The 227,600-nt window shown below is 48.2% G+C and overlaps 18 protein-coding genes across 63 annotated transcripts in view; 11 read left to right on the top strand and 7 right to left on the bottom strand.

Annotated features, from left to right (window-relative positions):
• Positions 1–1,032: 1,032 nt before the first annotated feature.
• LOC107318423 (arylacetamide deacetylase) lies at positions 1,033–14,692 on the bottom strand. Of its 2 annotated transcripts, none has more exons than XM_085513459.1 (6): positions 14,200–14,692; positions 6,461–6,895; positions 4,645–4,867; positions 3,441–3,510; positions 2,871–3,042; positions 1,033–2,699 (listed from the first exon to the last, which is right to left on the bottom strand). In XM_085513459.1, the coding sequence occupies exons 2-6, from the start codon at positions 6,596–6,598 to the stop codon at positions 2,091–2,093; spliced, it is 1,212 nt and encodes a 403-aa protein (XP_085369585.1). In that variant the 5' UTR covers positions 6,599–6,895; positions 14,200–14,692; the 3' UTR covers positions 1,033–2,090. The 2 variants fall into 2 exon arrangements, with proteins under 2 accessions (XP_085369585.1, XP_085369586.1); XM_085513460.1 differs by lacking the exon at positions 14,200–14,692 and adding an exon at positions 7,136–7,260.
• Positions 14,693–33,410: 18,718 nt separating this feature from the next.
• IGSF10 (immunoglobulin superfamily member 10) lies at positions 33,411–47,187 on the top strand. Of its 2 annotated transcripts, XM_085513461.1 has the most exons (7): positions 33,411–33,601; positions 34,760–34,889; positions 35,544–35,934; positions 36,442–38,221; positions 38,252–40,722; positions 41,350–42,241; positions 42,806–47,187. In XM_085513461.1, the coding sequence occupies exons 1-7, from the start codon at positions 33,411–33,413 to the stop codon at positions 44,712–44,714; spliced, it is 7,764 nt and encodes a 2,587-aa protein (XP_085369587.1). In that variant the 3' UTR covers positions 44,715–47,187. The 2 variants fall into 2 exon arrangements, with proteins under 2 accessions (XP_085369587.1, XP_015727630.2); XM_015872144.3 differs by having other exon boundaries at positions 36,442–40,722.
• Positions 46,838–139,063, bottom strand: MED12L (mediator complex subunit 12L). 15 transcript variants are annotated; one of them, XM_015872147.3, is made up of 44 exons: positions 138,731–139,063; positions 135,437–135,541; positions 133,918–134,109; positions 132,430–132,589; positions 129,769–129,938; positions 129,462–129,572; positions 128,793–129,062; positions 127,458–127,607; positions 126,810–126,909; positions 126,108–126,244; positions 122,253–122,384; positions 121,125–121,251; positions 120,302–120,516; positions 119,125–119,229; positions 117,976–118,152; positions 76,120–76,267; positions 75,600–75,718; positions 74,329–74,472; positions 73,622–73,785; positions 73,019–73,150; positions 71,187–71,411; positions 69,301–69,442; positions 68,323–68,443; positions 67,531–67,632; positions 66,321–66,434; positions 65,522–65,721; positions 64,800–64,988; positions 63,807–63,881; positions 63,494–63,684; positions 63,019–63,180; positions 61,447–61,558; positions 60,146–60,235; positions 59,162–59,271; positions 58,658–58,793; positions 58,029–58,190; positions 56,378–56,740; positions 55,557–55,713; positions 54,165–54,385; positions 51,809–51,898; positions 51,283–51,491; positions 50,655–50,811; positions 50,180–50,248; positions 47,889–47,973; positions 46,838–47,547 (listed from the first exon to the last, which is right to left on the bottom strand). In XM_015872147.3, the coding sequence occupies exons 1-44, from the start codon at positions 138,827–138,829 to the stop codon at positions 47,498–47,500; spliced, it is 6,489 nt and encodes a 2,162-aa protein (XP_015727633.2). In that variant the 5' UTR covers positions 138,830–139,063; the 3' UTR covers positions 46,838–47,497. The 15 variants fall into 15 exon arrangements, 11 of the variants coding, with proteins under 11 accessions (XP_015727633.2, XP_085369588.1, XP_015727632.2 ...); XM_085513462.1 differs by having other exon boundaries at positions 58,029–58,187; positions 71,187–71,414; XM_015872146.3 differs by having other exon boundaries at positions 71,187–71,414.
• On the top strand, positions 77,065–81,011 carry P2RY12 (purinergic receptor P2Y12). Its single transcript, XM_015872153.3, has 2 exons — positions 77,065–77,333; positions 78,529–81,011. The coding sequence occupies exons 1-2, from the start codon at positions 77,112–77,114 to the stop codon at positions 79,570–79,572; spliced, it is 1,266 nt and encodes a 421-aa protein (XP_015727639.2). The 5' UTR covers positions 77,065–77,111; the 3' UTR covers positions 79,573–81,011.
• P2RY13 (purinergic receptor P2Y13) lies at positions 81,004–82,784 on the top strand. Its single transcript, XM_015872157.3, has 2 exons — positions 81,004–81,143; positions 81,621–82,784. The coding sequence occupies exon 2, from the start codon at positions 81,634–81,636 to the stop codon at positions 82,657–82,659; it is 1,026 nt and encodes a 341-aa protein (XP_015727643.1). The 5' UTR covers positions 81,004–81,143; positions 81,621–81,633; the 3' UTR covers positions 82,660–82,784.
• GPR87 (G protein-coupled receptor 87) lies at positions 87,968–97,628 on the top strand. 2 transcript variants are annotated; one of them, XM_015872156.3, is made up of 3 exons: positions 87,968–88,255; positions 95,841–95,966; positions 96,510–97,628. In XM_015872156.3, the coding sequence occupies exons 2-3, from the start codon at positions 95,933–95,935 to the stop codon at positions 97,544–97,546; spliced, it is 1,071 nt and encodes a 356-aa protein (XP_015727642.2). In that variant the 5' UTR covers positions 87,968–88,255; positions 95,841–95,932; the 3' UTR covers positions 97,547–97,628. The 2 variants fall into 2 exon arrangements, with proteins under 2 accessions (XP_015727642.2, XP_015727640.2); XM_015872154.3 differs by lacking the exon at positions 87,968–88,255 and adding an exon at positions 93,748–93,955.
• Positions 105,641–112,760, top strand: P2RY14 (purinergic receptor P2Y14). 2 transcript variants are annotated; one of them, XM_015872158.3, is made up of 3 exons: positions 105,641–106,047; positions 108,478–108,575; positions 110,378–112,760. In XM_015872158.3, exon 3 carries the CDS (start codon positions 110,396–110,398, stop codon positions 111,407–111,409), a length of 1,014 nt encoding a protein of 337 aa, XP_015727644.2. In that variant the 5' UTR covers positions 105,641–106,047; positions 108,478–108,575; positions 110,378–110,395; the 3' UTR covers positions 111,410–112,760. The 2 variants fall into 2 exon arrangements, with proteins under 2 accessions (XP_015727644.2, XP_015727645.2); XM_015872159.3 differs by lacking the exon at positions 108,478–108,575 and having other exon boundaries at positions 105,664–106,047.
• On the top strand, positions 114,514–116,899 carry GPR171 (G protein-coupled receptor 171). 2 transcript variants are annotated; one of them, XM_015872160.3, is made up of 2 exons: positions 114,514–114,648; positions 115,257–116,899. In XM_015872160.3, the coding sequence occupies exon 2, from the start codon at positions 115,305–115,307 to the stop codon at positions 116,280–116,282; it is 978 nt and encodes a 325-aa protein (XP_015727646.2). In that variant the 5' UTR covers positions 114,514–114,648; positions 115,257–115,304; the 3' UTR covers positions 116,283–116,899. The 2 variants fall into 2 exon arrangements, with proteins under 2 accessions (XP_015727646.2, XP_085369604.1); XM_085513478.1 differs by having other exon boundaries at positions 114,555–114,648; positions 115,066–116,899.
• A 1,663-nt stretch (positions 139,064–140,726) lies between the features above and the next one.
• Positions 140,727–143,752, top strand: CLRN1 (clarin 1). Its single transcript, XM_015872165.3, has 3 exons — positions 140,727–141,159; positions 142,889–143,068; positions 143,334–143,752. The coding sequence occupies exons 1-3, from the start codon at positions 140,907–140,909 to the stop codon at positions 143,597–143,599; spliced, it is 699 nt and encodes a 232-aa protein (XP_015727651.2). The 5' UTR covers positions 140,727–140,906; the 3' UTR covers positions 143,600–143,752.
• A 1,362-nt stretch (positions 143,753–145,114) lies between these two features.
• MINDY4B (MINDY family member 4B) lies at positions 145,115–151,597 on the top strand. Of its 5 annotated transcripts, none has more exons than XR_014933478.1 (12): positions 145,115–145,520; positions 145,768–145,795; positions 146,553–146,660; positions 147,274–147,393; positions 147,941–148,032; positions 148,436–148,601; positions 149,030–149,095; positions 149,427–149,497; positions 150,243–150,401; positions 150,477–150,581; positions 150,864–151,044; positions 151,214–151,597. XR_014933478.1 is itself a non-coding variant. In XM_085513476.1 (12 exons), exons 1-12 carry the CDS (start codon positions 145,267–145,269, stop codon positions 151,327–151,329), a joined length of 1,377 nt encoding a protein of 458 aa, XP_085369602.1. In that variant the 5' UTR covers positions 145,115–145,266; the 3' UTR covers positions 151,330–151,597. The 5 variants fall into 5 exon arrangements, 3 of the variants coding, with proteins under 3 accessions (XP_085369602.1, XP_085369601.1, XP_085369603.1); XR_014933477.1 differs by having other exon boundaries at positions 151,285–151,597; XM_085513476.1 differs by having other exon boundaries at positions 150,243–150,312.
• A 4,309-nt stretch (positions 151,598–155,906) lies between these two features.
• Positions 155,907–160,704, top strand: SIAH2 (siah E3 ubiquitin protein ligase 2). Its single transcript, XM_015872161.3, has 2 exons — positions 155,907–156,423; positions 159,255–160,704. Exons 1-2 carry the CDS (start codon positions 156,022–156,024, stop codon positions 159,810–159,812), a joined length of 960 nt encoding a protein of 319 aa, XP_015727647.2. The 5' UTR covers positions 155,907–156,021; the 3' UTR covers positions 159,813–160,704.
• A 1,499-nt stretch (positions 160,705–162,203) lies between these two features.
• On the top strand, positions 162,204–169,181 carry ERICH6 (glutamate rich 6). 4 transcript variants are annotated; one of them, XM_085513473.1, is made up of 12 exons: positions 162,204–162,421; positions 162,507–162,612; positions 163,493–163,539; positions 163,633–163,749; positions 164,801–164,890; positions 164,973–165,130; positions 166,005–166,075; positions 166,637–166,810; positions 166,925–167,006; positions 167,859–168,011; positions 168,526–168,757; positions 168,912–169,181. In XM_085513473.1, exons 2-12 carry the CDS (start codon positions 162,516–162,518, stop codon positions 169,173–169,175), a joined length of 1,485 nt encoding a protein of 494 aa, XP_085369599.1. In that variant the 5' UTR covers positions 162,204–162,421; positions 162,507–162,515; the 3' UTR covers positions 169,176–169,181. The 4 variants fall into 4 exon arrangements, with proteins under 4 accessions (XP_085369599.1, XP_085369597.1, XP_085369598.1 ...); XM_085513471.1 differs by having other exon boundaries at positions 162,242–162,413; XM_085513472.1 differs by lacking the exon at positions 164,801–164,890 and having other exon boundaries at positions 162,251–162,413.
• Positions 169,182–169,297: 116 nt separating this feature from the next.
• LOC107318386 (glucose-dependent insulinotropic receptor-like) lies at positions 169,298–171,194 on the bottom strand. The gene has a single exon (XM_085513479.1). It carries the CDS (start codon positions 170,915–170,917, stop codon positions 169,964–169,966), a length of 954 nt encoding a protein of 317 aa, XP_085369605.1. The 5' UTR covers positions 170,918–171,194; the 3' UTR covers positions 169,298–169,963.
• A 3,291-nt stretch (positions 171,195–174,485) lies between these two features.
• On the bottom strand, positions 174,486–180,609 carry SELENOT (selenoprotein T). 5 transcript variants are annotated; one of them, XR_014933479.1, is made up of 6 exons: positions 180,389–180,609; positions 180,108–180,218; positions 179,000–179,126; positions 177,397–177,646; positions 176,397–176,548; positions 174,486–175,806 (listed from the first exon to the last, which is right to left on the bottom strand). XR_014933479.1 is itself a non-coding variant. In XM_015872140.2 (6 exons), exons 2-5 carry the CDS (start codon positions 180,179–180,181, stop codon positions 176,424–176,426), a joined length of 414 nt encoding a protein of 137 aa, XP_015727626.2. In that variant the 5' UTR covers positions 180,182–180,218; positions 180,389–180,609; the 3' UTR covers positions 174,486–175,806; positions 176,397–176,423. The 5 variants fall into 5 exon arrangements, 3 of the variants coding, with proteins under 3 accessions (XP_015727626.2, XP_015727627.2, XP_085369607.1); XM_015872140.2 differs by having other exon boundaries at positions 177,559–177,646; XR_014933480.1 differs by lacking the exon at positions 179,000–179,126 and having other exon boundaries at positions 177,559–177,646.
• A 239-nt stretch (positions 180,610–180,848) lies between these two features.
• On the bottom strand, positions 180,849–191,710 carry EIF2A (eukaryotic translation initiation factor 2A). Of its 4 annotated transcripts, none has more exons than XM_015872136.3 (14): positions 191,658–191,710; positions 191,116–191,185; positions 190,583–190,657; positions 189,668–189,786; positions 188,735–188,834; positions 188,307–188,389; positions 187,657–187,730; positions 187,371–187,515; positions 186,513–186,629; positions 184,659–185,230; positions 184,189–184,305; positions 183,250–183,378; positions 182,137–182,202; positions 180,849–181,159 (listed from the first exon to the last, which is right to left on the bottom strand). In XM_015872136.3, the coding sequence occupies exons 1-14, from the start codon at positions 191,683–191,685 to the stop codon at positions 181,094–181,096; spliced, it is 1,761 nt and encodes a 586-aa protein (XP_015727622.2). In that variant the 5' UTR covers positions 191,686–191,710; the 3' UTR covers positions 180,849–181,093. The 4 variants fall into 4 exon arrangements, 3 of the variants coding, with proteins under 3 accessions (XP_015727622.2, XP_085369596.1, XP_085369595.1); XM_085513470.1 differs by lacking the exon at positions 180,849–181,159 and adding an exon at positions 181,459–181,632; XM_085513469.1 differs by lacking the exon at positions 180,849–181,159 and adding an exon at positions 181,480–181,652.
• Positions 191,711–191,863: 153 nt separating this feature from the next.
• Positions 191,864–192,584, top strand: SERP1 (stress associated endoplasmic reticulum protein 1). The gene is made up of 3 exons (XM_015872143.2): positions 191,864–192,028; positions 192,272–192,347; positions 192,433–192,584. The coding sequence occupies exons 1-3, from the start codon at positions 191,945–191,947 to the stop codon at positions 192,471–192,473; spliced, it is 201 nt and encodes a 66-aa protein (XP_015727629.1). The 5' UTR covers positions 191,864–191,944; the 3' UTR covers positions 192,474–192,584.
• Positions 192,585–195,244: 2,660 nt separating this feature from the next.
• On the bottom strand, positions 195,245–217,887 carry TSC22D2 (TSC22 domain family member 2). 3 transcript variants are annotated; one of them, XM_015872133.3, is made up of 4 exons: positions 215,331–217,845; positions 202,778–202,849; positions 197,403–197,454; positions 195,245–196,671 (listed from the first exon to the last, which is right to left on the bottom strand). In XM_015872133.3, exons 1-4 carry the CDS (start codon positions 217,298–217,300, stop codon positions 196,411–196,413), a joined length of 2,355 nt encoding a protein of 784 aa, XP_015727619.2. In that variant the 5' UTR covers positions 217,301–217,845; the 3' UTR covers positions 195,245–196,410. The 3 variants fall into 3 exon arrangements, with proteins under 3 accessions (XP_015727619.2, XP_032302548.2, XP_015727621.2); XM_032446657.2 differs by having other exon boundaries at positions 202,741–202,849; XM_015872135.3 differs by lacking the exon at positions 202,778–202,849 and having other exon boundaries at positions 215,331–217,887.
• A 4,092-nt stretch (positions 217,888–221,979) lies between these two features.
• Positions 221,980–227,600, bottom strand: part of LOC107318389 (uncharacterized) — a 16,960-nt gene continuing 11,339 nt past the window's right edge. For 2 of the 11 annotated variants that reach the window (XM_085513482.1, XM_085513484.1), the window contains exons 2-4: positions 226,699–226,815; positions 226,383–226,544; positions 224,724–225,056 (exon numbers count right to left, since the gene is read on the bottom strand). In XM_085513482.1, coding sequence (XP_085369608.1) covers positions 224,920–225,056; positions 226,383–226,544; positions 226,699–226,815 — 416 coding nt within the window. In that variant the 3' untranslated portion in view covers positions 224,724–224,919. Of the gene's footprint in view, positions 222,217–224,062; positions 225,057–226,382; positions 226,545–226,698; positions 226,816–227,600 lie in introns of those variants that run through there. The other 9 variants (XM_085513483.1, XM_085513487.1, XM_085513485.1 and 6 more) reach the window with 9 other exon arrangements.

Raw genomic sequence — 227,600 nt, forward strand, 5'->3', positions numbered from 1 at the left:
GGGTATTTTAGCATCCTGTAGGCTCTGATGAAGAAAGTCAGACAAATTTGTTGTCATTAAGGACCCTTTACTTGGTGTATGTTATATTGAGGCCTATCAAAATGAGTCATGCATATTGGATGGCTCATTGTGGGCACATTTGCATTTGGCTCAGTCGCTGGGTTTGGCTGTAAGCAGAGCCCTCACCTCGATGTACCTCAGTGAGCAGCCTGGAGCAGGGCAGAGGCCCTCAGTAACAATTACCAGGAGAAAGATCAGTGGCCAAGGGGCTCCTAGGAGAGAGCAGAGGGATGCCAGAGAGCAGCTGGGCACAGCACACACAGCAGCACACCCACAGAGCACCTGCTGCTGTATGGCACAGCAGCCCCACCTGCTCCTACCTTTGCTGCAAAGAAGGGATGGAACAACACATATTTACCTTTCCTTTTGCAGCACCAGGCTTACCTGTGTCCCAGGATAAATGTGACTCATTCCTTCTCTGCCCCGGTCCCCAGGCTGAGCTGGACAGAGGTACAGATAAAACCCAAGCCCCTCCACTCCCACGCTTCCCTATGTGCAATTCTGCGTTTATGAGAGGAGCACATGAACAAGCCCACAGAGTTATGACTGCATGTGGAATGCTGTTTGCATAACGGGTTTCGATAATGCACATCCTGTACAACAGCCCCCTGAGTACTTCACCATCTGTTATTTGGAGCTGCACCAGTTATGTCCAGGATGCAAAAGAGGGAAGTCATGAAACTGTTTCAGCCATTCAATTAAACTTCGGTTCCCGCAGGAACAGATCTCAACAAAGCACACTTCAAGAAGTCCAGCACAGCTTTCCTCCACGCCCAGAGCTGCAGAACCCTTCTTTCCCACCTCCCCATGCAGGAAGGTTGGACCTACCTGCAAAAGCCATTTTCCTGGAGAGCTGAGCACTCCTCCCACTGAGCAGCCGCAGGAGTGGGGCGAGAGCTGCTGCCTTCCACCATCAGCAGGGCTGGGATGGGAGATCTGCAGTTACTGTGCATAATGAAGTTCACTGGTATCTTCTGTCACCCACTTATTCCATTTATTAGTAAAAAATAACATTGCATTAGGATCAGAAAAGCTTTTTGTATTCAACATAAGACAAAACCACAGCAATCACGACATAATTCCATCTAAATGCTTGCATACACGCATGGAAAAACCAGCATTCGTGCAGTAGCTTTTGTGCAAAAGAAACAGGATGCTGCAAGTTCGTTGGTGGTGTTTTGCAATGAGCTTCGGACCAACAGCCAACCAACGTGTGTGCTCACCACTCAAGTTCAGGGACTCACATTTAACATAGAGAGCACATCTACATAGGATATTCATTCAAAACAGTGCTGAACTCCTTCAAACCTGTAAGTTTGCCTAGTTAGTTTTATTCTTAAAAACTGCATAACAGCTATAGGGTTAACAAGAGCAGCACCTTTGCAGCCTCACCTTGTCTGATGGGCACCAAGTGCTGCTCAGTTACACTACTTCCTTCTATTACAGAGCCTAATGTAAGTAGTTACTGAGTAAGATGGGTGCACATTTTTAGTATTTGCACCATCTCACAGCCATCCCCTTTGACCTTATGGTGCTTACCTTGAGCTGTGCTGCAGGGCTGGCAGTGGGCAGATTCCGCTGCTGCCACTCAGGCTGTGTCTGCCCACTGCTCCTCTGCTGCCTGGCACCTGGCACAAGGGGTAGGGAGCGAGCAGACAGTGGGCAGCATCCGTGTGAAACGGCAATGGCACACGCTGGCTTATGCTCTGCAAGGTGGGCTGCAGTGGGAGCGCTGCCCACCAAGCCCAGGCAGCTGCTCAGTGGGGACCAGGCACAGCCTGATGGGGCTTGGCCAGGAGATGGGTCCCCAGGCGGTACCTGGGTCCTAAGCTCAGAACGCAGCACTAGAAAAGCACGCTTTGAATCAAATTGGTTCTCCTGATGGAGATGACAAGAAATACTGTGATTCAGACACCTCAGGGCAACACGAAATATGGCAATCACACCCAAAGCACACAGACCCCGTCCTCCTGCACCAAGCTCAGCTTCACCCAGCGATGAGCCAGGTGTGCTGCAGCACCCATCTCCAGTTACAGATGCTCCTCCAGCCACTGCAAGTAATTGTTCATCAGCCTGAGCCCCACGGGCATGTCAGTCGGGCTGGCAGTAAATGTCAGAGCCCCATGGAAGCCATCCTCAGCGTGCTCATGTGAGACAGGAACGCCCGCTGCCCTGAGGCGCGTGGCATACATGACTCCATCATCCCGCAGCACATCGTGCTCACAGGTGAGGATGTAGGTGGGGGGCAGCGCCCGCAGCTGTGCCTCTGCCGCCAGCAGTGGGGCCGCCCGCAGGTCCAGGAACCCTGGGTACTTCTTTGCCAGCGCAGGGCTCCCGTACACAGGGTCAGTGTAAACGTGGTCCTTCTTCATCCTGTCAGGCAGCAAGGTGCTCCAGTTCACAAACTGGAACAAGTGGCCCCATTGGGCCGGGACATGGCGGTTGGAGGTCATCGCTTCCCTGAGAGATGGATCAGATGTAAAATATTCACTCCAGAACCTGATCATGAGTGACTTGGACAGAATCGGCATGTCTGCATTTTGGTGGTAGGATGGCAAATTCATATCAAGAGTTTGAAGAGCAGGATAAATCAAAGCTTGGGCCTTCAGCTTGGTTGTGACTTCAGAGTCCTCCAGCAGCTGCAGATAAAGAAAATAAATACAAAGTCAATGGAAAAGTGTTGATTAGGACCTGCTGCACGACAGCCGCTCGCATCACACAGACAGAGGCACATTGTTACCTTTGCAGCCTTTTCTAAACCTGCATGAAATCACAGAAAACAGCACCATGTTGGGAAGCAATCCACGCACCTTCTGTGCCACAGCTGCTGCCAGGTTGCCGCCAGCACTGTCTCCTGCAACGCAGACCCGCGTTGGGTCCACGCTGTACTGGGAGAGCACCCTGCTCTGCAGGAAGAACTTCGATACTGAATATACGTCTTCAAACTGAACTGGAAAGTGGTGTTTGGGTGCCAGCCTGTAACTGTTGGAGAGGAGCAGAAGGGCATTACTCAATTCTGCAGAGCTGGGGGGCGCCTTTCATCCCACCCTCACTCTTCTCCATGAAAATACACACGTGGATATGCGGAGTTGTGTTTTCTCTACCTAGAATATCTAAGATGCTCTTATCCCACAGTTTACACCTTGAAATTCTGTATCCAATAAAAACCATCCAGCTGGGATGCTCAGACGTGGTGTTACCCACCCAGCTCCACAAAGCACAGCCTGAAATAAGCACCACTCAGCACCCACCGCTGCACCTTGACAGCTTTTGTTTACAAATACTTCAACTAGAAGAGAAGCATAAGACCCAAGTAAAATTAAAACAAATTCCATTCATGTATTTCAAACACTCGTTAACCTAGAAGGAAAATCTCTTACTTGACTGATACCACAACAGCATTTAATTGGCTTGCAGTTCTTCTTGACAGAAGGTCATAGGCTGTCATGCCTGAAATGAAAGGAGTCACTGAAAATCCATTTAAACACATTTGAGAACAAGTACATGGACAGCTGCAGGTTCCTCATGGCAGAAGTTCTCAGGTGACTGCAGCAGCACCACCAGTTTCTGTGTCCATGGGATTATCTACAGGCACAATAGATCCAGCTGCCACTTGGACGCTATCAAATAGAATTAAATAGGATAAAATGACAGTACTTTCCAAGCACTGTGCAGTGCAACATCCAGAAGGCTCAGCTGTCGTGGCAGAGAGAAATGGAGACAAGCAGCACAGCAGAGTCAGCTCAAGCTCTCAGCATCACACATGTATTCACACTGAAATGAGAGTTCGCCTGGGAAAAATAGCTTGGCTCACCCTCCCAGAAACAAGCAGCCAACCACCGAGCTGAGCTATGGATCGGTTACTGAGAACTTCAGCCACATCTACAGGACTTTGATGCCGGTCTGGGTGGTGGCCAATGATGATCCTTTATGTCCTTTTACGTAAGGCTGAAACTAAGCAATGCGAAGCAAAGGACTGGCTGTAGAGGAGAGTGTGACTGGGCTTGAGAGCAAAATATGAGTAGTACCTACAAAATAATAATAGCAAAAACACAACAGCAATTAAAACATTTCTGAAAGCCCTGTTGAAATTAACAAGGAAGAATACCGAACATGAGATGAACACTGACAGCACAATAGTAACAGAAATGAAAGAAACACTTCTACCTTCCTAGAAACACGTTCATGAGAACAAAGGATGGAGTAATAAATGACTTCTGACATTGCAAAACTCCATCAAATTGGTTCCAGGTATTAATAACCATCCCATGCCCTCCCTGGACCAAGAGGAATGGGGAGCTTCCACAAACCTTCACTCACTGCATCCCCATTTGGCTTCTGTTTCTTTCTGCTCCTGTGTGGAATTTTTTCCCCCTCACTGAACCGCCCCTCAGTTCTGCTCCTTTCTGAAAGACTGTGCCTGCAGATAACACACCATGACACAGGGCTGGCCATTGGAGCAGCCTTTGGTACTGCTCCTCACGATGTGCTGCTGAAACGCAGTCCCCTGATCCCCTCTGCTGTTACTCCCAATGGGTCACTGAGACCTCCAATACAAACTCTGGCACTGACAGGAGAGCTCACCTGCGTCCCCAAAGCACCATCCTCCACCGTGGAAGTAGAGCACTGCCCTCCGCAGGCCATCTCTTGGCTTTTGGGGCAGGAAGAGGCGGACGGCAACACCACTGATCTCCTTGTCTGTCACAGTCACGTTCTCATCTGAGGTTGGTGCCGTGTACTCAGCAGTCGAGAACAGCTTCATGACATCCATGTAGTTCGCCAGCCCCAGCTGCTCAGCAACCTCAGCCTAGAGCCCAGAAGCAGCAGAAGTGATGTTTTACACGCAGCCATAGTGGGTACCTGAGCTCACACTTCTACAAAGCCACCCAATGCTGCACAAGCCTCTAAAGCTGCTGATGAGCTCATGGGGCAGGACACGGCTGGCTCAGAGGGGTTCCCATCACCAGCACATTTCATTACCAGCAGAACTGACACATTAAATGCATTAAGCATGGATTTTCCCCCATTTCTTCTGCTTCTAACAGAAAAACAGATGAGGAAGAGCAGATTGTCCATGTATGAGCAACCAATAGCTTCATATTTGAAAGTAATATTGAAAGAGTACAGAATCATACACAAGAGACAATAGCTTTCAGGTGTTTTTTGTACCAACACCTGTTTAATCCAGCACACACTTTGGGGAGCAATTAAGAATTCCTGCAGTGCCAGCAGGAAATGGGGTAAGTGCAGAAACTTACGTGATGGAAGAGGCAGCAACAGAACAGGACAGGGCTCTCCAGCCCAGCTTTGGCTCAGCACCACACTGCCAGGCCCGGCCCAGCACCAGCACCAGTAGCACACAATTGCTCACAAACACTGGCCAAGGAAAACCGAAAACCCATCCCACAACTCCTCAATGACTCCCTCATATTTATTTCTATAGCAGATGCAGCCAAGCAGAAAGATGCCCTCATCGTGCAGCTCCCCTCCTCCTCGGGCCTTCATCTCTGACCTTGTTTTCAAACCAAGCTCCTCCTGCTGCAGCCCTGCTGGGTGCTGAGCACATCCAGCCTCAGAGCAGCACCAAGCAGTACATGTGTTTCAGGTGCAAACTGCTGCACCTACACCTGCGTGCTGCATGTGCTCAAGAGTTATTCAGCTGAAATAGCTGCATTACATGACTGAAAGGAGGCAGAAGCTGAGAACTTAGCATGTTAAAACTAGAATGGAACCACATCGGCTGACAGCACAGTCCTTCTTGCTGTATAAACGTGAACAGGCTGCAATGCCGTTTCCTCCCCATACTGCAGCTTACAGCTCTGTGCTGCTCAGCCAGGCAGCACTTTTTGGTAGGCAAGACTACAGGTAGTTGAACATAAAAATATGGTTTGAGTTCTTCGTGCCATGCCAGCGTCACCCCTACAGCCAGCACGGTTTGTTCTAGGCCTGCAATGCCAGCAGATTTCCACAAAACCACAGAACTAACAGCACTTCAACAGCACAGTTTTCCTCTGGCCGGTGTGCTCTGTAGTGCTGCAAAGTACAGGAGCTCTGTGAGCCAGGGAAAGTTCAAGGAGCAGAGCTTCAGCTGCAAAGGACCAAAGAGCAAAACAAACCTGCCTGCACCTGAGTTCACACTATGCACCACACTTCACATTATTTCTGTGTTTCTCCATGACAATACAGTTAAACTTTTCTACCTGTTTCTTTATAGTTACGGTTGCGATAAGTGCGCTCAATTCCAGATATTACTGCCCTCCACTAAGTATATTGCCATATATCATCTGTAAACATCACAGATAAATATTGCCACCCATCTATCACCACAGACCACCACTAACATCCCCTCCCCATAACACCACACGCACCTGGGCCCACACCATCACAGCACAAAACTCACCACGTTCCCAAGTGTCCTGAGCACTGCTGATATCAGCATTAGCTTCCAGGGCTGCTCGATGTTCTCTGGGATGGGGGTGTAGATGTAGTATGCCACGAGGGTGAAGGCGATGCAGAGGCAGAGCAGTTTTGCTCCCATCTTTGCCACCAGTGCTTTGCCCAGGACTGATCACATCAGCGCTCTCACTGACTCTCAGCAGCACAGATAGGGCAAAGTTAATCCCATGTTGTGCTTGGATCCCGCCCAGTGGGTGAGCTCTCCTCTGATCACTCTGCACAGAGGTTACCCTGTCACGTCCCTGCTCTGAGGCGTTTGGGCACTTGGAGCGAGCAGAGTCAGCACTTCAGCTCCCGATTACACACTGTACACTGCAGTCACCCACTTCTTGGCATTTGCAATGAGAACCAGCAGGAGGCTCGAAGGGAAGAAAGGCAGCTGAAATACAAGGAACAGAATGAGGACTGGGAACCAGAGGCTGCTGCAAAGCGACAAACAAAAAAGCAGAGCAGCTCTGAACATTCAGGAGCTATCAGATTCCTCGCTGTATGTGTTCAAACAGATCCCAACTTGCAGCAGAAGCAAACATCAGACAAAAGCTGCAGATATGCACTGTCATTTCTTAACCACCACTCCCTGCACAGACAGAAGCGTGCCCATTATCGTGTACTAACGCACCAAATCCATTGTGCAATAGCAGGTGTGCCAACACACAGTTAGGTTTCTGGTTAATATTTGAAAGCCTAGATTTATTTGCTGCTCTCCTCAGTGTGGAGAGATTTCTGTCCATCTCCAGAGACAGCCAGTTCTGCATGGAATGAATCAAGAAATAAAACAGGTCATAGTTTGGGCAACAGAGGAAGCAGACCCATTCTGTGGGGCAAGAAGCAGGGGGAGAAAGCCCCTGCAATGTGAGCCCTCAGAACAGGTTTCCTGGCATGACCTGCTGTTACTGCCTCAAAATTGGTAAATAACACGGAGAAAGATGTGGTCAGACTTGGAAGCACCTCAGGACTGCTCTTAGTGCTCTGTCACATTCCAGGAGCACACCTCACACCTCCCACACAGCTCCCCACAGCTCAAGCAGGATGTTCGCTTTGGGCACAGAGGCACCACCCGCTGTCCTTACCCTGAGTTCACCTCTGGCTTAGAGCAGCACTTACAGCACTGAGCCTTTAGATGCACTAATCTCCTCATCTCCTACAAGCAGCTCTCCAGCAAACTGTAGCAGCAACCAGCCCTACCTGTTCCTGAAGGGAACAGTACTGAATTCACTGTTTATCTAAGGCAATACTGAAGCATCAGTGTCAGCACTGAATCACCTACATCACACCCATGACAGCACAGCTGTCACAGTGGGACAGACCAGCTGAGGCAGCACAGGGGTCTTCTATGAAGGGACACAGTGCAGGAGTAACACACACCTGCAAACACTGGGTGCAGCATCCTGCTGCCAAAGCCCATGGGAAAGTCACCCAGGTGAAGGGAGTTCTGTTCCAAAGCAGCCCTTGGAAGTGGCTCGTTTTAGGAATACACAGAACTTTCCAAAGCAAAACAGTGCTCACAAGGCAGCATAACCTCAGTGGGAAATATCTGAGCACAACCTGGATGCGATTTGAGCACCAACAGTACCATAGTCCAGGGTACACTGCCAACCAAACGATCAAATCTACAGCGTAATCCTGCCATGCACACAGTACTGCCGGCGCCGTCTGTATCAGTGGGGGGAAGAAAGAAAAACAAAACAGTAAGTTTGGAGAAACTCTTAATCTATAACGGCAACATCCTTCTATCGCCCCGTTCGCCCCGGGAGCTCGGGGGAAGCGGCACGGAGCACTGCGGTCACAGCGAGCACCGAAGCGCTGCTCCGCCCCGAGGCGGCGGTGAAGGAACTTAAAGGCCGCCGGGAGGCAGCGTGGCACCGCAAAGCGGCTCCTTCCCACTGCAGCCCGAGCGCTCCGAGAATCACCCGCGAGAGCCCCGCGGAGCTGCGGGCGGTGCGAGCTTCCTCCCGACATACAGACAGTGAGCGGATCTGAGGCCTCGCACAGATTTGCCCGTGTTGCCCCGGCAGGACGAGTCACAGAATGGTTGTAAAAATGCAAAGCTTTCCGCTGCAGTCCGTCCCTAATCTGACTGAGCTCCGCTCAGCGATGAGCGCAAGGAGAGCGCCAAGAATGCGAAGGCAGCCTTTGAAAGGCATTAGCAGCTCTGCAGTAACTGAGTCCTCATCCAACGCACAGATGGGAGCAGCTTCTTATGGACCTGCTCCAGTATGCAAATGTGAGAGCAACCCAAACAACGCCACGCCGCAGGCAGATGTGCAGTTGTTAGCAGCAACAGCTCCAGCAGGGTAAGTCCATGACCTGTCCAGCCATCCCACCTGGCTGCCGAGTGTTTAGTCCTCAAAAAGCCACAACGCACACCAGGCCTTGGGGCACCTGGGAGCATGTGGCTGCTCCTCCTACTGGGCACAAGAGCTTCTCAGCACCACGGTACTTCTTACAGCACAAATTGCCTTCTAATCTTTTCTCAGTAAATAAAGCAGCCAAGGCTGACATCCTCTGCTGCAGGGGATTAAGACTTATTAGCAGCAGAAGTCAAATAGGATTTCATTGCCCAAAGGTGAGAACAAATCCCCTGCATGCCAGAGCTCAGCATGCGTTAAGGCAAAGCCATGAGCAGGGCAGCAGCACGGGCTGCAGATCAGTGCTTCAGGACCAGCAAACCCTGCAGAGAAATTAAAAATAGCAAAAAGAGATCAATAAAGAGAAGCAAGAACAAAGTGGCTCCCTCATTCCTGATGCCTTTTTCCTGCCCAAACAGACTGTGTGTGCCCCAACACCACCTCCCCCTCCCCACCTTGAAAAGGGCAGCAGCACTTTTGTCTTCATTATCTCTACCTTTTAGTGCTGCTTATGGACAGGGATTTGGGCCTATTTGGATAAAAGGAGATGGCACTCACATGATGCTTAATACAAGGCGATTTGGACATTGTTCTTTTGGATATTGTTCTCCCATCTGTTGTTTATTACTGAATTGTAAGTTGCCTAAGTGGAAACAAATGTTTGTATTGAACACACATTCACACTCCAAACTAAAAAAAACCAACACAAAACCAAATTCGTGGAAAGTGAAGCCCACATTAACACATGCAGCACTCCTGAATGCACAACAAAGCAGCACCTCCAGCAGCACAGGGGGATCCTAACACCACTGAGATATTGGGATCATTGTCCAAAGCATCTAGAGCGCTCATTAGCATTGGAATTTGAAAGCAGGACATTTCAAGCAGATCAGTACTTTGTTCTAATGCTTTCAAAATGAAACACTAGGCTCAGACATCACTTTTTACTTCTTATGAATGTGAGGATACACACACGGGCACATGAACATTTTGAAGGCCAATTTCTGACACAAATAATGCACGAGTGCTGGGGGCACGGGCACAGTGGGGATGATGAATGGGAGAGACATGGCTCAGAGCAGGTCAGTACGTGTTCCTGTCGAGCTGCTGAGGAACACGAGGGGGATCAAACAACTTAAATCAGAACCATTCCAAATGGTAATTCCAATGGCAGAAGAGACAGAGGCATAATGAAAACCAGAATTTCCCTGCTTTTACTGTTTGTCTTCCAAATGAACACTTGGAGATGTTTTTAACCAAACAGAGCTGAGTTCCTACAGCCACAATTTAAGGGGGAATTTGATGTTCTGTGCAGCACATCAGAATCTCCTCATCACGCCATGGCACCAAAGGCATATGGGGGGTGGGCTCAGCACAGAGGCACACCATTAGTCAGCTGCTGTCTGAACACCTGGTGCTGTTCTGCAGCTCGTTTGTGCTGGGTCTAGTTCTCCTTGGAACAAATATGCACTAAGTGCATTGACAAGAAAAAAAGCAACGGCATGAAACTGGGTGCACTTTACTTGTACCTACACAGCCCTGTCAATCAGTGGCCCTCATGGATATTGTGAGCAGAAACAGTTCCACTTGCTTCTCCAGTGGATTTTCTACATGCTCACCTGCTAGGAGCTGGTCAGCCCTTACAAGGCAGGCTGTCAGACTGCAGGAGATGTAGAGCCTCAGACAAACTAACTGCTAAAATATGTTCCAAAAACATAGATGCAAATCTACACTTTTCACTTTGCTAATTGAAAGTGCAACAGGTGTGGCTGCACAAGCAGCAGTGGCAGCTCTTACTCACAGCTCCACAATTACGTTACAGTTCATTCAGAGCTGAGAATATCCTCCACCTGCAGGACAGCACATCAGCACTGCGAGGGCACTGCAGTGCATCTCCTTCAGACCAGGGAGATGGATAGAAGCCAAATTCTGCACTAACATTCCTGGTAACACAGAGCTGTCTGAAGTCAGCGCTGCTCTTTATGATCCGTTCTGAAGGAATCCATACATGAGCAGAGAAAACAAATCATTTTTTCTACTGCTGCAAATTCCTGAAAGTTCTGCTTTGGGTAACAGTGCTCAGAAGGAAAGGAGGCTGGGTTGGCGTCATCTGAGCGTATCCAAGTGTATACACCGCTGCAGTCAGTCATCCTAGATCTCCCACAGCACTACCTGAGCAAATCACTGCCATTGTGGTTTCAATATTCTCCCTGCTATATAAATACAGCCTCACTACTTGGTGCCAGGACATCCCTCCACACAGCTGCGCTCAAATCTGACAGCTAAGATTTCTCAAGGGAACTGAACCACACTTGGAGCAGGGGGGGAAGAGAAATAGGGCACCCAAACACAGGTACTTCCCAAAGAGACCAGCCTTGCTGTGATAGAACTAAGACTGTCAACACAGATTAAACTAAGGTACTATTACCTTCCTGGAACTTGTGAAAATAAGAACAGCACACAGCCACGGGGCCAAAAGAATAAAGGCTTCAGCACCTGGACTTGTCTCTCTGCGTCGCAGGAAACATCTGCAGAAATGCAGATACTTCAAAATGCAGAGCAACTTCTCTAAGGTAACAATCCAGCACTTCCATAGTCGGCAGCGTTTTGTTTATTAAGCACAAACAAGGAGTGAACACCTCCTGTCAGCAGCTTATATGTCCCACAGCAGCTGTAGGACATTCTAAGCCCTTTGGTCCCACTTACACATCCCGCACAAGAATGCTGCAGCATGGCGGAGGCAGACAGCCTAGACTTCACTTTCCTGATGGTAAAACCTCATTTTGGTTTCCCATTTTATCCCCTCAGGAGTGTTTGCAGACAGCACATGTTGTGCCTCAAACCTGACCTCAGCCTTTGTAGGCTCCATCAGAGCTCTGCCCTGCCCTGATTGTACCCAGCTGCTTTTGGAATGATTACCTCAAGTCTATGAACTTGAGAATGACAATGAATGAGCTGCTTTTAGGATATCTTCCAGAAGATACTGCTTTGCCAGACAGGATTTTTCAGTCTGAAATTCACTGTATTACTCACACCAAATGAGTGCGGAGCCTTCATGACAATGCTGACTTCACAGGGAACAATTACGCTCCATGTTTGATGCTGAGCTAAGCAGCTTATCCTGCATGCTGGCTTCAGGTTTTTAATCTCCTCCTGATCTTTAGTTCCCTAATGCCTGACTATCTGACCTGAGTTGGCTACCAGGCCATTCACTACTCAGAGTGCTTCCATTCTCCTGGCTGCAGATCAATGATACCACACAGACTATCAGAGCTGTTTGAACTCAACATTACTTTAACAACATATTGCTGAAACCAAATCTACTCTAACATGTTCTCCAAGGGCATGAAGACCCTGACCACCAAACAAAAAAAGGTTATGAGCGCATCCTCCAATCACTGTGGATGCATTAATATACCTAACGATCAGTGTAGCAATTCTCTAACCGCATCCCTACAGCATTTACTTACAGACAACCAAAAGACAAAAAACAAAATTCCTGTTAACATCTGGGAAGGAAGCGGGCAAAGCCTGCAGCACTTTGTGCCACATATGCTGGCAGGGAGCTGAGCCCACAGGAACAGCCCCAGCATCCCACCAGCACAGCACCTGGGAGGGCAAAGAGCAGCTCCATCATTGCAATCATCCAATTAGTGCAAGGAGCAGGACATGGTAACAGTGCAAGAAGCACCACGAGGCCATGGAAGCATACCTGTTTTCAATGGGAAACCTATCAAACATTTCTGGTAATTATTAGGGACATGAATTTATAATATCTGTGTTTGTTGACTGAAAGTTTGTTAAACAGAAGTTTACTTCTCTAAGCACCTACAGCATCCAGCTGGTTCCAGCGCTGCAGCAGAACTTCTGGGAGGTCTCCTGCCACAGCCTCCAGGTCCTCCAGCCCAGGCTGGAGTGACCTCAATGTGTTTGCAATTGCAGTAATGGCACTGAGTCTGTGAGCCCCATCACCTCTGTGGCTCCTGTTTCTCAGCAGCAGCAAAGCCAGCCCCAGTACTTCTCTCTGAACGTTAGGAAGTGGAAATTCTCTATAACCATAATTCACTAAGACTTTTATAAAAGCACTCCTGACTAATAACAGTGCAAGCTAAGCAAATAATTCTCTAACCACTTCTGTAAATGCTAAGTAGGTTCCAGGAGTCTGCACTCTGCCATGGGAAAATGAAGAGCAGAGATTTGCCTCCCTGCTCGGCCCAAACACCGCCAGGCAGATCGCATCCCACTGCTCCAGGCTGCTTTCTGCTCAGTCCGCTATAAGAACTTCACACAGAGTGCACCCTGCATTGTTTCCTGTGTAAAAATGAACCAGCTGCAAGAGAACTCACAGACACCACCAGCAACTAAATGCTGTTGTTCAGATACTCTGATACACCTAAATTTACAAGGTTCATCTGCAGCTTTGCTAACTCCAGTAAAACCCTATTTTACGAGAAAACAGTCTTCTTCAGATTGCAGAATGAGTTCCAGTTTGCTTCTACAAAACAAGAGAAGTCAGCCTCAGAAAGGGACTCTCCTCAAATCAGAGGTACATATAAAATTATCACAGTCTACAGAAGTGGAAACTTTGAGTTCCTGTGAAACTCCATCCCTTCTATAACCCTACCACAAGCAGAATCTTTTACTGTCATCCCTGCTGTAATCTTGCCTTAACCAGAAACTTTTACTGTTTTTCCATAGACTGCATTCTTTCTGGTTAGAAACATCAATTCTGGCTTCAGCTTCCCAAGCGGATTTATTCTGGACGCAATCACAAAGCCAACAGAAGAGCAGAGAGTATTGCAGAGTACTTTGCTGGCAGCTACTTCCAGAAACAGCCCAGCCATTAGTTCCAGCTGCCTACAACATGTCACGGCCCTGACTCCTCATGTTTCACCTGAGAGGTGGTAAAAACCCTGTATAGGGCTGAGCTGGATTGCAGGGACAAAGCTCGTCCCCTTCCTCCTCTCTGATGGATGCTCTGAAACTGCAGCATCACCTCAACCAGCCAGATCCCAAGGGGAAAACAGAACAGTAGGGTATCATCACTTTCTTCTGCTGCTCAGCAGACAGGTCCTCAGCACCTCACCCTGCCCCGTGCATGGCACAGCCCCTCTCCACAGAGAGTCCTGAACTGCCTCTGTCAATATCTGCTGCACAGCACTGCTCAGAGCCAACAATCTTTGGGGAAATTTACTATCTCTATCATTTTTTCTGTGCTGGTTTCCTACAGATTAGATGTTTTCTGCATTTATTTCCTTCCCTGCTTCAACACCAAGCAGGAAGCCCTGCCCGTCAGCAGCACCATACCAGGTTGGGATGTGCCCAGAACACTTACCCAGCCCTGTGCCTTCGGTTGCTGCCCATCCACCTGCCCACTGCTGAGGTCCCACAGACGACATGCTGCAGAAAGAGCAGCACTTCTTTTGGTCAGGTTTTCAGAAGAAATCACAAGGAGGACTAGATTCCCAGTCAGTCTTTGAGGCCAAGAAAGAGACTATCTCAGGGAATGAACCAACATGTGAGAAATGTCATTTGGCCTCCTTGGCTTGTCTTGATCTTGAAATAATTAGTAGAAAAGCTATGCCTGGAAATGTAACACAGCCTCCTGCTGAGTCCTCACCAGGCCAGGCTCCCACTGGCAATTCAAATGCAGTTTGGTTGTGTCAGTGGAAAACATCCCCTCCTTTTAGCACAAACTCCAGAGGAAAATCTCCATCGGAAGTTGTAGCAGCAACATCAGCCTGTGGAGGAGAAGGAGGCAGCACACAGGGAAGGACTTGAGGGAGCCCCAGCTGGAGGACCTGCTGTGCTGCTGCTGCTGCCCCAGCTCAGTGCATGGCTGGCACTCACTTGGACACATCAGTGCTGAGTTATCCATGATTTTGTAGTCACAGATGAGGGACTTCACATTTCACCTCCACATCACATCCTCTGTCACTTCAGATTTATTTTCAGAGTTTTGAAGTCATTCAAAAAGTCAGCACTTAAATGCACAGAGGGGCCTTTCCACCCCATGCGGGGCAGAGACTGCTCAATTCCATAAGTGCTGTTTGAAGCCAAGAAGAACTCCAGGGTCACATTCCACATAAAGTGCTCCCAGCTCCCCTGCTCAACCACCTCAGTTCCTTTGTATTAAGAGAGAAGTTTCCCTGGGCTGTACCTTCTCTCCAAAGGCACAATATCCAGGTACCTTGTCTGTAGAAACTGACAACAAAAACTTTTCAATCCAGAAAACTTGCTAAAACTCACATAATAAGCTAATAAGGAATGGAGAGAAGCTGTTTTCCAGTATAAGTCACTCATCAGTCCCCAGTTCTTACCAACAGCTCAAGCTCTGCACAGAGCAGATGACTTTGAGTATCCTCGGCAGCAGCACAGAGCAGACTTTTACCATCAGCCTCGCTCAGTCTGCAAGAGCAAGGCAGCAAGGAGGGCACAGCCAGAAGGAACATTGTCTTTGGTACTCAAGCTTGCCCCAGTTTCAAAGCTCTGATGTGAATAGTTCCATTCTGTTCTACTGGATGTACTGCAGGAATGTTTTCCTTGACAAAGTAGGACGCTGCTGGCGTAGTGCCTTGGATTACAGATCATGTCTTTTCTTCCATTAGAGTCAAACCTCTGTTCCCTTAAAAAATAAAATCACCAGCTCTGTTTGCTATAGGGACAGCTTTGCTCAAATAGTGTATGTTCACAGCCAGAGCACACAGACACCAAAACCTTTGTAATTTCAGCTCTGTAAACATTCCACATTTCCATTGAGATCCACGGCCCCATTTCTTATAGAATAAACCACATAGTACATGAAGCACGGACATGGCAGGCAGCCAGCAGAGAGAGGAAAGCAGCCCTCTAGTGCAGCACCTACACCTCCCCACGCACTGCTCTGCTCACAGGGGCACCTAGAAGCAGTGGGTGAGCAGCTGTGCCCCGTGGGCATGGTTGCTCCCTGCACAGAGCAGGGCCAGGAGGTAAAGCTTTGGAGACCTGTCAGACTGATGGACCCAGAAGATGCTTTGCTGGAAAGTGAACTGAACTGCTGCATCTGAGGAGCAGTTGGGATGAGCCCAACCAGTGGGTTCTGTGGCTCTGAAGCATCTGTGATCAAGAGAGGATACAAGGAAGAGCATGAAGAACAGCACTACCGCCCAACTATCCTATCTGACACCTCCATGGACTAATGAGAACAGGAAGCATTGCACAGGGTGTCAGCTGCAGCCATGCAGAACTCCCTGGGTCAGCTGGGCAGACTGAGATGAGCATCAGGGCAGCCGGGCTGCTGCCTGGAGCTGACAGCTGCACCCAGCACTGCCGAGGGCAGCAGCTGCTGCAGGCGCCTGGCTGCCCCTTCCAGCCCTTTGGAACCTTTTGTCTTTCGTGCAATATATGCAGTTCCAAGGGGTCTGTGCTAGGAACAGAAAGCCACGGGCCTGGCAAGATCCCAGTGTCTGTTTTCTTATTAACTTAAGAAGAGAAAATGCCAGCCAAGTCTACAGCCAAAGCAAACATTTTTCTGCATTTTGGATGCTAAATGTAGCAGTGAGACTGAGACATGAAAGAATGTACAGTGGTGGATAAAAGAGGAGAAAACAAGAGATAGTTCATAAAACACATTCTAAATTAACTTCTTTGAAGTCTGACTGAGCTCTGTGACATTTGCAGCTTAAAAGGGTTATTTCTTTACTTCTCCCCCACCCCCCATAAAAAAAAAAAAAAGAAGAAAGCAATAATCCAACCTGAACAAAAACTCACCAAAGCAAGCAGAAGTGCTGCTCCCAAAGAGAAGGGAAAGGGGCCAAACCACACAGCCCCGCTGCTGCTTATTTCCAGAAGAGACACTTTCCTATGAAGGCCCAAACCATCCTACCTGATAAAGCTGAGCCCACATGCCAGGAGCTCTCAGCCCCATTCCAGAGGTTAACGCACACCAGGGCTCTGCAAGATTGAAGGATGCACATTCAACAACAGAAACACCATTTCAATAGGCAAGGGTTTCCCTGAGCTTAGATATTCATGTCAAAAACATGATGAGAAATAGAGCTAGTACTTATTTAAGACAGATGCGGCACATTTCACGGTATAAAGCGTTATGAAATCAGTACGATATTAATAGCCAAACTTTCCAGAAATAGGAAATGCGTGCAGTAGCTTCTAAGGTGTGTGCTGCCATAGCGACTCCAGTGCAGAAATGTGAGAGTTCTTGGATTACATGAGAATGTTCCACGTCCCTCACAGAGCTCTGTCAGGGGCTGTGCTGACTGATGGCACAAAGGAAGAAGCAGCAAGGATGGAAATTTATCTACGTGGCCAAATCCACTACAGCAACAAGGAAAAGAGACTGGCCCAAGCTGCAGGAGCTGTGAAAGAGGGGAGAATGCTATTTAGTTGTTCTGCCCTCCCAGCACTCAGTACGACACAATGCACCGCTTCTGTCAGCACCAACCAGGGCCATTCACCCACTGTTATGAGCATCATTCACATTGGGTGCATGCTTAGTGCACCTTGCCTGCGTTCATCCAGAGAGCTGTTTTACACAAGACACCAACAGTCATTCTGAAAGCAACACAAACTTCAACAAGAACTATGAGGGGGAAGGGAAAAGCCAACATTAGCAAAGCCCATCCATAAAGAACGGATCACAGAGCAGGGGCTGAGAGGAAATGCAGTACATTTCAATAACACAGAAAACTAAGCTCCATATTTTTACACTACTTTCCAGTGCATCTGCATTTAAATGATCTGATCTGCCTGGCCTCTCTGCCAGATGTTCCTTGTTCTTCTTGTAGCAGAGGTGGGTGAGAACAAGCAGATCTCATCTCTTAGGTCAGAGCAGCCCGCATAGGGACAATGGTATTCCCCTGCCTGCCTCCAAGGCAAACTGAGCATTGCAGAGCTCGGCACAGAGCAGAGCCAAAGTACTGATTGGTGCAGTTCTGCACAGCTTTCAATCTGCAAGTTAAAAAGTTTCATGTTACACTGAGCAATTAATTGTTCAGCAAATAGATCAGGAAAAGACTGCTCTGATTTTAGAAACATTTGTCACAAAATCCAAATAATCCACGGACTGAATGCCTTGGTAACTAACATTGCCACGCTAGGCAGTAGAGTCCTCACACCTAAGACCAGGCAGGAATCTTGTCTGCCTTGCAAGATCACACTGCAAGGAAAGCCAGGTAGGTTTCCAGCAGGGCACCTTGTGATGGAATGGAACCACTGAGAAGTCACTGTGATTTGAAACCACCAGGCGAGGTAATCCTGTGAGCTTCGAGACTATCGTGGTAACAAAACTCAGCCATGAACTCCAGAAATAGTTCGTGGCTGCATGTCATTTTGTGTCCATACAACTGTGGAGACAAAGAGCTCCATCCTGCAGTGATCTCTGCACAAACACTTTCCTCCAGCTGCTCCACAGCCACTCATCACCCTGTCCAGTATTTCCATACATTTAACATTGAACTGCCACCACCACCCCAGCTCTATCACAATTAACAGTTACACATAACTCAGTACCACAGACTCAGCCCTGGGGACAGCTGCTGCTGCTGGTGCTCAACTTGCATTCCCCAAGAGGCATTTTCCTCCTTAAAAAGCAGCATCAAAACTGCAATACTTCCCTGGCATCTGTCTGGATGCCAAAACATCAGGCTGCCACGAACGAGCACGGCCACATGAGAGCAGAAGGAGGTTTAGAAGGGAATGGCTGCTGCCTCAGAACTGCTGCTCCAAGGGGATGCTCACGCTGCCACCAGGTGGCCCAGTGCACACAGCAGCTGTGCCTTCCATGCTGGCACCCAAACCACAGCCCTCCGTGCTGCTGCTCTGGGTGAAGTTGGAGGTTTGACGCCACTCCGGAGCTAGCACAGGTACCAAGTTAGAGTAATATTCTTTTTTTGACTATTCTTAATGCTTACACTGGATGAACATGGCACAGAAGTCTCTGCTTCAGTCCAGCATGCACAATTTTGCTCACACAGCTGTCTGATACTGTTTCCATGAAGTCACTTTGGACTTCACATTACAAACAAAAACAGAACAGAGCCAGAGGTTATCTGCTAAATCCACAGCAGATAAAGCATGCTAAAAGCCAAAACATGTGAATTTACATCTAAGCACTTCCAGACCGTGACTCTGGTCTTGCCTAATCTCATTGTCAGGAAGTGGTTTGTTTTCCAGCAAGTTTTATTTTGCAGGATCCAGAAGCACATCGGGTCCTTTTTAAAAGCTGCCCAAAGTTACTGACTTTTTCTTTTGGCAAAAAAGAGTAAGAAAAAGTATTTTTGAGAAAAGGAAGGAGGTGAGCCCTTGCTGCAAGAAGGCTGATGGCATCTCAGGCTGCATTAAGAGCACAGCCAGCACCTCAAGGTGACCCTGCCCCCCTGCTCAGCACTGTGATGAGGCCACCCCTGGGTGCTGGGTCCCCAGTGCACGGAGGATGCGGGAGCTGTGGGGAGATCCCAGCAAGGGGCCACCGAGATGCTGCAGTGCCTGGAGCATCACTGCAGTGAGGAGAGGCTGAGAGAGGGGGATGCTCTGCCTGGGGGAGGTGGAATCTTAACACGCATAGGCACCTGGTGTGGCACTGCTGGTCCAGAGGGACATGGAGATGCCTCCCGTCCCAGCCAGCCTGGGCTTTCGTGGCAGTGAAAGATCACTTCAGTTCAAATGTGAGACAACTGATGGTTCTGGCAGGGGGGCATCCAGTTATTCTACCTGATGCTTTCAGCATTAAATGAGTAACTGATGCTTTCCACAGTAAAGAATAAGTAAGAACTACCCCAAGGGTGCAATAAGTAACACTGTCCTGGGTCACACAGCAGGCAAAGAGCAGAAAAAAAGAACAAATCATCTTCAAGTCCATATACTTGTTGTTTCTAATGAGTAACCAGCACCTCTGCTCAGTTAAAAAAAAATAACAAAACCTGTATAAAGCATTTGCACATTAAGATGAAATTCCTCAGTGACTAAATATAATATTTACTAGAAGTAAAGCAGGGTTTTTTTCCAAGTGCTTTGAAAGAAACAAGACTTTATACATACATACACTGGGAAGCGTTTAAACTTCAGCCAGGGATAAACACTTCATTTCATAAATTAACATTGGGTTGACAGGGGAATAGTTCAGCATGACAAAGGAGCATCATGTGGGCCTTTTGATGAAGACCAGTTTACTGCAACGAGCTTCCAGTTGATAATCTCTGCACCACACCATGCTGTATATATCATGTTACAGAAAGCTAAGCTTGCTTTGGAAATAATTTGTTCAATTACATTATCCAAGTATCATCAGCACTAGGACAGCATCGGGGGAGGGGGAAAAAAGACATTCTCCCTTTGTATCATGAAAAATGTTGGAAAGCATGAAAATTAGAGGCAAATGTTGTTGTAGAAATAAGAGGAATGGTGCTCAGATTTCCAAGCAGGGCTGTCGAGTATGTGGGGCAGGAACTGAGGAGAGAATTAAGGGCACATTCCTTTCCACTTGAGTCAACAATTCTTTTCATATATATAAAAAAAAAAAAAGTAAAAATCACAGCTTACTGTTGTGGAAAATGAAGGTATTTACTGGCTTGTAATGGAGAGTTAGTAGCTTTAATAGAAAACTGCCAGCCAGCACTCACTGCCCAATGTAGTTCTACTTTTTAGTAGGATACATTTAAATCATTATTGGCCCAACTATTTACAGTTACTCGTTCCAGTCACCCAAGAAGAGCTATTGCCTTAAGTAAAAGGTTAATCCTATGGTGGCAATGTATTTTACCAGGTCTGAAGGGGAAGCTTGTTCTTCTGTAAGAACTCTTGTCCCACATTGGCCCAATGGTACTAGAATATGGCCCTGCAGGGTGCTCACAGTTCACAACACAGCCCACAGCTCAGCAGCCCACAGCTGACCAAGCTTCCCACCAACCCATGTAGTGAGGAACAGAGCCTCCATCAGGGAGGCTTCCTGCAGAAGGATTTCTGCCAAAGCAGACCCATTGCTACAAGCAAATGTTAACTAATATCCCAGCCTGCAGGAAGGCCTTGGAATGCACCCGGCCTTGGGCAGAGTAGCCCTGAGCACAGCCGTGGGGAGCTGAGTTTGGGAACATCCACTTCAGCATTTCTGGGAAAGGGGAATCAGCAGCTGAACAAGCTGCTATTGCACTTCATTAATTGTTCTTCTTCCAACTCCCATTCCTGAAGGCACAAATATGTCTGTTTCTTCCTTTACCCTCCACCACCTTCAGAGCTTTTTAAATCCAAAATTCAGCAACTCCTCCCCATGACAGAAAAGCTTCCACACCCTGCCGAAATATGTGGGTAGGATGGATGCCCCCTACTCTCCCCTCAGCCTCCCAGCCCTGCCCATGGTCTGTTGGCTCCCAGGGGCTGTGCCCATCCCTGCCCTTCCTCATCCCACCAGCAAACCAGGCACAGAGCTGCAACACTTTTGTGTGCATGACAGAAACAAAATCTGAAAGACCGAGTATCTGTCCAGCCAGCTGCTGGATTACAGGCTCTATTGAGAGGGAAGACATGCTACATATCTGGAGTTTCAGCTTAGTAAATAATATTTAGCTACTACATGTTAATTTTTTCAGCAAATAACATTTACACTGTTCAGATTCACAGGCAATGTGAAGTAAAACCAGCTTTCTACAGTCATTATTTCTTTTTAGCACGATAATGTTTTTCTTTTGTTTTTGAGCTATATTTACTTAAAGGCTCAATAAGACAGAGCTGTAGACTCTTCATGCATCACCATTTGATTTCTGAATGCCAGCCAAGGAACAAATAGCACTTTAGTGGCTGCCAAGCTGCTTCCAAATGCTCTCTGTCCCACATCTCCAATAGAGAACTAATAAATAACAGCAAACCATGCTGGGCTGAGCACAGGGGGTGCTGAGCTGCAAAGCCCAACTCCTCCCTGTAGATTTCTGCCTGCCCCAGCCAGGCTGCAGCACAGCACTGCCCACAGCTGTGCACCCACTGCTCTGCATGTGCCCAGCTCAGGACTGGAACTGCTCCTTCCCCACTCCCAACAGAGCAGGGGCAGCAGGAGGTGTTGTGCAGTGAGGGACAGGAGGGACAACGGGCAAATGAGCCACCTTGTGCTTGATCTGTACATTCACGTGCCTTGGATTTTAGCACAGCAGTGATATTCTATAAGAAATTTTTAATGGAAGAAAAATGTTTTGGAATAGTTTGCAACATTCATCCTCAGAGATCATTTTGCATTCAGCAATGGAAAGGTCAGATGAGCTGACTTATGGTTCTGACACAAACCAACAGAAACCTACAGCTAAGTTGGAAATATACAGTGTGTTTCCAAAACAAATGAAACATAATCACAGTCACTTAGGAAACAGTAAGAAAACTCCATCTTCCACCAGCCTGCTCCTGCCCTCAATACACACAAATACAGAAATCTTGTGTTCCAACTCGCACCCCTGAAGGGCTCCCCAGCTCATTCATTTTGGCATTAAGCAAAGGATCAGCAAGACATGCAGGACAGCCTGTCTACCAGCAGTGTGTCCTCCTCCGCTTCCCTTACAAACACCCACAGGCATTAGCACTGGAGCCAGCATGCATAGGAAGTGCCTCCAGCCAGAAGGACACACTGGAGTTGGGTTCTACCCTATTAAGTACGTTCCAGAGAAAACACCATTTAAAACAACACCAAAACAATGGTTTTCCACAGGTAAATATATGTTTTACAAATTAAAGCCCATAAACTTCTTTGGATGTATCAGATCAGACTTTCAATTCAGGAACTTGAACAAATGTTAATTGGGTAAAAGCAATTTGGGATGGATTTCCCCAGAAACCCACATCTATGTGCCTCCCTATAAATCCACAGCTCAGAGCAGAAGTAAAGCTCAAAGTGAAATGCCTTTAGTCACATAAACAACTTCAAAGTCCCACCTTTCCTCTCAGGCAATGGTGCGATACATAGTAAATGCATTTGTCTGCTACTTGTACTGAATTGGCTCCATCAGCAGCTGTCCTCAAAGTCTCATACTATAGCCCAGTGCTGCACTGGCCTCATTTTACAGTTAAGCACATCTCAGACATCTGCACCAATACAGCTTAAAAAGTCATTTTTAATTACAGAGTTGCATCTAGTTTATGTAACAGTTTGTACATTGCTCTGTACTGGATTAGGCACAAGACAAGCAACTCTTGTAAGACAAAAAGCTGCACAACGTTATGCAGTGCAACAACCCAAGCACAGACCGCAGCCTTGACAGGTTTCCTACTTGGATGTTCGCACAGCAGTGTTTGGAAGGAGCCTTGTTTTTTCTCCCTGGGATGATCCATTTTAAAGCAGAACACAAACCTCTAAAATCTAATAAACAACATAACTTTGATTATTATATGTTGGTCTTTAATATTAAAAGCAAAATTCACAGCGGGTCATAGAAGACTGTTATTGTAAGGAGCTCAGGAGCTTACGCAGCCTCCTGCCCAGGTCAGCACTGTAGAGATGGAATCACAGAATGGAAGCAGCACGCAGGACAAGCAGAGATCACTTTTTAGCTACAGCCTCATGAATCTGGCATGAAAATTAAAACTGAGTAGCAAACATTATTATGTGGGCTCTGGACTGAGATAAAGGAGAAAATGGCAATTTCATTTTCCTCTTCTTTAATCCATATCAATTTCACTGCCACCGCTTGCCCTTCCCTAATGAAATTCAGGTGCCATTCAATACAAGTCAATTACTTCAGGCTGAAAGTTTCAAGATCTCACTCCAAATGTGTGTATATTTCAGCCAGCTCAGTGAGGTGAGCTCTCCATAAGACCAACACCAGCATTTCATTTAACATACTTGGCCCCGGAGTCTATGCTCACCAGCCATTTTCTGGCACAGCTATAGCAGAAAAGGTTTATAATGCAAGTTAAAAAGTATATTTTCATGTGTGGGTCTATTTGATTCAATAAACCACACAAATTCAGTGAGTAAAATAATGGGTTTGAATTAAAGGCATTCTTACTTTCTGCACTGTAAATAAGAATGTTCCAGTGGTGTTATCTGGGGTTTCTTCCCATAGAACAAGCCTCTTCCCTCCTCCCCATGTTTCAATACAGAACCCCCAGCTGCCTGGTGTGGGCCTTGTCTTATGGAGATCTGAGTAAGGACTCCATTTACCAGACACCTTATGCCCTGCAACTGCTTATCTTTGCTTCCAAGTCCCAAAACAAATTGCTTGAAGGGAGCACAAAATAACACGGGGCCTTGACCAAGCGAAAGGTCTCAGCCTGTGCTTATTTGAAAGCAGTCCTGGGAGGTTTGTGCGCTCAGGAAGTCTGAGTCATCTGATTCTTCCTTCTAACATCTGAAAATAATGAAGTTCTCTGGCTAATTAGAAATGCTGGCAAATAGAGAGCAGAACCTACCAGCTCTGCAGAAGAGAGGTTACAGCTGAAGACTGAAAACACAGCATACACGACCTCAAATCATCCCACTTGTGAAGTTTTAATTTACTTTTAACCATGAAATAACAGAGTTCAGAAATGCTCATCTGTGTGCAACTTCTAAACAAGCAGGTCTCATTTCTTTCAGCAGAGTGGTACCCACTGCTTAGTGCTTTGTTTCAGACCGTTTAAAAGACAGAGTGAGGACAGCCAGCCACCTTCACAAGGAGAACACCGGTTCCTACCATGTAACAAAGTAACCCATGGCTTGGATCAGTACTCCAGGATTTTGGTTCACACGTACGTTTAAAAGCCTCATTAAACAACTGCCAGAGCATCTCCCATTAGCCATCACTCTACAGCATTGGGTTATGTAGACTTACCAGTTTGTAAGTAATAACACGCTGCTCTTTGGTCTCATTTAGCTTTTACTTAAAACAACAGCTAACCACACCAAGCAACTGCCACGTTGTATCAGCTACTGAGCAACTCTGCCACTCCAGTTCCCACCAATGTGGAACATTGTTAATGGTGACCTATTCAATCTTGTATACATGTAATACATCAGTGGTACTTTTGCATTACAGGAGCTGTGATCACACTTTATAAGTCAGTCAGTGGTGCCACTTACACCACGATGATGCACAGCCTTACCCAAAACATTATAACAAAAAACACTACTTTAAAATAAGCCAATAAATTCCTCTGCTGTCCCCAGGAAGGAGCATGGACTGCCCGGTAGGCGCTGAATGCCTCCTGCTGGTGAACTTCTCTCAGCTCAGTGAGCACATTTACAGGTGTCGCTTCCAAACCACCACACGTGGCAGAGCAAGTTGGGCACTTTCAAAGCGCACCTCCAGGTCTGCAGGAGGCAGCGGACACAGGCTGCCTTGGCAAGACTTCAGGGTAGGAATCTATTCAGGCAAAGAACAGGAGTGAGAAGGATCACCTCCAAAAGGGTGGGATTGAATCTGTGTCATGCCCAGCATGCTGTGCTCCCATGGAGCTGCAAAGCCCAGCATTTCTCAGACACATTTGGTGTGTCCTTGGCCTCAGTGAGCCAAAAGACACGGCAGATTTGCGTGATGGGGAGAACAGAGCTTTGGCAACAGAAAGTCACCGTACCCCAGGAGCCTGCAGGGACTGCAGAGGGGCACAGATGGTCCTCTAAGCTCACAGGGTTCCTCAGGCTGCAAACACATTCTGAACCGCACAGCTCATGTTCAGCAACAAACAAAACCGAGACAAAGCTGCATGTGAGTTGGGATGCTTAGGGGAAAACTGGTGAACTTCTCCAAGCTCAGAGCTCAGTCACACTCCCTGCAAACTGTAAAATACTTCTTTACTCTCTGTAGATAAAGCAAACCACTGGTAAACACAGCAAAGTGCTGGTAAAGCACAGCGAGGAAATACAAGCCTAATTGTAAAACACAAATGGCAAACACCAGAACAAGGGGAGTTAAATCCTTCACTTAAAGGCACCTACTTGTGGGTTTTGTGGCACAGCAGCTCACACATACTCTTGGTATCACTGTTTTTCTCTCCTCAGTTGCATAGACAGGAGAACACAAATGCATCTGACTTTATACTCAGCCTGGACAGGTATTCATGCTGTAATCCTCCATGCCAGAGCAGGCAGACAAAATATCACAAGTGCTTCAGTAGGTTAAAAGTTAAATATTTTTGTCACCCCAATGCCTTTAATAAAATCAAAGGATTTCCTTGGAAAGGAATGAAATCCCATCTAATCACATGCATGTAAATCAATCAGGTATCTTCACAGCAGTGTAACACATACATACAGGCCCTTCAGAAACTGGTTTCAATATTGCTTTTAAAATTAAAATAGTTATAAACCACTCCTGGCTGGTATTTGAGATTAGCATCCAGTTCACACCTGGCTTATTTTAGCAGCAGTATTTACTTTTGCAGGAATATCTGCAATTCAGTTCATCTTCTGCTCGAGTATATTTGCAGGTTAACATCTCTGCCCACAAGGTGGTCCAACAGGAGACTGAGGATCTCATCATAGGTCACATTTAATTACACAGTTTGAGGATATGTTCCAGTAACGAGGATACCAGATTTTCTTAAGGCGTGGGGAGTTCTAAACAAGCCTTTCCTGTTTAAAAGAAAAGTGATAGATGGTCTCTCTTATTTTTCTAATGTCCATCTCTAATAACCATGCACAGGAGTGGCACTACAGCTTCTCAGAAGACAAGAGTTCGACCTTTCTCTGCATGGTCACACAATTCCATTTGCCTGCACTTGAGGCACCAAGAGGCAGCTTTTGATACGCCCTCCAGCAGCGTGGCTGATTGATTAGGCTCTGAGTCAGCCGAGATGGTGGGAGTTCAAAAGCTGCAGCCAGTGGGTGCCCCAGTGCAGATGTCAGTAACAGCCCATCCCTACCAGGAAAGATTAATCACCTCTGGACTTCACACATGATGCACTCAACAGGCAGAGGGGTACACAGCAAGAAAGAAGAAAGCCGCTGTTTGTCCCAAGCAGATCACAGGCACAAAGTGCTGCTCTGCTGCAATCTGCCTGGGCCAAAGTCACTTAGAAGCTCAGGCACACAGGTGTGAGCTCCAGGCAGCACTCCCCACACCATGGTATGGGGAGGTCATCACGTAATTCATTAAGTCCCACCTGAACCAGCTGAAGTATTTTTGAAGGTTTAAGAGTTGTTCCTCACTACCAGAATTCATTTACAAGTCTCTTACATTATAAAAAACAAACAAACAAACCAAGCTTAACTCCAAACAGTGCCACCCTTCTTTACATAATAAAGCAAAAAAGATAATCCAAAAAAACAACAAATAGTGCCTTATCCCAAGAGGAACAACAACCTTTCCCAGAAGCCCTGAAGATTTCAAAAGACACCTCCTGGGAGCTGGAGAGCCCCCCCTCCCTGGAAGATGCACTGATCTCCAGAGCCCTTCCTCTCCAGGCCCAGCACAAGGCAGGGCTGTGCAAACAGGACAGCGAGCTTCAGCCACATCTCCAGCTCTCCAAGCTCTCAGCCCTCCCTGCAGCGCAGGCCTGCACACCTCTAGGAACCTGTTTGCACTGCCTGCCCTGTTACCTGTACTGACTCAACATGTTTAGTTCTGATCAGTTTGAGGTCAGACTGAAATACTCTGAAGACTGTTAAGCCCCATTTGGCAGTTTTGCCTTAATCCTTAAGTGCATACCATGAGTGCTTATAAGTTTTTGCTTTTTGGTTTTATCATTAAAAAAATAACATTATTTATGCAAGAAAACAAAGCCAAAAACAAAATCATATGATACTTACGCTTCTTCTCCCACTGTAGGTTCCCAGGATGTTGCTCAGTTGCCATCACACAGACTCTCAACAGCCACATCCAAGACCAGAACAGACTAAAGCCAGTCCAGCTGGTGCTAAAATACCAAGTGTGGCTGTGCCCAGCTGCGGCCTGTTGGTTTGTCAGCACCCAGCTGCAGCCTGTTAGCACCATGGGGGCAAGGCAGGGCAGCCTGGCCAGCACAGAGTGGCCCTTCTGCTGCAATTGCATGGAGAAAGAAATGTGAATATAATATTTTATGTTGCTTAAGTTTTAATATTATGATAATTTTATAATTTATAAATTTTTATAATTTAGCCAGCACTGCTAGAGCAGAAATGGGAATTAAAACAGCCAGATCTGGTAGCATCCCCTGAGGCACTGAGATGTCAGTGCTGCTGTGCTACAGAGAAGAAGTGGGAGTGGAAAGGAGACCAGCCAACCTGAGGTGTACCGTGAAGTCAGCCCTGTGCTCCTGTGGGACGACAAGGCCATTAACTTAAACAGGACCAAAAGAGACCTGTGACAGGACTATTGTCACAGGATTTTGCTCCTGGGAAATGGGGGTGGGATCTGTTTTCCCATGAGCAGCTGCTTGCTCTCTCCATATTAATGGAAATATTTATTTAAGCATTAGCAGCATTCAGACTATACACCACACCTGAATGTGCTTGTTCACATGGATCAGAAAAACCCAGTCCTTAACACGTGAATTCCTCTGCCATGTTGCCTGGTTTCCTGCAGACTGTACGTAGCTCAGTGCTGCACAAAGCAGATGTGACTTACAGTTCCTGTATTATTTGCACAAATACACAATTTAAAAACCCCGTGTTTGCAGAATCAGTGTATGCTCTGCTGGGAGTTTGTCCAGTTCATCACAATAAAACTGAAGTGCTGACCATGGCCTTGAGCCACAGAAGAACTGCACCTTAGTGTGTTATTTTGCAGAATCCCCCCATGGTGCTCTCAGAGCCATGCGATTTGTTTCAAGGCTGTCCAACAACCCACTGAGCCAGCCCTTACCAAAGCCTTGTGATGCTTCTGTTAGCTGCTTTGTTTGTAACCTCTATTTCAGTCTAGAGAAAAAGCTTTAAAGCTTGATTAAAGAAACTGATTTAGGGCTTAGGCTTCAATCCGATGCTCCGGTTCTCTTTGGTTCTGATCCTGGAGGTATTGTGGTCATGTCTCAAATCAGCAGTATTTGCTTTGACAAGTATGTTCAGACTACCTGAAGTCTTGTGGGGAGTACAGACCCTGTGAGCCCTGCTGAACTTTCCTTTCATGCCTAAGAACCTGCATTCACCCCACATTCCATCCAAATTTTCTTCACGACCTTTCAAGCACCACTTACTCAGTTTCTTCAGCACTCAGCCTCAGGAGTGGAGATCTGCACTTATCTGCACAGCACACTCACTGTGCTGCACTGTACGTAAGAGATGCTGATACTGGAGGCCTGACCTGGAGCATGTAAGGATGGGCTTAGGCAAGCTGAGAAACTAAAAACGCCTTACAGAAAGTGCAGCATTACCTTGTGCTTACAGCCCTGTCCTGGGATGGTGACCCAGCACTGGTTTCCTTATGAATGGGGGGCTGTGTTGTACAGCAGGGACTCACTCAGGCACAGCAGTACGTAGTGCTGCAGATGCAGACCAGCTGTTCTCTTATCACAGCGTTGTTTCAGCCTTCAAAATTTCTGGCAGATGTGACTGCCTCACATCACATCTTCAGGCCTTTCTACATGTAAATCACAGCAGAAGCCATAACCTTTTCAGGGGAAAGTAATTTCTGGTACAAGTAGAGGGTCTGGGAGTGGAGCAGTGTCTCAGCCCATTGCCCGCCATGTGTCAGCTGATGCTCTGGGCAGGTTCCCATTCCTCCTGCCTGACTGCTGCAGAAGAATGAGACAGTAGGCAGCCTTGTGCCCTGGGAAACCACTGCTCCACAGCACACTCAATTCTTGGGTAGATTTGAACATCATACCTTTCTGTGGGCTTTCCTTTTCCAACATGAGTTTAGAACAACATATTCCTAAAGCAGCTGACATGCTGCTTTGTCATTTAGTTTGTTTTGCTTGGGATTACTTCCATATTGAAGTAAACGGCAAGACAGTCCAGTTCTGAACAACAAGACACATGATCCGGAACCACACAGAGAATTGGCACTGAAGATACTGGAAGAATTTGGGCAGCAACAAGCCATGAAAAGAAAAAAAATAAAGGCAGAATGTGAAAACATTTTGCTAATGGCCTTTAGGGAGACCTGAATAATGTGGAGAGATGGGACAGCAAAAGGTGGAGAGGAGTGAGGCAGAGTGGGAACGCTGTGGGATGTGGAGCTGTAGAATCTGCCTTTCCTCCTTTCTTGTGCAAATTAATCACGTTGTGTGGCAGGAATTGAACTGGGAGGAAAAAAACACAACTGGAATTGCACTCTAAGTTTGGTTTGTGTGACTTACTTTGAAAGCCCATCTCCAAAGCACTTCCTTCATTCCTCTCCCCAGCGCTACTGTTTACACTCAACCACAATTTCTTGCCAAAATAGAGTTTCAGTTAACAAAAGGCTCCCTTGACTCTCCCCAGTAATGAATTCCATCTAAAGAAATGGATTTGCCAGCAAAACAGAAAGATCAGCATGGGTTTGTGGAACCATTGTACTTTTTGCAAGGCAGCCCCGTTAAATCACAGCCACGTTATAATGGAAACTATTCCACATGTTCTTCAGCAACCTCATGGAAGGAGAACTTTGTGGGTTGCTGTAATCTAATACTGTGTTTCTGAGAAGCAGAGTAAGAGCTGGGCTCTAATTACAGCACACATAGTATGTCCATAAATGAATTCCCTTTTCTTAAAGCTTTGACACAGCACATCATGTATTTTACATACATGCATTCAATTTGCATGCAGATTTTCAAGTATGTTTTTTGGGTAAGGCTCTCAGAAGAAGCCTCACTCCTTCTTCTGCCACAGATTATAGAGACATACCAATCACCTGCACATCTTTGCAACAAGTTCTCACAGCATCAGAACATGTTGCACCAGAAGTCCTGACCTCAGTAACCCAGAAGAACAAAACAGCTCATGAAAGGAATTCAGCATCACCCTTTGGAGTGGAATTAAGCTTTAGAAGGATGTTAATTGTAACCTTGCAACCCTTTCCTTATCAGTCAGAGAAGCAGCACATGGTGGATGGGGCAGTGTGGTCTCGTGTTCCTCCTGGCCATCGAGGAATCACCTTGGAATGTCAGCAGTGGACACACCAGCGGTGCTCAGCGGAGCTGTGCTGTCATTCTGGAGGTGCCGGGCAGCACACGTAGCTGAGTGCATCCTGCCCAGTGCTCCCGTGCTGAATCGGATGAGACCACCTGTGTGTTCCATGAGGTCCACCACTGTCATGGTAACACAGGCTGCCATCACAGCACAGAGAGCTGTGAAGAGGTTCATACCGACTTCATGCGCTGGTTTTCCTCACAGAATGTTGATGCATTTGGCAAGATTAGTATTTATCTGATACAAACACTGATTCCATGAAAAAGCTCTGTGGCAATCACTCTGGCTGAAAACGCTTGAAGATTTAGGTTGGATGTTAGGGGAAAGTTCTTTACTAGAAGGGTGGTTAGGCCCTGGAACAGGCTGCCCAGTGAGGTTGTGGATGCCCCGTCCTTGGAGGTGTTCAAGACCAGGTTGGACGGGGCCCTGGGCAACCTGATCTAGTAAATGTGTATGTTTGGTGGCCCTGCCAGGCAGGGGGGTTGGAACTACATGATCCTTGAGGTCCCTTCCAACCCGGGTAATTCTGTGATTCTGTGATTCTGTGCTTGCCGTATTCTGGTCACCAGGGTCAGTGTGTTTGAGGGCCATTTGGAAGCCGGGTGCCCACCCTCGGCTGCTCCTCGCAGCCTGCCTGGCAATGAGCAGCACCCAGCATCACTCCGGCACCAGGAGGCCCCGCTTCCTTCTGCGGCCGCTCCGTGCCTCGAGAACCGTCCGCGTCTGATCTGCTGAACCGACTGCAGGAAATCTGCACAGCAGCGGTGAGACGTTATTGGGAATCGTTTGGGCAGATCCGTCCATGAACATACACAGAAAACTGAATATTGACCTGCAAGAAAGTGGCAGCTGCCTGTAGTCGGCAGGAACCTATTTAGGGTGTCACTTTGTGACTCCTGGTGCATGTAGCACAGATGTTCCTTGGGTAAATATTTTGGTAGTTTAGTAACTGTATCAAATACAACCATCAGTAGCCTTTGTTCAGGCAGACAAACAGGAGGAGGTTTGTGTGACATCGGTAAGGTACTTGTTCTACAATTCTGGATGGAGTAGCAAAAGCGTAATGCAGACAGAAGTGCCTGAGAGATGGCTGAACCATCCATGTCTCACCAAAACTCAGCAGCTCTGTACTCTGCAAAGACAGAAATGATGTCGTGGTGGAGCAGATGAGACACCAGCTGCAGCAACAGCCAGCAGCGTGTTGCACGTCCCACCCGCTGACCTCAACGTAAATGGACTATAAAGCTGAACAGAGCCAAGGTGCTTTAGGCCATACTGGGGCAAACCGAGGGCTGGGAGAGAACATCCAACATGGTGGGTTTTGCTGGTAGGAGGGATGGTGTTGGCAGATACCGACACTGAGAAAGACACTGGGAAAGGAGAAAGAGGCCATGGGCCCCGCAGTGCTGCCCTGAGATGGGTTTCCTCAAAGGTCCCAGCTCTTAACTCTGTGCAAGAAACTTCCTTTGGATCAGAGAGCTCACATTTACTCCGCGTAGCACGGACTGCATAAAGAAGTAATCGCTCAGCAATAATTAAGGCACCTTTTAAAATGCAATTGTAAGGTCTCACAGCTCTTGAGCTACGCAGTGACGCCTTAACCTCCCCTAGCAGCCTTTGGACAGAAACACGCCGCCGATTAAATTTACCGCTGTTATAAACAGCATTCAGCAAAACGCGAGGAGATGAAGTATCTGCCAAGGAACGTCGCTCCTCGAGGCTGCGGGGAGTTTGTAGCGGAGTTTGTAGTGTCACCGGCGGCCGCCGGGGGGGAAGCACGGGAGAGCGTTCTTTCCCTGATGCCAAATCTCAGCGGTGCCGTTCCTTCCTCACGAAGGTGGCTGCGACGGGGCAACGCTCCGGCCGAGCCGTGGGGTTTCGCTGGCTCCAGAGCTCCCAGCGCTTCGAGCCCGGAGCCCCGACCCCCCTCCAGCAGGAGGAGGAGGCAGCGGGCCGGGCTGGGTTGGGCTGGGCTGGGCTGGGCTGGGCTGATCGCTGCCGGCCCGGCCCCGAGGCAGCGCCCGCCTGGGCTCCGCTGGCGCAGGTAGGGGCAGCAGGACAGGTGCCGGCTCCGCTCCTCAGCACGGCTCGGAGGAGGCGAATGGGGGAGGGAGGACTGCGGTTGTGCCGAGAGGGCTTTGAAATTAGTGACTGTTGTTTGGAGTAATTACTGGCACGAAAGGAGCTGACGTGTTCGTTCCCGAGGACAGATTGCTAGCAGATTTATAAGCGGCCGGACAGCCCTGGGGGATCGGCGGCCAAACGCTCGGTTCCGACTTTTTCTCGGTCGCTAAGTTACGACGTTACCTGTAAGCAACGGCGCGGGTTGCGCATCTCTCCCAGACAAAGGGCGTGCGGCCGCTTCTTCAGAACGACGCGCTTTATTTCGGCCATCTGAAACCCGAGAGCAGAACCGAGAGCTTCGACTGAGCCCGGCGGGCCGGTTATTGTCTGAAACTGCGAAGCTTCGTCAACAGAAGCGGCCCGGCACCGCTCCGAACGCCGCCGTTCCGCCCCGTGCAGGAACCCGTCCGCTCCCCGCGCCGTGACGGCCGCCCCGCAGCGGGTCCCGCACGATGGGCGCCCCGCGCCGCTGTTGGCTGCGGCCGCTGCTCGCCGCCTGCCTGGCCGCCCGCCTGGCCGCCCTGCCCGCCGCCTGCCCCCGTCTCTGCGCCTGCTACGGCCCCGCCGAGGTGCACTGCACCTTCCGCTACTTCACCGCCGTCCCGCCGCACATCGCTCCGGACGTGGAGCGCATCAACCTGGGGTACGTTCGGTCAGGGCGGTACTGCTGGCGGTTACCTTTCAGCGCCTTGCGAAGTAACATCTGAGAGTTCCCAGCTGTAGGACTAGGAACTAACCCAGGCGGGGAATGAAACTTAGGTGAATGGTTTGCATTGTTCAGAGGCGGCTGTAATGAGACAAGGAGAGGTAGAGAAGCGTGAGACCTCCAACATCGTGGGGAACTTTGGGGGATGCGAGAACTTTTAAAAGTTTTGGATTAAAATAATTAATAATTTAATTTGGAATTAAATAATTCTTTTATGTTATCTGAATATCTTGCATCTGCAGCACTGAGCTCTGAAGGGGTCTGAAACAGATAATAAATTCTGGGAAAAGACAGCTCAGAGCTCCAGTGGGGCCAGAAGCACAACACAAGTGTTCAGATCTTCAAAGACCTCAATACGACTTCAGAATGTCACATAACACCATTTTCTACATTGTTATCTATCCAGCTTATGGGAAATAACATTTATCTGAATATTTCAGCCTCCAAAATGATCCAGTTTAAGTGATCAGGAGGAGCAGGGAATGCTCCTCTGCTCATTACCAGAAGGCTTGGGAGCTGTGGTGGCCATGTGAGAAGTGGATCAGGCCGTGTCAGCAAGGCAGTATTTGAGCAGAGGAAATGAAGGTCCAGAAGTGCACCTGAAAAGCAGAGGGTGGCAGGAAGGACAGCAGAGGACTGTGAGACCCTGCAGGGCTGCGGGCTCTGCAGCAGTCGGGGGCAGCACAAGGAGGCAACACCCTCAGTGTGGGTTGTCCTCACTGCAAAGGAAGCCTTGTCCAGGTCTTCTCCATGACAGTATGATGTAGAAAGGCAACACCGTATTGCAGCCCTCTGCCATCACATGCCCGCCTTGCCCTGGTACCCTGCAGCCCCAAACTGGCATTCTTGTCTGCATGTTTCTGCAGTTATTCCCCACATCCACTTTGGATACAGCCTTCAGGAAGCCACCCTGGACAAGTTAACATACTGTGCTATGAAGAACATATGACATACACACAACTTCATTTTAGATGTCAGAAGTGCTGTCTCCCTTCACACATTTCAGAGAGTTTTCTTTTGGTTTTGGTTTGCTTGCTTTAAAACAAGACGCGTGGCTCTCTGACTCAGCTGGGTCTGGGATCCTGTTTGTTCCAGGTACAACAGCTTGCTCACACTGTCTGACACGGACTTCGCTGGCCTGGAGAAACTGGAGTTATTGATGCTGCACAGCAATGAGATAAATGCAATCCCTGATAAGGTGTTCAGGGATTTACGCTCACTACAGGTAAGGAAGATGCATTGGGGATAACCCAGACTTAGCTTCCATTATGACCTTTAAGCAATCAACCAGACAGTAACACCAGTCTGTGGGAGCAGCCCAGGCACCTTCAGCCTTTTGGTTTCCTGTTCCTAACTGTACCGCATCTGCAGTCTTTAATTAACTTGTCACAGTCAGTATAGCATCCACCTATTTAGTATCTGTATTTGTCATCTAGATACTCATACAAGCAGAAGTAATAGAACAATTATTTATGACCAACCATTCCCAACCGATTCCATGACAAGTTAATGGTTACTCTCCAGTTAAGTTTCAATTCAGAGCTGCTGTTAATTATTACAGAGGAATAATACCATCATAGCTGTGATCATCTGTGACCATTAAGGGCCTGAGGTGCTCAGAAAATGCAGTGCTGACTCAGCTGCTTTAGAGCATGAGAGGTGAGGAGGGAGAGACAGAAAAGGTTCCATTAACCCTTGTGAAAGCTACTGCTGTGCCTGAGAGCTCAGCTGTTATCTCCTCACAACCACAAATAACTCCTCCTATGCTTTTTTCCCTTCCATTTGCCCTGCTGGTCTGTTGCAATACTTCACACAGTGGTCACGGATCAGAACAGCCCAGGAGCCTTATAGCAATATAATGTTGCTTTTTCATCAACAGGTTTTAAAAATGAGTTACAACAAGGTCAGTGTACTTCAGCAAGATGCTTTCTATGGTCTGAAGAGCTTGGTCCGGTTGCACATGGACCACAATGAAATTGAATTTGTAAATCCCAACGTTTTCTATGGCCTCACATCACTGAGGCTGGTCCACTTGGAAGGAAATCTACTGAAGCAGCTCCATCCGGATACTTTTGTCACCTTGAGCTACCTCCAAATATTTAAAGTATCCTCCATAAAGCACTTACACCTGTCTGACAACGCACTGACCTTGCTACCACAAGAAATGTTTTCTTACATGTCTGAGCTGGAGAGCATTTACCTTCATGGAAACCCATGGTCCTGTGACTGCAATCTACAGTGGATTGCAGAATGGGCCAAACAGAGGCCAGGTGAGTTGAAAGCTTTGCTTGTTCTTTTTAATCACCTTACAGCATCATCTTCTTCCTGATACGACCGTCCTTTATTTATTGACATACACTCCTCCTAGGGAAGACTGGAAATGCAACAGCACATGGTGTCTCTCTGGTTGTTTTGATGCTCTCACCATCTACATATCAGTCTTTCAGAGGTGTACTGGATGTGTTGTTATTTGTCCCACTCCCTTAGATTATCACAGCAGATTAATAGATGTAAAGCAGAAGCAGCTACATAAACTCATCACATTTGTACATTCTGCCAGCGACCCATTTGTGAACAGCAGGCCATTACAGCACACCTGTGTGAAGCTGACGTTTCATTTTGCACTCACTTCTATTATTCCTTATTTTTCCCCCTCTATTTAAAACATTATTCCCCGGCACCTGTTTTTGTTTTGTTTGTTTGTTTATCTCCTAAGAGTCCTGGTCCTAATACTGAAAACTGAATCACAAATGTAGCTGTGTTTTTCTTTCCTTCAGATGTCATTAAGTGCAAAAAAGACCGAAGTTCTGGTGCCCAGCAATGCCCAGTTTGTGCCAGCCCCAGGAACTGCAAAGGGAAGAACGTTGTGGGTATTCCTCCTGCAGCTCTAACCTGTGCTAAGCCAGTCATACGTCACACCCTGAAACTCAAAAACCTCACAGAACCAGAGGATGGGGATTCCAGCTCTGTATCTCCCAAGGACTTCTTAGCTCCCATAGGGTCCATGGTTTTGAACATGACCGACCAAGGAGGAAATCGAGGTAACTTGTTTTGCAACATCCAGAAGCCAAAAGAAATGTCTCCAATCTCATTTGACAAAGAGGACAACGTCACAACACTCAACACATCATTCTCATCATTTCTCGTGTGCGACATCGCTTATGGACACATTCAGCAGCTGTGGAGCATACTGGCCCTGTACAGTAGTTCTCCCCTCAAACTCGAAAGGAGTGCCCTCATAACCGAAACACCTTTCATCACCTACCAATATAAGCAAATCTACTCTGAAAAAGATGAACTTTTTACCAATGTGGAGGCTGAACTCAGAGCTGAGCCATCGTGGCTAATGCAAAACAAAGTGGCACTGCAGCTTGACAGGACAGCAACTACACTTAGCACGCTGCACATCCAGTACTTCACTGATGCTCAGGTTACTTTGCCTGCTGTTGACCAAAAGAAAGTGGGAAATAACTGGACAATGATCCCCAGGGACAACAAAACACAAACAGAGCACACTGTTCTAGTTGGGGGCACAGTACAACTGGACTGCCAAGCGATCGGGGAGCCAGCTCCTGCAATAGAGTGGATATTGGCCGATGGGAGCAAAGTCAGAGCCCCTTATGTCAGTGAGGATGGCAGAATTATAGTAGCAGAGGCTGGGACATTCACATTACGAACAGCTGATACATTTGACACTGGGCTCTATCACTGCATAGGCACAAATTATAATGATGCAGATATCCTCACGTTTAGAATCACTGTGGTTGATCCTTACGTGGAACACAGCAGTGTAAATGGGGCCCAACTTTCCACAACAGTTGGCAGCATTCTGGACCTTCCCTGTACCTCCACCGCAGTTCCAGATGCTGCCATTAGCTGGGTGTTACCTGAGCACATGGTCCTTCACCATTCCTTAGGAAACAAACACATTTTTGACAACGGTACCTTAAGAATACAGGGGGTAACAGAGCGAGACAGCGGCTACTTCAGATGTGTTGCAGCCAGCCAGTATGGTGTTGATCTTTTGATTTTCCAAGTGCTGGTCAGAGAGGACAAAAGCACCCCACAGAAGGTGCCTGTAGCTGCAGGAGAGTGGGAAGAGGGTGATGGTTCTGGTGATGCACTGCTGCCTTCAGCTAGAGGAAAGCAGAATTCCTCTGCTGCCCTGCTGACCTGGACGGGTCAGGAGCCCACAGCCCCAGCACGCAGACAGCAGGGCACACACAGCACCCGTACAGGCAGCGGCCGCAGGAGAATGCCATCCCATCTGCACAGGGACAAAGCCAGCAGGAGGCTCAGGGGGCACCGAAGGCACTTTGGCTCTTCAGCCAAGAAAGCCAACCCCCAGCGCTGGGCAGCCTTTCTGGAAAAAGCAAAGAGGAACCCACCTGGGATAGAAAAACAAGAAGTAGAAACAAACCCACCTGTTCAGGTCCGTGAGTTCTCAACGGTGCCTGTGGATGAGGAGGAAACATCTGGTGAACCCATCTCTCCAGAACAAGAGTTCATGATAGCAGTAACAGAGAGGACAGTAACAGAGAGGACAGTAACAGAGAGGCCAGTAACAGAGAGGCCAGTAACAGAGAGGACAGTAACAGAGAGGGCCACCGCGTCTCCCCTGGGGAGCACAGAGGGAAGCTCAACCCCTGCAGGGGCTGGGACCCCCCCACCCGCTCCCTTCCCACATCCCAGCCCATCCGCCAGCCCCACACCAGCAGATCCAAACCCTATGGCCACAACCTCAGACTCATTGGAAAGACCCAGTTTAAGCCAAACACCAGCAAATGTTGGGAAACAATCGGCGGCAGCAGAGGGAGCAAGCAGAGCATCTGCACTCATCAGGGCTCAGCAAAGATCAGCATCTCCTGGAGAACATAACAGTGGGCATTTAAAGGCTGTATCTGTGACAGCCATGGGGAGTGTTACAGACAGCAGCACACCTGCCACTTCCCAAAATGCAGTGGGTGAGATGCGTGGTTTTACAGAGGTCACTGGTAAGATTTCCACCAAAACAGGTGGTCAGGCACTTGCAGCAACAGTCAGTGAGCCAAACCCTGAGTTCAGTCACATTTACTTCCACAGTGCTCAGAAACCTGCAACTCCTGCACTACCACTGGGCCCAAACATCGTTACTCATCAGCACACTCAAACCATTTGGGATGTGACAACTCACACACCTCGGGCCCAACAGCAACATGGGAGAAGGAGGAAAATTTCTGGTAGGAGAAGAATGCTCAGGCCAGGACGCCTCCTGAGTATGAGAGGGCACAGGCACAATTCAGGGAAACAGGGTTCTGCCAGAGGGAGAACAGCTACTGCTCCAGCTGTCCTGCTGAGTTCAACACACGGCCCCAACTTACCTGCCTTAAGCAACTCACACAGCAGCATCAACCTGCTCAGCCCAGAAGTGCCTCTATCCTCCCCCTCTACTACAAATACACCCTCAGAGCACCCAGCAGGCACAGCTCAGAGCACAGCATTCCTCATGGAAAAGAACAGTGCACCCACTGCAAGGCAAGGAGCCACTTCCACAGCAGTGCCTGTCATTACCCAAAGCACTGGAGATGCTGCCCAGCAGGAAGCAGAGAGCAGAGCTCCACGTCACAGCAGCACTTACAGAGCACAGCCTGATAGCAGCAGACTGCCAACAACTGCAACCCGCACAGCTCACTCTGCAGAAATCACACAAATGATGAGCACAAGGACTGCTTCTGCTCCACAATCTTCCTTCTCCAGGTCTTCATCCAAAGATACCCTGGGAGGGACAATTACAAGAGCATTTCTCTTTGGAAATGACCCACAAAAGGAGGCGCTGAGGACAGATGCATTTCCACCAACAGAGGTATCAGCCTTGTTTCCTAAAACTACAGCAGCAGCATCAAGGCCCCACGTCTCTCCTTTGCCCTTCACACCCATCTCATCAGGTGTCAATCACAGAGCTGGATTCCCATCTTTAGGCAAACCCCCTGACAGCAGCAATACGTCAGAGAAGCCCCCTGCCTGCAGCCCTGCAGTGAGCACAGCTGGAAGAATGGGCAGAGAGAGTCTGAAGCCAACAACTACAGCTCCTACAGCTCATCAAACCAACGCCAAAATGACAAGTAAATTGTTCAGAACAGGAAGAAGGAGAAGTCAGAGGAGGAGGCGGCCCCCTAAAACAGCTCCTTCACAAAGCCCAGCCATAGGCACCCACACTACATCAGACACAGCCTCAGCAACCACAGCTGCTGTCAGCCTGCCAGCTGCACCCACAAGGCACACATCTGCAGCAGCGGTGTCCGACAGCCCACCTGCAGGCTGGGTCACAGCTCTATGGGCTCTCGTCCCACCTGGCACAGCACAGCACAGGCACACGGCAGCCCCACAGACAGAAGCGGCACCCAGCATAGGGGTGAGCACCCCCGTTATGTCACTGCTGCCCCACAGCACTCCGCCACAAACACCCACTGCAATGAACCCAACCCTAGTGCCGCCCTCGGAGCCTCTCGGTGCCACACATGCGCATCCTGCTGCAGTCAGTGCTGCAGCACACTCAGAACCCACTTGGCAACTCAAAGCCTTCACCCCGGCAGCTGAGCAGCCAAATCTGGGGACAGATAAGGAGGCGATGCAGGGTGGCCCCGTGGCACAGCCCACAGCCCCAGGCAGCACCAAGCCGAGCAGCAGAGCTCTGGGCACTGCAGTGCCCCAAGCCCAGCATCCCACCCCAGCACTGCCCATGGGGGGAATCAGTGCTGGGCTGCCATCTGCAGAATGGGGAGGCAAAACCTTAACAGCCAACACACCGACTATGCCAACACTGCGGCAGGTGGCCGCTCCACATGCACACCTGTGGGGCAGCTCTGCCTATGGCTGGTCTGACCAGAAACAGCATCATGAAAGCATCACAAGCATCCCTCCATCCTTGTTCTCTTTAAGCAGAAACTATTTCACAAAGCCCAGAATAACTGGAGGAAAATTAGCTGCCTTTACTGTGCTGGCCAACTCAGATGCTTTCATTCCGTGTGAAGCTACAGGCAACCCCCAGCCAACAATAGAGTGGACCAAGATCTCCCCAGGTAAGCTCGGCAGCAGCTCTGTTCCGGTGGTCTGGCAGGAGGTTGGCATGCTGCAGTCAGTAGCACTAGTGTAAGAGTACTGAGAAGGACCAGTTATGGTGCAAACTAAGAAACAGTGAGAAAAATGACATCCCAGCATGTCTGGTGGAATGTCTTAATATCAACTACAAATCAGTTGCTAAGGGAAATTTTAAATATGTGCATATGTAAACATTAACTCTGTGCTTACTGTGAGAAGATTAAAGCTCTTCTCACATGTCACCTGCTGCTTCAGAACAATCTGACAAACTATCATCTGTCAAAACAAACCATGAAATCAAGTTACTGCAATGCTAAAACACTGATGAATTTGCAACGCTCGCACACAGCTGAGCCCAAGTACTTCTGACTACACAAATCCTTACCTGCTGTTCCCAAGCCTTGACTCTACTGAGGAGCCAGGTTCTGGTTTTCTTTTGAAGCTTTTCCACTGCATATGCAAGATTTATTATTTCTCCCTTTCTTACCGCCACTCTCTCGGGTATTTGGGCAGAGTAGACCAGAATAAGGAAAGAATATACGGGGGCACAGCAAAATGAGGTGGGATGGAGAGGTCTGACACCTCGCTGTTGTCCCTCCCTCCCACAGAGACCGATGCCCCAGCAAGTGGCAGCAGGTGGATGGTGCTGCCCAACGGCACGCTTGCCATTGCACAGGCAGCCCTGCAGGACGGCGGGCAGTACCGCTGCACTGCCACCAACGCTCTGGGCACAGCACAACTCCTGGCCACACTGGCTGTGGTTGCCTACCCGCCCCGCATCGCAGGCGGCACACGGCTCCTCACTGCCCATGCCGGGGTGCCCGTAACCATGAGGTGTCCGGCTGAGGGCAGACCTCCTCCCTCCATCTCATGGGTTCTGGCCAATGAAACGCACATCTCCAGCTCTTCCCAGGGAAATCAGAAAGTTCTCGTGTGGCCAGATGGCACCTTAATGATCAAGGATGTCACAGTTTACGACAGAGGCCTCTACACGTGCACGGCCACAAACCCAGCAGGCACCGACACGCTGACTGTCAAGCTGCAGGTCATCGCAGCACCTCCCATCATCCTGGAGGAAAAGAGACAGCAGATCACAGCTATGGCAGGGCAAGACCTGAACCTCCCTTGCACTGCAGAAGGAAACCCTCAGCCCCACGTCCACTGGGTCCTTGCTAAAGGGACGGTGGTGAAGCCCCTGCAGTTTGTGAACACCAGGGTGCTGATGCTCCCCAATGGCACCCTGCGGCTCAGCAGCATCGCGCCCACTGACAGCGGCAACTATGAGTGCATTGCCACAAGCTCAACAGGCTCGGAACGCCGTGTGGTGATTCTCACCGTGCCGCACCGGGACACACTGCCAAGGATAGCTGCTGCCTCCCAGGGCACCACTCAGCTCAGTTTTGGGGATAAACTGCTGCTGAACTGCACAGCCACGGGAGAGCCCCAGCCCAGGATCATCTGGAGGCTGCCATCCAAAGCGGTCGTAGACCAGTGGCACAGGTAGGAGCCTGTTTTCTTCCCCAGCTCTTGGAAAATTCCCATGCTTGTATCTCCAGTGCTGGTGTGAGGGAGTGAAACATCACTGGAACAATCCATTATGAGCTAAATTCACTTCTGAACACACCTCTGTAGTACTAACAGCAGCAATCTCCTCACTGAAACCATGGCAGAGTAAATGGCAGCACATTCTGACACCAGTGATGTTCTCAGCTCCTGCTGCCTGCAGGCCTGAGCTGAATGCAGGGACAACAAAGCATCATTAGCAATGATGTAAAGAAATACTGTGAGCCTTGGCATTTTCAGTAAAGGAAAGAAGTCTAGGAAAATGGGCTGGAAAATGAACACAGTGCCTTTAAATTTTTGCTTAAAGTAGTCAGATATCTAATACAGAATATATATCATGAGGATTTTTTAATTTATGAAATAGAACTTTAAACTAGGAGATCAAGGATGAAAGCTCACTCCATACTTAACGAGTTAATACTGTAAGCCACTTCCAGCACTTGGGATTCACCTTCAGCACTTTGTTCCATAATTCTTCTCCTCTTTCTCCCCCCAAAACAGAATGGGAAGTCGAATCCATGTGTACCCCAATGGATCCCTGGTGATTGAGGCAGTTACTGAAAAGGATGCAGGGGACTATTTGTGCGTCGCAAGAAACAAAATTGGAGATGATCTGATACTGATGAAAGTCAGCATCACAATGAAACCAGCCAAGATTGACCACAAACAGTATTTCAAGAAACTGGTACCCTATGGAAAAGATTTCCAGGTGGACTGCAAGGCCTCTGGGTCACCTGCACCAGAAATATCCTGGAGTTTGCCAGACGGGACGGTGATCAACAACGTGATGCAGGCAGATGACAGTGGACACAGGTCTCGCAGATACGTCCTCTTTGACAATGGAACGCTGTATCTCAACAGAGCTGGAGCAACAGAGGAGGGAGATTACACCTGCTACGCTCAGAACACTCTGGGGAGAGATGAAATGAAAGTACACATCACAGTGGTCACAGCAGCCCCTCAGATAAAGCACAGTTACAAGACGTACATTAAAGTGAAAGCGGGGGACACGGCGCTGATGGACTGTGAAGCTGCTGGGGAACCTAAGCCGAAAATATTCTGGTTGCTGCCTTCCAGCGACATGATCTCCTCTTCCACAGACAGGCACCTCCTGCACGCTAACGGCTCCCTGTCAGTCCACCGAGCCAAACTACTGGACGCTGGCGAGTATATGTGCGTTGCTCGGAATGCTGGAGGGGATGATACAAAGTTGTATAAACTGCATGTTGATGCTAAGCCACCTATCATAAATGGTTTATACACAAACAGAACAATCATTAAAGTGACGGCAGTGAGGCACTCAAAGAAACAAATTGACTGCAGGGCAGAAGGGACACCTCCCCCCCAGATCATGTGGATCATGCCTGATAACATCTTCCTGACAGCCCCGTACTACGGCAGCAGGATCATCATACACAGAAATGGAACACTCGAAATCCGGAACTTGAGGCCTTCCGACACCGCAGATTTTATCTGCGTGGCACGGAACGACTGGGGAGAGAGCATGCTGGTGGTGCAGCTGGAGGTACTGGAAATGCTAAGGAGACCCATGTTTAAAAATCCATTCAATGAAAAGATAATAGCAGTACCTGGAAAAACAACCACACTGAACTGCTCTGTGGATGGAAATCCTCCACCTGAAGTAAGCTGGATGCTGCCCAATGGCACATGGATCTCCAAGGGGGCCAGGATGTCCGAGTTCCTCCTGGGAAGCAATGGAACCCTCACCATCCTCAATTCCAGTAGAGACAAAGCAGGGAAGTATCGCTGTGCAGCCAAGAACCAAGTTGGCTATATTGAAAAGCTGATTGTCCTAGAAGTTGCTCAGAAGCCCACCATCCTCATTCACCCCAAGGGGCCAGTGAGGGGCATCAGCGGGGAATCGTTATCACTTCACTGCCTGTCCAACGGCAACCCCAAGCCCAGCACAGCGTGGACTCTCCCAGGTGGCCAAGTGCTGGACCGGCCTCAGATCAACAGCAGACACATTCTGCTGGAAAACGGCACACTGGTTATACGAGCAGCTACCATTCATGACAGAGGGCATTACGTGTGTAAGGCCCATAACCCCGCCGGAGATTTGTCTATAACCATTCCTGTCACCATCATAGCCTATCCTCCAAGGATTACAAACAGACCCCCACAGACCATACATACGATGCCTGGTGCAGCAGTTCAGCTCAGCTGCACAGCGCTTGGAATACCAAAGCCAGAAATTACATGGGAATTGCCTGACCACTCCACGCTTTCTACAGGTAACCACGGCCGAGCACCTGGCAGTGAATTGCTGCATCCCCAGGGGACTCTGCTCATCCGGAACCCCCAGCCATCAGACTCTGGAACATACAAGTGCACAGCAAAGAACCATCTTGGCAGTGATTTCACAGTCACATACATTCATGTCATTTGAAATAAGAAATACAGAATGAAAGATTGGTAGCAAAGCCTACAGCTGGACTGAATTTATTCTTGGAATAAGTTTAAGCAAAGGCAGCCAAAGGCACAGAAGTGCCTAAATACATTTACAGGGTTCAGACTGCAATGATCACACAAAAAAGAAAAAGGACTTGGGGAAAATTAAATCTATTATTACTATCCAGCATTGATTCAGCGATCAAAGGGACCTACATAAAACTGAACTTGAGGCACTCTTGCCCTGCCAGCAAACTTGGAATATGAAATGAAATTACTTTCTAGAAATATACCTAGAGAACTTCCATACAGGATTGATGTTTTCTTATTAGATTAATGATGTTCACCTTGCGCGGCTATCAGAAGCGGGGCTCAGAAGGCAAGAGAGTCCAAGGACCAAAGAGTAGATTCTGTTGCGATGCAGATTAGATTCTTCACATCCTAGATTATTTGGTGTGTTTTTTAAATAAACATTCCCTGTGAAGCCAGCAGGACAGGCCGCCCCACAGGCTTTTGTGCAGAGCACTGGGAGGATGCATTCAGGAGAATTGGGGCTTTAGTCCCGGTTGGCATCATTTTTTCCAGTTGTCACAAAATTACTTCTATAGATTTCTCGCTTAGAAAACAATTACACCAGGCTGCATGTCAACTGAGAATTTTGCTTTCTCAGTGCACTGGGTAGGTCTAAGGAGGGACCTTCTGCCTTCAGAACAGATGGGAATGGCTACACACGCATTCCGCACAACCGAGTGGTGAACTGGCCTGGTCAAATAACTATCAATCTGTAATGACAGCTCCAAGTGTCTCACTCACATTCTTCCAAAGAGTGTTAACACCAGGACAGAAGGGCCAGGAGAGCCTTTCCCCCAAAACTCACCAAGTGGGGACACACGAGTGCCGTGGAGGGGGACCACGCTGCCCTGCAGCAGCTGTAGAGCAGAGCAGGGACTGCTGCTGGTGAGAGCACTCCCTTACCATTACAGGAAGCCTGACAGACATGTGGGGAGCCCAGGGTCACCACCCCCATCTCACCACATCTAGCCCTTCACATCTTTTAAAATAACAACAAAGTTCAAGTATCTCCTCTGGGATAAAACATCCATCTCTCATAAGAACATTCTGCAATGAAACTCCTCAGTGCCATGCAGCATCCAAACCTCCTGCGGTAACACCCCTCAGCTGATTAACACACAAAGTTCTCATGAGTGAGAAAGTACACAAATGCCAAGAGCTACATGCAGATTCTGTCATCATTTAACCACATTATGATCGAGTTGGGGATTTATTTCACTTATTTGTTCACTTAAGACTTTATACTCAGCTGGCGTGATCATTTCTGAGCATCAGCTGCACATGGTTTGCTGTGTGCTTCCTTCAGCAGATGGATGGAGTGACCACACAGGTTACACCAGTCTCACCCATCAGCGTCTGTGACTGCTTTAACTACTATGAAGAACGGCACACTCCCACCAGGGGTAAGTAAATCCCTGTAAAAAAAAAAAGAACAAACTGAAATAACTTTTATGCAAGTTAAACTTATCTGATTATTTTAAAAGACAACCAGAATCTATAGAACTTTAACTGTTTTATGGGGTTAAATCTTACAAATGGGATAACATGAGGCAAATGTAACAGTTTACAGCTCGAACAACTGCTGCTGACAATATAGAAGTTATGATTAGCACAAAGTTTCTAACTCCCTGGCCAACCCAGAAACATGAAGGAGAACATTGTGGTATTACTTACAGAGCTTCCGTGCAGCTCTCATTTCTGCAGTTACTCTTCATTCACACAGAACCAACATCACACCACTGAAGCTCGGCCAGAAATGAAGCATCTAGCCCAGAATTTTGAACAGCCAACGTACAAAGCCAGTAAAAGACACACAGATAACAGAGCAGCCCCTGCAGGGCCACTGCAGTGTGTGTGGATGGCAGTTCCCAGAGTGGCAGAACGGACTTTTTCAGCCCCTGCTTGTGAAACCCAGCTCACTGGGTTCAACTCACTGAACACCAAGAGCCAAACAAAGCGCCTTCCAGCCGGCTGCACGGTGCATGCCCAGCCCTCCGAGGATCACCAGCAGGAGGGACATTCAAAAGACCACATATGAAGAAACACAGCTACTTTCAGTCGGTTTATTAACATTACATTGTGGCTTTCAATATAAACGTTAAGAAGTTCTAATACAAGCGATAAACCCACTTCAGCACCTTCTTACCACAATGAGAGCGAGAGAGTCGGTACTCTAAACAACTTTATAAAGTGCGTGTGAAAATTACAGTCAAATAAACACAATTCAAATCAATGCTCGTTCTACCACCAAACAGAGGTGAGCATCTTGATGAACAAATCAGCTGTTACACCCAGGCCAGGAGCGCCCCTGGGTTCAGCAGTTTGGTCCAGCGCGGTTCATTAAAAAAATAATAATAATAACAAAGGAATGTTTCCCACAAATAAACAAACAGACCTGGCGTTCTTTGTTCTCTTTGAAAAGAATGGGACCTAAAAAGCACCAGATTCATAAAATCTGCAATAACTTTCTTCAGATAGGTCCACAAGTCCTTACATTTAAACCTAATTAAAAGCAAAGGAACTCAGCCCCCCTCCCCCCAAGAACCACCTCGTTACATACTCACATCAACTGCAGCACAAAAAATAATTACTGAAATAATCAGAGAAGGAAACGAAGGTTTGCTTTCTAGCAGTAAGTAGTGCATTGGATTTTGAATGTTCTGTTCTTCAGTGCAAACGGAACGCGCCGCCTCCTTCCCACCTTTTGAGTCAGAAGTGCGAAGGATGCCCGTACTGGTTCACTGCCTGCGGTTGGTTGCCTGGTGACAAAGCAAAGGGAATGTGCTGGATGCAGTGCAGAGCACCAAATGCCTTCAATTCACAGCATGGCAGCAAAGCACTGTCAGTCGCTCCCACACACAGCAGCTGAGGTGAGTGGTGGGGCAGCAGTGCAGCAATGTGGGGCAGCATTGTGGGGCAGCCGGCCCCTCCTGCCATGGCCCTCTGCGACCCACAGACCCCAGGCATGTGCTGGCAGCAGCACGGTGCTGTGACACAGCTGCTGGGTGCAGGGCCCGCTGCCAGCCCCTCGCCGCTCCTACGTGGTGCTACCTCCACATCCCATTACCCCCCTACCCCACACACACACAGCTGCACTCACTGGAGAGCTGCTTCTGCAGCTGCCGGACCAGCGCTGCCGTCTGCTGCTGCTGCTGCGTCTGCTGCAGGCCCTGCCTGGGGAACTGCTGTGGAAAGGACAGGCGGCAGAAATCACAGCGTGAGGGCAGGTTGAGTAACACAGAAAGCAAGGCTCCCATCTCCCATCCCAGCTGAGCCCACCGTTGGCTGCTGCAGCACAGATCTCCCAGGGACGGCTCCAGGCCCTGAGCCCAGCAAGAAGTGTGACTGGCAGAGCAGGGAAGGATAGTGAGAGGCAGAGCTGCCCAGCAGCGGGTCCTGAGCACGTGTTAACAGCAGAGCAAGGACACATGTAACATGCTCAGAACTCCCAGGACATGTTTTCTTCATGCCCAGACATTTCACACGTCTCCAATGCTGCTACAGGTGTCACAGTGTGTGCAGTTGGTCTCTGCCTTTCACAGTAGCCCATCCTTTCCCCCCTTGCAAAGCCTGGTGTTATCCTGCACACCACTTCCAGCAGCTTTGCTTTCTGCCTTGCTCAAAGCCACAGATAACCAGAACTGCTCATCAGAACTAATGTCCTACTGCCATTTGTAAACACCCACACATAACTGAAGCATGGAAGACAGAAGAAACTTCTAGAATGATGTTTCCTCTTGGGGCAATGGCACTTCAAATGACACAAAGGATAAGCACAAGGAAGAGCTGTTACTGTGCTGCAAGGTCATGGCTGCGCTGCAGTGGAACAGGAGAGTGCTTAGCACGTGCCATCAGCAAACCTCACTCTGATCTGAGCTCAGCCCACAGGAGCAAGGCAACCCCTCCAAGAGCACTCCATTACGTGTGATAGAATCAGACACTGAGAACTTCCAAGGAAATCTGCAGCCAATGAACTAAATCATGCCTTCATCATTTCAAAAGCACCCTTGGTGTAAATTCATGGACTTCCACAAATTTGCACGCTATCTACACTGCATCAAAGCAAAATTCAGTCTCTAATTGGTACATTTGACAGTACATGTTATTCCCTAGCCAGACAACCCATGCAGCCTATTTCCCCATGACACAAGGCAGGAGAACAAGCACTGCTCTGTTTCCAGTGCTTCTGTCAGCCAGAAGAAAAGAGCTCTCTGTAAATAACTTCAACAGGTCAGCTACCTGTAGGTCAGATCCACAGAATCATTAAGGTTGGAAGACCCCTAAGATCATCAAATCCAACCAATCAAGCTGCTAAATCACAATAGGTAGATTTGGCACAGACTGTTCATAGCAAAGGTGCCATTAGAATGGGTCCCTCTGGAGCCAGAAATGGCGCACAGCAGAGGTGACTCCTCCCTCTGGAAGCACAGATGTCCCCTGCATGAAGTGAGACCTGTGTGCCAGCTGAGGGCACAGCTCTGACACCTCCCTGCTCCTGAGGGACTGTGATGCACGAGGGACTGCTGTGCCAGCTGCTGAAGTCCAAACTGTCACCACTTACTGAACTATTTATTGCAGGGCCTCTGAGCTCTCTTGGTCTGCTTTCAAATCCCATTGCTTTTCTTCTCATTAGATCTGGTGAAAGGACACGTGCTTCTACTTCCATGTCTTTGTTTCTTTTAAATACAGCACCCATAAACAGTGCATAACACCCCGTGCTGCCTGAAGTGCAGCACAGTGACACTCGGTGGCAGCACACACTGCAGGGTCTGCCCGGGCTTGTTTCAGTGAAACCTCTGCTTACCAAAGGGAGTTTCAGGGCTTTAGTAAGACTTCAGCTTTTTTTTTCTCTCTTCCTGAAAACCAATCCTTTGCTTACAATACGTTGTGTAATCCTCTGACTGGCAGCCTCCAGTAACTGCTGAGCTTAGTGAAACATATTAAGCACACACCAGGGCTTCCTGGGGATGTGAAACTGACATGGAGTGCTCGGCTGCTGGAGGACTGGGTGCCTGGCAGAGCTGTGCCCAGGTGGCGACCCATCAGGGGCAGCCCATTCAAGACAGGAATACTGAGAAAAGCTTAGAAATGGATGTAAATGATCTCCCAGTAGTGATCAGATAAAGACCCCTCGTTTATCACTCCTCCCACACTTGCATGCTGCCTTTTGGTTTCTCTGTCAAATTGCATTAATGCTTTTGGACTTGGCAGCTGGCACATTCAGCATCACTTGTATTTTCTCCATTTTTCCAATTATCCTCAACCAACTTAAACATGTCTGGAAAAAATGGCCACATCCAGCAAACATGGACAACAGCATCACAAATTCAGTGTAAGTTTCACCCACTCTGCCCACGCCCCTGCCCCACGCTCACCATCCATCCCACTTACCAGGGGCTGCTGCGGCTGCACGGGCTGGAGATCAAGAGTCTGCTGCTGCTGCTGCTGCCCCTGCTGCATCTGAGAGAAGACAGGCCCTGAGACAGCAGCAAACTGCACACAGGGAGCGGCCCTAAGACAGCACCACAGCTGCTTATGGCCAGCGTATGGGCTGGGACCTGGGCTTGCACCCAGCGCAGGGCACTGGAGGTCCCATGGGGTGGGAGCCTGCTAGTACTCCAGCTCTGCATTGTCAGCAGCACTGAGCTGAGGACGCTTGTAATATCCAAAATATATTCCAAAGCTTGTTACTTAATTTTTTACAACAGAACACCTGGATGAAATGCACCATCATTTGTCAGGAACGGGCACAGATAGCCATTGCATTACAATGAAAACATGGAAATAATTCCAAAGGGCCACAGAAGGTTGCACACACTCCCTGCAGAGAAGCACCTCCTGCCTTAGGGGCAGTTGGGTTCCTCACCTGGAAGAGTCTCTGCTGTCGGATCTGCTGCTGCCTCTGTCGCATTTCCTCCTGGGGCAGCTGTGCGGAGCTCAAGCTTGGATGGGTGCGCGTGGTTGCTGCACTGTCCAGGCCCGCCCCCATCAATGAGTTTGGCTGCAGAGGCTGATGGGTCAACCTGGTTGAAAAATCATACAAACAAGTGAAAGGTATTTCACTGCACTTTAAGACAGAGCAGAGACAGTCCAGGAGCACTCCTAAAGGCTGCAACATCAGACTTCTACAGATTCAAAACTGGAAGCTTTACAGGATGGCTAAACTTCCAAATAGGAATGCTTTGAGAAGTACCAAATCCATCCTACTGCCCCGCAGCTGATGCAGGCACTATGTCCAACCATTTCATTCTTACTCTGTTAGGAAGAGCAACGAGCCTCTACAATTCAAGCAAACATCCTACATAAGCACTAAAATGTTCTCTGACAAAACTATCCATAACTAATTACATTTCCAGAGATTCAAAACTGATTATAAAGAATTTTTACTTCCTGAAATAATGGAAAAAACCACCAAGCATGAAATGCTTTGGACCTCTAGATCAAAGTCACGGCTAAACCTTGCAAGGTTACCAGGTCCAAGGGCAGAAGCTCACCGCTGAGCGCCCGCCAGGGGCTGCATGTAGGCAGCTGCCTGCTGCTGAGCCACACTGCCCGGCTGCCCTGGCCGCAGCCGCTCCATCAGCATGGGGCTGGAGTGGGCTGTGTATGTCCGCGGGTCGTAGCCAGGAGAGAGCACCACGCTGCCAGGCTGCTGCTGCAAAGGCATTGGGGTGCTGTACATCGTGTACCCGTGGGGCATGCTCTGCATGGAAAGCAGACAGAGACGAACTTCACCATGGAGTTACATAAATCAGCATCATTGTAAAAGAGGTCACATTACAGACTTGGCACTGAAGTGTGCTCATCTTCTACCAGAACATCACTGAGGAAAAATGGGAAAGCAACAGCCATTTACAGCTGCAGCATGCAGAGAGCAGCGAGTGCCCATGGCCGAGCATCACATCGCCCCAGGGCACAGGCATGATCCCAGGCAACCGCCAGCAGTGCCGGCCAGCCTGGAGGGGAAAGGGCTCGGTTTCATCTGTTGCTGTGCACTCACTGTGCAGAGCAGTGCAGTACCTGTGCCTGCTGAAGCCCTGGGTACTGTGGTAGCTGCGGCGTGGGTCGGACTTGTGGGGTGAAAAGAGCAGCGGGGTCCATCGGCTGAGCCTGCAAGACAGACACGGTCAGGCTGGCCCCACTCCTGACATGACCGCATCACCGTGTACAGCAGGGAGAGGATCCCCAGTTCCTCCAGAAGTGCCTGGCCCTGAGCTGCCTGCGGGGCAGGGGGATGGCTTGCCCTGACCTCTAGTACAGGCACCTCCCCAGCACTGCAGCTATGCAGCTATCTGCCAACAAGGTTGCTGCTGTTTAAAGGGCAGATGCCCTTTAAAACAGAGTTTTGCAAAGAATTTCTCCTGCCTTAGGAGGATGAAAGTTCACGTCACTGACTGACATCACCTCTTTCCCCCAGGAATGACTGAGTTTTGAGTCCATCAGCACCCAGCTCTAAGCAGCAGAGGGCCCAAAGCGGGGCTGCTCCCACTGCACGTCCTGCCCAGAGCAGGGGCTGCAATGCTGGGCAAAATGGGAGAGCACAAGCCATGCTTGGATGGACATGGTGTCAGGGAGTACTGAGACTACTGAGAGCTCTCACAGCGAGAAACACAACACCCTCTGAAGAGGAAAAATACAGTTATGGTGCTGTTATTGGGAATGTTTGTAACAAACATATTTTTGTGTGCGGGTATATTCATAACCTTCTCCATGCAGACACTGCACTGCTGAGCCATGAGGAGTGCCCAAAGCGTATCAGTCCCATTGAAAGCAGAGTGCAGCCTGCGTGTTGGAAGGAATGTTTGTGCAAAAGAGAAAAGAAAGTTCACAGTGTTTGAGCAGTTACCATTATGTTGTCAAAGCCATCCTGAAGGGATACGGCAGAGCTACTGACATCCTGAAGGAAAAGGACAGGCAAGAAAATAGCAAACAATACAGAGAATACATATTCCTAGGCTCAGAGTGCTGGTGGAGCAGCACAGCAGCCCTGCAGTGCCCACCTGCCTGCACACACAGCATGTGGTGCTGGAAATGATGGCAGAGTCCTTTGGGGACCGAAGCTAATAAGCCTCAGTATCTTTATAACATTTCTGAAACATGAAACATGTAAAGGACTCACTGCCATCCACAAGAGCCTATTAATGCTACACATCATATGCAACAGTTTTTGGACAAAGCATGGTCTTTGCAAAATCTGCACACAGGCCTTCCTGTAAAAGAGCTTAACACTGCAGACTGGGTTGGTACAGACTGGTCTCACAGAGCCCTCCACCCCACAGGCTCAGGCTGCACAGAGAGATCCATTCTCCAGCTGTAGGGATGTAAAATACAAAGAAGCCTTCCCTACTGAAGCTCAGCCTAACAACCTATGTCACAGAAGCAACACTCAGAAGTCGCCTTGTTCCTCTATTTCCAGACACTTTGTACAGACACACACACCCACGTAGCTTTCCCTGCCCTGACACCAGGCACTGCACACCAGGACCTGGCTGTGCAGGGTGCGGGGGCAGCAAGACTGGGGTTGGACCTGGTACATCTCCAGACTGGATCTGGGCTTTGTGTGCCTCACAACAGAGAAACTGAAGAAGGAACGATAATGATGATGAGGGAGCTCTAACGAAACACACAGCATGAGAGGAATCATGGGGTAGCTACTAAAAATTCTGCCTGCTTTGGGCAACCTGGGCACATCACAGAGTTTGAAGGCAAGAACTTAACATAAGGACAGTGCAATACAGATGACTGCAGAGGTGGTACGTATGGGTACAGAAGGGCTTTAAAAGTGAGCAGTTACCAGTTGTACCACCAACTACTGCACACACAGTTATTTGTCTGGGTTATGAAAACCAATTTTCTTCTCCTTGGTTCTTACACCATCAATTCAGCACCAGCCTGGCTGTAACCACATTCTGAAAACTAGCTCAGGCTCCAAAGGGAGCTGCACAGCAGGCACGTGTGGTTTGGCACATGGCAACATTACTCTGCAAAGCATTAGGAGAAAATAACAGCTGCTTCTAGAAAAGAGGCACATCTGTGTGCATGTGTATGGAAACAGCTTCTGTTGGAGGCCCTGGAATTTCTGTATGTAAGGAGTACTTGCTGATGAATGGTAGCGTGGTGGTACACAGCACCGTGCCATTCCATCAGGAAAGCCACTGGTGAAACAGCAGGAAACTGCTATAACATCAAATACCAGAAGCAAAATAGAAGGGGCTACAAGACTCAAGGGCAGAGGAAGTTTGACAGTGGTGGTCCCACTTAAGCAATACTTAAAGAGTTACTGTGACTGTAAATGTCAGTTGGCTCCCTGCTCGGTAAGCCCCAGCAGAAGGTAAAAGCACTGTGCTGCTCATCAGCCCTGGGGCTCCGGACAAACCTGCTGGAGAGACCGTGCCTGTGCTTGGTGCCTGAGGAGCCGCTGCTGCTGCTGCTGCTCTTGCTGCAGGAGTTTCATCTGGAGCAACTGCTGCTGAGGTGTGACTGCATGGAGGGCAGGGGGCTGCAGCACGGTGCCAGAGCGCCGCTGCAGCATGTTGGACAGGGCCTGCTTCGTGTTGGCTGGCACGAAGGAGCTCGTTGGATCCAGCCTGGAACCACCTGAAAGCCACCCAGAGCACAAACATTTGGCTGCATTCTGTGCAAAAGCTGTCAGCACAGATCACTGCTAATTCATCAGCTTCCACTTGGTTAGCTCTACCATAATGATGGTAAGCTCATCTCCGTAAAGGAAGGCAAGGAACTGGACTAAACCAGATTTCCAGATGGTGAAGTTAAAAGGACAGAAGAGCTTTGAAGACTACCACTTGCAAATGAGAATGGAAAGTAAAAAGGCAATGGGCTGCATCCTCTACATCACACAGAATGTTTGACTGCTACTGAAAAACATAATTTGCATGCCAGATCAAAAGCATGATAGGAACAGCTCATCATGCCAAGCCATGTTATCATGAGATGGCAATAATTAATGCATTCTGTGCTACTTGATAGAAAAATATGGACCTGTAGGTCAGCAGATTTACAAAGGTACATCTTAACCACTTTTTACTGTCTACTTTTTAATTAAATTTTCTTAATTTCCTAGACACTGTCTGGTACCTTCTGAAGACTTTCATGCATCTTAAATACAGATTTAGTTATATTTGGAGCTTTAGAAAAAATATTTGACATTTGTAACTGGAAGGAAACTTCTGTGCCTCAGTGCATAATACCTGAGGAGGACACAACGCCTGCTTTTCATAACATCTGCTAAACACACACGAGAACCTCTAAAATATGTTGATTAAATTGTCTGCACCCTGCCTGGAAGAAACAAAACAAATGTACAAAAGTTCAGCTCATCACAAATGCTGAAAAAGAAAGTCAGCCCGCTGATTATTTATTCCATCTAGTAGATGTTAAATGAGCCACCACGGTTCTTGGTCTGGGTCAAATTAGAAATGAAATAGCCCCAAGGTCATTTGTTCCTTCTAATTGTCTCTCCCCTATTTAACTCCTCACTGAACTTCTACAGCTTTCTTAGAAGAAAAATCCATCAGCATTACAAACCATCAGCAGGTCATTGTTGCTTCTCTACCAGAAGAGTTCAATAGCTTATCATGGACGACCTACAACTGCTAATGGAGAGCTCTTCTGAACAACGGCTAACTGCAGGAATAAAACGTTGGTATCACAGCCTGCCTCAGAGTCTGGAACAAAACCCGGCTGCACTAAGTCCAGTTCTACCACCCAGAAATAAAAACACAGAGATGAACTCAAAGCTCAGACATACCTGGAGGGAGGGGCTGGTTCTGCATGAAGAAGCCAGGCTGCTGCGGATGCCCCATGATGGTGTAGCCCCACAAGGCAGACTGAGGATGCTGCATCATTTGTGAAGGAATGGGCGAGTAATTGGGAGGCACCCTGTATAAGTTGTTCTGTGGATATTCCTTAAAATATACAGTAAAAGTGAATGTTACTGACATTCATACCTTACTAACTCATAAATAATGCCAGTTTTCCTACTAAATTATTAAAGGATAGAGACAGTTCCCATTGTCGTTTGCAATGATGTAAAAAACAGATTAAGTCTCAGGCTGCCCACAGGTAATTAACACTAACAACTTCACAGAGACACCATCCATTTCTATCTTATTAGCAAGCACCTTCGGCAGGCTACCATAAGGCACAGCACAAGCACAGCGTATCTGTACTGCACTGTATTGTACTGTATCTGAAAGGAAATAATGGGAGGAACTTAACTGAAACATCAAAAAGGCCAGAAAACAATGTCCAAGTTACAGAGGAATTTCAGAAGGTGAAAAAGAACATAATTGCTGTAATTTTACACCAAATGAGAAAGAATACATAGAACCTGAGCAACATTCAGTGAGCTAAGATCCAGCCTAGCACCTTGTACATAGCACAGAAGGTCCTATGCGTGCTACGCTCCTCTACATTGATTGTACTTGATAGGAATCCACCCTCCTGCAGACCATTTCCATTCACTACCTCTAATGGAACCCCTCCAGGTAGGGTACAACCTATGAATGCAGCAGAGACAGCATGGTGACAGGATGTTCCCAGCTCTGCACGGAGGCACCAGCTACTTACATCAGCCTTAGAGCTTGACTTTGACTTCCTCTTCCTGCCCTTTGTCTTCTTCTCATCATCTGTGGTGTGTTTTCCCTGATCGGAGAGCTCCCCCGACTTCCTTTCTGGTTCCTGAGAGACAGGGGTGGTGGGCTCTTCCTCCTCCTCCTCTGGAGGCAGAGGCAAGGGCTCGAGGTAGTAGCTCCGTGGCTTGGGTTTGGGGTGTGCGTGATACAGGAGCAGATGCTGCTGCTCTTCATATTTGATCACCTTCCTGTCAACACGAACTGTACCAAACCATGCCCAGGAGAGAGGAGCAGGATTTTTGTGACCTTCAAATAAGTCCCAAGGGGACACCTTCTGTTTTGTTGAAACCTGAAGACCCTGTATCAAAATAAAAGTAAAGTCAGCACTTTAGAGAAGCTGAACAGCACAGCGAACTACTTGCTTTTGTACGTCATGATTTGAGTCACAAAATCCAGTGAGGGTCCTTTACGCCCCCCAGAATGTACCAAGTGCACACAGATGGAACTTCATCCTCCACCTAAAGCTGCCACTGGATAAAAGCTGTTAGATTTTTATAATAACATTTGCTTGCAGCCATGCTAAAAACCTCAAGTTCCACCTATCTTAGGAGGAAAAGAGGTACTGCAGAATTACAGATATTAGCTTTCTTCCTTACATAAATAAACAATTTAAAAAACAACAACAACAACAAAAACCAATGCTGGCAAAAAATCCCTATCAGCACAGTTTGTATCTTCCTTTTCTTTCCTCCATGTTTCGTAAGCAGGAGCACCCCCTGCATTGTCCTCCCAGCATGTGACAGGACAAAAGGTTTCCAGGTCAATCAAGCTCTCACATGCAGGATTCTGCTGAAAAAGCAAATACTGTTGTGAGAGCTTCTGCTCTTCGGCTCCAAGAAAACATCATATTCCTTTTTGGTCACTCAAGATGCTGGATTGCAAAATCAAGCAAGTTTCTGTCAGCACTCATTTCATGAGTCACAAATCAACCGTGTGCTCTGCACAACATTCGGTTCTTGTTTGTACAGACTCTGATGACAGGATTGTAGACAAATCAGAACGTGATTTCTGTCTCAGAAAGTCCTGAGCTTGTATAGGTGGCATAGAGCTGCATCCATCCCAAAGGCACCCAGAGGAAGAGCTCTGACCCATCTGCCAGCTGGGGCAAGTTGTCAGGAGAGGACAGCAGCACCGTCAGCACTGACACAGGAAGGTGGTACTGCCACAGCACACCACGAGGCTGGAATCTGAAAGCCCCTCTCCAAACACGCTCCTGGCTTCACACACTGCCCAAGAACCTTCATATGGATCATGCCAACAAACACACTGCACATGTATTGGAAACAGAATTACATTTGCTACCAAAACCCAGTCAGTCATTTGCAACTGATCTGAACAGCAGTGTCCTGCAGGCCCAGCACTGCACACTTCTGCACCACTGCTTGGTTAACACAGACTGTGCTGCTGAGGCTGAAGCTTTAGTAATGACCAAATGCATCAGCAAGCTGTATTACAGCAGAAGTACAATACTCTGCACATACTGGATTTAAGTGTGTGTATTATACAGGCTGTACATGTTTGCTTGAATTTCCCTTGCATCAAAACATCATGAAAAAACAGAGACGAAGGTAAACATTTACTCTTGCCTGTTTTTTATCAATGGAGTCAAACCCTGCAATTTTGTTGCCCTTGGTGTCGATCAAGGATCCCATTGGCTCACAGGTGATAATATCACAGGTCTGCTTTGGCAAAGGGAGCAGCTGGCGAACCTTGTCAATGCTGTCTGACCGCTTGTCTCCCAGCTCCTTCTAAGGGATAAACAAAGTGCTCAGTCAAACAGCAAGGTGGAAATAAGGAAGAGAAACATTGCCCTACTCTCACTATTAGAAAATGCCCAGTTTGGGGATGAATCATTTCCCTGTGCTTTTACTAAATTTAAACAAGTGTTTTTGCAGCCCTGTTTAGCTTGGTTCTAAGAAATCAAGTTACCTTGTTGGAGTAGGTCATACAACATACATAACACAAAGTAAATGCAAAGGCAGTGTCTCAAGCATGAACAAATAGAAGCAATTAAGTCTCTTCCAGGGTTCTGAATGTAAAGTTAACTATAAGAAATATCTTAGTAGTTTGTCTCCCTGCCTTCACATTCCTATTTCTTTATTTCCTCCTTTTCTTTCTTACTATTAATGCCACTTTATTCCCTTTCCTCTTTCCAAGGCACCAGAAATGACAAGAATCAAAAGAAATGCTGCAAATGATGAGAAACAACACTTACTTTTAACTTCTTCACTAAATTCATGTAAGCCCTTTTGTTTTCCTCAGGTCCTCCTTGGGAAGCATTGGACAAGTCGGAGGCGAGCGTCCCATTGATGAGGACGCCCAGCATGTCCAGCACAGTTGTGAACAATTCGCTGAGAGTGAAATGACAAACGTCACTTTGAAGAACAGCATGCACACGTAGCCCCATGTGTACGTGCTGGTGTACTGTCCCAGTGTACACATAAATCCTACTGTGCACCACAGCACAGAGCTGCTGTTAGATGGCCACCAGGAACCACAGCTCTGCTATGGGAAAGCCCTCAGGTAAGTGCTCATTGAGAAGCGGTGTAAACAGTTGTTCAGTGTTTTCCAGAATAGAGGTGCTCCCTAGCTGAGCCCAGCTTTGAGTATGTAAGTTGCACCCAAGCAATAACAGAATAATAATAAGAAAAATACATCAATAGCATACATGCAATCTAGATTAACAACACGTTAATTAGCTTGTTTGAACAGCACATACTTGTTGGTCTGCATATCAACTGTTCCTGAAGTGATTATCTGGAGGAGCAGAAGTGCCCAGTCTGTGGTCCACTGGGTACTTCTCTGCACAGTATCAAACATGCCACCTACCTGCAAAATAACACAGCAGACAGCAAAGCTCCACATTTATCTCATGGTTGCACACTTCCATTATCATGTGTGTTACTTATGAATGAAACTGCCAGACAGCCCCATGTCTTGTGCACTGACTGCCACCCTAACATGCTGACCTCAAGTAACTTTTCCCCCCACCCCACGCTCTCAGCAAAGTCCCACTTAAGAAGGAACAGTGGGAAAGCAAAGCAGTGTTACAGTGCTCTGCCAAGCAGCCTCCCATGCTCACCTTCACGGTTGGTGCAACTAATTTTGATGTGTGTGAACAGATTCTCAAAACTGAAAAGGTACTCAAGTAAAACTTTACATTTATTGCCTTCCCTCTACATGAAAAACAATAACAACAACAAAAACAGTGCACAGAAAAAGGTGTGAAGAACAAGACAGCACTGAATGAAAACTGCTAAATGATACGTTTTACCCCCTGAACAATTTTTCCTAATTTCTACCAGTATCGTATGTTAATGCAAAATACGTCTTTCCATCAGAACCAGCCTGAAACAAGAGAGATGCGAAGGGCACAGATCTCCTTGCTTTGCTGTGTCAGGGCACGGGGGCAATGAGGTCCCCACTGAAACAGCCAGATCCACCTGGGGCCGCCAGCCCTGTCCCCATATCCCCAGCCAGGGGCCTCAGCCCACCTTGCAGGGCTGTGTTTGAGCATCCCTCCCCCTCCAGCTCTGACCCTGACCCGCAGTCGAGGGCTGACATCCCGTCTCCATCCTGGGGAACAGATGCCCCTCAGATCCCAAAGCTCAAGGAGCCTCATCCCCCGCAGCCCCACACACAGCACTTCAGAGCAGCTTCTACGTCACTTCAAACCAACAGGACAAACAGAAGATTTTCTTACCAAATTCAGACGAAGCTGTAAGGCTTCATGCATCATCTGTCTAGCCTTAACATCGCCCTGGTACCGCTCTTCCCTCCAGTTACTAAGGATCTAAGAGAAACCGTTTGATAAAGGTTGTTTTCCCCTTGCAAAGGAATTTTCTCCCTATAAATTGCATGGTCTTGTGACTACTATCCTTAAGGAAACACAAAGGAGTATTAGCCTTCATATCCTAACGCCTGTTTAAAGCTTAGAGCAGATTAAACAAACTAAAGAAAGGTAACTATTTATAAAGAGCTGATCTTCTGCTATCAATTATGACTAAATATTCCTGATGCATCAAAAGGAAAATGAGTGGCTTTGTTATGTGTTTAAGAACACAGTCTCAAACATCCCACTAAACTGGGTATGTAAATGGATCTCTTGCATGGGATGCAGCTTCCCAGCAGAATCTGCTGGGTGCAACGGACAAGAAATGAGCAGAATCTCAGGGAAACTCCACCTGCTGTGTTACGGGGGGAACCACACAGCGAAAGGAGAGCCCATGTGGTGGTAATGCCAGGAAAATAAAACATCACAAGAAATACCAGGGGGAAAAAATGGTCAAAGGAATGAATTTAACCAGGACGTGGAAGTCAGAGCCTGGAGCTGCACTGAGAGGCAATATGTGCAAATAATGGCCCTACAAGTATTAATTTTCATTGTCACAGTAAGTCAGAGAAACTAGAGACAGAAAAAAGCAAACATAATTGCACCACACCATGCACTGCATATGTTCACATAAAGGACAGTCTGGTTGGAGTTAATGAAGTTCATGCAGGTACAGCAGGAGCCAGGTGGGAACAAGGAGGCACAGCAGAATCAGCAGGGGGTGCGAACGAGCATTGGGATTCAAAGAAAGAATGGTAGGTATGGTTTCTGTAGGCAATTTGCCAGTTAGAGACTAGCAGTATTTTAAAACACACACACACACACGAAACTCTTAATCTTTTCTGACTGGAGAAGATGAAAGATTTCAAAACGTAAAGTTTCAAACCTATAAAACCTTTTTATGACCAAACGAGAGACTGAGAAGCTTCCTCTCAGGACAAGCACTGAGCCAGGAAAGAGCTGAACCAGACTTGCGTTCATTAAATGTTGCTATAACCATCTTAGGAGAAAAAGATGTATTCTCTCTAGCAAATAGATGAAACTTTTCCCCATCCTTTCCTCCCCTCACGGCCCCTTCTAGCACAGCATGTGTTACAACTCTCCCAGTTTGAACCCCAAACTAATGACACAAACATCCACTGAAGGTGCCCATGATTATGTGCTCGTTTTACCTGATTGACTTGATTCTGCAGTGATGTTAGAAGCCCTTCCCGCTGCTCATCCTGTCCCTTAAGGCAAGTAAGTACCAAAGAAAGGAAAGGTTGCTGACTCAAGAGAGACATGCTTTAGGAGAGACAAACACAGAGGTCAATTAGTAATGTTATTTTGATAGTTCCCATCTCCACTTCCAACTTTGTTTTGTCTACTTGTTTTTCTGGAAGTAGCATTGCCTACATTTATGCCTGTTTTTGCTTTAGTAAATGAAAATGAAAGCCTCACAAGACAAATTAAAAGAACGTGCGCCTAGAAATAGGAAGAGCAGCAGCCAGTTTTTATACGTGTCAGTGCTGAGAACCCCCCTAGCTCAGGGCACTACATGGCCAAGGATTACACGGACACTTGCAGGTCTGACTCAGAACATGTTATTTCAAGACTGCTTTGATTAACCAGAGATATAATTGTGGTGGAGACCAGACAGCTGAAGCTTCTAATCCACGTTAGTGGCCTGAAGTGAATCCCAAATTTCCCCTCTGAGCACTGATCAAAACGAAAGCCAACTGAATCACATCGAGATTTTACCATGGGTTTAGCATATGTGAACCCAGAGGTAGCTTTAGCTGGTTGCAGGAAATGTGCCATAGCAGCATAAGGGCATTCAGAATTCATATATATATTCTTTAGAGTACTGCGTTATCCGTTATGGACATAAAATGTAGGCAAACTGAGAGAAACATGCAGAGATAAATCTGGGAGTATAATACGTGAAGTAGAAGAGACTAAAAATGTGAGCAAAGGGATCTGGATAATAGTTCATTCCATGGTTTCTACAGTTTTAGCTATGTAAACTCCCAGGAAATGACACACATCCCTGAACACAATAAAACACACATCCATGCATACACATGTAGTTCATACAGGTGTTCATTTCAACAGCTGTTTCCATTTGGTGTTTAACTTGACTTTAACAATTACAGTGACAACCAGACTAAAGGGACAGCAAAATCTCCTGTAAGACAAGCCAACCAGAAAGCCCACATTTTCAAAAACCAGGTTAAATGGGGATTTTTCAGAGCTAAGAAAGAACCTGGTAGGAGTACCTGGTTAGCTTTTGCATTAATTGCCATCAGAAAAAAATGACAATTTGCAAGACAACTGCTATTGCATTCCATGCTACACAAAGTGGTGTCAGTGCTTTTAATTCTGCACATAGAAGCCAAGCCAGAGGAAGGGCTCAACAATTTCAGCAGCCATTTTATTTGAAAGCGGCTTGTTTTAGGTCTTCTACACATGAGTTTTCCCATGGGAAAAGAAACAGAAGGCAGCCAGGGGTTCCATACTCCCCTCCACTGATGGCTGCAGGACACCCTCTGGATGATGTGTTACAGGGCCTCCACATTTTGTTTTCTGAGACCAATGATACTTTTCAGACTAAATTAAACTTGAACCCTGGCTGGGGCTGATAACTTACATGCTCCAAAGAAGTGAACCAGTGAAGTCTCGTGAAGCAAAAACCCAGTGCCCAGTATAGCCCTCCTTCAAAAATACCTGTCAGCTCTGTTCACAGAGATCAACCAAGGTCATACCTCTTTTGCTTCTGTCTATCTCTTTCCTTCTTAGAAGATGATCCCAAATGCTGACCTTTCTCCAGCTCCTCTCCCGCAGCTTTCAAGACTCTACCTTGAACAGAGGTAGGTAGTTTTGCAATCAAGGGAGCCACCAGCCACACTCCTCGCCACTCAGAGGAACTAGAAATAGAACAAGCTTATTTCAGCCACAGCATCCATGCAGATTTGCAACCAGTGCTAGCTGCTACAATACCGAACTGCTTTAATAAGGACACAACACATCTGCAGTAACTAATGTGGACAGAGCAATCATACTTTCTGGTTTTTGAAAATTCAAGAATAATTATCAAAAATAATTTATTGTTAAACTAAGGTAAACAGCAGTAATCTTCAGGTAAGTCATTCCTGTTTCAAGAGCAAAACATCTAGGCAATCTATGCATAATTAAGCATCACGTTGGCTAAAATAATTAGAAAGGTGCTACAGAAAATACCTTAGGAATGTCTTTTTACCATTCTGTCTTGTATTACTTGTGTCAGCATTTCCAACAGAGTTTGGATTGAAGAGGCCTATACCAGAGTTAGAAGAGTTATTGTTTAGATCAGCGGATTGCTGAAACACCTCTATTGTCGCCTTTGCAATATTATCCAACAAGCTGTTCATTTCAGCCACAGACCCAGAACCCTACAGTAAAACATAAGTAAACTAGCACATTCATGGTATGTTTGCTCATGGACTACGTTAAAATTTAACATACTTTTTTGCATTAAATATTTAGATAAGAAAGGCTGAAGACAGATACTCACAGGCTCCTTCATGCACTGCTTGATCATTAGTTGCAGCTCCAACCAAGACTGCCGGAGAGTCCACTGGTCTAAGTTCTGGGTAAGAATCAGCATTACAAACACGTGTCAACACTTTGCAGGTTTGAGGGGTGCAAAAACCTGATCTGATGAGCAGACCATCCCCAGCAGTTCTCGTTTTGAAAATCTGATGACATCTCAAGATACCAGACCTACCCAAGGACGTATGGTAACTGTCCTGTCATTACCCAATACCTTTAACATGCAACTTCTCTGAAGAAAAAACATGCTCTCTGCAAAATCCAGTTAAATACAAGTACTGAAAACAGAATTTGCCCTTTCATTAGCAACTACATTTAACCATGGCATTGCCATGCAAATAGATGTGGTGTGTTCAGTATGAGGTCATCTCATCCAGACACCACTAAGTTAAATCCAGCAGCTGAAGTGATTATTTTGCAGCACACCAGTCCCTTTTACTCTTGGTCTGGATGTTGCCTATTTAATTCTTAGAATTTCTACTCAAACAAACTCAGTTCTGTAGTTTGAGAAACGAAACATTCCTGAGCCAGCTGAATTTGAACATGTGATCAGTTGAGGACCACGCGGATGGCACCTGAGCCCTTTCCATGGAGCACAAATGCCTTCTAGCCCACGGCCAGCACAGAGCTCTCCCACAGAACGCATCCCACCTCAGCAGCCCCCAGAGCTGCTCCCCTCCAGCAGCTGCCCAATGACTGACACAGAGCAGCCATGGTGCACATGTTGCACACTCATTTTCTCCACAACCATGGAATCAGAAGTAATGAAACGCCAGAAGTCACACTGCAAGGTGGCTACAGCAAAGACTGGGGACCCTGAGCATACAGGACTTCTGAAGAACTATGGCCTACCATTATACTGCACCAGGACCTGCAAAGCAGTGCTGCTGAAGGACAGTCTAAGAGTTACTACATCAGTGGTAATTTGTCCCCTTCCTTTTCTCCACTGCTTTACCTGAAGTATGCGCTTGATGTGCTGCCTCTGAGGGTTGTCCCCCTCGGAGCATTCTTTCACACCATGAGGATAACAGATAAGCTGAAGAAGTTTCTGTGCTTGCTTGTTTGAAAGAACGGGATCCAAAATTAGATCTTTATCTGTGCACAGCCTCTCAGGTTCTTTTAAACAGTGCTCTCCAACCCATTCCTGTAAGTGAATGAGGTAACAGATTCATAAGATAGCTTCAATATCCAGTATTGTAAGATTGTAAGACCAGCATCTGGTAAACTAAACAGAAAAGGGATTTTCAGCATGCAAAACTTAGAAGCAAAATATTTGTTCACATGGGGCTGCAAATGTCTCCCATCATTCATACCCGAAAGCATAAGATTTAACTGGTTCCAAAAGTTTCTTTTATGTTTTGAAAGCAACTTTGCAATAGAACAAATATTACTGCAAAAGCACTTTGAACAGACAGCTGATGGAATGTTCTGCTTAAGAGCCAGGCAGGACAAATAAATCTGAGGGTGCAGATGGATGCTAGCAACTAACTTATGCTTTTGTTTATTTATTTTTATCCCTGGTAACATCCTACTCAGTTATTAAACCAACGCAGGAAAACCACTGAGACCTCATACACTGAAATATTCCAGCATTCATTCTGCACCAAAATACACATTGTCCTTTTCAAGCAAAACACCATTCTTTCTCTACGTGAAAAGTGCAGTTTTACACATTACCTGCTGGCAAATGGTTCTTAGCACATATCTGGCATATTCACTTAAACTGGCAGTTTCTATGGAAACAGATTTTCCACGTGATTTCAGAGCATGAGAGGAAGCCCACATTTCATCCTCAGGGACCTCATCCAGCAAACCTCTCACAGGCAGCTCCTCATTCTTCACGGGGGTGACACTGCTGCTGCCGATCTCAGCATCACCTGCAGAGCAGAAGCACAGGAGCACAGGCTGAGCACTACCCACAGCAGGGCATCTCCAGAGGCATGGGAGCAGGGAAGGAGTGAGGCAGCTGCTCCCAAAACACCTTCCTGATCGATATTTCAGAACAGGAAAAGTTTTGTGTGAACTCAACACAACTTGAAGCACGGTGTGCTCCACAGGAAAGGGCCCACTAGTGCATGGAACTGCTTTGTCAGATAAGGAAGAGTTGGGTTACTTGCTCTTCTCAGATGACTTTTTTCCAAGTCTTCTCTCTTACTCTGATTTATTAACACTCCACAGATCAACAGACAAGTTTGGGCCGATGGTTCCCTCAGCCTGTTGCACCATGGATTTCTTCACCAGAGAGATGGACCTTTGTGGGAATGGAGAAAGGCAGCACACTCTGAGGGAGCTCTGGCAGAGCCCAGGAGCCCTTTCTCTCTGCAAGGCACCAGCTTCTACACCTACATCTACATCTTTCTTCTGTCACCAGGGGTCTCCTTCCCCAGAAGCATTCCCAGGGATGTGAACTAGCACTACCAGGTTCTGACCCAAGCTCTAGAACAGAAGTGTTACACGTTACTCTGCGCAATCTTACCAAGCATCAGAATTGCTTTTAAGACTGCAAACACAGCTCCCACTTCTATACTGTTGTGAGCAGCAGCCAAGAGGTGACGATCACAAGAAGAACGAATTCCAGGAAATAATTTTCCTACGGAAAGAAGAATAAATCTTGTAGAAAATGGTTATGCTTTACATCTACAAGAGCTACAGAAGAACAGCAACTGAATGAAGTATTGAACATCCTATAACTGAAGCTGAAGACCAATGGGTAAGTCAGGGAAATCTCACTGCCTGAGATACACAGCGCTTTGAGTTACGAGTGAGGAACACCCTCTGACTTATTTTGCTTGAGTGTGCAAGAGAAGCTCATTCATTTCTGTTCAAAAAAGAAACTATTGATTTTAGACAGAAGAACTTGACATCATTTAACAGTTTGAAATAATAACTGCTTTCAGTTTACTTCTCCCATAGAAGAAGCCCTGTTATCAAATTTGCTGAAATATTTAGAAGTCAAAACAGAGGTGATTTCAATGGTTCTTTCCTTTTAACTGCTATCTACCTGTTCCTTGTTCCCTTCCTTCCTCTTTTGGTCTGTGGCCAAACACACGGGTCAGACCACAGAGCATCCCAATTAAGGACAGACACGTTAACATATTCTGAGGTTCAATTTCCTCACGTTTCTGCTGCTGCACTACAGGTGTTTTACTGCGCCTTATTGAAAAGCACGTTTAATTTAATTACACACAAAGCTACCAAACTCCATTATGTTTAATCCTATTCACCCTCTGCAGAGCTGCCACTGCCCCAGCAAAGTCAGCACAACACAGAGCACAGCCGTGGTACTGCCAGCACACAGAGACACAGCTGCTGCAGTGAAATTCACAAACAGAATGAGAACCGTCAGAACAGAACTTCCAGAGTTCTTTCTCTGCTGAAGTGCACACAGGTGCTGCTTTAAAATCTAATTCTTTTTCTTAAGATGTAGAATTAATGTGGCAGAGCTTGTCAGCATAGTAAATATCGGAATGGCCACCTCTTGTCAGTGAACAACTTTCAGTATCTATACAGAGTTCCATAAGCACATAAAAGTTTGTTTTACAAATAAAGAAGAATACTACAAATTAACTTTTCACTCTTGAAGAATTTTTTACTTTACGCAGGCTGTCATTTCTAATTGTACCATTTCACACACAATACCTGAAGCTGCAGCTCTGAAACAAAAGAGCCACTCAGCAGGAGCTTACCTGCTCCCTGGGGAAAGAGGCAGACGTGGGGTGTCCTGAAAAGGTGCAGGAGAAGCCGACAAGTCATCCTGGCCCCAGGCTCAGCATCTGGGTCCCCACAGGCTATGGAATATGGGAAATGAACATAAGGCATCTACCCAGGACCTCACAAGTCATGCTGTCAGGACTGGAAAGGTTCTACTTCACAGGCCCATTTTAAAAGCAAGTACAATAATTTCATCAACAGGAATTAGCATTTATGGCCTTGAGCCATTCAAAACCAGGAAAGAACGGCATGATTTTGTTAAGTCAGGGACAGAACTGATGGCAGAAACAAATGCATGACTAAAACTGGCTTTTGATAGCCAAAATAGAAATAGGAAACACAAATCTAGGCAGAAAGTAAAAAGAAACATGCAATGTGGCCAACAAAGAGGAACAACACGGGTCCCAGGCTGGATGCAGGGATGATTCGGTCAGAGAGAAAATGTCAACATCAGGCACTGATAACAGACAGAAATCAGAGACAAATACTTGATGTGGGCTGCAGAAGATGCACAGAAAAGGTGAACTTCCAAGGTGTGTCTATGCACAACTCAAATAGATCTGGCAGATATTCCAGCATGTACTGCAGAGCACAAAAGACTTGAACAGAATGTGATGCTGCATAACAGAGGAGGACAGAGCACTGCCAGCAGCTCTGCCACCACCTGTCAGCCGTGGGATCTCTGATCTAACACAGCTCAATCAAAGTAAACTCCCTAAAAAGCCTGAAGTTTTCCATTCTAAGTTTTTCTCTTGATATGTTCTTACCAGCTGCAAGAAGAGCAGGCAGTGCTACGTGCTGAACGACATCTTCCAGAGAAAAGCACTGCCGAGCAATCAGTATGGCAATAAAAGTGGCCAGGGAGTCGTGGAATGACAGATCACTCACCTGGGAGGGAAAACATGGCAACTCTTTACATAACAGCATGCACACTGCTGCCGTGATTATTAAGGAACTATCAGAATAAACAGTAAAACGTGCACATGTAAGCAACCATCCATGCACTTTAGTGTATTCTCAAACATTCTGTGGCAATACTGATAGCTCTTAATTTTAAAATACATCTATTTCAGATATCACAAATTAATTCCACAGTAACAACCAGTAGTTTTATACAGAAAAAGGGAAAATGTTATTACTCTGTAAAAACTGACAACACCAATAATCGTTCCTTCTTATCAGGATAAGAATATATCCCTAGCGTTCACAGCTTCAGTCTGATCTCAGACTAAGGATCAATATGTTGGGTCTGATATTGGGTAATGTTACTCACTGTAATCTTGTTGACTTTGATAGGACTGTGGCAACTTATACCAGGGAGAAAAGAACAGTGTGCACCAAACAGCGCGCCACCAGCACCACCACCGCCACAATGCAAAAGCCAATCTGAGTCTTTAAAATCAAGATGGTCATTTACATACCCACCAGCTTTTTAGACAAAGCACATCTGTTCCTTTCCAAGAGCACCTCCAAATGCTACAGATTGTTCCATAACAAAGTAAGAAAAAAAATGCGAGAGAAGCCTCTAAGCACTGCCCTCATTTATCACTCAAGCTGAAGATGTAGGAAAGAATAAAAATCAGCAATCATAGTCCAAAATCTCATGAAAAGCTTTGACAGCTCCAGAAGACAAACGACTAGAACTGTGCCCAGCATTACGTATTGAATGGAGACCTTACTGCACCTCCATGTGCTTCCCAGGTAAATAGGTTCAAGAGGTACTTTAGATGGTAGCATGAACTTACATCCACACTGCAGAGCAGATCATTGAAACCCCAAACATGATTGGAAGAGCAGCAAAGAGCTTTGACAACCCCCAGCCACTCCGAGCTCAGCACAGTGCAGCACGCTGTCAGCTCTGCACAGAGGTTTGCTATGTCATTAATCCTAGGAGAGAAGAACAAAACAAATAAATATTTAGGTCAAAGCAAATTCCTGCTTGGCAGAAGAAAGGGCGTTTCCCTCCTCAAGGTGGAGGTTATGGCCAAACACAATTACACAGCACACAGTCTTATGCTATCCAGCTGTGAACAGATTCAGTGCCCAGAAGAAACAATACGTGACTCGCAGCCCACAGCACGATACACCATCAACAGGGCCTCTACCTTGTGCAGACCCTGCCGTGTACCCTCCATGATACTGGCTTCCCTGCCCACAGGGCACACTGCCTTTCTTCAGAACTGCCCTGCAAACAGCAGCAATCATCTCTTTCATGCCAGCGTGCCACAAGAAAGCAGTGCGTGCGGTGCTCCTCACCCCACCCCCTGGTCAGCTCACCCCATGCCAGGCAGAGCTACTGCTTGAGAGCAACGAGAGACAACATTAAACGGCATGAATGAGTTCTTCTGAGACCCTGGTTGGGCTGTAGATGTGCCAGTTCACTGCAGGGGAACTGGACCACACAGCCCTTAAAGGTCACCTCCAACTCAGGTGATTCTTGAATTTCTGATTCTGTGCACCTCATTCCATGCAGTTTCATGGTTGCATGTCCTGCAATGTCTGATTTGATGTATGACTCAGTTAGATGACACTATTAAAAACAGAGCAGAGCTGACTCAGCTCAGCACGAGTTATTTTTCCCCAGTTCCACAGTAAAACTTATTTGGACATGTTTCTGGTGTACAGAATTGCTTCACCTTCATACAAATTAGAACACTATTAGAACGCCAAAGCCTGGTAATTTTCATTGTTTAATAGGTATGAAGGTGCTGGGGGCAGGGATAAAGACCAGATCCCAAACCTATGCCTCCCTCATCCGAATCAGGGACTGCACAATTGGAAAACAGAGCAAAGCAGCTTCAGTGCAGCAGTGCTGCTTTTGCACAAGAAGACAGAGGTGACACACAGAGGAAGTGGTGATGTAAAGCTCTACACTGACCTTAGTAATCTTACTGCAAGGGTTCTTCACTACGCTGCCTCAGTACCTTGAGATCATCTAGAAAGCTCTAAGAGCCATAAGGTCCAGCAGTGACACACGGGATCAGACCAGACTCCACTGTACCACAACAGGAGACGGATCTTGCTGGTGCTACAGGCAGACAGAGCTGGGCAACCTGCTGGGTTCTGATGCCACCCTGCACTCCAATTGCTGGAGACCTGCTGGAGCCGCACACTGTGAAGTCTAAGCTATGCTTAACATCCAACTGACAGCTGTTATAAACCCAGCAGCTTCTATCCAATAAAAATTCTAAATACTTGTTATGAAATAGCTTTTGAAAAGTTCCATATTTCTTACACAAAGATGAATTTCATACAGAATAAATTAACTCGCACGTTTAGTGAATTAAGCATAGATTGCACAATAAGGAAATGATCTCATGCAGAATCTTCCCTTGTTTGGATGTGCAAAGACTGCTGAGCTGTCCTACCTGGAGCAGAAACCTGCTGACATTACAGCTTCCAGCTTACCCTGCAGTGAGCACCTCCTACCAGTTACTCCTTTCTGTTAAATTATGCAGGTTGATTTAATAAATGTAACTTAAAGAAAACTTGCTAAATACATTTTCAGCAATCAGAAAGAGTAATGAATGAAAACTATTGCAACTGAGACACAAAGCAAACAGGTGAAAGGACATCTCACGTATGCCATGTAAAACTGCATACAGTTCTGACTCCAGAGGGTTTCCCTTACCTCCCTGCATCTTGGTGCCCCATACACACATTCATTAGAGCATTGCAGACGAAGCTGTAGCGGTTGGCTGCGTTGTCACTCAGGATCTTGCCCAGCATTGAGTAGTTAATGCTGTGAGCAGAAGGGTTCTCAATAAAATCTAGCATGAACTCCGGGTCCCACAGCAGATTGGAATTTGAAGGCTGAACATTGCTGTATATCGTTTGCTTCACCTTAGAGCAGGCACTACTGAGGACCAAAGCAGAGAGAGTTGCCAAAAACATAGGTATTTTGCACAAATATGATTGCACACAGTGGGATCATAGAGCCCTAGCTTGATTACCACTGTGCACAGCATCAAAGCCCTGCTGGGTAAGAAGCTGTGCCATCCACTGACACTGTGAATAGCCAGGTAGAGGAGCACACACAAATTCAGTTTGGCAATGACTTCCCAAACACCACAGGCTCTCCTTGTAAGTAGTCAAAAAGTGAATAAGCTGCTTATTAAAGAAAGTTTAGTGAATGTGATTAAAAACACTAACAATACCAATATAAAACACACAGATCACCAAATAAAACCCAGCTGAGAAATGCTGCAGAGGGAATCAAAAGCCGTCGCCAAAGCACCGTAATGCCAGGAAGGTAAGTCTCAAAACGTGTACATTTACAAACCGTATTCTCTCGTCCCTTCAAACTGATGTAGGAAGAGAGAAACAGCAGGACTTACAGCGTGCCAACAAGCTGCTAGAGCCGTTACTGGTGTAGGTTAGTGGTTTTGGTTTTGTTTTAATAGCAGTAAGGAAACCAAGAAGAAAAGCAACAATGCGATACCATCCTACACACAACTGCTTAAGAAATGTGTGTATAAATTTTACTGCCAGTTCTCACAGAATTTTCAGCTTTGCTTGTCTGAAAAGTGACCTTCCAACCACAGTTATCGTGTGATTTTGTATCTTAAGTATCTTTGGATTATTAGGTGACATTTGGATTTCAGTTGCATGGTAGGATGTTTCTCGCATTAGTGAACCCCAGATTTTGGGTGGAAGAATGACCACACAGCTAATACAATTCTGCAGTTCTTTTGTTTAATTTTCCTACTGTTTCTCACACTAAATACTGCTATTCCCACGTGTCTGTAAACTCACTGAAAAATTACTACTGAGAACTCTTTTCTCACTCACCATGAAACAAAACCCACAAATCTGAAACACAGACCAAATCCAGGTGTATGACCTAGGAGGGGAAACAGTAACTGGGATGGTTTGTAACTCTCACAAGGCATATATTTGCATATGAAAGGTTTTCCATCCCCCTTTATAAAAGTAAGAGCCAGAAATACAGCAGACGGGTATCTAAACTGTTTTTTTAATTAGAAAATCAAGGAACTGAGCAACGGAGCACAAAACTTCACAAACTCAAACATGTTTGCGTCTCTCTCCACATCAAAGAAGTATTTAATAGAATGGCAGAGCTGTGCCAGCTGAGATTTGTTATTTTCTATCCAGCACTGGAAGCACTACAGCCAATCACTGAAGCATTACAGATTAGCATTACACTAAAGCAAATCGGCCCTGCTGAACCCTGAAAAGGGAAGGCATGGAAAGGCTCAACAGTGTGCAGCACCACTGCCCAGGACCCTGCCACTGCTCCTCCAGGGCAGCTACAGCACCATACACCAGCACTGCTCAGGTCCCTGCACTGTGCTGCTGCATGGGGCACAGGCAGGAGGGACTGTACCCATAAAGGTAAAGCTGTAAAGATAGTGGTGCGTTTCCCTTGGAAAGCAAACTGAACTGAAAGCCCAGGAGCCTGCACCAGCTAGGCAGGGCAGGAACAAACCCAGCAGAACTCACCTGAAGAGGTCTCCAAACTTGCTTCGCAGGTGGCTGCAGGACACATACAGGTCATAGAGGTAGGCCAAAATACATCTTTCTGGGGAGGAACACTCTGAGGGGTTAACAACGTGCTTCACCACTCCACACAACCTGCAAAGATGAAACCATTTTGAGTTCATTCCAACACATCTCATATTGCTGCATATCACAAAACCCCTTTGTTGGCAAGGTGATGGCAAACCTTGCATACACAAACTGACGGGGCTCAAGTGAAGTTTGCTGTCACCTGTGAGCTCACGTGGGCATCAGAGGAGGGGACACAGAGGTACCGGGGAGCCCAGGGCACAACTGAGCAAGAGGGCAGCAAATCAAGACACAGCTCCCACCATATCCTGGGCTCTCGAGGGTGAGGTCCCACTGGCTGGAGCAGGCTGCAGAGGTGAGCCACCTGCTGCACACCAGGCTGAGCACGGCTCTGAGCTGGCCTGCAGCCTTCCAGCAAGGGCTGCTGCTGCAGCTTGCAGAGCCGTGCACCTCTTGGTCTCAATACCTGAACCTTAGCACATCTTTTACTTAAAAAGAACAGCAGAAATACTTTCAGGAAAATGAGCTGCCACAAACCCTTCAAAGACTTGTGCAGTTTGCTCCGCATTGAGAATGAGGCAGGCATGGTAACGCCGCAGGACGGCAACGATGCACACACACAGCCCTGTGGTGTAGCTCCCCGCCAGGCTGGACGACTTCAGCAGCAGCTCTGCCTCCACCACGCTCAGCTCGTTCAGCAGCTGAGAACAGGCACCAGAACAACCAAATGAGAACAACTTCTGACACGTAAAACAGGGGCTAAAAAACAGCAATTAAGGAAAAACTAAACAGCAAACCAAAATGGAATTCCTTGCTTGCCAAAGAACAGGGAAAGAAGCAGCTAAATAAACTGTAAAGTACAGAACGTGCCCCTCAGAACTGTTTTTCAGAAGCAAACAGCATTTCCACCGCCGAAATGCTTTGCTGAGTAACAAGATGCTTGAGCCTAAAACTATGAAGCCCATATGAAAATATTCTATGCTAAAATAATCCATATTTTTATTATCTACAGAAAAGAAAAAAAAAAAAAAAGAAAATACAGTGAGCCTTGTCTGTAACAGTCAAAGAGAGACAGAAGGGGAAGTGTCTGGCATACTGTATCAGAGGTTAGGAAACTGAAATAGAGAAAAGCACACAGCAGCAAATCAGGAGAACGTGCTGTACTGCACTTTTTTCCTTCTGGTTTCACACTGTGTGTCACAGCTCTGTCCCGATGTGTCCTTCATAAAACAAACCCTTTTTACCTGTATTGCAAAGTCTATCAGTCCATTGATATTCAGTGCTGGTTCCATGAGATCAAAGATCAGCTGTATGTGGTGAGCCAAGGGGAGGTGATAGGATGTTCCTGAGGCAAAGCTGGTTATCTGTTCGAGAACATTGGTGGAGATCTGTGAAAATAAATGTTGAAAGGCTGTATGACATCCAAGGGCTTCTCAGACACATTAGTGCTCCAAAAAGCCTGCTTTGTAACTGGTAATAGCACATGGCAGCACTTTGTAGATAACAGCAATAACAAATCACGTACAGGGTCTATCTGGTACTCTACCATCCTGCAAGTCAGTTATAATGCTGCTATATTTTCTATGGTGATCATGCAGAAAATGCTGGTCTGCTGTTTTACAGCTGAGGGTTAAACTGCTCTTGACACACACCTGCTTCTAAAATGCAATTTTTGTTTCAAGGAGAGGCCAAATCTTTTTTTTCAGCCTACAGTACTGTGATTTTTGTACGGCAATAACAACTTGCACTTCACCCAGCAAACGTAACATGGAATAAACCCATTCAGAAGAAAAGCATGAAGATGTGTTAGAAATGAAATATCAGCCATTCATTCTTAGCCTTTTCCTAGGCTGCCCTCAGGATAACAGAAACGCTTTGAAACAGCAACAACTGGAAGTGAGGAAAGCCTGAGCCAAGGCACTGGCACGTAAGTCCTGACAGACAGCAGGAGTGCCAGGCACACCATCCCAATGAAGCTATTTCTGTTCTCCATTCAGCTGTTAAGACAGCTTTTTAGCAGCAAGGGCTGAACATCAGTTTTAATGGCAAGGGATGAGCACATCGTATTATCCAGCCGTTTTCCACAGACTCCACGTACTCAACATGTCACACAAACACACAGATGAGCTCCCCATCCTTCACACAAACACGGGAACAGGCCTTACACGCATGTGAGAGATGGGCTGATAAGGTCTAATTCGCCAATGGGCCTTAAACAAAACTGTTGACTGAAACGTAACACTGAATTCCAAATTTTCAATTAAAAAAATCACATTTATAATAACCCTGAAAGCTTCTTGCAAGCAAACAAACAAAAGCATCCCAAGAAAACAAAGAAATACCTACAGAAGCAGTATTTCAAAACACCATGACAGCACTTTTTTTTCTCTCACCTTAAAAGAAGCAGCGACACTGCTGGCATACAGAAAACACTCCTTACAAACCCAGATTTGTCCCCTAATTGATAACTCTACAGCAGAATGCAACAGGCTACAATTTTATACAAGGGAAGTACCTGAGATGTCACCTGGTGTTGGTCAAAATATGACAGCTGCTGGAGCTTTGTGAACACAGTCTCCAGAGTTGGAAATGCTTCTTGTTTGTTCTTCCTGGCTTTTTGCCCTTCATCCCCAACTTAACAGATAAAAGATTATTTTGGTCATTTTACACTTAATGGAGCCCTAGTAGCTATGCATTACTATTGCTTTATAAGACATTTAACAGGAAAAAAAAATGTCACTTATGACTACATAAAATCCTTCTTCCCTCAGTTTTCCACATGACAACAGGAAAGCTACTTTAAGGTCATCAGCATAAAAAAAGTGACACTTAATAACAACTGGAAAATGGCCACATTGTTTTACTGGGAAGGCCAGCAGTGCATATTACTGCCCAGCCAGAGCACTGAACTCCGGGCTTTATCCCCACACCACAAGCAGGGCAGGGCAGGGCAGCAGGCTGCGCCTCATGCTGGGGCAGCACAGCTCCCATGATCTCTGCTACAGGCTACCAGACAGCAGTGCGAAAGCATTTACCACCCATTTCAGTAGTACTCTTCTTATTCAGAATCTTCAGGATGTCTTTGGTAATCTTCTTCAGCTGATGTCTTGCTTCATCACGCTCCTTGCCAACGCCGTAGAGAAGAATCATGCGCTGGTTACACTCATGACTTGAAGATTCATCCTGAAAAAAGCAGGAGTGAAGTCTCTCATCACTGTTCTGCCATGGCTTGCAGAAGCCCAGCAGCCCAGGCTGCAACGAGCAATAACAAATGTTTCATTGCAAAAAGCATCTCCAGCTGTTATGGCCGTGGAGGAAACAGCACCAAGTGAAACTGCCAGGTTCAGAACACAGGGAACACATGCCAGCTGGTACCACACATCCCTATGGATCTACAAAGACAGCCAGGAGATGCACACCATGCCCATCCCCATCTCCGTGGCAGGCAGTGCTAAGCACGCAGAGCACAAGTCCAGCAGCTGCTCCTCACTTCTCTCACCGTGTACAACCCCACCAACAAGAAGATGCCATCCAACCCTTAAGACTGTATTTTTTTTAAATCCCAAAGAAACTGAAACACATACAGTTTACTGAAACTCTAAGCAGTTACATTTAGTCTTCTACTACCACATATCACACAGAGCTGATGCCAAATACATAACTTTAAAACTAAGAACTGCTCAGCAAGTGATAAAAGGTGTGAATCTTTCTTACAAAATCTTACAAAATAAGATCACCTCCTCCAATCACTGCTTCTCTTTACACAATGAGACCACCCACAGTTTTCAAGCAAGGAGGGCTGTGTAGAAAAGTAATAATAAATGACTCCACACAAACCACAAGGCACAGAGACGGGAGCACAACTCTGCACTCAGGAAAGTTGCACCAGCTTACGAAATATGCGATACAATCTCTTTTAAAAATAGCAGCTCTATTCGTAGGTCGAAAGCAGGAAGTAAACCTCTAATTATTTAGAAAACTCTATTTCTCTCTGTGTGTTCTGAAGGAAACAAAAGCAGAAGCGCTGATGGCGTCACCTGGGATCAGCAACTGTCCCCCCCTGGCTAAGGAGCCAGACCCAGCTCACCAGCGGCCCCGGCACAGCAGCAGCCCCAGCACAGCAGCAGCTACAGCCTCCCCCAGCTCCAGGCACGCACAGAGAGCTGCTGCTGCACCAGGAACCGCAGTGACACCAGTGCCACCGCAGAGAACAGCCCAGCACAGCAGCGCTGCTTGGCAGCACGCAACGGTAACCCTCTCTCTGATTTCTGCTTTTCTTCTGATCTTGCATACCTGGGAAATCCTTGCTCTGTTAGGACTGGATGTGGCAGCTGGATCTGCCACACACTTCAGGGCAGAAGCAGATTCTAATATGCCTCTCAAACCCTTATAGACAGAAAAGAAGCTTGGCAGCTCTGTGAGGGCCGTGTCGGGATGCTCAGGTGCTGGCTGACCTTGCTTACAAAGACAGAGCTGCACCTGAAAGTGGCCCCTCTGAGGTCACGCAGTGCCCACCTGCCTCTCACAGTGGGCACAGCACGGCCCTGCCAGCTCCAGGGCTGCCGATGGCTGCAGCGCCTGCAGTGCCACATTGCTCCATGCCATGGGGTCGGTCAGTGCTTTCTGCAGCACCACATTGGATGGAACAGCTGATTTAGAAAAGTGACAGGAGAAACTAGTTGTGATGCTGTAAATTAATTCCTACACAAGTAAAGCTACAAAAGCCTTCACAGACCACGCTGGCAAACCTGCACCCGCTGCAGTAACACAGCGATGTCTGAGTGCTGGCATCTCAGCTGCGGGGCACCTAGAAGCCTCTGCTTTGGGCAAAACCATGCTGGGAGCCTGCAGGGCAAGCAGCCGTCCCTGTGTCTGGAGGACGTGTGGCAGGAGTGGCAGAGGTATCTGAGAGCAGGGCTGGGGCACAGGCAGCCAGAGCAACAGAAACAAGGAGGGGCACTGAACTACTTTCACATCATCTTCACTCTGTCAAATCTGCAGCCAAAAGGAGTTCTGCTGATACCTCTTCTCCACATTAAGGATGTGGAAAACAATGTTTGCCCTTTCTCCTTGTGAGCAGAGGATGCAGCTCAGGCAGTTGCTGCCACAGCCCCCACACAGCCAAGTACTGGCAGCCCCACAGCCCATCACAGTGCCAGGATCCTGCCCATCCTGCCCCACACCTCCACACAGCCCCTGCTAGGCCAGGACCCAACAGAGCAGGACAGCAGCTCCCCTCGGTCTGCCTCCTGGTGTGGCCATGCCCAGCACTGCCTGCTCCGACTCGCCATCCTGAGAGGAAAGCAATGCAGGTGGCAAAGTCCAACAGAAAGGCTCACTGCATAAAAATGAAAAATAGACTAAGAAGGCTGAAATCATAAAAGACAGAACATCCAGCTTCACTTCTTTACTTTTCTTCTTTTGTTGTTTTTGTTTTTTACAAGGAGGGTGGAAAAGACGAAATGCAAACAAAAGCCACAAGCAACTTCAGCCACTCTATCAATGGCAGCAACTGCACCAGCGATAACAGAATCAGACATGTCATCTTCCCTTTGCTTTACACCCTTCTCTTCCTGGTGGGTCTCACTATGAATGGCCTGGCAACGTGGATCTTCTTCAAAATATCAAGTAAATCCAATTTCATCATCTTCCTCAAGAATACTGTCATATCTGACATCCTCATGATTCTGACTTTTCCATTTAAAATCCTCAGTGATGCACAGTTGGTACCGTGGGCACTGAGAGGGTTTGTGTGCCAGGTCAGCCAGGTCATATTTTACTTCACCATGTACATCAGCATCTTGTTTCTTGGGCTGATAACCATTGATCGCTATCAGAAAGCGACCTCGCCATTCAGAACATCGACCACAAGGAGCCTCCTAGGTGCTAAGATGCTCTCCATGGCAATTTGGATATCGATGTTTACTCTTTCATTACCCAACATGATTCTAACGAACAAGAAAAAAACTCCTGAGAACGTAAAGAAGTGTGCTCTCCTGAAATCTGAGTTTGGCTTAGTCTGGCATGAAACTGTAAACTACATCTGCCAGTTTATCTTCTGGGTTAATTTAATGGTCATAGTTGTATGCTACATACTTATAAGCAAAGAACTGTATAAATCCTACCAGAGGACCAGGTGCACGGGAAGACCATCAAAAAAGTCTGTAAATCTGAAGGTTTTTATAATAATCGCAGTGTTCTTCATTTGTTTTGTGCCATTCCACTTTACCAGAATTCCCTACACTTTGAGCCAAACAAGAAATGTTTTTGACTGTTCTGCAATGAACACCCTGTTTTACTTAAAGGAGAGCACGCTGTGGCTGACATCACTAAACGCTTGCCTAGATCCATTCATTTACTTTTTCCTTTGCAAGTCGTTTCGAAAGTCCTTGCTGGGCATGCTGTGCAAGCACTCCACATCACCAGAACTGCCAGCTCAAACAGCGGCGCTGGATGAAAGAGACGACACTGAGGATACCCCGGTTTAGCACAAAGAACCACCCACACCCCTGCCTGGCCAGGGGGGGCAGAAGAATCCTGCTAAGGCTAACTACAATTTCACCTGCACCTTCACAAATTGCCCTACAGATGAAACAGACCCATGGAACCAACATCGCCGCTCACAAAAAGGACAACAGTTCGGACAGCTGGATACCACAAGAGCACCGTCTGCTCACAGGCTCCACGTCTGACCGAGCTGGAGGAAAAAGTTTGAATTTATAGTTGGAGCTGTAAGAAAAAATTAAACCAGAGTCACAGAACACTACAGGACAGATGAGCTGCAGGGATTTTGCAGAAACAGCTTAATTTGGGCCAGCAGAAAGTCCACAACAAAGAAGGAATGGATGTAAATAAACCCCATAACAAAGGTAGCTTTTCAGTACGGGAAGTTGCCACTTAGCATGCAATCACCAGACAAACAGAAATGCAGCACACGCTAGGTAAGCTGTTTGCCTGTGCAGATTTCTGGTAACAGCACAATGTTTTGCTTATCTCAGTATACGCTCACAATTCTTAACCCACTGGCCCAAAATCAGTCATTGTACATCACAGGAAATTACTCCACAGTCAGGCTGATTCTGATGTGACTTCAATCTTCAAATACTTCACCTTAGTAGTTAAAAAAATAACTTCTATAGAGAAAGATACGTTGCATTTAAAATGCACAAAGGCTTGATTTACAGAACATTTAGATCTTAGGGAAAGAAAGACTCACGGTAAAATCTTTACTAATCACTAAGGACCGCTCTCTTGCACTAAACAATAATTTTAACCACTTCTCTTCATTTGGAAAAGAGAGAACAGGCAGGCTGGAATTTTCAGGAGCAATCATCATACAAACCCTAAGCTGATGAGATGGATTAGGGCTCATTTATCATCACTGCAAAACAGCTCCCATTCAGAAACATGTGCCACCACCACATAAGTGTGCAGACTGGGCACCCAATGTCCTGCCTACCCTCCTCCGATGGTTTCTGCTCCTTGGTGGGGCACAGGGAGTTTTCAGGACTGATATCCAACTTCCTAAAGCATTCAAACACAGTTCACGCGTCAGCAATCAGCCTTGGAGCCAACGCAACCTGTCAGCACAAACCAAGGACTTCACAAAGCCTCCTGTGCACAGATTACACTTCAGTGCATTCCAGCATCAAAAACAGGGCGCTGTTATTTCCCCAGAATCAGCGTGCAGCCACTTCACTGCATGCTTTCAGCACCAGCCTGGGGCCCAGGAGGGGCGTGCAAGATTCCTAACACAATGCCCACATTTCTTGCACCTACGGATGGAGAGAAAGCAGCAATTATCCAGCAGATGCCTCTCCTGGTCAACTGGAGACCAAAAGGAAGACAGAAAAGCAACAAAAAAAACATGATTAAGTAACTCGGTATGTGAAAATGAGGAAGGAAACGACACACCACCACCAGCAGAAAAGGTCTCTTCTTTCTACACGTTTCCTCGTTCTTATAACTTTGCTCCAGACTCCTGTCTGCAGAGGAACAGCAGATGGACTGGAGATAACCAGAGACCCTCCGTGAAACAGAAGCTGCCAGCTGTGCTCAGGTATTTGCACTCTTGCAGCATTGCCGTGGCGTGGCGGGGCACTCGGGTGTCAGGTTTGCAGATGTGAGGCTGACAGCCAGCAGCGTGCATCTTATTCTCAAAAACACTGTTAAAATTTGTGCTGAGAAGGGAAGGATGGTGTGTGCTGGGTGCGAAATACCAGAATTTGCTTTCCCAGAGGCACGTGGGAAGCTTTTCAGCCCCAACTATAAAATCTGTATTCCATGTCAGAATATGTTTCCAAGTAAAGACAAATGGTTCTCTGGGCATTCTACCGCTATAACCTTTCAGCTCTCTGCTACTCTGTAAACAACTCAACCTTCAACAGAGGTTTACATTTAAAGTTGGTCAGTTTGTTTAACATGCGCTTGGGAAGCTTTGTGTGCTGTTGTAAAAATCTGCTGATCTCAATGAGCAACATGCCATCCTGAATGCAAACTGTCATGCTTTATGTTGTCTCTCTCCTTTTTATCCAAGCCTATTTTGAAAGATGGGAGACTTTGCAAATGAGAGTTCCAGCAGTAACTTCAGCACCTCCTCCACACCATGCCACCGCGGCACTGCACTCACCCACCTGGTCTTCCCAGTGCTCTACACGATCATCTTCCTGCTGGGACTCACACTGAACAGCCTGGCTATCTGGGCTTTCTTCCATATTCCAAGCACATCAACTTTCATTGTCTACCTGAAAAATACCTTAGTATCTGATTTTATAATGACTCTGATGCTTCCTCTGAAAATCCTCAGGGACTCTGGCCTGGGACCGTGGCAACTAAAGGCCTTTGTCTGTCGCTTTTCAGCCGTAGTATTTTATGACACCATGTATATCAGCATAGTGCTCCTCGGTCTCATTGCTTTCGATAGGTTTCTCAAGATCGTGAGACCTTTCGGGAAGTTCTGGGTGCAACAAGTGAGTTCAGCAAAGATCCTTGCGGGTCTGACCTGGCTCTTCTTCCTGGTTCTCTCTGTGCCAAACATGATCTTATCGAACAAGAAAGCAACACCGCAGTCAGTGAAGAAGTGTGCCTCGCTGAAGAGCTACCTTGGACTCAAATGGCATGAAGCTGTCAATTACATCTGCCAGTTTGTCTTCTGGGCCGTTCTCATTCTTATGCTTGTATTTTATGTAATTATTGCCAAAAAGGTGTATGAGTCTTACTCAAAAACACAGAAGAAAGAAAGCAAAAAGAATCAAAGGGTCAAGGGGAAAGTATTCATCATTTTCACCGTGTTCTTCGTCTGCTTTGCCCCCTTCCACTTCAGCAGGGTTCCCTACACCCTGAGTCAAACAACAACTCGGATGGACTGCCACCTGCAGAACCAGCTTTTTATCGCTAAGGAGAGCACTCTCTGGCTGGCTGCCACAAACACCTGCATGGACCCTTTGATATACATGTTCCTGTGCAAACCATTCCTGGAGAAGATACTATGCAGGAAAATGAACACACTTCAGAGAACAGTTCGTATGAACCCAAGAACTGAATTGGACACAGGAACCTTGGCCATCGAATCTTGATTCTGTGGCTTCATGCTCCAGAGACTTTGCAAACCCACAGAGAAATTAAGAAATTTGTTTCACTGCTGCTGTAGAAAACTGAAGGGTGGTGGTGCTGTAACACTCAATAAAAAGGGCAGGCTGGATTTCCATAGTTATGCTTACTCCTTAGCCACAGCAGGTGAAAAGCTACACCTCAAACCATCAGCTGATCTTACACAGGTCTTTCCCCAATCTGTTCCCCTTCTCGTTGATACCCCATCAGTAACCAAAGCCGGGAAAGCCCAGCTGTGTTTGAGATGCGCCTGCCTGGCCACAGTGCCGCTGCACTCGTACCACAGAGATGTGTATCGCTTTGGATCACTGATGACTTCACAGCTGTAACCACATCAATCTGAACTGCCTGCATCAATGATGCGTAACGCTGATCAGCTTGTAGCCCTGCGCTGCTGCTGTGCAGGTAAAAAGAGCAGAGGCTTTGCTGATTCGGTCGTCAGGTCACATCCACTCCACAGAATACAAGTGGTTGTCTATGAATTAACACACCTTCATATCACTTAAGAACAAGCTATGGAATTATTTTATCTGCTTTACAAAAGCAAACAAAAAACCAACATTTCTTATTAACACTTCACAGCTCAGTGGCTACAGCTGCTTCCAACAGTTTAGCTTTATCTGGGAACAAAACCCAGAAGTCTCACCCCGGCACCAGGCCGGCTGGCAGGGCACAGGGTGGGGAGGAGGAAACGCACTTGGCGGAGGGAAGGAGGCCACGCTCCTTGTCCCTACCCACCTCCCACACAACTACCTTCCTGCCGCCTACCCACTTCCTCACCCTTCCTCTCCACCCCAAAGAGAAGTTAGCAGAGGGCTCTGTGGCTCTGCTGCACCTCAGTCCCTGAGCAGCTGATGAGGCTGGGCCAGCAGAGGCCCCAGGATTGCAAAGGGCAACTGCTCAGATGACATGGTGCTGCAGAAGCAGCCACAGGAAAGCATTACCACTTGCTCCCTTCCACTGGCCTTGCTGCTTATCGTAACCCCACTGCCACCCCTGCTGTTCAGTGTACCTCTACTGCTTCCTGTGCCCCCACCACCCCTACTGCCCCACCACATCACACTGTACACTCCCTGCAGCACTCCCACCTGGTTACACCACAGGGAGCCCAGTACCATGTCCAGACATCCTGAGGAGCCCAGCACCATGCCGAGATGCACCAGGCCCTAATGCAAGCTACCCTTCTCAGGCTCTCATGCCAGTCTGCTGCCCACTGCACATGCCAGATGCTATGATTACCACTCAGTTACTGCTTTTAGACTGCCTATTTATAGTAGCATAATGCAGTCATACAGGTTGCTCCATACTGCTTGATCTTTCCAAAGTTGTCCGTAGATTATTGCATGTAACTCCATCTGTCTGTAGGACTCCCTGTCTCTACCACACAGCTGGATGCACCACACAGCAACTTCAGCTCATATATCTCCTCTGCTATGCGCAGTAATGCTTTCTTTAATACAACACCCATTTAGAGCTGGAAACTGAACTCATCCCTAGTCAGCTTCCAATTGTTTCTACACTGCTCCACAAATCATGGTTTTCTCAAATGGTGCCTTCCCCTCACAATTAAATACTATCTAGGAATTAATTTTTCTCTCTCCACACACGCGCAGTATTTAAGAGGATTAATTTGGCTACTTTAGTTGAAGTAAATATACCAAATTCTTAGCTGTTAAAACAACCATCAATTTAGCAACTGCCTAAAGAAATGCAGGTTCCTACCGCTCAGATCACAGTGCTCCCATTAATGCTGTGTGCACACCTGCAGCACACAGGCACACACCAGCAGCCTGTGCCTACAGGTGGGTGTAGCCACAAAATGGGCAGGGGTGCTCCTTCAGCATGGGGTGTGCCGGAGGTTCCCGAGGATCCTGAGTCATCTGTCCTGCCAAAGCTGCTTGGGACGGTAGTGAGCAGCCAGTGACCAAGGTCTGCCATGGGGAAATGCCCGCTGACCGGAGGACGGGATGTTTAGTTGACCCACGTTCAGGAGCAGCCCCTAAATTCTAACAGTCGTACAGTTTTTAGATCCCTGCCTCCTCCTTTTTTGAAGCTCAAAAAATGGCACAGTGCTATTTAATCTCTCACATGAGCAGGAGCGAGCCCCGAGTCCAGGCCTGCCCCACAGTGAGTGCTGGCAACAGCACAGCACCAGGGCTTCTCATAGGGCTCTGCCAGAGCCACCGGGAATTGCTCTCACTCCCACAACACCTACAGCTCAGAACGACAGTCAATATTTTTCCAAAACTGAATTTCCCCCAAATTAACTTGGAGAGGTGCTGACACCTCTGCCCCAGAGCTACAGAGGTATTACAGCAGTTCCACAGCACAGACCTGGCACACACAGCCCATCATCGTCATGATGCAGCACTGAGGCTTTTCCTTTTCACAGCCAAGTTTGCATTTGCTTGGCTTGTCTACAGTCCAGACAAGGAGCCCCACACAGCCTAGAAGTGGGAAGGCTGGCAGCAGGCCTTGGACTTGCTTGGACAAATGAGCCTAGAGCAGGCTCCCAGGCTCTGGTTTCCCATGAAAACTACTGATACTCGTTCCAAACATTTCACAGCTTGTTGGGTTCCAAAAGGGGAACCACAGGGCACCAGGAAGACCAGTTTTGTAGGAAACCCATCGTATTTGGATACACAAAGGCTAGCATATAGTTTTTCTTATTTTGTATTTTACTTCCTTCCATGAAAAAGGAAGAGCCATTGCCTAAGGCACCTACAACTTAGCCCTCCAGATTTTGTATCAGAGGGACAGTAAGCTCATTACTCAAGACAAGTTCTGCACTTCACATGTCCTGACTGCCCAGCTCCAGTACAAACCTCATGGTACACAGCATGCTTTGCTTGGAATACAATAAGACAATTTGTATTGTGAATAAGAGCTGGGAAGCCAAGCCCAGTAACCAGGATACTCCCCGTATGACAGTTCATGAGCAATCAGGGCCAGCAGGTTGCATGTGAAGACTGCAGACTCTCAAACTGACTTCCAGCCTCAGAAAGGATCATCAGCCAGGGGGTGCAGCAGGAGGGACCTACAATGCAGCACAAGGATGAAGAAAGAAAAGAGCTTTCTACAAGGGAGTTCCTAGTTAGCTCCTTCCCTCCCTGCCTGCCTTTCAGTGGCAGCCACCAAGCAGTGGCTGTACCAAACCTCCTTAGGAAAGGAGGTGCTGGAGGCTCCCAAAGCATCTCCAGGACCCTGCACCTCCTGCACACTGAAGCACGGCACAGCAGGTTCCACCATTTTTTCTAATTCAAAAGACAAAAAGTGATTCTCATATATTATCCAGGTGGTTAATCTTCTTAAAAAGTAAGCCCACAGCTTGTACTGCCAATGTGATAGTAAAGGAGCTTTACAGTAAAGCAACACAATAATTACTGTAATGAAGTTGTTCAGACTATTACGTAATCTGAGAATCGCTCTGTAATCATCAGAACACAAGAAGGGACATCCAGCCTTTGAGCAATGATGGTTACAGCTCTCAGTACCAAAGCCCCACATCTCACTGGTGCTGATTTTACAATAAGCCCCATCCACAGCATCTCCCTTCTGTACACAGGCCTGCCTAGACCTGCTCCCACCTGAGAACCACCACGCGGCTTCTCCAACTTAGCAGCCTGCAGTGGATGCTGTAGCACAGCTTATTAACTCATTTGGCTTTACTAACCCACCAAAACACAGAGATTTTAAAGAAAAGTTGATGTGCAATCACACCACATACAAAAAAACGCACAAAAAACCCCCCAAAAACAGGATGCCAACTACTGAACACTTGGATCTCTGTAAGAAATTGCTTTTCTTTTCCCTTTTTCTCTCCTCTCCCCTCCCCACAGCACTTCCCACAGCGTTGTTTGAGATCTCAGAGACATTCCCAGCACTGGAGATGACTGAGGTACCAGAGCAGACACAACAGCACATGGCTGCCCACCGCACAGCAATGCTGGGACCATGAGCAACACATCTGGTCAGTGCCTGAGCTCAGCAGTCCTTTGAGGAGCACAGACGCCAGAAATTGGAGTTCAGTGTTGTTCAGACATCCCAGAGAGTGACTGTCCATTGTGAAAAAAACTGAATGGAAGAGGCAGGTTTCTTTTGCCACATGCCAGGACCATCAGTTAATGTCAGAATACCCAGCTCCTGAGATCAGATCACACACTGCAGAACTATAATTTGTGTTCCTGCCAGCTTCTTTTGCATTATCTGTTTTGCCTTGCAAAAGCTGATCTTGATGAACCTTGTCAAAAGTCTCCTGCGATCAGGGACTGTATCTGATTAAGGGAGAGGTCCTGAGGCAAGTGAGAACCTCACAGAGATTGCCCAGGAGTGAGCAGAGAGCAGGAATGTGAAAACGATCTCAGGATTCCCCTGCACACGCAGCCAGAGGAAGCAATGCACCACGGGTACGGCAGCTGGTGGGCCTGGCTCTGGCTCTGGCTCAACAAGGCTCCAGGCAGCTGCCAAAGGAACTTGCACAGAAAGCTCTGATGTCAGAAGAGCAGGGCTGGGGGTTCCATCACACACAGCTCTGGGGAAAAGAGAACAAAGTGCGCACAGAGAAGTCCAGGTGGAACAGACACCAAAGTCAAGGAAACGTGATGTGGCAGCCACTGCTCTGGATGTGCAACCTGGAAGATGAATTTTTCTCCTGCAGATTTAATGGAGGGAGGGTGCTGTCTTTATTTGTTTACTATCTAAGAAGGCTGCAGAAATGGGAAATCATTCAATTCATCCTCTACTGACACACAGCAAAGTTCTTGCTTCTGTAACTCTGCTTCAGTGCTTATTTCAGTGCTCCCAAGGCCAACACACTCCCCTGCTCGGCACACACACCAGGACCAGCAGCACAACACTGCCAGAGCCAGAGGGCCCAGGGTCAGCCTCAGAGCACGGTGACAGCAGGAAGCACGAAGGCAACAGGCAGTCCAGTCATTTCAGTTGAAATACTTAGTTACAGGCTTCGCAATTCACTTTCATCCCACATTTGGAAGAGAGAATCTGTTCAAAGCACAACATTAAAGACGCCTAAATGCAGTCAAATTAATAACTGACACGATAATCTAGATGAGCAGGTATTTGCATCTACCCAGCACAAGAGTTTTCAGCCTCACACTCAGTTTGCACTCACTGCACAGACAAACAGTCCTAGCTGGAAGGCACAGGCACAGTGCACAGGTGGCAGCGCACAGCGCTCTGCTCGCACGCTGCCCGGGGCAGACAGCAGCCCGCCCCTGGGTGAATCACGGCTGCGTCCCAGGCCTGGGCTGCTCCGGAGCCGGGCGCGAGCGCGCTGCCTACCCGGCATGTGAGTCATTCCTGGGAATGAGAGAGCCAGTTGCTCCAGTCGCTCCTGGCCAGGTGAATTCTGCCTCTCTGATCGGGTACCGCAAAAAGAGGCGATTGGAAGCGCAGAAGCTTACTTCCAGATATGGTTTATTTAACCACCTCACCGCAAGAAATACTCTCGAGACTGTTTTAATCTCAAGATGCGTTTTGGAGGAGTCTGAGGCACTTCCGCGATGCAGCTCAGAGACAAACGGAGGGCGACTGCGGGGACAGGTAAGTCGTTTCTGACCATCTGGAAAGCGTTTGATAGGTTGCTCTGTACATCTTCCCATTCTTAATCGCTCTTAACCGAAAAGAAAGTGGGAATTAAGACTGAATTGCTGAAAAACCAGACATGGAAGCATAAACTGAGGATCAGATCAATTAAAAGCATGAAGAAGACTCAAGTAGTGGGAGCTTCCGATCTCTTATTAATTAGGTGGTAAATGTTACTTGTTATCTTTCTCCCAAGAGAAAAGTACAGAAATATTTCCACTCATTATTCCTCCCGAGATACTATTCAAAGTGCAAGAGGGTTTGTGGTTTTAACGCCTTACTTCCTGGCACAGGTTAAGTCATATCAAGTAAGATCCAGTAACCGTAACATCTGAATCTGCTGTCCGAGGTTTGCATTCGATCCTTTTGTCCTCTTTCAGGGCAGGAAAGCGTGCTTGAATTCTTTTAATTACTCTGTACAGAATAAAGGTTCTCTTCCTTCATGCTTCACTCCGATCATGTTAAAACTTGCCAGGTTCACTGGAAAAACCACATAGCTCTGAGCAGGCAGCTCACACCGTGTGGCAGATCTGTCTCAAGGTTCGGGACGGGCACTTCCACAGATCCCCGTCATTTAAGAAGTATTTCAGATTGAAGTTGTTTCGCTCAGCAACAAACAGCTGAAAACAGCAACACAGCTGAAGGTTTTATGTTTTACAGAAATGGCTTGCCATAGGTGCGCCATAGGGATGCACGCATCTACCTTCTCATTGGGCACGCTCGGTGTTACTCTCATAGGGTTTCACACGTCGTTCCGTCACTCTAGAGAAGATTTTGCAATCTTCCTTCACAGACGGGGATGCCAGGAGCATTGGCACCGGAGCCGGCAGCCACTCGGCACAGCCCGGCCCGTCTGAGGGCTCGCCCTGCGGAGGGAAAGGGAGGCAGAGCAGCCAAAACGTGCGGAGGGGTTTCGAGCAGAAAGCGCCTGTTTGCATTCAGGGTGCGTGGGAAGCAAGCAGCCGCTCTCACAGCACCGCGCCAGTCCCTGCCCGCGGCTTTCCCTCCCATCGCGGCCCGCTGCCGTCTCACCCTCGCGCCCTCCCAGGCTGCCGGGGCATCCCCAGGGCAGGGCGGCAGCAGACGGACCAGCTCACCCGGTGCCCGCAGCTCGGCCTGTGCCGGCACGCAGCCCCGCAGCACGCAGCCTGCTGGGCAGGGCCGGGCTCAGCCCAGACGGCCGCGGCAGCCCCTGGCTCCTGCGCACGGCAGCGCTGGGATGCCCAGACCGGCCAGGAGGAACCCGAGGCACACTGCATTTATGAGAATGCACCCAACAGGAACCGAGGTCTGCAGCCACCACGCTGCCATCACACCACATTCCTCTAAGGGCACCAGGACAGAGCTACTCACCCAGCGCTGCCGGAGCAGCACAGCAGGATTTCAGCAGTTCATACCCACATCTTGGCTGTCTCAGCCCTTCCTGCCATTACCCATCCAAGCACCTTCTTGACAAATAAAACAAACCCACAGGTCCTGCGCTACCAGGAGCAGTCACACATCTGACCAACCCTGAACCCAAAAGGACACCATCATGGCAGCTCACTGCTTCTTGCTTTTCATTGGGAAACGCTGCTGGCACACCCAGGTGAGAACAGCGAGCACAGCCCAGCCCGGCCCACGCTGCCCTCACTCAGCACTGCTGCCATGGGCACAGGGCTGGGAGCTCCCGCAGGACACCAGCGCTGCCATTCATACCATACGTGTCTCTTTTCCTTCCTTTTTTGGCTTCGCTGTCAAACATGGTGAGCCCATGTCAGCAACGTGCATCAACGCACAGAAAAACCCAGCTGAGTGCAGCAGAGTGGATTTTGTCCTTTTGCAACAGGAATCAGAATTGCGTATAAAGGAAACAGAAATCGTTCTGATACCGAGTTTAAAAAAAAGAAAGCCTGAAAGTGAGCCCCCTAACAGGCTCAGATACAGCAACCTCCATGGGCTACAGCATGGCTTCTGCTATCGGCAGGTTCTGCACAAGCAGAAACAACTCAGTAGCATCTTCTAGACAGAGACAAAGGAAGCACCTCAGAGCTAATCCCTTCCTCCTGCCTAATTAGAGGCTGCCATTCCAAGAAAACATTAATTATCCCAACTCTGTCAACCACCACATTGTCCTCTCTTCATTTTTAGAAAAAAATCAGAATTGCAACATTTCACTCCTCTGCCACCAACAGCCCTTTACCTGCAGGCCTGAATGGGGCCTTTCTGCTGCCAATTCTCTCCTAAACCTTCATGTAAAAGCAACTGCAGCCTCTAAGAGAGATGCCTGAGCACTACACTTCACACCACGCTGGTTTAGAACTGGCAAAGCGATGGCCACCAAAGAACAAATGCTGAGGATCCTGTTGCTCTCCCTCCCGTTTTCTGAGTTCTGCAGGCTGAAAATCTCAATAGAAGAGTTACTGAGTGCCCACAGTCCTTGAGGCACACGGCAGCCCACATTCAGCAGAGCTGAAAGTATCTTCTTCATAAAGTTACCACTGAGCAAAACCAAAGAAAGCACAGCAATCAGTATTCGAGATGAGCACCTGCAAGTCTTACAGCCACTGAACTTTGATTCTGCTTTGCAAGTCCGTCCTGTGCGACAGAGAACAGCGTGCACACAGCCGACCACTGTAGCCAGTCTGCCAGCTGCAAAGCACAGCACAAAAGAGCACAACCCGTACTCAACTTCCTGATTCCAGGTCACAAGAAATGCATGTTCTTATTAATGCAACCAAAGGTCTGAAAGCATTTGTTCAGCATCACTTAGGAACCCTTAGACATGTTTAAGAGGAAAGAGAACTCATGCATCTTTAGGTGCAGCAAATGAGTTGCCAAAATACACAGCCTTATACTGAAGATGAACAACGTCTGCTAGGTTTTGTAACCTGTGTATGGAAAATCTGATTCAAAGTAAGCAATATTAGTCCATGAACTTTTAATGAGCCCAAAAGACAGAAAAATTAAGGACAGACTTGATAACTGAGGCAGGAACCCAAACAGGCCTCACATCAGACTCATCCCACATACTGGAAAATTGGGGTTTGCAATCATTCACTTGAAATTAAATATTAAAAAAATCATTGGGAAAAAATATTCCCAAACTGATGCTGAGAAAATAAGATACGCATAGATATTTATAACAAACTAAAGACATCACGTTACACTATAGGTACTGCCCCTACCCCTGCTGAACTTAATACCTGGTGTTAGGAGTGGCAAATGTAGAACTTCACACATGAACAGCGTTACTGCATGAACTGCATCCTACTGCAGCATCCCACTGCACCCACTGCAGGCCTGAAACTGTGCAATGGAACGGTTACAGGCACAAGCTGAATGTGATGTTTTAGGAGTATGTGCAATAAAGCACTGCAAAGGCTGCTGCAGAAAGCAAAAAGGAGCAATGGCGCTGGTTACTCAGATGCATACACACTGTATTTTACATTTATAGCAAAGGATTAAGAAGGATTAATGCAAACTTGAGTGACTGACTGTACAGGGGAAGCATTGATTTTCCCAGGAATAGCTCATGGAGGGTTTTTCCCACAGCCAGCTCCTGGGCCCAGTGCTGTGGGGACAGAAGGCTCCATTAGCGATGGCAGGGACTGCTCCCCACAGCAGGTGCAGCACGCTGCAGGGTGCAGCCTTCACCAGGGCTGGCACCAGGCTTCACTGAGGACAAGTGGATGGCAGAGGATGGGCCCTCAGCCAGGAGCTCTCCCACGGGCAGCAAACTGCACTGCAGCTGGCCCAGAGACAGGGCTGCTGGCCACAGCTGCTGAAAGAACCCTGGAATGGAGGGGAACTTCCAGGAGGAACCTAGAAACCAAGAAGTGGGTTTTGTATTAGATACTGAGGCAGGCGTGAAGCTCCCTGAGACGAGACACTGGTTCCTGTTTCTGGGTATGATTAAGCAGCCAGGCACCGGAGCCCACAGCTGCAGTCATACCTTGTTCTTGTTTCTTAGCCGCTTGAAGTTCAGTCAGTCAGGGGTGGCAATGTGTCTGCTTTACGCAGAGCTGCCTGCACATCTCCTGGAAAGGCAGGAATGGGGAGCAGTGAGCACAGAGCCCCAGGAGGGCGCCTTCAGTCTCCTCTCTGCCAGCACATGTGGGAGCAGCTCCAGTCTGAGGCAGCCAACACGTACAGCTGGCTCAGCCTGAAATACAAGCAGCTGCATGACCTCACCAGCATTCAGCCCACAGCAACAGGCACCCAATGCCAGGTGTGCTGAAATGATGCAGGGAGGGAATGGATGGAGGTAAAGAAGAGGGCGGGGATGCAGGCTCTGTACTACTGCTTGCACTAATGTTCCCAAATCATTATAAAGGAAGCCAGTGATTTTGTTCTGATGGCAATAGAAAAGAACATAAGCACAGTCAGTCGAGAGCAAAGTTAACAAACTGCTTCACATTTCTACCACTTACATTAGTGCTGCCACTTACCAGACCTTGCGCTGACATGCAGTGAGTGGCAGCTGTGCTCAGGTAACCGGGCATCACTTAAAGCCCTGCAGCTCCATGAGCCAAAATCTCTGCTCAAACTCACAAAGAAAATTTTCTAACTTTTCAGGAGTTGTAAGTAAGAGACAGAAGGAGATTAATTAAATGTGACGGTAGTGAATTTCTTCAAATAGTGAGGCAACCCAAAGCCTTACTCATTAGAAAAACCATACAGTCATTCTCTACCCATCTGGCAGTGAAATCTACCATGCAGACTACTACTTAATTTCCCATCTGAAGCCATCGCAGTCAGGCACGTAAACCAGTCTGTCAACATCGGCAGCAGAACGTTACCTCATCAGGGAAGCAGTATGTGCTTAACCTACATTTGCTGTAACTGGCAGCCTTTAGGGGAAAGACAGAAAAAAAACAGCCAGCATGAGCCACAGAGAAGACAGCATGCTCAGTTTAAAAAGGTACGTGAGCAAAGGAGTAGCTTCCAGTGCACCTTCAGAAGCACCCAGACAGAATGTATTTGTATGAAAGCACGAGGCTGGAGAAACACCATATGAGATTGGTCTGAAGAAAAGAGCTAAAAACCAACCAGCATAGAAATACCACATTCAGACAAGTAAAAAAGCCACTACCAGAACGCATAGCCAGAGAACAGCCACAAAACGTCTACAACATTCCTTAACGTTCTTCATTCTCCTCAAGTCTGGATTGCAGTGATCTTTACCAGAAAAGCTACAGCTTTCAGAGCCAAGGGACGCACCAGCTTCTGCTCAGATGAGTAACAATCGCTCACCTATCAGCATAAATAACAGTCATGCTACTAGATGCGCTGTCTATCCCAGTACTCCTTAGTTTCCCATTAAAGCCTATTAAGCTATCTGAACGCCTTTGAATTTCTGAACCTAAGCAAGATCATTTCTGTGCATCCCAAAATTTGTCACACAACCAGGGACTGCTGTGACCGCATCTCTGCTGCCCTTGGCAACTTGTTTGTGATGTTAAAGCTTCAGAATTACAACAGCATAAGGGAAAGTCTGCAACATGTAACTGGGGCAGCCTTCGGCAGGTGTGATCTCCATCCTCCACCCCTTCCATGCACAGAGGCTGATGCTGAGCTCAGCTGTGCCAGCAAGGCAGGACACAGGACCAGTGTGGTTCAGCTCTCACGGCTCTGTGGCAGTAGCTGTGAATACTGCTTTCCTCTGCCAACCAACATGTAGGATTTATTTTAAATGTGTTTTAGTATTAACAGCATTAGCAATAAGATAACAGAGAGGAAATCCATTCAAGGACAAGGATGAGTCAGACCCTAAAGGGTCTGCTGGAAGAAGCAGTGACTTGAAAAGCATGAAAGAAGGGATGCTTCTGCTCCCCTGCCCTGCTATGCATGGAAGGGACAGCAAAGCACAGCAAGAAATCAGCTGGGCTTCTCCTGCACACGTGGCTTCACAGGCACTGGGACAGTGAGCACCTGAGTACATGCATCCCAGGGCAAGCGTGGGTGCAATGCTGCCAGCAGCTACTAACAGGCACAGCTGAGCCGGAGCTGCAGCCCCCTCCCCAGGGCAGGTAGGTAGGTGCCTGTGCAGGGAGAGCCTTCTGTGACAGTGATTTCAACACTTTCAACACTGCAGTTCCAAGCAGCTGCAGTCCAACCTCTGCAGCAGTTTTCAACTACAAGGTAACAGCCCAAATCCCAGCACTCAGACCAGCAGCCCCGTGGCTCCAAATAACAGCACCCACCGAAACAAACACCATCTACAGCGAGGAAAGGAACCGCATCCTGATGCACTCTGAGCAGGGGCCTGAAAGTCTCAGCCTGCCCCATCTCTGCTGACAGCAGCCCTATGATGCTGATGGGCTGTGTCTGAGACCATCATGCAGTCAGGAACCCTTCTCATATGTGTCAGAAAACATTGGCCCAATTTCTGATATGAGTCGAGAGATGGAACCTTCGGAGAGTGCAGTTGCTGCTCCTGTACAAAGATGCACTCATGGTCGTTACACACTGTCAGGTCTGTACAGCCCCTTTGTGATAATACCCATCTGAAGGATGGGCACAGAAGTGGAAAGGTTCATGGGCTTTTAGTAACAGGATTTACAGCAATTCCCTTCAGGACCCGGAGTAAGAGGCACAGAACTGACCCAGTGCCATTGAACCCCACAGCACTCCCCAGTCAGATGGGCAGACAGCAGCCACCAGTCCCTGCCTCACCCACCAGGCTGTGGGACAGCAGGGAACCTTCTGGGGACCAGGCAGGAAAGGAGCTCTGAGAAACAGGGAAATAAGCTTCTTATTTGCCTAAGATACAGATATGCATCTTTCCATAAAATTACTTGTCCTTTTGATCTCAGTGCCCCCCGGGCAAAAAAGAATAGCTGTGAACTATAAACAACAGGAAGACAGAGATTTTTCTTATTCCCTAGGAGGAAGACCACTGCTTCTCAGCACAAGGCAAAACAAAATACCTCAATTACTTCTGACGGCCTCATCAGGAGCCAGAGTTTGTAAACAGCATCAGACAAAAAGAAGCTAAACTGAGAAAAAGCTTAAAAACAGAATTACATTTATTTATTTATTTGTTTGTTTGTTTGTTTATTTATTTATTTAACCGGGGCTTTAAGGCACAGTGATTTACTTTACTGCCACCTGGTGACAATTTGAAACTTACAAAGTCACTGAGAGTCCTTAGAGTTGGAAGGGACCTTGAAAGAAGGAACAACTTGTTCCTTTCCTGCATCAAGATCAGATCTGCAAATGGCTCAGTACTTCTGTCAGTTGTTCACCTCCATAGGAGAGGCAGTCAGGGCCAGAGGAACAGCTGAGACCTGAGCCTTTCAGCCGTAGTTTTCTTATCAAAACTAATGAACAGAATGGGAAGCATGGAAAAAATATGTACTTGCATGATACGAGTCAATAATCTGCAGTGTTACCTTAGAAATTGGTATCACCAGATTTCCTTGAGCAATGCCAAACCATTTTCATGCCTCCACAGCACACACTGGGTTCCACATGTGCAGCCTCACAGCGAGTAGTGCCTGCACTCCCCCAGCAGTGCAGGGCTGCCCAGGGCTGCCTCTAACCTCTGCTTCTCCCCCAGAATGTAACGCCAGTGCCACCCACACCAAGGCCTGGACCTGCAGCTGCCAGAGGGACGCCTGAGGCACCTCGGACAACAACACACCACAAACAATGGGGTACAACCTGTCCTATGGACTGCAACCAGGTACAGCCGGGAACAGCAGCTCACTGTCACCAACACTGCCACCCACGTTCAGATGAGTCCTTTTCAAAGAGGCCGGCTGTATTCTGCCACATGCAGCCCCATAGGCTTCAGTTCTGGCTTACCGGCCAAGACAAGGCACAAACATTTTGGGTTTTAAACAAACAAGTGAGATAATGTAGAAGAGCCTGGAGTTTGTACACAAAACCTTAACATCCACAGAGAAGGCAATTTTTAAATACATTCATGTAAATTAAATTTCAAATTAGCATTTGAATAGGCTCAAAGAGACCCCCCAGAGCCCTGTTTCTGGTTAACTGGATGAGCAGAGCTCTGCTCCCCTGTCCCAGCAGGAAGCAGCACTGCTGTGCTCACACCATGTGCTGCAATACACTGGGTTCAGCAGCACTGATTTAACCGCTGCTTTCAGTGGCTGACACAGCAGCCCGGGGAGCTGCCCAGGGAGGTGACACTCTAGAAGACAGTTCTCAGACTGCTCCATCCATAGGACACCATGAACACTCTAACGCTGCTCTCACCCCACAGAGGAACACCTGAGCGAGGTCGCCAGCGCTGCCCCCAACCGCTCCGTGGGCCCCCCCGGGAACGCCACGCAGGACGAGTTCACCACCATCGTCCTTCCTGTGCTCTACCTGGTCATCTTCCTGGCAAGCATCCTGCTGAACGGCCTGGCCGTGTGGATTTTTTTCCACATCAGAAACAAAACAAGCTTCATATTTTACCTCAAGAACATCGTGGTTGCAGACCTGCTCATGACACTGACATTCCCATTCAAGATAATTCAGGACTCCCAGCTGGGACCGTGGCACTTCAACTCGTTCCTGTGCCGATACTCTACAGTTCTGTTCTATGCCAACATGTACACCACCATCGTCTTCCTCGGGCTCATCAGCATCGACCGCTATCTGAAGGTTGTGAAGCCCTTCGGGGACTCCAGGATGTACAGCATCACCTTCACCAAGGTGCTCTCTGCCTGTGTCTGGGTGGTGATGGCCTTCCTCGCCCTACCCAACCTCATCCTCACCAACGGCTACCCCACTAGGAGGAACATCGATGACTGCATGAAGCTGAAGTCTCCCTTGGGAGTCAAGTGGCACACGGCTGTCGTTTACATCAACACCTGCACCTTCCTGGTGGTGCTGATAGTGCTTATAGGGTGCTACATTGCCATATCCAGGTACATTTATAAATCGAGCAAACAGTTCATCAGCTCATCAAGCAGAAAGAGAAAACATAACCAAAGCATCAGGGTTGTAGTTGCTGTGTTCTTCACCTGTTTCCTGCCGTACCACTTGTGCAGGATACCCTTCACTTTCAGCCATCTAGATAAACTGCTGGATGACTCTGCACATAAAATCTTGTATTACTGTAAGGAAATGACACTGTTCCTGTCTGCGTGTAATGTTTGTTTAGATCCAATCATCTACTTTTTCATGTGTAGATCATTCTCACGAAGGCTGTTCAGGAAATCAAATATGAGAACCAGGAGTGAGAGCATCAGGTCTCTGCAGAGCGTCAGGAGGTCTGAAGTGCGCATCTACCACGAATACACCGACGTCTGAGCTCCCCACGCAAGGACTGATGCTCATTTCTGAGGGTATCTGTACAACATGTAAATAAAACCTCTCTGGGTATCTGACCACAGAAGTGCATTGAGGAGCAATGCAGACACATACAGCTCTGCCATCCCAGCTCACTAATGCCCATCTTTACTCAAAATCACAAATTTCACAGAGATCAGGTTCACTTCAGAGGCATTTGGGTACATTTACTTTGTTTGTTTTGTTTCTCAAGGCTAGCAGAAGCCAAAGAGATCTCACATAAGTATCCTGTAATGTAAGGAACGTTCCCATTAAGCAAGAGGAGCTGCTCTCCCCCAGTTCAAGTTCCAGTGATGACTCCAGCTCAGTAACGCTCTTTTGTGTTTCATTTTATTTGCAACACATTTTTTACTCTCACTGATCTTCGATCAGTTCTTCCTTTCTACCTTCTTGCAGAGTTTAGACATTAATGTTGATGTTTGCACCTACATTAGTTACTGTGAGCACAAGATCATCAAAACATTGCATAACGACCAAAAAATGCATGGGCTGTACTAGTGGCAGCAGACAGAAGCCAGGTTAAAGGCAGCACCTGGAGGAGGCAGCAGCAGAGGCAGAGCAGAGCAGATGCCTGAGGGCAGTGCCATGGCACCCAGAGCCCATCGGCAGGGCTCCTGGTGAGCGCAGCAAGGTCAGGCAGCAGGAAGACACCATCACCCACCTGATGGCACTGCCAGACGAGCTGCAGGCCTGGAGTGCCATGGGACAATCCCTAATGCACATCAGCCCAGCACATCACATCCCCATCAGACACCAGCACAAACCAAACGCCCTCCAGTTTGCCTCAAAGAACAGCCCCAAACAACCCCTGTCCTCCTTCACCCTTTGCTTCCCTCTCTGAGGACACCAAAACACAGCTCCTCAGCAGCCCTGCACAGGGCAGGGCTCAGCATTACTGCCACGCTGACACCTCACTTTCACAGCATGAATAAAACAAGGGCTTCTGTCTTGAAGTTATTTCAGTTTTATGTACTATTTTATACATAGCTAATAACTTGTGTGTTGTACATAATACAGACAGTGCATACCATATATAATCACAGGTAGCATTTGAATTAAATCAATGGATTAACACAAGCATTACAAAACTACTGACATTGCTCAGGGGGAGGGAGATCACTTCTGGAAAGGAGGGAGGAACACTTCCAATATTTACCCCATTTAAGACACAAATAGTGCAATTGGCCAAAATACCACAGAATAAACCCTGCTTTAGCCCTGTAGAAAACTACACACACAGCACCAAGGCAAGTCCTGGGGCTGCACTGCCCTTCTGCACACTTAAAGTCTGCACATACAGGAAGCTACATTAAGAACCATTTCTGTGACTGAGCTGCATAGTTCTCTTAATTCTCTTAAGCTCCATGTTAGATGGAACAGTGCTCTGCTGGCTTAGCACTGTGAAACAACAAGGTCAGTGTGCACACTGACACTACCAACACCTCCTTGTTATGTCTTATATGGTTAAAGTGAGGCCTGAATGCTTCTGGTCTCCCTTTTATGACACAAGTAACAGTAAACCACAGGAGGCTGATGGTCATCACACCGCACCATGACTGCGTTACATTCTCAGCCCCTCCTGTTCTCCTCTCTCCACCTGTGCTTCTTCCAGCACGCTGCTCCTGCTCAATGTACACACACCGACCGCTGCTTCTCACTACCTCACTTGTTTTCACTTCATGCATTCACATTAGCTCTCCTCCTAGAGAACAGCAGCTCCACATCTTTTAAGTAATGATTTCATACCAAAACAATCTGTTACTCAAAACAGCTGCCACCAGGGGATGCCCTCTGAAGAAAGCTTTGTGACACCCCTTCCAGAGGGCCAAACAGATGAAGCAGCTGTGCCTGTGGAAGGCAGAGGGCCCACTGGGGAGCAGCATGGCTACCCTGCGTTTGGAGGAGGCACAGCTGAGCACTGCTGGCACAGGGCAGTCAGAATGGCTCTGCTGCAGAGCCCAGCGACACATACAGCACTGTTCATAAAGCCGCCCCAAAATACACTCACTTTACCTTTGACAGACTGTATCTGTGATCAGCATTTCTCACTACAACTTACGCTTGTGCTTACACAACAGTTCTTGGAAGATGCTGCTTGTGAAGTCTTCTCCCAGGACTAAAAATGAGTTATAAAAGAAAATCCTACTTCTCAAGTATCAGATGACTAAACTTAATGCCTGTGTTTTAAGTGGGATTTGGTACTTAAAAGCATTCTACTCCTAAGAAGAAATAGACCCAATCACAGCACTGCTTCTCCAACACCCACTGCTGAAACAAGCTTTTTCTGGGCTGCTGGTAGGAAGCTGTGCCAGTTGCCATTCGGTTTGCAGAGCATGAGGGCTCACTTTCAGACATATCATTCTTTTTCACTTCCCTGTTCTGAGCTACCATTCATCTCTAAGTCTGCCATCTGCTTAGGTTATTTACATTGCTGGATTTTCAACTGACCCTCTATTTCTGACCAAAACAAACTTCACAAGCACCAACAAGGTTAGAAGAGTCAAGCAGATATGCCTTGAAAATTGTTTTTGTTTGTTTGTTTCCCACCCAAATTGGTCCATTTTTACACACGGGTGTACTTCAACACACACTACTCCTTGTCCCATGATATAACTTTCAATGGCACAGCACTGTTTCCCCTCTCAGCCCCCACAGTACCACACCATGACTCACTCCCCACTCATCCAACCATAGCTCTGGTGTTCCTTATTCTCTGTGCTGTGCCCAAGTTCTTCCTGAAACAAGCAGTTATAGGAACAGCATCAGATGCTGACCCAGGCTGTGCTTTCAGGAAGCAGATTAGGGCAGACACACACCTGAGTTTGGATCATACAGGTTGGGACTGCTGTGTTCTGCAGTAGGTCTTCCAGGTGAAAGTATGACAGCAAACCGGACCCAAGAAAGTGAGGAGCACACAGTTAGTGAACACCAGTGACAGTGACTGAAGAAGTTTCGCATTATGCTGTAATCGATAGTGCTGCCTGAACCATGGGCTGCTGTGGAAGGAATGTTTCTGGAGATGTACTTCAAGACAACTCCAGGTCTCCATCTGTGCAAGACTCATGGCACTGCATGCAATGTGTGCTTTGCTTTTGAGATCACTCCAGCAATCCCCTTTACCACAACTTTCCACCAATGCAGCTTCCAAGGCATCTTAAAAGAGCAAAGCGAAATTCCCAAAAGTTCTGAAGGTGTCTTTGTATTGACACACACCAGAACCTACTCAAGCAACCCTAACGGTGTGACCACTGCAGCCCCAGCAATCCACATCCTGTGCCCTGAGCCACCGGAGCACAGCCAGATCCAGGCTGAACTGGAGACAGGTCCTTGTAAGGCCTCCCAAGGTTATTCAACAGAGATGTCAAGGCACCTACCAGCCAGCAAAGCAACACTGGGCAGAAAATATTTGCTGGCACACTTTGATAGCTTAATACACCAGTTCGTAAGTCCTGCAGTGCCTTCGTAGTTAGCATGAGTTCTAGAGGGATTATTCTAGACAAATATTTATATTGTTCATTCCACTTCAGTCCATTCACAGCAACTGGATGTAAATATACACAGCTATGTGATTCCACATTTAGTTGGGCTGGAAGGGTTTGATAATGAGGCACAGACCTCTAATAATATTAGGGTATATTGTGCACGTATGGCAATGTTTTGGGGCAGTATTTAGAAAAGATCAGATCTCAGCCTAGCAGCCCCACTGCTGCTCCCAAGGGCAGCAGAGCTACCAGCCCAGCTTTCACTTCTGCCAGCAGCCTCCGGCACAAGGACCGCCTGGCCACCACCACGGCCAGCCCCTCTGTAACCAGCTGAGCTCCAACACCGTGTCAGTTTTCTCCTGTTCCTGGTTATGAAGTTGCATTCTCTGGTTCTGATGTAGATCTGATCAGTAGGACTACAAAAGTGGTCTCCTTTCACAGGCACTGAGCTCAGACCAAACCTCCAAATTATTCTCTTAATAAAATATAAATGACAAGACCAGGAAATAGGAGTTTTGGAGTTCAGGGGAAGAAAAAGACTTACACAGCTGAGGGTGAAATACATTATCAGTTGTCCTTAAGCCACCAAAAGCACGTGATACACAGCAGGAGTCTCCCTGGCGATCACACTCACCGCTTTCTGACCCTTTGGAAATAGCAGCTGTGTCTCCAGATCCTTATATATTAAAATTGGCTGGCATTTTGGAAAAATATCCTTGTTTGCATAATGAAGTGACCCTTCAGTCTGCCCTGATGTCTGGAATCATTCCGATGGGGTGAAACTGTACACAGAGCTGAGGCTTCCTGCCCGCCCTCTAAGCTCTTAATCCTCTGCCCCTGAACAAATGATCGCTTCTCTCTGAAGCATGCAAAAAAATTATGTGTGCTGTAACGTTTAATCCATCACAGAGTGGCAGCCTGCACTTAAAACATGGCACTTCTCTCCTTCTTCTGGGACCTCACACAGTATTCCCTGAGTTCTGCTCTGCTCTTCACTAAATCACAAAAAAGCAAACGAGTTTTTCTAGAGCAAACCAGGACCCCCAGTATTGCAATTGGCGGAAATCAACTGCAGTATCAGTCTGCTTACATTGTTATTCTGAGGTCCTTTGTCTAAATCAGCTGTTTAAGATAAATGTGGTGCTAGTATTGTTTTCTTCAGAGAAACAGGCCCTACAAAACCACAGCTTGTTAAACATTCGCTCTCCCAGCATCAAAGCTGAAAGCGCTCATTTCCAGAACTCCATTATGCAGTGTTGAGAAGTCAGTTCTGGCAGCACTGCTCTGCTGCACACGTGTTGGTCAGCCTACCTTCTCAGCTGGGAAGCAGCAGCCATGCCTGCCACATCACACATCAGTGCTTCCCTTCACTGTTAGCAGGGCTGACAAGAACAGGATGCTTCACTTTCTGCTTCAATGCGTTCTTTTTCTTTTCCTTCCAGAGGGTGGGGAAGCAGTGGGAAAAGAGACAGGAAGACACCCAAACCACCACTTCACAGCTTCAAAGCCCCACTTCCAGACTACAGGAGGGCAACTGGTGCGTGATGTGAGATGTCCTGGAAAGTGCCAAGAACCCCTTTGCATACTTAGGAACATTTCAAGACAGACTTCCCAAATCAAATCAAGCCCTTCAAATGGAGAATATTCTCCACTCAAAACCCAAATATTTAAAAGCATGACATCAAAACTGCCCTATAGTTCACCTCACACTGGAGATCAGTGCCAGCTGATGCCAGATCAGCATCAATACCACAGAGGCCTGTGCCCTCACATCATTGAATACTGCAGAACATTTCATCCACATGCTTTGACGAAGAGCCACAAGTCCTGTCCCACTGACAAGTGAACCTCCTGACGGGTAATGGCACAATTCACTGTGTCATCTCAGTGTCCTTACTGCTTCAGCATCTGCAGGACCAGCATATCATTCAAACAGTTCCTGCATACAGTTTCATAGTTCCAGAGCCAGTCCTTGATATCTCTGCAGCGATTTCATGCATACCTGCACAAAGCCAGGAGTTAACAGTCTACCCAGCACAGAAATCAGAAGGTTTCTCCATGAAGGATTCCTTCTTGTAAGAGTAGGACTCACCCCCGCTGCAGTGGTTTTCCAGCTCTGTGCATACTTAGAGGCTTAGGGCATCAGTAATCAGCACGACAGGGCAGCTGGCACTGCTGAGATGATTGCCAGATGTGATGTTTCCAGGAAAGTTCTGGTTAGTAAAGAGAATTACAGAATCACAGAACATCAGGGATTGGAAAGGACCTCGAAAGATCACCTGGTCCAATCCCCTGCTGGAGCAGGAACGCATAGATCAGGTCACACAGGAACGTGTCCAGGCGGGTTTTGAATGTCTCCAGAGGAGACCCCACAACCTGATTAAATTAAACTTTAAACATAGCAGACCAACCTCCTGCAGCAAGATATTTAATGAGCAACAACTTTGAGTGACAAGGAATAACTTCACGGACTGATTAAGACATTGCAGAGAAGAGAATCTGAGTCTGTGGATTTTTTGACTCCATAAAGGGAATTCTTCAGGCAAAGCATGGAGAAAGTTTACTGTTCTTAATTTATAATAAAAGGACAACAGATTCCCACGACTTAAAGCTTCCAGAGCTGCTTTCATTGAAAAAGGAAAGACAGTGTGAGGCTATGAACAGTTGTCTGTGCTGCACAAAACACAAAGGTAGTTCGGGGCCTTTCGTGATTGCCTTTCAAACTTCCTTCCCTTGGCAGACCACCCTTTTCTTCCCCCTCTGCAAGGATTTCATCTGGACAGAAATAGAAGACTGCTTACTTCAGTTTTAGGTTTAGATGAGGAAGCTTTTGGAAAAAGCTTGTTGTGAGTCACAGCGTGAAAGTTCTTCCTGGTCCCAAAAGGGATATTGAGGCTGTTACTGGGAAAGAGGAAAATTAAATTTAAAAACAAGAAAGAAGAAACAGAAAAACAAAGAAAAGACTTTGCAGAATTAATTACAAGGTCTGCCTCAGAGGGCCGCAGGCTTATAAAGCTCTTCTATCCAATTCTTCATTTCCCAGATCCAAAAATACATGGCAATGGGATAAAAAGAGATAAAAAATTGGTTGCATGCCTTCTTGGGAGCATCTAAGAAGCCTGTTGTGTTTGGTCCTTAGATGGAACAGAATATCCCCCAGAGGAGGCCAAGTAAGGCAGTACTCGCCCCACTGCCCTGCAGCAAGGCTCCTTGCCCAGCAGTGCAGCTCACGGCGACCTGGGGCTGCCCAGGAACGGCAGCTCAGCGCAGCCCTGAAGCATGGGCAGTCCTGGCTCCTGGCAGCAGGGCCCTACAGCTTCCCATTGCTGCACCTATGTTGGCCTTCACAAAACTGATCTGGTCTACCACCGAACCTGCACAACACACAGGACCTGCGTCACAGGACCGCAGGCACAGGTTTAAAGAAGGAAGAGTCTGTACTGCCACAAGCTGCTGTTCTACTCACCACAGGAAACAGGGCTCCAACCCAGGACACATAAATGCCTCTTGAGTTCTGTTTCTGCTTTCTGAGCAATTAAAGAGAATCTGCACCTTCCTGAAACACGCTTTGGTTAAAGCAAGGTAACATCCCACAACCATCAGAAGGAATAGCTTTCACCTGGGCCCCACCTGGAGGCCCAGCACTCCAACGGCACAGCTTTGCTCTGTCCCCAGAGATCCCCAGGGCTTCCACCCACTGCTCACAGCCCATTGAGCTCCTTCCAGCCCAAGCAGAGGGGAGCGGCTGACCCTGGGGACAAAACAGTTACATCCATCACACAGGCAGCAGGAACAGAGCGAAGGGCCACGCAGCTGCTCCGCTACACACCATGAGGTCACTCAGCAGCCATGCAGCCAAAAAGCGTTTTCTCCCTGCTGCAGGACTGTCACTCAGACTGCATGAACCAGAGCAGGGTTCAAGCCTGCAACCCCTGGCTCTCACCACTTCCTTCCTCAGCTGCAAGCTGGAGCAAAAATGCAAGGCAATTTTGTTAAGGTCTCTGAAGATGTCACCATATATCACTGAGAAAGACTCAGTGACCTTTAGGGACTGTTAACTCAGGTCAGCACGCCCTGGCTGTGTGCAGGATGGGCGCAACGCAGCAAAGCAGCAGCACCGCACACCTTCTGCAAGCATGGAAGAAGAGTCTGCCAGGGCAATGTGTATTTGAGGGGGCCCTGGGTAGTGCATTGTAAAACAGAGATTAAGTCATCTGCTGAACGTTTGTTAACACTGCCATACACCATTTACAAACGTTACTTTAATATAAACAGCAGTATATCCCCACATTCCTAATAAGAGATTACACTAGCTTCTTGTTTAGCAAACATTTCAATGGATTTTGTGCTTGGTTTCCATGCCTCTCGGTAAACGTATGAAAAGAATAGGAAGGGAGGAAGGCAGGTGATTAAGGTAAATAAAATAAAATTTTAAAAGGCAAAATAAGATAACACTGCAGAAAGAAGAAAGAAAACAGCTGTAAAGCAGAGATTTATCACCTGTCCCAAGAATAAATCTCTGGGCCTCAGAGCATGCCCAGAGCAAACGTGACGCAGCCCTGTGAACTCCAGCAAAGAACACTCCCTTCAACAAAAACAGAAGCCATCGGGGCAGGCAGCCTTACAGAAGAGGTCACGGCCAGGCCTGGGAACTGCTTAAGAAAAGAAAACACCCGCCCTTAACTTCAGCTCACTGCTTTGCTAAATGCACCAACGTGTCTCTTTTGAACCCAACTCAAAGCTGATCTCCGCGGAAGGACTTTTGAGCGCACCAAAATAGCTCTGGCCAGCTGCAGCGCTGACATTTGGAGCACGGCAGGCAGAGCAGCAGGGCACGGTCAGCAGCTCCTCAGCTCTGCTCTCCGAAGCACACGCTGACAGCAGAGCAGGACAACATCGCAAGGAAGTGACCGACTGCCCGGCTGGAAGGAACGCACCAATGAGCGCAGCAGGGCAGCGCAGGAGGCTTCGCTGTGAGCAGTAAGTAACAACCTGCTGCCATTCATGCAGCACTTACGGTGCTTTACGTTACAAGGCGATTGCAAAGGCTGTGTTCTGTGCTTCTATTTAACTGCCAAAAAGCTGAAAATACTGCCAGGTGGAAGATCCCTCTGTGACAGATTTCTGTACATTACCAATGCTTCTCAACAGTTTTGTTAAACTTCTAAACAAATATCACTTTTGTCTTTAATTGGCAATGGAAAAACCATTCAGGTGTAATATAAACCAGAAACAAATCAACCCTTTAGAACACAAAGGAACCGTATATAGATACAAGAGATGAAGGCATTCCCTGTCAGTGTGGGGCACTGCACCGAGCGGAGCTGCTGTGTGCAGGGAGGGAGCGCGGGGCACCACTGCAGGAAGCAGCCACGCATCTCCTCAGCAACTACTTCTATATTTATTGAGCTGGTGTCTTTGGCCATAACAATAAAGCAACTGCCAAAATAATACACGTAAAACCTGAGGAAAACAGCATCCCATGGCAGGGGGATTGAAACCAGATGATCATTTATGGTCCTTTTCAATCCAAGCCGTTCTATGATTCTGCTGTGATCCCAGGGCTTCTTGTGGAGCAGAATCATTGAGGCAAACCAGGCTGCTCACAAACCAAGCAAAACTGGAATGGGAAGCTTTAGAAGCAGCACTCATTCATTCCTTTGCTAAACTACTCCATTGGTCCTTAACTAACATAGGGATCCCTGCTGCTAGACACACCAGCCTGTATCACCAGGGAGCAATGCAGGTGCTGATCTTTCAGTGCTAAGAGGCTGAATTTTTAGGACAGTCTTGTCCAAAAACTGGAGACAAAAGCAGAAAGAAAAATTCAAATTCCTGTTAGGAAAACGAGGCTGTCAGATTGCACACAGCACAGCACAGGGACCGTCGCACAAGAAGAAATGAAGCAGTTCCTGATTCCAGCCTTGAGGTGTCCTTGCTCTGCAACCAAACGAGCTCATGCTGCCCTCCAGAGAGCTTGCTAATGTAATGACAAAGAAAACGATCTTATCTACAACTGCTCCTCACACCCACTGGCTCTCCTCACTGGCTTTGTCCTTCAGAGCACCAGGAATTAATCACAAAGGAGAAAATGTCACACACAGTCCAACTGCCTGTACCAATTTTGGTCAGGAGAACCTGTTGGTGCTGCATGCACCAAGCAGTGCCCCACAGGGCACACTGCCTCCAAGCACAGCAAAGGGCTGCAGACAGACATGGCATGTCCAGGCAGCGCTGCCCATGGCAGGGCAGATCCTTGCAGTGCCTGCGCAGCTGTCAGTGATGCTAAGCAAGGCAGCTGCACGGGGCTGGACGTGAGATGCTCACAGGAGGAAATGGTGGGCAGCACCCACAGCAGACAGGTCCAGGCCCAGGCACATCATCTTATAAGAGCCCTGGAGGCTTTCTGAGCTGGAGGTGGTCCAGGCCCAGCATCTGGTTTCATTCATCCCACATTCAGGAAGTCAGTAACTTGTAAAGAAAATTGAACACATGACAAAACACCTCCACCAATGACTGATTCTTATCTCCTCAACAGAATATTCTAAATCTTGTTTTTTTGGACCAAAAGGGAGAAGCACAGCTACAATGGACAGAGTAGGATGCCTGCTCTTCCCATGATGAGCTCAGACAGACCCACTCTATCCTGCAGAGGTCCCAGAAGTGAGGAAGGCACTGAGACCATGTGAAAACCACTGCCACACTCAGGAGAGCCCCCTTCTTTGAGCCAGGCCCAAGAATACCATGCAGGCTGCTATCTCTGCTTACTACCTTTTGCTACAGAAGCACAAGTGAAGTTTCTCTGCCACTCTGTGCCAAGCACTGCACTGGGCACATGGCCAGGCTCTGCTCTCGGGGCCGCACACACAGACCACACTGCAGAGCACACCTCCATCAGGGCTCTTCTGTCAGCACTGTCTCAGAACACCAGAGATCAGCTTGGCATGTTCTTCCTCACTGATAAATGCCATTTAGCAACTCAAAAAAGAGTTCTGGAGAAAATGACCACTGCCGATCATTTCTGACCCAGCAGCTGCATTGCATATCTATCAAACAGCTGTATTAATTTCCATAAATAGCTGAAAATATCCACTCAGTACTGCAGAATACATTCAAGACCAAAAACAGCCCTTTCCAGTTGGAGACAGGGCCTGTCAGAGAGAGCTGGGTGCCCAGCCAGGTGAGAAAAAGCACAGGTAACTTTATCAGGAATGCCAGCAGTGAGATGCAAGCAGCAGAGCCAGAAGCCTGGAGCAGCATGAATGCAGTGATGGTCCAGGGCAAACACAGCTCTCTCACCATGAGAGAGCAATGCTGAGGGCCTGCTGACAGGTCAGAGGTGGTGTGCTGCCTCTGCACAGAGCAGCACTGTGATGACAGCTCTGACCACTGTGCTCTGCTGCCCAACAGATCACCCTGCTGGAGGACAGGCCCTGTGCTAACGATGGAAGGTTCTCGAGACCCTTAACACCTTCACTAAAAGCACCGCAGCAGTCCAATCCAGAAAGGTAATGGCATGCCACAGGTATGAAAAGGGTTAAGTGTCTGTCTTGGACTTTGGCTTCCTTCTCAGGCACAGGCAGCTGATAAATCTGCTGCCATCAGAAGAGACATCTTCCATGTCTAGGGTTTCCTCCATGCTGCTACAAACAACACACAAAGTAGTAGCAGCTTCATCTCTGACCACACTATCCTGAAATAATCCTTTGTAGTATGATACCTTAGCATGAGAACTACTTTGTGGTCTTCTCAAGCCATTTAATACCTGCTGCTGCCAGGCCCAAGCACCCAAACCTTGCACGTATATCATTTACACAAACCCAGCAGGTGAGGAATAACTCAGGCACACCACATGGGGAGAGAAGGTCCTGCTCAGACAGCCCTGCAGGATGGACAGGACACACACGCAGCAGACAGCAGTGGGAAGAGAACAGCTTTCAGACAGTAGATTTCCACCCTAGATAAGACTGCCAATTGTTGGTGGTGCTCTCCCCCTGACTGAGGATACATGGGAGAAGCAGAGGTCATTCTTCTGGCAGTACCACCCCAAACCTTACCTGTGATTAAGTCTCAATCCTAGCACACCCACTCACCTGGTGGCTCTATTCTAACAGCCACTCACCACACCATCTTCAGCCTTTAAAAATTCAGCCAAACAGAAAAGAGAGCCTTAATGACTCGAGAAAAGCCTAAAGACAGGGCTGTGGGTCTGCTTGTGGGAAGACATCAGGCAGAGCTGAACTGCAGCTCTGAGCACTCCTGCTCATTATTACACTTATCAAAGCACGTTCCAAAACAGACACAAAGTTTGTCAGCCTTCATAGTGTCCTCCAGAGACACAAAGAAAACAAAATACTGAGGGAAACAATTTTGCCCATGTGAAATAAAGTTTCCATTTCCAGTTACTCCTAGGTTGAATTGGGGTTCTGATCTGCTACACAGAAGCATCAGCTGTTAGCTCTGAATTGCAGCAGTAAGGAAATGGTTCCTCTTCCAACAAACAGGATATTTCTCTCCCCTGCTCTGCAGCACACATTCCCCAGTTGCCCAGGTGTTCACATGCCCACAGAGCAGCAGTATATACCTGTATCTGTTCAGACTTCCCTACAGAGGGTAATCCACCCCAACAAAGCTGCCAAAGAAAAGCAGACAGCAGCTGTGATTTCTCGGAGCCTCTGTGGGGATCCTCTAAAATTTAAGTCTGAACGACTTGGGAGGGCAGCTCTCACTTCTGATTCATGCTAATATAGACACTCCTGTATGTTGTGTTATTAACTCCTTAAAGCAAACTGTGCTAGCTGCACAGAAGACTCTCCAAGAATGCATCAGAAAACACTGGCATCTATTAGCTATTCCCAGGCTTCACTAACAGAAGCATATTTATAATGACCATATACACAACACTTGTACAAGGAACTTTTACATCTGTCATACATTCCCTAGTAAATCAGTGCTAAGATACACACGGGTTGTTCAGGGTTTATGAGCTGCACCTACAGTCACTGAACACTGTGGCTTCCCAGTACATGGGCTCACACACACTGTGAAGCACAGGACAGGACTTGAGCAAAATAGATGGACCCAAATCTGGAAGAAGTGACAGAAGCTCAGAGCAGCACTGTGCCCCTGGATATCACCAACACTGGGATGGCACCACCTGGAAGGTACTTATTGTGCTGGAAACAAGAACAACGTAGTTTCTGAGAAGTATACCAAGTTCACTTTGAAAAAAGATTAGAAATCCTACACTAATTAATGGAAGGCACAGTACTGTTTTATCTTACTGAGATACTATTTCCTCTGCTTCTAGGAACAAAGACACTGTAAGATGTTCAACTCCAGCACAAATTCCTCGGGAAGCAGCTGCAGTAACATCACAGTAATTACAAAGACAGTCATTCCCCTCATCTACTGCTTGATCTTCATGGTAGGGTTGCTGCTGAACGGCGTGGCAGCGTGGATCTTCCTGTGCATCTCCAGTGAGAAGAGTTTCATCGTCTATCTCAAAAACATCGTTGTTGCTGATCTCCTAATGAGTCTGACATTTCCTTTCAAAATTCTTGCCGACTCAGAAATCGCGCCTCCGCAGCTCAACACGTTTGTGTGCAGATACTCTGCTGTCGTTTTTTATGCAAACATGTATATCGGAATAACATTTTTTGGCCTCATAGGTTTTGACAGGTACTACAAAATCGTGAAGCCTTTATTCACCTCCTTAGTTCACACGGCTCACTACAGTAAGGTCATCTCTGTCATCATATGGGTATTGATTATGTTCATAACACTTCCAAATATGATTTTAACTAATGAAATCTCTAAAGCAAATTATTCCAGAAAATGCATCGGTCTTAAAAGCGAGCTCGGCAAACAGTGGCACAAGGCGTCCAGTTATATTTGCACAGGGATTTTCTGGGTTGTTTTCCTCCTACTCATCATCTTTTACACTTCAATCTCAAAAAAAATATACAGCTCCTACAAAAAATTCAGAAGGAACTCGGACTTCACTAAGAGAAAAACCAGCCGCAACATATTCACCATCATGTTCGTGTTTGTCCTTTGCTTTGTGCCGTACCACTTCTGCCGAATCCCATACACCCTGAGCCAGACCAGCTCGCAGTTCAACTGCCACTCGCAGAGGGCTCTGTTCCACGCCAAGGAGTTCACTCTGCTCTTATCTGCTGCCAACGTGTGCCTCGATCCCATTATTTATTTTTTCCTCTGCCAACCTTTTAGAGAAAGGCTGTATCAAAAACTGCACCTCAAGCTGAAAACGTCAGGTGAGGCTGACATTACTAAATCAAGGAGATCAAACACACTGCAGGAAAGCATGAACATTCTGTAAGTTCAGGTCTGTAGAACAACACATGCTTGCAAGTTACCCCATAGTGCAAACATTGGCACTGCAGAAAGAAACGGAACAGATGATGACCAGCAATAAACCAGAAAATGTTTCAACCACAAAATACCAAGCAGTGTTTCTCTCTATACAAAGCCCATTGCGTGCTGTCAGTGTATTTACTATGTAGTATTTCAGCTGATGCTACGACTGCACTGTGGTGCAATGTGAACTATCTGGATCTCAGGAAAGAGAAGAATTGGAGCAAAACATTCCGCAGCTCCAGTCCACGGTTCTGAAAGAATCACCCAACATTCCAGCCCCAGAACTGCCCTCGTTTCTCATGAAGCCAGGCAGGACATGCTTGAGGAGCAGCAGGGCAGCCCAAAGGACCTGGGAACAGCAGATCAGCCCAGCGCAACCCAAGCAGAGCCCCTGAAGCAACACAGGAAGCTCAGCTGGGCCTCTCTGGCTAGATTTAAACCCACAAAGAATGGACTGATAGTGCCAAAAGCGTAAGAAAACCATGGTAAAACATGGTATGTAGAAAAGTAACAGCTGAAACACCAACCTTCCACATGCAACTGTAATCTTCTTGTAGTGATACTTTGCAGGGCAGCCTTTTTATTTTGTAATCATCACAAAGGGAAACCTCACCAATGTATGAAGTACCCACAAAAGCTTTCAGGTAATGACTCTGGAAGCTCTTATTTTGCATTACAGTGAAGTTATAGAAACAGAAATAACATTTGTTACCTTTCTGCCACGGTATGATACTTTAATCCAAACAGGGAATGTCTCAGGGTGATACTTTGTTTAAATACAGTCTTTGTATCTTTCCAAGGCCTCTTGGTCTGACATCGCTGATCTGCAGCTAACAGCCCTGCACCCCCACCTGCCACCATGAGCTCCCTGACTCACAACGAAGCTTTGCAGGCTCTTTCTTTCAAGCAAAAGAAATAATCCACAGTGGAAGGGAACCTTTTGGTTTGTGGGTAACTACTTGTAACTGAAGGTAAAAACATTTGGTTCCTTATACGAGATGTGTTTTATTTGCCTACATAAATCTAAATAATTGCATCTGTCAAAATACGGTGGCATACAGTGATGAAATCCATGTCTGCAATACATACTTGTATAACTTCTTTATTACTTCGCAAGCTTTGGGAAAAGAAACAAAACCTACTGATACTGAAGAACTGACCCTGTATCCTACCAGTTCACTGACACCACAATGACAAAAAGTTACATACGGCAACTCAGGTGAAAGTATGCTGACACCATGCGGTGTTTCCAAAGCAACACTGAACCCCGAGCTTCTGAAGAGTTTCAATTAAAAACAAACAACAAAACCAGCTCTCTCCAGTAACTTCACGTGAGACCACTGACCCCACAGCAATCTGGTCTCAAGTCTCAATAACTCCAGCATTCAGCCAAGCCTCTGCTCCACACTGCCAACCTTGCTCTTAACTGCTGTACAAACCAGGATGGAAAGGTATGAGGCCAATCTCTTTCCTGTGCTGCTAAGTTGATTCTGTGTCACTTTCCCCAGCACACCATGTCCCAGGTTAATTGTGCAAGAAGCCGTCCCCAGAAATGATCAATCTCTATTGCAAACAAGAACACCTCAAGTGTTGATGATTGGACCTCACAGTCACAGCCAGCAGATGTAGAGAGGGCCCCCCCACAGCTACCAGCTGTAAGCCAAGCACAGCAGGGAAGGCCTAATGTCCCTGACAGAAGGCTCTGAGGATCGCAGGGTTGTTTCACTGCCTGCATGGTGCTCCTGTGCCCTGCCAGCCAAGCTCTGCCAGCACACCCAGGGCCCTGCTGGAGCTCACAGCACTTCACAGCCAACAGCGTGGGACCCCTCGGGAGGGTCCATGGACGCACACATTGCTGGGCAGATTTGCTCTCCCTGTGCATGTAAATAGAAATGCCAGCAATTCTTTTCTTCATCACCAGCAGCTGTTTCTGCACAGAACTTGCAACAACCCTCGTGCCAAGTATGCTCACATTTTTCACTTACGATGCAGACCTGTTATAATGGGGTATCGCTTTTTAATCTGTCAATGAAAGCCATGAAAGTCTTCAAAAGCACACAGTGGATCTGCTTGTTTGTATGTGTTTGGGCACAGAGCACGTGACTGGGGTACAGGATGGGCCGGATACCACGCAGATCGCTCCCCAAGGATAAGCCCCAGCACTCACCTCGTGGCTGTGTGCAGGAAGAGAGGGAAGATCCCTTGGGACTGATTTGCATCATCTGCTCATCACTGTGCCTCAAAGGCTCCGCCTGCTTCTCTGAGTCGAAAAGCTGAGAGAAAACTGAGTGTTTGCAAGTGACTTTCTGAGGGTTTTTTCTGCCACACAGCCACAGCACTGCCCTCACATTGTGCCACTGCCGCAATGCCCCACAGCTCCAGGGCTCAGAGCACACCAGCCCACTGCCACCTGGGGCAGCCCTCAGCCCTTCTCCCCTTCCAGCCTCTCTCCATCCCACTCTGCACAACAGAGCTGGCCCATGTGGGAGATACACAGAAAAACAGACTGAATCCTGCATTTCAGTTTAAAAAGTAAGCGATACCATGAAGATCAGCCTTGCACAATGAGCACAACAGCACAGCATCAACCCACCTCTGCTCAAAACTGAACAAAGGAGCACTCCAGATGAAGAAGCTTTGCAAGCATCTCAACAAATATGGTCTGAACCTTCAGCTTGTGACTAAGCCTAAAACCAGACATTCTTAACTTGGTTTTTCACACAACTATGGTGCAAAATCAGTAAACTCCTGAGGATTCTCAGCTAACAGGGCACTAACAAGCTGGGTTTCAGTGCTGCTGTTTTAGCAGTACCTAACAAGCCTTTAAAGGTTCAGAGTTTTAACTCCTTATAGAAGTACCTCCCCAGCCATCCTCGCTGGACTCTACCATCCCTGTGCTGTGCTCAGCACCTGTTCATGGTGCAGCCTCAGCATCCCCTGCCTGCACTGCAGGAAGGGAACAACCACAGCACCAGTGGGCAGCTCCACATCACCTCTCTACATAACTTCCACGTGCCCTGGCTGCTTGAATGCTGGTTTTAATTGCGTCAGTCGGAGCATTTAAAAACCACAGACACATTTAAAAAAAAACAGCAGAGGCAGCAAGGGGAAAATCTGCTCTCACACTATGAGGAAACATACTGAGAGACACTGAATGCTAACAGACTGCTGCTCCGGACTCCTCACAGGGCCCTAAGACAGGTACGTGCTGTCAGTCTTTGTCTGCTCCCCTCTGCCTACTGCTATGTAAACCCAGGGCTTGAAGTTCAGCTGTGAAGAGTGCAGGCACAGCAGGCACAGCAGGCCCAGGAGCCCAGCCGGGCAGCTGTCGGCAGCACCCAGCACAGCGCCCATGTTTTGGGGCCAGGCAGCACTGCTGAGTGCAGGAGGACATCAGCCCTGAGCTGTTCTTTCCTAAAGCCAGATTGCTACCCTTTATTTTTAAATGTCATTTCAACCATCTTGAAGTTACAAAGCTCCAGTGTGACCACCATTAACCAGGTGTTTAACTTCGAGCAGTTTCAAAGCTTCTCTGGGTTTGGATTTTTTCTGAGCCCAGCGTGCAGTCTGAAACACTGCTCTTGTGGAAACACTTCTGACAAGTCTGTGTGCTTCCAGGAACAAATCCTGTGCATTTCCAAACATTTCCGACAGGAGAACAAAGATCTCTCCAACATTTGTGAAGCAGCATGAGAAAAATACACGTTTTGTCCTGACAGCATCTTTTCATGAACTCACCCAAACAAAACTCCCAGAGAACAATGAACGTTGCTCAGAAAGGTTGATGTCTTCTCGGCTGTTTTTCACAGGTTCTTGATCACTCCGGCCAGCAAAACAAAGTGCACAAGAAGTTCACAATGCCAAACAATGCTTCCCAATGCTACATCAAAACAGAACTGGAACCTTTCACCTACTTTTACTACTTGATTTTTCTTATGGGTTTTCTGGGGAGTTGTTTTGCGCTGTGGGCATTCATGCAGAAAGATGAACAGCAGAAGTGTATGAGCATCTACTTAATCAACCTCCTGACTGCGGACTTCTTACTGACTTTGGCGTTGCCAGTAAAGATAATAGTTGACCTCGGTGTTGCGCCCTGGAAACTGCAGATATTTCACTGCCAAGTGACAGCCTGCCTCATCTACCTGAACATGTATTTATCAATTATATTCCTGGGATTTGTAAGCATGGATCGGTACCTTCAGCTGATGCACAGCTCTAAGATCTATCGCATTCAGGAGCCTGGATTTGCCAAGATTTTGTCTGCAGTTGTATGGACAATGCTTCTCCTGATAACAGTGCCTAACATGGCAATTCCTATAAAAACAATTGAAGAAAGACCTAATGCAAGGTGCATCGATTTCAAAACAAAGTTTGGGAGAGACTGGCATGTTTTTACAAACTTCGTGTGTACGGCAATATTCCTCAATTTTTCAGCTATGATCCTCATTTCTAATTTCCTTGTTGTTAGACAGCTCTACATAAACAAATACAGCGAGAGTTACAGAAACGTGAAGAAAGCCCTGGTGAGCATCCTGCTGCTAACAGCTGCCTACCTGCTGTGCTTCCTTCCCTACCACGTCGTTCGCATCCCCTACACTCTGAGCCAGAGCAATGCCATAACCAGCTGCTCTGTGAAGCAAACTCTCTTTCATGCAAAAGAATCTACCTTGCTCTTTGCAATATCAAACCTCTGCTTTGACCCAATTCTGTACTATCGTCTTTCCAAAGTATTCAGACTGAAAGTCACTGAGGCTTTCATAGCATCCAAACAAGCAAAGGTTTCCATAGAAGAAGAGGCACAGCACAGAAGCGAGCATTGGGTACAAAGACACTGATTCTAAACTACATGGAAAGTGTGTGCAAATACACAACCTAAACAGCTGTTGTGCAACTGGAAACATGGCTGCTACCATCAACATCACCATTGGACGGAAGAGGACAAACTCGCATCACCATGCCAGCTATAAAAGGCCTGAACAAGCAAAGCACTCAGTGCTGCTGTTCAGAAATACTCTGCAGTGCACCAGTGACAACCTAAGAGCAGCCAGCAAAAATGTAGAACAAAACTTGTTGAGAGACACCCAAATATACACTCTTATTATTTATGGTAAACACTTTGGGCTCTCCCTAAGTGAAATACTGCATTCTTACTAGATTTGTTTTCAAGTAGCAGTTCATCACCTGCAAAGCTTCCCACAGACACAATTAACCCAAAACCATTTTAAAGGGCATTATTTAATCTATAAAGCAATGTTAAGCTGCACTGATTAAAAACTATTGTATCTGCTTACATCTCACCTGTAATTCCCATAAATAAACCTTCTGTTCTTGTCAAGTTCCACCACCCTCCCTTGATGCTACTGCACTGAACTTAAAAACAACCAGCAATGTGTAAGTACAGGAAGTTCGAGGCAATTGTAAAATGAAAATAAAGAGTAAGCAGAAGTTCTCACTGTGTGGTCTTGGCTTGTATTTATAAACATTTATAAAGCAGTAACTAAGAGTCTTTATATATATATATATTTAATTAATTAATTATTTTTACAAACACTTCCAAAAATAATTCATTTTTAGAATAGATGGCAATCAAAGTGAAAAACCAATTTGCTCAGGCAAAGTCAGACTTCCTGGACTAACCCCATCTGACCAAAAATACCACAGAAGCAAAAGACAGCTAAACTTACATGGTTCAAACTACACATCAAACTTCAAGTGAGCATTCAAAACCAGCCTGATAAAAGAAACAGCTCATTCAATATTCTTATAAAAACAAATCACTGTAGTAATGCAGAAAGGAAACTTAAGCAAAAGAGATGGGAGATATCACATCGTACACTCAGCTGGCACTTCCTGTACAGGTAGGATTCAATACTGCTTAGCAATTATCATTGTTGCTTCAAAACAATTTGAGTAGACACAGCCTACTCAGTGCTGGGGCCCTTTTTGTCCAGTGCTGCAGCAAACACGTAATACGATTAAATATATAAAAGCCAACCAAATGAGGGTTTGGGATCTGGAACATTACTCACAGAGCTTTCTGCAGCTCCAAAGAATAACAGAAGCAGCCAAAAATCCACTCTACAAACAAGAGGAAGTGGGAGGAAGGAAACAGCACCATTCCATCCATCACACTGCAGAACTACTTCTTTCAGATATTTCAGTATTCATCCATTTATCGAACTACTACATCGGATTTTCTATTTAGCAAACTTCCATTGAACCCTGAAATATGGAGTTTGCAATGTAGTACCATCTCCCTTCTCCACTAAGCCAGCATAAATCACTCTGGCTCAGGCACTTTTCCAGCTAACATGACTCCCTTTGGTAAGATGAAGCTCCCTGCATGTTGCACATCCTGCAGCACACAGCAGGCACCCTCAGCAGAAGCAGCACCTTGAGAGCTGCTTGGGAGCCCTCAGACAAAGCCAGTTCTGCTCCCTGCACACAGTGATCACTTCTTCCTTTAAGTGCTTTTATTTGCCATCACAACAGCCAACACCGCTCTGTGCCCAACCAGAATTCACTCACCAGAGGTATTGGGAAATGCGTTGCGTACTGCAGGTGACGAAGGAGGTCATAGTTGGATGGAAAAATCACTTCTCTGAGTCCTTCTCTCTTGACTGACTTCTCACTGGCAACTGAAATTCTTCTGTCTAAAGAAGAGTTCATGTTCTCACAGGACTCCCCAGGCATCGGAGAAAAAATCTAAGTCATGTAAAACAAATGTTTAAGATAAGTGTGACCTCTAACTTCTTCAATTCAAGAACTCCAAAGATAAGATTACTGTATAAGCATCTGAGCTTTTTTTCAGAGATAAACAAAACAAGAGCAATAGTAATCTATGCTGAAATGTAAGCAACCACATATATACATTATATTCCTAAGTGAATCTCATTGTTATTAGGCAGATTTTAGACTAGAAGTGTTCTGTCAGGGAAGAAAAAAAACAAAACAAAACATTACAGGTCAGAGCAATTTTCACACACAAACAGTTGGAACAGAGAAACTGCAATGAGATAACCCAGAGGGGATACAAAGAGAAGGGTGAAGTGGGAGGGGATGGAGGACATAAGGCACTGCAGCAGGCATGGTATGCACGAAACCATCACTATGGTAGGTGTCAGGCACACACACAGTGCATCCAGTATCCAGCAAGCAGCTTGAACCAGCTCGTCTGGGCACAGGGGTCCACGAGAAGCAGAACAGGACCAAAGGAGAAAAGAGGAGATTAAAGAGCAGCCCAGAATCAGGCTAATCATGATGAAAAACAGACTTGGAAGACAGAGCAAAGGCAGAGCAGTCATCTCAAAAACAAATGGTATCAATTTGGTGCCCTCAGTGTTAAATGAGTAAATCTGCATATTTATCGATGCTTAACTAGACCATATAACACCCTGAACATGCTGAAGGGCAGAGGGAAGGGAAGGAGCATCAGTGTGCATTGACGTGTACATGTACAACAAGGGGCTGCACAGAAAAGCCACGTGCTGTCTCACAGTGCAGATGCACAGAACAGAGGCAATGCACCAGCAGAACACAGCAGGCACTGGGACAGCAGACACCAGCTTTTGGTGGAAGCAGCCAGGCTGCATGAGGGGCACAGGACATTCCTGGTGACAACAGCAGGCAGCAAACACAGGCACCAAAGGCATGCAGAAAACCAAAAGTTAAACCTACTGGAAATTCGGAACCAAAGTCTGCCTTAAAGTCACCCTTGTCTACATCATCAAAGATACAAGTGGGTCCTGAGTCAGTGCCCATGTGTTCCATAATACTATGATCCTAAGAATCGCCAGAGAGAAAAACAAGTATCAGTCACATTGTATTGATCACCTATTTAACTGGACCCGGGTAAACCCAAGTATTTCACCTGCTTAAGAAATAAGAAAAAAAGCAGTGATGGTCAGAAGCTTTCACATACTGACTTTGAATTAACAGGAGCACTTCTCAAGGCTAAATCTATAAACCAGTAGAAAAGAGGAGGAGATGAAGGGAGAAACAAAGGTTTACAGCATATCCTCACAAGTAGTTCTGCTCCTAGGGACACCTACAGAACAGGACTCTTGCACTCACAGGTTTACTTGCTATTTTGTTGTGCCATGACAGGCAACTTGTGAACAGCCCCTACATCCTAGGGCAAGTTTAGCCCTGAGACCTACGTAAGAGATTTACAGAAGGAATGAAAAGTAAAGATGAGAGAAGCTTTAACTGGCCACAGTTCCACAGGCACCGGGAGCAGCACAAGGGGCTGCGTCTCATCATGAAAGTCCAAACGTGACCCAGAATCTGCAGCTTAAAGGCGCCTTCCTTTTTCACTCATTTTACCAGAGGTGAAGAAATGCACAACTGATGGAAGAGCGAGGACTGCACATGAACTGTGTGCATTGGAGTCATGAGGATTTGCTTTTCAACCCATGTTTGTACAGACATTTGTGGCTGTTCAGCACACAGCGAGCTCCTGACCCCTGCAAGCAGCTGAGCAGAGCACAGCAGCTTCCTCCAGGCTCTTCCTGTGTAAAGCTCTCCTCCTCCTCATTAAAGTTTACCTGCCCATAAGTTTCTTCACTGCTAAATGCAGAAGCCAGTTTTATTCCTTTTTGTTTGTTTGGAGTTATTTAGCTCAGCAGAGAACTGGCAGCTCAGTGTATTTGTGCCAAAATGGCAACACTTAAGTGACACACAAAAACATTGGCGACAAATCACCTCCAGTCTTCTCAGAGACAGAAAGTCAGACAAAGAGAGATTAAAAATGAGTTTAAAAGAAAACTCGTATCTGAAATACTGTTACTTTGGTGAAAACCCACACTGTACGAAATCAGGTATTGAACATGGGAGAAACAATGTGAAGCATTACCTCCATTTTCACATCATGATCCTTAGAATAGTGTTCATCCACAGTTTCCCCATTAGGTGAACGTGGTCTCGAAGTTGCAGTGATCGACAAGTCTCCACGTGATATTAAAGTGCACATGTACGCATCATGGGAGAAAACATCGTGTCGAGTGAATTCAGAAAACAGCAGCACCAAATTCACAAACTCTGTCTTCTCACGGTCACTGCTTGGGTCAGCTATCCAAAAACCAAGAAAACAGGACTGTATCTCCAGCATAGAATGATCTGGCTCTTAGCCACCTGACAGGCAAACCCTCAGCCAAAACACAGTCCTGCTTTTCAGGCTTAGAGACACGGAAGCCTCAATATCCCTCAACAAAATTCGTTCTGTCATCAAAAATTCCAGCTCCACCCCTCCCATCAATCGGGTTTGCTGCACACACCTGAGCTCCCCTGGGCTGACCCTTCCCTCCCACCAGGTGCTCAGTCACTGCTTCAGGCCCTGACTCAGCATTTCCACTACAGCTTGTCAAAAAGGTGAGCATTTGATGTTAGCTACACATACGGTGCAAGAAATTCCCCCAGGTCTTGTAAGGTCTAAACAGAAATAAGTATGGCTTCTTCCAACTTCCCTTTTGTGAAAGGAAAAATGGAAAAAAATTAAATTAAAAAAGAAAAAGAAAAAGAAAAAAAGGTCACAAAGAGCTCACAACAAGGCAGGAAATAAAGGAAAATAAGCACAAGAGAGAATGGAGCAGGTCATCACAGAAACCCAAACACCTGCCACAACCAAACAGTAACTCCAGCAGCTGTTTCTGACCGGCTTGGAGTGAGTTAATACTCACACAGCGAGGGAGCCTGTGTGTCCAAAAACCTCAGCAGGACATTCTGGAAAACAGGAAGACTGGAACTTGTCAAGGAGGCTGAAGACAGAGATTCCTTCTCATCTAGGACTTCAGATTCACCACATCTCTGCGGAGTTAAACAAACAAAGAAGCGTGCATCTATGCACACAGACAAGCCATGTTCCACAACTTACATGTGAAGCAACTACAGTGGGACTGTTTCCCATCTCTGCATAACACCCAGTCTCGACCTAGAACAACTTTTTTCCCCATACTCAGTTTAGTAATTTCGGAAGCATTTCATTTGCTCACTTTGGATGCCTTACTGAGGTGTGCCTCTTACACGCACCTTCTGCAGCAATATGCTTTCCCATAAAAGCAACAAAATTAAGATCTAGAATTTCCAGGACCAAAGCAAAGGCAAAAAGTAGCTAATTCTGCTTGTGTACATGACAGCACAGCAACCACCGGGGCCAATAGCTCCTCTGGGGCAGCAGCAGCACAGTCACTGCTCTGCACACAGCATGGAGCTGAGAGCCGTGGGGATGTGGCAGGGGAGCTGTTGGCTCCTGCAGGATGGTGTGTGGTCATTTACCACAACAGGCAGGCAGAATTTTTCATCAGTGATGTCACTACAATGTTTTGCTCTCCAATGCAACGTTTTCACTTGTAAAAAAACAAGGCAGTTCTACAGAAAGTGAGATACAAACACGCTGAAGTTTGGCCTCAAAATAAACACTGAGTCTGCAGCCATCCCAGAGCCCTCCAAGCAGGAGCACAGATCCACCCTGCACCACACAGAGCTCCCTCATGGCAGCATCCCAGTGCATGGGCAAGCAGCTCACAGGCACAAGGGGCTCACAAGGGGCTCACAGATGCCACCCAAACAAACAGGTACCAAGGCAGTAACATAAACCACACTCAGCTGAGCTGTAAGTAGAAGACTTTTCATTTTAAGCTTATCTAGGCTACCAAAACTGTAAACTGATGACAAAACGTCCAAAGCTCCAAGTGCAATCAAACTTACTTTGTTTTGCAAAGGGCAGAGCTTAAGGCAATTTTCCTTAGAAATACCCTTGCTATTTTAGACATGCTGTTCTTGCTATTGCAAAAAGAGACAGGACTTACTTCTGCCTCAATTTCTGCTTGTCTCTTCTCCAGGAGTTTGGCCACCACCATGGCCCGGTGCTTCCCAGACCTCTTGCAGCTCACAGCCCACTCACACAGCAGCATCACCACGGCCTCATCGCTGGGGGCTGCCTGCGCAGAACAGAACAGAACGGCATCTCATGTATATGGCCAGTAGGCTTAATTCTGAGCAAGGGCATTCTGATGGATGGATAAAGAAAACAGGTTTTGTTCCTTACTACTAATGGATGCACATGGGTATTTCATTCATAGTATTTTCTAATTAAATATAATCTGGAAGCAAAAGAGGAAAATCAGTATTTTCACACTGCTGATAATCAAATCTAAACTGTTGTAACATAATGTCACTTCACAAAAAATAGGCAAAATAGGAAAAGCAGATGTTCCAGCCCCTCGAGCAGACCACAATTCAGAGGGCTCAAACTGCTGCCTGGATGAGCTGCACCAAGACTGTGCTTTCACCCTTAGCATTTCAGGAGGACGTGGGATGGGTCCAAGCGCTGCCCAATGTGCAACGTTCTGTAGGGCAGATGCCAGGCAGAACTCGAGCAGCGCTGGTCAGGGGAACTCAGCCCCTTCTTCGCCTCCAAACCTCACATCCTGGTGAGAGGAAACGCTGCATCAGACAGGGGAGCTCAGCACAGCTGGTGGCACCTCATCCTGTGAGGTTTCACCACAAGCACAACCCACTGCCCAAGCAAGCTCTGCACGAGGGGGTTTGGATGTTACTTATGCTCAGCCCTCAGTGGCCACAAACATCAGCGTCTGGGAACCAAACCTGCTGCTTTCAGGCACGGAAGCCGCGTGGTTGAAATCATCCCACTCAAACCCGTTGCTCAGCCACTTGGGCTACAACACAAAGTAGCTCTTTCTGAAAGCCTTTCAGAGAAAACCAGAGGTGTTGCAGCACTGTCTATAAGCAGAGCAGGTCACTGAAGAGCAAGAAAAGAATTCTTAGGATTTTTTCAGTTAATAAAACAAGCTCAAGTAGTAATGCTTAATACTTTCCTTTCAGTACCGTCCTGTGTTACCATTTCTGATATACTTGGAGATAGGAAGCCAAAAGTACTATTAAAACTGCTTTTTATAACTCAGAGCTCTTTTCCCACTGGCCCTCGCTTTTATTATTAACTCAGTGCAGCTACTAAGAAACAAGTCTGACTTCTACTCCAGCTAATGCCACAGCTGAACAGCAGGCTGCACAACCTCTTTTTTGGGACAGAGCAGGGAATGCTGGGCACAGAGCCCACTGCCCAGCACAAACCCCTACAACAAGAGGTTTCCCCACCTGCCTTCACTGCTTTTACACCTCTCAGGGGCTGCGCATGCACACAGCTCCCTGCCACAGGGCACACAAACACTGTCCCAGCAGCATTAGCCACCGCTCTGAAACTGTCTAATGCAAAAGGAAAAAACAAGCCGTGTGTCCTTGCCAAGGCTCTGCCAGTTGTTGAAGTCACTGAATTTACGTTTCTGTCCAGTCAAATTTCACAGTGACTCCCTTAGGAGCTGAGGTGAGCAGGAACGTTGTGCTGAATTTTCTGAAGCCATAAAGGGTGACAATACCTGCCCAGCCAGGCTTCAGATAACGGAGCGGTTCAAGCAGCTGAACTAATGCTAACCACTTTATTTAAAATATTGCAAGAATGCTCCAAATATGCCGCATTTTCTCAGTGTTTATGGAAATAGACTTTGCCTCAGACAATTCCGTGCACTTTGTTTAGCCCATCTCATTTCCCCTCCCATCCTGAGTCCCAGCACACTCAGATTGGGTCCCTCAGGCAGCAACAGTCTGACTGCTGAATTCCTGCTGTCCTGAACCCAGCAGCACCACCAGCCCTCTGTTCCCACAGACACAGGGGGGGCGTTTTGTTTCAATTCCAGCAAAGTGATCTCAGAAAGACAAATATCAACTCCCAGCATCTGCTACAAGCCCTTTCGTGAGAACCAAGTTCAAAAACATTATTTCACTCTAAAATAAAAAACAACCCTCAACATTCTAAGAATTCAGCAGGACTGCAAATATAACATGGGACACGAGCCCTGAACGCACATTCAGAGACCTGAACTTAGAAAACAGCCCAAGTGCACCAATTTCCAGGAAGGTTCGAGATTTTCCATAGTGACGCCGAGAAATTCAGCATCATTTCTTAAAAATCAAGTGCTTTCTCTTTTCACCCATTACCTATTGCACAACAGCTAAAATATACTGCTATGGAGTGTCACTCACCAGCATCACTCCCACTGTGTTCTATAATTCTGCACGATCATATCTTATTACAACTCAGCATTCTCCACCTCAGAGTAAATGATTACATCATTAGAAAACTGGCAGTAAATTAACCAGACAGATCTCATAAAGGTGTTTGGTACCAGAACTTCAAGAGGGCTGCTCAGGGGACACAGCAGGCGTGTTTTCAAGGCAACCCAACCTCAGGTCATAAAGTAGCTGAAATAAGGGGTAATAATGGCCAACGACTGACAGCAAGAACAGAACAGAGCAATCACTGCACTTTCAGAACATGCACAACCAATACTGCGCTTTGGAACAAGAAGAAACATTCCGGAAATACAATTGCAGTTGAAGCTAGAAAAGCCTTCTGAAATGCAGAAAGAAAGAAGGAAAGAGACACAAAAACAGAACAAATCTGACCATGGCATGAAATGACAAAGGGATTAAAGACTCAGTGCAGAAACCACACAAGTTATCCTTTCTTCCATGGAAGTGTGGAAAACAGCATGAACGGACCAGGATTTAATTTCAGCCACACAATAAAAATTGTGGTGATGAAACATGTATTATAAAATCTATCAGAGAAGCTAACCTTGCTACATAGGCATACATAGTAATTTCACAGCAACATGACATGCAAAATGCTGCTATGTACTGAGTAATTCAAGGACTGTTATGGCTTTGAGTTGGACCGCAGGGGATTAAACTTGAAAAAATGTGGAACCTCCATGCCCAAGAAAGGCCTGGCCCAGAAGAGATTACTCAAATTACTAACATTGTTGCTGCCATGAGAAGGCTGTATTTTCTCTCACACAATCTAACACAGTGTGCCTGAAATAAATACAAACCCAATCCTGCCTTGTCTTTCACATCTACCTGCCAGTTCTGAGCTCCACATGCAGAAATACTTCCAAAGAGATCCTGTGTCCTCACCCTCAACACACTTTGTTCATCTCGGCAGTTATAACAACACTGACTAATAATTGTTGTGAAAACGTTTCCAAACAACACAGAGCCTCAACCAATCAATACTGATCACTAAGAACATACCATCACTAACAAAAAATGGGTATATTAAATAAAACCCTTTGCCAAAAAGCTTTCACAACAGCAACACAAGCAGCTGTGACAGATTCACAAGTATTTTCCACCTTGAAATTTTACTTTATTAACATGTTGTTAAGTTTCTTCTTTTTCCCCAGACAATTTCCAAGCTAACTCAGAAATGCAACATTACACAAAGACCCAGCAGCGCCACCAGCTGAGCTGTGTAAGAGTAAAACGTTAAAGACGTTTATTAAATCTAATAAAGATTTTTATGATCTCTGAACACTGATTTACAACTTTCTGCGGCAGATGTGAAAGGTGTGGGTATTTTACCTAACTCAGGACAGTGCTCAAGAGACAAACCTCTTCAGAATTACAATGTAATAGCAAAGAGTGGCTTTTTCTAATAAATGAAATGCTGAATAGTAAACGAGAAAAACACTGAAAACACACAGCTTTTGGACCAGCTTCATACACATGTACATGCAGTTCTCGCAAGCAAGAATAAAACCCCGTCTACAGATTAGGCAGTGAGAAGAGAGTCCAGTCATTACCTCTTGGTTATCTCTATTCTGGTTTGCCCAGAAAATCTTATGATAAAGTGTCTCCATTGAATTGCTGGAATCCGATCTGTCAAAACAGTGTCGATCCAGCACTTCCAAGGTGTGCAGAACTCGGCTGATGGTCACCCCTACATACAGCAGTCAGAGAGGGGGAAAAAAAAGTGTAAATAAGATGACACTGTGGGATTTCAGGCATTACTGGACACTGCAGTTATCAGCAGCAGGGGAGCAGAAGATCACATTTGATGTTCATTTCATCATGAGGCAGCTGCTCAGACTCTCAATAGCCAGACTGCCATGTACTTATTTATTTTTGTGATGGCAAGGAAAGTTCCAGTACCCGCTCCAAAGAGTAACTGCCTATTTTCTAACTTGTATGCTTCATGTGCAGATTTCCAGCCAGAGTCTCTGTCCTACTTCCCCCTACCTAAGCAGAAAACAAACTGTTCCACACACATTTCTCACCTAGGTATCCAGCTATTCCAGGAGCCAGAAGTACCCAAGGCCAAGCCTGATTTCTCAGCTTCTACCCAACATTTGCATGTTAATGTTATTTCACTAGTCCCAGGACTGAGGTGCAGGTGGAGAAATGCTCTATTACTACAATGAATCACAGTGCAACAGGTTTATCCTCAAATAAAAGAACAAATGCTAACCCGAAGGCTCCCAACACTTCATTACATCTTTCCTTACCTGCAGTTGATTCTTGGCACTTGTCAAAAGACCACCGCACCTCCACAGCGCGACCTCTCTGTTTTATCTGCTGTTCTACTTCAGAGATCTTTGCCCGAACCTGTAAATGAGGGAGCTACTAATTAGACAGCAGGAGGAAGTCTCCATTTTCATTTCAAGCTTGTGACACTTTTCTCAGTAGGAGCAAGGTATCTTGTGATGTTCTACAACATTCCCTGTATTTGGTAACACAAACTAAAGCATGTTTGGTTCAAATGCTTTTATCTGATAAGTTTCTTCTCGTACAATGAAACTTCTTTTACTTAGGTTCAACCTGGCAGAAGTTCATTTCCAATCTGAATTTAACTTCCATTGTGAAAGGTCACAGGTCACAATAGGGTATGATACACCTCCTCTTACCTGCAATTTTACATCTTGAAGTAATTTCTATTTAATAACTGAAAACCTCAGAACTTAAGTAAAACTACTGATATTTTCACAAAAATTGGCATCTGACCGACATACAAACTAAGGCCATCGAAAACCAGCACAATTCTGGTCTTAGAAGTTGAACTACATTAATAACTACATCTCTAGCTGCAGTCATGAACGCAACCACTTCTTGGGATATAAAACAGATCTTACTAATCTGAACATTAAAAAATTTACCTGCTGATTAAATGTTGAATTTCCACCTGGCATAGGTAAACTAGATGGAGCAACTTGAAGTAAATCCAGGGGTGAGCCAGGATTAATGTTCTTATTTTCATTTGTGGAATAATTCCACACCAAGGCACTTGGGCAACAAAGAGTTATAGTCTGCAAGCAATAGTACAAAGCACAAGTAGTGTGTCATGGGCAAGACCAACAATTCCAACACGAAGAGAGCTTGAATCACTTTGGTCAATTACAAAGAAAGAAACAACAGACCCACACACACACTGCAGAAATTCAATTACTATGTTACTTTCCTCCCCCATCATTAAAATCTGTCTTTAAACATACACACTCTCAATTCCCTTTTCTATTGCTTTTACAACACCACCAAAAGTTAATCTCAGACAGATCCTCTCCATGAAATGTGAGTGTGTCATAGATAGAAGTAACTCATTTTGGCACTCAGCTTTCAGAAAGAAGCTACATACGAAAAAGTGAAATTTAAGAGACTATAATGAACATCTCTGCCAGGTTCTAAAACACGAGTTACTGAAATAGACCAGAAACTTAATCATGACTTCAAAAGAGAAGCACTGCATTGACAGGCCTCAGGAGGCTCCTCCTACAGTTACCACCAGATACCCATTACCCTGCAGCATCCAGAGCCACGCAGGGCAAAAGCAGAAATCCTTGGTGCTTTTGGGTCAGACCTTAAATATCATCTCAAGTGATGGGAGTTGCTTTGTGTAATGGATTTTTAACTTTAAAGCTGCTGCAAAATTTTTATTTTTATTAATTTAATTTTAATTTAATTTTTACTTTAAGTTCTCCTGGTCCAAATCTGGCTTACAAAACAGCTTAGCAAAAAGATTGCCTAGAAAAATACTTCTTTTTAAGTTGGAGAGCTTGTCTGCATCGGGGCCGTCCTCTGGACCTATCAGTGAGGTGTTGTCTTCGGTCCAGCTGCTCCCAGCAAGGACAGATGGGGTCTGGCAGGAACGAGCGAGTCCACTGGTGATGCAAACGCCGCACAGACCATTACTGAGCCAGAGAAGCTCCACCAGAGGGAAGGTTTGGCCGCTTCTGTGGCAGAGCTGCTCCCTCGTGTGGCAGCGCTGCAGATACACACATGCAGCGCCCATACCCTAAGGTGCTTCCACCTTCACACCTCTGGCAGTGGTTAAGATTCCCCTTCCCACTCCCTCCAAACCCATTCAGTCCTCTTTACCTGAAGTAGCTGCATTTCAAACCACAACCAGTGCACCTCGTCAGACCCAGACATACAGCTTTCCAATAACCTCAACGGTTGTGGCCTCGAAAGCAAAGAGCAACAAAGCATCAGCCTACCTGCAGCATACAGCTCAGCCCATACACCAGCGGACGGTGCTGTGGGCAGGAGAGGAAATCTGAGCAGCTGAGCTGCACGGGGCTCAGCACAGGACCAGGCGCAGTCGGGCTCGGCGCTGCCAAAGGAGGGTTACTTGGTGCAATAATCACATGAGGAGAATGTGCAGCTGTAAGGCTGGGGCCATCGCTCAGCAGCAACGACAGGCGTCTGGCACAGAAATAAGCAAGGCGGCGGGACAGGTAAGCTGACTGAACAAACTCTTCTGAGTACTGAAATTAAAACAAGAAGACGTTATTTACCAGACTGCCTCCTTCACATCTTCACTTTAATTAACAGTCTAACGTTCAGTATGCACAGACCAGAAGGGATCACCAAAAGAGCATCTAAAATGCAAACCTATACTCCTGTCCCTTAAAAATTCCATCTGTCCTGCAGGAGCAGTTGCAGATGAGGAGCCTTCCTACCAACTTCAGTTAAGAAGGATGATAAAGCATGAAATTTGGAGTGATACCTACATATTTCAAGCACACACCTTGCAATATTTTTCCCTAAATATCTCGAATAAAAACACGTCAATTTTAACACCACAACTATTAGAATCATTTAACACGCGCGAGTTATCCTTACATTGAGTGTGTAAATTACACAGCTTTAGAACACACACATACCTGCAACATTAGTGGCAGCACCAGCTTCAGAATGTCATCATCAGTAGGCCTGATTTTTTCCAGAACATCCAGTATCCACGTCAAGTACTCGTGTCTCTCAAGCATTCCTTCCTTAAAGGATTTTAAATAACACATCACTTGTTAACTGGGAGCAAATCAAAGTTTTTTCTGCTAGCAAATCTCTAAAATAAATTAGCAACTAAGACTGACCATAGTTTTACAACTCAAATTACCAGTAATATCTAAAATACAACTTTCTAAAACGGTGACATAAAAAAAATAATCCATTGATTTCCTAAAATATTACCTGAAACATATAAAAGGACAATTTTTCATTATATTCCCACTGCTTCAAGGCCTGTTCCATCTCTTGAGGCATCTCTACAGAGCTGCTGCCTTGGCTGGAAGTCACATGATAAAACTCTGCAACCTTTGCCAGCTGCTCTCGAAGGTACCTGGTTATAATCTGAGTCCATTCTACAAAATAAGTTTACAATTAGAACACTGCAGATGAGAAAATGGTTCTGTCATGGTGAGAATCATAACAAACTTACACTGAAGAGTATTTATCCACAATATTAACACACAGTTGCATAATGCAGCTCCTATTGTGAATTAACAGGAGTTTTATGTGCCTCCCCTGTGCGCTGCTCTCAAAGCACACACTGACAAGTGTGCAAGCAGCCTGCTGGCTTAGCACGATGGACGAGCACAGAGACAAGCTGTGCCTTTAGGGAATCACCTGCCTTTAGGGAATCACCTGTCTCTTCCATCAGAGTTCAGCCTTCAGCCCCTGAATAGCTTTGAAACAGATAAATAAACTTCAGAACTTCCTTCCTTCTGGAATTTATTCCTCTCTTCCCTCTCCCTTCAAACCCAGCCAATAACAACAACAAAAAGAGCAGGACTTTGCACAAGCAATAGGATATAACATTGCCCTCACTACAATCACTCTGAAACTGACAGCTGCTCTGGATTTGGACCCTGATGAGAATGCACAAACTCAGAAGCAGCTTCTCAGGTCAGCCTGACCAGCACAGTGCAGAGGTCTGCAAGTGTGACTCATTAGCTCTGCTTTATGACAGATAAGCCAGTGGGTGCTGTTCATCAAACACACAAACCCACCAAAATCTATCAGCTTTCCTCCACACTCCAGCACTGATTTTATATTTGAGGTAACTGAGAGAAATTAGTGGGGGAAAAAAAGCAGACCTGCTTGATCATATACATTAAGCTTCGGGAAAACCAAAATGGTAAGGGAGGCATTCTCTGAGCAGTGAAACTGGAACAACCAGAGATTTCTGTTAATATCTCCCAAACACCTGATGGAGTTGCATGCAGCCTGCATGCAGTGTATTTTAGAAGAGCTCTTTTATGAATGCATAATGCAATTACTTTGACGACCTAAACCTGTTCACTGTCAGAGTTATGGGAACTCTGACACAGCGCTGCTCACCCATAACTAACCAGCTCAGATCTCAGCTACTGCCCTCCTTCTTTTATTCCCCTTTGAATTTTCAATTGGCAGTTCTGTCAACATATAGAGAATGTATATTAAATGCTTTTCTATCCAAATCTGAAATTTCTGTCTGAAGTTAGTGGGTTTTAGTGTTTTCATGGAGCTATTTAGCTACATTGTCTCAAACATTCACTCACTTTTGGAGAAACAATTCCAAATCCACCACATCACACTTGTTTTCATGTCAAAGTATGAGAGAAAAATTCTCACAAAGCAATTACCAACATCTCTGTGCTGCTGAGTTAGAAACATCACAACACAACCACCTTTCTGTTCCCTAGAGCTCAGATCTAAAGCTTTAGAGGGAATGTCAAAGAATACACAATAATACACACCAAGTTTCTTACTCAAGGACCCCAGATAACCTAATCTGGCTTGCAGGCCACAGTACAGGCTTACACACCAATCCCCCAGGCCAAGTCCTTTACAAAGAGATGCATCACCTGCAGCTACTGGCAGCCTGCCCTGCCATGCAATGCTGCCCAACTGCAGGCACACACCCAACAGGACCACAGAGGCTCACTGACTCCCACTGACTCCCTCCCATCCCACAACAGGGCACAGTTTGAAGCAAGAATGGGACCAGGGAAGCCATGCAGATGGATGTGCACAAGAAAGCCTCCCAGTACTGCAGCCAGCCCATACAACTGAAGAAGGACAAATGCATTGTATTCAGCAGAAACCCACACCATGAGGATTCCACCTATCCCATTTTTAAAGAAACACAGAGGAAGGAAAGAAGGTTTCAGGATCTCTTGGTGCAAAGCCCTGTGTGAATGACAGAAGACAAAGCTGAGAGTAAGAAAGATGGAGTCACCCAGTCCTGCTAGGTAATTCCAAAATCACTGAGGTACAATTCATCCCACCTTAGCAGGAGCAGCAGCATGAGGGGGCAGGGAGCTATGCTATCCCCCACCAAAACCTCATTGACCTCGCTACAGCACAGCAGCCTGCCATACCCATGGAGACCCAATCTGACACGACATTCTGGGCTAGGGTCCCTTAGAGGTGTTCACTGTTTGGCCTGCTGTCTTGGCATCAGACAGCATCATTCACCATCAGAACTTAAAATACATGCATCGTCACTTATGTTCTGACACACAGGCTTTGAAAGTAGTATCTTGTTTCAGGCTTCCTAAATCAGCAGTTCAGTTTACTCCTTAGTACCACTTAGCACAGCCTTTGCCACACCTGCTCCCCCACCAGAGGCCGGGATCAGTGATTAAGACAGCACAGCCAGCTCCTCAGATGCTGTGCCTGGAGACTGAGGGAGAAATCAGCTGGGAGGAGAACGAGCCAGTGGGGCTGTAGTTGAGCTGCATGACTCTTTGTACTCCTTGACACACAATTCTAAGCAAAACCAATCAAAAATCGTTTTTAACTGCACGGGCATTAAGTAACACTGATGCAATGAACAAGAGTAGCAGTTAGAAATCAATGCTTACTTACCAATATTTGGATCAGTGGCCTGGCGCTTCTTAATTTTAGCTTCAGAAATGGCAGCATAGTAGGCACACGTCATTTTGATCAGCCATGCTGCTCGCAGCAGTGGTACAGAATATTTTGCTAAGTAAGCAAAAACATCCTCTTTTTTACTGAGAATTGGAACCTGAAATGAAACGTAAAGCAAGATAAAGCACAATGCAAACAGCAGCCAGCACCTGCAGGTGAGCCCTGGCGTCCTCTGCTTACTGCTTTGACAGCAGCAGACCTCTTCATCAACCAGGGAAGCCTCTATGCTGACAGAATCCACTGTCTAAACACATACAAAGAGATCTGACAATACAAAACAGCTGCCCCACGCTTTCCCCTGGTTACACCTAGTAACATCACTTCCCAGCTTTGAGATGCCACTAGCAAACCTCTCAGTTCTGCCAAGGACATCCAAAGTGCAGAAAAAGTTCTGCAAGCTGATCCTCAGAACTTCTGGAAAATAAAGACAAATCAAGATTTTGGTTAAGGGTTCAGTTGCACAGATGTTGTCTGTATCTTCAGTGCCCCTGGTTCAGAGCCCACAATGATGGAGTGTGCCAGGGAAGCAAGCTGGCCAGCTGTGACACCTGCCCACATGCAGAACATGGCTGGTCCCACAAGACTTCAGGACGAAAAGTCCCCCTACGCTGTCACAGCAATCCTCAAGCCCTTCTGCACAAAGGGAGCATCACTTCCAAAAGCGCTGTCAAAGCAACACGTGAGAAAAAGACATTTCACAACCAGTGGAGACAGAAGGGAATGGAGGCACAAATGCTACACTACCAAAATGCCTGGAGAAAAAAGGTGCATCAGTGCAGCAAACAAAGCCCTAATCCTTTTCAGTAAGACTCCTCTGGGTCAGCCTAGAGACTCTACCCAATTAGTTTCACAGGGCTCTTAACATGCTTATGCACAGTTGTTATGATGCCCATAACTCCAGTTTTGTGGGGGGTTTTAAAGAATAAACAAGGAAATAAATCTGTGTAGTGCTTCTATTCATAAAGTAAACACCTAATAAGATTAAAGGGAAACTGCAGATTAGTTGTACACTTGCCATAGAAAAGTGTGTTTTGCTGGTGACCCTACTGGTGGCAGAGCAGTTTGTGCTCTTCACCAGCTGGTTACTTACACATCACTGGTGGGACAAGCTGTTTGGGGTCCCTAGACCCAAACTAAATTGCTCAGTTTATTCTCCTCTTTGTTAAGGAGCTGCAGAATGCTAAGACAAGGAATAACACTTAAGAGCTCAGTGTTATTCTTTGCTGGCAAAATCTCATTAGTTACTCATTACCCTTAGCTCAGTAAACAAGGCGCAAAGGGTACAAAATCAGAAACTTACTTTTTTTGAAAGCAGATAGATCTTAAACTCTAACCCTTTAAACATGTTTTGTGAATACTGCCTTATCCTTATAGACCGGTTAAGTACAAGTCAACATCCAAGCAATAGGAGGAGCACTCTTATACCTTTTTTGCTAAAACAGTCAGTGGTTTACTGCCTGCTAAATCTGTGAACCAGTTGTGAATCGCACTCTGAGAGCGAGCGGTGACCAGCCAGTAGTTGTCTTTGGCATTCACTTGTGGTTTCTTCTTTCCCGTGTCCTGGAACGTATTAAGTTTTAGCTTTTCTGCTAATATGCTGCTGAAGTAAGCGCCGATCTGGTGGGTAAAAAGAAAAATAAACATACATGTGACAAAGCAGTTAGCAAGCATCTACTGTACATCAGTGCCCAGGGAACTTCCATCTCAATAGATGCAGTCAACGCACTAGTCCAGGCTATCAGTCTAATAAGATTACACTTCAATTCCTTGCAGACAGAAGATGGTGATTCCTGGCATTCAGTTCCCATATAACACTTCTGCAATATCAGCAAAGAAGCTGCAAGACACCAAAACCACCGCAAAGAAGAGCAGGCCTCAAAGATACCAGAGATGCAGTTACTGCTTACAGCGACTGGGCTGCAAATCCCCTGAGCCACATCATACCAAGAGCTGCACAGCTCACATTTGGGGCCCAGCTGAGTATATCCTACAAGTGCCTCAGAACATCCCTCTTTCCAGCATTATAACACACCTTAGGGTACATATCTGGTTTTCACTTCTATTAAGAACAAGTCTTACTGTCACAAGAACTGCATCATTGTCTTTCCTTCAATCTTAACAGCAGGCAAAAATGCCACGACTGGGATACTGCTAAGCCTCCTGCCTGCTACTAACACTGCTTCTGCCACCGCTTCAGAGCTTCCACATGGACAATGCTGTAGAACTGCCCTCCCCAGCAGTCTCAATCCCAAAACAGAATGCAAAACAATAAATAAAGAAGCCCAAGGAAGGTCTGAATTGCTGCAGGAGGTTATTTACATACCAAGGTTACCGCAATAGCAATTCATCTTCAGGCAGTAAGAACAGGACACTTGATTTTCTAATAAATATACTCGCAGATACTGAACTGATTGTGGTAATTCCTCCAAACAACTATAAGCAAATTCTCGTTGTACTTCGCAGTTACACTCAATAGTCAAAACCAGATTAAAACAGCAGAGAGAAATTAAGTGCAGGTGGCAACTCCATCCAAACAAAACCAGAAGAATGTAACTGGAAACTGTATCATTCCAACAGTAACAATAACAACCTTGTAGTTTACTTATATCTCTTCCCATTTCAGATGCACGCTCTGCTAAAATAAAGGAGCTTTGCTGAAGAAGTAAATCCGCATTTCCCAATAAGCCGTGAAGTGTTACACACTGTGAGAGTCAAACAGCAGGAAATTACTTTGTCGGGAAACATTTTTAGAAGATTTTTGATAACTTAGTGCCAGCTTTGTGCTTCCCTCTGCAGACTGATAACAGCAGGTAGCAGAAACGCCACACAGCATCCCTATGTTCTGTAATTAACATGAAGACTTCCAACTAGAAACCAAGTCTAACCATGGTCAGCTCAGGAGCAAGTGAAGTGAACACAGTCAGACTGAACAGCCCTGTCCTACCTTAGAGGCATTGATGACAATGTTTCTAGCAGTGCCGTGCTCATCTCCCGAGAAGGCAGGCTGATTACTGAAGCCTTGCTTTACATTCACTGCAGTAAGTTCGTCCTGCAAAGAGAGTTGCAAGGGAGAAAGATGAAATGACAGTTTAGGGTGTCACATCATTCTGAGAAGCGTGTTTTTATAAAGAAACCTGATGTAATTGCTCGCCCTTCTCACCCAAACAACCCTTGAAACGTATTGTGTGTCCACAACGAGTTAGTAAGCAGAAACACCACGTTCTCCTGCTCCCATTAAGTGTTTTCTTAACTGCAGACCTCAAGGCCATAACGTGATAAGAACACAAGCTGTGCTGCTGGAAGAGGACTGCTGCTCAGGGGAAGGCAGAAGGAACCAAGGCCTCTTCTCCTCGCTTGAGCCGTCCGTGGCTCATCCCAAGGCCCCACTATCAGGCAGCAGGGTGAGGGAGCAGGGGCTGCAGGGAGCTCGTGCAGCTGGGCAGCGTCCAGGCAGCACAGCCCTGAGCACACTGGGGAGGCTCTCCTTGAGAAGGCAGAACCCACTGTCATCAAAACAACCACCTGCCCCAAAGGTGCTTCACCAGCTCCGCAAGGCCAGGATAAAAGCAATCCCCAAGATGATGGTGGGGTAACCTATGGAAACAAAGAGCAACTGCCAAACCACCCAGCAAACAAAAGAGGGCAAAATAAAATGAGAAGACAGCGACTTTATCGGATTTCATTACTCAGTTTTGGAAAAATGCATCCCCCAAAATAGTGACCCAGAAGCTTCCGTTCATTTGACTCTCTTCTGCTTTGCAACATGCTTTGCTTTTCAGCACTTTCACAAAGTTTGGGAGTAACACAGAAGACATCACTGTATTTAGAAGAAATCTCAGCTCTCTGGGGTTGAGGAAGTTAGCGAGACTCATCTGAATTGTAAATGAAATCAACAAGAAGTGCTGGAACACTGCTCCACCCACACTATCCCCAAGACAGCCTTGAAAACACAGATGAATGCAGAGATGAAAACCATCAAAGAGATTATAAGCAAATAAATAAAAGGTAAATAGCAAACAGATGGAGATCTATGTTACTATTAGAGCCATATCCAGAGATGACCCCAGTTCTGCTATCTTTAAACTCTTCCTTTTCTGAAAAAAGCTGTCTAGATATCACCATACTGTAAGTAACTGAGAGCCGTGTGTCCTACTGCCGTATCTACCGCTGCTGTGGGAGCAAGCTGGGATGGGCTGACAGCATAAACACAGCAACGTTTTGGTTTTGTCTGGCTCTGATTATTAGTACAACTTCTGCCTTCAGCAGGGGCTCAGGAATTTTAAACGTGGAACACAGGACAGTTACGAACCCAAACACCAGATAGAAATTAAACAGATAACACCACCTGGGGACACAATGCATAGAATTCAGCTGAGGTCACACAGGAACTCTCCTGATGCCTCACACTCGCCCCATTAATGGCTCGGGGTCGTTATCTTCCAGCGCGGCTGTCCTAGTGCAAGGCAAAACTGCCAACACAGAGCAGCAGCACAGCAAAGCCAGTGCTAAGCACACCAGGGTAAACATCCTTCTCCTGGCTGGATTTGCAAGTCCCTTCACAAGGACAAGCACGGGAGCTCCACACGACGCCGTGTGCACCACACAGTGTGTCAGATCCTGCAGGGACAGCGAGCTGCTCCCCAGACATCAAGAAGGGTCCAACCAAGACCAACCAAGGCTTAAAAGGGCTTTGAAACGTGAATAGCCCAATAAACATGCAGACAGGTGGTAAAAACCAAGCAGACAACACACAGTGCTCTATTATCACTGTGAGAGTCAAACTGAAGAGTTTTTCAAACACATTCTTTGTCTCCTCAGCCCCAAAAATGTCCTTCAGAGAGAAACCGAACAGTTCCCATCACACTCATGGAGGAGCACAGTGGATCTGCACATGGTCGTTCCTTTTCGATCCACTCACTGAGTCCATCCCTGCCCCACTCCTCCCTCCCACACACAGGCCCCATTTCCAGCAGAGCCGCAGCAGCGCTGTGAGACCTCAGCCCTGCAAGGAGGGGCCAAGACTGCGCCCTGAGCTGTGACCGCTGCCACAAACCCCCTGGGGCTGGGCCCACACTGCTGGATGTCGGGTTTGTTCTGAGCAGTGACCCCTTAAAAGGTGTTCCACCAGTTACAGGTTAACGAGCAACCTGTGCTTCATAACAAGAACATCAGCACCCTCAGAGGGGTTGTGCCCCCTGCATCCCAGCCGGCACCAAGGCTCCGTCCCACACACAGCCATGGCTCAGCTCAGAGCAGCTCCATGCGGGTCAGGATCACACACAATGACACGTGTTACAAAAGTACTTCTAACCACCCTAATTGGCAGCTTTATTTCAGCACGACAGGTGCATCAGTGCAAGGATGAAAAGCATAAAGATGCTGCAGGGCAGAGCAGACAGAGACGCTCCAAGGGTTGGCAGCAGGTTGGAACGCACACGTTTCACTGCGTTAGCCCAGGCCACTGCCAACCTGCACTGCCCTGCTACGCAGCCAGTGACAGCCATCAATCGTTAGCTTTAACCGCCCGCTTTCCGGAGGTCCCAAGAGCAGACGGGCCGAGAGGGCAGCGACGAGCGACGAACCTGCCCGGCCGTTCCCCATCGGGCTGCACGGAGCGCGGCGGGACCGCCGGGCAGCGGCACGGGAAGGGAAACGGGCAGCGTGCGTCGGTCACGGAGGCACGGCTCACGGCTCACGGCTCCGAGATCCGCGGCGCCGCGCTCGCACAGCCCGACCCGACCCGAGGCCTCTCCCACCCTCCCAGATGAACGGCGGACGGGGAGCGCCGCGCACCGACACCAGCGCTCTGCGGCCCCGCGGACCAGAGCGGCCGCCCGCCCAACGCTGCGCGCCGCGCTCGGGTCTGCACCGGGCCGCCGCACCCGGCCGGGCCACGCCACGGCCCCGCGGGCGCCGCTCCGGGTCTGGAAGCGCCGGCGAAGCTCCGCTCGGGGCCGCCGACCCCTCCGACCGCGGCCGCCCCCCGACCCAGCCGCGCCCGCAGCCGCAGCCCCGCACGGCCCGGCCCTACCCCGTCCCACCCCGCACGGCCCGGCCCCGGCTCGCCGCACAAAATGCAAGTCAGCGGCGGCTCCGCAGCGGCCGGCACCGCTCAAAAGTTTCGGGGGAGGCGCCGGGCCGGGAGCCGAGGGCGGCGGCCGGGAGCGGGGCGGGCCGGGCTCGGTGCAGCCGGCTCCGCTCGGCGCGGCACGGCGCTGCACGGCTCGGCTCCGCTCACCTCCTTCTGCCGCGGGTCCTGCGGGTACACGTCGGGCGGCCCCAGGCGCGGCCGCTTGAGCGGTCTCTGCTCGTAGCTGAGGAGCCCGAAGGCGGCCATGATCGCTCATGTTCGCCGCGCAGCGGGCGGGCGCTGGAGCGGGCTCCGAGCGGCAGCGAGCAGCACCCGGCAGGGAGCAGCACCCGGCAGGGAGCAGCACTCGGCGCTCGCCCCCCGCCTCAGCCCCCGCCGCGCCGGGGGTTGGGCTGCGCGTCGCCGCCGAGGCCGGGCACGGGGCGGGGGCGGCTCCGCTCCTGGCGCCTGGCTGCGGGCACGCTGCCCCCGGGCCCGGCCGTGACGCCGCCCCGACCCTCCCGCAGCCCCCGCTGAACGCTCCCGGCCCTCCGCGCTTCCTCGCGGTACCGCGCTCCCGTTTGCGGAGTCGTTCATTTCAGCGAACAACCGGCCGCGGACGGTCGATCGCCGCCCGGTGGAAGCGGCCCCGGCTGCCGGCACGTGCCCGGCTCTGCGGCTCCGGCCGGTACAGGTACCGGCACGCGCAGTTCCTCCCTCCGCTCCCAGCTCGGCCCCGCAGAGCGGCTCGGAGGACGCCGGCACAGCTGGAGCTGCCGATTCACATCTCCGGAATAAAAGCGGCCGCAGCCTCGGGCTCCCTCCCGGACCCAGAGCCGCTCACCTCCCTTCCTGAAGCAGGACTGCGCTCTCCATCCCAGTTTGTGTCGTGTCCTGCAGCGCGGGGCCCATCTTCCCAACTGCTGCCCGGCTGTTACTGCATCAGCGTTGTAAAAGTGAGCACGGAAGCTGTTTTTCATCTTTCTATCCACTGTTTTTCGCAGATCCTCTCCTCGCGCTGCAGCCCCAGGACGGCTCACACACACACCGTGTGTTTTAGAAACACGGGGTCAGACAGCGAGCTGCGGATGGTTCTGAGTACACCTCATAACAATACGAGTTAACTATGATGATTCCTATTGCCAAAGGCAGGAAAAGAGAGAGTCATTAGGTTTTATTCCTGAGACTTTGTCTCAGGCTGTATTTAAACACACATCTGGCTGTATTTAAACACACATCTCCATCTTCCAAAGATTCCAGTAAAGCAGAATGTCCCACAGTTGTTGCAGGATTCCTCAGGGGCGTTCCCAGTTCATTTGTAAGAGCACGGAACTTTCAAAGGCACAAACTACTGCTTCATTTGAAACACCACCAGAAGGCTGAATCTTGAAAAAATCCATCATCAGTGTGATCACAGTGAGGTTATATATTTCTCCCATTTAATTCTTCCCACAAACCTGTTAGATATGTACATACAGGCTCCCGTCTTTGCTTTCACTGCAGTGTTGTGGTCATAGTTGTGCCTAGATGTTACAGTCCCTCTCCGTGCAGCTGTCAGTGCATTGTGATTAAGGGAAGTGTTCCCAGTCACCGCTCGCAGCCTCCTGCTCAGCACCGAGCTCAGTGCCAGCTCTTGGTTACTCCCAATGATCACAGCAAAAGGCACAGCTTTAAGTGTAGCTTAGATAATCATTTACCTGCACACTGCCTTGCTTCATTTTAATTCTATGTAGCATTCCTGCTGCAGACAAACACCCAGGTAACGAACCACTCCTGAATTGATCTGGTCAGAGAACTGAAAAGGGAAAAAAACCCAAAGCCCTTTGTTGGCTCCAAACCTGGGGCTGATCGGCTCCAGGAGGGGCAGCAGGGACAGGACAGGTGCCAGGGGCCCACACCAGGTGAGCTCGCACACAGGTGCCACCGGATGCAGGTAGGGTCACCCAGCCCAGCCCAAGCTCTGTACTGCCCTCCCCTGCACTGCGAGTACTCCCAGCAGCTCGGCACTGCTGGCTCTGAGGGATTCCCAGCACACAGAGCCCTCTGAAAGCTTCTTTTCTGCACGGCCAATAACCCAAGGGGCAGCCAAGCCTGGCCCTGTCACAGCCTGCCCAATCAGACAGCTGGGAAGTGGAGCACTCATTGAATTACACGTTCCCTTGTTGCCTTACTTCTCCACTATCAAGTGACACAGAGGATGGACTGAATCGCCCTGCAGACTGTTCCATTTGCAGCACAGTTAGAGGAGCTGCAGGGGGATGGGGAGGAACTCACCCTCCCGGCACCTCCCAGTGATGGACACCACACCAGCCCCCTGCTGAGAGTGCAGCCCCCCCACACCACCATGCCCCCCCCACAGAAGAAAATCCTCTTCTGCCTGGCTGGGGTGTTCAGCTTTGTGTGCGCCCTGGGAACCACAGCGGCCATCGGCACACAGCTGTGGGTGAAGGGAACCATCCTCTGCAAGACGGGTGCGCTGCTGGTCAACGCCACCGGGCCGGAGCTGGAGAAGTTCATCGGGGAGATCCAGTACGGGCTCTTCCACGGCGAGCGAGTGAGGCAGTGCGGGCTCGGCGGGAGGCCCTTCCAGTTCTCATGTGAGTAACAGAGGCACCTGGATAACTGAAGGCTGCTCGGGGGCCGGGAGGTACCAGCCCTGTACCTCACAGGGCTCAGCAGGAGCAAATGCTCTAAAGCCAAATGCTGCTCTTCATCTTTCAGCTTTTAATTACCTTTTTTTCTGACAATGGCAAAGCTCACTAATATTTTCAGCAATCTGTGTTTCAATTACAGTCACCCACAATTGAAATACGTATATGCTATTACTTTAAATATTTTCATTTTTCACCTAATCTTTGTCATCCTCGTGTGTGTGTGTGTGTGCGCGCGCACCGATGCTGCAGCCTCTGTTCTGTTGCAAAAGACACTAAGCCAGCAGGAGTCCCATGAAGGAGCTGAGGCTGAGGCATGGGTGCACTTTGCTGCTGAAACAAGGCATCCCAAGGCTTCCAGCCTGCAGTACGGATTGAAAGCTGCTCACTTGTTACTGGCTGACATTCAGTCAACTGATGTGCAAACAGAGCTCAGTGCCTGACATACCAAATTTTACCAAAGACAGTTAAAAATGGTTTTGCTTTGCATGTGGTACTCAATCTGCTCATCCCTAAGGATAAGGTCCATGGAATGATGCAGGGAAGACAGTTTGCTTGTAGCAGCACAGATGACAGTCATCTCTTGCAATATACCCTGCATGCCACCTGCAGTTACTACAAAACACACCTTGGGAGCAATGTGCTAAAGCTGCAGGAGCCCCTCCCCAAGTGGGACAGAGCCCTCAGAGCTCCATGTGCACCCCAGACAGCAGAACAGCCACACAGCAGTGCCACGCATGGTGATGCTCACCAGTGTGTCTAAGAGGAACAGCATAGAAAACAGGCCAAGTGATTTAGTTCGGTGTTTGTTCCACTAAATGCTCCCCCCTGACCACTACATCTCTTTTAATTGTGAAATGAATTTGCTCTGCCAGCAAGCTCTGCTCAGCCGGGGAAGGCCTTCTGCCTCATTTACTCCTGCTGCTTCTCATCAGTTTCTAGGTCAGCAGTTCGTTTTCTAAAGGTCACAGGCATGCACACTAACACAGTATTTCATTCATTACTGTGCATGCTTTTCTTGCAAGATGGCATTGCCACTGGAATTAATTTTTCCTGATATGTCACAAAATTGTAGTGACAAAAACTGTAACTGCAGGTGCCGAGGGAAAGATCCAGCCCAGGGCAGTAACTTCTCCTTAGCAAACTAAATTCCATAGTAGCAAATCAAGTTGGTCTCTATTTCCTCTCAATTTCTTACCTTGCATTTTCTGGGCCTTCTGCTTCAGATACAACACACCCCGTGAGTCTTTTACTCACAGAAACAGGAACGGAACCCCCATCTTTGGGGTGTCCACATCTCCCCTTGGCAGCAGCTCCCAGTGGGTTCTCACAGGGAGTTCCCTCTATTTCCACTCTGGAAACACCCACACTCTCCCCTTTCCGCCCACCATCGCTCACCCCACAGCTCTGACCACCATAGGAGCAGCACACACCAGCACTGCTGGTTGCTGATGTTCACCCAGCTGTCACTTCTAGATGCGGATATCTTAACTTTTAACATTTACTGCTTCAGATTTTCAGATAAAACCAAACATTTTGAGCCAAATTCTTAAATCATGATGGTAACAAAACAGCACTGAATATCCACATAAACCAAAGTGGTGTAATCACCATTTGAGACAAAAGCAAATTAACTTTGCTTAATGTTTATAATATTTTCTAACTTCATATTTAGTTTTTCCAGACCTGCTCAAGATCATCCCTGCGAGCATCCACGTCAGCATCATTCTCTTCTGCACGGTGCTGATCATCTTCACGCTGGTGGCAATGGGCTTTTTCCTGTACAACGCCTTTGGCAGCCCCTACGAAACACTGCATGGCCCCGTGGGGCTGTACCTGTGGAGCTTCATTGCCTGTGAGTACCCTCTGCAGGCTGCACATCCACTGCAGTGTGGGGCCACTGCACGGGGACCAAACAGAACATGGGAGGCAGGCAGAAGGGGCTGGTTTTGCTGCATGGCTTTATGCACAGCAGAGCAGAGGGCATGGATGCTGCCCATGGTGTTTGGCAGCATGGCAGATGGGAGCCAACCCCCAGCAGTGGGGCAGTTCCAGCAGCCCACAGACCTGCAGCTGTTCCTGCAGGCACGAGCATGATGGGCATCTTGTGCTCCTTCCAGGTTCCTGCGGCTGCCTCATCATGATCCTCTTCTCCTCCGAGGTGAAGATCCACCACCTCTCAGAGAAAATCGCTAACTTTAAGGAGAAAAGTTTCACATTTAAGACCCACAGTGAACGGTTTGCAGACTCCTTCTGGATCATCCTGGCCTGCTCCCTGGTGCACTTCCTCAACGCGCTGCTGATACGCCTGGCCGGGTTTGAGTTCCCCTTCTCCAAACCCAAGGACTCAGAAACAGCCACTGGTGCCGCAGACCTGATGTATTAAAGTCACACGGCATGAGGACAGAGATGTTCATCACTGCTACCTTCAGCAGCCACCACCTGCACCAGCTTTTAAAGAAGTTATCAACAAGAGAAGGTTTCAGATAACTGTTGGTGTGACAGACAGTAAATAAAAGATAACACGCTAGATGATAAACCCAGATCACAATACCCTTTCTCTCTTACATTAAAGCCTTAATGAGGCATCTGCTTCTCTTTCCTCCCGACCTGATTTGAGAAGCAACTGCTGTGAACAGAACTGAGAATTCAGCAGCACAGATCTGGAGCAGAGGCACAGCAAGGGGACTGCCATACAGCCACTGCCCATCACCAGCACTGCTTGATCCACCTGCAGCTCTTAGGGAGCCACAGCACAGCCCTGCAGCACCGGGCAGCAGGGAACGGGGCAGGGAGGAGAGCACCCACCCTGCTCCTAGCACAGCCCTGCCACAGGCAGCAAGAGAGCAGGGGATGGCCCAGCCCCAGAGCGTCTGGCTGACACCTCACACAGAGGCATCATTTCTGTCCACGAAGAGCTCTAAGCTTTAAAACCCCAACCTTTAACTCCCTCCAGAGCTCCATTTTGTAGAGAAATCCACGCAGCAACAGCTTTGTGCCTCAAGATGAGGAGTTGTATATAGAAACATAACATGCACTCACAGTGCTGCGCCCCGAGGTGAGGGGTGAACCCAGGGCAGAGTAATGTGAGCTGAAACCCAGCAGTGCCCATCACAGCTCCCCCCCCCACCCCCCACCCATAGGGAGTTCTGCCTAGCCAGTAGGCAGCAAGTTGTCATCAACAGTACAAATAAACATGGACAAAATGCCATAGCCAGCACAGGCATGATGCTGGGCACCTGGCACTGAGAGCTTCCAATGCAAGGGGTGATGGAACCCAGAGCAAAAGGATATATTTGCCTTCGTGCCCTTACCTCCCAGTCAGGCATGGTGCTCCAGCTGCTCACCAGGTGCACTGTGCCTCACCCACCAACCACACGTGCAAGGAAGGGCTTCATCCTACCAACACTGCTGCACAAGGACAGCACTCAGGGCACACAGCAGAAGGGAATCAAAGGGTCTGCCCAGCTCCCAGTTATCTGCAGAGGTTGGCTCCTGCACAGCTGTGTGCCATGAGCAATCCCCTCACAGCGACCTGCAGCAGGGCCTGCCTCAGGAGCCCCAAGCTGCAGTGGTGCACAGGCTGACCTTGCTAATACAGATACTTGTCTTTATATAAAGTATATAAACATATATTGTGTGGTGCTCCACTTGTGCTCCTGGATGAACACCAGCAAACACCAGCACATGCTCCGTGTGGTGCTTCAAATCCATGAGCCTCAGCTACAGTTTTTCCCCATGTCATTTCTAGAATGGGATGTTTCATGCTTAAAAGAAAAACAAAAAACAAAACAAAAAAAAAAACAAACAAAAAACCCCACATAGTGAGGAGAAATATCTAAATATATTTGGAAAGTTTTCCTGAAAATTCAGATTTTTTCTTATCACAATAACAAGTAGTGCATGGGTGTGTCTGTACGTCTGAGCAGCACTGTAAGTACACACACACTGCCTGGGGCCGGAGTCAGGCTCCTCCAGGGGTCAGGTTCTGAGCAGGGAGCACAGAGCGTGTCTGATGCTAATTAAAGTTTAAGCACAGTGTGACAGCAGCAGATGGATGAGGGGATGAGGGCTGTGCAGCGGGCAGCTGGCTCTGCTCCCCTCCACTGCACACACAGAGGGTGCCAAAGGGGCAGTGAGGGGCTGAGCACAGCAAGCACACTGAGCACACTGAGCACCCTGCTCACAGCTGAGCTGACAATGCACGCTGCCCTCACTGAGCACACGGAGCCCCAAACTGCTCTGGATGAGATCTCCAGCAGAATTTCGGATCTAGACAAATGGAGAAAAATCTTCAGTTTCTGTGGGTAAGTTTTTCAGTTGCTTCGTTATTATCACATCCCAAATTCCAGAGGTCTACAATGTAGTCAGTAGGTAATTTTAATGTGGTTGTTTGTGACGTGTTGTCATTATTAGTAATATCATGCAGTGTGTTATATTAAAAGCAGCAGCTTTCACTTGCTTTCTCTCCTGCAATTCTCTTCTGTCTGCCTCCCATTTCCAAACACAGCAACACCTGTTTTCTTCTAACGTGCATTTCCTCTCCCTTTGCAGCCGGGAAGGCAGCCAGCCCAGCCCCCAGGTGGGTGCTCCTCTCTCGGGTTGTGCTGTTCTCTCTTCCCCTGACACTGCAGCCCCCTGCAGTGCCCACATGGAGCTGCTCACACCCCTCTGAACACGCGTGTGTGTGTGTGCTCTTAGTGTTTTCTAAAGGGCCGTTTTCCCAACCTGAACCAAAGCAGAAGAGCAGAGCAGAAATTAACCTTTCTGAAATTAACCTTTAAGAACATGGAGGGGGGAAAGGCTATGAAATGAAGAAGCACACAATGTGTTTGGACCCTGCCCTGTGCTCAGGCTGACAAGCACGGACATTCACATCCTGAAGTCCAAATACTTTTCCACACTGTTATCATTAGCTTCTGTGGGAGTTGTTTTCAGCAAAGGGAACCAGCTGGAAACGAGATGCACAAAGTGTATTTACCCAGCACAGATGTGCCTGAGCTGCACGTACTCATGGTCCGTACATAGTGCAACAACTCAGGACTGTAGCAGATATTTGAAGTGAATGCCACCCACCTCTTAGAGCAACCATTTGTAACAAAACCTGAGTCTGCCCTGTTTAATGCAGAAATATCTGCAGTCACTGTTGGTTTGTTGGTGCTCCAACACACTCTGCAGGAGAGTTCAGCTGCTCAGCTTCGTGCCCACAGGTGGCAGCAGGTGGTGAAGGGCAGCGAGGGCTGAACACAGTGCAGGGAGGGCAGGGAGTGAGCGGGAGCTGGGAGAAGGGATCCTGGAGCAGGGAGCCCCCAGCTCCGGCTCTGTCTGTCTCCCCACAGGGACCTGCAGGCTGTGGGCACAGAGCAGTGGGCACCAGAGGAGCCCTGGAGCCACATGTGCCACCTGCAGAGCACGCAGGGCGGCCCATCCCCATGGATACAGCAATGGTGAGCAGCGTGGGCAGCATGGAACCTGACCTGGAGCTGGCAGCTTGTGAGGCTGCTGCTGTTGCTTACAGAGTTACCATCATTACTTGTGTATGAGACTCCCACAGAGCGTGGCTGTAACATATTCTCATAACTGCCTCCCAGTGCTTTCCTAGGGACCAGCTGTGAGGGGCAGGAGGCCCAGCAGCAGCAGAGCACTTCTCTGCTGCCAAATACCAAACGGTTCTGAGACTGTCAGTGCTTGCCTGGGCCCCAGAACCTGAGCAGTGTTCCACAGGCAATGGCAGAGGATCCCAGCCTCATGTCTGTGACCTCTGACACAACCCATCACTGCGGCACAAACACAATGAAAAGCTCAAGGTGTGAAACTGGAGGTGAAACCTGGCAGGAGCTGTGGTGCAGACCACAGCCAGGGAAGTCCTATCTCATAAAGAGGCAAAAAGCCCCTGCTCAGGGTCAGAGCCACAGCTCCCCATCCCCACAGCTCCCCATACCCAGCCCATGGCCGAGCACAGCCTGCAGGACACAGCACAGGCAATGTGCAGGCAGGACCATGATGTGCGCACCAAGGTGCAGGCTCCCATCTGTGGCCATAGCTGCTCTCTACCCACAGGCAATGCAGACGCTGCTGTTTGGGAAGGATTCATGCACCTTCAGCCAGGACTGGGCACGAGCACACTTCAGGTTCCGTGAGCCGCGCTCTGACCTGGCCTATGCTCTGGAGGCTGAGAAGGTAACGCTGCAGTGCGACCCACAGCCACGCTCCTCGCAGTGCTCAGCAGGATGGATGGGCTCCGGTGCAGATGGTGGAGCAGCTTTGGGTGGAATGGCTGCTCTGTTGCAGCAGCGGTGCAGGCGTGAGCAGAAAACACCACGGCATTGTGTGCTTGCAGCAGCAGCAGCCGAGCGGCACAGACCTGCACTGCCCACCCCTCTGTGCATCTCCTGCCCCTCACTGCTCCACATGGAACTCAAACGGGTGCAGACACCACTCTGGGTGTTGCAGCCACCCCCCAGGGATGCAGCCCCACACAGCACAGCACCAGGGCTGCTGCGGGTGCTTCTTGCACAGAGATTTCCTATTTTTTAGGCACATCAGATATTTTTCAATTTATTTTCCCATTTACCTCAGAAGTCATTGGCCATTCTGAATTACCAGGGGAATGCAGAACAGCTCCCCATGGGGCAGCCAGCAGCACGGCTCAGAGCTGTGCTTTGCAGGGCTGCACCACATGCCAGGTGGGCTCACAGACACCACCAGCTGCTTGCTTTGTTTCCAGGGAGGAACGAGAGCCATCGTGATGGCTGTACAAGCAAACATCATTAAATACCTGCTCTTCACAAGGAACACGGAACACAGTCACCTGGAGAGGTAAGCTGAGCCTTCCTGGGGAAATATACAAACCATTTCCTTGCATTGTTTGAACTAAAATAACAGCACCAGCCTCTAAGTTGTATCAGACAGAACATAACCAGGTTTGCAGATGCAGATGGAAGCATGCACCTGCAGCAATGACGTGCCTGGCTCCCTCCTTGTTGCTGTAGGAGTGAGGCTTGCTGCCTCAGTGCAATCTCTGGTGTGACGGTTGCTGCCCAGTATCAGGCTCCACCTTGGGGCATGGGGACTCGCAGCATCCTCAAGGACATACCTACAACTGTTGGTGGTATGGGGCTGGGCAGGTTATGGGGACATGGGCACAAGGACACAGGGACACAGACCCCTGCTGCCCCTGCCCACACCTGTCTGCTGTGCTCTACTCTGCCCTGCGCTGCAGACTGTGCAAAATCAGCCAGAAGGAGCAAGGAGAGGCCCTGGCTGCAGCGCTGGCAGACAGCCTGTGGGCAGCGGGGGACGGTCGGAGAGCCACGGTCTGCATCCTCACTGCAGCCACACACTGCTCCCCTCCTGCGGGCTCCAAAGCTAACGGCTTCACTGAGCAGGTGGGTATCGAAATGCTTCCTGCAAATACGGCTTCTTAAAAGACATCTGGTCTGAACTGCCTACAGACCAGAAACATCTCATTAGCCTGCTCCTACCTTACAGTGCACCACATAACCTAAGAACATTGGAGCCATGTCCAGGTGGGGCTCGGCAGGTGTTCCTGCCTCCTTTTGAAGGCCTGACTTCTTTGTAGAGCTCATTTGTTTAACTCTGGTCTTCCTTCTGTTAGAAGAAGGAACAAGTTGACTTAAAGCCTTTCCTTAACTTCTATCTGTTAACTGCTTGCATAAAACTGAATTCTGCTGTTCAGGAAGGTCAGTGTGGGTTCCTGTGTTTGCCTTTCATTTAGAAACACTGAGCTGAAAAGTTTCACTTCTGGATGTTCCATCTCCTCTGTGGTTCCTCACCTCACACTCCTGCCCTACAGATCCACCTGTTTGAGTTCCCCGAGAAAGCAGCAGCTCAGGAGTTTATCTTTGACCATATTGGCTGTGTATGTATGGAATATCATCTTCTTTTAATTTTGTTTTGGTTTGTTTTCATGGCAAATTGGCAGCAGCTTGTACTTGGTTCAAGCAGGTTTCTTGTACCTTTAGCCAAAACCTGGAAAAACAGACTAAAATAGGTTGGCCAAGAACTGGAAGTTTCTTTTATTTCATCTGATTTTAATCAGCAAAACTGTAGCAAAGTCTTCCCAGAGTAACACCCTGTTCACTGATCTCACTGTGTTCACCTGGCATTGCAGTTAAGCAGAGGATTTGCTCTAATTAAGCATCACATAGCGACTGTAATTCCTTCCCTGATTACTTCTTTCATTTCTCCAGTTCAGAGATGAAGGAAGTCATGGACTGATCCTGTTTTTATACAGTTTGCTCTTCTCCAGGACGCTGGAAAGGTATCTTTCTTTTTAAAATCATCTTTGCCATTTTTCTCTGGTTACATCTGATGAAATGGTCCTTTTCTTCCATTACTTTAATGCTCTGTCCTGGGCTAACAGGGAGCAGCTGGCTGCATGCTGAGGAGAAAGGTGCTGCTGTCATACAGCATCACTGTGTGCTCGTGCTGACACGACTGGCAGCAGCAGAGAGAGGCAGACATGCAGCTCTGTGTGCAGCTTCATATGCAGCTCCGTGTGCAGCTCCATGGGCAGCTCCAGCTGCACACAAAGGAGGAGCAATGCGCTGTGACAGAACAGGAGCTATCCCACAGAATCATAGCTATGCTGAATTTAGAAAAATCACAAAAGCGTCACTGTATTAGCAGGGGAAACTGATAGAATCTTTCTCAAACTGATGTAAAACGATCTGTGCAAAGACACAGATCAGCAGCTGAGCTGTGCCCATGTCACACCCACGTGCCGCTGCGACCACAGCTCAGCAAAAACTGCAGTGCTGCTGCAAATAGTTGCACTCAGGTTAAACGTGGGTGTAACTGGAGGCTTCCCACAGCTGCACCGCAGAAGGAGAGCTCAGGTAGAGCATGAGGCCGCTGCATTGGGACACTTCTGTCATACCAGTGAAAAAAGAAAACGAAACAATTCTGTGCTATTTCTTCCTGCTTTCCTTATTGCTCACACGCGGTGCGCGCAGCTCCCACCATCACCGGTGTGTGACAGCAGCGCTCCGTGTTTGGCTGCGCAGGGTCCGGGAGGAGCTGGGCACAACGCCACATCTGTTAGAACGCAGCTCTGGAAACGTGGTCTGCACGCAGGTAGGATCAGCCCGAGCTGCCAACAGACTTATCGCCGTTACCTACGTGTGATTTAGGAAAGCACCCCGCTTGTTCGTCAGACAAAGAGGGTGGGCTTTGCGTGCGGGCTGTGCGGGCGGTGCGGGGGTCGCGCAGCTGGGCGCTGACAGCGGCTCCTCCCGCAGGCTGCGCTCCTGCTCGTCCTGTCGGGCAGCGCTCGGCCCGGGCAGCGCAGCGAGGTGGGATTCCTGCGCTGGGGCGGGGAGGAGGCCGAGCGCCGCCTGCCCCCGGTAAGTACCGCCGACCCGGCCCCGCATCCATCCACCCGCCTGCCCTGACCCCATCCCGGCACAGGCACCTGGGGCAGCGCGTGGAGCCCCCCGGAGCCACGGCACCCCCGGGGCTGCTGGCTCGGGACCCCTGTTCAGGGCTGCTGTGTCTCACCGCCTGCCACACCCGACCATCACACAGATACAATAAGGGCAAACAGCCACAAGGCACCTAAACCTGGCACAGCAGAGCACTGAGGAGCCCTGGCAGCGCTGAATGCCCACCGACCATTCTGCCCCTAGGTTGGCAGCATGCTGAAAACTCCCAAGTTCCCCGTCTGGCTGTGCAGCATCAATGGGACTCACAGTGTCCTTTTCAGCACCAACCAGCTGCTCCTGTCCGACTGGAAGATGGAGCACGTCTTTCACCTGTACTTCTACAACGGGCAGAACAGGCAGACGAGAACAGCCCACCTGACCGTAGGTGTGTGCCCAGCCCGCCCAGAGCACTGCACTGCGGGTGTCATGTACAGATGTGTGCAGGACTGCACGTGTGCACAGCTCTGCATGTCCAGCCCCACACAGAGCCCATGCTGCAGGGCACCCGCACACTGATGCACACATACAGCACACATCTGTATTTCCCCACCCAGAAGCAAAGTGCCCCCAGGCACCTGCATTCACCTCGAGCCCCACATACCTTCAGAACCGTGTTTCACTTCAGATACCCACTCACATCACTGGGAAGAGGGCCGCTGTGAGGCCATGAGCAGCCCAGGGAGGAAGGTTCCATCGCTAGAGATGGCCATCAGGACCAAGTGGCCGGGGGCAGCTGTCAGATGGAATGGCACCCAGCCCTTCTTCTAAGCTGCCCTCCGCCCCAGCACCACCACCAGCACCAGCAGCTGGCACCACCACAGCCCTCAGCTGGAGCTGGCAGGGGAAAGGAAACAGCATGGCAATGGGGTCATGTCCTCCCAGGCACAGATGTTCAAGAAATAAAAGTCTATCATGAAAGTGCTGACCAGTGCTGACAATACTGTGTGCACCAAAATCATTTGGCCCAGCGTGAGCATCCAGTTCCACCACTTGCAATGACCAAGGTTTGCTCCCAGCCCTCCATACCCAGCCCCCTCCTGCTGCCCGCAGCAGGCACAGACCTGACCCGCAGCATCCCACAGGCATCTATGCAGGCCATGCGCACCACCATGTTACAAACTGTTCCCTGCTTCCTTTTTTAGACCTCGCCCAAAAAAGCTGTTAGTCATACCAAAAATGTGTGCTGTAATGACAGCTGTCTAGAGAACAATAAACCTTCCTGCCAGATACCCGGAGATTCAGACCCCTGGATGAAAAATAGAAAAGGAAAAAAAGAGAGCAGTCAGAACCAGCTTGCAGTGGTGCTGGGACAGGAGACGGGAGCTGCTGGGGCTCCGCACTGCTCCCTGATCCCCTCCTGTCATTGCTGCTCAGCTCACAGCTCCACAGCCCAGTGCCCAGCAGCAGGTTGTCCCTGCTGGGGCTGTGCAGTAGCAGCTGTACCAGGACAGACAGAGCCCTGGTGAGTCATGTCTGGTGCTCAGCGCTGCCATGCGTGGGGAAGAACCACACCACAGCCCAGGGCAGCACAGGGTGGCTTTCAAGGCAGGTCAGCTTATTGATACTTGAGAACACCTTGTCAAGGTAAGGAAGTCAGTGTTCATGCTAAACAGAGCATACTTATTCTACCTGAGGAATACTGGCATGTGCTCAGGCAAACAATGGATTAATAAAGCATGAACAGAGACATGAAATAAATGCCAATCAGGTTTGACTGACCGGCGCTGAGGGGCGCGCTGCATGGCCAGGCATGTTGTGTGGTAGTGCCCACTAAATGAGTTCCTATGAAGGTACAAAGGTGCCGAAGGACACCATTCAGAGCTGTGTTCCAGGTCAGTGCAGCAGCAGTGGTCAGAGCACAGCTGGCAGCACTGGGCCCCAATGCCACGTCCTGCACACACAGCTGCACTGAATGCAGACGTGGGTTCTAAAGAAACAGGAACAGAAACGTGCTGCACCAGACTGAGGAAGCAGCCCCACTGCCTCCCTCGGGGCTTCACCCTTCCTCCCTCTCTCCATCTCTGTCTGTTTATAACCTCTGTGCAGTGCAAGGCTAAATTTAAGACACAAGTTCCCCTCAAAGAAAAGGAAGCCCTTTCTGCAAGCTAACAGCACACTTACAGATGCTTTAAAAATAAGAAGCAATAACAGCAGTCTGGATGATGGTTAAACTTGGTTGGAAAAAGCAGACAAAAAGCACAGATGAGAGAGAGGAGAGCTCAGCAGCTCTGACACCTCACAGAGCCCCACACTCATAACGGCTCAGCTGCAGATTTTAATTTCTAGCCTGGAAATGTCTTTGCAGAAGATGCACAGACCCGGCACAGCCCACACAGCAGGTGCTGACGGACACACGGATAGATGGGGTGGGGGCTGCCTGAGAAACGGCCCTGAGCCTTGGTGAGGCACCCAGGAAACAAAGCCAGATGTGTGGGTGAAACTCACAGCACAGCACGGCACCTCGTGTGAGTCAGCCTCAGAGACAGCGAGTATCGGAGCCTCACAGCAGCTGCAGCACCGCACCTGGGAGGGACAGGGGCACGGGCACGGAGACAAGGGTTTCCCTGACAGGCCTTGCGGGGTCTCCAGAGAGCTCTGCCAGCACCTCCTGCAGGCAGCAAAGGAATCTCAGCTCCTCCACCGCTCCCCTCGCAGCCCACCCTCCTCCTCCCATCTCCAGCAGCTTTGGATTGTGGTGGGAGCACTGCCCAGCTTCATGGTCCTGAGCACCTTCAGGGCCATGCCCAGCTTTGGGGCCATGCCCATACTTTCAGTGCTGGGTTTGTGGGACTTGGAGGTCAGAATGCAGCAGACCGTTATCAGATATTTATTACTGCCACTCATAGCCTCAAAATGGCTTTACAGACCGCAAGGATCAATCTCCCTGATCCTCAGCATACAAAACCAAACATATCAGACCATAGTTGTATGTTGTTCTCCTTTTTGCTCTGAGCCTGGCTGTATATGGAGGGCAGAATTTTTAAACCCAAATTAAAAAGCCGATGCCTGTAACAAAATGAGAAGTGCACCAGGTGGGCAGCGATGCCCCCGCAGCAGCCACGGCCCATCCAGGGTAATTTGCTCCACGCTGTGGCTCTGCAGAGCACCCCTTTGCTGGAAGCACAACTGCTGGGCAGAGTGCCTGTAACCCAGGCACACCCTGATAGTTTCTATATGTTACTGCTGTACATTTAACGGCAGGCTCTGAAGTGCAAAAAAGAGTGGAATAGCCACATTCTAGCACATAAATAGACATATAAAGTATTTAAAACTACTCCGTGGAAAGTACAGGAAAAGAAGAAAACCACGGGTTTTTTTGGTATAAACACCCACCCGTTCCAGTGTGCTTGTGAAAAGGCTGCTGTGTTTGCTCTTTCCTGTACTCCAGAACACACAACAGGTCACAAAACCAGGACGGTTCTTCCATGGGTAAAAATGAGACATTGTCATAACGTCACGGGCTGGGGGAAGCTTAATGGGTGGTGATCAGAAGGTCATGGTTGGAACATCAGCGTGTGTGTATGAGACGTTCTGCTTTGAAACAAAAGGACACACACATGGAGCTGTGCTGGGGACCCCCCTGCCCCACAGCCCCATGTAGGTTTCTCCCAGGCCGGACAAGCACACACACACCACGTCCAAAAACTGCTGATTTCTGTCTGCCCCACTCCGCTGTTACACTCCATTTGTTTGGGGGTGGGGATCAGAAAAGGCCTCTGCACCCCAGGATTTGGAGAGAACCTTGGGGTCCCTTTATTCTCAGAGCTCCAAAGAACTTCCACACCTATGGCAAAGACTCTCAAGAGAGAATGGCAGAGGAAAAGCAGCATGGTGGCCATGTAACTCAAGAGAGGACGGAGCACAGCACAGCTCACCCCACACTACGGCTCGTTTTGGCTTTGCCACGGACACAGCCTTCACTGTGTCTGAATGCACTGCACATTACTGAGTGCCAAAGGAAAAATAAAACCAGAGCTGCAGACAAAGCATTGTTCTCTGGTACCTTGGACTGCATCATCTTGCAAAGCTCGGCAGTGCTTCACAAGGAAGAAAAAAGCAGAACTCCACTAACACTGCACCTCCTTTTAATGAGAGCACGGGCAGTGTCTCAATGGAACTCCTCGCAGGGCGCACAGCCACCAATGAGTCACACATGGTGCACGCCCGAGCAGCGATAACAGCACCATTCTGGGAAGTGCAGCCACACCTCGGAGGAAAGCGTTGCTCATTTAAGGGCAAGAGGAGTCAAGTCAGCAGCAGAACTCTCGGGAAAATGCTGTATGTCATGTGCCCGATGAGCTGACGGGGAATTCAAACCACAGCCCTGTTCATGGCCGCCCCGTCCGCTGCGCTGCTCAGCGGCACCACGCAGCGCTTTGTGCGCCCAGAGCCGCATCCAGCCCGGCACAAGGACAGACAGCAACCACGGCAGCGGGCAGGGAAGCGCGCAGCTTCAGCCCCGGCTCTGCCCGCTTCCTTCTTCAGCCCCGCCGGCAAATGAAAGGGACGCGGGGACATTCCCACCCCCGGGCCGTCCTCACTTCTCCTCCGTTACCAAAACACAACGCGTTTAAAACGGTGTTTTATTTTCAACATTCTGTTACGGGGGGGATGAAAACAGCCCCATTTCTTTTACCCGACCTCCGCCCCCGAGCAGCGCTGCAGCACTGTTCCATTCTCCATCAGACCCATCTCTCATCGTTCCGTCCTCCCGCTCGCTCCGCTCTCACGCCCCGTCCCGTCCCCGCGAGGAGCCGCGCTCCTCCGCCGCTGCTCGCGCTCAGCACGGCGGCTCAGCGGTCCTCACGAGGGCCGGCACGGGCAGGGATCGGGCCCGAGCCCACGCGGATAACGGCGCCCGGTGGGTTTCCTCAGCCCCGCGGGGCGTCAGCGCCACCGGCGCCCCTTCATCCCAGCGCGGCCGGACGCGGAGCGCAGCGCCCTCGGTTACCGCAGCGCCCTCGGTTACCGCAGCCCCGGACGGGCCCGGCGGACGGAGCCGCGTTCTCTCCCGGCATCGCGGCGTACCGGGCGGGGCGGTGCGGGGCGGTGCGGGGCACGGTGCTCGGGCCGCCGCTGACCGCCCCCGAGTCTCGCCCGCTCCGTCCTGGCACCGCAGCCGTGGGCGCGGCGCTCCCCTGCCTCATCCTCATCCTCCTCCTCATCCTCCTCCTCCTCCTCCTCCCCCGCTCCCCCCGCCGCCCCGCTCCGCTCCCCGCCCCGCCCGTCCCCCGGAGCATGCTCGCTGCGGCGGGGCCGGGCCGGAGGCTGCGCGCGGCCGCCTCTTGCGTCAGCGGAGCGTTCCGGGCGGGCGCGTCGGGTCCCGAGAGCCGCGGCCCGATGGTGGCGGCAGCGCGGCGCCATGAGCCGCCCTTCGTCCGCCGGGCCGGGCTCTAACAAACCCTGCGGGAAGCAGCCGCCGCCGCACGCCCCCGCCCCGGCCGCCGCCGCGCCCGCTCCCGCCGCCGCCACCATCGCCGCGTCCGGTGCCGGATCCTCCGCCGTGCCCGCGGCCGCCGCCGTCCTCTCCGGGCCGGGCGGGCCCGTGTCCCCGCAGCACCACGAGCTGACGTCGCTGTTCGAGTGCCCCGTGTGCTTCGACTATGTGCTGCCGCCCATCCTGCAGTGCCAGGCCGGGCACCTGGTCTGCAAGCAATGCCGGCAGAAGCTGAGCCTCTGCCCCACCTGCCGGGGCTCGCTGACCCCCAGCATCAGGAACCTGGCCATGGAGAAGGTGGCCTCGGCCGTGCTCTTCCCCTGCAAGGTGAGCGGACGGGGCGCCGGGTTGGACGGGACCCCCTTTCTCTCTGCTCACAGCCCTGCTCCTATTTCAGACGTGACAAAAACAACTCGTTTTCTCTCATCTTTGAAATAAGCGCAAGTGGTAAATGCGCTCGTAGGTACGGAGCTGACTTAATGCGGACACAGGGCGGGACGCAGGGCTTCATCTTTTGGAAAAGAAACCTCGCTCTTCCCAGCTTCCATAGGAGCAGCGATGCTCTGCGTCCCGAGAGCTGGGGCAGGGTTAGGGGCACCTCCCCTACGGAGGGTCCTGCTGAGATCCTTTAACTTGTCACCTCTGCCTGGAGCTGCTGCCCCATTTCTGAGCCTTCACGTGGTTCTGATCCCTCTGAAGAAAAGGGAATCCAGTGAGGATTCATTTCGTTGTACTCCTTATGTTTAGTCCGAGGGCAAGATGTGGAATCCTTTCTGCACTCCACATCCAACCGTAATGTTTTGCTTTTAGAACCACTAGGCGTAGTGAGGTTGTGTATCCATTGAAAGGGCTCCGGCAGCATCGCACTGAGCGCTGCCCCCTTCGGCCGGGCGCAGGGCGCAGGGACAGGCACTGCAGCCTCGGGCCGCCGCTGCTTCGCTGTGCAGCTGGGAGGGAAGAGCAGGGATGGACTCAGCGTGTCATTCCCAGCTCTGCTGCAGATTTCCCTTGCAGCTTCAGACAAGGTGCTTTAATCCCATATACACCCTGCCTTCATTCACTGACCTGGCTGTGCTGAGCACCTTCAAGCTTAGCCAATGTTTTCAGAATGCTTTCAGGCGCTCACATTACCTGTAAGGGGAAGTCCAGGGTAACGCGAGTGAAGTGACGTACATAGCAACAACACGGAATGCTAAGTCATTATGTGGTGATGGCTGCAGGGCTGCCTGCTTCCTCTTAGGACAGTGAATGTGGTGCAAGTAGTGCTGTGACGAAAGGTACTCGTAAAAGTGGAATGCTGGGAGCGAGAGAAAGGCAATGCGAGAGCACGGAGCAGTCACATCAGCTCCGGCATTTGTGGTGCACCAGCACTGCCTGCACCCTGCGCTCCGGCCTCAGGAAGGACACAGGAGAAGTGGAAAAGGTAGAGCCGTCAATGAGATGGGCGGTATCATATGACCTGCACGCAGGGAAAGACCAACAGGCTCCTTGGTTTGAATGAGGATATGGTAAATATCAGTGACATGTGCCAAACAGCATGAAGGCAACAAGTGCTCTGTGTTCCCAGAAGATCTGTGAGAGTCCCTTACAAACCCAGAGCGCTCCGTGAATCTGTTCACAACCTCCTGCTCACCAAACAAAACTGCTGCCGTGTGTTCAGGAGCCAACAGAAGGAGGTGGGTCACAGCAAAGGAAAAACCACAGCTATTTCCTCAGCTCTCTTCCTTGTGTGTTCACCACTGGTCACTTTCTGATACGGGCTGACACTACGCAGACGTTTGCTTTTGCCCATCCAGCAGCTTACATGTTCTTACTGCTTTTCTAACAGTGTCAGACCGAGAGCGGTTCTTCAGCACAGTGCAAAGCGATTACGTTGCCAACAGGGGTATGAATGTAGAGTGAAAACAGCAGAACAGTGAGAGTGGAAGCATAGAACCCAGCGGCAGGGAGCCGTGCTCTGCATGGTGGGTTTCTGCCTGCAGCAGGAGGAGCCCTGGTTGCACCGCAGCACACCTCTGTGCTCCTGTCACAGGTGGATAAATCCTGTCACAGAGGATTAAGCAGCAGAGCACACGTTATGGCTTATAAAGCAAGCTCTGTAGAAGCACAAGGTCTCGTTTCTGTCCCAGCAGTTGTAGCACTGTGCTGCAGTGTGGGTGATTTGGCTGCAGTAAGGAGGACTGTGGTGTTCTGCATCTCAGGCATTTCACTCTTTGAGCTGAAACTAATTGTGTTTGCATTTAACCCCAAAATACGCTGTTAAACTTTGATGAATTCGGACTTTGCTTAGTTGAACATTTTACAAAAAGTCTGTCCAGACTTGTGTTTCCTTCAAACATTCTCTCACCTTTGGTCTCAGAGCACAGTCCCTGACCCAAAGAAGCGTCCTACCTCCTGTAGGCAGCCACACGTGGGCTGTGATGGCGGGACCGCATGAGCAGAGTTGCAGAAGTCTCTCCAGCTGTCTGCAGATGGGGGGAGCTGTGCTCCTGCTCAGAGCAAAAGATGCATTTCTCCTTAGAGGTAGTGAGGAAGAAACGTGTTCAGTGCAGACAGCGACTCGGTGTCGAAAAGGAAAAGCATCCCTGTTTGCTGAAAGCAGATTAACCTTTGGAGGTGCCCGATGACATTAAGAGCAGTCACGCGGTGCTCACTTGTGATGAGCTCTGTGCTCCATGAAAAATCAGCATCTCTCTTCCCACTCTTTGAAACCGTGGTGCTAAAACTTGGGATCGTGGGTCTGAGTTTAATGGAAGTAGGTCTGCTCTGTGTTTATTAAAGGATGCTGTTGCAGTAGCTGTTTGCTGAGACTGGCATCCTGTGTGCTTTCTAAAGAGAAGAATCCATACCGGGACCACTTCAGCTGATGTGGACTGTTCAGGTCTAACTGCAACAGCAGATGATCTACAGCTCAGCCTTGTGGTCCATTTCATCTAAGTGCTTGCATTTAAAAAGCAAACAAAAGCCAACAGCTGCCAAGTACTGGAAGAACCTGTTTTTAAGAGGAAACAAAAATAAGCCCAGCTCTGAATCCAGCACCAAATAGAGGCGTCTCAGTAAGAGTTGCAGTGAAAATGAGAGTTGTGGTTGGTTGCAGGGGGGGCAGTGAGCACTTACGCTGGGTGGTTCCTGACGGAGTCTGTTTGCTCTTTTCCCAGTACGCCACGACAGGCTGCTCGCTCACACTCCACCACACAGAAAAGCCAGAACACGAAGACATCTGTGAGTATCGGCCCTACTCCTGCCCGTGCCCCGGCGCCTCCTGCAAGTGGCAGGGATCCCTGGAAGCCGTCATGTCCCACCTCATGCACGCCCACAAAAGCATCACCACCCTTCAGGGAGAAGACATCGTTTTTCTCGCCACGGACATTAACCTGCCGGGTGCTGTTGACTGGGTGATGATGCAGTCGTGCTTTGGTCACCACTTCATGCTGGTGCTGGAGAAACAAGAGAAGTACGAAGGTCACCAGCAGTTTTTTGCTATCGTGCTGCTCATCGGCACCCGTAAGCAAGCAGAGAACTTTGCCTACAGACTGGAGCTGAACGGCAACCGGCGCAGACTGACCTGGGAGGCCACCCCACGCTCCATCCACGACGGGGTGAACGCGGCCATAGGCAACAGTGACTGCCTTGTTTTTGATACCGCTATAGCACACCTTTTTGCTGACAATGGGAACCTTGGAATTAATGTGACCATTTCCACGTGCTGTCCGTGATATATTTGTGTAGTTAGCGAAACGTCGGCGGTCTGGGCACAGTGCTTTACGTTACTGAGGATTTTCTTTCTGTTCTGGGTTTTTTAGATGCTATTCCGCTATGTCGTTGTGTAAGTTAAGGTTCCTAACTAGCCAACGTTTTTAAGTTTGGAGAGAAGAGGAACAAGTGTGTCCTGTAAGGAATATAAGTGAGGAGAGGTTTTCTAAATTCTTGGGTGCCTTAGGAAGATTTTCCCCACACACAGACACCTTTTTAAATGTAATTAATTTAAAGAAAGAGTGCTTCCATTAGACATGTGGCGTGAGAGATGTGAAAGACTGCATTCCTGTTTAGAGTGCACCTAAAAGCCCTTTCAAGCAGGAAAACAGACTTGCTCTCACTGGTGAACTTCAGGAGTCCTTAGTAGGTGGGAAAAGAAGGAAATACAAGCAGCTTATCATAAGTGATGAGGCTCAAGGCATATCAGTAGGTACTTCAGCGTTGCTACTCCATTTCCTGCTGCCTTATTTAAAAGGATGGGCGCTGGATCATATGCTGCCTTTTTAAAAAAAGAGTGGGGAGGGAGTGCTGGGGTGAAGCCCAGCTGGTCTCAGAGGAAATCGCTGGCTCTGGTCTGTGTGAGGGACACTAAGGAGCCCTGCACACAGCACAGCTGCTTACAACCAGCTCCTGGTCGGGGGCACAGAGCATAATATTCCCAGATAGCTAGAGCCAATAATACAGAAATATATTCAGGCTGTCCATGTGCACCTTCCCTTGGAGACGTACTTGGTCACTGTAAAAGATTAGAATAATACAGCAAGAGCTTCATGGCCAGCGTCATGTCATTTGCTATTTAACTTCTGTTGCCATATTTACTTTTATTTTGTAATAAATATTTTGCAAAAACAACACGGTGCTGCATGCTGTCCTGCTGCACGTGGCGGCTGCTGCCAGGTCCCACTGCCAGCCCTGCTGCTGGGAGACCCACCCTGAAAGCAGCGTGCCTTGGGGGCTGGAGCTGCCTGCAGGTCCCACTCTGCCAACAGGAGCCTTTTCTGGGAGTCACTCACAAAAACCACAATCTCTGCATGTCTTGGCTGAGCAGCGAGGTGCCATTTAGAGCCACTGAGCCGTGAGCTGACACACAGCTGAATTACCTGGAGGCGGTAAGACTTGCAGCAGTGGAAAACTACATGTAAAAGGGCAGATGGAGCTTGGTGTGAATAAACGTAACACCCAGGGAGGAGTGCTGCTCCCAGCCACGTGTGTTCAGGGAAGAGATCTCTGGAGTTACAGCACAAAGCCCCATGCAAATGCCAGGCAGTGCTGGGCAGCCGTCCACAGAAAAGCACAAGAGAAACGCATGGAAAGCATCAGAGAGGGGAGGCTTGCTCTGTCCTTAAGATTTGGAAGCAGCTGTGGAAAAACCCTCCCAAGGAATTCCTCTAATCTTTTCGTATCCAGTTCCCATAAGGTGCCACATTGGATCTCATTTGCACTGTGCTGGCAGAACTCCAGCATCGGCCGAGCAAACTCACTTCTGCTTAAGCAGGATCAAACTCAGGCCCTGGATCTGATGGGAGTTAACACCTGTGCTTTGAGCAGGGCTTGTTAAGCACGATTTCCCAAGAGTTTAATTCATGTTCCCATATCTCGGTACCATTTATAGTGGAAAACATTTTTTCTTACTGAAAATTTGAGTTGGGTCTTAGCAGTTTCCTGTGTAAAACAACACTCCAAAGCAAGTCATCGCTATAGCGGGATTCACGACGTGGAATTAATTACTCCAACACTGCCCGTAACCCACATCAGATAATACAACATTATTTCACTGCTGTTTCCTCCACCATTCCTTTCCTCTGATAGAACAGAAACTCATGTTATATTTTAAAAAAAGCAAACCCAACAAAACAAGAAAAAATATGTCAAATAAATAAATAAATAAATAAATAAAATAAAACCCAGAACAAACCCCAACCCCCACAACACGCAGTGTCTTTAAACTGGATTTCTGTCACCCGGCCCAGGGGCTCCAGGTTTCCCTGCTGGCACCATCCAAGGCCACGAAAGACAGGCAGGTGCTGGTCCGGACCATCAGCCGCCCGGTCACGCACCGCGGCAGCACCGGCCATCCCGGCACAGCCCCGCCACCGCCACCGCCTCCGTCCCGGCTCGTCACGGGGCCCGGGCGGTACCCGCAGCAGGAGCGGTGCCCGAGAAGGGTTTTTCCATTGACGCGACGCATCGCTGGCAGTTCTTCCTAAGAGCATCCTCCGCTCTGAACAGCAGCGCAGGAGCCGCGGGGACATCCGCGCAGCCCCGCAGCCCCGCAGCCCCGCAGCCCCGCAGCCCCGCAGCCCCGCAGCCCCGCAGCCCCGCAGCCCCGCCCCGTGCGTCCCCTCGTGCTCCCCGCACCACGCGCTGCGCCACCGCCCCGCGTCACCACGGAGACCGCACGCGGCGCAGCAACGGCCGACACCGAGCGGGACCGGCAGAGCTGCTCGTACCGCCGGGAGGAGGCGGGGAGCAGCGCGGGGCCGAGCAGCCGCCGCCCGCTGAGCTCCCTGCGCATCCATCCGCTCGGTGCGCGCTGCCCGCGTTGCTGATCGCGTACGCTGGTACGTTGGTACGTTGGGTGTGATACGATATTCTTCCAAGGCAGCTGCTTTGGAGTCGTTGATTAACGATTAACACACGAGTTTCTGTCTCAGGGAACGGACATGGACGTGCCGGGCGGTGCCGGTGCCGGTGCCACACAAAAGCCGTTGCAGCAGAACGAAGCGAGCCGGCTCCAGGAGCAGGACTGCACAGAACCACGTAAGAACAGCCCGGTGCAGCTGCGGGACAGAGCGCGGGGTGGGGGGACTCCCTGCCAGCCCACGGCACGGCACGATGGACCACAAGGAGCGGCGCCTCGGGGCTTCGGAATGGAGCTCACAGCACAGCAGCCCTTCTGCTCCTCTTGCCCGTCTGCGCTGCGCAGCCTGGGGCTCAGCAACCAGCCCCACTCACCGGCTGAGGCACCGGGAACACGGCAGTGCCGGCTTCTGCCTGGTCCCTGCCCCTCCGGGCATCACCTCGAGCAGCCCCTGCTTCCCTTCAGTGCCGGGCAGGCCCTGTGGGGACGGGCAGCTCCTCGGGGCTCTGTGAGCAGCCACGCTTCATGGCACAGATTGACTGCAGAGGATGGCAACTGTATCTCCTTAAACTGCAGCTTCACAAAGTTCATACAAAGCAGCAGCCACATCCATCAGCTCTGACTGCCCACACAGCTCCACAGCACTGCGTTCCACTCCCTGCCCCGCATTCCCCACAGCCCCCACAGCTCAGGCAGGAACATCACCTCATCCCATCCAAATACACGTTCTAACTTTCTCCTATTTTCTGAAAAGGATTTAGGAGGGCGGTAGCAGATGCCCAACCACGAGACACCCCCTGCTTCCTCAAAGGCTGAAGCCCCTCCTCGCACACACAGAGATGCAGAAACCAGCCCCCTTCCTGCTCCTCAGCACCACAGGAGCAGGAGCAGGGAATGTTCCCCCAGGTGTAGTGATGCCGGACCCCTGGCCCCACGCAGCGGGTCTCCCCTGAGCTGCTGCAGCCCAGCACAGTCCCCAGGCAGCCCCAGGGGCCGTGCAAGGCCTCAAGGAACGTGGCTGTGCTGTGCAGCAGCTCTCAGCACTGCTCTTGCCTGCAGCTCCACCAGGAGAGCCCAGCGGACTGGACATCACGTGTGCCATGGAGGTAAAGACCACTCAGTCCCTACAGCGATGTGTTCATGCCTAAAGTTTTTTTCCTTGAACAAAGCTATGACCCCACACTCTTTCCCCCTCCCAGTTCCTAGAGGAGTTTGTGGAGCTGCTGGCACAGCCGCTGCGCACGCTGCCCTCCATCGGCCCACCAGCCGCGCTGGCCTACAGACCCGAGGTGCTGCGGGGCTGCCTGCGGGCCGAGGTGAGTCACTGCTGGGTGCTCTTCCATTAATTCCTCGCAGTCCCATGTAGGAGAGATAACAATAAGGCCTTCTGTGCAGTCTGAGAAGGGCTCCCTCGAGGGGAGATTTCTGTCAGGATGTTGAGGAGATGCTCATGGTACACACCTGAGCAGCAGGAGGCAGAGGCACGCTCCTCATCCTGTGCTGGGGATCTCCTAGCAGGAGATTCTGCTCTTTGACTAAACCAGACATTCAAAACGTGTTTAACTGGAGGTATACAGTCAAAGAATACACACAGGCAGGGCACTGAGCTCCAAGTAACCCCAGGCAGAGTACGATGACCCAGGAGAGGTAACCCTACAGAGTGGGAAGCACAGAAGATTGCAGGAATCGGGCTCCAGAGAAGCCAAGTATTATTAAACCATATGGTCAGAGAAGGACCTGAACAGAGGAACTATGCACAGTGGAAGGCAGAGAGCAGCTGCCCTGCAGCCACTGCATGGTCCCTCCACCCTTACTGCCAGGGACGGCTCCATCAGCACGGAGCGCTGAGCTTGGGGCAGTGTCTGAGCGGAGCTGAGCGGTGCTCCTGGCAGCTGCATCCTTTATAATCCTATTTCAAAACACATCTTAAAAAGTCGGGTGAAGCTTCCAGAGCGTCCTGCACCCATCCTTAAACACGTCAGTGCAGCAGCCCCAGCTTGCACCTGGTCAAGTACGCGCAGCCTTTTTGTCAGCAAGTCTGCACTGATATCTAAGGAAATTCCCCACTGATTTTTCTACTATCAACATCACTGCAGTCAGGGAGCTCTTCCTCTGTGAAGCCCCAAGCAATATATTTGAAAGGGTTAATGCAGCTGTAGCGTGCTGCATGAGCTGAAGCTTTCCCTCTAATTGGAATGAATGAACCTCATGAACATCACACTGACTGGTCCTCGAGCCATACTGAGATGCATGTCTGAGCATTCTTACACACTTTACAACACTGTGTTTTGAGCAGCGTTACTTCCCCACGATAAACAAGGATTTGTGTGCTGATACATTCCTTCTGTCATCCTACCTCCACTTCAGGCAGAGGAGGACTGTGCTCCAAAGTGTGAGTACTGCGGAAGCGTGCTGAGGCCGTTCCCTTCCTTCGAGGACATCTGCCCTCCACCGCAGGTTATGGAGCAGTGAGCAGGAGGACAATGAGGGGCCGGCCCTGGGGAGCCCTGCTGCAGTGACACTGCTCTCTGCCTTCCAGAAGTTCTGCTGCCAACGCAATCGAGACCTCTACGAGTTCATCCTAAATGAGAGGAAGAAACACGAAAGTGCTCGGGACAGCTCTATTTCTATAGAATCCCATAAACCACACGGCAGTGATGCTGAAAGACACCAGGAAAAGGAGAGAGCGTACCAGAGGTACAGTGATGGCTGCGGGGACAGCTGGGATCACTTTGTGCAGGGAACAGGCTGCTCTGGAGGGAAAAGAAGTGCTAAGAAAAAGAGACCACGGCAAGAGGGAATGAAGGAACTTTTTAAAAGTCAGGCTCATATTCCATCTGGGCCCCCTCAGCTTTTCTCTTACCAACTGAGACACAGATGGGGCCCAAAATGTAATAGCAGCTATGGCAGGGACAACATTTGGGTCTTGTTTTTGCCCCAGATGCCAAAGCAATGCATGAATTTGTATTTTTCTGTTTTGCTGCTCAAACCGCGACACCTTTGAATTCAGATCCACAGAAGTCAAACACTCAGTTCCCAAGACTTGTGCTGAGCTCTCTAGCAGGAGGCACAAAGTTCACACAGGTATCTTACCCTATGGTATAACAGTACAGCACACCTGGAAGTAAACTGTTGCTTCCCTGTGGGCAGTCTGCTGGTGTAAGTACCTCGTATCACACACAGAGCATCAATCAGAGCCATTGTTGGGCACTGTCACATTTGTAGGGCAGGAAGAACAATGACAATATCCTCTCATTCAGCTAATGGGCAGCTCTGCTTTCACGTGAAATCTCCATACAAAGTCCATCGCATGTAGCTCTGCTGTCCATATCAGCGATACCACTGCAATCACAGGGTTTTTTCACTGAAATCTCTGTGTGGAAGCAATTTGTTTCTCCTGAGTTAGTATTATACTGGTGATACACCATTGCTCCTAATGGTTATTTGCAATTACAGCAGTAGAGAGAAAAAGAGGTTCAGAAAGTCGGGTTTCTGCCGCAAGTCTACCAGAACCCACTGCAGTTTCTGAAGGGGGATTTCTGAAATGTCTCATGAACACTTCTATTTCCAGGCAGCAGGAAAGACAATTGGCCAGACAGTTAGCCCTGCTGGCAGCCGAGCCAACACCTGCTGTAGCTGAGAGTGAGTTTGCATTTCTTTCAAGTATCTGTTTGTTACAACAATGAACTTTATGCAATTGCTTGCCTCTAGTACTCACTAACCCGATGGGAGGAAGTATGCAGCAATGTGTCAGTTCATTGTCCAGTGTCCAATCTCATTAAATTAGATGCTACAATATTAAATGATCTCACATGTGGAAAAAAAACAAAACCAAAAGCAGTTCCAGTGACTTTCATTATTTACACTCAAACATTTCAGCCGAGATGCACAGAAACTGACCTTATAGAGCAAGAATTTGCTGAAGCCAATGGCCTGGGAGGTAGAAACTGCCAGAATAGGGGAGATCTGTGTTTTACCCAACAAAGAGAACACTGCAAATTCCCAGCTCAGGCTGTGAGTGACTGAGCAGCTTTTCAGATCTAGTGAATAAAACCCAAATCATTTTGATTAAGAACAGACAAACTGGATTTCAAATATAGGCATCTGTTCACTAGGGATGTCAAGGCAATAAGGCTGCTGTATCACTAACTGGCTGAGCTGCCAGCCCTACTCAAACACACAAACCCTTTCTTTGCTCCCCAGGTACATCACAGCTTGGCACCATTTCCTACATGCTTTCTCAGGAGCCACCATCCCCAACAGGCTGGACACTGATGCCTGCCAAGAAAGCAGCAGAGCCTGAGGAGGAGGAGGAGGAGGAGCCCATCTCCTACAGCATCACCTGCTGCGACTTCACCGTTATGGGCAGCAGGGCAAGTGGCTGCTGCCACAGGAGATGGGCTGCAGCTGGCTGTACCATGCTGCAGGGCCCTGTGCTGGGTGCGGGGCTGCAGACACTCATTTCATTACGTCTTTTCTAATCTCAGGTAGCGAAGAATGAATTGTTGGAGAAATACTACAGACATGGAGGGAAGTTTCTTACCATGCTCCCAGATGGAACAGCACAGATATTGTATCCTTTATGGGGCTCGTTTGCCCACAGCCGTCCAGGGCTGTAAACACAACAACTTTCAGTATGTTCTGGTCTGCTGTATAATGGGGAAGCTTGGCTCACCGCTTCTGCAATCCAAAAACAGCAGCAGGGAAAGAATTCACACAGCCCTTGGAATCACATTCCTTCAGATCAGCCTGTAACTTGGAGGCAGGAAGGGCATTTGTGTCCTCAGAGCTCGGCTGAAGGAACACACCAGCCAGGCTGGGACAGCTCTGCTCTGCCCTCCAAATGCCTTCATCCCAGGGCTGCTGGAGGTGCAAGCTGTGAGGTGGAAAAGCGCCGCTGTTCAGATATCACAGAATCACAGAATTGTGGGGGTTGGAAGGGACCTCTAGAGATCATCGAGTCCAATATGTTTGTGTCATTTCCAGGGCCAAAGCAAGTTTTTTCCCTCAGGTCTTTCCTTTTATTTATTTATTTATTTTTTCCTCTGTGAGAATGGGACCTGCCCCTGTTTTCTCTGTCACTCACATTAAGCTCACTGCTTCCCTTTGCCAGGCTCGTGCTTTCAGTCCTAAGTGGTACAGATTTCACAAATGTGTCTTTAAAGCTTCTAAGCAATTCTGCTTGGATTGTTACTTAAAAAGCCAACAAAGGGTATTTTGGTCAGTGTACAGAGAACATTTATATAGGAAAGGACTTTGCCCTTCCCCAGGTGGGACTGCAGCACACCATCGTCCTGCCTGCAGCACCACAGCCCAGGTAATGCATCAGTCCGTGCGCTCCAAAGCAGCACTCTGACATACGTGGTATGCAATAACCAATGAACCGGGCACACAGAGGAGTTGTGAGCACCTTATCTGATGGTAGCTATCCATCTGGAAACCTGGCCGTCATCGTTGTACGAGAGAAAAAGCGGTTTGTTTGCATAGTGCAGGAAGACAAGGCAAGTAACAGTGAGATACAGGCAGTATTTGCATCCAACGGCAGGAGCACCTGCTACCACCCGCACGGCACTGTGTGGTACGTTGGTGTCAGACAGCAGCTTCGCTCCCACTGCATGTTTTCTAAGATCATAAAGGGTATTTTTAGCAGCACTCCAAAATTGAAAGGCAAATACACCATAGGGGAGATGTGATCTATAGGGAGAGGACGTGTGTTTTTATAAAACTAATAATGCCACTGGGAAAAACCAGAGACACGGCAGCACTGAGCTGATGCAGCATGGCCTTGTGGTGGGAATGCTGTGAAGGCAGGACGCCGTGGCTGGGAGGCGCTCAGGACTAAATGAAGATTGATCTCCCCGTTTCCAAATCCCACACTCTAAGGGCTGTGCCCCACTGTGTGCTGGGCTGTCAGGCCCAAACTTGTGCCACAGCTTGGTAAGCACTATACGAGGTCCTGTATGTGCTGAGCCTTGAGCAAGGTCCTGTCCCTGCTGAGCGCCAGCACCAGGTCCTGCCCCCTGGGGTGTTGGGGGCAGCAGAACTGCAGTGTGCACACCTCGCTGCGGAGTGTTGGTTTTTCTCTCTTTTAGGATAACGATGAACACCGCAGGAGGGCAGTGCCTGGACCGGGCAGGCAACAGGGTGAGGAGGTGGATGTGGCCAAGCAGTACAGCGTCATCGGGACCCTGTGCCCCACTGAGCCCTATCTTCCTCTCCCTGAACCTGCACGTGGGGGTCAGGATCGTGGGCCAGGATAAAATCACAGTTTCCTTCCTTGCCATGGGGCAACAAGCAAAATTCAACGTGGGAACAAAAGTGCAGGTATTTCATACATGCACAGCCAGCTGCACACCCAGCTGGTCCTGCAGCAGCAGCAGGGCAGCCAGGGAATCTTCCTTACCCATGCAAATGCCCCTGCTTTGCCCCAGCCTTGGTCCTGCCCCCAAAGCAGCTCTGATGCCCCCTACTCTCTCAGGGCAGCCAGGCTGGCCAGCTGCGTGTCCCCCCGCAGCTGAATGAGGACGAGCTCCTGCTGTTAGCCTTGCGGGTGAAGATCCTGCGACTCATCGATAAGCTGCGTGGCTGCCTGAACTTCCCTTCCAATGAGCAGTGGGACAAAATGAAGCCACCAGCGTACCTTGTCACACAGACTTTAAAGATTTTGTACCTTTGCAAGAATTCCGACATAAGAGAAGAGCTGTGCAGCTCAGTCCGGGCAATAGTAAAGACTCCAGTCTGAGCAGCACATGTGGTGTGAAGGCAAAGTGATTGAGCCAGCCAGAGAATTCCGATGCTGCAGTGCTGGCAGGCACCGATCCCAGCGCCCCGCAGCCCTGCCTGCTGTGGGCCAAGGGCACTGCAGTCCTGGGGCCATTCTGCTGATGGAACAGCTCAGGGTGGGGTGCAGCCACCATTGGGTCGCATTGTGTCAGCTTGTGGGGAGGAAGCCTTGGACGGGAGGTTTTGTGCAGGGCACAGTGACTGTGTGCCTGATGTCAGAGCACTGCTTGTCAGCACACTCCCTTCTGTCTCCCAGCAGAAGCCAGCCCAGGCTGAGCACTCATTTCAGCCCATAAATTTGGCACAAAGATAAAAGCAACTGGCTGAGGCACAGCCTGCAACAAGGGTAGGGGGAAGAGGTGTTCTGAGGCCACATCATGGCACCGCTGCACTCAGCAGCACTCACAAAGGGCACAGTGCCAGCAGTGCCCACATTCCCTTGCTGGGAGCACTTCAGGGTGTCTGGCCAGCTACAGGCACAGAACAGCACACAGCAGTCCAGTCCAGCCTGCTGCAGGCACAGCACAGCATGCAGTAGTTCTCCCATTCATAAGGGATAAGAAGCCACAGTTTGACCAAAGCAACCAACATCCCCAGCAGCATTTGCTTGGGTGTAGGGGTAACGGGCCGTGAGCAGCCCCTGCAGCACATAAGAGGCTGCCGTAGGGGGATCTGCTTGCAGCCACACTGAGCACCACTGTCCCACTGCAGGCCCTGCAGCCGTGGGGGTGTTGGGACGCGGACCCCTCACAGCCCAGGTGTCCTGGGCCAGCTCCCACCACCCACGGTGCGGATGCTGGAGGCCACGGGCTGCCCTCGGCCCCTCTGCCTGCAGCCCAGCAGTTTGGCGAGGTGGCTGCGGATGTCTCTGCTGTGCAGGGCGTAGATGAGAGGGTTAAGGAGGGAGTTGGTCTCGCCCAGGATGAAGAGTGAGTCCTTGAGTGCACCAGACAGGTCACAGGTTCGGCAGGCAGCCTGCACGGTGCCCCCAACCAGGTACGGGCCCCAGGAGAGCCCGAAGCCGACAAGGACGAAGAGCACAGTGCGCAGAGCCTTGAAGTGGCGCAGGCGGGCGCGGAGGGGCCCAGGCTGGACACAGGAGTGAGGCAACCGTGTGTGCTGAGTGTAGGCAATGCTGCACACTGAGATGTGTAGGCACAGCAGCACTAGCAGGGATGGAGCAAAGACGCCGAAGCAGAGGGTGTAAAGGTACTCGCTCCTGGCCACAGAGAGCAGCCCACAATAGCCCGTGTAGTTGCTTTGCTGGAGGGAGGGAAAGATGAGAGGCAGGTGCCCAAGGAGGAAGGCAAGTATCCAGAGGAAGATGAGGGAGAGGGCCACGGGTGCTTTCTTCGGAAGCGTGCGGTAGGAGAGCGGCAGCCTCACTGCCAGGTACCTGTCCAGAGAGATGAGCAGCAGGGTCAGGATGGAGCCGATGCACGGCGTCATGCTCAGCGAGATGCGCAGCAGGCAGAAGGACTTGCTGCGGTCAAAGTCCCCATCCAGAACATCGTCCAGGGCCTCAGTGATGCACATCACACCCACCAGCAGGTCGGCGGTGGCCAGGTTGAGCACGTAGATGTAGCTGGAGCCCGGATGCTTCCTCAGCAGCTGGCAGACAGCCACAATCACCAGCAGGTTGGCAGGGGGGATGAGGCAGCTGAGCAGCGCGTGCAGCACAGCACACAGCACACTGACCATGCTCCCTGCTGCAGCCCCAGAGCAGCCCTGCAGCAAGGAGACGTGTGGCTGTGCAGGTGAGAAGGGACAGAGGTGCCAGCCCTCCCACAGCCACGCACCGGCCACAAACACCTACATCAGTCCTCTGAAGGGCACTCTGTCCATCCCAGACGACCTCTGCAACCATCCCAGACGCTGCCCGTTGCCAGTGGCATTTTCAGCACTCTCAGCCTCACCGCTTCCCATCGGATTTTGCTCCGCACTCAGGGGGATGCACCCAGAGGTGCTGATGGCTGATGCTCCCACCCATGGGCAGGGAGGAGCGCCGTGGGCTGGACTCCTGGCACCGTGACGCAGGGTGAGGAGTGGCTTCGCCAAACAAAGCCGAGGCAAGCAGATGGCTGCGGCACGAGCATGTGGTCAGCATGGTCAGGAGTGCGGGGCAGCCACAGCCAGGGTGACAACAACTGTTCTTGTAGACGGCAGCAGCACTGCAGGGCCACCAGCCGCATGCAGCCTCAGGTGTGGGGACAGCACACGGAATCCAGACCCCGATCGTGGACAGGAACATGTGCGAATGAGGCAATGGCTAAGGAAGCCAAGGACCCCTAGTGCCTCATCCAACACAACTGCCCCCTGACAGCCCCAAACCAGGCCTGCCATTTTGCAGGCAGGATGTTAGACCCTAAGTATATACTTCTGCTGAGGCATCTGCAAAAGAGAGAAGAACAGAAGAGGCAGCGGAGGCCTCCTGTGCTGCAGCCAGCCCTGTGCCAGTGCTGCTGGGTGCTGCAGTCTTTCCTGCACCATAAATGAGTGGCAGCCACTGCCCCAGGGCAGCTCTGAGGCCATGGGAAACATGCGAACACCCCAGACACTGAGGAGCATGGCAATACACAGATGGCCCTTCACTGTCCCACAGTTTATCAGCTCCTCCTGGCTATGGGTCAGAAAACATGTTGTATTAAATCAATTTTTACTATACGCAGCTGTAAACGCAGCACCGATAATGAGTTAAAAAAATGAAATTAATCCAATCTATGTCAAATTAGGCTCTGGATAAACATACTATACTCATTAAGTTCACACTTATAGCAGGTTCAGGAATGAAGACCACCAGTCCAAGGCAGACGCTGCCTGCGGGCTCCTGCTGATGAGCAGCACTGTGGCTCTGCCAACACCTCTGCAAACACTCAGGTGCCACAGCCAGGCAGCCACAAGCTGCACCATGAGCCTCATCCCAGGGCAATGTAACCTGCCCCATTCTCTGTGTTTCCATAACTGTACTCAGGAGAGCAAAGGGTATTTCTGTCTTTCCCGACCCACACCCAGGTCACAGCAGCTCCACCACCTGTATGTCACTTTCCTTTGTGCTTAACAAGCTGAGCTCAACCTTGAATCTGCCTATCAGAATCATTATTTAATATCCATTCTGGACATGGTGAAATTGATCTCAAGTGCTTGAATATGGCTTATTTACATAAATGGGTCTTTACACTTTCATTTTTAAAATCAGTAAGTAGCACTATCTAGGAGAGGAAAACTTAAAGCTGTGAATTTAATGCCAGGACACCCTGTTAGCAGCCCACAGTGCTGCTCATGGCACCTTCCCCACACAACAAAGACACGCTCAGCACAGCAATCCAAGGAAGAGCAATCCTGTCAGGATTAGTGAGCTCACAGAACACACAGAGCACAGAAAGCTCTGATCATTCTGTGATTCTCTGTGCTGGGGGCTTTTTGGAGTCTGGGACACTGGAGAGGGAAATGGGAAACAGCGCGTGCTCACCCTCGGCATTACCCCTTGGATGCTGCTGGAGGCTGTTAGCAGGGTTGGGATACCTGAACCAGCCCTCCTGGTTACAGCACACCAATATTACACTGTCAGCTGGCATCTGGTCCCCAGCACATATTGATCCTTTTTAGTGACGATCAAGGCTCTTTTCTTCCATTTCACTTTTCGGGGGGCAGCAGTCAAGGAATAGCATTCATGGGCTTGGTCCCCCCATTAAACCAAATCTATTCAGTGGACCCTGCAGCCCAGAGCAACTGCAGCAAGACTGGAACACAAGTCAGCCTGTTCCCTGCAATGAGAAACCTGGGCTGTACTTCTGGCACATTTAATGAACATCAGCTAAGGTTCTCACATTCCTAACCCCACATTCATGATGCGATCTTACACAGATGAAAGGAACAATACTGTGGGCAGCAAACAGACCATGGGCATCACCAGGGTGACAGGCAAACAGCTCATGGAAAATCACAGCCTAGCAACACATCTGTGCATGTGTTTGCTTTGTCTGATCTGACTTAGGAATATAATTAATGAGAAACTAAAAACTCTATCCACACTACAAATTTTGGCTTATCTATTTCAGAAGAGCGAAAAAAAACAAGTTCATCCTATAATCAAACAGGTTCTGAGGCCACTGTATGTTTAATGGTTGTGATTAGCAACACCTTTGTAGCAACTGACATAGTGTATTCTTTCAGTTGGATGGACAGAGTTTTGGGGTTACTCAAAACCTTACTTTAATGCTTCCCTAAGCCCCACGGTGGGTCAGACAGTACTTACAAACAGTGACTGCTGTCCTTGTTGCAGCTCCTATCTGATTTACTGTCCCAGCCCACAGAAGCTCTCCCCCCACCGCCAAAAGGCAGTGCGTGATAAGGAGGACCCAGGAAGCACATAAGCAGCTTTACAAGGGGTGTGAAACCCTGTAGTTTGGAGCAAAGACAAAAAGCAGATGGAGAATGAGACATCTGTACCTTCACAAGGTGAGACACTGTGCCCTGGGAGCTCAAAGCCTGACTGCCAGCAGCTCTGCAGCTTTCATAGAACCTCTACGATCACCAAACCCAACCCACCCCCACAGCACCACAGACCATATCCCGTAGTGCCACACCTCCACAGTTCCTGAGCAACTCTAGGGATGGCAGCTCCACCCCTGGGCAGCCGTGCCAGTTCCTGCCAGTCTCATGGGGCAGGACGGCCATAACAGGGGTCACAGGAGCATCCAGAGCAGGACCTGCAGGTCTGGCAGCTCAGCCCTGGCAGAGAACAAAGTGCACCTTGCCCAGGACAAGCCTCAGCTCCATCCTGGGGGGGCCTGGGCTAGAGTTGCAGTGACTGTGGTTTAGTGGACACGGTGGTGATGGGCTGATGATTGCACTAGATGATCTTAGTGGTCTTTCCTAACCTTAATAATTCTATGACTACAGCCCCAGAATGGCACCTGACACTGATGGGGTCACCTTGGCCCTTCAGCAACCGCTGCAGCCACCCAACATCCACTGCACCCCTTTCAGCGCCACGTCTTGCAAACCACCCCCGCCCCACACAGGGCACCTCCTCACCCCAAGCAGTGCTGTGCTGTGCCTGGCCAGCAGGCACTGGGCCTGCAGGTGGGCACTCAGCCCACAGCCCCCATGGCCCACACAGGCACCTGCTGCAGCCCAGCAGGAAAAGGCAGCGCCAGGTGCTTCTGCAAACGCTGCTGCATTTAGTGGGAAAACAGCTGGGCACCAAATCCTAACAGAGCAAGGCTGCAGAAAGGGGCTCATACAAGACAACCAACACACCACACCATTAACGGCTCTGGGAAGTGGACTTTTTATGCATTTTTTCAGTTACAGTTCTAAGAATATCATCACCATCAGCAACTCATAAGGTACTTCACACAGCCAATGAGAACTCTTTATTCCAATTTCATTTCCTATTTCTGTTTTGGACAGTAGAAAGTCCCAGCTTCTAAACTCCTCAGAATGGCCACAGGAAATCCTGTCAAGCTGGTCAACACCACTTGAAAAGCAGCTGACTTTAATTTTTACTGGATTCACAAAAGAATGCAATTACTTGTCATGGTTTTGTAATTTTGCTATCAGTATTCCACATCATACCATCACTCAAAGCACAGGTATTAAAGAGTTAATAATCCACTTCTGTGGCCTGACAACTTTCCAGATACCTGGTTCTCAGAAGAGAAGAACTGCAGATCCCAGGGCACCTCACGGCCAGAGGATGAGAAGCCACAGGAGGAAGCCGTGATCTGTCTCTGTGTCTCTCTCTCGCTGCCTGGCCATGCACCCTTAGCTCAAAGTAGGCCTCTCAGTTTCAGACACTCTCTCTCATTTTATTAGCCCCAATTTCAATTATATGGTATTATATTGTGTTATCTTGCATTCCAATATCATATTATTAAAATTAAGTTTTCCTCCTCAGATCGTTGCCGCTGTTCTGTCTTTGGGTCCAGCTCCCATCTCCCTGCCCTTCCCCTTTTCCCTTCCCATTTGGGGCCGGGGGCCTATAGGCCTGCTGTCCCGTCATGGGCACACATTGATCTAGATCACTCCGTGACAACTCCACATATAATTTTGTACATATAATTTAGTATATAGTGCACTGTTCAACTCTGCCATATATTTTGAAAAATATACAAACCTGCTTTTATCACATCAGAGATATTTGACAGGTGGCTGCCGATTACTTAACAGTTTAGGACAACATCAGACGTGCCTGTAACTTCATTTTAAACTACAAAAAGAACATAAATCCATATAAAATACAACAGATTAAACAAACTTCTTCCAAGGGAAAAAATCAGGTTTCAACTCAATCTGCCACCGCGTGAAACATGAATATAAAATAAGTTACAATTAGTAATGCCTGCATTGTCGAGCTATGAACTGGTCGAATGAAATCTTAAAAAAACTATACAGTATTATTGCACTCCATGAATGTGCAGTATCTGGAAACACGCCAGCACTGAAAGAGTTCTTTCATTAAGGTTTTTTCAGGAGGCACAACGTGACTGCAAGAGAAGCATCCAGTCTGTACCAACAGCAAGCTGTCTTCAGTACAGGCCTTCATTGGTCTGAGACACGCGGCCCGGGAAATCACCGCTTAATGCCTGGAAATAGAGACACAGCAGCACCATCAGCAACAACACCGGGCTCCAGTCAGCCAGCCCCAACAAAAAGGGTACATCTGCACAGCTCAGAAATCAATGATTTATCTTATCTCCTGCACTGGCACTGCCAAAGTAACACTCTCCCTGAACTGCCCTCCCCAGTCCACGAAGCTGCACAAGTACCAGTGGGGGGAGAGATCAATGGGGCAGGAATGTGGGCTTAGTGGTCAAAAGTCCGAGCCCTGAGCAAAGAGGAACAGCACAGCAAGCCCTGGTTACAGAACACTGTTTCCTACAAGGGGTGAGGCTGCCTGAAGTTCTTGGGCAGTGCTCAGGCTTCCCCAAAGCAAAGCACACCTCCACCTGCTCTTACCCAGGTAACCGCCATTCTGCAGGAGGTGAACTGCTAAACAGAGCTCCAAAGGAAGCCCGTGCAGGTGTCTGAACACAGCCAGGCCATTCACTGCTGCAGGTGGGACCAACTGAAAATTCCCAGCACTTTTTTTCCTTTTAACACTTTTAAATGAACAAATATCAAAACCAATTTACATCTGAGCCCAGGGCCACTGGTTAACAGGTGCAAGACTTACAAGAAGTTTCAGTGCTGATAGATGGGGCTATGATCGATGGTGAGGCATTGACTCCATGTGCACATTGAGCTTCATTTCATTATCAAGGATTTGTACAAGCTGCTGCATGGAAGGAAGGTGGCCAGACTCTAGCTTAGACCACACCGGAACATCTATCGCAAAACACAGGAAGGGAGAAAGCACAATTACACTGAGAAAGTCAGAAACATATTGAGAGACATTAAACAAACAAGACTGAGGAAGTTACGCGGGCTGGTAGTACTTTATGTTGCAGTATCTGCCTCAACAGTGCTTCAGGTCTCTGTAGGCTACAACACAAACCAAGAGTCTAGCGCTTCCATTTAGAAGTCTACCATGTGAATTTAGAGACTGAAATATCCATGCCTATGAACAGAATATCTAAAAACATAACAGTGAGTGGCAGGACAGCATCCCAAGTCTCCAAGCCGCAGCCCCAGGAAGGTCTGCTACCAATTCAAATCTGAGATTTAGGACCAAGTTCAACCACTGATACAGCGTGGTCAGTCTTTACACAGGCTCTGGAATATATAGCTGGACTTAGAAACTACATTGAAACTACATCGAAATGCACCCTGCACCATTATAAACTGAGAAACAAAACATGAGCTAGACAGACTCATACCTACAGCCTGAAAAATTCTGTCATCAGCAAGTTTACATAACCTCTAAAACCACAGAATTACTCAAAGGCAGAAGATTCTCAGACTCTTAACCTGAGAAATCAAACTGCCGTTCCCTCGCGATGGAAATTCTGGGGATACCAGTAGCTTCAGTGTGACTGAAGGCCTAGGCCTTGTAATAAAACAGGACAGGGAAAGCATCTAATGAACGGCTTCCCTGGTTGATGACTTCTTCCTTAATGCACATCACAAGCAAAGAAAACATAATATAGTTACTCCATATGACCAAATATTCCCTTAAATATGTTTTTTCATTTTCAAATAATGTAATTAACTATAAATGGCATTATAAGACTTACATGATTTTCATCAATTATTATAACATCTGAAGTCTCAAAATGGAAGGCACTGCCACACACACACATCACACAGCACCACCCCTCACTCCTGACAGCAGCTCTCACAGATCTGAGCGGACACATGCAGCACAATGACCCCAGAGCAGGAACTTGGCATCTCACCATTCAAGGTTATTTCAAATGCACCCGTTGACATACACTGGTTCTCAATCATGTTGCTCAGGAAGAAAACCATCATACAAGCATAAACCTGGAAGAGAACAGAGAGAATCCCAGACACTTTGGCCATGTAAGTCACAGCTTATTTTCTTCCCTTGTAAGTGTACATGCACCCCTGAACTTCCCCCTGCAGTTTTATCACATGCTCTCAGGGTGGCACGGCAATCTTCCTTTCACCTTTTTTTGCAAAGATTTTGCACACTACCTTCCCAAGACAGGCATCAAAACAGCTCCAAAATCAGCTCATAATTCAGAGAGGCAAATCCCACCCTCCTGCTCCCTTCCTCCTCAAACCTCTGCCCACCTCAGCAGCCCGTCTGCAGAGCACATGGCTAAGACAGCACAGCTGTACCTGCAAACTGCCTGTTGTTTTCAGAGTAACACTCAAATTGAACGCTGATCGTAGGGGCTGGACAAGGTTAAATGTCTTCTGTTCATGCCAACTGTCAACCCTGGAGCATTTCTTTAAAGTGATCATTTAGAGAACTGCCTGTGTCGTGGTGCCTCGGGATGAAATGATGCAATCCTCAGCAACACACCACCTCTAATCCCCTTCCCACGCACACTCACACCACTTGCTGCAATGCCAATGGGGTTAGCATGGGGGACTTTCATTGCTCAGCCCATCACAGGTGTACTGCAATCAGCCCAGCTCAGCCCTGCTCTTAGTCTGTATAATCAAGCAAGATACGTTACATCTCCTGTACATTCCAACTGGCTCAAGACACAGCCCCACCACACCAGGTAACTGCTTGAATGTCTGTGCACCAGCAGAATATGTGAAGGTTATCAAACTTAACATTGCTTTTGCTTAGTAAAATAAAGCCAGAATAAGGTTATTCTAAATCAGAGCACGATGACATGAATCCGTGAGCATCATCAGCACTGACTCACAGGGGTATTCATCCCACAAGGAACAGTCTGTCATGCCCAAGCATGTTCTGCAAAAAACCCATAGAATTTCAATTTAATTTTTCTAGCCATGAAATTGCACACCTAATTCACTTTAGAACCCGATGAAAGCAAGAACTACAAAACAGCTGTAAGACAACAGAGAAAGGGAGCAGCGGTTTCAGCAGTACCAGCATGAAACTCTACCTGAGCCATCAGTAAATAAAAATAAAACCACAGTGCTCTCAGTAACTGCTGCCTTCCTTTAGCAGCCCGTGCTGCATCGTTACCAGCAGTGCTGACTGCAGATGTCCTACAGCATCACCAGCTTGGAAAAATGCTCAGAATCAAACCAAAAGCCACAGGAGCCTGAGGGCTCTGCTGAGATCAGTGCATGAGAGTCAGGTCAGTGACAGCGCTCAGTGCCCCACAGCATTCTCACAAACCCATTCTGACATTGCTTTTCAAAAACAGAAGACAGTCTGCAGTTTACCTTGTTTTCTTGGCCCCACTGCCAGATGCTCGGAGCTTGCATGCCAAAGAAAGCAAATGGATCCTTGCCGACAATTATTAAGCCTATTAATACTAGTTTGAAGACAGACAGGAAGGATGCTATGTGCCTATTAAAAGACAACAAACAAAAGTGACTTAGAAGGTTCCCAGTTATGCTCCACCACATACTGCGACCATTTGCCTCATCAGGGTGGTTTCCATAACGTGCCATTGTGCTTCAGAGCAAATAGGAAACTTTTCAAATAAATTTACATGCCTGTAAACGATTTACAAAGCCCAACAAAGCAATAGCTATTAACAGGAACACACACCCTCAGGATGCCACCAGTGTGTGCTGCAGGGGCAGATGGGCTTTTTTCCCAACCAGACCTCGAACAGAAGCCTGCTTTCTGCTCACATGTTTCTAAACTGGATGATACATCTGTATCTAAAAGAAGCCGTTACATGTTACAGATACACAAGTTGCTGATAGGCAACACTTAAAGCAGTTTCCTGGTTTCCAGAACTCTACAGTTAACTGCAGGAGTGAGATCTACAGCCAGAAAGCAAATCAACACTGCGGTTTTCAGCCTGGTTCCCTTCCAAACACTGTGACTGTTACGGCAATTAGGTCAAGAAGCGGCTCATGAGCCACCGCACAAACTGGCATCACACACAGCGATGTTCAACCAGCAGCACGTGCACTTTGCACGTTGTGCTTCGGAACAACCCCCGCGGGAGCAGCCACCAGGCAGAGCTGCAGCCAACACAGCATCAGCGTGCTGCGGGCACAGCGCGGGACGGGCCACAGGGATAACGAGGGGGAATTGATGTGCGGATACACCACGGCGGGGAGCTGCAAATCGTGCATCGAGTGGGTCAGTGCGGGTGGTTCATTCAGTGCAGGTGGTTCATTTCAGGTGGTTCATTTCAGGTGGTTCATTTCAGGTGGTTCATTTCAGGTGCTGCACTTCACGGCTGTGCAAAGGCCGCACACAGCGCCCCGTGCAGCACGGCGGCACCGAGGCCTCCTGCGTTTCCATTTTGATGAACACAACCGCACGCAATGGCACCACCGAAGCGGGACGCGATCGGCCGGCGGCACGTACCGATAGATGGGCTGCGGCAGGTAGTTCTCGCCCTCGATGCGGATGTCGGGGTACCGCTGGCTGATGACCCGCATGTACTCCTCAAACACCCGCCGGTATCCTCAGGACACGCTGTGTTGGACAGGAGCTGTCACGGGCCGTCCCGCTCCCCCATCCCCCCCGTTAACCCATCTCCCCCCGCCCCGTTCCGTTCCGTTCCGTTCCGTCCCTCCCCCGCAGCCGAGCCCCGGCCGGGCTGTGTGCGCGGCCCGCCCGGCGCCGCCATTTTGCGCGTCGCTCACCAGATCTGGAACTTGAGCAGCGGCCCGGTGCCGTAGGCCACGCGCAGCTTCTTGGCCGGCATCGCGCCGTGCTGCGCCGAGCCCTGCCCGCACAGCGCGGCCACCAGCAGCAGCAGCAGCACCAGCCCGCGGCCCGGCCCCGCTCCTGGGCCCAGCCGCATCGCGCCCGCCCGCATCGCGCCGCACAACAAGGTCACGCGAGCGCCGCCCGCTCCGCGCATGCGCCGCCCGGCCCGGCCCCGCCCCGCGGAGCGCGGCCATGACGGGGGCGGGGGAAGCGGAGGAGCCGGGGCGGCCCCGCCGGTCAAAGCCGGCCCCACGTCGGTCCCAATTCGCCATTCCAGCCCCGAGCCGTCACCAAACGCGGCTGCGAGCTGCCCCCGCGCTGCCGCCGAGCCCCGTTCCCGCTGGTGGCACAGCACGGCTCGGTTATCCCATCATACAACAACAGAGCCGCTTCTTCTATTAAATGCTCTTTATTCTTATCTACAGCCACCGGCAACGAGCAGCTTCAAACCGCGTACAGCTGGGCCAGGCCGGCTCTGCTCCCCGCAGCGCTGCGTGCACTCACTGCTCGCCCCACACAGCGCCTGAACCGCGCAGCAACGGCAGCTCCGGTCCCGGCCCCAGCTGCTCGCGGTGCCGGTCGCTGTGCGCCGCACGCAGGGTGAGCTGTGCCAGCAGCGCTCTGGGCTCCGTGGGGTCTCACAGCCCCAGCTCCAAGTCCTCCAGCTCCCGCAGCAGAGCACTTTCCTTCTGAATCTTCTCCAGCTGGAAGGAAACGCACAACTGCAACGGCTGGACAGACAGGAAACCAAAGCAGCAGCAGCTGTGAAGGTGCTGCACCGCTCCCTGCCCGTCAGCGGGTCATCACAGCAAGTCACAGAGCACATCTATCGGCTCCCTTCCACATCTATCGGCTCCCTTCGTAGCTGAAGCCCAGCTGGGAACACAGCTGACTTTAATGCATTGTACTGCCATCACATTGTCCAACACAGCTGTACAGATTAACTCACAAAGAATGGGAGAGACAAACGAGACTCATAATATACCCAGGAGCAAACAGCCTTATCACAGAGCAGTGTGCGATTTACACACCAAACTGCATGTATTTTCTGTCTGAAGATGCAGGATTTCACTTCACATGTTCTTCCTGCAGACCAACTCCTTTTCCAGCTGTTTAAAGCACCATTAGTCACATACCACAAGCTCAAGCAACTCCATGGTTTTTGCAGACAAGGTCACTGTAAGACCAAGATCCAGCCTAATAATGAAACACTCTTATTGCCACTCCATTAGCACTCTGTGTCACAGTGCACAGTATTCTACGTAACACACAGAAGTTGAGGTTACAGCCACATGATGAATGCAGGGATCACCTCATTTGGGGGGCGGGGGGTGGACAGAAACAAAGACAGGAAACACAGACAGGAGTGCCAACGAAATGAGCAGCAGGTGTGCTCAGTGTGCTCAGTGTGCCCTGTGTGCTCAGTGTGCTCAGAGTGCTCTGTGTGCTCTGTGTGCTCAGTGTGCTCTGTGTGCTCAGTGTGCTCTGTGTGCTCTGTGTGCTCTGTGTGCTCTGTGTGCTCTGCTGAACGCTCGCTGCTGGGAACTCTGTGTCTGATTTTGAATTTAAAAGGATGGAACAGGTCAAAATCTTACAAAACGTGAGCAGTATCATCACAAAGAGCTACACAGCAAACATGGGGCAAAAAACAAGAAGCGAACTGTACAAACATTAACAGTACCTGATTTTTCTCCAGCTGTTTGCCAGCAGCTGCCTGCTCCTTCAGCTGCTCGATTGCCTTTAGTTTCTGTCAACAAACAAACAAGGACACAGGTAAGCCAAAACAGAAATACAGTCACACAAGTTCCTGCACATGCAATTGCTAGATTGACCAGGAGGCTGATCTCAGCATGGAAGGCACATCTCCTTGAAGCACCTGCAGATGCTCAGTCCACAACATCCCACTAATAAGTGATTTTTTTTCCCCCCAAGAACAAGACAACTTAAAGAACAGGAATGCCTGTTTAATGCCCCTTAAAGAACAGGAGTGCCTGTTTAATGCCCCTTAAAGAACAGGAATGCCTGTTTCTGAACGACACCACACACCATCCAACTGAAGGGCCAAATCCATTTCCAGAAGCAGCTCCTCCAACACTTTCCCTCTTTACTACACATTCTCCTGAGAAGGCTGAAGCATGAAAAGCGGGAGGCAGCCAAGAGGGAAAACCTCTGATGGATCTTACAGGAACAGAGAAGATTCCCTAGCCTGAATAGAGCAACTTCCAATCTGAAATTATTTAAATCCAAGAATTTCCAAGACTGGCAGTGAACCCTGCGCTCCCACCACTCAGAGCTTAGGGAAGAAATTCAAAACCATGTAGCATAGTTTCCTTCTCAGATGCAAGATTTAATAACACTCAGAAGTATGCTCAAAACATGAAACCCTTTGAATCAAAGCAGGTTCCATTTGGGGCTGGTGAAAGCAGATCAAGAACAGGAACTTCACACAGGAGCTTTTTAAGAATAACCACAGTTAAGCTACATTCTTTCTTCTCAGCTGTGAGGATCCCGTTGCACATGCAGCAATATTCATAACAACATACTGGAATGCTCTTCCATGCACTTCTGAGCAGCTTTTTTACTGCCTAGGCTGACGAGCTTTAGGAGACACAGCAAATGATGACTTCTACCGTTTCACAAGATGGAAATGCAAAGGAAGTTGGTTGTCAAATTCAGCAAATTACCATCTATGTAAATGTGATCCTACTGAGCTCAAGTCACATTACAGACTAAATCTTAAAGACCATCTCTTAGAGAAATACGTTGCTCAGAAAATAAAATAAGGCCCCGTCACCTTTTTTAAATTCTTTATTTTCTTGTCAGTTTCAGGATCTCCTGATGTCACAACAGGCACAGCACTTCGTGGTGTATTCTGTGATGCTGAGGACTGCGTGGATTCCTGACCACAGTCAGCTTTGGCCTCCTGTAAGATTAAAGAAATAATACCAATCAATCACACTATCTCCAGATTACAACGAACCTGATGAATCTTTTCAATCATCTGAATTGATCTATTTAATATTTCTTCCTTCTCTGATTTGCTACCATTCTCCAAAATTTGTAAGTGACTTGCTGTGATGTTTTGTGCTACATATTAAGGAGGTAATGGCTCTTCTCAGAATATCACTCACATTGTTTCCTATTTAACTTCTACTTCCTGAAGAGAACCATACACAGCATGAGAAAACGTCAGTAAGGGTGATGTGACAAACAATTTATAGACTGCTGAGTCATTATCTCTGAAGACAGAGTTCTAAAGTGGTGTAAGAAACATAAAACCCAACCTTTTATGTTAATTCAGAACTTTGTATAAAAATTGCAGTTGGTTTTTATCTGCTTAGCTGAAGACTAGCAAACAAAGGAGTGAAACAGGAGAATGGAGCTCTCTGGTCTGCCCTGGTAACCCACCATAGGCCTGGCCTGCAGAGCAAGGCCATTCTCACCTTCCCAGTCTGGACAGAACCTCGTGGATTGCCAGAAGGTGAAAATGCACAATTATGTAAATGAAACTAATGTTAAGATCAACATTTACAGCAACTAGTCACAGCTGTCATTAAGTCATCTTCTTACATCTGCCTTCGTGGAATTGGAACAGACCACCCATCCCAGAAGAACACTCACCCAAAATCAGCAGATGGCTTTCAGTGCATCTAATATCACCACTCCAGGTCTGATCAGTGTCAGTTTGAAAACTGACTTAACGTTATCCTGGAAAGAACAGTTTTTGCTGTACCTGTTTAGCAGCTTTCTTTGCTTCATGTTTCTTTTGATTTTTCAGAGCTGTTTTAGACATTGGCTTTTCACCGCTTCCTGACTGTGGTTTCATATTCTGAGGTGGCTCGTCCTCATGCTGCACGATACAGAAAATCATATGATAAGAAAACTGGGTTGCTGGGTTAGTTTTGCTGTTGCTATTCAGGTAGGTTTTTCTGGGGGTGAGGGAAGGGTGATTGTTTCATCTTTTGCCTTCTGCCCTCCCCAGAAATTTATTTTTCTAGAATAAATTCTCTCAAACAGGGAGCAAAGCATCAGTCAAAGAGGAGTATCAAGAAAACCTATAAACATGCTCCATAACATTCCTGTCAGTCTGGTTACCCTTCTAACGTCTCATTAAAAATGTATACATATTTGAGGCCAACCTCCCAAAAATGGGCAAAACAATGAACACAGCAGTTCAGAGCACACATGAAACGATCCACTTACGAGCTTGGAACTTGTTACAGGTTTGTTTCTCAAGGCTGGAGGTCTATACGCTTGCGCAGGTTTGGGCTCTGCACTCGGCAATTCACTCGGGACCGCCTGGTATTTCACTGCTTTCACTGGGAACACTCCATCCAAAAACGGCTGCCAGGACACTTGCCACATTTCCTCATTCGATGGAACTTCATAGTTGTGTAAAACAGAGCCGGTGTAGTGCCATATCTTATACCCATTACTGACTCGCAGCCGAGGAGCGCACGTAGCTGTTACAATATGCTCCCCATCAGGGCACCAGGCAAAATAGGTGGAATCGGAGGCGACCGGTTTGGAAATGAGTTTGTAGTTTTTAACGTCCCATACTTCCATCTGTCCCCTGAGATTTCCAAATCCTGCTAGTACCAGGATGTGTCCGTGGGGGCTGTAGTAGGCAGCATTGCGAGGACCAGTTCCAAAATCAAACACAGGGTCACATTTCAGATTAAAAACTGTTGCTTTGGCAGGCATAAAACCATACACAGCACAAAACTCGACAGAATTGGGGTTCCAAACAACATCATAAATAGGACCATTTTTTGCTAAAGGAAAAGGAAAACATGCAGCCATTGTTACGAGATGGTCTCATTTTCACTTGTACTGAAAAGCTATCGATGGTTCTTATCTTCACGCTTCACTAAAGTCCTATAATTTAATTACTGACTGAAAATGAGTTACGCTAACAGCAGCGGTAGAAACAAACAACATTAAGTTCTCATAATTTTCATTAAGGTTTGCAACAATAACTGCAACCATTCCTAATTACCTCTGCAGGGTCAGTACCGGCACTTTATCAGTAAGCATACTTTTTCAAGTTAAAAATTCCTTTTATTCCTTGTTATTCAAGTATGTTATCTCAGGACCTTCTCAAACTGCCCCACTGGAAACCTGCAAAAACAGGAGTTTTATACCAGCTGGATACTAGTTTCTCTTCTTTTACTTCAAGAAATACTACATGGCTCAGCTTCCAGAGCTTGAAGTATCGACTTAGGTTACCTCTGCACCATGGTCATGTGCGGTAATTCTTTTGACAGATTTTAAAGTAGGAGAGGACAAAAAAAAACTCCCACGGTTTTACAGATATTCATGAGAACACGATACTGCTGGAAGCTATTCTGGGAGTTAGAACATGAGGAGATTTGAAAAACAATGGATTCATGATTGCGATTCATATGAGGTATGCAGGGCCCTTACCTACAGCTCAGGTAAGTGCCACGTGCTCCGAAGGTCATCCTTAACTTGGAACATTGACTCAAAATATCAAACTGGTTCACTCTTGTTATCCTGAAGCCTCATTATCTTTAGAAACCTCATTATCTTTCAGCCCTGCAACTGCACTCCCTGTGTGCTTTCCCTTTTAAAACCTTCCAAACTGGGCCTCAAAAGCAGCCAGATGATGAAAAAACACCACACAGGAGATTAACAAACATACTTTCAGTTCAAATGAAACACTGAAATGAAGAATGTCTCCTTGCTCCTCCCCACTGCATCATTTTTATATCACAGAATTACTTTTGTTTTACTACACAAGATGCAGAACCTCCATTTTCCAATATACTTTAAAAAATTGCTCTCCAAATCTTTGAGTAACAATCGATCTCATGTCTAAACCCCTACCTGGAACAATTCAATTTTGTAATATCTCAGATTCTCAAACATTAAGCTCCATTGTTCAGATCTTCCCTTGTCAAACAAAGGCAGTCCTGCTCCTGTGCAGTCTCTCAAGAAAATTATTAGCATATTTTAACTAGTAAAAGCTGGTGAAGCAGCAGTTCCCACTATTGAGAGCTACACCACAATGAGGAACACCTGAGAGCTACTCACGTAGTTGTACGATGGCACTTTCACCGTTAGTTGCAATGTAGTGCAGGGTTTGCTCTCCATAGTACGAAGCACCTGTTTTGTCCACGTCGGTGCTGGCTATGACCAGCACAGCAGTGGCTGCCAGAACACACACAGTTATTTCAGTACAGTCACTGAATATTACATAAGCTATTTCATGAGCTACCATACACAAAGAGAATTAGTCTGACGCTGAGTTTTACGATTAGTTGCCTGCATGTCAGTGCTGTTATCAGTCTCTCCTCAAACTCCCCCTGAACATTAATCAAAATCAAACTAAGATCTTCCTGTCTGAGGCGACTATAAGCTGAATTGCTGCTGAATTGTAAGAAAATGAACATGATTTCAAAGACATTAAAAAAAAGATGCTCAGTAGCAGCAACAGAGCTTTTCATCTAAGACAGAAACAAGGCATTCTGATCATTAAACACTGATCATCAGTGTTGCTCTGAATCAGCTCATTGCTCACAAACAGCCGAGCGTGCAGAGGACTGTGCTACTCATCCCAATCATGGTATGTCTGTGTATCCACAACTTTACAGAGTATAAATATTATACCAATGCATAAACTTCTGTTTACAGCTTGAATGTGTTACTACAGAATGCAAAATTCAATTTGAATTTGCAACTCAATTCCTGAACTTTCCAGTGCGTAAAATACTCTGAATTATGATACAACAAGGGGGAAAAACAAACAAACCACAGAAGTCACCATGGAAATGCTGTGAGCGCTGCAGGGTATGCAGAACTGCAACCTTAACATTGTGCTGGCAGCCATTACTATCTTCAGTATTTAACTACACACAAAAAATAGATGTAAAACTCACAGCGATTAAATACCTTTTTTGTTCCATAGCATTGTCACCTTGTCCGCTTTAAAGAAACTCTTATTGGCCAGTGCAGACTGAGGGCCACCGAAGTTGGGATACTGATAGAGCCTAACAAATGATGGTGCACCTTTACTGCCTGGAACGTACACAGCAACCTAAAACAAAGCATTGAGGTTTTTACTGCAGATGATATTCCTGGTAGCACAAGGTCTATTCACTACCAGTACAGCACACCCAAATAACAATGATGTTTGAAGAGAACCATGTAAGTAATTGGAATCAAAGAGCAGAAGTACCTTGGTAGGCTGTTCTCCTGGTGATAGCACAAAATCATTAACCTTTTGCAAATGGAGTTTATTTGCAATTACATCTGCAAAAAAAAAGAAAACAAACCCAAGAAATTACAGGTGTGATGACATCAAAGAGCAGCCCAGAATACTCAGCTATACTTTCTCATGAGTCTGTATCGTGGGTAATAAGGTTTGATATGAAGACTGACAATCATTACCTTCCCTGACTAGTTTTGTTTATAAAAACAACCCAAACCAAGCCTAGCTTTGAAATCTAGTAGAAGTTTAAACAGCATGCAAGCTTCTTAACCCTACTTGCACACAGCCTGTGCCTTAGGCAAGCAGCATTCTTCATCTCAGCTGTGCTGCCTTCATAGGAGGCAGCATCACACCCAGATAACACACACCATTACAGTCAGGGATCCTCCACTCACAGCTTTACTGTCTGACTCCCGACTGGAGGCTTTCACAAAGGCTGTTCTGCACTGAACGCTGCTCATTCACATAACAACCCGTAGGAATTACACCTTGACAACTCTTAAGTAAAGAAGTAACACCAACAAAAAAGGAAGCAATGCAGCAGACGAGAAAGAAGTAGGGGGGAAAAAAAGAGGCCTATATAGAACATAATGACATTCCTAGAAATACTTGCTTACTGAAGTTGTTGTTTTCAAAGAAGTGCACTTCATTGTTCACATTCCGGGCACAAATGCTCTCATCGTCTGCCCAGCAGGGACACCTACATTCAAATAATGACAATTAAAAATAAATAAATAGCGAACAATACTCATCTTTAGCAATCCCTGATATCTTTCTCCTCCATTTTTAAAGCCAAACAAGTTCAAGCACAATACACTTCACACAGATAAACAACACTGTCTCACCATACTTCAATCTGGTGCAAAAAGACGAAGGATTTACACTAAGGAATGAACAATAGGAATCGAGCAAGAAATACTTACAAACAGTTACTTGCTTTCAGCAAGCAGTAGGGAACATTCTGAAAGCCAACACAACACTACAAGTTGTACTTATTTGCCATATCCAATTTTGCAAGCAATTAACACCTAGAAATGTTACTCACCAGTTTTGCATCTTTTTCTGGATGAAAGACTTCAAACACTTCCCAGTTTTTACATCATGAAGCTGCAGGTTGGGTGCCCCTGCTGTGCCATCTTTGGCAGCTGCAACAGAAACAAGGCACTGAAGCAGTGGTCACCTGGGATTAATCCTGTCTGAACCAGGATGTCTGAACTTGTGACTCTACGAGCAACCAAACTTTACAATAAACATTCCACTTCCTGCCATCCTAAATTCTAGAATGTGAATTGCTTTACCTGATAGAACCTTCCAGACTTTCAGCCTGCAGAAGGAACTAACATTCAGAAGAGCAGGGATTCCATCACCAGACTATTAACACTGACCTCGGGGCATTGTTTTAAACACCTCCTAACAAACCTCCAGAGCCCACAGCCAGCATCACATGGCACAGCACACCCCACACCCTTACCTTACCGTCAACCCCTGCATTTAAAGGAAGCATTTACACCAAACACACTTCAATAAGGCTGTGGCTTATCTGAATCAGGAACAAACTCCACACAGAGGTAGAGGAGAGAAGAAATGTTAATGTTATCTGTGCCCAGAGGGGGATGTAATTACTTTGAGACAACCTATGATTTATCTACATGTTACAAACTGCTTGAACAGCATATTATTGAAACGTACCATTTGCACAAAATCAGGCAGCATTTATTGGGAACATTCCATTTACTCAACAGAGCAACAATTAATACACACACATTGACTTATGTCTGTGAGAATGGTCAATACCAGATGCTTTAAGAAGCTGACACCCCTCTCCTCCTTTCCTATACATTTCAGTAACCAAGGAATTTGTTTTTTATGTTGCTCCTTAAACCAGTGAATGTGTCACAACGGCAAATCAAGTAATGGACTTAAATGAAATTAAAATACACATTCACCCTGCGTTCCTTTGCAGTAGGTAAACACTCACCTGAGTAGGCCTGCCACGTTGCCAGAATGTTATTCTTTGGTGAGAACTCAAGACAAACTGCCTTAGGAAGATCAAAGGAACGCAGTAATCCTGCACTGGTGACATTAACAATATTTACTCTGGAACCAAAAGATGGTATTTCAATGAAACACGCTCAGAAGATCCAACTGCCAAGGTAACTTCCCATGTATCTGGTTCTGTCCCAGATGTGCCCAGTGGTACAAAACCAGAAGCTCTGTTTTCTGCTCCTGCTTTTATTAAATTTTTGAAGGAACAGATTTTAAAACCAGACACCCAGGCATAACAGAAACCAACAATGTGAAAGCACTGCTCGAAGCCTGTATTGTACTTCAATCTGTGACACTTTGAGTCAGAGGCAAGGTACTCTCCAGCCATTGAGATCCCACCCATCCCTGCTGCCGTAGAAGAGGCTAAAGATCAAACTGAATAAAAATATGCTGGACGAAGGCGTAGGAACCTCGTTAACAGCTCAGGTCTGACACAGCACATTTTCACATTACTCTGTAACATGGTGAAAAATATTCCACCTCCACAGCTGAGCAGCAGCCCAGCACTCACTGACTCTCAGAATATACCACCATGGAGGAGAAAACAACAACCAGCAGCAATGGTTCTGCTACCAATAATAATTCTGTGATTCTGCTACTTGGACCGATCCCAGAAAACCAAACACTGGGAAATAGGAAGAAAAATCCACCAAGCAGAACAACTAAAGCAGACCCAGGTCACAGGGGAACGTCTGCATTAGAACTAGGAAGAAAACAGCAAGTGCTTCATTTAATATTTAGCAAATACAGCAAATACTTCAACAGCCTTCACATAAACAAGGTAAATACGGCAAAATTGATCCAATTTGCTTAAAATAAATTGACCAGCATCATAAAATGTACCAACTTTTCTCCGTTGCACCAGGCAAAGAGGGAGCCATCCTTGCTAAAAGCAACAGCTTTGCAGTTTTTCCCAAAGTCCCTAAAGGAATAAGAAATGCATGTTAGTGTTCCAATGCAACAGCCGAAGGGATTTAAAGAACTAAAGCACCGCAGTGATGTCTGTGTTTAGTCCAGAATCACACTGTGTAACAGGAGCACAGCTGGGCAGATGCACCATAACAGCTGCCATGGTCCTTCCCAACTGAACTGTTCCAACTGTTCGTTTTCACTGGGAACATCCAGCCAGGCAAAGACAAAACCTTCAAAGCCGCTTTGTGACCAGCCGTCAGTACGGACACATTCACGTATTGACACCTGCCTCAATCCTGGAATCTACGTTTACTTTAAAAACCCCTTAAAGGCAGAGCTCAGAGCAGGAGCGGGACGTGCTGCCTGCGGGCTCCTCCCAGCTCAGCACACAGCGACTCGTGCTGTGCGAGGGGCCGGGGGCTGCCCCTGTGCTTTAATGGCATTAAATGACAATGAATCATTAGTTACCTCTGGAACACGGTGCTCTCCGTGAAGCTGGGCGGCCCGTTCAGCATGTAGAGCCCTTCGGAGCCCCGCACTGGAACGAAACACACACAGACACGGACACGGACACAGACATGGACACAAACACACACACACACACACGCAGCGTCAGGAACTGCCCGGAGCCGGACTGAGCTCAGTTCCGTGTTGGAATTGCTCCTTCTCAGCTTATAGGGAACGTTGTGGCCCCGGCAGCTGGGACACGGGGCGTCACGGGAACAAACCGCGGGATGAAGGGGGGACATGGAACGGCAACAGCAGCCGGCACCGGGCGGCACCGGGCGGCACCGGGCGGCACCGGGCACAGCGCCGGGCACATCCCATCCCGCTGCTCAGCGCCCATCCCGCCCCGCTCGGCTCCGCGCCCCCCGCCCGGTCCCTCCCGCAGGCCGCGCCGCGCTCAGCACCCGGCGGGATCCCGCAGCACACGGAGGATCCCGCAGCACACGGAGGATCCCGCACATCCCGGCAGGTTCCCGCACATCCCGGCCGGGCCCGGTTCCCACCTGCCAGCAGCGGCGCGGGCGGCGCCATGTTGGCGGCCGTTCCACTTCCGGGTGAGCGGCCTCGCGCCCGGCCCCGGGATCGACACGTCGCGCGGCGCGAGAGGCGCCGCCGGTCACGTGACGCGGACAGGCCGCTTCCGCCGCCCGCCCCGGAAGCGGTTCCCGCCGGCGCCGCGGGTTGGCGGCGGGCGGCGCCTCGAGCGAGCACTTCCGGCGGGCGGCGCCGCGCGGTGCTGACGCGGCGCACGGAGCGGAGCGGAACCGGCACGGAACGGAACGGCAACAACATGGTGGCGAAACAGCGCATCCGGATGGCGAACGAGAAGCACAGCAAGAACATCACACAGCGCGGGAACGTCGCCAAGACGGCGGTGGGTGCGGGAGGAACGGGGACGGGGGCGGCCCGTGTCGAGGTGCCGCGCGGTGCTCGGTGCTGTGTGACCTGGTGCCGTGTGTGATGATGAATGACTCGGTGCCGTGTTGTGCGATGCTGACTTAGTGCTGTGTGTGATGCTGTGCTGTGCTGCATGCTGCTCGGTGCTGTGTGTGCTCGGTGCTGTGTGTGCTCGGTGCTGTGCTGTGTTGTGTGTGCTGACTCGTTGCTGTTCCCGCAGCGATCAGCCCCAGAGGACAAGGCGTCCGTCGGTCCGTGGCTGCTGGCGCTGTTCATCTTCGTGGTGTGTGGATCAGGTGAGCACCATGAGCCCCGTGAGCCCCGTGATCCCGGTGAGCCCTGCCCCCCCCCTTCCCCCCGCTGACCCCCGTTGTGTTGCAGCCATCTTCCAGATCATCCAGAGCATCCGTATGGGGATGTGAGCCCCCCGCCGCATTCCAGGCCCTTCGCCGCCATTCCGATGTCCCTGCCGTGCCGCAGTGCCTTGAGCAGCACCATGTACACAGCAATAAAGTTCTGTTGTTGAGCCCCAATCGTGGACCTGCTTATTCAGCAACGCACCCTCCGTGCTCACGTGACGTGTCGGACTGCTGGCCGTGGGTTCCGGGCCCGGTTCCCGCTGTGAGCTCCGCTCCCGGCTCCGTGTGATTCGCTGTGCGGCTGGAGACAGTTCGGTTTGGAGCCGGGATCTCGGCAGCGCTCAGACACCATCACCACGTGCTGCTGCTGGCGCTGTGCAGCTCAGCGCGGTGTGGGGGGCACGGCTGCAGCATGCGGCGCTGCATCGGCCCTCAGGCACGTACCGCAGCAGATAACCTCACCCTGCGCCTCCCACCCTGACCCACTCAAACACCTGTTTGTATAGAGCTGGGGCACGTTCCCTGCCCACAAGCCGCCATGTCCGGGCAGCAGCCCCCCCCAGCACTGCCCGGTGTGGGGGCTCCACAAACTGACTGTCCCCGAGGAGACGCTCCCCGGCTGCTCGTGGCGTTGGGCAGCACCACGTGTACAGCCCAGAAACCTCCCATGGAGCCGTGGGTTTCAGTTGTAAAACGCCGTGTGGGGTCAGGGCCTGGTGCAGGTACCAGGACTGCCCCCCCAGCCCACAGCTCCGCTTCTGTGTGCAGCATCGGCACAGCATAGTATGTCTCGCAATATATATTCTAATTGTATTTAAAATCCCGCTTTCACCTTGATGTGTCATCCAGCGCTGGACCCAGTGCTAAGCTGCCTCCCTCTGGATGATTGATTGCAGTTTCTCAGTAGTGCTGAAAAACAGAAACCAAACCTTCCTTACCTGTATAGAAGAATGTAACCTAAATCACGAATGAAAGTGCTGCTATTGATCATTCCTTATCGCTCATGGCCTCGGCTCTGGGGGGCTCTCCTGCTGTCTGTTGCAGTAAAGAAAGTGCTCTGAACTAGGTCTGCTGTTGCATGCGGTTGCTGAAGGAAGATTTCTTTTTTTCAGGTTTCTTAGAAGACATTTAAAATCTGGTTACGTTAGTAGTAATAGAAGTGAGTTTCTATAGCGATGAATCCCGTGTGTTAGCTGGGAAGGAGCAGACTTTGCTGGTTGTCGTATTTCCATCTGGAATCATTGGTGTAAAGCAGCCCGGGCCCAGAACCCGGCTGTGCAACACGACATTCCTTGTTCCTGGGAGCTCCTGTTTTGTAACCGGCCGCTGGGGGGGGGCAGTCTGTATAATCAATGATTTTAAATAAAGTTCTTCTCAAATGTGAGTCAATTCTGAGGATGGCAAACTGTTGGATTCTGGGTGTTACGTGGGGACCCTTCACCCCGGTGCCGTGGGGTCCATCGGTGCTGGATCTCAGTGCTGCCCTCAGCCCGTTTCTGCCCGGCCGTGCTGGGGCGCTGCCGCCGGGTCAGAGCAGGGGCTGTAGGACGGGCCGTGCTGACCTTGTGCGCCCAGTTTGGCTGCAGACCGTTTATTGCAAAGCCCCCTTGGTACAAGCACGGGATGCACCAGCAGCTCAGCGGCTTTGCCCCTGGTCGCTGCGCTCCTCACAGCGCTGGGTGCGGGAAGCAGGACCCGGTGTTTGAGTCACGTACAGAGAAGGGCGCGCAGTCAGCGCTTTGCTGTGATTGCAGCAGCAGTTTGTGCTGGGGGGGCGGTGCCGGCGGTGCCTGGCAGTGAGGCAGCTCGGAGCTGCGCCCCTGGAGAAGGGCCGCTGTATTTCAATGGGGCTGAGCCGGGGTTACAGCACCGGGAACGGGGCGGGGTGCGCTGCAGGTGCGAGAGTCCGCGGTAACGGCTCCGGCTGCGGCACCGAGCGGCGGCAGGGACCAGGATGTGCCGACAGCGCCCCCGGGCGGCCGCAGCCAACAGCACCGAGACGCGGCAGCGCGAGGAACCGGAGCGAGGGGGGGCGGACATGGAGCACCGGAACCGTGAGACAGCGACAGAGAGCAGCGCGGCCCCGCAACGACTGCAGCTCTGCGATACGGGAACAGAGCAAACGAACAGCGGCACTGAGGGGAAAAGAGCAAACAAACAAACAGAACAGCGGCACTGCGGGCACCGAACGGCGGCACTGCGGGCACAGAACGGCGGCACTGCGGGCACCGAACGGCGGCACTGCGGCCCGGAGCGGAGCGCGCTGCCTCGCGGCGCCCGAGCGGCGATGGACGCGCGGGGCCGGCTCCGTGCCACGTGCGCGGCGCGTGCTCAGGGCCGGGAGGATGCGGCTCCGCGCGGCACCGGGACGGGCTGGGAACGAGGACATGGCTGACACGGGACCGAACAGCGGCTGCGGGCACGAGGAGCGCAGGGCGGCCGAGGGACGATGCCCGAGAGCGGAACCGACCGCGGGGTGCGCACACACAGCTCCGCCTGCTGCACACCCCGCACGGCACAGCACGATATGGCACAGCACAGCACGGCACAGCACACCCCGCAGCACAGCGCGCCCCGCCCCGCCCCGCCCCGCAGCGCTGCCCCCTGGCGGTTCATCCCGCACACAGTGCTGTGGGTGCTGCCGTTCCTCCTCCCCGCCGCGCGGTGTCGCCGCTCCGGGCCGCAGTCCCGCCCCATCCCTTTCCCCGCTCGGTTCGGTTCCTCCCCCGTCCCAACGCTCCGGTTCCGCTCGTGCTCCCGGCGCAAACACCGGCCGCTGTCGGAGCCGGTTCCGAAACGTGCATTTAACGGAAGCACTCGGTGCACGCCGCGCGTCATCTGCATGTCGCATTTATTAAATACATTAAAATCTGCAATGTAACAAAACGTTTCCTGCATACGAAATTCAAACACCATTTAATGAACAGAGGATGGCTCACGTCACCGCCACCAGCCCAGCGCGGCCCCGCGCCTTGTTCGCCTTGTTCACAGACTGATCCACGTTACAATAAGAGTGTGCTGGATAAAAACATGAGGTACGAGAGTGGTTCGGGGGAACAGGTCATGCAGATCATGCGAGACAGCAAAGAAAGTGTGAATGAGGAAACACTAAATAAAAATACATAGAGAATGTGCATCGTAAAATAAAAAACCAACTCAATGACACAGCTTCGCTTCTTTGGTTACAAAGGAGGTTGAACAATTTCACAGCTTTTTATTCCCACCCAAAAAACCAAAACAACCAACCAAACAAAAAAAACCAACCAGAAATGACAGGAAATGTCCCAGAGCGGAGAATCGCGGCCATTTCTACCAGGAAATAGGGACAGAAAGGAGCAGTTTCTTCATCCAAACAGCCCGTCCGTGTTATTGTGTTTTGGGGCTGGTGCCCAGCCCTACGGACACACTGTGCTCTTCATACTTACACTCTATACAACATTTACATTCCAGCTGATCTTCGCTACCGTAAATAAATACCGAGGGTGAATTGCCATTAGTGTTAGAAATCTGCCAGGATCCTTTTTGTTCAATTATTGCCTACGGGTTTTCCCTACCAACGCAATCCCGTCTATCGTCCCACCGACACACACAGATAGCAAAAAATTCAAATAAAAAAGAAAAGTCCTGTGACATTGTTCATCAACATAATGAAAATAGCAGCCCCGTAATAAATAACACAACGTAAATGAAACTAACGTAGGCAAATGGGACTAATGTGGAGAGGACGGCAGCTCCCGGGGCCAAGCGACGCCTCTGAACACGGGCAGGCTGGAAGCTGCCCCGGCCATGGGAGCAGCCCCTGACAGCACAACGGGAGCAGACCGCGCTGAGCCACACGTGGGGGAGGGAAAGCTCAGGTGGGATGATTGTCTAATACTGAGAAGGCCAAACACGCGACAGAAGCATGGCTACTGCTTTCATATAAAGTGGAAGGAACATCAGTGGCACACGAGGACAGGCTGCTCTCGGGGGTTCTGCTTTGAAACGAGGCAGGAAAGCTTTACGCTGAGGAGACATTCGGCTGCTGCGGAGGCTGTGCTGGCTGTGCAGGCTGCGCTGTCACCGCCGGCACCTGCAAAGTGCTACTGGGATTGGCCTGTTGGGCTGAAAGTTGGGATAACTGGTCGTTGTTTGAGAGGGATTTCAACAGTGCGTTCTCTCGTTCAAGTAAAGAGTTTCTTTCGACTAATTCTTTTATTTGTTCCTTCAGAACTTCCACTTCTTCTCTCACTGCGTACATCAAATGGCTTTTCACCAGATCCTGCAAAGAACAAACCAACAGTCACACCGCCTGCAGGAGCGCCTCCAGCCCAGCATTCAGTTTGCTGCTTCCACTGCAGCAAGCAGGAATAATGCTGGGCAGCCGGAGCACTTCTGACAGCATCTAAAAACTGGAGCTCCAAGGACGAGTAACACGGCTGCTCAGCTCAGTATAAACACCAGCATCTTCACTTCCAGCACTCAGCAGTGAGCTGTGCACACAGCAACTCCACACACCTACAGCCACCGCAACCCAGCCCCCTCCCCGGCACACAGCTGGAGCTGGGCAGCATGAAGGAAAGCATCAGCTCCGTCCCGAGCAGATGAGGTGGGAGCCCCATGTCACACAGAGCAAACAACACAAAATCAAACTGGATGTAACTGAGGCTGAATGCAAAAACACGGCACAGAGAAGTAACAAGTTAGCTGTGAATGAACCTCACTAAGAGCTGTGCTATTCTCAGCACCCCCTGGAGCTCCATTAGCTTGTTTGCAGAAGTTTACACAAAAATTTGTTTTAAATTGCTGTAGGACGAATAATGCAGGTGAGGAGCTCTTACAGCAGAAGTTAAAACAATCCAGGTTTGTGGCTGTCCCAGTTCTTCATGCTCAGAACTCTTCCTCCCCCCCAAGCAAAGCTCTGTCTGACCCAACCAAAAGGATATTACAGACATAAGGAAAGACAGCACAGCTGGGAGCGTGAGCTCAGCCACGAGCTGGGGCTTAACTTACCATTGCCTGTTCTATTTTGTTGTCAATGGCAACAACACTTGCACCAGACGCGCTGTAAATATAAGCAGAAAACTTTGTTAGAGCATTACTGCATTGCTTGGTTCCAACTCAGCACCTGCTGGCACCCACAGGATTCCTTCAGCATTACTTCCAAGGCCAAAGCCACAGTGTCACACATCCAGCACACAGCTCTGCGCCATCCCCCAGCACACGGAGCAGCTGGAGCTCCTACGTGACACTGCTCCTTCACTTTAGCGCTGCTCAGAAGAGACGTACGACGCCACAAGCTGCACAGTGCACTGGAGCAAACAATAAATTACCTGCTTTCATTCCCTGCCTCATCTACCAGCTGCCTTTGCTGGGGAGGAAACGGATTCATGGGATACTCACGGGGTCTTCACCTCCAGCTTAATTTCTGCTGAATTGTTTCTTAAAAGCACTGAAGAAAAAAGTTTGACAGTGTTTGTCCTCCGACTCCACTTAAAGATTACTTCCTATAAGAAATAACCCCGTCAGCTCTGCCTCTACAGCTCTACAAGCAGCACCAGCTGACAGCAGAGACGTGCCCACGTGTGGGGCTCCAGGACAGCTCTGCACAGACAGATTTCAGTCAGTTCTCAGCAGATTGCATCTAACCGTCTGAATGCACTGCATGCAGTCTGAGCAGCCGTACTGCACCACCTGAATGCACTGCATGCAGTCTGAGCAGCCGTACTGCACCACCTGAATGCACTGCATGCAGTCTGAGCAGCTGTACTGCACCACCTGAATGCACTGCATGCAGTCTGAGCAGCCGTACTGCACCATCTGAATGCACTGCATGCAGTCAGAGCAGCTGTACTGCACCACCTGAATGCACTGCATGCAGTATGAGCAGCCGTACTGCACCACCTGAATGCACTGCATGCAGTCTGAGCAGCCGTACTGCACCATCTGAATGCACTGCAGGCAGTATGAGCAGCCGTACTGCACCACCTGAATGCACTGCATGCAGTCAGAGCAGCCGTACTGCACCATCTGAATGCACTGCAGGCAGTCTGAGCAGCTGTACTGCACTGTCTGAATGCACTGCAGGCAGTCTGAGCAGCTGTACTGCACCACCTGAATGCACTGCATGCAGTCTGAGCAGCTGTACTGCACCACCTGAATGCACTGCATGCAGTCTGAGCAGCCGTACTGCACCATCTGAATGCACTGCAGGCAGTCTGAGCAGCTGTACTGCACCACCTGAATGCACTGCATGCAGTCTGAGCAGCTGTACTGCACTGTCTGAATGCACTGCAGGCAGTCTGAGCAGCTGTACTGCACCATCTGAATGCACTGCAGGCAGTCTGAGCAGCTGTACTGCACTGTCTGAATGCACTGCAGGCAGTCTGAGCAGCCGTACTGCACAGCTGCAGCACTGCAAAGCAGTGTGACACAACAGCTCCATAGTGTTGAAGTGTACCTTTAAATCCCACATTACAGCAATTGAAGCCTTCCTGTGTTCAGACCGTTTTCAAGCCACACTACTGAAACACAAAATAATCACCTTCACCTCCCCAGAGTCAGACCTGTGGGGCCACAGAGGCGTTCCCCACTCTGCACACTGAGCTCCCCGTGCATGCACGGAGCTCCCCGTGCATGCACGGAGCAGAGCTGCAGCCCATCTCAGGGCACACTGGAGCAGCACACTGCCCTCCCACCCCACCTCCCTGCAATCCCACTGCAGCCCACAGCCCCACACCTGGCACAGCGCTGCAGCTGTGGGCTGCAAGCAATAGCTGCCAACACGCTCTGCACAGAGCGAGCTGCTATCAGCACGGTGCAGCCATGGTACAGAAAGCTGGCGTGCAGGAAAAGGCAAAGTTTGCAGCCAGGGTTGGAAACTTACCTCTTTGTAAATACATAACACTCACTGAAATCACACTGTAAGGGAAACCTGCTTATGGCTTTCTACAGTGAGTATCAGCAGCATGCTCAGAAATATTAGTTACACACAGCAAACCAAGCCCAGCTGCTGGAAGAATACACTGCTATTTGGTCCATTTTATCCAGGCTCACAGGAACACCAGCGCTGATCACTGCACACAGAGGGAACCAGCTTCTGAGACTGAGAAAGGAACAGCCTTCATTGCTAAACCAACAAAGCCTGTACTCCATAAATAAAATGCCACGTGTTTAGCAAGGAAATTGTTGCAGGTGACACAGGCCCAACTTCAACAGCCCTACTCAAATGATGTAGCATGGGAAACAGGCAGGGAGATGTAGAACTCCCAGCCTCATCTCAGCACTCGGGTACGACAGGCTCAGCAAGGTGTGGGGTGCTGGGATGGATGGCTTGGGCACTCAGCAGAACTGGACAGGAAAGGAGAGGAGGTGAGGCAGTCCTTTACATCAAGGAAGGTATGGACTGCGTGGAGGTTGGTCACGGTGATGAAAGGGCTGAACGCCCCCAGGCAAGAGGCAGGGGAAAGATACCTTGGTAGGAGTTTGTTAAGGACAATCCAACCAGGACAAAGAAGCAGATAAATATTCTATAAGCAGCTAGCGGAAGCGTCATAGTCAGTAGAGCAGGAGGAGGGAACACAACACTAGAGAACACAGGCAGCAGATCATCCTGAGTGCCATCACACCACACACGGACAAGAAGGAATCAGAGCCCATCAGCATGGATCTGTCAGAGGTCCTACCTGACTAACGCCATCTCCTGTGATGTGACCCACTCTGTGGATGAGGAAAGGCTGCCAAAGCTGTTTCCTTGAACTTCAGCACAGCACTGATACAGATTCCCACAGTGTTCTCCCACAGAAACTGCCTTGTGGACAGACTCCTGTTTACCAGGTAGAAACCCAGCTGCGTGGCTGGGCCCAGGTTGTTGTGAATGGAGTCAAACCCAGGCAGCAGTACAGGCTGCAGGCACTGCCAGCAGTGTGCCCATGTGGCCAGGAGCATCCAGGCCTGCACCAGAATTAGTACGGCCATCAGGACCAGGGAAGTTCTCAGCCTTGGTGGGACTGCATCTCAAATACTTATGCCCAGTTTGGGGTCCCTCCCTGCAGGAAGGATGCTGGGCTGCTGGAGCACATACAAAACAGCTCACAGGCAGCAGCCGAGGGAGCAGAGCTGTTTAGGTTGGAGGGGGCTTCAGGGCCCCCCCACGCTCTCTACAGTAGGCTGTACCCATGTGGGTGCCTGTCTCTTTTCTCAGTGACAAGGTACAGGATGAGAGGGAGTGGCCTCAAGATGCACCAGGGTAGTGCAGGTGGGGAAGGATTCCTCCCAGGATGCGGTCAGGTACTGGGATGGGCTGCAAGGGGCATCCTGGGGGGCTGAGGCTGCGTGGGCTGAATTCCCAGCCCCAGAGGTACAGTAGGTACCTGCCTTCAGCTGTAGCACTATTTAAGGTACCTGCCTTGAGCTGTAGTTCTATTTAAGCTGCAGCTCTATTCAAGCTGCACAATTGTTGGGTCTTCTATCAAGCAAACAAGTACCTGTTTCCCCAGGACAAGTAAGCTTTCTACAGTTTTACATGAAGCTCTGAAGATCAATTATTCAGAACAACATAAGAATCGATCTCAGAGGCAACGCGTGGGTTATTTTATCCCAGAATTCTTTAGGGGAAAACAAGACCTGTATCAGTTGAATCAGTTTGAGGTTGCGACAGGGATGTACAATGCGGCTCCTCCATAGTCTTGATAAAGTCAAGCTGCACTAACAGAATAAAGCACCTTTCCCCCCTGTGTGAGGGCAGTCACCTCGCCCATTGCCTTCCATGAGAAGCAAGCGGTCAGAAAGGATCGAAGCCCTGATATTTGTGTTGTTTTTAGAAGATTTCAGGTGGCATTTTAAGACTTTTAATTTCAAATCAGGAAAGTTCCACCTGAAAATAAGCACCAATAAGGCTGCAATCAAAGCACAAGATGTTAAGCTGACCTTCCTCCTCAAAGGGGAGCACCTCATCTGACAGACAGGCACAGCACAGGGAGGAGAAGTCTGGCACAGCCTTCCATGGGGAGACCTCATCCAACTCACTGCTTTCATGAGAAGCATGTTTAGCAGCAATATGCAACATACACATCTCTGACTGCTCACATGATGGGAAAAATCCACATCCAGAATTTACATTGTGAAAGTTTAATCTTCATATAAAAATGCAGTGGAAGCTTCACCATACCTCCTGGAATTCAAGTTTACCAAAAATAATGGCTACATTTTAGGAAAACCCACCTGAAGCTCCTGTTTTTCAGTCTGCAGGTCCTTACAGTGTGTTTCACAGCTACAAAGGCCGCTTGAACCCCAGCACCAACACAGCCCCCCCCACACAGGGCAGCACCAGCACCTCGTGCTTCATGCACAGCGTTACTTGGTACAGCTCCACCAACAAGGAAGATGTGCTTTTCAAACCCTGCCCAATGCCAGCACTCCAACAAATCCCAGCAGGATGCATTAGTATCGCATTCAGCCAGAACTGCACCATACACAAATTACTGCCAAGCCAACTTTGAAGGATTCAGTTAAGTTTTGGTGAGGTGAAGAGCCTTCTCAAGTCAAATGCAGCCATTACAATGACGACATCGTTATCAGTGCTCAAATAACTGAACAAAATCTGCATTCCACAGAGCTCACTAAGCAGAAGTGTCGTGACAGGCCAGAGCATCACAAAACATGGAGTCACAATCACTAGGACTTAATGCTGACAAAAAATAAACCTTAAAAATCATTGAAGTGTGGGGAAGAACCAGCTCGCAGCTACTGATGAATTAGTAATGCGTCTCTGACAAGCCATAACTACAGCAAATACAACTTTGTTGCACCTCATTGCAGTTTCTCGCCATGAGCTCAATGCCAACACAGCAGCTTTGCTTCCTCCTCATCTCTTGTGATGGGTCACGTTTGTTACTCACCTGGCTTAACTGAAGCACAATACGTGCAAGCCACAAAGCTTCCTTCCCTTGCACCAAGCCCAAAGGATTTCAGCTTCATCAAAATCGTGTTTAAATACAACATTTTCACACTTCGTTTTCTGAGATCGCACTTAAGAGCCACAGCGACAGTTTCATTTCTTTGGTAAAAGGAAGCTGTGAACATTTTAGTGAATGCCAGCTAACAGCTGAACAGCATTAAACTCTTTCAGTTGCACATTATGTGTGATACATGCACAATGGAAGGAAGAAAAAAAAAGTCATAGTATTTCAGACTTGTTCAGTTTTGAGCTTCAGTTCAAACATTTCAATTCCATGGCTGCTTTCAGACTTCTAAGCTGCAGAAGTGCAACATGAAGCTCTGAAAACAAGCAGCACTTCTGTACAAATGAAATGACGAGAAACTTGCATAGAGCAAAGCTGTTCATGCATACCTCAGCACGTATGCATTCCATATTGAAGCATTCATACCTATCCCAGAAGGGCTTTGACTCACGTAACTTGTTGAAATGGAACGCTTGGTAGAATGCAGTAGACGGATTCCTATGAGATCCAAGAATCAAACAGAAATATTGAAAATGGATATGGAATAAAAATGCCAACTCTTATTCTGCCTGCATTAAAGAAAGTGAGCTATCCAGACAGGTTACACTGATGTCCGATAGTCAGAAGAGCTCAGTGACCAAAATCCTTAATGTTTCTATGGGTTTCCATTGAAAACACACCAATTAAAAAAATAAAATAAAAATAATAATAAAAAAATCATCCCCAAGCCCTACAGATACTCACACGATTTCAAGTTGCTTCTGTAAAGCAAGGTCTGTGTTGTAGAAGCTGTTACTGAAACACCTCCTAGCACGCCTCCTGCAGGTATCTGTGCAACTAGAGCTACATATCCTAGATTCAAGGACACTCTTCACATTTCCCATAGTATTTCACAGAAAGTCTCTGCAAACAGTACCCAGCATTTCTGTTCCATTTCTAATTCCACTTCATATTAGAAACACAAGAGTTCTTTGACTGGGCCTCTGAATCAGAGCTGCATACATCACATTCAAGCTACAGCAGATTAAGTTACAATTGCAGAACAAATCTAGTTCAAAGTGGAAGAGAACCCAAGGCAGTGCTATGTCTGTAAGCACTCCCCACAGGGTGCCTTGCAGCCAGCCCACTGCTGCTCACAGCACAGCTGGGCACTGCCAGCCCGCAAAGCACAGACAGTAACTGCTCTGAGAACCAAACACCGCAGCACAGACTCTGCCACTCAACTCTTGTGACAGCCCAGACCCTCCTTGCTCAGAGACATTCACGCCACAGACAGCAACGGTACCAACAGTGCAATCTGCAGACCACAGTTATCCAAGGACTCATCTGCTGGATTGTTGCTTACAGAATAGGAAATGAAGCAGAAAGACAGAATCCCTCACTGCTAGCAGCTGTGTCAGAGCATTACACTTAGGCTTTAAAAACTCTCCTTCCGACACCACAGTTTATCCTTACAGCAGAGAACCCACAGCACAACTGCAGAACACGACTCAGCAATCTGCAGAAATGACACTGGTAGCAGCATTTGTTACCACAGGTTTTAAAACAGAAGATTACACCAGCATTAGAAGCACAGGTACACAAAGAGAGTACTTCTTAAATAACTTGAAAAGAGCTGTTTAAAGTCTTTCCATTTAAGAACATCAAAGCAGCAGCATCATAACAGAACTTTGTCTGAAGCTATTTGCTTCCCAACCACTTTCCAAGGTCAATAACGCCGTGTATCAGTGATGATCAGGACTCATTTTCTTGCAGTGCTCGTTGCTCTGTCTCCTCCCTTCACCCTTCCACACGCACTGAATTCAGCCTGCAGCCTGCTACAGAAGTGGCCTGGTCAAGCTGACAAATACCATGCTCTCCAGTTGGAGATTCTTAGGTTTTCAGAGGATATTATTACATGTGTGACAGTTAACTAGTGACAGGAGAGCAGTGTGCAGTAACACAAAAGATAAAGGGCATCTGAGTGATGCAATGACAGCACGAGAAAGCAACTGGCATCTGCAAATAAAACAGCCTTCCTTTGCTTACAGGGAAGATGGGGCCCAAGCTCTCCTAATTCACTCATGTCAGAATGTGAAAATTCTCTTCCTCGGACAGCAACTGTAAACAGAAAGGCATTTATCTTCCAAGATACATTTACTTGCAGTATACAAAACCCCGTTGCTATTGCTAGGTATGAAAAGTTGTGGCTTCCAACCACAGGGCCTGTCTTTCATCCGAGCTATTTTTACCCCGATACCCACTGCACAGTGTACTCCTACTATACTTAAGAGAGTATCCAGAAAGGTATCAAGGTTTCTTCTTAAGCTCTCACTTGTACACCTTGCTGTTGAGATTTTTTGGTACAGCCCAGATCATTAAGAGCACTGTTTCTACTCCATAGCTAGATTTTAGCAAGGTATTAATAGAGGGAGATGCACTACCTAATAAGTAAACCTGAAGCGGTAACATGAGTGATGCCTGATGTGCAGGCCTGAGCTGACATGGTTCAGTTTTACCTATTTATAACCACGTTAAAAAGCAAAGGGTTAGAGAATTACGAAAAGCTCTTCAGTTTGATTAATTATTGAGCAAACTGCAGCCATGTAACAGCCAAACTGTCAGCAGCTGTTCTGACACTGCTGTATCAGGCCTGGGACACAAAGGCAGAGCCCTCAGCCCCAGAGCACACTGCAGCTGTGGGCCCCAGTCCCAGAGACCGCCAGGGGCAACCAGCACAGGAATATTAAATGTTCAGACTGTATCCTACTTTGAAGAATGTCTCAGCTTCTCCATGAAGGACCCAGGACCCACCGTATTGGTTTCCTCTAAACACTCCACTGTTACTGTTTCTAACCAGTTCTAATGTGACACATGTTACCTAAAGTTAAAGGACAGCAATTTTATCAGTTCTCTGACTACTCATAGCAGCAAGCTTCCCTTTAAAGGGAAGTCTAAACCATACCCGAACTCTCCCGAACACTTAGAAGCACATCCTCCTATTGCTGCTAATCACAACAAGCATACGCTGAATTCAAACTCTGCCTGGAAAGCTGGCAGAACTTCAAGCACCCAGACAGATGCCTCCCACTGAAAGAAAGGCTCTGAGGCACAGCCCCGCTGACACGAGGCCTTTCTGCTGCTGCACTGCTGAACGAGGAGCAGCGGAGCTCCCACACAACCAAAGGGACATTTGGTGGCCAGCAAAGGGCAGCAGCTGAGGGCTACAACCATAGAACTCCTGGGCTCTAACGCACCTTCTTCAGAGTGGCAAAGAGTTCCCACTACACCAGACAGCTCTGTCTCAGTATCACTGGCTGTAACACGAACAGGGATGACAGAGAAGACAAAAAAGGCTCAACTTCTACCTTTGAGCGTGAAGAACACAAGGCCAGCAGGTCAGACAGCCATGTTCAATACCTCTGACAGAAAACAAAGCAAAGTAGAACCATCCACTATTGAGCAAATCAGAATTAAGGAATTTGTTTGACTTTAGGTTCCCTACGAGAAAAAAAACCGAATAGGCCTCATAAAGAAACAATACAAGATATAAGCATAGTATTATAAAATTAGCAGAGCATTTAATGCCACGTTGCATGACATTTCTGTAATTAACACAAAGAGGGTCCAACTGATCAACTACCCTGCACGTGTGGCTCTCCAGGGGATCAGCGGGAGTGAAGGATGCATCAAACACAGCTCTGCAGTGTCTCCTCCTCTGAGTTTGTTACGGGGTACTTCAATCCACAACTTGGACAGTGGAGTACAGACTATCTTTACAACTACAGATGATCTGCAAGCACACAGGAGAGCAAGCAGGAACAGAATTCAGGAAGGTCTTGCCCGATTGGAGCAATGGTCTAAAGTGAAAAGGATGCAATTCAATAAGGATAAGCATGAAGTAGCAACAACCAGCTGCATTAAATATAAACCACTGAACGAGCAGCTGAATGCAATTCCACAGAAGAGAACCTAAGCTAAAAAAAACCAAAAATCTTGCAGAAGTACCAAACTTGCAGTACTACTGTGCTACATGGAGGTATACACAAGCTAAATGAAATCCTGTTTTATTTGGCCCTCCTGAGTCCGTGCTTTAGATTTCATGGACAGTTTTGGATACAGACTGTACCCAAAGGACACAAGCCTACCAATGCTCAGCTAGGACCACAAGAAGATGCGTTACATTCTTTTTCTTCTGTTAACCAGAACTGTAAGTACAAAATTTAAACACAGAGGACGGATGGAGGACAACTACAGCCTCAACATAGTTTAAAGTAGCAGATATGAGAAATTCTTCTCCTTGGCAGATGAGTATAATCAGAGTACAGACATCATGGGTTCTAACTGCAGAAAAAGTTTAAAACTAAAGATGAGATTTGGTTTCCAAATGAACACTAAAGAACAAGGAAGACCTCTTACAAGAATGGTAGAACTCCAATGATTCCAGAAGAGATCAAGCAGCTTTTGCTCCAAAAGGTCTCTGCCCTTTCATCCCTCAGATCAGCCCATACAACCACCCCACTTGAGACTCACAATATCACTTGTAAGAGCTTTAAAGTTCTTCCTCTGAATCAGATCAACTCCTGCAGGAGCCAAATGTAACTATGAAATAGCATAGAAAGCAGTAAAGAAAGAGGTTGGTTTATGCTCTGAAATCAAGATGCCTTTCAGTTCCGTTGTATTGTCTTGGTGAGGGTTTTTTGGGTGGAATGCAAAGGGTAAGCACTCTAAAGCAAAGTTTAATTGCACAGTTCAGACAGCAGCAGTAAGCTTAAGAATAGAATGTATTAGTAAAACATCTTTGTGCTCCTAGTCTTAGAAGGCCATTAACCATGAAGTGATGCTCTTGCGTCAGAAGGATGGAAAATTCAGCAAGCTTCTAGCCTCTTCATTCTTTGCACAAAAGTCTATATGGACCTGCCAACATGCCTGTAAATACAGGTGTTTAGCCACGTTTATCAAAGCAAAGAAAAGATGCTGGTATATCTTGTACATCAACATTGTTCATACAGCAGCAAAAGCCACTCTGAGAAAAAAAAGCAACTCAGAGAGTCCAAAGATCAAGTCAGTAAGCAAACACATTCAGCACCTATGGAATGGCAGGTAGTAATTAACAGCCATTAGCTTAATTTTGCTTAAGAGAACAGTCATCTTACACAAATGTGACTTTACTGTGGCCACCAGTAAGGAATTCAAGTAACAAGGAAAACTGATGTACAGCCACCAGTTGCCCAAGCTGATGCACGCTGCTGGACAATAGCAGCTGCCTCCTTGGTTTCTACAGGTTACACAGATGAGATACAGCGGTGCCCAGCAGCATCTGGAACACAAGCTGGTTTATAGCTCAGTGTCGTACTGACCATCAGAAGGCTGCCCTTAACTCAGTTACCAGCTACAACCTGTGACACTGACTGATCACTGCTGGGTTTCAGACGAAAACACACAGGGTGGTTTATTCAGGAGCCCATCCCAGGGGGCACAGAGGGGTTGCCATTCCTTAACAGTAGCTTATCAGGGAACTCCGTGTGAAGTTTATGGTATTTCAAGATTATGTTTAACCTAACAACAGAATTCCTTCTCCACTCCTCTGTTAACAGACATTTCATTTATACCTCTTCCTGCAACCTTGGTCCAATGGCATTTCCTACAAAACACAATAACCAGAGTACAAAGCTCACATGAGAGACTTTCAAAACGTGTGGCAAAGTCAAGGTGGAATTAAAAAAGGAAAGGAAAAAAAATAATCAACATTAAAACTCTATTATTTTGTGCTTAATTGCACAGCTCAATTGACACACTTATTTAAAGCCATTCTATTTGAAATATACACCCTTCCAAAGCAGAAGGCACCAGAGAGGTGCACGCAGTTTCAGGAGCACTGTGAGTACAGCTGCTCACTCAGCCTGCACAGCCATCACTGGCTGCCAATGCTGGAGGGAAGGCATCCTGCACAGCTCTGACGTCTGGCAGAGGCAATGTTAGGAAATCAGTCTTAATTTCTTAACTGGTTACAGTAATTTAATATATTTGATATCGATATGTCTGCTGTTAATACAGAATTCCTAAGTGTAAAAATCAAGACAGGCTCCTTTATTACATACTCCAGCTAGTACAAGGTGTTCTTTAGTGCAGGCATTCTATAAACATTTGCTTTACGTAAGCTAATCAGAACAGACGCCTCAGGTGCACCTACACCGAGCTGTCCACTCATGTCTACCGATTGCTGCTAGTAGTTCCAGGCTTTCTCTAATGGGCATCGCTTTGTCACTCCTGTCTGACACATGTAGATACACAACCAGCACAGCAGTGTGAGAAATGGGACACTTTTGCTGATTTTATTACAACTGTTGAAAGCATGGGGGAAAGCATCTATGAAGGAAGAACTACAGTTGATTTATACTGGCAAAAATTAATGGGGGCAGTGGAACACCACACTTTCCATACCCTGGGCCTTGGAAAATAGCAGGGAGGCACCTTGCCATAGGACATAAGTAATGGCATTCTGTAACCGTGCTAGGTTAACAATCATTATCGGAGCCAGCTTTACTGAAGAGTTCAAACAATATATTCTGATGCAAGTACTGAATACTTATGAAAAAGCAAATACCCATCTCTTAAGTTTCAATTTAAGACAGAAGTAGTTTGAAATTCAATGAAATTCCACTATTCCTTTTACACTAATTCAGTTCTCAATACGTAACATAATTACCCTGGTTTCTAGTAAAGGCTACCCTAAGAAGCATATAGAATCTCTGTCTATCATGACATTTATTAGTAATACACAAGGAAGTTCAAGAAAAAGTCCATCACTTCTCACCCAAAAAGATGAAAGACAACTGCTGCGCAGCTCAATGACTCCTGCACGTGTCCAGAAGTGAGTGAAGTAGGTGGAGGGCGGATGGCTGGGCTAGATGATCTTAGAGGTCTTTTCCAACTTTAATGATTCTATGATAAATGCAGCAGAGAGCATCTTTTTCCACAATCAAATACTTACTGATCACCTGCATTAAATGACTTAGCTGACAAAATTAGCCATCAGTTGCTATAAACATCATCTATACGTACATAAACACCGAATCATTTAATTTAGATGTGAACACATGCTCTCTGAACTAATTTTAATAATTATTCGAAAAGAGCTTCATCGATGTAGCTCTCTCCCCCAGAAAAACTCACCGAAGCTCCAGGCAGCCAGAGGTGCTTTTCTGTTCTTTTTACAGGACACCTACGACAAACGCAGGTCACAGCCCACATTAAGTGGCCAGTGCATGCCTCACAGAAAGGGGTTTGTGAGAGTCAGAATCGTATTGTTTATGACAAGGTTGAGATAGAAAAAAAAAACCCCTCACCTCCCAGAGCTTTCTCCCTCAGAGAAGGACCAGCAACAAACCTATGGAACACGGTCCTAGCCTTGTTGATATTTTAATCAGAGCAGAACGCCCTACTTGGAAGTCAAGGCAGAATAGGTCCAATTACACCTTCCAACAACTTGCTAGCTAGAAGTAATCCCACGAACTGCTCCAAAACAACATAATCCACCACCTTCAAGCTAGAGAAAACAGATTTTATTCTGTACACAGTGAAGTCCCTACTCATGGACCAAAGGCAGTGTGAAGCAGGCAATGCCCACTGCCACCACCAGGCCCACCCTGACCACGCTCCTGGCCCAGCTGGCAGCCACGCAGCACCAAGGCTGGGCACAGTGCTACTACAGCCAGGCTATTTCTGCAGGGCTGCCACAGTTATCAGCCACAGTGAATTTTCACTACGTAAACTCACAGCTGCATAAAGAATAACTGGACTAGGTCTGTTTTTAAGCTTAAACAGAAAACAAGCGCAAGATTTCTCAAACTTGCTTTCTCACTAACTATAGTTAATCTTAATTGTTGTAGGGAGGGTACAGCACAGCGTGGTTCAGGAATCACTGAACAACTTTGCAGGCAGCTTCAAGTAACAACAGAGCAGAAAACATCTTCCCAAAGAGACAAATAGAGATTAGAAGCTGCCAGAGTCGATGGCAACACCTCACATCTCCCCGTGTCCCAGCAAGGAGCTCCTGCCACAACTGGGAACAGCCACAGAAGAGGCTGACTTGCCTCTGCTCAGGCACACCACGACAAGCTCAACATGAAGAATACCTGAGAACACTTACACCGTGTGAACAAACACCTCAAACTCCACCTCACAAGGGATGCAGGATCTACTATCTGCTCACACTGCACTGCAAGTGACTGCACATCTGAAGAATCTGTTCAGAGGACTGCAGTTCCAGCAGTCACTGCAGATCATTCTGTACTTACACAACAGATACAGGAATAAAAGTGAACATACGAGGCCAACAATCTTCCAGAACTCATAGAATCATAGAATCACAAGGTTGAAGAGGACCTACAAGATCGTCCAGTCCAACCATTCTCCCATAACCACAAGCCACTAAACCATGCCTCGCAGCTCCTCATCCAGACGCCTCTTGAATATTGCCAGGGCAACTCCACCACCTCCCTGGGCAGCCATTCCGGTCCCTGACCACTCTGAGGGAAAAAGTTTCTCCTTATGTCTGATCTGCCCCTCCTCTGATACAACGTGTGGCCATAAATTAAAACACACTTCAGCAGAAGACGCTCACAGAATCCTAGGGAATCTTTATCAATTGTCTGTCAGCAAAGCTGGCACTCTGCAAGAGCAACAGGCACTACTAATCACCAGCCTCATAATCAAAGAAACACAGCTACCTTGAAGTGCAATGGGACAACATTTAAACACACCATACCATAACCAGGAGCAATTCCTTTTTGCAGCAGGGTCACCGAGGGCCAAAAGAGATTAACAGCAGCAAGAAACCCAGCCCTGGCAGCTCAGCAGCCAACCTGCTAAACATTGCAAAGTTCAACTTGGAACAAGAACTTCCAACACACTCCTATGAAGCTATGGCATTATTCCTGCCATACAAAACAGCATTCAGAGAAAAGCTATGAACACCTGCACTCTTCTGTAGGGGACAGAAGGAAAACCTCCAGCAGTGGAGCTGCTTGGACTTGGGTATACAAAGTACAGCGAAGATGGGGACAGTCAATAACCGACAGCAATGCACCTCAAGTACTGCTCACTAACATGCATTTTCAGAACACTGCCATTTTTCCTCATAAATATGCACCCAGGGCAACACAGAACAAGCTGGTAGCAAAGTTGCATTAATGTCTGTTCCTCAGTTTTGCCCTTGTATTACACACAAGGTCTTAGGAGCTCAGTTCCCCAGTTATGTTTATCAGCAACAATTAGTACACTATACAAATAAGTGACTTAACTGAGCAGAGAGGTGTGCTGTGTGGCTCTGCATAACCATAACCAGGCTGCCAGCAGTTCAGCTGCTGCAGCAGACATTCACAATTGCAGCCATTCATTAGCATTCCTGGAATACAGCCTGCCCCGCTCGAGCTGCTCAGATATCTCTGGAAAGTGATCGACACTCTGCTCCTTTTTCAGCACTCCTGGTAATTTCTTACCCCCAAAGTCTGCCAAGCATGTAGGAGGTTTGCACAAGCTTTCTCAGTAACATTCTTTCAACGCACACAACATATTTCCTTTCCCCCCAAGGGCCTAAGAAACAAAAGCCATGCACAAAGCCAGCTGGAACATAACACTTGTCAACTATGAATTTGGGCATATGGACATACAGGTGAAAGAAGAACTGACATACACTGACCCCGAAACACACTGCTACTGAAGGCCCACCTATCTTTGAGTCCCACTTCTGCCTGCGTTCACAGTATTTGCCAGATAACAAATTTAAAGAGCACTGCGAGGCTCACGGCTGCCTCAGAGAGCAGCATTTCCCAGATCCTTGAATGCTGCTCTTTATTCTAGTCATAGTCACATTTACAGAGGAAAATCAAGTTCAGTCACTCTGTAGATCTTTCATAATTAGTACAAGATATATTTCTTCTTAATATCTCAGCAAATTAGTTGCATAAACTGAATACCACAGCTCTGCTTCTTAAATGATGTGCCAAGGGTACTTGGTTTTTCCCCTTCAGACCCCACTTCCCTTCCACCCACCTTGGTAAGATTTCGCCATTACCCGATTCTGCATCACTCAGCAGGTGATGGACTATTCAAAGCAGGAATATCAGGATTTCAAGCAAAATGCCTTGCAAAAAATTTAGTATTCCATCTGCAAAACAGTTTATCAGTCATGCTACATACACCTCCTCTTCTACCTTAGACAAAGAGCAATTTAGAACAGTAGGTGATCAGACAGGAACAACACAAAGAACTTTTCACAGACAAGAAGCTGCTTCTCGTAACAGATCTCTGCCACTCACTGCAGTTCTCAGTCTGCTTCAGATGAAGCCCCTTCTCAAACTAGTTTACCTTTAATGGAGTTCCTCTTCATATTCCAAATGGTGAGTGATTTAATAGATGAACTCGAGATACTTAGAGCTATATGGTATTCTTTCATCAATTTTAGAATGATGACCGTAAGATTCATCCATGCAAATTCAGTTCCAAGTATGTCACGAATGCTCAAATACAGGCAAAGGTGTGAGGAGAACTGCAGACACCTGCCTACACCAATCCACCTTCCTGCCATGTGCACATTAGGGCTGAAAGGAAAAGCACTTTCCACAAAATTTGTAGCTCTCAGGACCACAAAGTAAATCCTCTAACCAAAGCCAAGTGCTCACTTCCTGAACCTGCAGGCAGAGCAGTGACTCATGGTGAGCAAACTCCTATTGTGCCTTATTAGTGTTATCAGTGTCAACCCTCTGCCTATTAATGACATTTGAAGGTCTTCATTAACCATTTCACCACTGATTTCAGTCCAGAAAACTGGAAACAAGCCCATAGGAGTAATGGTGTGATTTAAACTTCTGGAAAGAAAGAAAAAAAAAAGACAAAAAGAGCAGGCAAGCAATGGTTTTGTAATAAAGCCTCCTCAGCAAGTAAAACAAACAGAGGTAAAGCAGTGCCTAAAAAGCTGAAATCAGTGAAGTCAGGCTGCTGCCTGAGGGGAGTGAGAAATAAGCTTGGAACTGCACCTCCTACCTCGTGTGACGTGTAGGCACATCTCAAGCGAGCTCTCCTTACTTATCAGCATCCCTAAAGAAAACTATTCCAAGCTGGCACAGCCTCCCTGCCATACAGCTCCACTCTGTGCCACTGCAGTGGATGGTGAGCCTTTATCTCCTGGCACAGAAGAACGGAACAGAGAAGTCTGCATTTCTCCAAAGATAACCACAAGTTGGTTCCTCTGCCGCACATCACACAGTGGCACGTACAGCAAACACAGCACACAGCAGCCGTTCCTGTTCCTCATTGCTGGCTCTCATGGCCACGCTTCCAAAAGCGCTTCCTTAGAAACTAATGTTGTACAGAACAATTCTGCAGTTCTTCAAAACAAAAATATACTACAAAAATTACTTTAAAAAACCACTGCCCAGGACGTGCTGCCCAAGGCCTGTTTCACCATTCCCCCCACAGGTGTCCCACCTGCTGCTAAGTTCTTATCATGACATGAAGTGATCCATTTGGCACAGTCACATCTGTGACTACTATTTATACAAATATTTGGGATTACAAGCTATGCAAGATGAACATTAGCAGTTAAAATGACTAAAATTACTTCTCTTAATATATTGGGATGTTGAAAAATGACCAGTTTGAAATCAAACTTTTCTTTGCGCTGAGGTTTGTCAGCAATCTCCCTAAGGTAGGCACATCCAGCTGCAGCCTTACTAATGCTGTACAGCTTTAAGTGGAGCACAGCTGCCCACAGCACTTCTTGTATGAATGCCTTACCAGAACTACTGCCCCAAACGCAGCATCAGAGCTGCAGTGAGAACAAGGCCAGCATCACCACAGATACAATTCTTGAGGCCTGATGTGTTTGAGGTGCCTTCCCCATCCTATTCCCCACCCCCACATACACAGCAGCTTTACTAGAAGTACTCCAGGAAATGCCGACAGCATTATCTTACAGCCTGACATTCTTCCCAGGGAGGGCAAGCCTATAGGACAACTTAGTGCATCAGAACCTCTCATAATGGTGTTATGGCTATTCTAAAAATAGGAGCAGGAGTACCCCACTCATATTTTATTCCCCCAAATTGCAGTAAACAAGCAATAAATGGTGAAGCTTTTAATTCAGTGCTAAATACTGCTCTCCCTGGCAGCCCCTCCTGAAAGGCGCAGTCAGTTCAGAGCAGTTTCAGCCACCATGCCAAGCAACCTGCAAGGCCTGTGAGAACCTAACAACTGGGCACTCCCTCTCAGGCCCTTGGCCGCTCTGCTCGTACTACATTGTAAAAGTCTGTTCCTATTTTCCAACTAAGTGTTTCTTTGAGGTTGTACTTTTCCACTGAGTCGACATCCTCACCCAGATAAGCAGAGTTAAGTGGTATTCCTTTTGTTTAATTCAGAGAACTATTATCTGTAGACCTTCCACTATGTTAACACATCACATATATCCAGGTGCAAGTATTCTCCTTACTGACACAATACAAAATGAGAGTTTACCAGCAGGTTAAAAAGACAGGACAGTGCAGCAGCATGCCATGTCCTGCAAGGCCCCTCACCCGACAGCCCAAAGACAGCAACACACTCATCTCTAACAAAGAGGGCAGCACAGCAGCGGAGCACTACTTTCACCTTGCTGTCATTTGCCTGGTTCACAGTAAGCTCAGAGGAAAGGAGGAGCAAATAGACTTCCTCACACTGTGAGCAAGGAGCTGTAGGAGGGGTGACAGTTTCTAGCCCATCTTTGAACCAGAAATTACATTTCTTGTGCACTAAGCAGCTTTACAGCCACTTTCTGCCTGCTCTGAGAACAAGAAGCACAGAACAGTTTTCAGGCAAGCAGTGAATTGTACACTGCAAAGAAAACTCTAAAATTTCAGTTAAAACTTCTTGAAAATATGAACTCATAAAAGCACTGACAGTAACTTGAAGATTGTTCCCTTAAGAAAAAGGTATTTTGATAGTGATATAAAATAATTCATACCTGTCTTCATCACCATCAACAGGAATAGATATGCCAAACACAGAGCTGGCAAGACTGTTCATAGGAGTACTTGCAGGTAACTGAAGAGGATTTGCTAGAGTGTCTGGAATGGGAGGCTTCACGAGAGGTTTAATTTCGGCCGTAAGAGAAAGTGATGGCTGAGGTAGGGGTTCCGATTTTCTTCTAGTATCATCAATCTGGCCTATTACAGATTGAGCAGGAGTCTGAAACTGTCCGAGGTTTGACTGTGGCAGATTGGTAGGTACATTAGGTGCACCTTGTATCAAGGAGTGCCCGACGTGCTGCTGCTGCTGGACAACAGTGGTACTTCTGCTGACAGAAGTGTGGCTAGGCAGCTGTGACTGGACCAGAGTAACAGGAACATTTGGCATAGTAACAGAAGTGGTAGACACACTAGGCACACTTGTACCGGGCACAACTGCAGGCACGTTCTGAACTCCAGAAACCACGGCATGGGGAGCACCAGGCATTCCAGACACTTGACTGCTTCCACTCATTTGATGCTGAGTCACAGATTTCTGTTGCACAACCCCTGCATGTCCAATTCCTTGCTGCACCACACCTCCTGGCTGCTGGACAGCAGTCTGACCAGCTTGTGTCTGGCCACTTTGCATAATTCCTGATCCCTGTGCAACTGCTTCGGCTGGCTGCGCTGGCACCCCCATCACCGGTGCTCCCCCAGGTGAAGGGCTCGGGCCGGTCACCTGTCCCACAGGCAGGTTGGAAGCCGCAGTACTTGGAACAGAGCCTGCAGGAGCCTGCTGAATAGCTCCTTGAGGCTGCATAATTGTCATGTGTTGCATGTATTCAGACTGACCAGAAGGTTGCGTTGGCAGTAGGTGCACTGGTGGAATCTGGGACTGAGAATAAGCAAATTGTTGAGGCTGAGTCACTGGTACGCTTGCTTGCTGCACCTGCTGCTGTGCCACAGGAATGCTTGGCTGGCCCATCGTTACGTTTGGAGGTGCTATACCTTTTCCATTGGGTCCAGCCTGAGCGACACCCTGCGTATTTACCTGTGGCTGTGATTGCTGTGGCACCATTATCTGCTGATTTGCTACCGAAGCCCCAGAAAACATAGACTGAGCAGTACTTTGAGGCATGGCCCCACCTATGGGTTGTTGCGACTGCTGTTGTTGCCCAATGACAAAATTAGGTTGCTGAAGAGAGGCCTGGTTCATCTTCTCTGTCTGGAGCAGCTGTGACACAGCAGCAAGGGAACTGTCAGCTATGGAATCAGGGCCATGTGCTGATGCTGGCACAGCTGAGACCACAACAGAACCTCCTGTGGCACCGAGCCCACTGTCCCTCTCTTGAGCAGCTTGCTCAAAGGTGCTGCTGTGCCTAATGCAATCTCCAGTCCTGCCCAAGACACCGCTATCAGAGTCCCGGTCATAATACTCCATACACGTCCATCGTCCTCGCCTGTAGGGTTCCCCGGTACCGTGATCCAGCTTGATCACCCTGAAACGTGAGCTGCACGCAGCAGCGGCCACTGTCTGAGCCATAGTCCCAGGTGCAGAGGGCCCCGAGGAGGGCAAGGCAGGTTGAGCACCACCGCCCGCAGCGCCAGCAGCTGGCAGGGGCACGGCAGAGCTCTTGGGCACAGCCCCCCCATTGGGGGCTATCGCTGGTGGCGCAGCAGCTCCCCCCACAGCAGCCGCAGCCAGCTGCCCATCCAGGAGGAGGTTGGGAGAGACGCTGCTGGGGGTTTCAGCCTCACCCACGTTGTTGAGAGTTTCTTCAGACGAGCTCCGCTCACAGACATCCTCGGGGCCGTAGTCGGTGGCTCGGGAAACGTCGAAGATCTCGGAAGACACGTCCTCGGTGCGGGACTCGTCCGGGTCGTCCAGGCTCTCCGTGTCCTCGGTGATGCTGCTGGCCACCTGCGCCGTGGTCACGCTGGTGATCTGGAAGCAGCTCTTCTTCTTGGCCGGCATCTTGGACATGCTTCCCCCCGTTCGGAGGGGCCGGGCCGGCCGGGCCGGTGGAGCGCGGCCCACCGCGGGCTGTCAGTGCGTGCGGGCCGACGGCCGGCCGCTCCCGTGCATCCTCCGGCGGGTTCCTGCGGCGGGCGTTGGGCCGCGGCGCTCCTCCCCTTCCTCCCGGCCGCTGCCGCCCTCCTCCTCCTCCTCCTCCTCCTCCCGCCGCCGGGACGCGGCTCCGCCGGGCTGTACCTCGTGCCTTCCTGCCGCCCGGGGGAGGCGGGGCAGGGCAGGGCAGGGGGCGGCCGCACACGCGGACCCTCGGCCCGCCCCGCGCCGGACGGACGAGGACGAGGCCCAGGCGGCGCCGCGGCCCCCCGCCCTGCGCCGCGCTCTACCTGGACACCAGCGCCAGACGCATCTCGCTCGGAGCGGCCCCAGGCGGAGCCCCGGGCGGTGAGGCCGAGCTGTGCGGACCGAAGGAGGCCGGACGGGCGGGACGTGCCGTTACGTGCCGGGGGCCGCTCGGTCCGTGCGGTGTCTCCGCGGCGGCGCCGGCAGCGCGGGCAGCTCTGCCCCCCTCGGCCAAGATGGGGCTCAAGTTCTGCCGCGCTGCATGCCGGGACGGCACCACGCCCACACACGCTCGCCGCGATGACGTCACGCGCCGCCCGGGCGTTCGTTCCGGGGGGGGATGGGCTGCGGGCGGCGCCCCCTGGCGGAGCGGAGGAGCGTGTGCGGCTGCGCCGCCATGTAACGCGGCACCGAGTGAGGAGTGAGCGGGAGGAGACTGCGGGTGTGTCACATGGACGGTGTACGGCATGGCCTGAGCCGTGCCTCCATTGGCACCACGCGTCACGGTCCGTGTCCTTGCAGATAACGAACCCCACATTCTCAGCATCCCCCATCCCCACACCATCCCCACACCATCCCCGCACCATCCCGCACCATCCCGCCCCGCCTCCTGTCACAGCCCCGAGCCCCGGCTGCCCTCCTGCTCAGTGTGGCACTGCCTCGCAGCTCCATGGCAGCCCCCGGCTCTCCCTGTCTGTGCCTATGATGTGCCAGCACCGTTTTCCTCCCTGCTGAGCGCTGTGCCTTCTGCCTGCCTGCCTTTGTGTAGCTGTGAGCCTCATCCTCCACTCTGTTCCTCTTTGTACTTGATCATCCCTTATTATTTCCTGCCTTCATATCCTTCCAAACCCGCCTTCTAGAATCTCTTTGTTCTGCATGTTAGCAGACGATGGGCTCACAGCGCTGTATCCCTTTTCCTCCTCGCTGATTTTCAATTCCTATCTGAGCTCCATTTCCAATTCTTGGCTCTCCTTTCACTCCCAGTGATGTGTTCTGCCGGGCAGCGCCTTCTGGAGCAGCTTCCCCAGGTACCCGCTGCAGAATAAAGCACATCCTTTATCTGCTGTTCGCTGCCATCTGTTTCCCTTCCTCCACCCTCTGAGTCTGCGTTCTTAGGATTCATCTTTCCTATTCAACCCCGACTTTGAAGAGGAAACAGACAATTCCCCAAACTTCCCCAACCAATTCCTCCCAAACTCCCTCCAACACACATTCCTTTGTTTTCTGCACTTTCTCCACAGTACGATTTCATATACACCAACATTAGAAAGGAAAAGTCATGCACAAAGTACGATATACTTAAACATTCGTAATATCATCTCAATACCAAATCACAGCGTTTAAATGTTGATTTTCAGTGTAAGAAATGTGTTATGTCCACAAGAGTGTATTTTTGGCATGCGACGTGTTAGACCTTAACCCAGCCATTAGTGTAGGAACAGTTACTCGCTGCTCTGCAAGTCAACCAGGTACCATTTGATACAGGAAAGGAACTCTCTATTGGAGGAGTCCATTCTGTAAACTGTATGAATGTTCTAATGTAACCTGAGGTGTAATGAGGAACGGGCAATTTGGGTGACATTTTGCATAATCTGGCAAAGGAGAAAAGGGAGATTAGTAGGGGGCAAAACAGGCAAGGGATGGGGAACAAAATGAGCGAGATAAACTGATTGACTAACAAAACAGAGAGGTTCTGAAAAGCCAAACATAAAAATTGCTACAACCCACGTCCAGGTTGGCCAAGATACACACAGCAGCTTTGGCAGCATTACATCGATAATATTTTTGCAAGGTGGAATTATTGCTGAACAGTATTTTAGTATATTGGGCACAAACATACCGATGTTTTTATTAAGTGTCAAGCATATATTTGTTCCTCTTTTGCCTGCAAGAAAAACATCTGCTGCTGTTCATTAAAAGAAATTCCCACGTGATTTCTATTTGAGTTTATGTGAGTGTCAACTATGATATTTTCTGTGTGTATGTGCCATGATCCTGCTGTGCTGAGATCTGCCAGGGGTGGGTTTAGCAAGTGGTGGGGAGGGCAGTGCAGCGTGGGTCAGTGTCCCTGTGCTGGATTACAGGTCTGTGTAGTGCTCCACGGTCTGATTCCACTTCTACTGTGGAACATCTCAATGAGACCGTCACTTCAGCAGCAATGAGAAGGCTAATGATACATAATATAATATAGTATAGTATAATATAATATAATACATTACGATATAGTATAATATAATATACATGGGAGGCTGCAGGTGAATTTACATGTGTTGCCATTTAAGTGTCATGTACCTGTCACGCAAAAGGCACAGATCTTTCACATGACTCAGCAATGCTTTCTTAGACAACAGAGACCAAAAATCAAGTTCCTCTGCCATAGAGTCAGAGGCCACACAGACATTCGCACTCTCAGATCTGTGCGTGAGTGTATGAAAAGAAATAAGCACATTCATAGGGGTACATGTAAAGTCAGAATTTTGAAGATCCCCAGTGCTAACACTGAGATACAATACTGTTATGAGAAAGCCGTAGGAATTACCAGAGGGAGTCAGACAGTTTATTGGTATACGGAGTTGATGGGTTCACATTTCTTAGCCCTTAATAACAGTGGGTAATTATTGCTGAAGATTGCTGGGGCAGCAGTGTGACCTAACAGGGCATTTGCACTAGTAATGAAGGACTGGTTTTGTCGCAGTCACAGTAGGAAAAGTTCAGGGGACCCATTTTTTAACCTCAGCCTTACACCTGGGCTGGTGTTTTCCTGCAGTACGACCTTTAGTATTCTAAGGGTGCACTCCATTTCTCACAGCTTCTTATCAAGATTCTGAGTTAGCATCTCAAATTCAAAAACATCAGAAAATCCTTTATTTCAGTGTAAACTGTGTGTTTTACAGTTCATTAAGCCAGTAACATTAGGCTGCAAGACTTACTTCCAAATTCTTGCTTTCAGAACTCATCTTAATTACCACAAACAATCCCAGACTGTGCTGAGATGCAATTGTAATTTGGATTTCATTGTAATTTGGATTTCAACTCCTTTTGAATTTCACCTGCAATACTTTGACTGCAAGAGCTGGAAGACAAATTCCAGGTTACAGTCTGCTGGAGGGAAGAAGGGCGTAGGGAAGGGCAAGTGAGTTACTTGAATAAGTAAGTAGGATTTTTGCATTTATAAAAGCCACTAACTATCAAGAGAACCAGTGAACAGTAGTTGCAGTATTTGGCTTCAGGCTCTTCTTAAAGTCTTAAATGGAAATTTCCTTTTCCTGACCCTAACAAAATTATTCTTTTTTTGTCCTTGCAGTGTTCATTGTCTTCTCCATAGAAAATAGCAGGCACTAAATACAACAACTAATACAACAAAAAAAGTCTGGCCAACTACAGAGAGCAGATGGAAGCCTTTACACACGTGGAAACACATTTCAATTGCAAATGGAAACACATCAATGTTATGAAATCTCATCAGTTGTTAGCGCAACCCTGACTCCTTTCAACTCCATCACAAAACCAGTGAATGCCAATGAGAGCTGTGTTTTACTTAAATAAATCATGTCAAAAAGTGGCATGAATATTTGCACAGATTAGCAGCCAGGTACGTTTACTTTTTCCATCCTGCCTGGTGCTGCACGTGACGTGCTGGCAGGCGGGGAGCAGCCAGGGGAAGGACTTTTCCTCTGTTCAGTTCACTGTGCCAAAGAGCACCGCACACACCTACAGCGTTGTGTAAATCATTGAGGCAAATTATAGCGTAATCTGGAACAGTTGCCTGAAAAGTGCTGTTTCATGGGACAGTCTGGGGTTGTTTGTTAATAGGAAGTTAACTATGGGCTGTGAAAGCCCCTGTGAGGTTTTCCTCTGTTTGATTTAGCTGCTCTCATTTACATTGTTCTCAGCCTTGCTTTTTGCTGTGTTTTGAATAATTTGTGGTTTTGAGGTAGAAAGTCGAAGTCAAACCTGATCAGCAAATCCAGTTTGGAACTGCAACGTGCTGTTGATGCTAAAAACCATCTATTTTGAAGTGATTATGAAGCAATTCCCATGCACTGGGACACTTTCAGGGAAGGCAACATCTGTTTCTCGGTTGTTTCTTCTGTATTCCTGTTTTTACCCACTCCTAAGACAACTCTGTCCCTCAGGATCTTTGGTAATAAGCAACTATAAATACATGGACAAGCAACCAAGTATTTCAGAACATCTCTGTCATACATGACACACTCAAAATCCAGGACTGAAATTAAACTGCTCGTTGTTCCAAAGTTTCCCAGGAAGGGGAATGTGGCACTGCACCCACTCAGCATGTAGAGGTGAACATCCCATCATCCCAAATCTCCTTCTGTTGTAACTTACAAAATCTATAGAGGTATTCCTATGACCAGCTGAGGCTGCAATCCTTTCCTCTCTTGCTCTTTATTGTCTGACCTGATAATGGTAGAAACTTTCTTCTCAAGATTTCATGACCAATCTTGATGGTTGTAAATGGAGTAGAGCTGGTTTTGGTATTTAGTTTAAAAGACAGTAACTAAATCCTGGCCTTGTGATAAATAAATTGAGATGGTGTGTCTTTCTCCGTCTGAACATGAAACAGTCTGTAAACAATGGATATTTAGTTAACACGTGGTAATGTAATGAAATTTAAAGAAACAGAAAACTTTTTCCATTTGATGTATAAGTAGATTACAGCATTTTCAGCATTCCAGTCTAACAACAAAGGGGAATCTGGATCAGGTTCCATTTAACCTAATTAAAAGTGCAACGTGAATGGTTTTCTGGAGTTCAGCAGCATATTCCCTCCTACATTTCTAATTCATTTTGAGTAAAGACGGATGTCAGTAGTGGCAAAAATGGACATCTCTTTGATAAATTCTGTATGCCTTTCTAATCTTTCTATCTGGCAAGAATGTATCTATTATCTCTCGTTAACAGCACAAATAATGGCTGGGCATTGTTTTTTTTTTTTTCATTAACACTGGATGTTATCTAAGAAAATGTACAGAGGTTCCAAAGAGCCAGTCAGGGACTTTAAATAACCCACACAGTCATAGAACAGTTGGCAGCACTGAGTTCCTACAGTGCATGTCTGCATGTCATACCTGTAGCACAGGAGTAAGGAGTTCCACGTGGAGTAGAAAGATTTTCTAAGGTGAGAGGGCCGTTACAGTGGACATTAAAGCAGTTGCAACTCTGCAATAATAAAAGCAGACAGCCTATTTAAACCAGCTCCCCAGGAAGTCCTGGTTGCTTGGTGTGCTGGTATCTGTGCTCTGGATCTCAAGCTGAGCCAATACTTGGGGTTGAAATATGGGAGATACGCAGGTTCAAAGGTGAACCAGTGTGTGTGTGCCCCTCACATTTCGCTTAAATACACACAATGCCTTTTCTTCCCCTTTTTCTTTGGTAAGCACACATTCAAGAGCAAAGATTAGGGCTAGATAAATAAAGGTGTGTGGGAACTTCTACATATTTAGGTTCTGAGTAATTTTTGACAGATGTATTGCTGCTGTGTCATATGGGACACTGATAAGCCACAATTGGTTTCCTGGCCCTTTTTTTTTCTCTTTCCCACAAACATGTTACACAAAATTCACATTCTGCACCAACTGAAACTTTTTACAAAAGTCAGAATACCTTTTCTGTACCGGATAGTGGATGGATGGATTATATGACCCTGTAATCATAGAATCATTTGAGTTGGAAGAGACACTTAAACATCATCTAGTTCAACTCCCCTGCAGTGAATGAGGTCACCCACAGCTCCATCAGGTGCCCTGACCTTGGCCATCTGCAGGGATGGGGTACCCACTCCCCTCTGGGCAACCTGTGCCAGTGCCCCGCCACCCATATTATAAAAACTTCTTCCTCATATCCAATCTAAATCTGCCCTTTTTCAGTCTAAAGCCATTTCCCCTTGTCCTGTCACAACAGATCCTGTTAATGAGTCTGTCCCCTTTTTCTGGAGCATGACTGCCAGAGAGTCCTGCATCTACTTATGAAGTCAGGTTTACACGGAATATCACATAATAACCGAAGCCAGTCTCTCAGGCATTTACCAGAGCAGAGCAGAAGGAGATGGGAACACAGCATAGTAACACTCTGTTCTGCAATCAATCTCCCCAGACAGCATGCTGATTCAAATAATAACGAAAAGTTCTAATGATTAAAGAGATCAGAATCTGATACCACATCTGGGTGTGTGCAACGAGGAGAGATGAGCATTCTATGGTTTTTCCCACAGATGACACAGAACCTGAATTACAAGCTCACATCACATCTCTTACAAAGTGTAAACTTGCAGCCACTTATCCTCAGCCTCCTCCATGTTGTGTTGCAAAGAGAAATTTCCAGAATATCTTGGAAGGATGGACATTAATGATGTGTTAGAATTATAAGCTTATTTTCAAAGGTTCTAAAACAAGAAGAAGAGAACAATCGAGCAGTGTTTTCCTCCATATTTATATTTATAAGAGTTTTTTAATAATTTAACATAGCGCCTTGTAGGTGCAGAAAAAAAACACCAGAGGCAAAGAAATTTGGTGTCAATGGTAATTCCAAATCCACTGAATATAGCTCAAATCTTCTTTGCTCTTAATTGGATTGATATCCATCTGGAACAACAGCACTATTATGTGGAAATCATAAGGAGACTGTACATTCTGACTGCAAAACTTGCTTTTGGTAACGCAAAGGACCTGAGAAGTCCCCAGCAGATAACTACAAAAACTACAGAATGTGCATAATTGGTTGCTTCAGTTTCCTTTACATTTTTCCTCATGAGTTTACTTAACCATACGCCAAATACCCACCAAGGATTTGATAACCTCCAAAAAGGCCTAAGAAAGGAAACATCATAAAATGTCATGGCTGTGTATTTGTATTTTATTCCCTTCAATGGCTTCCTGAAGCTCACAAGCTCTGCCAAAACCCACACTTCTATATGCACAGAGCATCAGTTCTGCATAAATATCATCCTCCTTGTTTTGAATTTGTATGAGCTTTTGCAGACTGAATTTCAGTCCCCGAAGTGCCATGACAGTGCCATCATTCTCTCTTCTTTGAAGTATCTGAAGTTCTCTTTTAGTCATATAAAAGTTTCTTAAAAAAGCCCTGAAGAGTGAATTAATGCCTCCTTCAGTGCACCGATTTGCTGCAGCAGCGAATGGCAGTAAGAAGTGGTTCGGGCCTTTGTGTCCAGTGGATTACGAGCAGTGCCAGGAATAGGGAAATGTTTTCTCATCTTTGTATGGCTACTAATTCATTTAATGGCATCAAGCAAATTTCTTAATCTCATTACATCATAGTAACTCCATTTTTGAAATAAGGTTGATGAATATCCAGCATTGTTCATCATTTTGAGATCTGCAGCTATAGAATAACAACGTAGGCAGATTGGGGATGACAGATGATCCAAATGGAGTTTTGTGATACTGGCCTAAGGAAAAAATGTATGTTGCCAGGATAACATACACAATACCAAAGCAGTTGCTAAATAAGCAATGTGGATTATGAAATAACTAATACTTAATTAAAAATGGTGTTAAGATTTATGAAGTCCACCAAAAGATCTCTCTAGAGATTTCCTCAGCTTCTCGTCTGGATAGCATTTTAAATTTATCATCACCATAATTATTTTCACGGTTCCAATTTCCAGAGCCCTATTCAGGATGTATGTATTGAAAACAATAACCATATTATCTATGTAGATCTTCAGAAACTGGCTTCTTCATGATGGTGACTCAGCATGTGGTTATTTTGGGGGTCTTAGGGCTTGGCAATAAATGTAAAAAAGTTGCTTATCGTGCAGCTGTCTTAGCTGAGTACTCATTGGTTTGGCTTTTCATTGTGCTCGTAGAACATCATTTCATTAGAGCTTTTTGTCATGACATGAGACTCACTGCATTCATGGATAAGGCTTATTCACAGGAGTGTGACTTACGGGGCTGGGCCCAAAGCTAGCCAAGACATGGGGAATATGTAGCTTTGGAAAGAAGCAGGACACTATCAGCAAGCATGGAAAGTAGGTCCTAAACATAGAACCAGTGGCAGTCTATTTGAAGACAATCCTTCTGCATTGAAACATGATCTGGATTGATGTCAGGGGAATATTTGCTATTCACTGACATCAACTCACAGCTGGTATTCTTGAGGATCAGGAGTTTTTGCATTAAACTGCAGGAGAATGGACGCATTCCTATTTCCAGGCAGTCAAACACTGCAGCTGGGGCCCATTTTGCACGCCCTCTTGTCTGCTGCCACTCCTGCCCCCAGCAGACCCATACAGTACAGTGGATGCCTTGCAGGTGTGTATGGGAAATTGGTAATCACAGCCTGAACCTCTGATTAATCAGCTGAGGCAAGTGCTGGGTCTCTTTAACCTGGCATGTGTTTATAAAACACACCTTTGTTTTTTGCATGGAGGTGTACTGCCAAAATTGTCAAGTAACATCTAAGAAAACACAAAACCCGTTAGAATGATATTCATTTTATGTACATGTACTTACACCTTACTCCTTAAACCATACCAAATGTATAAGCCTTAGGGATACCTAGTGGACTTTTCATCCAAAGTTCAATTATTTTCAATTCAACTGATGAACTGAGTGTACTGACATCAAGGTCACAGGGCGTGTTGGTTGGATGGCTAAAATTCTTCAGAAAGGGGTTTGTGTATTTATAAGGATAACAGTAATATTCAGAGTGACATCAGGAGGGTAATAAAAATAATCAAAAGAGTTTAGTGAAGGAATTAATACGTTACCACATAGGATAACAAATGAGGAGCTGGAAAATGCGATTCCTCTGTGGGGTTTTGTATAGCTGCCTTCCACTGTGCTGCTCCCATCTCCCTCTGTGGTCCCTAGGACTGCACACCTCTTTTCCAACTGGGCAGCAGACACTGCAGAAATGTGGTCACAAAGCTCTGATAAATAAGGCATGGTTTTACAAAGGAGCATGAATGATCGTGGTAAAAGTGCAGTGCAGAGCAGAGATTTAGGGACGTTTGGGTGGTGCGTGCTATGAGCTCGGCTGTTTCATGCTGTGGAAAAACCAGAGTGACTGTGCTGCATTCTTACCTGCAGGTTGCTTGTGCCTGCCTGCTCCCGGCTGCTTGTTTTCCAACAGTGCAGACAAGCCCACGGTCCCGTCCTGCCCGGCGCAGCAGCAGCGTGTCGTCAGGCCTTGTGGTAACTCTGCAATGTGGAGAAACTGGCATGAGGGTGAGATCATGCTGGTTGTGTTTTCTGACCTGCAGGAATGTAACCTCAATGACCTCATGCATACGCAGAGCTTGGCAGATGCTCGTATTTGTTCCACTTGGGAATGGAGCATTGCGCTTCACCTTTACAATGCCTCACACAGTGCAGGTGTTGGCAGTGAGCGGTCTTATGAGACACCACCATTGCGCCAGGAGTAAAAGCTCCTCAGGTGAGCTGACCATGGCCCAAGGGATGGCCCAAGGGTGGCCAATGGCCCTCATTCCCTGCTTAGGGCCATGAGAATGTGTGCATCTATGTATGAGCAGTATGTGGCTGAATGAGCTGTCCATACATAGCAATTGCTACTGCAACCTAGAACAGTTTGAAGCTGGCGTTAACTTCTACTCATACATCCTTTCTGCTACAGAACTGGGTGTTCAGGAAGCATCAGCTGGCCCTGAAAGGCAGAAGTAGCTCAGCTTGTGTAAGTGCAGTTGTCTGTAAGCTCAGCTTGTGTAAGTGCAGTTGCCTGCAGTGCAGTAGCACAGAGCAGGGTGCTGAGATTCCTGCATGCTCCAAGGAAACCTTCAGCAGAACATAGGGTAGGCACATTCAGGTGCGGAATCTTTGACAGTAAACACCAGCACTGTGTGAGAAGATTAAGTCTCCCTAGTCATCCTATTAATTAACATAATTCATCATATTAATTCCAATACCTAATGTCCCACCAAGAATGTGACAGGGAGAGCTCCCTGCTGCTGGTGTGCAGAGGGTGCTGC

This window comes from Coturnix japonica, chromosome 12, assembly GCF_054131305.1.
Source record: "Coturnix japonica strain WE chromosome 12, WE-NBRP24, whole genome shotgun sequence".
Taxonomy (NCBI): domain Eukaryota; kingdom Metazoa; phylum Chordata; class Aves; order Galliformes; family Phasianidae; genus Coturnix; species Coturnix japonica.

Coding starts and splice junctions, on each gene's coding strand:
- LOC107318423 (XM_085513459.1), bottom strand. CDS start 6,598: ATGGGAGCAAAACTGCTCTGCCTCTGCATCGCCTTCACCCTCGTGGCA. Junction 3,511..4,644: donor ATGGTGCTTTGGGGACGCAG/GTGAGCTCTCCT, acceptor CTTTCATTTCAG/GCATGACAGCCTATGACCTT. Junction 3,043..3,440: donor GCTGTTGTGGTATCAGTCAA/GTAAGAGATTTT, acceptor CCTCTCCAACAG/TTACAGGCTGGCACCCAAAC.
- IGSF10 (XM_015872144.3), top strand. CDS start 33,411: ATGGGCGCCCCGCGCCGCTGTTGGCTGCGGCCGCTGCTCGCCGCCTGC. Junction 34,890..35,543: donor GGGATTTACGCTCACTACAG/GTAAGGAAGATG, acceptor TTTCATCAACAG/GTTTTAAAAATGAGTTACAA. Junction 35,935..36,441: donor ATGGGCCAAACAGAGGCCAG/GTGAGTTGAAAG, acceptor TCTTTCCTTCAG/ATGTCATTAAGTGCAAAAAA.
- P2RY12 (XM_015872153.3), top strand. CDS start 77,112: ATGGCGTCACCTGGGATCAGCAACTGTCCCCCCCTGGCTAAGGAGCCA. Junction 77,334..78,528: donor CTGCTTGGCAGCACGCAACG/GTAACCCTCTCT, acceptor GTTTTTTACAAG/GAGGGTGGAAAAGACGAAAT.
- P2RY13 (XM_015872157.3), top strand. CDS start 81,634: ATGGGAGACTTTGCAAATGAGAGTTCCAGCAGTAACTTCAGCACCTCC.
- GPR87 (XM_015872156.3), top strand. CDS start 95,933: ATGGGGTACAACCTGTCCTATGGACTGCAACCAG. Junction 95,967..96,509: donor GTCCTATGGACTGCAACCAG/GTACAGCCGGGA, acceptor CTCACCCCACAG/AGGAACACCTGAGCGAGGTC.
- P2RY14 (XM_015872158.3), top strand. CDS start 110,396: ATGTTCAACTCCAGCACAAATTCCTCGGGAAGCAGCTGCAGTAACATC.
- GPR171 (XM_015872160.3), top strand. CDS start 115,305: ATGCCAAACAATGCTTCCCAATGCTACATCAAAACAGAACTGGAACCT.
- MED12L (XM_015872146.3), bottom strand. CDS start 138,829: ATGGCCGCCTTCGGGCTCCTCAGCTACGAGCAGAGACCGCTCAAGCGG. Junction 76,268..117,975: donor CGCATTTCCCAATACCTCTG/GTGAGTGAATTC, acceptor TGCTTTTTTCAG/GATGAATCTTCAAGTCATGA. Junction 50,249..50,654: donor GACAGCAGAGACTCTTCCAG/GTGAGGAACCCA, acceptor GTCTTCTCTCAG/ATGCAGCAGGGGCAGCAGCA.
- CLRN1 (XM_015872165.3), top strand. CDS start 140,907: ATGCCCCCCCCACAGAAGAAAATCCTCTTCTGCCTGGCTGGGGTGTTC. Junction 141,160..142,888: donor GAGGCCCTTCCAGTTCTCAT/GTGAGTAACAGA, acceptor CTTCATATTTAG/TTTTTCCAGACCTGCTCAAG. Junction 143,069..143,333: donor CCTGTGGAGCTTCATTGCCT/GTGAGTACCCTC, acceptor TGCTCCTTCCAG/GTTCCTGCGGCTGCCTCATC.
- MINDY4B (XM_085513475.1), top strand. CDS start 145,267: ATGGATGAGGGGATGAGGGCTGTGCAGCGGGCAGCTGGCTCTGCTCCC. Junction 145,521..145,767: donor AAAATCTTCAGTTTCTGTGG/GTAAGTTTTTCA, acceptor CTCCCTTTGCAG/CCGGGAAGGCAGCCAGCCCA. Junction 149,096..149,426: donor TCTTTGACCATATTGGCTGT/GTATGTATGGAA, acceptor TCATTTCTCCAG/TTCAGAGATGAAGGAAGTCA.
- SIAH2 (XM_015872161.3), top strand. CDS start 156,022: ATGAGCCGCCCTTCGTCCGCCGGGCCGGGCTCTAACAAACCCTGCGGG. Junction 156,424..159,254: donor CCGTGCTCTTCCCCTGCAAG/GTGAGCGGACGG, acceptor CTCTTTTCCCAG/TACGCCACGACAGGCTGCTC.
- ERICH6 (XM_085513473.1), top strand. CDS start 162,516: ATGGACGTGCCGGGCGGTGCCGGTGCCGGTGCCACACAAAAGCCGTTG. Junction 163,540..163,632: donor ACATCACGTGTGCCATGGAG/GTAAAGACCACT, acceptor TCCCCCTCCCAG/TTCCTAGAGGAGTTTGTGGA. Junction 166,811..166,924: donor CGTTATGGGCAGCAGGGCAA/GTGGCTGCTGCC, acceptor AATCTCAGGTAG/CGAAGAATGAATTGTTGGAG.
- LOC107318386 (XM_085513479.1), bottom strand. CDS start 170,917: ATGGTCAGTGTGCTGTGTGCTGTGCTGCACGCGCTGCTCAGCTGCCTC.
- SELENOT (XM_015872141.2), bottom strand. CDS start 180,609: ATGCGCGGAGCGGGCGGCGCTCGCGTGACCTTGTTGTGCGGCGCGATG. Junction 179,127..180,388: donor CTGCTCAAGTTCCAGATCTG/GTGAGCGACGCG, acceptor GTCTTTTAATAG/GCACATAGCATCCTTCCTGT. Junction 177,647..178,999: donor AGTGGGGCCAAGAAAACAAG/GTAAACTGCAGA, acceptor GTTCTCTTCCAG/GTTTATGCTTGTATGATGGT.
- EIF2A (XM_015872136.3), bottom strand. CDS start 191,685: ATGGCGCCGCCCGCGCCGCTGCTGGCAG. Junction 190,658..191,115: donor GAGAGCACCGTGTTCCAGAG/GTAACTAATGAT, acceptor TTATTCCTTTAG/GGACTTTGGGAAAAACTGCA. Junction 184,306..184,658: donor CTGTAACAAGTTCCAAGCTC/GTAAGTGGATCG, acceptor TGTATCGTGCAG/CATGAGGACGAGCCACCTCA.
- SERP1 (XM_015872143.2), top strand. CDS start 191,945: ATGGTGGCGAAACAGCGCATCCGGATGGCGAACGAGAAGCACAGCAAG. Junction 192,029..192,271: donor GGAACGTCGCCAAGACGGCG/GTGGGTGCGGGA, acceptor CTGTTCCCGCAG/CGATCAGCCCCAGAGGACAA. Junction 192,348..192,432: donor CTTCGTGGTGTGTGGATCAG/GTGAGCACCATG, acceptor GTTGTGTTGCAG/CCATCTTCCAGATCATCCAG.
- TSC22D2 (XM_015872133.3), bottom strand. CDS start 217,300: ATGTCCAAGATGCCGGCCAAGAAGAAGAGCTGCTTCCAGATCACCAGC. Junction 202,850..215,330: donor GTTGATGGTGATGAAGACAG/GTATGAATTATT, acceptor TGGATCTCATAG/GAATCCGTCTACTGCATTCT. Junction 197,455..202,777: donor TCAAAGCCCTTCTGGGATAG/GTATGAATGCTT, acceptor TTATATTTACAG/CGCGTCTGGTGCAAGTGTTG.